Genomic DNA, 288,358 nt, shown 5'->3' with positions numbered 1-288,358 from the left:
CTAGTAAAGCCATGCTTTAACACTTAAATCATTCTAGGTTTCTCTTCATCGTAGCTGTTCATGGTGCTAAAACTGCTTTAACCTTTATCCCAATAACGGCATCGCTTAGATTACTTATTAGCTTGAACCAATTCAGTCTGTGTAAATTAATTATTTAGCTTACATTGGCTGAAAACACACTGGCTGAAAAAGCAGTACTAGAATGAGAGGGAAGAATTAATAGCAGATGTTTTACTTCTTATTTCACTGAAAGGCAGAAAGTTAACAATAACGGTTTACTCCTGGTGCTTTTGTTATGTACTTTTTTAAAAACTAACCCTCCTATGCGTCCTGACTCCTAAAAACTTCCTGTTTTTTATCCTTCCTTAATCCTTGCCTGCTTGTTTGTTGTTGATGCTGTCTTGTCTGATCCTTTGCTAGTTTTGTGCGGTTATGCAGCTGCTCCCAATACACAGCGTGGCAAGCGTAAGAACCTGGAGGAATTGAGCTATCCGCAGCCAGCTAAAGCCCCTCACCTGAACTCTGCGAATGCCTTTAGATCCACTGAGTGCCTCTTGTTGAGTTTGATAAGAAAGGAGTCTTTTGAAGAGACAGATTCACCGATGAAAGAGGTGTTTGCCACTAAAATTAAGACCCAGTTTGCGGGTTCAAGGGCACGTTCCAACGGACGTCAACTTAACAGGTTTCCACGCAGGAGCTGCTCATTGGAAAGAATCCTGGACGAATCTGTAGATTCGTGCCCTAAATGGGAGCTTTTTAGGTCTGCTGAAAGTCTAGCATCAACAAGGACTAACAGCACTAGTCCCTCCTCTCAAGGAAGTTTTGAAGTAAATATGGAGCCTAAGCCTGATTGTTCTTCCTCCGTGTCCTGTAACACCTCGACAAGTGATACTTGTCCTGGTATAGAGACTTCTCAAAGCAACAGTAGCTCAAGCTCCCATCTCCTCTCAGAATGTCAACCCACCAAGCAGAGATCTGCCCGGCCTCGGCCCAGGAGCATCGGGAACTGTCTTGATATATTGGAGCACAGAGAAATGTCAGAAAGTTCTTTTAGCATCAATGCTCCAATAGCAGAAATTACTATGAGACCAGACTTGTCCTCCTCTACCGTTAGTCTTAGAGGTCTTGGGTTGGTCCGTTTGCATGGAAGTTGCTTGGATGTCAGCACAGGGCCAAGCAATAGCAGACTCTGTCGTAGCTCTCTGGATCTGTGCAAGGCTGGTGTGCCGTCTCGTCCCTCAATGTCTTTCATTGCACGTCGCCCGAGTCCTGAGCAAAGTAAGACTTGCATGTGTCTGTCCACAGCATTGTGAGTGTTCTGCTTGTGTTGGTGTGGCTTGTGATTGTTGTGTGTGTTTAACCTTGCCTTTACCATGCATGCATTTAACTTTTTAGCATGTTATTTTCCTTTCTTTTTGCATGATATTTGGAACTGGTGAGAACATGTTTTTGGAAATAGTCTGTAAATTTGTGATGTATGAACAGATTTTTCGAATATTCTCTTTGTGCGGTTTTTGTGTGTGCGTGTTTGTGTATATAAATGCTTTTCGTTTTATTGGTCGGGATTCCATATATTATTTTTTTGTAGTCATGCATGCAGGAACAAATAGTAAATATTTTTCCAAATTAAATGTAAAGATATTTGTTTTTTTTGCTGAAATTGATTTATATATCAAAACAACAAAATGGAACAAGAGAGGTAAAAACTAAATATGTGTGAATCAGAAGCTGAAATATCGGATTTAATATATTTTTGTCTGAATGACTTGCATGGATCAAATCACTGTACGACAGTTCTGTATGGCTGGCCATGTTACTAAACCCAAAGTTTCTATTTATTGCTGCATTTGCCTTTATATGTTGTGCTTCACTGCAAATCTCTTTGACTGTGGGGGTTCGTAGGCTTGCTCCAGCCTGCACTGGAGCGGCTTGCTATTGAGGCCCTGCAACTCTGCACCCTACTCCTTCCTCCGGTATCACGACGCAAACTGCAACTGCTCCTGCGCATGATCTCACGCATGAGCCAGAACGTGGACATGCCTCGGTTGCATGACACCATCGGGACACGCACGCTGGTAAGAAACATCCATGTCGTGTCACAGAGATCATTCAGTAATTGTAAAGAATTTAGTTTTTTTACACATTTCATGAAGTTGCAGTTGCATTCTCTTGGCCTGTCATGGCATTGCTTGTTTAGGTAGTGTGCCCCTTTTGTGTGTGTAAATGCAGATGGTGCAAACATTTTCTCGCTGTGTATTGAGCTGTGAGGAGGAAGTAGATCTGGATGAGCTCTTGGCCACCAGGCTGCTGTCATTTTTAATGGACCATCATCAAGAGGTTCTCCAGACACCCATGTACCTGCGCACTGCTGTTGAACAACACGTCGCCTACCTCAGATCACAGGTGAAGTCACATTTTTTTTAATAATATCACTTAAATCAGTGGTCCCCAAACCCCGGGCCGTAGACTGGCACCGGTCTGTGGGTCAATTGGTACCGGGCCACACAAAAAGAATGCATAACTTACATTATTTACGTTTTATTTATTTTCTGATTCTGAATGAGGTTTTATTTTGAAAAATTACCGGATTCTCCTGCCACATCTGTCTATGGCTCACTCTTGATGCATGTCAAGATGAAGCCTCGGTCACATGTCTTACCTACATCCGCTACCTTCTTAAACGGGCTGCTCCGGCCGCTAACACAATACATTACCTCTAAATTGAAACCCCAACATGAACAACAAACAACACGGTGGATTCACGTTTATTATTATATATAGAAAATACCAGTTTTAATTATTTTATTTTATATCTGCCACACCTTAAAGGCCGGTCCGTGAAAATATTGTCTGACCTCAATCCGGTCTGTGGCGCAAAAAAGGTTGGAGACCGCCGACTTAAAGCACAAATATGTTGCTAACCAGTCTAAAAGAATTGTGTTACACTAAGCGATATAAGCAAACTATTGACATTAAATCTGATGTTTAAATGTAAAAAAAAAAAAAAAAAAAAAAAAAACTTATACCACTATGCAAACTACAAAAAACCTAAATGGACCTAGCTATACTGTTCTGTGATGACACAGATCGTAAATCCGGTAACTCATTTTGGTATCAGCAAATACCAACAGAAGCATGTCTGGGGGAGAGGGAACTAGTCCAGTTGAATTTTATTGTATTTTGATTTAATTCTTTTTGTTTCTCCTAGAAGAGACACGGTCTTCCAACCTACTCATTCTGCAAACAAATCAGCACTCAGGAGTTTGAGGAGCAGAAGCTGTCTTTGTCTCAAACAGCTGTTGCAGAGCTGCTGGAGAGCATCATTAAGGACAAAGGCATGTCAGTCAAGGAGAAGAAAAAGAAACTCAGATTGGTAATGACTCTACTAGTGGTTTCCCCAAAATTTTCCTGATCAACTGCAATTTTAATAAAATAAAAAAATAATAAATTTCTTCCTTTTCAGTTTCAGAAAGAATATCCTGACATCTATACTCACCGCTTCCCCACCACAGAGAGTGAGGCACAGCTTTTCGCAGATAAACCAAAGATCAAACCACCAATGTTGATTGGCATGAGGAAAGCAAAGGCATTTAGCATTCGCAACTAAATACCTCTAAAAAAAAAATTGCATCTGTGTGTCTGAGAGTCATGTCATGGATGCCTTAGGACTATGGGATTGTGTCATTATTTACAGTTACATTGTTGTTGGAGCTCTTAATACTGCTCTCACTAACTCACCCAGTAAGAGCAGAGAAGTCATCCACATGACTGGGATTACCTTTAAATTGTACTATTTCCTGGGATTGAAGTCTTTTTAAGGGATGGCAGTGAATTTTTGAGTTTTATTTTTCTTGCTTTATATATTTATTTATTTTGATGCACATAGTTGCCTTGCATTTGTTGGAGCTCATGCTTTGGGTAATTTTAACTCTGGTGCTTTTTGGGAAACTAACTAGAAACATAGAATTTAACATGAAATGTTTACAAAAGTATTCGCAGCGGTTCGTTTAAGCAAGGCTGTGTAGAAACCAAATGAAGGTGTGTCTTGTTTTATAACTATTTTTTTTTTTGTCTATTTTATTTATACTTTAAGTGTTTCCCCCATTCCTTATATAACAATTTTGTCAGAGTTTAACTGACATGTTCTTATAAGTTTGTTTTGTTTGTTGTGAACATAATTTCTGTGTTTTATCATTTAATATGAATTCATGCTGAATTGGCTTCTCATAGAATCTTTAAAACTGAATTCAAACCCATGCTTTTAAACCTTTTAGTTTTAGCCCACTATGCAATAGAAATGATTTTTGCACTATTCTCATCTGTCCTCATAGATGTTTATCTAACCATTTAGAGATTATTTTATTCTGACAGTGCAGAATTTGTTATAGTATAGTGCATTGTTTTGATATTCAAATTCAATAAAAAAAAATACAAAAAAGAATGCTAAGTTGAAGTGTGATCATGAACAGTATTTATAGTGTGATGCTTTTGTTTAACACACTTTATTAACCCTGCCAAACATTTGTGATGTACAATGTTTATGGAATTTAAGCTATGCAATAAAAGGAACACATTTTATTTTTGCCATTTGTCTGCAATGAATTAGCTGCTGTTGTAGTATAGTGTAGTAGGTTTTTGGATTGTTTTTTTATTTTTTTATTAAATATTTAGGGCAAGTAGTGCTGAAACCCTATTTTAATTGTAGGGATTTGTAATTATTATTTTTATTATTATTACTACTACTATGCCCTAAAACTGATCGTGTAGACCAAACTGTAAAGCCTAGAGACTTGAAACTTGGCCAGATTGTGGAGCTCAATTTGGGGAGAGGTTGATAAAGTATCAACTCAATTGGCCAAAAGGGGGATCAAAAATTATTTTATTTTATTTTTTTAAAGCCATAACGTGTTTGTCATAGCCTCAGATGTTTTATATATATTTTTTTAATCCTTGGGTCAAAACAAAGAAAAACTCACAGATTGTCTTACTTTTGCAAACCTGTCCTAGGTTTTTCACCCCAACCAAACCAGTGCAGAAATGTTCCCTGGACAGTGACTATCAATAAATATTAAAAGAAATGTTACTTTTCGACTCACTGTCACAAAGGGTCACCAAAACGATTGAAATAGGCTGGGCTACTTTTACTAAAATGTCTATAACTCATGAACGGAATGAAATGTTAAATTTTATATATATATATATATATATATATATATATATATATATATATATATATATATATATATATATATATATATATATATTACAATTTTTATATATATATATATATATATACAATTTTATTTATATATATATATATATATATATATATATATATATATATATAAAATTGTATATATATTTTTTTTTTATTTAACCTTTATTTGGTATGCTTTTTATTTTATTTTTTTTAACCACAGTTAAGACAAACCATAATTAATAAAAACTTTGTTGCAGAAGTTAGGTGTGTATAGCATGTGGCTCCACTTCTTTTGACAGTGGACTTTATTTGAAGTTACTGGTGACAGTGTAACTGAAAACAGTGGTGATATTTGTGCATTTTATTTAATACCTGTGAATCTGATTTGTAAAAGTTGTGCCCCTCAGAAATAATTTTAACATCAAGACAATCTCCTTTAGCTTGGGCATGCGTTCTGTAATGAACCATTTTGACCTCTGATCCAACCTGTTTAATAGCCAGGCACAAATTTCAACTGAACACAGACTAATACAAGTGAAGCCACCTTTTTGTCAAATAAAAACAATTATAACATTTTCTTTTTCTAAATATTCCAGGAAAGTTTAGGAATACTGAAAAGGTTAAGGTGCAGTTGCTCAGCAGAGATTCAAACTTATTAAAAGTTTACCTTCATTTTTTATAAATTAATTTGTAAAAATAAGCTGAAGTTTGAATGCAATTCTTTTGATGAGTTTAAAAGTCTCTTCAGTTTTATGAATAGACTGATTGTTAATGTATCAGCATCCTTTCTCTGTGTGTTTGTCACCTTTGGTATGACACAAAATTACTTGCTAAGGCCACAATAAAAAACCAAATCTTATGAAATTCATGTACATGGAACATTAGAGATTTGATTTGCCAGCCAAACTTTCTGATGAAAAATCACAGATTCAGGGCATCTCCACTGCCTTGTTAAGAGGGTCAACGTTTTACAGTCCTAAACCTGTAAACACTGAAAGGGTGAGATATACTGACAAACATTATATAAATATTTTGCTACCTTAACCATTAATAACAATAAACCAAACATTCTACAGTTGTAGACATAAGCAGCACTTAACTTTAACAAACCAGCAAACTCGAGTGCCAAACACAAAGGCTAAGAATATCAGTTTTGCACAGGAACTTAAACTTTCAAAGCCAAGCTGATACTACAATCAGCCTTCTGTGTGGTACATTTAACTGACATAAATAACTATAACTACATGTGGTTCAAAAAACTGAAGCAGAAATTAAACTTAGAGTTAAACATAACCATCCTAAAAGTGCCACAGACAGAAGCATACACTCTAAGCCCGGGTGAGTTGTTTAATAAAAAAACGAGAAAACTGGTTGCCCTAAAAAATTTAAGAAATGGTTACTTGATAACCTTGAGTTTCACCTGAGTGAACATAACTTAACATTTTAAGTTGTCCTCACAATTATTTTCAGTTGAATAGACTAAATCCTTTCAAGTACAGTGAGGAAAATAAGTATCTGAACACCCTGCTATTTTGCAAGTTATCCCACTTAGAAATCATGGAGGGGTCTGAAATTGTCATCGTAGGTGCATGTCCACTGTGAGAGACATAATCTAAAAAAAAAAAAAATCCAAAATTCACAATGTATGATTTTTTTACTATTTATTTGTATGATACAGCTGCAAATAAGTATTTGACCACCTGAGAAAGTCAATGTTAATATTTGGTACAGTAGCCTTTGTTTGCAATTACAAAGGTCAAACATTTCCTGTAGTTTTTCACTAGGTTTGCACACACTGCAGGAGGGATTTTGGCCCACTCCTCCACACAGATCTTCTCTAGATCAGTCAGGTTTCTGGCCTGTCGCTGAGAAACACGGAGTTTGAGCTCCCTTCAAAGATTCTCTATTGGGTTTAGGTCTGGAGACTGGCTAGGCCATGCCAGAACCTTGATATGCTTCTTACAGAGCCACTCCTTGGTTATCCTGGCTGTGTGCTTCGGGTCATTGTCATGTTGGAAGACCCAGCCTCGACCCATCTTCAATGCTCTAACTGAGGGAAGGAGGTTGTTCCCCAAAATCTCGCAATACATAGCCCCGGTCATCCTCTCCTTAATACAGTGCAGTCGCCCTGTCCCATTTGCAGAAAAACACCCCCAAAGCATGATGCTACCACCCCCATGCTTCACAGTAGGGATGGTGTTCTTGCGATGGTACTTATCATTCTTCTTCTTCAAAACACGTTTAGTGGAATTATGACCCAAAAGTTCTATTTTGAAATGAAATGAAATGAAAAAAAAAAAAAAAAAAAAAGTTCTATTTTGGTCTTATCTGACCACATGACTTTCTCCCATGACTCCTCTGGATCATCCAAATGGTCACTGGCAAACTTAAGACGTGCCTGGACATGTGCTGGTTTAAGCAGGGGAACCTTCCGTGCCATGCATGATTTCAAACCATGACGTCTTAGTGTATTACAGTAACAGTAACCTTGGAAACGGTGGTCCCAGCTCTTTTCAGGTCATTGACCAGCTCCTCCCGTGTAGTTCTGGGCGGATTTCTCACCTTCCCTTAGGATCATTGAGACCTCATGAGGTGAGATCTTGCATGGAGCCCCAGTCCGAGGGAGATTGACAGTCATGTTTAGTGTCTTCCATTTTCTAATGATTGCTCCAACAGTGGACCTTTTTTTACCAAGCTGCTTGGCAATTTCCCCGTAGCCCTTTCCAGCCTTGTGGAGGTGTACAATTTTGTCTCTAGTGTCTTTGGAAAGCTCTCTGGTCTTGGCCATGATAGTAGTTGGATTCTTACTGATTGTATGGGGTGGACAGGTGTCTTTATGCAGCTAACGACCTCAAACAGGTGCATTTAATTTAGGATAATAAATGTAGTGGAGGTGGACATTTTAAAGGCAGACTAACAGGTCTTTGAGGGTCAGAATTCTAGCTGATAGACAGGTGTTCGAATACTTATTTGCAGCTGTATCATACAAATAAATAGTTTAAAAATCATATATTGTGATTTCTGGATTTTTTTTTTTTTAGATTATGTCTCTCACAGTGGACATGCACCTACGATGACAATTTCAGACCCCTCCATGATTTTTAAGTGGGAGAACTTGCAAAATAGCAGGGTGTTCAAATACTTATTTTCCTCACTGTATATTGTTCTGTCAAATTACTCAACCCAGCCATTAGGGAGCTACAAGCCATTACACTCTTAGTGCCGGTGCCAAGCCCGAATAAATGGGGAGGGTTGCGTTAGGAAGGGCATCCAGCGTAAAACGTGCCAAATCGAATAAGCGGATCACAAATAAGAATTTCATACCGGATCGGGCGAGGCCCGGGTTAACAACAACCACCACAGGTATCGTTAGCCAACAGGGTACCGGTGGAAATTGGGCTACTGTTGACCAAAGGAGGAGAAGGAAAGGAAGAAGAGGTCTACAGAGACAGCAGGAAAAAGAGAAGTGGAGGAGAGTGGAGGTTCGGGTTGGTACTTTAAATGTTGGTAGTATGACTGGTAAAGGGAGAGAGATAGCTGATATGATAGAGAGGAGAAAGGGAGATATGTTGTGTGTTCGGGAGACCAAGTGGAAAGGGAGTAAGGCCAGGAACATTGGAGGTGGGTTTAAACTGTTCTATCTTGGTGTGAATGGAAAGAGAAATTGTGTAGGGGTGATTCTAAAGGAAGAGTACAGTAAGAGTGTAGTGGAGGTGAAGAGAGTTTCTGATGGGGTGATGATCGTGAAGGTGGAAATTGAAGGGATGATGATAAATTTCATTAGTGCCTATGCTCCACAAGTCGGCTGTGAGATGGAGGAAAAGGAAAGATTCTGGAGTGAATTAGAAGAAGTGGTAGATGCTGTACCTAGGAAAAGCGATTGGTGATTGGACTTTAATGGGCATGTAGGTGAAGGGAACAGAGGTGATGAGTGGGTGATGGGTAGGTATGGCTTTAAGGAAAGGAATGTAGAAGGGCAGATGGTGGTAGATTTGAGTGGAGGAAGGTGCACACAGGTGGACTATGTTCTATGCAGGAGATGCAACCTGAAGGAGATGAACCTTGACAGTGTAGCTAGACAACATCGGATGGTGGTCTGTAGGATGGTTTTGGAGGTGAAGAAGAAGATGAGGAGAGTAAAGACTGAAAGAAGAAGAAGATGGTGGAAACTGAAGAAGGAAAACTGTAGTGTGAGGTTCAGGGAAGAGGTCAGACAGGGGCTCGGTGGTGGTGAATAGGTGTTGAATGATTGGGTAACTACTGTAGGAGTCATGTGGGTGGCAGCTAGAAAAGTACTTGGTGTAACATCTGAAAATAGAAAGGAAGACAAAGAGACATGGTGGTGGAATGAGGAAGTGCAGGAGAGCATAAGGAGAAAGAGGTTGGCAAAACAGAAGTGGGATCGACAGAGTGATGAGAAAAGTAGGCAGGAGTACAAGGAGATGCAGCAGCAGGTAAAGAGGGATGTGGCAAAAGCCAAGGAAAAGGCATATGAGGAGCTGTATGAGAGGTTGGACAGTAAGGGAGGAGAAAAGGATTTATACCGATTGGCCAGGCAGTGGACCGAGCTGGAAAGGATGTACTGCAAGTTAGAGCAATTAAGGTTGGAGATGGAAATGTGTTGACTAGTGAGGAGAGTGTGCTGAGAAGATGGAGGGAGTATTTTGAGCAGCTGATGAATGAGGAAAATCAGAGAGAGAGAAGGTTGGATGATGTGGAGATGGTGAAGCAGGATGTGGATAGGATTAGTAAGGCGGAAATGAGAGCAGCGATTAAGAGGATGAAGAGTGGGAAGTCGGTTAGACCAGATGACATACCTGTAGAAGCATGAAATTGATTAGGTGAGATGGCAGTGGAGTTTTTAACAAGATTGTTTAACAGGATTTTGGAAGGTGAGAGGATGCCTGAGGAATGGAGAAGGAGTGTGCTGGTACTGATCTTTAAGCATAAGGGAGATGTGCAGACCTGCAGTAACTACAGGGGAATTAAGTTGATCAGTCAAGGTGAGGGTGGCGAGATTGAGATGGTTTGGACATGTGCAGAGGAGGGACATGAGTTATATTGGTGGAGGAATGCTGAGGATGGAGCCACCAGATAGGAGGAAAAGAGGAAGGCCAAGGACGAGGTTCATGGATGTGGTGAGGGAAGACATGCAGGTAGTTGGTGTGAAAGAGGCAGATGTAGAGGACAGCGTGGTATGGAGACAGATGATCCAAAAGTCGAAAGAAGAAGTTTTGTCAAATTACTCCACTTAACATTTTACCTACATTAAAATATACTACTTATTATTATTATAACTACTTTGGCAAAACTTCCATTGTATTGTATTGAAAATGGTGAGAAAATTGTAGGTGAAAAAGGCTTTTCCCTTGCATGAATCCTAAACAGCATATTGGCATGTAGATAGCATCTGATGGTTGTTATGAAAACTTTGTGACCCCAAGATGCCACTCTTTAATGAAGTTTTCTAACAATGAGCTTTGGAGATTATTTTTACTTCTCTTACCATCCTCCCCACTGTGTGTGGTGGAAAGATAAAATTGGGTCCTCGTCCAGCCTGGTTGGTCACTGTTCCAGTTGTTTTAAACTACTTTGTGATTCCTCTGATTGTAAATATGGGCAAGTTTAGTCAAATGGCTATTTTCTGTAGCCATTGCCTGACTTATAAAGGTCAACACACATCTCCCTCACTTAAATAGGGTGTTTTCTGTCTCTCCCATGTTGAAGAGCGGATAAGAGAAATAGGTCTCTGTGTCACTTCATATTCATACCACAGGTAAACAGGAAGTCATGAATTATTAGTTAAATGTGTCTTGATACTCTAGTCAACTTTAAAAACTGAATTTGTTGCATGTAATCACTAAATTGAAAAAATCTTTGAAGTGCATTAAAAAATTATCAAAATCTAAAATCCAAATAGCTTTTAAAAATGTTTTCATCACTACTATCAAATCTATTACAGACAACTTTGGTTCAAGTCAACATAATTTCACTAAAACCAGGGTAAAATAAACATCAATCTCCTGTACTTCTTTCACAGGAGAAACGTTTATATTATTCATTTACAGAAAAAGTAATCAAAAATAATATATATTATAGCACCCAAATAACACCTTTAGTGTTTGACATTTCAAAACGCATACACGTCTAATTATTCTATTTGTGGCAACCATTAAGGATTGTATATAAAACTCTTAAAATGTTCCTTTAGGAGCATGTAAAGCATTGTGTTTAGGAAGCTAACCATTAACAAACTTATAAGAAAAAACATGTTTTCTGAGATTGCAGAGCAAGATTTTCAGGGGTCCCACTGACTTTTCCTTCTTATCTATTTATACATTCCATACATAAAAGCTGGTCCTTAGCATTGGATTTGTTGACCTTGACCTTAAGGAAGCTTATTTTCTGAGACAATAAAAAGCTAGCAATGAAGTCTCTGCAAAAAAAACAGACTCTCAAACAGAACAGATAGTAAAGTTTGCCTGCAGGTGATTTTTACTTGTTATGAATACACTTTTCTGAACTACAAATACTGTAAAGTAAAAATATTGATGCATATACAATATACGCACAACATAAATAAACATTGTACATTTCAGTACAGATGACCATAGTTTAGATGGAAAATAATAAATAATTAAAATTAATGTGATTATAATGATGGGTCCATTATCATGGATTAAACATGCAAAAATAATATCCCTAATGGATATGAACCACCTGCAAATAAATAACTGAGACCAGTCATAAATTTCTCTGAAAATGTAAATGTAAAATAAGTGTAAAATGTCTCATATTGTTGGTTTTAAATGAGTAGCTAACATGATCCTGGTGCAGCTGGAACTTTTTTTGGAGCACTAGAGGAACAAAAAAATCAATTTGTAAGTAGAAATATGTTTTTTTTTTCTAGGTGTAAAAAACATCAAGAAAATGGATCCTGCCTTGCTGGTTTACAAAGGGAAGTCCTAATGACTACGAGTAGCCCAAACATTTTTAGTGAGACGCTTTGTTCAGAGATGTTACATTCGAAGAGGTATGTGGTTAGCCTTGTCTTGAGACAGCTGGTACTCCTGTTGCTTGATAATTTTTAAACATTTGCCCAGCACCTAATAAGAAAAACATATTTAAAGTCTGAAATAAAAAAGGAATAATATAAATGTCTATGAAGTTTTTTCCACACCAGAACATCACACCCAAATGTGGTTAAGTAGGGAGGATGCAACAGCATTGAATGTCTTTATTTACAATTTACAATTTCCTGGAACATTTATTAGCATGACAAACTGAGGCCCTTAAAAACATTGTGTGAAAAAGGTTGTGTAAAAGAACCCTAAGTGGTCAAACTGACACCATCACTATTAAACATCCTAAGGATGAACTGGAACACCAATAGAAATTTCTTTGTGTTTTACCTTCCTTGTGTCTTGTGGAAGAATCACACCATCGTCCCATAGCCTGCCTGATGAAAAGAATGCTGAGCTCTCTTCTTTCAGCCTCACATAGAAAAAAAAAACAATAATCACTTAATAATCTTTTTGTGTTACTACTCGTTAATACTAGGAACTGGGAAAGTTCCAGAACTTCTAAAAAAGCACCAAAATGTAAACATTTGCAACAATATTTCAGAGTTAATAGAGAAACTATATTTTACTTATAATTTATTGAATATTTAATCTGGTTTATTGCACTTTTTCTTTTTATTTATTAATGTTTAGCTAAAAGGTGAGGAAGTGTACAGGTGCCTCTTACTGCTCATTAATGTGCAAGGCCTCCTCTTCATCCTGCACCAAACTACCAGCATGGCCTGGAGCTAAAATTGACACTCTAGCATTCGGCCACAGAAACAGGAAATTTGGATTAAAAGCCCTTCCGCACTAAAATAAAGAAGAAGATAAAGAAATTGAGTTTTTTCTTTAATGTTACAAAAAAAAAAAAATTAAAATTTCCACAGAATGTAACAGACTTAAAACACTATGTCTAAATTTTGTGTTGCTGACCATGGCAAAGCTGTCACCACCATGGCAGCCTCCAACGACTACTGTAATCTTAGGAGTAGATGCACACGCCACAGCAGACATCATGGATCCCTGAGCTTTAAGTACGTTGGTGTTGGTCTCTGCCTGAGAGACAGATACATGAAATAAGCTTAAGAAAGGCCTTAGTACATTAATAAAACACATTATAAAACCAAGACTATGTGAACAACTGAGTGTCAGACCCTAATGTATGCCTAAATGTTGGATGCACAGAATGCTATAGCATGAAATTTCCTTTCACTGAAACTAAGAAACACCAAAATCTGTTCCAGCTTATCATTGTCCCTCTGCACATGTTTATAAAGACATGCTTTGCCGACGTTGATGTGGAAGTATGTGCCTGACTTCACTAATGCTCTTATATCTGAATTGGCACATCCTCTAAAGCCTACAGGCTTTTTTAAAAATAGTGAATCTGGAAAAGGGTGCAAAAGCAAAAGCGCATATTGTATGAGATGATCAGGTGTTCACAAACTATTGACAATATGGTGTACATTGACATACAATATGTCTAAGTCACACTATGCTACAAATAATAAACTAAATTAAACTATGTGTTTCGTGTGTATTGGTGTACAAAACAGTATACATACATACTGATCATCCAAAATGAAATGTTACTATTTCAAAAGCGATTATAATACATTATAAACCTATTAGAGATATTTTATTACATTTAATTGGCTCTTCAGAATGTTCACTGGCAACTGAATCAGAAAAACTGCAGCAGTTCACTGTGTCACAATGTTTAATCTCAACAATGTGATGCTGAATTTCACGTGTAATTCATAATATGCATTTTATACATTGGCAGTGCAACTGTACCTTTTCTTTGGAGAGAGTGTGCAAAGGCTCTGGGGCTGTGTTCTGAAGGAAGATGAGAGGGATATCTCTGTGCTCACACAGCTGGACAAAATGGCTTCCTTTCAGACAGGCTTCATATGTCATCTTACCATTATTGGCTACAATGCCAACCAAATGACTGTTAAAACAGGAATAATACCACTGTGTTGGTAGTATTTACTGTAGGCATTTTCTCCACCACATCTGGACTTCACTGATAGATAATTTTGTTATTGTTAGTTTATTGTCATATGCACAGTACAATTACATTTTTAATTTGCTGTCCACAAGGAATGCCACAAAAAATGTAAATAAATAAAACCACAAATAAATGTATGCAGAGTAGAGAGCAATGTACGCAGAGCGGAATACAAAACCAATGAACTGTGTGTACCATAGTACAAAATAAGTGGGCAAATTTTGCAATGTGTGTGAAAAGTCCACCAATGTGTGAAAAAAAGGTCTTATATACTTGTGCAAAAAAAAGTTTGTCAATTTACAAGATACAGCAGCTTCTTGCTTTAGCAGATAATTCTTGATGTAAAAAATCCTACCCTTCAATTTTCGCAAATCCAGTCACTAGAGTGGTACCATAGCTAGACTTAAACTCCTGGAACCGACTGCCGTCAGTCAGCCGACTCACAATCTAAACATATAGAGACAAACAGAGAGATGTTTTAGTGCCACACCTTTTACATGAAGTGTTGATGTGCATTTGGTCAAGTGCAAATCTCACCAGTTTGACATCCATGCTGAAATTGTAGCTCCTTGGTGCGAGGCCCATAAGGTCCTCAGCATTATACAGGGGCTCATCAATCTCAGTTTTGTCCTTCTCTGGGAGTTCGAAGTTTAGAGTGGAGATGATGTTCCTAGTACACTCATATGCCTCACTCTCTACAGCAGCAAAATAATCAACGCAGCCACTCACCCTAGCAAAAAAAGAAATCTAATATATTAGAGCAGCTAATTATAATAAAACAAGATTCAAGTGTTAGTAATAGTTAATACACACACACATATATATATATATATATATATATATATATATATATATATAACATTATCATTTCTGTGCATTGACAATTAAATTAAAACTCCTAATACACCACATATTAAAATATAAGAAAACCACCTAGGCTCTATACCTGACATTTCTACTTCTCTATTACTGAAGTTGTTATAAATGATTAGTACAGTAATAAACGTTATACACCTAATTTATATCAATACCTCCATACCTTTTAATAACTTACAATGATAAAATTAAAGTTGAAAAAGTAATTACAAATTTTTTTTAACAATTAATAACTTGAAAATATCTAAGATTTTATTCAAACAAGATGAAGAGCTGTAAGTATTACATATGTTACAAATATAAAATACAGTGTCATTGAAAGTCAGTAAAAAAAATAATTACATAATATTCCAGATATTACAATTCTTGTATTACACACAAACACACACACATACACACACAAAATAAATACATACATACTTTTTTTTTAAAGAAATCTGCCTTAAAGAACTCCTGTATAAGTTACTACTGATTATTACTGATTTATTGATAAAGAATTACTGATTAATTATTGAAGAAATTATGATAATGAATTTTGCCACATGCTTAAAGTTAACCATACAGACTAAAACCCTACATTAACCTAACCAGACCCATAACTAACTGAACACTTTATTGAAGTAATTTACTCACTCTGAGTGCAGCTTGGCACCTCCAAGTTGCTCACTTGTCACTTCTTCCCCTGTTGCAGCTTTAACTAGAGGAGGACCAGCTAAAAATATTGTCCCTATTCTGTGCACAATGATCGCCTCCTCAGCCATAGTGGGGATGTAGGCTCCACCAGCAGTGCATGAGCCACACACTACTGCCACCTGTAGGCACAAAAACACAATGATGCCAGGCTATTACCATAAGCAAATTGAAAATATTGTGACGGTTATACACCTAAATACGAAACAAGGTCATACCTGCGGAATCTTCATTGCTGACATTATAGCTTCATTGTAAAAAACACGGCCACCATGCTTCTTATCAGGAAAAATATTTGACTGTGTACAGAGTTTTAAGAACTGTTATTGCAACCACAGTGTTGTTATACTGTGAAAAAAAAAAGCTTTAAGTTTTTTTTACCATGCATCCTACCTGAAGTGGTAAAAATGCCCCCCCACTGTCAACCAAGTAAATACTGGGGAGCCGATTCTGCATGGCCACTTCCTGGGCCCTAAGCTGTTTCTTTACTGTAATAGGGTAAGCTGTGCCCCCTTTCACCGTGGCATCATTAGCAGTAAACACACACCATAGCCCATTTATTTTTCCAATACCTGTTATAAGCACAGACATCATTATATACTAAGAAAAAAACGGAGGGGAAAAAGTACAGTAAATAGATACAGATTATATAATTACATGTCATTTCTAGGTTCCTCTACTAAAAACATTTTTAACACTACTTTTTGAATGTGCAATAAACCACTGAATTATATGCATCATCTATTGCATATGTTATTCCTTTTATTTATTAATCTTTGTGCATTTTCATGAAGGGCATCCAGAATTTTGGATGGCACTGTAGCTGCTAGTGTTCACCAGGTTCATGAAAAATAGACATTGGTACTGGCTTTCAGGTTGGAAAAACTAAAGCTCAGATTTATTTTGAAACATGAATCATATTCAGCAAGCATCACAGAATATGCTTAAAAGAAAGATTGAAAAATGGTTCACAACAATGCAAAGTGTGGTTGGAATAAATACTCAGACTCTGTGTTTCAGCAAAATACCTGTGATACAGCCAGCTGATGGGATGTCCCCATAGGGTAAACCCATTCCAGCAAAGATTGACAGCTCTAGATAATCATCATCATCATCCAACAGCATGTGCAGTCTTTCCCTAGCAAGAACCTTCTTGTTTCTCTGCGTATGTCGGGCAACAGCTTTTTCCCCACCTGCCTTTAACACTTTCTCCTTTAGCTCTAGATACCTAAACAAAAATATCTTAAGATCTTAAGGTCTTTAATATGAAAAAATAAATTTAAAATCCCTGAAACTCTGTGATCACTGGGACCTATCTTGCATTGATAAAATATGTCTAAAATGTTATATATAATTTGCAAGAAAAATCATGAATATATAAGGGTCGGTTTTAAAACTTACTGTTTTTACCGTATGACACATTTAAGAAATCTATAGTTACACTAGTGACTATGTTGCGTAATATGAGTGATAAATCACTCATGTTTTTTATGTGCTATTGGTTGACACCCAAAATTTATGAGTTATCACACTTATAGAGTACATAGTGATATTTAGCACATTTTCTCATAATAAAAAAGATATAAAACAAACACACAGATAGACAGATAGACAGATAGATAGATAGATAGATAGATAGATAGATAGATAGATAGATAGATAGAAAAAATGGCATTATACCTTTGCTGGCATTCCTTGCTGTTCTGCAAATTTGCTTCAAATACATGTCTGTGAATAAGCTGACATGCACCATCTACTACTGGAAAGGCACTGGGCAACCTCCTTCTGCGTGTACTTGAGCTTATACACCGGTATAACACTGCCTGGTGTGTGTACATGAGCTGTGGATTGTGTTCTAGGTATTGCAGTGGCCTGGCAGAGCTGAAACGAGTGCACTGGCATAGAAAACTTTTCTTTTCTGCAGTCCTTGACAAACTTTGGGTGCATAATTGATTCGTGAAGCATATTCTTCCATTTAATAACCTGAAAAAAAAATACACAGTTATTTACTGCACAGCATCTTTTGGTAGATTTTCTGCCTTTGTTCTGACCTGTCATCCGGATTTGCTAAAGGTTACAGCAATCGGTAATCAAATAACCCTTATACTGAACTGCCATTTGATTCATGCAAGTGTGTCAAAGGTCATTTAGGTTCTGCAAAAAAAAAAGAGACTCGGACATGTTTGATTACGCGTCATACACGTACAAAACATAACCGATCAGTTGCAATTTACTGTCTTACCTTAACATACAACGATACATGGTTGAAAGAGTCTAAAGTTTATTTTGCGCTGTGACACATTCAAACATGTCCGGAAGGAAACAAAACACCAGACGGAACGTTCCAGTCCAAAGGCACATTAAACGGAATTTTAGTGCATGGCCAACAGAGAGCAGTGTAAACTTGTTTGACAACTCCTCTATCACATGAGAGGTAATTGAGTGTCACGTTCTCAGCAAAAAATTTGTGATTGCCAAAACAATTGGGTGTACAGAAATGTTTTTTAGAACAAATGTTTATTTTGTTTTCATTCGAATTTTTTCAAAAAGGTATAAGACAAAAAGTGTTCATTTTGGTCAGGACACGAAAATCAGTTTCTTTAATTTGTCTTTAATTCTGTTGTAATACTCTGAGTATGTACAGTGGTTGTATAAACGCATATGACACACCTTTTAGAGCGTGACGTAACACCTCTCGATTTTGCTCCTCCCCCTCAACCTCTGGTTGGTTTAAGTGCAAAGATGGCGTCCATCATGGAGGGGCCGCTGAGCAAATGGACTAATCTGATGAAGGGCTGGCAGTATCGCTGGTTTGTTTTGGACTATAACGCGGGGCTTCTGTCGTACTACACTGTAAGTAGGATCCCAGAAACCGCGTTACAGTTGTCAGGATTGTCATTTTTTTTGTCTAAGGGAGGGGTACAAACCGAGAACGGAACGAGTACTTGAGTTGGGAATCTCAGCTGGTTTTGGGCGGGGTTTTTTGAGTGACAAAGGGAAGAGACCAATCCTGGGCTTTACTAGGGGGCAGGTTAGCCAATGATCACCCGAAAAGAGCGACGTTGTGCCCTAGAATTTCACCAAGGCTACAACGCATTTAATATGTTCAGGCTCGATAGTATTAGTTAGAAGAATGTCAGGGTGGTGGTCTCAGCGTCATGTGACACTTTTTGTCTGGACTGGCCGAAAGACAAAGAATGTATCATTTCAGTCTTCAAACAGTTCACGTTCAGAACTAAATAAAGATTTTGGTGCAAGACAGAATCTAACATTGAGATTATACCTTAAGGTTAAGTTGCAGGCTGATACCGCTGTCTAGCTATGAAAAAAAGTGGTGAAGTCTTGCTCGCTGGACGCAGGTTCAGTGCTGCCTTTTGTCTGGGATCTTATCTGTTTGCACTGCTGTTCGAGATATCAAACGACATAACTTGCAAATGTTGATAGAGTGCACCGTCACTTGTTTATTTTGCAGAACAGGTGCTTAGAAGGGTTTTTAACTGTACGTGGTGTATATTTTTCCATCAGACTGAATATTTCTGCTGTCTGTAAGCAAGCAGAGCTGGATTTCTGATTCACCTTTCCTGGCAAAGTCCTTCAGGGTTAGGTAGATAAAATGTAGAATAGTCGATGAAAAGATAACGCACTTGTAAACACAATCCAAATCAATCCTACTGTATTGTTTAATGCACTCAGCTGTTGGAGGATAGAGCTCACACACACACAATAGGCAGTACAATAGAACATGTATCTGCTGCTATGCCATAGAGTTTAGCTCCATTAATGACAGAAAGAGGCCATCTTTTCACCTTGACTGTCTAGCAATTATTTTGGTGGATGACCTTTTTTCAGTGGTGATCACAGAATGCTATCATCTAGTTTGTTAATCCGTTTGTAAGTGTACAGATGGAGGCGACAGCTGTCCCATGCACTGTTTCTGATCGTTATCAGAAAGCACTTCATCCCTGTCTGATCAGGTTTGTGGATTGAACCTAACAGTGACACTGCGGTGAGCAACACTATTCTGCTCTTGATCTGTTCCAGCGTGACACCCAATAGGACGCATGTGTCAAATCGGTGTCAGTGCTGAGCTCAGGATTGCCCACCTGCTCAATAGTGCTTTTAGTTGCTTAGTAAGTAGAGCAGAGGTCTGTAGGTACTTAAATGGCCATGTTAATCCGGTTTGAAAGACAGTAGGCTCATGGGAAGTAGTAACTAGGTTCTGGGTTGCTGCTAACAGGGTCAGGGTCAAGTCCCACAACACCAAGTTGCCACTTTTGGGCCCATGAGTAAAACTAAAGGCCTTCAATCTGACCCCAACTTCCTAAAAGTTTGAGGTTCTTCTTCTAGTCAGACAGGTGGTCCCTTTCTACTAATGAAGTGGATCGTGTAAGAAGATGTACCAATAAATGTCATGGATGACAAAAGAAAATGAGCATAAAGTTCGGGCAGTGTGTCAGTACACCATGTGCCTTCATTGGACATTACTCAATCTCACTTGTTGTTTTGAGGATGATTGTTAGGAGCACCACCTAATGCCCAAAGTATTACCATAGATGTTTATATGTGAATATGATTTAAATCACCCTGAATGAATCCACTCCTATTAGGAATTAAACATTTCAGTATCGGAAAAAGGGGATAAGTAAAATGTATTGATTTACAGTAAACTTATAAACAAATAAAATGGCTCACAGCATAAGTGAAGCAGCAATTTTGTAATCTACGTGTAGTGTGCATATCATAAATCACATAAAACAACTTATAATAAAACGTACAATATATGATCATTGAAGAAAAGGAGTAGCATGCTGCAAATTCGAATGAGGTGGGACAAATACATTTTTTCAGCTGTCTCTTTAAATTGCAAAGAAAAACTGTAAGATGCAGAACACTTTGTGAATAATGTGGTGACTGGAAATTTGAAGGTAATCTTATTTCAGTGGTCTGCTACACTACATATATTTTGAAGACAGCATATAACCCCTGCAGGACAGATGAAACTAAAAAATTTGATGGATGGATCAATATTTTTAAGTACATGGAATTGCATTTGACATGATGCTCACACTTTTGGGAATATTTCAGGCTCTCTAAAGCTTCACAGAGATCATTATAAGCAGTGAATTTAAGGGTTTTTTAGCATTTGTATATTTGTGCATCTAGATAAAGAGAAAGTGTTTTATTCACAACATAGGCTTAACACACAAAAAAATAAATCTTTTGTCTCTGGTTTTATTGCATAGTCAAAAGACAAGATGATGCGTGGCTCTAGAAGAGGGTGCGTCAGGCTCCGGGTAAGCAGTCAGCTTTTACTCATACTTTGGTTTAAACATGTTTTATTTATTTATTTTCATTAAAATTTTATTTCTTTGTTTTGACAATGAACGTTCTTGCACTTTCCTGACTCATCAGATTTGTATCTGCCAACCCACATTTACCATCATACTTTGGTTTAAATGTGCTTTCTTTTTAAATTTTTGAACTTTATTTTTTCTTTTTTTTTTTTTTGACAGTGCATGTTCTTGCACTTTCCTGACTCATCAGATTTTTTTTTATCATTGTATCATTGAAAGTTAAAAAAATATCACTAAGTTTACTGAGAAGTGAAGAAATATTTTCTAGACCTGTAGTGATTTAATGATTCTTGAACACTAGGTGGCATATTTGGGACACGATTTATGTAAAATTCACAAAAAAAAAAAAAAAAAAAAAGACACCAAATCAGACATTACATTGTATTTGACTTGATGTCAAACAACATGTAAGCTGACTGTTTGTAGGTGTAACATGAATAATATGTGATAACTGCCTAAATTCTTTTAAAAATTAGTTTCTGAAAAGCTGTTTTGGGAAAGATTTATTTTTTTTTTCTTTCTGCAAAAAAAAAGTTTTGATAATTAAATAAATTTAAAATGCCACACTGCATGATTTTGTCTAAAGTGACTGAGTGCAGAAGGTTCAGGTTTGAACATTCAGGTTTGGCCCTGTGGCCTCTTCTGATGCAAAACAACACAGACGGGTGCATTCACAAATGAAGTGGATTTTCAAATTAAGACCGCATGGAGAAGAGGCTTAGATCAGTAAGATGAACGATAATATCAAGGACATTGTGAATGTGTCATGTATTTTTACTCTATGATTTTTTTTTTTTATATATACATCTGTGGTGTTTTCCTGTACATGTTCACTATTACCTTCCTCTTTAAACTTGTTGAATTGTTGTTTTTAAATACCTATGTAGCCTTGCAAACTAGGGTTTGCTTTCTGTGCGTGTGTGTGCGCTGTCTAAATGACCTTTCAAACAAACTTCCTCTTATGGATGATAACGGTTGCAATTTTTCCAGTTGTTTCCAGGCATGTTTTTACAAATCTTTGCCAGCTCATGTTTTCGCTAGTTCCTTTTTTTTTTTTTTTTTTTTTTTTCTTTAGATCCACAAATAAACTCTTTGTACTTTTTTATTTTTTAGCAAATGAATGCCTCACGTACATTTTCAAAATCGTCTAAATGCTGTATGATATCATTTGTGCCTTATTGATGAAAGAGAGAGAGAGCATACACAGTTTTGCAGTTCCTATCTTCCCCAGCCACTTTTCAGTTTTTCCCCTTTCCTCCCCTCATATTCTTCCCCCTCCCTGTTCCTTGTCCCTACATCCCATGCTCCACCCATTCTCCCCCTCCTCTGTGTGTGTGTGTGTGCGTGTGTGTGTGTGCGTGTGTGTGTGCGTGTGTGTGTGTGTGTGCGCGTGGGTCTGTGAGGGAAGAGAGCAGAAAAAGCGAGAGAGAATGACGTGGCCCTCTGTCTGATAGTCTCTCTCTCCGTTTTGCTTGCCCAGGGAGCGGTGATTGGAATCGATGACGAAGACGATAGCACTTTCACCATCACTGTCGACCAAAAGACTTTCCATTTTCAAGGTAAGCCCTCCTCTTACTGCTTTTATTTTTTTTCCTTCTATCTTTCTTACATTCTCTTTCTTCATTTAAAGCTTTTTTTTTAAGCTGTTGGCTTCTGCTGTGCTCTCGAACATTGTCTCGATCGCTCGTGTTCTCTTTTTAACTCATATTTGTGTTCAGAGCCGATCATGGCAGCAAAACATCTGCAGCCTTGACTCTCACGCTGTCACGCGCTCTTACGCACATTTGCATTTCTCACACACATCAGACACATTGCGGCTGGTGTGATTAGTCAGCGTTATTCCAGTGTTTTCGATGCACGGCTCTTCTGCTGCACTGAAGGGAAAAATAGCACAGGCGTTACTTTTCTCTTTCTTACTGCAGCGTGGCTTTCCCATTTCTAATGGCAGCCTCACAACACCACCCACTGCATATTCTAGGACACAGCTGAGTGGTCCTTAAGCTTTGCTTTAGCAGATGAAGGAGCACATTTCTCGCCACTAGGTGCTCACATGTTCTACGTCTCTCATCTTCCTTAGACCTCCTCCTTTTTTCTTTCACCCCTCCCTTTGTCCAGTGGCACTGGGCCGGGCAAGCTGGCAAGAAAAGGGCACTGAGATCCAGGTCTTTAGTTTTTAGCCTCCACCCCCTCTCTTTTCATCCATCCTCACTCCACACCCTTCCCTCGGGGGCCCTCTCGCCCTCCCCATGCCCTCATCCATTGCCATGTTTCGGCACTGTCTGCTGTGGCTGTACAGTAGAAAGGGTAAGGTGATGCATGTCTGCATGCTCGGCTGGAGCTAAGAAGAATGTTTTTGCAGTGTTAGATTTGGCTCTCACCGTTTTCACTACTGAGCTATAGCTGAGTCATTCATTTATTTTCATTAATGGGACCAAACCTTTGTGTGTCTGTTGCTTATGCTCGAGTTCTGATACATGAGTGATGTAATATGTTTTTTTTTTTTGGAACGCTGCTGTTTTTACTGGTTGTTAGATGAACAGCATGTAGTTTATGTTCATAGGTCGTGAATATGCTACATGGGTTGTTGCAGCATCAGAATACAAGTTACTTGCTTGTTTGACCTGGACAATGTATGGAAAGTGTTTTACAGTTCCATATATGGACATGAATTTCTGCTTTAATGTCAAATATAAATTATTTAACTTATTTTAAATCTTTGTGCATTCATCCTTTAATGTACACTAATCTGAGTCATCCTTGCGAAATTTGACCAATGATGATATGCATGCAAAACCTTTTTTCTTAAAATCCTTTCCAAGTGTTTAGCGTCACCCGAGCCCTTTTCCGTGCATGTTTGAATTCCCCTGAGTTTGCAGCTGATGTTTGTCTTTCAGAGAGCAGTCAAAGGGGCTTGATCTATCAGTTTTTCTTGTCCCTCCATTTAAAAGCATGCTCCCTCAGGGACCCTTCTCTCCTCTATCATCTTTTAAAAAGGTACTATTCGCTGCATCTTCCTTATCCTCAGAACTGCTGTCTCATTGATGTGTAACAGTTTGGATTCGGAGAAAGTGTGTGTGTTTATGATGTGTGCGAAAGTTTAAAGGGTGAGATGGTCAAGCTCAGCAGAGACATGTGTCTCTAAAAGGGATTTATAAGTGCTGAAAAGTTTTAAGCAAGTGTAAAACTGGTGTGATTGCATTGTGCTAGGCTACCTGTAATTAGCGGAAGCAGCCAGCCAGCATTTATAAGATGAGCTGAGAAAGAATGAAAGGATGCAGTCTAAAGGACTTTGGTGTTGACCAAATATACTGGAAGTGCCTTGTTTTATAATAATTGTAAGGAGATTGAAAAAGCTATCTGATTTACATCTTTTAATCGTAGAAAGGTTTTTCCCAGCAGTTACAGCAGAAGCATCTCCAAAGTGCTGTATTTGCTATTTACAGGACCATCTATAATTCATTAGGTGCTTACAGGGGCTGATATTGGCCTGCCTGAAAGCGCTTTTATTTCAGCAGTCTGTGCTGAGCAGTAAGGTCTGCCCCATGCTACTAAGAATCTACTCGATTCATTGAAAACGTGTGTGTGAGGGCAATAGGCTTGCCACAAAGATCCTTTAATGATGCCCTTGTTATTAAGAGCATAATTAACAATGGGTACTCTCACTCACATCAAGAGTGTGAAATGGATTGATGGATGGATGGAAAGACACATGGTTATGGTTTAGAGGATGAAGCATAGATAAAACGGGTATTTATCAGCGACCTCTAATTCACAAGACCATGTTTATTTATAAGTGAATATTGGGATTGTAGCATATACAGTCCTGAAAAACCTGTCAGTACGTTTATAATGGCTGATACTATTACAATCCTGCACCGTCCAGGACCACTGTATTACTCCTAACATTTACTTTAATCACATTTTTACCATAAATCTAAACATATAAAGAGAATTAGTTTTTTAAAGGTTCTTTATTTCCTAAAATGTTTCAACCTAAAACTTTTATTGTGGTGTTGCTCTTAAATGAATTTGGGATTGCATAATTTTTTAAGCGTTTTCAAAATAGCCAGTAGTTATATCACTATTATAGATTTCAATAAGATGTGTTTATGGTGAATAAACAAAATGAATTTGACTATAAACCCACTTAAAATTGTAAAGTGACACTATATGATGTGACGTTATTGGAGCCTCCATGTGGTGGTTTCTTCGAATTGAAACTTTTTTTTTTTATATATTGTTACTAATATTCACCACATAGCAGTCTGTATTGTGCTAGCTTCAATGATAATTACTTTATTCTAAGAATAATATGAAAATGTGACGTGATGTTTTTATTTATCACCCACCTATGCCATTAAATTACTTTCTCTCTCTGTCTCCATCCATTAGATGTACCCTGTTGTGTTTACAAGAAAAAGGGTATGTCTAATTTTACCTAGAATATGGTTTTTAAAACCCGTCTTTCCTGCTGTGTTCCCAGAATCTTGTGCAGCCTTTAGAATGCTGAAGTCCTAATAGTCTAGAATTTTCCTTCAGGAATCTGTATTGAGCTGCCACGGTCTCAAGTCAATGCTCCTGCTCATATTTCATAAGCATTAATTCAGTGCAGCCATGCTGTTATTGATTTATCAGTTATTTGGGGAATATAGCATGTTCTTTTTGCTGACCTGCTTGTAAGGTAATCCGTCATGTTCATAAGCGGTGTAGTAGAGGAGCTGATCATACGACTTAAGTCTTTTGTTAATACTTTTAATATAGAGATGGGTCGTGTTTTGTTTTGGGCTCTTAATACCTCATGGATATAGAAGGTTGATATAGATGGTTTTTGATAGGTTACATAGTGGAGCGCAAATAAAATGAACCATAGCACTGTTTTCAAGCACCGTTTAGCATAAAACACATTTTAGTGACTTGACCGTGTCTGTAAAATGTCTTCCCTATTTAATGTGACATTTTGTACAATGAACTACATTGTTCAATCTTTTTTTTACTGATCCTTCCATAGATTCAGTGTTTTGAAAGATGCACCGGATGAAGCTGAAAGGACTTTTACTTGTAATGTAGAAACAGGCTTATTTTTTTCCTTCTTGGAACTGAGTGTGTATGTGAGAGTGTGTGTGAGGGGGTTGTGTTTGGCATGGATAGATTGAGTTAATGCCTTTAAAAGCTTTGAGCTGTTTTCGCTGAGCTGAGTATCTCCTATATTTCACATCATGTTCTATTTTCTCTGCCTTTCTTAAGGAAAATGTTTTAAAGTACGTGGAGAAATACAAATATTCACTAATTTTGTGCAAGTTTTATGTTTAGTTTGAGCACATCCTGCAGTTCAAATGAATGCATCATGGTTAAAACTGATCAACTGTCAATATTCAACAAATATCAACATTTAGCTGTATAAAATCAAATTTAAGAGAATCTAATAAAATATTTGTCACATACACATTCACACAGAGTATGACATAATATTAAATGCTTTTTTGACTGTCCAACTTGTAAAAATGAAATATAAATACAATACAATATAAAAATAAAAAGTGTATACACATACATGAATTAAACAGAAGGGATTGATGGATATGTATAACAGATATAGACAGAAGTACAGCTTAAAGTGAGCCAGCATGATTGTGATTGTCATTAAAGTGTCCATGTGCTGGTATTAAAATGTAAAAGTGAAATGGTATAAAGTGACGCTGTGCTAGTCTAGTCCAGAGTTAGAGTGGCTAGGTCCAGAGGTAGTTTTTTCCACTAGTGCAAATAATAGTGAACAATTGTAAATATTTGTACATCATGTTATAGCTAAAAACAGAAGGGTTTACTATATAAATCTCAAACCTTACCCTCTACCATGTTCTCTCCAGATATGAAGAAGAGCACTGATTTAGTGCAGTACCAACTTGTACTCCTAGTATATCTTTCTGATGGAGACTACCAAAGATATTACGGCCTAGATGGGACATCCTCAAGAAGTTGGACATTTTTATTAAATGCAGCAATTGTTCTAATGATACATGATATGATAATGATACATTCTATTAAATCCCTGTAACCTTTGGTATAATCTATTCATTTATCATCTGTAACTGATTTATCTTGGCTAGGGTCGTGGTAGACACAGAGCTTATCATATAAACACTGGGCATGAGGTGGGAATATACCCTGAAGTAAAGTTTTCCTTTTCTATGATGGTCAAAACATGAACGGGTCTTACATTTTAGTGTTAACGTCTAAAAAAAAAAAAGACAAGTTTTAAGGAAGGTGATAGTTCTTTGGAAAGGCTTTATTCAGACTTCTGCTTTCTGCCTTTCAATGAAAGATTGTTTTACACGTATGTGTGAGAGTGCATGGTTATCAATATCATGGAGTGAAGAAGTTTCAAGTGGGTGTGTAGCTGTGGTCCAGTTTAGTTATTAGTTCTTCCTTTCTGTCTTCTGGAAAGCAAACAGTGCACAGCCAAACCATGGTCATCTATCACCTCTACAAATATATTAAGCTGTGCCATTGTTGGCCTTGTTCACTACTGTCTCTTGTTCTACCCTCTACCCCTCCTTCTCCTTCCCCCCCCCTGTGTGTGTTCTGTGTCTAACGGACTGTGTTTTGGATGTTCTATCCCGGCAGCCAGAGACGCAGATGAGAGGGAGAAGTGGATCCACGCATTAGAGGGGACAATTCTGCGTCACGCTCTCCAGCTACGGGTAAGAGTTTTCTGCTTTCTGTCCACATTCCTGAATTATTTTGTATACTCAAAGTCGTTCATCAGGCTTAAACATGAATGGAAGCAACATATGTGATGAGTCAACCAGGAATTGCTGCATGGTCCTGTTCAGTTAGTGATAGGGATAATTATATTAACCTTATTTGTAACATATTTAAAGATTTAAATATTAAAAACCAGAGATGCCTGTTGAAATATTCTGTATTTGCGATGCAAGACCGAGAGGATGGTTATGGATAAACATGGCATACAGACACTCAAAAATATGCTGTTTAATTCTTGCCGTATAGATGCATTGAAAATCTAGTTAGAGATTAGAGAAGTTGTTTGGGGAATAGGTGTGTCTATTTACGTACACTCAACTTCAGAATACTAGTAATGTTCCACAAACATCAAGTGTAAATTAAAAAAAAAAAAAAAAAGACACATTAATTGCTTTCCTTCTGCTATAGACTTGCTTATGCTGCACATGAGCTTGTACGGTTGAAATCTCAGTTTAACAAATGAGCTCTGTGGATAATATTTTTCTGAGAAAGTAATATATTAAACGGGTACATTAGTTAATCCTGATGGTGCCTTTTTAATAATTAATTTTAAGTCATATTTCACCTCGCCGATAAAACCCACACTGAGCAGCTAGTATAAATGGACAGCTCAAACTTATGGATCACTGTTTATCTGTTTCAGATTTTCCTGTTTGTTTTAAATGTGACCGTGATAATATTGTGCAATGGATTTATTTGAAGAAAGTTTAAAATCATGATCTTATGTTAAATGCACATGAGGTGCCGTGGTTTATAATAATGGGCAATACAACGTCCTTGCAAGATCGAAACTGTACTGGCACAGTGTAGATGATGTAATAAGCAAAATTATATATAAAAAAAAAATAAATTAAGCATCATTATTCCATGATTGGAAGTTGTTGTAAATGTGAGCAGTTCTGATACTAGAACTGCTTGAGACAATTAAAAACCCTACAAATATACTATGTGAGCATTGAGTTTGAATGTGTAATCTTCTATTTATCATTTATGCAATGAAACACAAAACTGTCCTTTGTGCTCTTTCCTGTTTTAGTTCTGTATATTTGTGTATTGTTTAATGCCACATTATTCCTTGGAGGCAAATATGAAGACTTCACCCTAGTGCTGGTTCACATGCAAACGCGCACACACACACACACACACACACACACACACACACACACACAATGCCATGACATGAATACGTGCTTGCAGATGGATAAATCAGCCATAAAGAGTGAGAGAGTGAGATTGAGTGAGTGTATGGTGTGTGTGTGTGTATATATATATGTATGTGTGTATATATACATACACAGACACACACCAAGCACAGAGCAATTATTTATTGCTACAAAGCTTCTCTTTTTTCTTCTGTTTTGTTCCTCTCCTTTTTAAAGCATTTTGAAAAGATTTCATCTTCCTTGTGTCCTGCTCAATGTGAATAATTTTGCTGACTGACTAAGTGCATGAATCGACTTGCCTGGCAATATGAATCCTTCCTGTCACATGACCGGAAAACCCTTAATGATCCAATCCCAACTCAGCAGACTTAGCCAGTCTCTCTTGTGCAGCAAATGACTAGCCAATCAGAGCAGATGCATTTATATGTTTGACCCACTGAGGGGAGTTCCTTATCTTTTTTTTTTTTTTATTTGAGGAAGTCTGCACTTCCTGTCATGAGTTTCTTAAAAACTTGTGTGTTCCTCATGTAGTAGAGGAGTAAACATTCGCACATTTAAGTTACTGTTGTTTTGGAGGTGGATACAGAGGTCGACGACGGAGAAAGATTTGACTTGTACAGACAGCTTGGGCGTAATTTTTTGCTGGGACAGAGACCGGGAAACTGTTGGCTTCTCTAATGTCCCAGTTTAGCAGAATTCCTGTGAGTATTTTTGTTGGAGATTTAGTGTAAATATCTCTTTAAAGTGGGTTTGTTTGTTTTAAACGTGAATATCAGGGTATTCCGTATGACATGCATGTTCAAAACTTGAATGTGTGTTTATGTTCTATGGGTATGTTCCTTTGTGTGTGCTTGTGTACATATGTTTGCTCATGTTTGAATATTGATTAGGTTCTGGTTAAGGATGGTGTTTTCAAAACAAGTTTTTGTTTTAACATGCTAAGTAGAGACAACCAGAGGTGCTAGCAAATGTTCTTGTTAGTTTGATCGGCCTAGTTGACTCAGGCTTGACTGTGAGTCAGGCTTTCTACAGTTTATACAGCCATTTCCTGTTTTTATTTTTTTTTTTTTTTTCTTAAGCCCTAAAAGTGCAGGTGTTCAAACGGTTAGTCACTAGCATTCTGTTAGCACCTGCTTTTCTACTCATGTTTTAACAAAGCGTTAAGATTTTTTAGATACATTCCACAGAATATATCGTTTTCTTTTTGGCTGATGACATGAATTTTACATAAAAAATTCAGCAAGTCTCTTTTTACTGCAGCCACTAAGCATTAACCTCATAAAATGACAAACTCGCAGTTCACACCGGGTTTTCCATGCATTTTTTTTTTATTTTTATTTTTTTACATTTTTGTGCTTCAAGGCAAATTGTGTTTTTTTTTGCAAATTCTAAGGGAAAGAAAATGCTAAAGTATAAATGGTTCTTAAAAACAAGTGTTTTCATCTGTTTCAACTGACCTTTCCTCACACTGTACAGCTTTTCTTGAAAAGTCTGACTTGTAAATGTTCTTGTAAGTATATCTGTCACCAAATCAACTCCTTCTTCTCTGTTAGCCATAAAAAAAAAAATATTAAATTCACATGAATAGATATTTAATTTTGCACACCGTTAAATCAAAAGACGTGAAAATATCAACTTTATTGTGCATTTGCTAATGACCCCAATGCCGTGCACTTCTAGATGCCGTCAACCTGAAATCGGATTGGTTAAAATAGCAGCCTTCAAGCAGCATGGCTGAACGCTGCAAGCACCCGCAGTGGTGATTTTAAAGTTTTCATCGCAGATTTTGATGCTGGCAATAAACAATGTAACGGCTGAAATCTAACTGAATAGAAACTCCAACATAAACAGACACTCCTTGTAGCAGCACACCCAAGAGAACAATTATGGAATGAAGATAATAGATTATTGTATAATAGATTATTGCCAATTTTATTAACAAAAATATATTTAAATGTAAGTCGGTCATTTTGATAGACTTTAGGTTAGCAGAAAAGGTTTTGCTGGCCCTTATGACCTGCTGCTGATAATGTATATAAACATAAACAAAATGATTATAATCTGATTAGATCTGCATCGGTTTTCTGGGAGGAGATACATTTTATAACAGCGTGACACACAGGTTAAATTTATGTTGAGGTCCCCTTGTGGAATGCAACTGCACATCTGGGGAAAGTTAGTATAGTGTATATGTCGACCTGTATGTATATAGATAATGAAATGAACACCCAAAGTATGGAAAATCAGACAGTTAGTAATTTGAACTGTAAAGCAGCAATACTACCCCCTGTGCCAACAATATATATATTAAAATAATTATTTATATAAACAATAAATGTAAGGTTGGATCGACACTGGGATGCATGTCAAATATTTCCCAGAGATTAATTGAGGATGAACTACAAGCAGAATATAGAAACCTTTACAATTTTAAAAGATTTTCACTTTTTGGGTTATTCCTAAACAATTAATTTTATTGTTACCATAGTAGAAGGTGATTAAAGGTACATTAATTATCAGTATAATGTGTACATTTTATGGTATTTCTCAGTGTTGGGCTAATGCCGTCATTAAACATGCACATTAGTTTTATGGTAAGCAAACGAGGTCATCTTGTGTTTCCTGGCAGGCTATTAATAAAATTATGGTGATCTACCATCGCGGTCAAATGCGTACTTTCTCACATATAATGACAAAACCTTACAGAAACATGGCTTGTGAGTCGGAGTACCTCAGAAGATCTGTATTACAAGAAGGCACTTCCTGGTCCCAACCCAATGCTTAGCTCAGCCAACTGTTGCTCCTAGTGGAGATTTGCTCGCTATTGCTACAGAGGAGACTTTGACCTCTTCTATAAACTGTTTTCAGCTTTTATTTGGAGTGCAGTAAAATGGCAGGGAGGTGTCAATGGCTTTTCTTCATGTCCCTGTGACGAGGTTCCATTTGCCCAGTTCCCGCCCTGGAGGTCAACAAAAAGTTGCTCGAGTACCTCTACGCAGGACAGACTCCAGATTGGGGAGTACTTTATATTTTATTATTAATATTTAGCTGTTGCATTGACTCTTTTTACAATAGCTGCTAATATGCTGGTTAGTTTAGCCACATCTCTGGAATTCTCTTCTTCCTGTACTATCAGTGCAGACAATTTGTTTTTCGAACAAAACAATTGTCTGTATGGCTGTACTGTAGTGAATGGTTGCTGAATACTTTGTGTTAGAATGAGTCTTTAAAGATGGAATTGTGTGTAAGTTTGTTTGTACCTGAGCTCAAATAGAAATGTATACTGTTGGCACACAATTTGTTCATTGCCAACTGTCACCAGGATAGTGGCTTTATTTGCATTGTAGTTGACTTGATTCTAACTAGCTTGCTAACAAACTTAACCATGTTTATACAATATCACAACTAACTTGCTTGCTAGTAACCTTAAGTGTTTTTTACATTATACATTAGTTTAAAATGACTTATTTTGTTGTAATTACATGATATAATTGGTCTCAAATGAGCTAGCTCATTAATTAGCTTGGCTAGCTATGTAATGAATAACACTTTAGACCCTGTTAAAAGAAATGTTGCACACCTGAAGGGTATTATTTTTCATACAAAAGCATGTTCTGGAGAGTGTCATCTGCTTATGCTGCAGCGAATTGCCAATATATACAATGATTTATTAATGCCACATTCGGCTATCGCTTTCTCGCCCATCTCACCCTCGTGCTCACTCTCATGCACCTACTCACTCACCCGCATTCACTCTCATTCTCACACTCGCTCTCTTGTATATTTTAATATAAACTGCACCTTGTCATTTTACAGAACAAATGGTGGAAATGGAGAGCAGGCCAGAGACCAAGATCGTTTGTTTTACAGCCTAGGAAGCTTCCAGAAATGTTAAAAACATTTTAGATCAAATAGATGACCATGATTCAGTGATTCTAAGAATTACATTGTTCAACAAAAGCCCAATTCTAAATCCATTTATTAGTGTTGGATTATGTAATGCATTTACTCTAAAAATCTCAGTGTATAACGTAACATAGAAACAATAACATTAAAAGGATTGCATTAATATTAACATTTTTGCTAGGTCGTACCACCTGTGCTAAAATAGGAATAATGTGCACATTCTGACCAATAAGACTATAGCATTCAGCTGTACTGTGAAAGGGTTCTATTATAAAAATTTACTACTAAGCCAGAAACATTAGTGTTCAGCAAGTAATCTTGTCATCAAAATGGTCCAAAAATAATTTGCTCACCAATTATTTAGTGTTAGTTATTGTAATGCAATTGATTTGTGTCGTAACTACTGTGTACTTAAGTTACACTTAATCGCTTCCCAGTTTGCCTTATTTAAGTGTTAAGTGCGTTTGTAATAAACAGATTTTACTTTAGATTCATGACCTACAGGATTCTCCTTAACAGGAATTGAGAGCACTCAGTGAGTGAAATCTGAAAGACAGCATGTGACAAGTGGATGGGGCTTTCAGGTGTTGTCGGCCCATTTTAGAGTGTTCAGATCAGTCCAGATTCATAAAAGTACTGGCTTATTTGCCCTTATTTTGTATTTATATGTGATACCTTGTGTGTAAAATATGCTACACAGAACATAAGTATAATAGAGTATGCACAAGTATAATTAAGGTAAACGTCACTGGATACTGTGGCAACATATCATTGTGTAGAGAAAAAAAATTATCTCTGTAAAAGAGTTAATTGTTTTTACTTTGAAATCTCCTTTTTTTTTAATTTAAATTTATTTAAAATAAAATTTCTATTTTGTCGATAGTAATTTCCTTTATTCTATTAGGGAATGAGGGAACTCATATTCTGGCTCTTTTTTTTCCCAACCTCCATATTCCACTGCTGTCCTGCTACATTGATATAATATTTTGAAACATATTGTAGCATTTATCCAGTGTATTAGCCTACAGTTCTACAGTTAAATCTAACTGTGGCGGCCTTTCCTCAGTTTTATTGCTGTTTAAATGCTATTCTAACGGAAATTAAGCTAATCTCATTAGCATGTAGAAGAGAACAGCCTGGGGTCAGTACTGCTTGCTCCCCTGGCCTTTTCTTGAAAGTGGAAGCGAAACATGACAAAGGGAAGCACAGCATGAAGGTGTTTCAGGCAAGTGCAGTAATTTAAAACAATCTCTCCTGCTCTCAATTACAGGAGGCAGAGACTGCGATTGTTCCAAGCGTTCAAGACTTTGACAAAAAGCTCGCTGAAGCAGATGCTTATTTACAGATACTGATTGACCAACTAAAGGTAAGCTTTTTTTGTTTGCAGGCATGTTTTAGAGGTCCGTAACAAGTATTACCAGGGTGTGTCTGTCTGTGTGTATCTGTGTGCGTTTTACCATGAAATTACGTTATTAGCATAGTGTTATTGGACTTTGTTTTTCATCATCTAGCTTGTCTGTTCTGTTTTCTGTCATCCTCTAGCTCTTTGATGAAAAGATAAAAGACTGCAAAGATGAAGAGTCGCGCAAAGTAAGTCATTATCATTTCGTCTGATGACATGTTTATTTTATACAGCAAGAGTTTTTCTCTCCAAACCTGAGTGGCCAATGTTTTGTTAATACTCCTTCTGATAGTTAAAATACATTGGTGTAACATTACATTGCATTTAATATTGCAAAACAGCTTCTACAATTAGAGGGCTATACAGAGTTTCAGTAATCTGGGAATCACACAAATTTCCACACTGTATCTTCACCTTTTCACTTCCCGTTTAAAACTTTTTTGCTTAGTTTTTTTAAACTGAACTGTTGTTCATGGTTCCTGTACTGGAATAGGTATTGGTATTAACAGCTTTAGACTATTTCTTCTAATCATGTCCTCCTTTTATGTTAAAGAAAATTGAGAACTTGAAAGAAACAACTTGTGTAAGTATATGTCCTAATGACTTCTTTATTGTTTGTCCTTTAGTAGAACATTAATAGCAAAATGTCTGACGTATATATTTTTTTTTTAATTTTTTTTTTATTTAGAGTATGGTAGAATCTATCAAGCACTGCATAGTACTGCTTCAAATTGCCAAGGTAAAAACTTTTTTGTTACGAATCAGTAGTGCAATGTGAGTGTGTGTAATCCTTTGTAATCCATGTCAGTTAGAGATGGCACAGTACAACATTATTTTTATCTTTTTTTATTTTACTTTTTTTTTTTTTTTTTTTATGTTTAACCACTATTGAAATAGATGATACTACTGATACTAATTCGATTTGCTTTATGCTTTAGAAGGAGCGATTTTATTTACTCAAGATATTTCGTGAGGTCAGACACCAATGTCACGCGAGAAGGCCTAGAGCACAATTTAGTGCAGGCCACTCTAATTTCTTCACTCCAGACTTGGCAAAGCGTGTCTTTTATAAAGTTTGCTTTGTGAACAAGTACATTGTCATGCCGGAACATGTTTTAGAGTCTTATTTCAGTGGAGGAAAATTGTAATGCCTAAGCAAACAAAAATATCTATTGTATTCCTCCAAATTTTTGGTATCAGTTTGGAAAAGAACCATGAGTCGTTCTGTAATAGTCAGATGTCCACATGCTTTTGCCAATATAGCATATAGGATATTGGATGGAGCAAGTAGAAAATATCTAATCACTGTTTAATTTTAGCTAGCATATTAGCTTCTTAATGAATCAGACTGTATTTTTCCTCAGATTTTTTTACCATCTAGACACTAATACTGAATGTTTTATTGGTGCCATCTCTAAGTGCAGTAGTTTTCCACTTGCCTGTGATTGCTCAGATTAGTTTGTTTCTACAGGTTCCATTGAAATGGTTTGGAGAGGTGCCCAAAAGCCTAAAATATTCATATATATATATATATATATATATATATATATATATATATATATATATATATATATATATATATATATATATATATATATATATATATTATTTGTTCTATAGCATGCTGATATCTTAGTAACAGAACCAATTAAGAATTTTTATTGCGACTAAAGAAGGGTAGTGTTGTTGAGAAAGTAAATAATGCTTGAGATGGTTCACCTATGTTACTGAGCTGCACATTCTCCAATACATGTTTTCTTTTTAAAATTTTAAGGATCAGAGTAATGAACAGCAACACGCAAACGGAGTGATAGTAAGTTGTGCCTTCCTCAACCATGGATCAATCTAATTCGAAACATTTTCTTTCTCTTTGCTCTGGAAACTCTTCTTCACTTTGGGACAATTTGACTTGGCAACAAGTGCATGTTTTTCTCTTTTGGAAATTGGCTCTGCACATCTTTTCCTATTGCTCTCACTTTCATCATACTCTGTCAAAAGTGACAGCATTTTTTACAAATATTCTATCGAATGAGATGTTGCAAACATATCCGTAATGATATATAACTGAGCCAATCAGGTCATCTTCACTGATTATATGACCTCCACATGCACATTAACTGCACATTTAAAAAAAAAACCTAACGATCCTTCCTCCACCATCATTGCTTACTCAGGCATTTCAGGACTAATAGATCACAGACTATTTAGTGGCTGTCCACCCCAAACTGCACATCACATCAGTAACTGATCCAACATTTACATTTGATTTAACAATGATCAGTCTTTTAGTATTTGACATTGCACTCAATTTTGTCTTTAATTTGACAAAAAAAAAAGCCTTCCAATCAGGGATATATCTCTTGATACCTTAGACTTACACTTGTTCATTAATTTACTCATTTATATTCTGTAACTGCTTTATCCTGGTCAGGGTCATGGTGGGTCCAGAACTTTAGTTGAAGTGCATCTTGGATGGAATGCCAGGCCATTGCAGGGCACTTTGCACACATACATTTTCATACCTAGGTGTAATTTAGGATGGTCAATCCACCTACCAGCATGGTTAGAGATTGAAAGAAGCAAGAGAACATTAACAAAACTCACACACAAAATCAAAGGGATGCATAACTATGCACAGTAAATTTGCTTTTGCCAATATAGCATATAGGATATTGGATGGAGTAAATTTGTAAATTGAGTTCAGGATTGAACCAAGAACCTAATATGGCATCTGACTATGTGTAACATATTACATAATTATAAAAATAAAACGTGATCTTACACAATCCAGACTAATATTCAAAGTAAATAAGAAGCACTTTTGTAATGGACTCAACTATAAGAAGCTATAGTGTTAACCCAATCAATCTATACCCTCCTTAACCTTCTCTTTTTGCTCTCCATGTCACCTCGCCAGTTGGTTTAAGCCAATTTTACCTGCCTCCCATCACCATAAGTCAAATTTTTCTAATTGGATTTTAATTAAAAGTGACTGGCACAATTCACCATATGGAAAAACTGGGGAGACTGTTCCAATTGCAAACACATAATCAGGACTGAATGTCTCGGAAGGAAAAAAAAACCTCTCCAAATTGCATTCGTGTTGATGGCTGCCATCATAACCCTGCTCCAGTAAACAGACAGGTTTCACTTCATGCTAAATTCCCTTCCATTTTCCTTCTGTTGCATGTTTTCCCATTTTCCTTCATTTCTTGAATGTACAGCTGCTGTAAGGTCTGCACAATGGATACCGCAGAAAATGATTTACCTGCATCATATGTCCAGTCTTAGTATAATGGACTTCACTTGTCACCATGGATGCTGAGCTAACAGCCTGTATTTGAGTCTCCTCTGCTTGTGTGTGTGTGTGTGTATGTGTGTGTGTGTGTGTATTGGTGCATTAAAAATGTAGAGTGTTGCTGTAGTGATTGTTGTATAATTAGATTGTGTGTCTAGTGCAATGACCCAAACAAGATCAAACTGCAGCTTTATAAATACCCATTAATGTACCATTCTGCAGAATGATTTATTGCAGGTCTTAATTATCACAACATAAACGAGTCATTTGTAATCTGTTCACCTTAGCCGTATATGTTCAAACGGAAAGAGTACATTTTAGCTTTTATCCCAATTTAATAAACCTGTTTTCTGCACCTCTTTAAAATAGAATAAAACCCACCATTCTGCTGAATAGAATCATCTGCTGTAATATGAAATATAGCTTCTCAGATAGAAATAGATAGCATTCATTTCTAGAGAATGAGGAGAAACATTGTAGAAGAGATGTCCTCTGAGAGTGCGTGTGTGTGTGTTTCCTGTGTTACCTTACAGAGCACCATAAACCCAGTGGATGGAGTTCACCAACCCAGCCCCCTGGATGCCTCTGTAGTCAGTGCCGTTGCCATGCCAACGCAGACCACCCTCCCCACAGGTATTACCTTGTTCTCTCTTAATTTCACTTATGCACACTTTCAGATCTTCTATTTCTTTGCCTTGCTGTAAACAAGTAGTCAATTTACTCTAATGCAAAACTAATATGAATATACAAATATCCTTTCTACATGACTTATATTATATATAATGATATGGTTATATTGTTTTATATTGTAATTATATAGTTATAGAAAAACAAATATAACCTTATGTTGTGGCCAAATGCAGGCATGTGTGTTGAGAGGATACCACGTGTGTGTCTGTGTGTGTTCAAACATGTAGATGGGGCTCAGGTGTGTAAAGCAGAACAGAGACCTTCTTCTCTTCCCATGGGTCCCGTCGTCACGGTGATGGGCAGCCTTCAGACGCCCACCCCAAACAGCACAGGTACAGATTGCAATTCTAAGATGTTATGTAATGGAAAAGTACAGACATGATTATATCTTAGCTCATGTCCTGGCAAGATGCTATAAAGGAAAAAAATAAATACGTGTGAAACAGAAAAATAAATAAAATGAAAAGAAGCCATTGCTTGGCTAACTCTCTAAAGAGGGAAAAAAGGTTTCAGAAAAATTAATGCTTAAAAGGCTTATATTTTATTGTTCAATTTATTGCTTAACAATTACCAAAATCATGTTTTTTTGGCCTATAACATACTTTTAACACCATCATAAATATATTTTCATCAAAATAACTTTAAGTGTTTTATTTACATTTGTAAAGACCATCTTCTTAGAAAAATAATGTTTGCTAGGAGCCAGTGAGGTCAGTCTGCCTAAAAATATCCAAATACATGATATATGTAAATATGTTATACTAAGTAAAGGGTTTTCCCCACCTGTCTTATATATTAGCATAATCAAATTGCATTCTTTTCCATGTGGTTGGCAGACAACCCTTTGTTATGTAAATGTAAAGGTGCCAATATAAGTTCATTAAAGACCAAGCATTGCACCAAGCATGTCCCCAAAAATGATCAAGTATACCCAGATTAAATCTAATAACCAAACAAGAATTTTCAAGCTGATTGTTAAACTATTTCTAATTTTGTTTCAATTAAATTTAATATACATGACATAAACCCCCGAATGTGTTTGGTCAGTTCCTTGCATTTGTACTTTCCCATGTCTAATATGAGTGTGTAGCACCTCTCTGCAGTGAATCTCAGCTCTATTCTAACAGTCATTAGTGCTGCTTAAGTCACACTTCCTATACTTTTGCTGAAATGGTGCAAGAAGTAATGAGCTCTATAGAGAGTGCAGCCTGAAAACTGCAAACTAAACAGAGGAGGAGGAGATGAGTGGTCCTTTAGTATGCATTAAGTAGATGGGTAGAGGTAGGTATGGTTCATCTATACTTAGTCATATAATATGTTTTTTTTCCTGCCAGAATACATTTTCGACATGGTTTTAATGCTTGAATAAACAAAAGAATGGTGGTACCAAATGATAAGTGAAATGATAAATATTTAATGATTTGCTAATTAGCATCACAGTGCCATATTGGAATTAATAGCTCATTAGTTAAGGCTTCTAGCAATTAGGTGTTTTTTTTTGTGTGACTGTTGGGTTTTTGAGTGCCATTAGCATACTTGGGCATTGCTCACTTGGATGATTGTAGCTGCCAAATGTAAGAAATATTATCCACGGTATTTAAAATGTTCCATACCATTTACTTATTTTTTTTTTTTTCTTTTGTGTGTGTATAGGGAGTGGTCCTTCTGCACCCAGTAGCAGTGTCACTTCCCCCAGTCACATGAATGTGCCAGCCCACACTGTCCCAGATTTCTCCTACTCCAGCAGTGAGGATGAATTTTACGACGCTGATGAATTTTACCAGAGCAGTGTCTCACCGAAACACTGCATTGAGTGAGTTTGAATGTGTACACACAGACACACACAGACACACACACACACACACACACACACAGACACACACACACACACACACACACACACACACACACACACATAAATACAGATCTGTTACCAAAATAGTGCATAGAGATAATTATACATTAATCCCACACAGGTTATTCTACAAACAATGGATTGAACTCAATTACTAACAATGGTTAAACAAGAGACCTCCCTAATTGCAGCATGATATTACACACATTTTTATTTTACACCATATGGCTTTGCAGACACACACTGTGTAGGCAGTAGAGTGTAGTATTGTTTTACATTTGTTGCTTTTGGCTACAGCCCTTCCAGGACCCCTGCTGTTAACAGTGAAGGAAATGCAGCTCTCAAGCGACCGGACACCACCGAATCCCTTAACTCTTCTATGTCCAATGGCACAACTGATGCAGGTATTTGAAGATATATACATGACTAAAAAAAGAAAGGAAAAGAAAGTTTCCTGCAGTTTTTGGTCCCTCTATTGAATCTGGACATGAAAATATATAAGGTTGCGTTTTAACCCAAAGTCCAGGTAAAGCTGGATCTGATTCAACTCCTATCATCCCTAAGCCTAACCCACTCAATGCTGCACTGCGTGAACAACACATTCTACACTATTATCCACACACACACACACACACACACACACACACACACACACACACACACACACACACACACACACGTCACTCACACTCTGACCAACAGGACATTTGTCTTGGTTCCATCAACTTTGTAGTGTTAGGAGATCAATCAGGACAGACTCAACACTATGGACTTTTTTGTTCTGCCACAAAGGGTACTTGAAAACATAGCTGCATACTTCTACACACACAATGATGATGAGTATCCAATAAGTAACATGGTATACTAAAAATCAGGCAAATTGAAAATGATTGCATTTATGCATAGGTGAAAAAGGGCATCTGATGGGACACTGTTTTCAGTATGACCACACCTCCTCTTTGTTACAGTGAATAAAAAAAGATGCCTGGTTGTGTGTGTATATAGGACTACATATAAGTATTAAATTTGTCATTTTTAATGAGAAGAGATTAATAATTTAATAAAAAATACAACTGCAAGCAATGCCTTTAATGTACTTTCAAGCAGTTTAAATGTACACTGATCATTCACCCACTTGATAAGGTCCAAAAGTGTACTGCAATACATTTACAGGTTACAAGTGTATTTGCCAGATGGTTTATATGATAAAAACAGGTTACCGGTATGTACGCTGGCGATCAAAATTAGAGAACAATTTATAAACAATTGAATAATTCTGAAATAATGTCATCTTCACTGCTCAACAGTTGAGGGAGTTTTTGTCCTGTCTATACCATGCCAACACATTTTCCACAAAATAACTAAGGCATTTAAAAAAAACATTATTTTCCAGAAAGCACACTGATCAAAATTAGAGAACACTTTCAGATACCTCCCAGTTATTGGTGTTAATCTGGCACCTGGTGCTAATTTCCTTGATTATCTGTTAACCCCTATTTAACTGGCAGCCTACCTTCCAGTTTCACTGACTCTGCAAGATAGTGGGCCGTTCTAAAGTGACTGAAAGCCTCCGGCAGCAGGTTGGTCGTTCCAAATCTGTGATTCGAAGAATATTAAATCTTTACAACATCACAAACTTATTCAAGTCCACTAAGAAGGCTGGTTGTCCACGGAAGAGCAGTGAAGATGACATTATTTTAGAATTGTTAAATTGTTTATAAATTGTTCTCTAATTTTGATCGCCAGTGTATGGTATTAAAAAATTATAAAGCTATAAACAGATATTTAAGTAAATGCAAAAGTTATAACTATAATAGCAAATATACTACATTGATACAATCTCACACTTTCACTTTTCCTTTTAAACCATACATCTGCACAAGCGTTTAGTGTAATGCCATATACATTCAAATAATTATAAGGAAGGTCAACACATAGTTATCAAATACCTTAAAAGTTATTCCCACATAAATTACATTTTATACAAATAAGTCAAATGTGTTTAATATAAAACCAATATGAGGAGAGATATGTAAAGTAAAATATTTAGGATTGACATCCAGCTGCCGGAAATACTGATGAGGTTTGTAAAGGGAGCTGATACTTTGACCCTCCTATTTTCACTAATGCAATTTATTATTCAGGGTTTAAGTTTATATGGTAGCCAGTCATATAGTATGCCAGAGATGGTATTGTTTGCTTTTTTTTTTTTTCACTGCTATCATGTATACCAGTATGCATGCTTGTGAATAGCTAACCACAACGGAATCCCCGTTTTCATTTGCATGGGTAATGAACCATTTATTTATGGTGTAATTGGATCCCACATAATAGCATTTTCCGTAGTATCGTTTGACATCTCATGTATGTCATGTGATCGCATGGAAAATGTACAAGCACACACGTCTACCCATAATACTAAACTTCCACTATTGACCTCTTCACCTGCTATACATCCGTTTAGACCTCGACTGTAAGTGCAGAATTTCATACATGAATACTTGCATTTGAAAATCGCTAGCAGATTACGCACACGCGCGCGCGCACGCACACGTACCCATTTACAGGTACACTGAACCTTGATATGTGGAGCACATGGTTATGTGCGCTCAGTCTGAATTACTGTGTGTTTTGTCTTGCTCAGATCAGTATGACAGTCATGATGAGCGGGATGACGATGGTGAGGGAGAGTCGGTGGAGGAACACAAGAGCGTCATTATGCATCTGCTTTCACAAGTCCGATTAGGAATGGACCTCACCAAAGTAATTCTTGACCCTACTTCTATATGCCTACTGCTCCCTTTCTTTGTCTGTCCTCTCTCTATGAACTTGAAAATGTCTTCCCTAGGTGGTTTTACCTACATTCATCTTGGAGAGAAGGTCGTTGCTGGAGATGTATGCAGACTTCTTTGCACATCCAGATCTTTTCGTCAGGTAAAGCATTCAACTGTGTTTTGCACCTAGATGTCCAGAGAATGTGAAAGTGGTCTGCTGTGTGAAGGAAAAAGATGATCTTACAGCATAGAAAAAACATCCGGGGAAGTTGTGTGCTTCCAACTTTGTAGTAGAAATTGGGAAAAGTGGATGTATATTCTAAAACTATAAGAACTCAATTTAATGTTGAGAATGAGGTATGTGCTTTTGTGACCTACATAAAAAAAATATATTAACTCATTGTTTTTGTCTGTTTATCCTCAGCATTGCAGAACAGTCAGAGCCCCGGGAGCGCATGGCGCAGGTGGTGAGGTGGTATCTTTCAGCCTTTCACGCTGGACGGAAAGGCTCTGTGGCTAAGAAACCATACAACCCTATACTGGGAGAGGTATTCTATTGCCACTGGGACCTTCCTTCAGATACAGAGGAGCCTGCTTCTGGGGTATGTATGGGATAATATGAAATTTGTCAATACAAATAAACCAGGAATTTGTTCATCTAATGTTTATTTCCGGACTATTAAGTGCACTCAAATATAAGCCGCACCCACTGAATTTGACAAAGATTATTATTTTGACCATAAATACGCCGCACCTGTCCATAAGCCCCAGGTGTCTACATTGAAACTAATGAACTTTACACAGGCTTTAACGAAAGACAGTGCCTGTAACATGGCTTGTATCTAAACAGTAGCCTACCAAGAAAGTCATTGGTCACTGTCTTCCTCCTTCCTTTCACAACAATTTCAGTTTATCTTTTGGCATCATCGTGCGTTTAAAAATCAACATCGGTGAGTCTTTTCTCCCGATGCCGTGCAGCTCAGAACACAGGTGAAGTGCGTTTTTTTTTTTCCCATGCCCGGTTGTTTTCAGCGTGACGAATGATTCGCATAATCCTGTTTACAGTCTGAGTGAGCGGCAGGTCAAACGTCAGAGGAACCTCATCCATATTTATGATGTGGTGCGGCCTGATTCAGTGGGAGCGCCTCTGCTTTTAATATAAAGAATTTCATTGGTTCACTTGAACCCGTTCGGCAATTTCATTAGTCTAATTTTATGGGACACAGTTTTTTGGCATGAAGCTTGTGAAACCGGGAAAAATCCATAAATTAGCCGCTTCATTGTTTAAGCCGCGGGGTTCAAAGCGTGGGAAAAAAGTAGCGGCTTATAGTCCGGAAAATAGGGTACTATGTTCACATGTTGGTAATGGATGCTTTCTACTTTTCCTGTCTTATGAAAACTGTTATTGCTGTATGATGAGTTGGATTTGCAGTTCTTCTTCTGGTACTTGAAATATGTGTGACTAGTATTTCTTTATTCCTAAAAGCAAACGTATATAAATACTTGACATACAAGACAATAAGAGCGAGTATGAACCTGTTTCCATTTTCAATTAACCATATCTTTTTAAGTAAATGAGCACCCACAGGTGTGTACGTTACCATGGTAATTTGAAGATCATGATTTTACTGGATTATCTATTCAAATTAATGCAATATTCTGCCAAATCACCATAGCAACATTTATTGGTTCAGCTCAGCAGTAATAATCTGTTACACCTTACCTTGCCAACATGTGAACACAGACTAACACTTCAAATAGTGGCTTTTTTCAAACGAACATGTGCTTTTTTGGACAGGAACCTATGTCAGAAGGGCCAGTGCCATATTGTAGCAGGGGCAGTGTGTCATTTGTGGCAGAGCAGGTTTCACACCACCCACCAAGTAAGTACTCCATTTTAATACCTACAAACAAACAAAAAGCCTCTAACCACATTGCTGTTGAAGTGGTCAAGAAAACTCTATTTAACTATGTGGCCATCTAAATATTTATTTTATTAAATATTGAAGTAATAAAATAATTAACAAACAAAATAATAATAATAATAATAATAATAAATGAAAGGATAAGTATTATGATGATTGATAGTCCTGCACCAAGGAAACTGTTATTATAGCAGCTGTAAACCTGTATAGACTACAAGAACAGTTGTTTTGTCTCTTGAGGAAACCTCTGAAGTGATGCTTATTTCTGGCTTTGCTGTTGCAGTATCTGCCTTCTATGCTGAGTGTATAAGCAAGAAAATTCAGTTCAATGCACATATTTGGACCAAATCCAAGTTCCTTGGCATGTCCATTGGTGTACACAATATTGGCCAAGGTAGGCAAAGAGACAGACACTTTATGACTATGTTTGGGTATAACGGTGCTAATGCATCTTTTCCTGATCTTTTCTTGTCTGCTGCAGGCTGTGTATCTTGTCTAGAACATGATGAACACTACATTTTGACTTTCCCAAATGGCTATGGCAGGTGAGGATTCAACCATTTGGTTCTCCATCCTCACATCACATGAAGAGATTTTCTGTGTTTTGTGCCTCAGTGGGATGCTGTCTTTCATTATCCCGCATGTGCCCCTGCAGATCGATCCTGACCGTTCCATGGGTGGAATTAGGTGGAGAGTGCAATATTTCCTGCTCCAAATCTGGCTACAGTGCCAACATAGTGTTCCACACCAAACCTTTTTATGGGGGAAAGAAACACAGAATAACTGCAGACATATTGTGAGTGCATTTTGCAGTAAACAGTAAAATATATTTGTCATGGTTTATGATGTCTCTATCCCTGTATGCCCTGACATATTCACACTCTTGCAGTGGCCCCAATGATAAGAAATCATTCTGCTCCATTGAAGGGGAATGGAATGGAGTAATGTATGCAAAATGGGCTTCTGGGGTAAGTCAGATGAGAAAGAGCAACCTTTTGATTGTAATATTTACAAAAAATACTTTTGTGTAAGCAAACTTTATTATGTGTATATATTATATTTGCTTTTTGTGTCTTAGGAAAACACTGTGTTTATTGACACAAGAAAAATTGGCATTATTAAAAAGAAGGTGCGAAAGTTGGAGGATCAGTTAGAATATGAATCAAGGTGGTGAGTATCTTCTCTCATTTACATTGGTGACTTTTGCCCAGGATGTCCCAATAGACTCCATACCTATATTAACACAACACTTTTAGGAAATTAACACTTTTTATTGCATTGTAACTTTAATTACAAAACACCCTGTAGAACTCTTTGCCATCCCCAATTTGTTTATTTACCAATTCCCGATGACTAATTTGTAGTTTGCTCAGGGGGAAGTACTAGGTGCCCTCCTAACATGAGGTTACAAAAGCCCACACATGATTAGTGTCACTCTGACTGATGGCACAGAAAGTATCCCTCCCACACAAAGAGCACAGTTTTTGCTGTCGGTGGCATCGTCAGGCACTTTTCTGTTGCAACTCAGAAATGCTCAATCATTTTGTATAGTTAACTTGCTACATGCTTTTCAGACCTTTTGGATACCAAAATCTGTATAGATACCCATACCTTTATAAGCACATACTTATCTGGATAATTCATAAACTGTTATGATTATAAATGATTGTGTTTATTGCAGCAACATAGCTTTTTATTCCTCAGAAAATACATTATATTAAGAGTACATTATTTATAAGTGTATGTTTTTGAATTATCGGCAGGTTTGAGTAAATTATTCAGTTTAAGTGACCAGTTAAACATTTTAATGATTATAAGAACTCATTGATATAACCTCTTTTAATCAAAGACTTGGCTATAATTAAAGAGAGCTAGGAGTTCTTAGACCTCACTTTAAAACTCATTAGTTTACTGAATACAGATGGACCCCAAAGTACGACTAGATAGGGACCGAAAAACCGGTTGTATTCGAGAAGAGTGACTACTAAATGAAAAACATTTTTTAAAAAAAATGTACATAGTACAAATAAAGAAAAATAAAGTGTACTTATACCTTAGTCATTCTAAACTGAGAGGGATTTTAATATTTTGGACAATTCTTTATTACAGTTCTGTTGTTGTTTACAACATTATATAAGATAATAATATGTAGGCTATTATGGCTGCTTCTTTAATGATTATTTGTAATGCCAGCTATTTTTCCTTTGGCTTGTCAGTCTGTGGAAGGATGTGACGTTGAACCTAAAGCTGAAAGACATTGATGCTGCCACAGAGGCCAAGCACCGTCTGGAAGAGAAACAGAGGGCTGAGGCCAGGGAGAGGAAGGAGAAGGAGGTTCAGTGGGAGACAAGAGTGAGTTGGTTTCCGGTCTTTGAATGTGTTTTTTGATGTCAATTGATGTTTTTAAAGAAGGCAATTTACTCTTTTTAAAAAGACTCTTTCTATTTTTCCCTGATGTTGGATTGTTTTTCTTTCTTGCAGCTGTTCCATGAGGATGGTGAATGCTGGGTTTACGACGAACCTCTTCTGAAGAGAATGGCCTCACTACGACACTAGTGCAGCCTCTCTGCAACAATGGAGTCTGAGAGAAGAACTCTTTTACAATTCACCTTTCATGTGAAGCCTTGGAATGACTGATGAATGAACATTTACACAGCTTTGCATTTTGGAAATGAATGATAAGAACTAGACTCTATACAAGTAAATATCAAATAAAAACAAAAAAGTACTCCTTCCTCGCCAACTGCACCACTTCCATGCTCCACTGCTCCTTCTAATGGAAAAAATCCCACACCACAGAAATACACTGAGGTAGTTAATGGCTCCTTAAGCCAAACGAACGCTTTTGTTTCGACAGGGTGGGGCATTCCCACAGGCATGAGTCTCCCACTGCGGAGTAGAAGGGGTTTTAATCGAACAAACTAAAAACAGCGTTCTGTATCTCAGGGAATCAGGTGACTGAGGAATGAAGGCTGTATCTCCTGATGTTTAAAAGCCTTGGGTGGAACTGCAACATGGAAGAACTTGGCTCGCCTACAGCTAGCTACAGATATTTATATATACATCTATAGAACTTACAATTATATATTATATAATGTCCTTTTTTGAATTTTTGTTCATCTGCAATAGTAATGGTTTGAAAGTATGAATTTGAAAATGTCAGCATAACAACCATTCCATTTACTTCCCCTCTCTTTCTCTCTCTCTCTCTCTGTCTCTGAGTCATTAACTAGAGAAAAAAACTCATGCTCTTGTCCTTTTAAAAGGTTATCGCATTATGTGTAGCTGCAAATGAGGACCAGTTAAGAAAGGAAAAATTACAAATGAGCAGGTTACATCTGAAGAATTGCTATCTCCACTTGATACATGATCATGCTGAAAGTCCATTCCAATTCAACTACTCTTTGTTTTAAATGAGTAAGTTAGTTGTTTTTTTGTTTTGTTTTTTAGCGCTGTCCAATGGATGTATGAATGCATAATTATGCAACATATGCAGGGTATGCCATGTAATAAGCCAATGGTAATCTTTAAATGCCTGAAATAAACATCTTTCATTTCTATCCCTCTCTCCCCTCCTCTAGATTTGCATTTTTATTCTATCTTTAATTATAACAGATGTTACCAAATACCTAAACATATCTATTACCTAAAAAATCTTAATTGTAATATTTTGAAAACGGTTTTAATTCGGTTTATGGTCTTCAGATGGACTCTACAGGCATAATGTAAGTCTAAAAGTAAAGCAATGCTGTAGTACAGCCATTAGGATCAACACTATGACAGAGTGTTGAACTTTGCACTTGTGTTGATTTCATGGGTAGGATGGTGTTGAGAAGGATTCTTCATTTTCAGCAAACATAGTGAATTAAGGTGGACAGAAAATAGATTATTAAAAAAAACATTTTCTTATGTTTGTAAAATTGATATCGAGGCCTTGCCATATACATACATTTATTTCACTGTCATGCAGTGTTGCTTTGCAAAAGCAGTCTATAAATTGTTTTCCTCTCATTTTGACATAACCACTGATTGTACCGAATTTTCATGTTTATTGATGCAAAAATATTAAATCTCAATGAGACCAACCTGAGTGTCTTTTTATTTATATATATATATATATATATATATATATATATATATATATATATATATATATATATATATATATATTAATATAATTTGACTGAGATGTGTTGTGTTATTTATTAATTACCGAGAACAGCAACTTGATGTGTTATTCTGTTTAAACAATGAAATACTAATGATGTTACTTTGAATGAGTCATTTGTATGAACCGGCTCGCATTGCTAAAGATTCGGAATATATATATATATATATATATATATATATATATATATATATATATATATATATATATATATATATATAACATACTGAATTTGTGTCCGATTGCATGTAGCTTGTGGAGTTATAGGATAAATTTTTGAAAGACTTTTGCTTCAAACTAATACAAACACGATAATATCGAATCAGGAATATGAAGTGCATTTAAAAAGGCAACTATGTAATACCGTGAACATTAGATTTCAAATTGCTAGCACAAACAACTAGTCTGAAGATTTTAAAATCATTTGGCCAGAGAGATATAAATATGTTAAATAACATACTGTACATCAGTGTATAATAGTGTACCTTCAGGGTCAGCAAGGCCTTATCTTCATTATCTTCTTCTTTCGGCTGCTCCCATTAGGGGTCTGTTACAGTGTGCAGTGTGTAGGAGAGAAATGAGTACAGGTGTGTACCTTGTAATTAAACAAAATGTAAACAATAAGGTTTACAAAACAGCAATAGCAGCAGTCAAAAAGATGTGCAAAAACAGCATGTAAACAGTTTGTATAATAAAGTGATATAATGTGGGTGCTGCTGGGACATGGATGTGTGAAGTGAGTACGAGTGTGTGTTAAGTCCGGGTTGTAGAGATCAGGAGGATCATGGAAGATCCATCGATGATTGGTCGCTCTGTGTTCTTCTGAAGTCAACAACCATCTCATTCGTTTTGTCAACGTTCAGAGACAGGTTGTTGGCTCTACACCAGGCTGTTAACTGGTGCCCCTTCTCTCTGTATGCTGACTCATCATTTTTGTTGATGAGACCCACCACGGTCATGTCATCGGTGATGATGTGATTCAACTTGATGATGTGATTCGAGCTGTGCATTGCTACACAATCGTAAGTCAGCAGAGTGAACAGCAGTGGACTAAGCACACAGCCCTGAAGGGCCCAAGTGCTCAGTGTGGTGGTGCTGGAGATGCTGTTTCCCAGTCTAAATGAAGCTTATTTATGCACTTACACCCAGACAGTAAACCATTACAGTAGTCTAATCTAGATGTAACAAAAGCATGAACTAGTTTTTCTGCATGAAGGTGAAAGAAGGCGATCCTGGTAATATTATTCACGTGAGCCTCAAAGAAAAGACAAGGGTCGAAAATCACACCAAGGTTTTTGACTGCTGTACACACTGAGATAGAAACACCATTCAGAGATGCTATGTAATTGGAACGTTTACTTCTAGCTGCACGTGGTCCTAGTAAAAGTACTACAATGGACGCGAATACCATATTTATGTATAATTTCACCCAGAGGCAGCATATATAAAGAGAAAAGCAGTGGGCCTAAGACAAATCCTTTGCGGAACACCAAACTTTACCTCAGAGATTGTGGAGAACCATTTATATCAACAAACTGATTGCGATCAGTCAAATAAGACCTAAACCAGGAGAGAGCTGTTCCCTTTATTCCAATAACATTCTCAAGTCTAGTAAGAAGTATAGTATGATTAATGGTGTCAAAAGCTGCATTAAAGTCGAACAAAACAAATAAAGAGACAAGACCCTGATCAGAGGCCAATAACGGGTCATTTACCACCTTAACCTACGCCGTCTCTCTGTGCTAATATGAGCCCTAAATCCTGACTGATACATTTAAAAAAATTTATTCCTAAGTAGATGTGAGCATAACTGCTGTGCTACAACCTTTTCTAAAATCTTGGAGATAGATTTTAGAAAACTGCCAGTTTGAAGGATTAAGGTACATAACCAGTGTTAATGGAAGAGTTTATCAATTTTAAAACAGGTTCAATTACCTCTGGAATTATCTGTTTGAAGAAACTTGTAGACAACAAACAAGAATGCAGGTTGATGATTTTGATGAGGAAATAAATGAAATTAAGTCATTCTCTTGAATAGGAGTCAAACATTGTAATTGATTACACTGCTGTCTACAAAGTTATTTATAAAATTGTTTGGATTTATATTAATCGTCTGGATTTCTTGCCTGATGTTTTCAACTTTATTATTATTGATAAAACTCGCTGCTGTAGCTGACGTGAATGTACACTTAACATGGTAACGTGGTGAGGTACTAATGCAATGACTGAGGCAGATTATAAAAAAATGAGGTAATGGTCTGACACAACTGCTGCCCATAAGGAGTCTTCCTGATTATTGAAATTAATATTAAAGTCACCAACAATTAAAGCTTTGTTTAAAGAAGTAACTAACTTTGTGATGAAATCTGTAAATTCTATGAGAAAATCAGGGTAGGGTTCTGGGGGTCTATGAATAATAATTAATGGAATTGACTGACTAGACTTACTTTTGGTCACTAAATATTTTATGTTGGTGTAAAGAATTTCAAATGTTTTACATAAGTGTTTAGTCTTTTGTGTGACGCTTAGATTATTATTATTATAAATAGCTGCCTCCTCTGCATCTGTTTCTGTCAAACACATTATTTTGAACTCCTAGTCGGTAATAATTTAGTTTATAGTAAGCGCTTTTGATGTGAGAGATCTAATATTCAACAATCCTATATTTAAATCAGAGGTGCTGGCTGTGCATTCAGTCCTATTTAATTTAATGTTAATCAGATTACTTAAACAGACTTACTGAGAATTCCTACATTTTGGTTTTGCTTGGGGGACAGACACAGTCTCAATTTGGTGGATCCTGAGTGACGACTTTGGGCAGCTAGCTGACGGTCGGTTTAGCTTGTTTGTCTGCTCCCTGGCCTTGGCTCTGGACAGTCACTTGTTAACTAGTGTTCTGAGACTATGACCTATACTACAAGAAATAAAAGAAGCAGGACCTTCCCGAGTGGGATGGATACCATCCCACCCTAACAGGCCAGCCTTGCCCTCAAAATTGCTCCAATTATTTATGAAGCTCACATGGTTTTGGAGCACCACTCGGACATCCAGCAGTTCAGCTGTAGGCTACATCGCCACATCGCATTGGGGTGGGGCCAGAGCATGTTACTGCATCGGACATTGCCTTCGCTAATTTACACACCTCTATTATATTTAGTATCCCCTGACTGTCGAAGGCATATATCATTAGCACCTGTGTGAAAAATCTTAAAGAACCAGTGCTTTTCTAAAAACCTGGGCTGACCTGCTATGTCCGGCGCACTGGCTCCCGGTATACATATGACCTGTGCTGCTAGTGCCCTTAAAGGTCTAGCTAATTTCATGTGCCTCAGAATAGAGTCTCCTATAAACAGAGCTCTTTCAGATTTCTCAGCGGGTGCTTCACTAAGAAGAGCAAACCTGTTGGACACGTGAAGTGGAGAGGAATGGTGCTCCCGTGGACGAGCCTTAGCGTTAGCTTTGGCTTTGCGAGTATGCCGCCGAGTCGTCACCCACTCGCCCCGCTGCGAGGGCTTTAATGCCGGAGTCAGGGGAATCCTAAATTCACCTAAGGCATCCAGACTTTCCCCGACAGAACCTGGACTGCTCTCGCACTCACTACTTCTCTCTAGACTCTGGATACGCTCATCTAATGCTAAACTCTTCTCCGTCAAAGAGCAAACTAACTTACACTTCCATATTTATTATCACCCATTCAAACTTCCAGCTTCACGTTCATAACACTATCAGAAACTTTCTTCACCTCCATTACACTCTCACTGTACTCTTCATTACACTCTCACTGTACTCTTCATTACATTACACTATTTCTCTTTCTATCCACAACATGAAAAAAGGTATTATGAAGTGGAATATTTGGAATAGGTAAACCACTAAAGGCCTACGTGTGAAATGCACGGCCCGCTACCATACGATAAAGATTAAGAGTCGACACTTATTTGTGTGTCGTATTAATCCAGTCAATGACTTTCTACTACTACAGGTTACAGTGAAATGGTGAGACATTGTCATCTAGTGTATGGTGTGTGTACTGCGAGCTACTGCGCCATCTTTAAACTACCCACAAGGCTTTGCGTGAGTCGTATAAATGCTCGCGTGCCCCTTTCTCCTGCCTCTTTCCATCATTGTGTGCAGTGAAGAGTAAGTCTGTTTTGTTTATTAGCTCTTTTTTTATTTTCATTTTTTTTTGTGTTGGGTGTGTTGTGTAATTTATTTTTGTTAGGAACTTATACTTTTTAGTTAGCGTTATAGATTTTGTCTGATTTTTCTTAGAAATGTTATTTTTTAACGTTCTCGTATACAGTCAGCCTTTAGCTACACGTGTACCTGAGTTATGTATCTTCTCCCGTCGTGGTATAGATTATTTAATTTCTTGCTATTATTGTTGACTCGAGTGTATACTTATTTTAAAAACGTTTCACACTAGGTATTCAATACCCGTACGAACCTTCGCGCTGAATTCGTTAGCTAGCTAGTCACTGCTTTAGCTTAGCTTGGGTGGCTCTCCTCTCACGCCCTTTTCAGTTTCTCTCTATTATATTCCTTGTGTATATATGATGAAAAATATGTTGGTAGGGACATCTGAGAAAATCTGATGAATGCCAACATTTCTGACATTGTGTATGGAAGTTTCTAATGGATTTTCATATGTAGTTTGCTTCCTGAGTCCCACGTGGTCATGCAGTACAGATTAACACTTTTTTGTCCTCCGTCTGTTGTGCAGGAGGAACTGGATCCAGCAGGCATTCCTCATCCAGATATGGGTAAGTCAACTTAGAAATAAACGCATTGCATTTTAGTTTCTTTTCACAAATCTATCCTGCCTGTGATGAAGAAAAATGTATAAGAGTAGTGGACAGAAGTGGTTTCTGAAAGATCCTTATCTGAGGCTAAACTGTGCATTGCATGCGTTATGTCTTATTGTCCAATCATTAATTAATAGTTTTGCTTTTTTTGCAGCCTTTAAAAAGACTGCTTCATGAAGGTATGCCTTTTTGAAGATTGTTCCCTCTTTTTTGCCCGTGATGAAGAAAAATGTATAAGAGTAGTGGACAGAAGTGGTTTCTGAAAACTTAAATCTGAGGCACTGAAATAATTTACTAATTTATTCTATTAACATGGACATGAAAACTGAATCTGGTCCTTTTTCTTATAGTGCTGGGAAATTTGTACGCTTGTGCACAGGTATGTTTGGCTCCTAAATAAATGTATTGTACTTGTGTGCTCTATGATGACTTCATTTGCTACTCTTGAGTCAAAACTGATGAAGTTGCAACCACCAAATGTTTAATCTGAGGCACCTTTTGTTCCTTCTGGAGTTGACCTGATTTTTCTTGAAGTGATTTAGATTAATTTTTTTTCCCCCTCCCGCTAGAATGACTTGGCATTCTGCTGGGGTGTTGGCTCGGTAAAATGAACACGGTGAGCATTTAATTTATTGCTGTAAACCTGTGTACCATTTACTGTCTATGATGATTGTTAAAACAATGGGAATCTCTCTGAATAAGAGTGAAAGAGATATTTGTACTGAGACAGTAGTGCATAATTTTAATTTATTGGTTTTGGTATGCTTGTCCTGATGAGTCTATCTCTTGTAGGGTTCATATGGCAAGTTTGTGATGTGGCTAAGTGAAGCACACACAGGGGTAAGGATTAATTTTTTCGCATGAAAATGCAATTTTAGTGCAAGTGATGACTGCATAGTTCAGCAGAATCTCCATGTAGAACCATGCGCAATGTCTTTCGCTCCTAGCTGATGCATTACTTATTGACCTGTACAACTCTGTGGTGGCATTATGCTGTTTTAAATGTTTGTTTACTCTTTGCAGTGATTGTTGCTGGAGGACCTGTGCTAGGGTGAGTTTTTAGATACATTTTTTTGCTATAGTTGACATGATACAAGTGATGACTGCATAGTTCAGCAGAATCTCCATGTAGAACCATGCGCAATGTCTTTCGCTCCTAGCTGATGTATTGAGTAAAGACTGATTTGTGATCACTACTTTTACTAGCTTTTAAAATGATTTCTTCTGTTTATTTTTAGCATCTTCATGGTAGATGGAGGAGCCCTTGTCTATGGTTGGATTGACTACAGGTATGTGGTTATTTGGTTTTGGGGTCACTTTCCTCAAACCCAGAAAGGATGATCTTGAATCAGGTCTCTTATCTTGTTGAGGACATGTTGGTTTAATGACTGATCTGGATTTAGGTATCTTGGTTTTTCATAGCTATCTTATCTTTGTTTTAATCCTGTGTTCTCTTTTACAGGTGGCTGTTTTCAGTGGTGAGTTCTTATCAAAGTTCTGTTTGTTTTTAGCTCATATGATCAGTGGGATGATTTTTGATCCATTGACTTTCCCATGGAGAGTGGATATTAGCTCTGTCTGATGGTCATTTGAGTAGACTTCAGACCTCATGGGGAATGTTTTCTGTTCTAACAGGAGTATACTCATTGACAGGTGAAGTTGTCTGCATCCTGTATCAAGACGCACGAGGCTCAAAAGGTTTGTATGATGATGCAATAATGAACCCACAACATGGGTTCGGTGATGTTTTACAAATGTCTGACCTGAACACAAATGTGGACAGCCTTTTGCTGATGAACCCATGTTTTTAATCTATTTCACGCTGTTCTGATTTACCTTGTTGATCATAACTCTCTATTACCCTCAGATTGACATGCAGTTTGATGGCTGAGGTAAGTAATGTTTGTGCTTGTTAATTAGTGTTCTGCAGCCTGTGATGAAGAGATTCTGCCAAATGATTCTGCTGATTATACCCCTTTCCGTTCCATTTATTCTGAGGTTGCCTTCTGGTAATGTCCTATTTGTGCTGGTCAGCTAAACCTTCCTGATGTTTGAATCCTTGTCTTTTTTTTGCAGCTCTAGCTGTACTGTGATCTGAACAAGACCTGGACGTTCTGGCATGTTCCACTCCCAGTTAAATGGATGTTTAATTTGATTGTATTTGAACCATTATCCGGTGTTCAAAATTGGTGCCACATCTTGTTCTGGTTTTTAAAGAACTGAGTTAAACTGCTGTAAAAATAAAGTTGCAATTAATCAACCTCAGTTCTAATCATGACTAATTGTTTAATCTAGGCTTGTAAATTGCCAATTTAGTTATCACACATGGGGCAGGGGAAACAATGATTTAATTTTAATATAAAATTGACTTAAAAAAAAATCTATTCCACATTTAGTCTTGGATGTGTCAAAGATTAGTAATAAATCTTGCTGGAGTTTATTTTTTTGTTTTGCTTTGTTGGTGGTCCATGATGAGTTACCTTAAAGTGGACAGTCAATGGCTGAGTTTTCTATCTAATGTTTGTAAAATTTATATTGAGGCCTTGCCATATACATATTCATTTCACTGTCATGGTGTTGCTTTGCAAAAGCAAGCCTTAAGTTGACAACCACTTTGTTCTGGATATTCATGTTTATTGCTGCAACGGTATTAAATCACAATGAGACCAAAAGTGGGTTTTTAAAAAAAAAAAAATTAGCCCGATTTTTTTTTTTTTTTTTTAAATATTAAAAACATGCATACTGAGTTTTTGTCCTCCTGCATGTAGCTTGTTATAATATGGAGTTATAGGATAAATCTTTGAAAGACTTTATCGTGTTTGTATTAATTTAAATTTAATGGCAATTCAGGAATATGAAATGTAAGGCAAATATTTTATACATAATTAATAATTGAACATTAGATTTCAAACTGCTAGCACAAACAGCTAGTCTGAAGATTTTAAAATCATTGAGCAAGACATTTATATGTAATCGTACTACAGAGTATAATGTATCTTCAGGGTCAGCAAAGCCTTCTCTGCTGGCCTAAACACTATCAAAACCACTGACTTACGCTTTAATATTTCTGGGGAATAGTTTAATACATATAGTATGTTCTCATCATTCCATAGCTTTTCTTAGGTTTGTTGCTTCCAGAGGCAGTGCAACAAAGTGAATTTTAGGTTTGCGTTTCAGTTCAGATTTCAGTTGTCACATCAAGTGTTGCATTGGTCAAAATATATCTGCAGTAAGCCCTTCAAGATGAAATCTGCAGGCGCTTCTATCTTACAAGCCATGTTGCTTTAATCAATCAGATTTTGAGTTGCTGATTCCGTGCCATCTAGCAGGCATCCAATAACGGCCATTAGCATTTTCACAACCTTTGATGGTCTTCATCTCCCCACGTAAACCGCATCTATAGCAAACTGCACAAGCTTAGATGTGTAAATACTAAACAAATGGTTTATAAATTATTTAATAGCTGTTTTTTTCATTCTACAATGGCTGACAGGAGAGGAAGAGATTGATTTGGTCACAGATGTACTACTTTTTTCAAGTAAAGCTGGACATGGTGAGGAAAGTTTGGCCAAAACAAGTTCTGCTTTTTAATAAACTATTTATTTTCTGTTGAATTTGGACTAAAACAGAACTTGTCTTAATTTTAAATCTAGACACAGACTACTGCGCCGTCTTTAAACTACCCACAAGGCATTGCGCGAGTCGTATAAATTATCGCGTGACATTTTCTTCGGCATTATTCCATCATTGTGTGCAGTGGAGAGCAAGTCTGCTTTGTTTATTTGCTTTTTTGCGTTGTATAATTTATTTGTGTACGGAGCTTGTAGTCCTTATATAGCTTTATAGTTGTTTGAATTTTCTTAAATTGTAATCTTTTGACCGTTATTATAGACAGTCAGTCTTTAGTTACACGTGTATCTAGGTTTTGTATCTTCTCCCGTCGTGGTAAAATTTTTTTTTTTTTACTGTTATATTTTTATCTTGCACAAACGAAATTAAATCCTTGGAGAGGTTTTCCATATGAACTGCGATTCCTGTGGTGCCTTTTCTGATCAGGGAAAAATCACACAGAATGGAGCAGTGCTCTTCAGACACCTTTTATATACACAATGGAAACCAAGCCTGACCTAAAGCTGGTACCTGCATGCATAAGAAGACATACTAGCCGGAGATGTGTGAGCCCAGATAAAGACTCCCTGATTACCTTATATACGCCTAACAAGGAATGTGTTAGGTTAATTCCCACACTGTTAAACACTAACAGTTACTATTATTTTTTACTCTTGAGTGTATACTTATTGTGAAATGTTTTTAAAACAAGTATTCACAATTCGTTAGCTGGCCAGCCCCTGGCTCTCCTCTCAAGCCTTTTACTGCGGTTAAGCCAGCAGCACATTTTATTTGTGTTGCGCGTCTAGTCGTGCACTTACGGTACGGATTGTGGGAGAGGTCAAATAGAGGTAAAGACTAAAAAAAAAACAAAAATCTCAGTGCATTTTCAATCATGTTCCATATTCAAAAACTTAAAACATTTTCCTTTATAGGTTCGCTCATTCTTTTGATTAAGTCTTATTTAGATCGTCTCTGTCAAATAAAATAAAATTTTATTTGTCACATACATACTGGGTACGACATGTGAAATGCTTCTATTAGTCTATTACATTTCAACTTTTTTTACTATACAGTTTTTGAGAAAAGTAAAGGCAAAAATCACTCGAGGCATCAGTGCATTATCATTTCTTATGTTCAGTCATTAAACATTTTCCTTTATAAGTTTGTTCAATCTTTCAAATAATTCTTAATTCGAGTCTCCGTGTCGATTATTAAATTTCAACTCATTTTACTGTAGAGTTTTTGAGAAAAGTAAAGGGAAAATCAGTCGAGGCATCAGTGCATTTTCAATTACATTTCATATTCATTCATAAAACTTTTTCCTTTACAGGTTTGCTCATTTTTTAAAATAATTATTATTTACAGTGTCCCTGTCTCTGTCTGTAGAGTGAATGTGGACCATGACTGAAAGTGCACTGATTTTTGGAGTGGTTTTGCTTTTACTTTTCTCAAACACTCTAAATAAGAATAATCTGAAAGATTGAACAAAACTATAAAGAAACATGTTTAATGAGCATTTTAATGTGGAACATGATTGAAAATGCACTGAGATTTAATAGACAGGAACACTGGAAATGATAATTATTTGAAAGATTGGTCAAACTTCTAAAGAAAAATGTTTGAATATTGAAAATGCATGTGTGGAGTGAATTTTCCTTTACTTAAAAAAAAAAAAAATACAATATATATATGTATGTGAGGGATAGATAGATAGATAGATAGATAGATAGATAGGTAGATAGGTAGATAGATAGATAGATAGATAGATAGATAGATAGATAGATAGATAGATAGATAGATATAATGTGTGTGTGTGTGTGTGTGTGTGTGTGTGTGTGTGTGTGTGTGTGTGTGTAATATATTATATACACTGGCAATCACAATTAGAGAACAATTTATAAACAATTGAACAATTCTGAAATAATGTCATCTTCACTGCTCAACAGTTGAAGTTTTTGTCCTGTCTATACCATGCTACCAGAACACCTTTTCCACTAATAAACTAAGGCATTTCTAAAAAAAAAAAAAAAAAAACATTTTGCAGAAAACACACTGATCAAAATTAGAGAACAATGACTGTAGCATGGAAAAAGATTACAACAAAATTTTCTGAAGTGTACAGGCCTCTGCTCTGAATGACTTCAGCAGATCTCCGGACACAGGACAGCACTAGTCTCTCACACTGCTCTGGTGTGATTTTGGTCCACTCTACTTCCAGTCTCCTCCACAGTTCAGTGACTGTAGTGGGTTTCTTGGCCATAACTTTGTCGCCAAGGATTTTCCAAAGGTTCTCTATTGGGTTGAGATCAGGACACTGGGCAGGCCATGTCATTATTTCAATGTTTTCAGTTTCAAGGAACTGCTTTACCCGTTTTGCTGTGTGACATGGAGCGTTTGTCCTGTATGAACACTGCAGGCTGATTGGGTGATGAACGCAGGGAGGGAACCATGTTGTTGAAGAAGGTTCTGATAAACATTTGCATTCACTCTGCCATGTAGCTGTATAGGAGGCCCAACTCCTGCTGCAGAAAACATGCCCCAAACCATGACACTTCCTCCTCCACTTTTCACCGACTTCTTTACACACTTTGGGTTCAGTCTTTCTCCAGTTTTTCGGCGAACGTAATGTTTCCCATCGGATCCAAATAAATTAAACTTGCTTTCATTACTGAAGTGAACTTTGGACCAGTTCTCCTTTGTCCACACAACATGCTTAGTCTAGCCTTTTGATTCTTTCTGCTAATGAGAGGTTTGGTCACTGCAGAGTGGGCTTGCAGTCCAAATGCTCTTAAACATCGAGACACTGTATAACAAGACAGATCCTTACCCTGTTCAGCGCTGAACTGGTGAGCAATTTCAGCTGCAGTGTGGAAACAATTGCCCATTGAGATCATCCACACTATCCTGTCCTCTCTTGTATTTGTCTTCCGTGGAAACCATGCTTTCTTGGTTGACTTGAATGAGTTTGTGATGTTGTAAAGAGTCAATATTCTTGAAATTCTTGAAACAGATTTGGAACGACCAACTTGTCTTGCTATGGCTGATAGGGTCATCCCTTTGGCCTTCATCTGGACAACCTGCTGCCGGAGGCTTTCAGTCACTTTAGAACGGCCCACTATCTTGCAGAGTCAGTGAAACTGGAAGGTAGGCTGCCAGTTAAATAGGGGATAATAACAGATAATCAAGGAAATTAGCACCAGGTACCAGATTAACACCAATAACTGGGAGGTATCTGAAAGTGTTCTCTAATTTTGATCAGTGTGTTTTCTGGAAAATAATGTTTTTTTTGGAAATGCCTTAGTTATTTTGTGGAAAAGGTGTTCTGGCAGCATGGTATAGACAGGACAAAAACTCCCTCAACTGTTGAGCAGTGAAGATGACATTATTTCAGAATTGTTCAATTGTTTATAAATTGTTCTCTAATTTTCATCGCCTATGTGTGTGTGTGTGTGTGCGTGTGTGTGTGTTTGGACACACCTTCTCATTTAAAGAGTTTTCTTTATTTTCATGACTATGAAAATTGTAGAGTCACACTGAAGGCATCAAAACTATGAATTAACACATGTGAAATTATATACATAACAAAAATTGTGAAACAACTGAAAATATGTCATATTGTAGGTTCTTCAAAGTAGCCACCTTTTGCTTTGATTACTGCTTTGCACACTCTTGGCATTCTCCTGATGAGCTTCAAGAGGTAGTCACCTGAAATGGTTTTCACTTCACAGGTGTGCCCTGTCAGGTTTAATAAGTGTGATTTCTTGCCTTATAAATGGGGTTGAGACCATCAGTTGTGTTGTGCAGAAGTCAGGTGGATACACAGCTGATAGTCCTACTGAATAGACTGTTAGCTGCTTTTTTCTTGCCATAATACAAATTCTAAGTACAGAAAAACGAGTGGCCATCATTACTTTAAGAAATGAAGGTCAGTCAGTCCGAAAAATTGGGAAAACTTTGAAAGTGTCCCCAAGTGCAGTCACAAAAACCATCAAGCGCTACAAAGAAACTGGCTCACATGCGGACCGCCCCAGGAAAGGAAGACCAAGAGTCACCTCTGCTGCGGAGGATAAGTTAATCCGAGTCACCAGCCTCAGAAATCGCAGGTTAACAGCAGCTCAAATTAGAGACCAGGTCAATGGCACACAGAGTTCTAGCAGCAGACACATCTCTACAACAACTGTAAAGAGGAGACTGTGTGAATCAGGCCTTCATGGTAGAATATCTGCTAGGAAACCACTGCTAAAGAAAGGCAACAAGCAGAAGAGACTTGTTTGGGCTGAAGAACACAAGGAATGGACATTAGACCAGTGGAAATCTGTGCTTTGGTCTGATGAGTCCAAATTTGAGATCTTTAGTTCCAACCACCGTGTCTTTGTGCGACACAGAAAAGGTGAACGGATGGACTCTACATGCCTGGTTCCCACCGTGAAGCATGGAGGAGGAGGTGTGATGGTGTGGGGGTGCTTTGCTGGTGACACTGTTGGGGATTTATTCAAAATTAAAGGCATACTGAACCAGCATGGCTACCACAGCATCTTGCAGCGGCATGCTATTCCATCCTGTTTGCGTTTAGTTGGACCATCATTTATTTTTCAACAGGACAATGACCCCAAACACACCTCCAGGCTGTGTAAGGGCTATTTGACCAAGAAGGAGAGTGATGGGGTGCTGCGCCAGATGACCTGGCCTCCACACTCACCGAACCTGAACCCAATCGAGATGGTTTGGGGTGAGCTGGACTGCAGAGTGAAGGCAAAAGGGCCAACAAGTGCTAAGCATCTCTGGGAACTCCTTCAAGACTGTTGGAAGACCATTTCAGGTGACTACCCCTTGAAGCTCATCAAGAGAATGCCAAGAGTGTGCAAAGCAGTAATCAAAGCAAAAGGTGGCTACTTTGAAGAACCTAGAATACGACATATTTTCAGTTGTTACACACTTTTTTGTTATGTATATAATTCCACATGTGTTAATTCATAGTTTCGATGCCTTCAGTGTGAATCTAGAATTTTCATAGTCATGAAAATAAAGAAAACTCTTTGAATGAGAAGGTGTGTCCAAACTTTTGGTCTGTACTGTGTGTGTATGTATATATATATATATATATATATATATATATATATATATATATATATATATATATATATATATATATATACAGTGAGCAAATCAAGTATTTGAACACCCTGCTATTTTGCAAGTTCTCCCACTTAGAAATCATGGAGGGGTCTGAAATTGTCATCGTAGGTGCATGTCCACTGTGAGAGACATAATCTAAAAAATCCAGAAATCACAATATATGATTTTTAAAAAATATTTATTTGTATGATACAGCTGCAAATAAGTATTTGAACACCTGTCTATCAGCTAGAATTCTGACCCTCAAAGACCTGTTAGTCTGCCTTTAAAATGTCCACATCCACTACATTTATTATCCTAAATTAGATGCACCTGTTTGAGGTCGTTAGCTGCATAAAGACACCTGTCCACCCCATACAATCAGTAAGAATCCAACTACTAACATGGCCAAAGACCAAAGAGCTGTCCAAAGACACTAGAGACAAAATTGTACACCTCCACAAGGCTGGAAAGGGCTATGGGGAAATTGCCAAGCAGCTTGGTGAAAAAAGCTCCACTGTTGGAGCAATCATTAGAAAATGGAAGAAGCTAAACATGACTGCCAATCTCCCGCAGACTGGGACTCCATGCAAGATCTCACCTCGTGGGGTCTCAATGATCCTAAGGAAGGTGAGAAATCAGTCCAGAACTACACGGGAGGAGCTGGTTAATGACCTGAATAGAGCTGGGACCACCGTTTCCAAGGTTACTGTTGGTAATACACTAAGACGTCATGGTTTGAAATCATGCATGGCACGGAAGGTTCCCCTGCTTAAACCAGCACATGTCCAGGCACGTCTTAAGTCAAGTCAAGTCAAGTTTATTTGTATAGCGCTTTTCACAACAGACATTGTCTCAAAGCAGCTTTACAGAAAACAACAGTGAAGGTGAATGGTGTGCGTTTGTCCCTGATGAGCAGCCGTGGCGACAGTGGCAAGGAAAAACTCCCTTAGATGACACGAGGAAGAAACCTTGAGAGGAACCAGACCCAAAGGGGAACCCATCCTCATATGGGTGACATCAAAAGTTTGGTCATAAATCTTTCAACAATACAGAACAATTTGTGATCATCATACTTAAGTTTGCCAATGACCATTTGGATGATCCAGAGGAGTCATGGGAAAAAGTCATTTGGTCAGATGAGACCAAAATAGAACTTTTGGGTCATAATTCCACTAAACGTGTATGGAGGAAGAAGAATGATGAGTACCATCCCAAGAACACCATCCCTACTGTCAAGCATGCGGGTGGTAGCATCATGTTTGGGGGTGTTTTCTGCACATGGGACAGGGCGACTGCACTGTATTAAAGAGAGGATGACCGGGGCCATGTATTGCGAGATTTTGGGGAACAACCTCCTTCCCTCAGTTAGAGCATTGAAGATGGGTCGAGGCTGGGTCTTCCAACATGACAATGACCCGAAGCACACAGCCAGGATAACCAAGGAGTGGCTTTGTAAGAAGCATATCAAGGTTCTGGTGTGGCCTAACCAGTCTCCAGACCTAAACCCAATAGAGAATCTTTGGAGGGAGCTCAAACTCCGTGTTTCTCAGTGACAGGCCAGAAACCTGACTCTCTAGAGAAGATCTGTGTGGAGGAGTGGGCCAAAATCCCCCCTGCAGTGTGTGCAAACCTGGTGAAAAACTACAGGAAACGTTTGACCTCTGTAATTGCAAACAAAGGGTACTGTACCAAATATTAACATTGACTTTCTAAGGTGTTCAAATACTTATTTGCAGCTGTATCATACAAAATAAATAGTTAAAAAAATCATACATTGTGATTTCTGGATTTATTATTATTTTTTTTTTAGATTATGTCTCTCACAGTGGACATGCACCTACGATGACAATTTCAGACCCCTCCATGATTTCTAAGTGGGAGAACTTGCAAAATAGCAGGGTGTTCAAATACTTATTTTCCTCACTGTATATATATATATATATATATATATATATATATATATATATATATATATATATATATATATATATATATATATATATATATATGTATATATGTATGTGTGTGTACATAATGGCTTTTCATATGTAGTTTGCTTCCTGAGTCCCATTTAATGGTCATGCAGTACAGATTAACTTTTTTGTCCTCTGTCTGTTGTGCAGGAGAAGCTGGATCTAATGACTTTGCCTCCTTCTATGATGAAAAGATTAGGGAAATCTGCCAGACCTTCACTTCCTCCCCAACAATGACTACACAACACAGCCAGGAATCCACTACTCCTCTGTTGTCAAGCTTCTCAACCTTAACAGAAGATGAGATACTGCAAGTAATCCAATCTTGCAATCCCACCACTTGTCCTCTGGATCCAATCCCTTCAACTATGCTTCAGAACATTACACAAGATCTCCTGTCCTTCATCTCCACAATCACCAATGGGTCCTTAACATCTGGCAATGTGCCAACTACCTTCAAGCAAGCAAGGGTCATTCCCATCTGAAAGAAACCTGCTCTGGAACAATCAGACATCAACATCTACAGACCGGTATCACCTCTCTCCTTTCTTAATATCTGGAATGCACTGTTTTTAACCAACTATCTGTCTATCTCTCACAGAACAACCTCCATGATCCAAACCAGTCTGGGTTCAAAGCGGCACATTCCACAGAGACGGCCCTTTTGGCTGTTTTTGAGAAACTGCATGCTGCTCGGTCAGCCAAGCTGTCATCTGTACTTATCTTCCTGGACCTTTTGTTTGACACAGTCAACCACAAGACACCTTTGTCAACCCTCAAGAGCCTTGGTATCTGCAGAACAGCATGGGAATGGTTTGCGTCCTACCTGGAAGGTCGCTCATACCAGGTAACATGGAGGGGTTCCACATCTGCCCCGTGCAGACTCACCACTGGTGTCCCACAAGGCTCTGTATTTGGTCCCCTCCTTTTCTCCCTCTATACCCACTCCATTGGTGAAGTCATATCCTCACATGGGTTTTCTTATCACTGCTATGCAGATGACACTCAACTCATCTTTTCTTTCCCTCCATCAGATACCACAGCTTCCGCTCGGATCTCAGCATGCTTGTCAGACATATCTTTATGCATGAGTGCTCACCAGCTAAAACTCAACCCCAGCAAAACAGAACTGCTGGTCATCCCAGGTGATTCATCTCCAGGTCAAGATCTCCAAATAACAATTCATGACTCTCTGCTCTCCCCTTCAGCCACTGCTCGTAACCTTGGGGTAACTATGGACAAAGATCTGTCTTTCTACCCACATGTCGCTAATGTTGCCCGTTCTTGTCGATTTCTTCTCTATAACATAGGAAGGATTCGACCATTTCTGTCCATACAGGCTGCCCAGGTGCTTGTTCAGTCTCTTGTAATTTCAAGACTTGACTACTGCAACTCTCTGCTGGCAGGTCTTCCCCTGAACGCTATTCGTCCACTGCAAATGATCCAAAATGCAGCTGCACGACTTGTGTTCAATCAGCCCAAGTTTTCCCACACCACCAAACTGCTGTGCTCCTTTCACTGGCTTCCAGTAGCTGCACGTATCAGATTTAAAACACTGATGCTTGCCTACAAGGCCAAAAATGGACCAGCACCATCTTACCTCAGTGACCTCATTACATCTCGCACTGCACAACGCTGTCTGAGATCCTCCAGCACTGCTCGACTGGTACCACCTTCTTTCAGAATGAAAGGTAAGTACACTTCAAGGCTCTTCTCTGTTCTGGCACCGAGGTGGTGGAATGAACTTCCCCTAGATGTCCGTACAGCAGAGTCCCTGATTATCTTCAAGCGACGACTTAAGACCTACCTATTCCTGAAATACCTAAATTAGCACTTTCCAAGTTTGTAGAATTCGAGTTATATTTATATTAAGTTTGTAATCTTGCATACCAGTGTAGATATATTCATTACTAGAGATTTAAAGCACTTTTGTACGTCGCTCTGGATAAGGGCGTCTGCTAAATGCCGCAAATGTAAATGTAAATGTATCACTGTTGTCTTGTCAAAAATGTGAATAATACATAGGATAATCATGTTCCAAAAATTACTTATTAATTTATTTTTAAAAATAATAATCATTTTTTAACCTTACCATTTCAGTACAGTGGCTGAATTCTTCATTGAAGCAAAGCTTTTTTTTAATCTAAACAAGACAAATAAAGTTCACAAGACGCACAATCTGAAGCTTTCAGCCAAAGACTATATTAAACAATGAGGAAGTAAAACATACATGCTTTCTTCTGGTCCATAAGCACACTGTACTTCAAAAGACTGCAGATTTTCCGTTTCCTTGTCTTCACCCTTGCATACTACAAAAGCATGGTATTGTTTATTTAAATAATCAGTCACCAGCAGATTGACTACAAACGATATACAATCGATATACATTAACCAGGATCTTGGAAAATGGAGGAATTTCATGCTTTACCTCATTACAATCAACCCAACTTTGTATTCAACGGAATCAGTTCTAACCCAGTTAGTGGAATATATATACTTTCATGTTCAGGGATTTTAAGAGACGGCAACAAGTCTTCACCACCATCATGATCTCAAAAAATCGAACGAAGACATTGGTCCATACTCTCTGTGGTAAGGTTATCAATTCCCTCCACACTCACCTGTAAGTTGAGGCCACTTCCAACTCCACCACCATCATCAAGTTTGCTGACGACACTGTTGTGGTGGGTCTGATCTCCAACAACGATGAGACGGCCTACCTACAGGAGGTTAAAAACCTGGAGAGATGGTGCCAGGAGAACAACCTTCTCCTGAACGTCAGCAAGACTAAGGAGTTGATCGTGGACTTCAGCACGACGCAGGAGCAGTCTTCCCCAAATCGCTAAACATCAGCAGGACTCCAGTGGAGAGAGTGGACAGTTTCTGGTACCTAGGTGTTCACATCACACAGGACCTTTCTTGGTCCTGTCATACCAACACCCTGGTGAGGAAGGCCCGGCAGCGTCTGTACTATCTGAGACGCTTAAGGGAATTTAAACTACCCTCTCAGGTGCTAAAGGCTTTCTACACCTGCACCATTGAGAGCGTCCTGATGGGTAGCATCACTTCCTGGTTCAGGAACAGCACCATGCAGGACAGGCGAGCCCTTCAGAGGGTGGTGCTGTCAGCTGAACGTACCATCCACACTGAGCTCCCTAACCTGCAGGACATCTACAGCACGCGGTGCCAGACCAGAGCTAGGAAGATTATGAAGGACCTCAGCCATCCCAATAATGGACTCTTTTCTTTTTTGCGTTCAGGGAAACGCTTCCGCTCCCTGAAAGCGAACACAGAGAGAATGAGGAGGAGCCTCTTCCCGCAGGCCATTCGGAGTTTAAACCAGGAAACACCCAGGATCTTTAGGGAATTAGTAATGTTCTTAAAGTTCTTTAGATAATTCTTGAAGTGTTTGTTTAGCTTTAAATCTCATGCTTCAAAAGTGTAGGAGTGAACCTGTTTTTCTAATGCATGAAGGATATTGAAGCAATAAGTGATGTTTAGGAGGCAAATGTTTATCAGCATACACAATTTGAAAAAGCTGGTGATGCTCTTTGGACAGGTGGTTAAGGGATAAGAAACCTTTGAGGAAAAGATAATGTTGATATTTTGCAAATTCCAGTGTCTTGTGGCACCACATCACCAAAAATGAATGGGGTATTCTTAACAAGGCACAAAGTTTGAATAGAATTCTAACCCCAGCTGTTGCTGTTGTGCGCCAGGATGTAGGATGTTTTTTTGCGTTCCGGGTAAACGTAGTCAAAAGAAGTTATTCGAGAAATTAAGTCTTGCTTTGAAATACAATTCTTGCATATGTACTGAAATAATTTAGTTCATACTGAGTTACTCCTTCAAGTATGTCATGCATAATGTCAAATGAAAAATTGTTGCACACGAAAAAACTGCAGTGTGTTTAGAGATGAATCTCTCATTACACTACTCTATATCTACTCTATATCAGGTGGTTAGGGGATAAGAAACCTTTGAGGAAAAGATAATGTTGATAATTTGCAAATTCCAGTGTCTTGTGGCACCACATCACCAAAAATGAATGGGGTATTCTTAACAAGGCACAGAGTTTGAATAGAATTCTAACCCAAGCTGACCATGCAGACCATGACACCAGCGATCACCCAGATTCCTGACAATTTATGAAACTTCACTACAATGAGCACCACTACCTTAACGTTTAGCAAAGACCTGCACACAATATTCATGTGTCTTGATCCATGTTCCAACCCAATGCTTTCAGTATTTACCAATTCAGCTAAAGACTGTAAGGGATCTATAACTAGAGACTGTTGTACATTGACTACAGAAGGACAGTGAGTTGGAGGTATATTAAATGTTGCAAGATAGTTCTGGTGATTAGAACTTCCACAATGCCATGTGTCAATGTTTTCTGAACCCTGCATAGGTTGTGAATTTTTTTCTGCATTTTATTTCAGCACACATCAGTGAAATTGGGCTTAGGATCAAATGCATGCTGAAACTTTAAATTTGTGCATGACTGGTTATAGAAGTTGATTTGCGTTTTGTTTTTGTGGCTAATTCAGTAATTTTGTTCTTAGATCATTATCAGATTTAAGCAAAAATAAAGTTAAAATAATCAACCTTAGTTGTAATCATAACTACTAATTCTTTTTTTTTAAATCCAGGATTTTAAATTAATTGCCAATTTAGTGATCACATATGGTGCACGGGAAACAGAAAAGGATTTTATTTGAATATAAAAATTGGTTTAAAAAAAAAAAAAAATTCTAGTTAACATTTTCAGTCTTGGATGTGATTACTAAAGATTAGTAATAAAACTGACTTGTGCATTTAGTTTTTTTGCAGCATCAGCTTGAATGATCTTTTGTTGTTGGTGCCCCCCCCCCGACTCTTGCTGGAGTAAATTTTTTAACTTAATTTTTTTTAAGTTAGCAGTGCCTAATGATGGGAAGACGTTACCTTTGTGGCTTTTAATGTTTACTACCAAATGGCACCACACGACCATGAACTGGAGCTGCTGATTGATTTTATAGTCAACATGACCAACCTCGCACCAAAGAAAATGGACCGATGTGGACTCCACGGATGTCAAAGCCTACATGGGCCTTATCATTTTGGCTAAAGTCTACAGAGCCAGAGGTGAGTCCTCATGCTGCCTGTGGGACGAATAAAGTGGCAATGTAGGTTTTTGGGCCACTTTGTCCCTTGGCAGGTTTCATCAGGCAAGTCGAGCACTTTGTTTTGTAGAGTGCCCACCCAATGGCCCAACGACGGAATCCACTGGTGTGGGTGAAGGTATGCTGCGTTTTAGTCTTTATCGGGCGGCTGTAAAAGATTACTCAAATGGATTGCACTTGTTAAATTCAATTCAATTCAATTAATTTTTATTTGTATAGCGCTTTTAACAATGAACATTGTCTCAAAGCAGCTTTACAGATAATGTGGTGATTAAACGTAAATATGTTCTTTGTAAGTATGTTTGTCCCTGATGAGCAACTGTGGCAAGGAAAAACTCCCCGAGATGGCATAAGGAAGAAACCTTGAGAGGAACCAGACTCAAGAGGGAACCCATCCTCATCTGGGTTGCACCAAATGTCCATTTGAAGCAGATATACAATGTTGCGGAGTACAGTGATGATGATCAGAAGCAAACTGTATTCCTGAGTCAGTGTAGCAGACAGTTGACATTAACTACAGTCCAATCCATCCTCAAAGCACCCGTTCTACTCCGGAATTACATGGAACTACCCAAGGTGTTGGTGAGAGACCGTCCCAAGCTGCACAGAAGTGTGAAGATCCACGGAGGGGAGAGGGGCAGGAACAGTGGTCACTGGAGCCTCAGGAGCATGTTTAACTCGACCGAGAGAGAGAGAGAGAGAGAGAGAGAGAGAGAGAGAGAGGAGGGTGATGGGAAGAGAAGGATATGGATTATTAAGTGTCCCTATTGGTGTATGAAAGTTAATGTCACTGTGCAGTTTGGACTCCGGCAAGACTCGCTATGGCAGCATAACTAAAAGGGAGAACCAGAAGGTAACACAGACATGAGGGATCTCTGGGATAAGAGACGACCCACCACACCACCGTCAACAAACCCGAGTAAACGTGTGAATGTGAGGGGACGACAGCATACAAATATACCAGTTCACCAAACACTCTATATCCATGCTCCCTCCAGAACTGAACCTTTACCTAAGAAAAATCTACTGATAAAAGGCTTGACTAAATAAATACGTTTTCAACCTCGACTTGAACACTGAGACTGTGTCTGAGTCCCGAACACTGGTTGGAAGGCTGTTCCATAACTGTGGGGCTTTATAAGAGAAAGATCTGCCCCCTGCTGTAGTCTTCATTATTTGAGGAACCAACAGATAGCCAGCACCGTTTGATCTAAGTAGGCATGGAGGATCATACTGGTACAGAAGTTCACTCAGATACTGCGGTGCGAGACCGTTAAGTGCTTTATACGTCAGTAGTAGTATTTTATAATCAATGCGAGATTTAATTGGGAGCCAGGGGTGATGTGGTCATATTTACTAGATCTAGTGAGGACTCTTGCTGCTGCATTCTGAACTAACTGAAGCTTATTTATGCACTTACTCGCACACCCAGACAGTAAAGCGTTACAGTAGTCTAATCTAGAAGTAACAAAAGCATGAACTAGTTTTTCTGCATCCTGTAACGACATCATATTTCTAATTTTAGCAATATTTCTAAGGTGAAAGAAGGCGATCCTGGTGATATTATTCACGTGAGACTCAAAGGAAAGACTCGGGTCAATAATCACACCAAGGTCTTTGACTGCTGTACACACTGAGACAGAAACACCATCCAGAGATGCTACAGAATCGGAAAGTTTACTTCTAGCTGCATGGGGTCCTAGTAAAAGTACTTACGTCTTATCTGAGTTGAGCAGAAGAAAGTTATTAAGCATCCACTGTCTAATGTCCTTTACACCCTTTCCCAACATTGTTAAGCTGATCTTGCTTATCTGGCTTTGCTGAAATATACAGCTGTGTAACATCAGCATAGCAATGGAAGCGAATCCCATGTTTATGAATGATTTCACTAAGAGGCAGCATATATAAAGAGAAAAGCAGTGGGCCTAAGACAGATCCTTGAGGAACACCAAACTTTACCTCATAGAGTGTGGAGAACTCACCATTTACATCAACAAACTGATAGCGATCAGTCAAATAAGACCTGAGCCAAGAGAGAGCTGTTCCCTTTATTCCAACAACGTTCTCAAGTCTAGCAAGTAGTATAGTGTGATCAATGGTGTCAAAAGCTGCACTAAGGTTGAGCAAAACAAGTAAGGAGACAAAACCCTGATCAGAGGCTAATAACGGGTCATTTACCACCTTAACTAGCGCCGTCTCTGTGCTATGATGAGGCCGAAATCCTGACTGATATATTTTAAAAAATTTATTCATAAGTAGGTGTGAGCATAACTGCTGTGCTACAACCTTTTCTAAAATTTTGGATATAAAGGGGAGATTTGATATTGGTCTGTAGTTGGACAACTGACATGGGTCAAGGTCAGGTTTCTTAATAAGGGGGTGGATAACTGCCAGTTTGAAGGATTTAGGTACATAACCAGTGCTAATGGAAGAGTTTATTATTTTTAAAACAGGTTCAATTACCTCTGGAGTTATCTGTTTAAATAAACTTGTAGGCAAGGGATCGAGAATGCAGGTTGATGGTTTTGATGAGGAAATTAATTAAATTAAGTCATTCTCATGAATAGGAGTGAAGCTTTGTAGTTGATTGTCTGCTATAATTACACTGCTGTCTACAGGGTTACTTGTAAAATAATTTGGATTTATATTAACCGTCTGGATTTCTTGCCTGATGTTTTCAATTTTTATTAAAAAATTATTCAATTATTAAAAAAGTTCATGAAATCATTACTACCTATTAATGGTGTGCATGTTAGTGCAGTGCTTTTATTTCCTGTTAATTTTGCTACCGTGCTGAATAAAAATCTAGGATTATGCTTGCTTAAGAGGCTCTCCTTCCATGCTATTTGAAATACTGTTAATTTTGTTTGACGCCATTTACGTTCTAATTTTCGAGTGGTCTGTTTTAAGGTGCGCGTATGATCATTATACCACTGTGCTAATTTTTTCTCCCTGATCATTTTGGTCTTAAGGGGAGCTACATCATCTAAAGTGTAACGTAACGTTGTTTCTAGATGTTCAGTGGCCCAGTCGAGCTCTGCGGGGTCTGACGGAGATCTATCTTCTATCGTAATTTCTGGAAGATTATTGATAAAACGCGCTGCTGTAGCTGACGTGAAAGTACCCTTAACACGGTAACGTGGTGAGGTAGAAATGCAATGACTGAGGCAAATTTTAAACGAGATTAGATAATAGTCTGAAATAGCTTCAGACTGTGGAATTATGACTACGTTTTTTATTTTTAATCCAAATGTTAATAACAAATCGAGAGTGTGTCCACCACTATGAGTGGGTCCTATAACATTCTGATTAATTCCAACTGACTCTAGAATGGACACAACTGCTGCTCTTAAGGAGTCTTCCTGATTATCAAAATGAATATTAAAGTCACCAACAATTAATGCTTTGTCTAAAGAAGTAGCTAAATTTGTAATGAAATCTGCAAATTCTATCAGAAAATCAGAGTAGGGCCCTGGGGGTCTATAAATAATAATTAGTGGAATTAACTGACTGGACCTGCTTTCGGACACTGAATATTTTATGTTGGTGTAAAGAACTTCAAATGTTTTACATTTTTGTTTAGTCTTTTGTGTGACGTTTAGATTTTTATTATAAATAGCTGCGACTCCACCTCCTCTGCCATTTAGACGGGGTTGGTGTATGTAACTATACCCAGGAGGACTCGCCTCATTTAATGCTACATATTCATTCGGTTTAATCCACGTTTCTGTCAAACACATTATATTAAACTCCTAGTCGGTAATAATTTTGTTTATTGTAAGCGCTTTTGATGTCAGAGATCTAATATTCAACAATCCAATCCAATGTTAATCAGGTTACTAAAACAGACTTTCTGATAATTCCTACATTTTGGTTTTGACAGAGACAGGCACAGTCTCAATTTGGTGGATCCTGAGTGACGACTCTGTGCAGCTAGCTGACGGTCGGTTTAGCTTGTCTGTTTGCTCCCTGGCCTTGGCTCTGGACAGTCACTTGTTAACTAGTGTTCTGAGACTATGACCTATACTACAAGAAATGAGAGCAGCACCTTCCCGAGTGGGATGGATACCGTCCCACCCTAACAGGCCAGCTTTGCCCTCAAAAATGCTCCAATTATTAATGAAGCCCACATTATTTTTGGAGCACCACTCGGACATCCAGCAGTTCAGCGACCATAACCTGCTGTAGGCTACATCGCCACGTTGCATTGGGATGGGGCCAGAGCATGTTACTGCATTGGACATTGCCTTCGCTAATTTACACACCTCTATAATATTACTCTTGGTAACCTCTGACTGTCGAAGGCATATATCATTAGCTCCTGTATGAAAAACTATCTTAGAGAACCTGTGCTTTTCTAAATGAATCCAATTTATAATGAAGATTTAACTTGAATATCTCTAATTCAAGCTGATCACCTTGTTGGTTGTACTTCTTTAATTTTAATAGCTTATTCTAAGCATTCCGTCTTTTCAATTACTCATCCATTATTACCCTGGAGTCGCTTAGAGCCTTGTGCTTGGCTAACAATAACTGCTCATGGAGGCACATTGGCCAGTAAAATAATATTCTATAAGTAGGCCCCTCTGAATTTGTGTTCCACTGCATGTAGCTTGTTATAATGTGGAGTTATAGGATAAATCTTTAACAGACTTTATCGTGTTTGTATTCATTTAAATTTAATGTCGATTCAGGATTATGAAATGCGTTTAATATGTATTAAATGTTTCCCCATAGTATGTTCTCTTCATTCAATAGCTTTTTCTCTTAGGTGTGTTGCTTCCAGAGGCAGTGCAACAAAGTGAATTTTAGGTTTGCGTTTCTGTTCAGATTTCAGTTGTCACATCAAGTGTTGCATTGGTCAAAATATATCTGCAGTAAGCCCTTCAAGATGAACTCTGCAGGCGCTTCTCTCTTACAATCCATGTTGCTTTAACCAATCAGATTTTGAGTTGCTGATTCCGTGCCATTATTGATTATTGATTGGTTATTAATGCCTTTGCTAGACATGTATGCAGGGGATGCAGCTGCAGTAAATGAAGAATTGTTGAATTGTGTTCATTGGGTTTCTTTCTTTAGTAATAGCATTTATTCTTACTGCATGAGATAGCTGTCTGTGAGGCAGCGCTCTGATATTCCTCGTTGCTGTATAATATTGATGGTTTCAATAGACGTGGCATCATAAAGAGGGAATTATGAACAGTGTTGGGCAACGTTACTTTTAAAAGTAATGCGTTACAATATTGAGTTACTCCCCAAAAAAGTAACTAATTACGTTACTTAGTTACTTTTTATGGAAAGTAATGTTATATTACTTTTGCGTTACTTGTATCTCTTTCACGCCTTACAGGTGTAACAGGTGTAATATAGATAATTGGCATTAAGAAATAAGTTATATTAGGACAAAAGACATGTCTCAAACATTTCAAATGCTTAATAACTTCTACGAGAACAATAAGATAATCGACTAAATGTTAACCACAAGGCTGAACACTTTCCAGTCGCACTTCTGTACACTGCTTTGCAAGCTGCCTTCGCGTCAGAAATGTAACTATCGTTCGTGTATATAAGGTTAAGGGTGTGGGCTGAACACCGGTGATGTGGAGGAAGAATATACCTTCATTCATTCATTCATTCATTCATTTTCTCCCGCTTATCCGTAATTTGGGTCGCGGGGGCAGCAGTCTTAGCAGGCGCCCGCCTTCGACTGCTGCCCAATCCTCACAGCACCGTCCCTTACAGGTGGTAAACCCACGGGAAGGCGGCCCCACGTCACTCCGACGTCACGGACCTTGATATTTCCCTCGTAAGGGACCCACGGAGCATAGAGGGTTAAGGGCCTTGCTCAAGGGCCCAAGAGTGGCAGCCTGGCGATACCGGGGCTTGAACCCCAGACCTTCCGATCGGCAACCCAGCGCCTCAACCGCTGGAGCCACCACTCCCCCTATAAGAATATACCTTTCGCTGTAATTTTGTAAAACATCGTGCAATTCCGTAAATATGACCTCGTCCTCGTCTACATCATTCTCTGCTTCATCATCAGCTTGAAACATTCTGAACGCTTTTACAAAGTTTGCGCTATTATCAGTGACCCTGGCAGTTTATCTTCCCACAAATTGCAAATGAGCTGTGAATTTGCTCTCTATCTCCGCTGCGATGGCATCGTACATGTGTCTCCCACGGAAAACTTTTATTCTGAGCAGTTAATAGATCTGCAGTGGTGGAAAGTCGGCAAAAGTTTTCTATATTTCTGTCTCCATTTCCATATATGCAACATTGCATAATGTTGCATATATTCAACATTTTACACACACACACACATCTGTAGTGCTGTGCTTTGCATGCAGATGTTTTTTGTTTTTTTGAAGTGGTATTTTTTGCAGTTGACAAAAGCTTTTCACCAACACATAATCTACACTTAACCATTATTCCTTTCTCCTTTTCCTCGACTATTTCAAAATAATAACAATACTTCCATCACAGTAATGTAATTCTCTGGTTTGCCATTTCCGCTTCTGACCAGCTTCTGTTCCCGTTGCTCGCTTGATGAGTGCGCAAATTCTACGTGACTACGTTCATTTTAATTCAGTATTGATTTTTTTATGCAAAATAATTTAACTGAAAAGTAACACGCATTACTTTTATTAAAAAGTAACTCAGATATTAATGTGTAAATGTATAAAGTAACGCGCTACTTTACTCGATACTCCAGAAAAGTAATATTATTACATAACGCACGTTACTTGTAACGTGTTACCCCTAACACTGATTATGAAGTGGAATAATTCAGGCAGTTCACCACTGAAGGCCTAAGAGTCGACTCTTATTTGTGAGTTATATCAATCGAGTCAATGAATTTCTGTTACTACAGGTTACAGTGAAGTGGTGAGACATTGTCATCTAGTGTATATAGCGTGTACTGCGAGCTACTGCGCCATCTTTAAACTACCCACAAGGCTTTGCGTTAGTCGTTTAAATGCCCTCGTCCCATTTTCTCCCGCCTTATTCCGTCATTGTGTGCAGTGGAGGGTAAGTCTGTTTTGTTTATTTGCATTGTATAATTTATTTTTGTAAGGAGATTGTAGTCTTTATTTAGCGTCAAATTCGTTTTTGTCCGAATTTTCTTAGAAATTGTAAACTTTTGAACGTTATTATAGACAGTCATCCTTTACAAGTGTAACTAAGTCTTGCATCTTCTCCCGTAGTGGTGTAGATTATTTAATTTTTGTTACTATTATTGTTGAATTGTTTGAGTGTATACTTTATTTTAAAAACGATTTGAAATGGTTAGCTAGCTAGCCACTGCTTTAGCTTACATCTCACGCCTTTTTTTTCCCGTTTCTCTCTGTTACATTCCTTGTGTATATATGATGAGAATTATTTGGTAGGGACATCTGAGAAAATCTGATGAATGCCGACATTTCTGACATTGTGTATAAAAGTTTCTAATGGATTTTTATATGTAGTTTGCTTCCTGAGTCCCACGTCGTGGTCATGCAGTACAGATTAACTTTTTTTTGTCCTCCGTCTGTTGTGCAGGAGGAACTGGATCCAGCAGGCATTCCTCATCCAGATATGGGTAAGTCAACTTAGAAATAAAAACATTTTAGTTTCTATACACAAATCTATCCTGCCTGTGATGAAGAAAAATGTATAAGAGTAGTGGACAGAAGTGGTTTCTGAGAACTTAAATCTGAGGCCCTGAAATAATTTACTAATTTATTCTATTAACATGGACATTAAAACTGAATCTGGTCCTTTTTATATAGTGCTGGGAAATTTGTACGCTCTACTTGTGCACAGGTATGTTTGGCTCCAAAAATACATTTATATTGTACTTGTGTTCTCTATGATGACTTAATTTGCTACTCAAGACTGAAGCTGTAACCACCAAATGTGTAATCTGAGGCACATTTTGTTCCTTCTGGAGTTGACCTGATTTTTATTGAATTTATTTAAAAAAGAATTTTCCCCCTCCTGCTTGAATGACTTGGCTTTCTGCTGGGATGTTGGTTTGATAAAATGAACAAGGATGAGCTTTTAATTTATTTATTGCTGTAAACCTGTGTACCATTTACTGTCTATGATGATTGTTAAAACAATGGGAATCTCTCTGAATAAGAGTGAAAGAGATATTTGTACTGAGACAGTAGTGCATAATTTTAATTTATTGGTTTTGGTATGCATGTCCTGATGAGTCTCTCTCTTGTAGGGTTCCTATGGCAAGTTTGTATTCTGGCCAAGTGAAGCACGCACAGCGGTAACGATTAATTTTTTCACAAGGAAATGCGATTTTAGTGCAAGTGATGACTGCATAGTTCAGCAGAATCTCCATGTAGAACCATGCGCAATGTCTTTCGCTCCTAGCTGATGCATTACTTATTGACCTGTACAACTCTGTGGTGGCATTATGCTGTTTTAAATGTTTGTTTACTCTTTGCAGTGATTGTTGCTGGAGGACCTGTGCTAGGGTGAGTTTTTAGATTAATTTTTTTGCTATAGTTGACATGATACATCCTATGCTTAGCGGTGTTCACCTTATCTGGGAAAGACCGAGAATGCTCCAGAGGTGGGACAGGGCATGCGAGTTGTCAAGGAGATGACCGAGGGACTCCAGGGTGTCACTGTCACTTGTGACAACTTCTTCACTTCTTATCCACTTGCACAGGCGCTTCTGAAAAAGAAAATAGCCTTAGTCGGTACAATCCGAAAAAATAAACCTGAGCTGCCACCCAACCTGCTGGAGGTTAGAGGAAAACCTTTCCCCTCTTCAGTCTTCGCTTTTACCAACAACACGACGGCTGTTAATTACATTCAAAAACGGGGGAGGAATGTGATTCTTTTGAGTACAAGGCACCGTGAGGCAGTAGTGACTGAGGGACCTAAACGCAAACCTGAAATCGTCAATTACTACAACCGCTGCAAGGGAGGTGTCGACAATCTAGACAAGGTATGTGCCACTTCCTATTTCAGATCATTTTTACTGAATTCCTGTCCTTGTTAGAGAGATTTAGGATACAGTTTGTTTGTATGATTATTCTCAGTGTCATGTGTAGCTTTAGAATGAAGCTTTTAGTTTTAGAAGCACCTCCCCCGTGCACCAATTGCTGCTGCAATGGTGAGAGAGCTACAGTCTTCTGTAGCTGCTGCCCCTCAGACACCAGCAGGCACCAGCAATGTGGCAATTCAGAGGGGAACATGTAAGTGCTGCAAAAATCGAACAGTCTGCACATGCATGGCCTGTGGTAAATTTATTTGTAAAAATCACTACGTGATTTGCTGCAAGGACTGCTGGCCTAACTAGACACGCACACAAACAGAAAATACATGTTTAATTGTAAATTAGTTCATCATCTGTCTATTTACACTCTTTTTACTTTGATGGTTGTTGCATTTTGTTGTTGTTGTTGTAATAAATTGTTTATAAATCTGATTTGGAGTGGGTTTTTTTTTTTTTTTTTTTTTTTTTTAAAACAGAAAAAAATAAATCTGTGGAGGATACATCAAGGATACATCAAAGTGAACAAATGTCACCCTTACTCACATACAAACTATAATAATCAGCTTTACTAATTAAACAGACGGCAGAAATAATGGCTATTATACAGTGCCTTGCGAAAGTATTCGGCCCCCTTGAACTTTGCGACCTTTTGCCACATTTCAGGCTTCAAACATGAAGAGATAAAACTGTAATTGTTTGTGAAGAATCAACAAGTGGGACACAATCATGAAGTGGAACGAAATTTATTGGATATTTCAAACTTTTTTAACAAATAAAAAACAGAAAAATTGGGCGTGCAAAATTATTCAGCCCCCTTAAGTTGATAGATAGATAGATAGATAGATAGATAGATAGATAGATAGATAGATAGATAGATAGATAGATAGATAGATAGATCGATAGATGGAACTTTATTGTCATTGCATAGTACAGGTACATAGCAACGAAATGCAGTTTGGCATCTACCAGAATTGCAAAATGTAGCAGTCGTGCAAAAGTGCAAATAAATATATGGCATATTTACAGCAAGTTATAGTGATAATATGTAAACATATGTAAAGTAAATAAATACAAAGGCAGTAACAGTGCAGAGGTGTGTGGACATCAATTTAGAGTACAAGTCGAATAAACAGTCTACTATATATAAATATATGTAAATATATACACACAGGTTATATACACAAATGAATGAAATGTTGGGCAGAATGTACAGTAATGATATAAGGATACACAGATAAAAATAGTGCAGATGTAATGGAGTAAAAGATATACTTTGTAATATGTACATGTATAGTACAGAGGTTATATACAGTGTTTGTTTTGTGGTGATTTAGCGGTGTAGTGTAGAGTTCAGTAGTGTGATGGTGGATGGAAAAAAAGCTGTCCCTGAACCTGCTGGTTCTGGTGCGCAAGTTCCTGTATCTCCTTCGTGATGGAAGGAGGTTAAACAGTTTATGACTGGGATGTGAAGAGTCCTTGATAATGTGAGCTCACGCTGCTAGATTGCGGATCTCTTCCCTGTAGGCCAAGTCGTTGTTGTTGTCGATCTGGCCGACCACGGTGGTGTCATCTGCATACTTCATGAAGATGTTGGGTTATACAGAGGAGCACATCGTGGGTGAACAGGGAGTAGAGCAGTGGGCTCTACTCTACAGTAATACTCTATAATACTTTGTAGCGCCACCTTTTGCTGCGATTACAGCTGTAAGTCGCAGTTGGGGTATGTCTCTATCAGTTTTGCACATCAAGAGACTGAAATTTTTGCCCATTCCTCCTTGTAAAACAGCTCGAGCTCAGTGAGGTTGGATGGAGAGCATTTGTGAACAGCAGTTTTCAGTTCTTTCCACAGATTCTCGATTGGATTTAGGTCTGGACTTTGACTTGGCCATTCTAACACCTGGATATGTTTATTTGTGAACCATTCCATTGTAGATTTTGCTTTATGTTTTGGATCATTGTCTTGTTGGAAGACAAATCTCCGTCCCAGTCTCAGGTCTTTTGCAGACTCCATCAGGTTTTCTTCCAGAATGGTCCTGTATTTGGCTCCATCCATCTTCCCATCAATTTTAACCATCTTCCCTGTCCCTGCTGAAGAAAAGCAGGCCCAAACCATGATACTGCCACCACCATGTTTGAGAGTGGGGATGGTGTGTTCAGGGTGATGAGCTGTGTTGCTTTTACGCCAAACATAACGTTTTGCATTGTTGCCAAAAAGTTCGATTTTGGTTTCATCTGACCAGAGCACCTTCTTCCACATGTTTGGTGTGTCTCCCAGGTGGCTTGTGGCAAACTTTAAAAGACACTTTTTAAGGATATCTTTAAGAAATGGCTTTCTTCTTGCCACTCTTCCATAAAGGCCAGATTTGTGCAGTATACGACTGATTGTTGTCCTATGGACAGAGTCTCCCACCTCAGCTGTAGATCTCTGCAGTTTATCCAGTGTGATCATGGGCCTCTTGGCTGCATCTCTGATCAGTCTTCTCCTTGTATGAGCTGAAAGTTTAGAGGGACGGCCAGGTCTTGGTAGATTTGCAGTGGTCTGATACTCCTTTCATTTCAATATTATCGCTTGCAGAGTGCTCCTTGGGATGTTTAAAGCTTGGGAAATCTTTTTGTATCCAAATCCGACTTTAAACTTCTCCACAACAGTATCTTGGACCTGCCTGGTGTGTTCCTTGTTCTTCATGATGCTCTCTGCGCTTTAAACAGACCTCTGAGACTATCAGAGTGCAGGTGCATTTATACGGAGACTTGATTACACACAGGTGGATTCTATATATCATCATTAGTCATTTAGGTCAACATTGGATCATTCAGAGATCCTCACTGAACTTCTGGAGAGAGTTTGCTGCACCGAAAGTAAAGGGGCTGCACGCCCAATTTTTCAGTTTTTTATTTGTTAAAAAAGTTTGAAATATCCAATAAACTTCGTTCCACTTCATGATTGTGTTTATGATATCTTTGTCTAAAGCCTGAAATGTGGCAAAAGGTTGCAAAGTTCAAGGGGGCCGAATACTTTCACAAGGCACTGTAACTCTCTATAAACCCCAGAATAAAGTGCATTGCTAAATTATCACCTATAACTTGACCTATTGTACCATACACTTTCATTGCAGATATGGGCAGATAAATTCCTTCACTCTTAGGCCTTTTAAATATCAGAAATTAAATGCTACAGAACCAATTCAAAGCTGTATTTTTTTTTTTTTTTTTTACTCCTGACAATAAAACAAAGCCACAAGATGAATGTTTAAAAATGGCTGAATTAAACTTTCATAATACAAGCAGCCTAATTTATGAACACTACATTTCGAGCCTAGGGGATAGAGGGAGTCTCAAACTCATCAAAGTAGAGCTGAATTTGTTAGGAATGTGAGTTTTGAGAACAGTGGATGGGTTTTACAATAGCACCAATCACTAAAATCTTAAAAAAAAAAAAATGTGGACTGTCAGACATGACTGTTTTGATCTGGTCACAAATCTCACTATTTTGGAAAATTAATTTCAAACTTTCCAGTATGGGAATATATATGAATGTGTTATTCACTGGAACCTGACCAAAGGTTCCAGTTTGCCTGTTGTGTCTGTTATCGTACCTGACACCAAGCACAATTTCCTCTGGCTTTACAACACCCCACTTTTCACTAATTTTATTATGCATCTCATTTATAAATTCCTCCAGATCACTGACAATTGATGAGACTTCACTACAATGAGCACCACTACCTTAAAGTTTAGCAACAATACATGCACACGTTATTTATGTGTCTTGATCCATGTTCCAACCCAATGCTCTCAGTATTTACCAATTCAGCTAAAATTTCTGGCTAATTCAGTAATTTTGTTCTTAAATCATTATCAGATTTAAGCAAAAATAAGTTTAAAAAAAATAATCAGCCTCGGTTCTAATCATAACTACTAATTTATTTTTTTAAATCCAGGATTTTAAATTAATTGCCAATTTAGTGATCACATATGGGGCAGGGGAAACAGAAAAGGATTATTTTAATTAAAAAATTGGTCTTTAAAAAAAATTTTTAGTCTGCATTTTCAGTCTTGGATGTGTCAAAGATTAGTAATAAAACTTACTCTTATGCATTTAGTTTTTTTGCAGCTTTAGCTTGAATTATATTTTGTTGGTGGTGGCTGTCACCTAAAAACCAAATGTCACCTAGACCACCTGGTAAGGATCTTCTCCGAGGCAACCCTTATGTCATTAGGACAGAATTTCCCCAAACCTGAGGTCTGTGCTACTGATATGGGGCTGAGATCATATTTTCAGTCACACTGAGACCTATAAAATGATACCAAACATGTGAAGGTAAAATTTATACGTTGTAATTATTACATTATGCAAGTAAAGTAGCTTGAATTTTTAGACCTTCTAAGTCACCTTTCCATGACCTGGCCATCTCCCCAGGACCGAAAGAGGGGGCTCAAGGATGGTTGACTGGGCAGCTAAACAGATGGCTTTCTCTCCTCAAATCAAAAAGATCCTCTCCTCAGATTAAAAGGTTTATTGTTTTGTTGAACAGTTCTCTGGGTCTGAGATCATGAACAGATCTGACCATCCTTACAGTTTTAATGTCCCCTCCGCAGTCTTCGCTTTTACCAGCAACACGTCGGCTGTTTAAATTACATTCCCAAATGGGGGAGGATTGCGTTTCTTTTGAGTCAAAGGATACATCAAGGTCGGTGAACAAAGGTCACTCTCTCTCTCGCACACGCAAACACAAACTGTTATTAATCCATAGGAAAGCCAGAAACTAAGCTATCTAGTCACAGCTCTCTCTTGTAGAAAAACAGCCAATAACATCAAATGATGGGTAGGGTTGGGTTAAGAAGGATTCAACATTTTGAGCAAACATGGTGAATTAAAGTGGACAGAAAATGGATGAGTTCTTTTTAATGTTTGTAAAATTGATATCGAGGCCTTGCCATATACATACCTTTATTTCACTGTCATACAGGGTTGCTTTGCAAAAGCAATCCATAAATTGACAACCACTGTTTGTTCTGGATTTTTATGTTTATTGCTACAATGGTATTAAATCTCAATGAGACCAAACTGAGTTTTTTTTTGTTTTGTTTTTAAATAATAATTGATGTTATTAGTGGTTATTGATGCCTCTGCTAGACATGTATGCAGGGGATGCAGCTGCAGTAAATGGAGACTTGTTGAATTGTGTTCATTGGGTTTCTTGCTTTAGTAATAGCATTAATTCTTGCTGCATGAGATATTCTGCGTTGCTGTATAATATTGATGGTTTTTATAGACGTGGCATCATAATGAGGGTATTATGAAGTGGAATAATTCAGGCAGTTCACCACTCTTATTTGTGAGTCGTATTAATCGAGTCAATGAATTTCTGTTACTACAGGTTACAGTGAAGTGGTGAGACATTGTCATCTAGTGTATATAGCGTGTACTGCGAGCTACTGCGCCATCTTTAAACTACCCACAAGGCTTTGCGTGAGTCGTTTAAATGCCCTCGTCCCATTTTCTCCCGCCTTATTCATTGTGTGCAGTGGAGAGTAAGTCGGTTTTTTTTTTTTTTTTTTTGCGTTGTAGAATTTATTTTTGTAAGGAGATTGTAGTCTTTATTTAGCGTCATAGCGTCAAACGCGTTTTCTGCTTTAGCTAACATCTCACGCCTCCCCGCCCCTTCCGTTTCTCTCTGTTACATTCCTTGTGTATATATGATGAGAATTATTTGGTATGGACATCTGAGAAAATCTGATGAATGCCAACATTTCTGACATTGTGTATAAAAGTTTCTAATGGATTTTTATATGTAGTTTGCTTCCTGAGTCCCACGTCGTGGTCATGCAGTACAGATTAACTTTTTTTTGTCCTCCGTCTGTTGTGCAGGAGGAACTGGATCCAGCAGGCGTTCCTCATCCAGATATGGGTAAGTCAACTTAGAAATAAAAACATTTTAGTTTCTATACACAAATCTATCCTGCCTGTGATGAAGAAAAATGTATAAGAGTAGTGGACAGAAGTGGTTTCTGAGAACTTAAATCTGAGGCCCTGAAATAATTTACTAATTTATTCTATTAACATGGACATTAAAACTGAATCTGGTCCTTTTTATATAGTGCTGGGAAATTTGTACGCTCTACTTGTGCACAGGTATGTTTGGCTCTAAAAATAAATAAATAAATAAATAAATAAATATATATATATAAAATAAATAAATTTATATTGTACTTGTGTTCTCTACTTAATTTGCTACTCTTGAGTCAAGATTGATGAAGCTGTAACCACCAAATGTTTAATCTGAATCAAATTTTGTTCCTCCTGGAGTTGACCTGATTTTTTTTTTATGTGATTATTTATTTTTCCCTCTTCTGCTTGAATGACTTGGCTTTCTGCTGGGATGTTGGCTCGGTAAAATGAACATGGTGAGCATTTATTTATTTATTGCTGTAAACCTGAGTACCATTTACTGTCTATGATGATTGTTAAAACAATGGGAATCTCTCTGAATAAGAGTGAAAGAGATATTTGTACTGAGACAGTAGTGCATAATTTTTATTTATTGGTTTTGGTATGCTTGTCCTGATGAGTCTATCTCTTGTAGGGTTCCTATGGCAAGTTTGTGATGTGGCCAAGTGAAGCACACACAGGGGTAAGGATTAATTTTTTCACACGGAAATGCGATTTTAGTGCAAGTGATGACTGCATAGTTCAGCAGAATCTCCATGTAGATCCATGCGCAATGTCTTTCGCTCCTAGCTGATGTATTGAGTAAAGACTGATTCATGTGATCACTACTTCTACTAGCTTTTAAAATGATTTCTTCTGTTTATTTTTAGCATCTTCATGGTAGATGGAGGAGCCCTTGTCTATGGTTGGCATGACTACGGGTATGTGGTTATTTGGTTTTGTGGTCACTTTCCTCAAACCCAGAAAGGATGATCTTGAATCAGGTCTCTTATCTTGTTGAGGACATGTTGGTTTAATGACTGATCTGGATTTAGGTGTTGGTTTTTCATAGCTATCTTATCTTAGTTTTAATCCTGTGTTCTCTTTTACAGGTGACTGTTTTGAATGGTGAGTTCTTATCAAAGTTCTGTTTGTTTTTAGCTCATATGATCAGTGGGATGATATTTTATTTTTGATCCATTGACTTTCCCATGGAGAGTGGATATTAGCTCTGTCTAATGGTCATTTGAGTAGACTTCAGACCTCATGGGGAATGTTTTCTGTTCTAACAGGAGTATACTCATTGACAGGTGAAGTTGTCTGCATCCTGTATCAAGATGCACGAGGCTCAACAGGTTTGTATGATGATGCAATAATGAACCCACACCTTGGGTTCGGTGATGTTTTACAAATGTCTGACCTGAACACAAATGTGGACAGCCTTTTTTTTAAATCTATGAGCCCATGTTTTTAATCTATTTCACGCTGTTCTGATTTACCTTGTTGATCATAACTCTCTATTACCCTCAGATTGACATGCAGTTTGATGGCTGAGGTAAGTAATGTTTGTGCTTGTTAATTAGTGTTCTGCAGCCTGTGATGAAGAGATTCTGCCAAATGATTCTGCTAATTATAACCCTTTCCATTACATTCATTTCTGAGGTTGCCTTCTGGTTATGTCCTATTTGTGCTGGTCAGGTAAACATTCCTGATGATTGATTTCTTGTATTTTTTTGCAGCTCTAGCTGAACTGTGATCTGAACAAGACCTGGACGTTCTGGTGTTTTCCACTCCCAGTTAAATAGATGTTTAATTTGATTGTATTTGAACCATTATCTGGTGTTCAAAAAATATTAGTTTTTTTTAATTAAATTTTTTTATTATAACTTTTGCTTAAATCTTTTAACCTCAGTTCTGATCTTTTTGTTTTTTTTTTGTCAATTTAGTAACGTCACAGATATGGGGGGCGTACAGAAAATGACTTAATTTTAATATAAAAATTGATTGTGGATTGGATCTTTGACCATTTATCACAGTCTTGGATGTGTCAAAGATTAGTGTGTGCACATGTGAGGGAGAGAGGATGACCTTCGCTCACTGACCCCTGATGTGTCTGAGAAAATCAGAATTTGCACCTCAGCTCTCAGAACTACAGAGTCTACATAGCGTAAACAAAGTAAGTGGATTTACACCCTTGCATGTCATTCTGCTGGTCATTTGACAATGAAAAAAGCAAGCAAAATGAGGAGAACCATCACTCCTGAAGTGGTTTTGGATGAAGATATGCAGCCTGACTCCAACATGCTGCAGGACTTCTTTTCAGACAGCGCTGACTCGAGAGACTCGGATCCAGATTTTGTAGCAGCCTCCTCGTCCTCAACTTCATTGACTGAAAGTGAGGGGGATTCTGAGGATCCTGGGGATTCTGGATCTGGTTGGATCGGGAAAAATGGCCAGGTGTGGTTTCCAAATAATGAAGAGACACTTCATTTTGTAAAGCATGCTCGAGGCGTGACTTCAGGGCCAACACGCTATGCAATTGCGAGGGTCCAGGATGTGGACTCTGCATTTGACCTTTTTTTTACGGTAGAGATGATCGATTTAATAGTCAAAATGACCAACATCAATGGACGGCGCACCAACAAAACATGGACCGATGTGGACTCCACGGATGTCAAAGCCTACATGGGCCTAATCATTTTGGCTGGGGTCTACAGATCCAGAGGGGAGTCCACATGCTCCCTGTGGGACGATCGAAGTGGCCGGGCAGTTTTTAAAGCCACTATGTCCCTCAGCAGGTTTCATGACATAAGCAGAGCGCTTAGTTTTAATGACCAGCTGAACAAAGCAGCTCGCCAAAGAGACGACAAGCTTGCCCCAATCAGAACCTTGTGGGAGATGTGGGCTCCTCGACTTCAAATGCTTTATAATCCTGGCAGAGATGTGACCGTGGATGAACAGCTTGTGGCCTTTAAAGGACGATGCCGATTTCGGCAATATATGCCAAGAAAACCCGCCAAATATGGACTCAAGTTATGGATAATTTGTGATGCCGTCACATCCTATGCTTGGCGGTGTTCACCTTATCTGGGAAAGACCGAGAATGCTCCAGAGGTGGGACAGGGCATGCGAGTTGTCAAGGAGCTGACCGAGGGACTCCAGGATGTCACTGTCACTTGTGACAACTTCTTCACTTCTTATCCACTTGCACAGGCGCTTCTGAAAAAGAAAATATCCTTAGTCGGTACAATCCGAAAAAATAAACCTGAGCTGCCACCCAACCTGCTGGAGGTTAGAGGAAAACCTTTTCCCTCCTCAGTCTTCGCTTTTACCAACAACACGACGGCTGTTAATTACATTCAAAAACGGGGGAGGAATGTGATTCTTTTGAGTACAAGGCACCGTGAGGCAGTAGTGACTGAGGGACCTAAACGCAAACCTGAAATCGTCAATTACTACAACCGCTGCAAGGGCGGTGTCGACAATCTAGACAAGGTATGTGCCACTTCCTATTTCAGATCATTTTTACTGAATTCCTGTCCTTGTTAGAGAGAGAGATTTAGGATACAGTTTGTTTGCATGATTATTCTCAGTGTCGTGTGTAGCTTTAGAATGAAGCTTTTAGTTTTAGAAAAAGTATAGATTAAGTCTGTACTTATTATTGTCTTTGTAGGTTGTCGGAACCTACAGCTGTAGACGAAAAACCAATCGGTGGCCACAAACATTTTTTTTTAACATGGTGGACCTGTCTGCATATAATGCATATGTAATTTTTACAGCCATTGATCCCTCCTGGAACCACCAAAAGCTCTACAGGAGAAGGCTTTTTTTAGAGGAGCTGGGCCACTTGATGGTGTCTGCAGCAATTGTACAGAGAAAGCACCTCCCCCGTGCACCAATTGCTGCTGCAATGGTGAGAGAGCTACAGTCTTCTGTAGCTGCTGCCCCTCAGACACCAGCAGGCACCAGCAACGTGGCAGGTCAGAGGGGAACATGTAAGTGCTGCAAAAATCGAACAATCTGCACTTGCATGGCCTGTGGTAAATTTAGTTGTAAAAATCACTACGTGATTTGCTGCAAGGACTGCTGGCCTAACTAGACACACAAACAGAAAATATTTGTAAATTGTAAATTAGTTCATCTCCATCCATCTATACACTCTTTTTAGTTTGAAGGTTGTTGCATTTTGTTGTTGTCATAAATTGTTTATAAATCTAATGTGAAGTGTTTTATTTTATTTATTTTCTTGTTTTTTTTCTGTTTAACAAAAAAAAAGAAAAAAGGTATACATCAAGGTTAGTGAACAAATATCATCCTCACTCATGCACGTACATGCAAACACAAACTATAATACTCCATAGGGACGCCAGAAACACTATCTACAGCTCTATTTCATGGAGAAAAAAAACAGCCACTAACAGCAAATAAGGATAATCACTAAATTGGCAATTTAAAATCCTGGATTTAGAAACAGTTTTAATCAGAACACGTTGATTTAACAGATTTAAATGAAAAAAGTTGGACTTACTGGACTTTAAAAGCCCGAACAAATGTGACCCTTATTTGGAAAATTGTCAATGTAGCAAAATCTTTAAAATACTTTTTCTAGGTCTTTCACATTAACTACTCAGATTTAGGTGTAAATATACACAGTAAAACTGACTATATAGTTCTCACTGACCAAGGGTTAAATGAACAAACACTACTGCTAGTGTTCAAGGTTTTACTCTACTTCAGTGTTGATTTTATACCATTAAATGTTTAGAAGTAACTTTCCATTTCAGTTAATATTAACATTAGTAATATGGTTAATACGTTGTAGACTTTAAATATGTCTAATTAAAACATAAATATGGAATGTTTTCAAATTAATGCAGAGAATCCACCAAAAATTAATTATAATTCATTATAAATCTTACGTTGCAAAAGCGGCACAAACATCACTGTTGTCTTGTCAAAAATGTGAATAATACTTAGGATAATAATGGTTAAAAAATTACTTGTTAATCTATACAAAAATACCATTTTATTACAGTGGCTGAATCGTTCATAAAAGCAAAGCTCTTTTTCATATAAACAAGACAAACTTTCCAAGACACACAATCTGAAGCTTTCAGTCAAACACTATTAAACAATGAGGAAGTAAAACATACATGCTTTCCCCACTCAACTTTGTAATCAACGGAATCGGTTCTAACCCAGTTAGTGGAATATATACTTTCATGTTCAGGGACTTTAGGAGACGGCAACAAGTCTTCACCACCATCATGGTCTGCAAAATCGAACGAAGACATTGGTCTATACTCTCTGTGGTAAAGTTATCAAGTCCCAGTGACTTGCAATGGCCATATGGTGTTTTTTGGCGAGGCACTTCGTAATGTTCTTACATTTTTTTTAGAGAATTCTTTAAGTGTTTATTTAGCTTAAAATCTCATGCTTCAAGAGTGTAGGAGTGGACCTGGTTTTCTATGCATGAAGGATAATGAAGCAATGAATAATGTTTAGGAAACAAATGTTTATCAGCATACAAAATTTGGAAAAACTGGTTATGCTCTTTGGACAGGTGTTTAAGGGATACCATCAAGCCAAAAGAACCCTTTGAGGAAAAGATAATGTTGATCATTTGCAACAAAAGCAGCAGCAAATTCCAGTGTCTTGTGGCACCACATCACCAAAAATGAATGGGGTATTCTTAACAAGGCACAAGGTTTGAATAGAATTCTAACCCCAGCTGTTGCTGTTGTGCGCCAGGATGTAGGATGTTTTTTTGCGTTCCGGGGTAACCGTAGTCAAAATAAGTTATTCGAGAAATTAAGTCTTGCTTTGAAATACAATTCTTGCATATGTACTGAAATAATTCAGTTCATACTGAGTTACTCCTTCAAGTATGTCATGCATAATGTCAAATGAAAAATTGTTGCACACATGAAAAAACTGCAGTGTGTTTAGAGATGAATCTCTCATTACACTATATATCTACTCCCCATGCACAGATTTAACTTGTGGGTCTAATTGCAGCATCCTACAATGCATTTTAAATCTTGTTTCATCATGAGTAACTACTCTCGGTTCATCCTCAGAAAAAGCATCTTTGGCATCAGCTTTACTTATCAAACAAACGGCAGAAATAATGGCTATTAAAACTCTGTAAACCTCAGAATAGAGTGCATTGCTAAGTTATCACCTATAACTTGACTTATTGTATCATACACTTTTTCTGCAGATATGGGCAGATGAATTCCTTTACTCTTAAGCCTTTTAATATCAGAAAAGAAAGGCTACAGAACCAAATCAAAGCTGTATTGTAAACAAAGCCACAAGATGACAGTTCAAAATGGCTGAATTAAACTTTGGCGGTGGATTTCATAATACAAGCAGCCTAATTTATGAACACAGCATTTCTCAAACTCCTCAAAGTAGAGCTGAATTTGTTAGGAATTTGTGAATTTTGAGAACAGTGGATGGGTTTTACAATAGCACCCATCACTAAAATCTCTAAAACAAATATGTGGCCTGTCAGACATGACTGTTTTGATCTGGTCACAAATCTCACTATTTTGAAAAATTAATTTAAAACTTTCCAGTATGGGAATATAAATAAATGTGTTATTCACTGGAACCTGACTATAGGTTCCAGTTTGCCTGTTGCATCTATATCGTACCTGACACCAAGCACAATTTACTCTGGCTTTACAACACCCCACTTTTCATTGATGTATTCAGTTCTTTTCTTTTTTGAATTTAAAAAGGAAACTGGATTTTCAAATTTTAAAACAATTTCTTCCACTGCTGATCTAACTTTGATCAGCATGTTTTAAATCTAACATTGCTATAAACATACACTGCATCAGCAACCCAGACAACTCTCTGTGAATATTATAAAAGTATTTATAGTTAAGTATGAAAATGCAAACCGAAATCAAAATAGAGAAGACAAAGAATCCATTTAGATTTCTGGCAAATGTAGTTATTTAACTGAACTAACTCCAGATATCCAAAATAAACTCTGGTTTTCCCTAATGCACAAGAGGGTCAGGGAATGTTAAAATACAATCAGCTCCCTAGTTCAGTAGTCAGAGCACTAAAGTGTGCCATTTTAAGGACTGTCTCAATGTAATGTTGTACAATGAGGACGTTGTCATGTCGCTGGAAATTGTCCTCATCAGCATCCCAATGTGTTGTGAGCCAGGATCCTCTATAGTCCTGTAAGGTGGGAACCACCCACTGGTCCAATGGAGGTCTCCAGAGGCGTGGTAAAGGATTCTCGCGCGTTCTAGTCTTTCCTTTCACATTAGATAATAAGATATGGATTTATGCATTTCTTTATTTTGGTTATTAACCTCTTATCTGACTCCAATTAAATAAAACTTTGTTTGTAAAAAATTATTTTACTAATAGTACAATTTGGATGGATGTTTGATTAGTTATTCTGATTAAGCTCTGGTATTACACTCGTTCATTCGGTTTTCATAGTCGCACATGATCCTAGTATGGGCCTTATAATTAATATACTGGTCAACGGACATAAGCGAATCAGTATTGGTCGCTGCCAGAGGTTGGACTATATGCTTAAGCGGCCGCTCTCTGTGTGCTCAGCTTTAAACATACTTTGTTTAGTCCCCTTAGAGGTGACACTTAATTATTACAATAATTATTTCTAACCAAAGGTAATGAATAGAATAATATTGAAATAATCAGAGGTTGAGGCTGACCCTAATGTCAGAAATGTTACAATGTTACATATTGTTAGCCTCCACGCTTCTAAGTACACTTAAACTAACGCCAAGTGCTAGTCGTATCTCTCAAATCCTCAGCTGATGTATTACTCTAACTGGGATTTAGGCCAAACCTAGCCTGATTTCAGTCCTTACGGTAACTACGGATGCAACGTTATTACTTGCAGTGTCAACATTTATTAGCAACACAGAATAAAATCAAACATAATTTATTAACCAGGTAAGAAAATCACAATTTAAAGCCAATTCATAGTTAAATTAAAATATAACACAAATACAAACCAATAGTATTTACATTTAAACAGGAAATATAAAACCTTTGATACCTGGTAAAAGACGACACAATAATTGTGCGGGAGATCTGTTTACAGATTCCCTGAAATGTTGGTCGGTTCTCTTTAAATATCCAGATAGAGTAAACATTATGTAAACATTATTTATCAATGGGAGTTTGCATTTGCTTGGTTCTTATAGACCTGTGGGAGGCACCTCGCCTGTATACATTAGTAGTGGGGCACATGCCCCTTGCATACAGTTATGTTTTCTTAACTCTATTAAACCTTTTTTTATTATTTGTTTTATTGCTGTGGGAATGGGACCTGTGTACCAGTCGCGATAAAACCTTTGTAATGAAATGAAACATGAAAATTTTCCGTCGTTATTTACATGTGATATGACCTTTCTTACACATAATCATCTGGTGTGCTGTAGAATGTCCTGTGTTGAGAATGTAACAAGAAAAAGAGGGGTAAAGGGGTCAGACATTTGTCTGCAGATCTACCATATGTATGGCGATGTGGTGTTTGAAGACCAAGGGTAGCTTTTCAGGGAGCCTACTGTATTCCAGATAAAGTTCTGGTTCTCGAGAGGGGTGTTGTGGGGTCTTGGTCCCCTGCCGTGAGTCCTAGAGGAAACTTGTTGTGTTGTAAAGAGTTCTCTTTTAATGTTCTTGTTGCCTCGGGCACCTACAGGGCACACACCCTGCACTCTCGGGCAGCAATGCTGTGTTCTCGGGGAGGGCTGACCTTTTGTTCAGGATCAAGCAAAAGTCTTACAGTCCTTACCAGTGCCCACCTTCATATTTACCATATACTGATTCATGAGCTGGGAAGCTGATGGAGACGCACACTCTATATGATGTCATTTTTAATGCTAGCACTAAAAATCTTTCCTTTGTCAGCAAGTGTCAAGACAAAGAAATGTTAAGTTTCAAATATGAATTTCTAATAAGTTGATGTACTGAACCAAAAAACTGTAATTTACCTAACCATTTTCACACTTGTATCGGTATATGGATTTCTGGAAAAACTCGAACGAACCATTTCTGTTCCTTGAACCTGCGTGAAGAGACACAAACCCCAGAAGCCGCCACTTCATTTTCCTCTTTATTAAGAAGGTTCTTGAAAAATATATAAAATATACATGGTTTATGTGAAACATAACACAACCTGTTTTTCTTTTCTTTTTTTTAAACATCCCAGCCCTAACTCCTGCTCCCAGACTCCTTTAGGTGCAAAAAAGAGAAGAGGACTGTGAAAATCGAAGCAGATCATAGATAGAGGCAACACAGTTATGAGACTTTGAAAGAGAAAATATATCTTCAATTAAAGTTTTCCTTGGCTGCTAGGGGAATGGAGCAAAATATGCTTTAGCAAAATTGTGTAGTTGAAAGTAACGGAATAAATTAGATTTGGAGATACTCAATCTACTTGGCATTTCATTGAATGACACAAGACACAAATGTGTGATCCAGAAACAAGTCATCAAACAGAACTATGCCCTTCCCCCTGAGCTGAGCAAAAGTTGAATCCAGAGTAGAAGGCATGAAAAGATGATTGCCACAATTATGCGCGTAAGTAGTGAGTATTTTTAATCTAAAGTGCTGAACTGTTTTTAGGTCTTAGGTAAGGAAAGTACAGTCGGATTAGTGGTGTATTTAGAGGGGCATCTCAAATCAGAGTAAAAAACTAATGCAGATAGAGAAGATGATGTGCAGGAGTTAGCTTCGATCATACACCAATTAATATTTGAGGAATTATGCCACAAATATATTTTCTGAATATAAGATGCCCAGTAATAGAAAATGAAATTTGGAAGGGCAAGACCCCCATCCCATTTAGTTCTTTAAAGAATTGACCTTGTAACTCGTGGGGGTTTCCCAGCCCAGACATATGAGGATATAATGGTATCAAGTAGGTAGGTATTCATTCTAATTGATTCAATCCTGCATACTAACGATAATAGAAGATTATTAGAATGTTGAAGATCTACTTTAATACGGTCCACCAATTTTGTCAAAATGTCAAGCGATCTATCCACACTACCTTTGCGATCGACCAATAGATCGCGATCGACGTATTTTAACACCCCTGGTTGACATGAACACTGTGGTTAACACCAGACAACTTTAGAGCAGGGAACACTGTAAATAAACAATTAAATCAACATTAAAGGTTTAGTGGTGTGGTTTTTAATGTATTTAATTCGGAGTAAATCTAATCTGACTGTCCCCAAAACATTATTTGTGAAACAAATTGAAAATAATAAACTCCAAACTAATCAGACTTTTATAAATTAAAGTTCAGCTAAATTATTATTTTTTTTTTAATGAATATGACAGATTGATTTTGCGTAAATAAACCGTAAATATGTGAGGCTCGGAAAATACCTTAAAGGCCAAGTAAGAGAGGGGGGGTGGTCTTTCGTTTATGTAATGTGAAGGAAAGCCCTGCCCATAGGAAAACACGAGGCTTGTCGGTAGTAGTCGCTGGGACTGCCGGAAATTACGTCACAGCACCGCGGCAGCTTGCCCCGGGTAAACAGCGATGGTCCGTTTTGACGCCTGTGAAAGCCTGGTAGACTGTGACTAATGGCTAAATGGGCACAATAAAGAGGGCTATTTGTGATTCTTTGTCCAGACTGCATACCTGTCCGACCTGATGCTCGTGTTCGCGTGTTTTTCCGCGCTGCTGGCGGCGTCCGTGAACGCAAACCTGTTTCAATTTGACAGCATCTCAAATGTGTCAACCTATTACTTTAACTACCTCTACTGCCATGTTTGGGAAGGAGAGTGCCAGCCGAACCAGGACGATGCGACCCAGCAAGGTAGGGGAAGATGGACTGAATGGCCAGCACGGTTTTTTTCCTCCCCTTCCAGTATGAAAAGCGTCATCAAAACTATAGGTTTTATTCAGGACTGCACTGTGCTATCGGCAGCTTTACCACTGTATTGTCATTAAAAGAAACCGAAACCAAATCCTATGTCTTACATTTTAGAAATGTAAATTCTTGCTCTGTTCAGTGCCTACAGAGAACACGTGGTCGTGGCTTTCTCAGGATTATATGGGGATGGTGTCCAACTGGTACTGCAGTATTAAACAGTGCTGTGATTCAGGAGACTGCAGAATTACTAACAACATCACAGGTACAATGTTCAACAGCACATCATGTATTTTACAGCCATATAAACCATTGCTATCAACTATATTTTAGATATAGCTGTACATTTTTAAATATATGTTTCATGTATAAATTGTGGACACAAAAGCAGCTTTATTTCTGGAACTGTGTATTTAGGTCTAGAGCAGGATCTTCAGATGAAACTTCATGGGCAGCACCTGGCTCAGTCAGTGGTCCTGAAGGCCATTCAAGGCTTCATTAATAACCCTGAGTCCAACAAACCCCTGACCCTGTCCTTCCACGGCTGGTCAGGCACAGGCAAGAACTTTGTGGCTCGGATGGTGGCAGATAACCTGTATCGTGACGGAGTGAAGAGTGAGTGTGTGCGTCTGTTCATTGCCCCGTTCCACTTCCCGCATGCGAGACTGGTGGACGTGTACAAGGTGAGGCATTCTCACAAGGTCTTTATGCTAAATTACTATTACTTAAGAAGAAGACTATCAGTTAATCTAATTTCACACCAGATGGAGTTTTCTCTATGAGACAAAAGGCTTTGAGAGGTGTGGGCTTTACTTCTTTTGTAATTCCTCGGGTTAAGAAGCAACAGCCAGTGCAGCAATTATTCTCCTGCAAACAGAAAATTATTATACTCCATGTAATTCAAATGTGCTCTAGATGAAAAGAATATGAAAGATGAAAGAATGATTTAAAGCTGTATATGTTAGTTGCCGATGATAACACACATTTATTATTATTATCATCAATTATTATTATTCATATTTTGTGTATTATGTATTTTAAAGTGTTTTGATGCTTTATGCAAACTCTTGTGCATGTGTTTTTAGGGCCAGTTAAAGGAAGCTATTAGAGACATGGTCCTCCGTTGCCCACAGACACTCTTCATTTTTGATGAGGCAGAGAAATTGCACCCTGGTCTTATTGACGCCATTAAGCCCTTCATGGACCACTATGATAATGTGGATGGTGTTAGCTACAGAAAAGCTATATTCCTGTTCCTAAGGTTGGTGTTTCCTCATTTAACGAGTTTCATTTAAATTAAATACGCATTTAGCATTTTCTTTGGTGGCCAAGCAGTGAGACTTGGTGAGCCACAAATTCACAGGTGTGTTTCAATCACTGTCTAATCAATAACAGAAAAGCAGTCATAACTTTCGGAAAAGGGATTCAAGAGTGATTTCTATTTTCTTGATATTAGGGTAGTTGAGTAGGTTTTAGCGTACGAAAATTCTTTGATTGTAGGAAAAAGGGGCTAAATGATCAACAGGGTGGTATTGCTGTTGCAGCTGCTGCAACTGTTGCTACTGCTTTGAACTGTGCTGTTTTCTTTTGCTACTTTGACCTGTGGTCCTGATCGCTATTTCTCTTGCATAACCTCAGGATAAGATCCTGAAGACCCATAGCAAGTGTGACATAGTCAGAGCCCATTATCGGGAAACATTTTAGTGTTAAAAAATCTTTTGTGTGGCTCACTGTGATAAACTTTTTTGTAGGAGTAGCAAGAAAAGCTTAAAAGAAATAAACAACTAAATAAAATACAATATGGCCGAAAATGTAATGCAGTGGGAGAAGTGGGATTGTTAAACTCGCCATGAGCCAGGAAATCCAAATTTTGGACACGCAGTTCAAAGGTTTTAATCATAAATATTAAATTCTTGGTCTCCTAATGAAAAATTGTTTTAATCCACTTAACTGGAGGGATCTTGTACAATGTCAGATGTAAATTTATTTTCATTGGGATATATTATATAGATATTTCAGGAGTGCTGCTTCTTCAAATATATGAAAGGTGTGTGTTAAGCAATATAATACATTCTATGGCTGACAGAAGTATAGTGCAGTGGAAGATTCTATGTGCTATTACGATGTATTTAAAATTTGTAATCTATACTTTTTGTCTTTTTAAAGTATTTTTAAATATATTTAAAATATATGATCCGGAAATCAGAAAAAAACACTAGTAATGCTGTAAAAAAAAATTGCACTCAACTCTGTTTAAATTTCTTTAATCTGTGTCTTTAGTAATATTGGTGGTGCAATTATTAATGACGTAGCACTGGATTTTTGGCATTCGGGGCAGAACAGGGAGGATATTGGTATGGAAGATCTGGAACATAGACTGCGAGCAGAATCTCTGGAGACGGAAGGCAAGTGCTTATATTAATACACAGAAATTTGAACAAACACAAACCTCTACATTTACTCTATGTATATAAAATACATATGTATATAAAATAGCTCAAAAGAACTGATTTATTGTTAGTCAAATTAAGTCATGTTTGTTTCTTTAGCACTTTTCACAACAGACATTGTCTCAAAGCAGCTTTACAGAATTTAAATATGAAGTCACTCTTTCTCTGCTCTAGGAGGATTTTCCCAAAGTGAGCTCATGTCGGGACACCTGATTGACTTCTTTGTGCCATTCTTGCCCCTTGAATATCGTCATGTTACACTGTGTGCTCGGGATGCATTTGTTACTCGTGGTGTGGAGCCTGATGAGGCAACTCTGGATGAGGTAGCTAAAGCCATGCTGTACGTACCCAAAGAAGAGAAACTCTTTTCTGCACAGGGTTGCAAATCTATTCCTCAAAGAATTAACTTCTTTTTGCATTAATAGAAGAACACAAAAGTCACTAAGGCAACATGAACAATTATGGCAAATATAACAATGAATAAAAATGAGACTGTTACCTGGTTTCTGGATTCAGAAACCTGACACAACCTTGAACAGGATAAAGCAGTTACTGAGGATGAATGTTTTGAAAAACATGCAGCATGAAGATCTATCAATACCAGAGTTCATACGGAGTTAAAAAATGGAGAGCTGTTACTTGAAAATGCTGAATCCCACATACTATTTCTTAGTTTCCTTTTTATTAGCACCAGTCTAACAGAGCTTTTTCAGTGGACAGGCAGTACAGTTTTGGTCATGTACTTGTACCATACCATATCTTTTCACATACGTCAGCTTAATTAATAAAACGCACAAATCTGTTTTTAAAATAGTTTTATCTGTAATTCAATATTTAAAATGTGACAATATTCTTTAAATAATGCAGGTTTTTTAACCTTACATTAGTACTTTTGCTTATTACCATTTAAGTATGCTCCAAAATTTACAGGGAAGTAGGGAAGTGATTTGTAGTAGGTGGAATGTTTCCATTATAAAATGTATCCATAACAAAAAAAAAAAGAAAGGTACAAAATCTGTAATTTTAAAGGCCCTTGTTTAAATTTGTTTACAGTCTATACTTTAAGAAGGTGTATTAAATGAAGAAAATGTGGATCGGTTATTATGCTTTACCCACTAGTGAAACATAATGTAATAAAATCAATGTTTAAATGATAGCATTCTTTGCTTGACATTATACAAGCATTTATGTAGGACACCATTTCTGCTTATAGCACAAATTGCATTGTGGCCAATAATGGATGCTGGTCTTCGGCTCAGGCTGATCTTGTGCTGCCCCACTGTACAACTATATACTGTACACAGGTTCTGTATGCACCAGTCTACCTTTTTTTAAATTATTTACTAGAAATTTTAAATCTAGCAACTTTTTTTTTTTGGTTAAAGTCCACTCTTTATCCACAGTTTCATTCACTGTCATGTAACATATTTTGTTTTGGAATGTAAATCTACTGCTAAATTTTCCTTTTCTTTGTCTGCACTTTTGTTAAGAAACATCAATTTTATAATCAGTGAAAATTCTCTTGCCGGAAATACTGACAAGAAAATGTGTTACTACTTTGGAACATACTGTATACTGGGTGGTGTCTATAAATGGGTTTAGTTTCACTACAAATATTCATAAAAGACTCTACAGAACATTGTGTGCATATATTTAAACAGGTTTTCTATCCTATATTGATTTTGGGGGTTCTAGTGAGTCAATAGCAGTCACCTATTTGGCACCACAGCAAAGGAGTGGTAACAACATGCTTTAAGGGCAAAGCATAAAATTCAAGTTTGTACTGCTTATTAGGAAATGGGGGGAAAAAAGTAGGAAAGAAATATGAAATTTAAGGTTGTTTTTCTTTACATGCTTATCACTGGTAAAGGCAATAAATGTTTCCTTTTACATTTTGTCATTTATTTAATAATAATATGCTTTTTTATGACTACCATAAATGGAATAATTTCAAAATAATTTCAGGAGACAAGACCATTATAAAAAATTACTGGTGTTTCCATTACAACAAAAGTCTATTTTTCTAGAGAAAATACCAGATTGTGACAGCAATAAGAACAACGTGTAGTCTGGGGATAGTGTGTAGCCCTTCGACCTCTTACCTAAATGATTTTTCCATACACTATTGAATTGCACGGTGTTTACAGTGTCATTACTAAAGAGATGAGTATGTTGAAGTGAAAGGTTTTAAATGAAATCTACATACAAGTACCTCATGCTTTTTTGTCATTATCATTGCTGTGAAATTTTGTGTAAAAAAAAAAAATATCCTAAATAAAATTTACATTTTCCATGCTTTTTTTTTTTTGTTTGCTAAAATAGTAACGTCACCTTATATTTAAAGAATATTGACATTTTATGTATATTTGGAACAATTGATAACACTGTATTTAGCATTTAGACTAACATTTCCACTACACATTCACCAGCTTCAAGTTTGAAACCTTTTTGTGAACAATGTTACTTTTTTCTTGTTGCACATAAAATGTTTTAGACTGGAACCAGTTCTGTCTTTTCTTTTTTTGACAAATTAAACATTATACAAACAATACTCAAAGGAACAGCTGGAAAAGATTCTTTACACACATATCGTTCCGGAAAACCACGAGTTTGTTTGATTTCCTCCTCCATCTGTCAAATCTCCAATTGATTTCATATAATCCTCTATCGACTGCTAGTTCACTGCGTGGTTGGACTGAATTGGCCGAATTGTGCTGTCGATCATTCTTATTAATGATCTGATTGGTTTGAATATGGAACCCCGCCTCTTTATGCCCAGGACCAATGAGAACAGGCCATCTGTTCTGAGCCAAGAGGAGAGCCTGGCAACGGGAAGAAGTGCTTACTGCTCCTAGAAAAAGCACGTTGTAGAGTAAGAGCTTTACAGCGTGCCTGGGCGACATTGAAACCGTTTTCAATTAATTCACATATTGTCTCTAGTCTTTTTTTTTTTTTGTTGGGCTAAAATGACAGCGCTGTGTTTGCTTTTCATAAGCGTATCAATCGCCTTCATAACTGCAGAGCCGTCCGTTTATCTCAGAGAGCAGTTTGAAGACGGGGGTAATGTGTTCATTTTAATTTATTTACACTACTTTGCATAGGCGATTATTCAACACCCGGATGAATGCGTTTCTTTTTCCGGAAGATTTTTTTTTATTAAGTAAAGCGGGTTTTATTATAATTCATGCTGCTCTTCTGGTGGCGATGCTGCCGACATTTAGTTGTTATTAACATTAACAATAAGGCCGTGGTGTGTATGTGTGAAGTCTGAATATTAGTCATGCAATAATGTGGCATAAATCTCTTTAAGAAATGAAGACGTGAAGGTAACCACGCAGATGCATTTCATTAAGGACATATTTTGCTTTTATTTTCTGTTTGTGTAGATGGCTGGAAAAGCCGATGGGTGGAATCCACACACAAATCCGACTATGGCAAGTTTGTGCTGTCGGCCGGCAAATTTTATGGCGATGCAGAGAAAGACAAGGGTGAGATTGTGCTTTTCCTCTTTTAGTGCTGAAATCCTCGTGTTCTAGATTTAATGCACATCTATTTTTTTGGAAAACAAAAACAATTACAAATCTGTAAATGATGCATCTAGTATTTGGTGTTGTTAAATATACAACAACAAAATAAACATTTCATGGTTGGGTGCCAAAATACAGAAAGTATATAAGCATATTCATTTTGATTTATCCTTCATTGAAATAAAAAGGGACGAATAGACTTGTTACATCCACAGGTTATAAAAATAAAAAGGGTTTAGAAAATGGTAACAAATAAACTTCTACTAAATACTTCTTATACAAATAGAATTAAATGAGTGACTTCACTTTGACTGCAACCTTTTCTTCATCTCTTACTTGCACTCATGCTTGATCTTACACATCTACAGATATCCCCAGGCATGAAAAAAAAATTTTTTTTTGTCTTCACCAAACATAGATTTACCTAAAATTGGTTATTTCATCTAATTTTTTTTCTGTCTCAGGGGTCTGACTTGTTGCTAAGTAGCCACCAGACTACAAAGCATGCACATCAGCAGTGTCTAACACCCTATGTGCATACTTTAGAGAAATAAACTACATACAAAACGTACCAAATGCGTTTTATGAAAGCAGACCGCTATAATTATACTTCACCTTAAAATAAAATCCTTAGAATATGTATTACCTGAGCATGTTGACCCATTTTTATTGTTTTATTTAAACATTCCATGTGTCAGATGTTCCAGGATGATCTAACATTCCCTAATTCTCTGAACATTTTGAGAGGTTCTCTCCTTTCTTGGTCATTTATTTTTAATGTTACGTTGACCGAATTTGGCAATTCAAAAGTACAATGTTGTTGCACAACCTTACAAATAAAACTTCATTTAAATGAAAAGAATTCAAGCCTGTTCATAAGTATTAACTTTTTTGTGTCTGCTTTCAAGTTGTAAGGGTAATCATTTTTATTAGTTTATTACAAGTGCAGATGTTGGCAAGGTTAGTTGTTTCAAGCATTAAAGTAGATCTCAGGGCATTTATAGGCAAAACATGTTAATTGTATAAACTTATTTGGCCAAACTAGTCAAGTTTAAATAGTTATTAATGCAATATTCAGGTGACTAAATATTGAAAATGTAAAATTCTTTAGACAACTTTGTGCGTTTACCAATGAAACATCTATCTATCTATCTTTCTTTCTTTCTTTTTCTTTCTTTCTTTCTTTTCTCCAAATGTGGTTGGGTTAAACCTCAGAACCTCAGTGGTAGAGCAGGTTTTTTAATGTGCACACATTTTATATACTGAGAGAAAACTGCTATAGAGTATCACTGAGGTAGATATAATCATTCTGTTCCACAGGCCTTCAGACCAGCCAGGATGCTCACTTTTATGCCACCTCAACTCGGTTTGAGGACTTCAGCAATAAAGATCAGCCACTGGTTGTGCAGTTCACAGTGAAACATGAGCAGAGCATAGACTGTGGAGGAGGATACATTAAACTTTTTCCATCAAGCCTCAAGCAAGAGGAAATGCATGGAGATTCAACATACAATATAATGTTTGGTGAGAGCTTTTTCATAACTTTGTATTTGAGTCTAAGAATAAATAACATGGGATCGGTATTCAATGTAAACATGGCATATATTCTGTTTAAGGTCCTGATATCTGTGGCCCTGGCACTAAAAAGGTTCATGTCATCTTCAATTATAAGGGCAAGAATCATTTGATCAACAAAGACATCAGGTGCAAGGTAAAGTCGGTTTTACAAAGGATTCCCAGTATGTTAATTTTGAGTTTTTGTTTAGTTTTTGGAAAAATGGCAGTACTAATTTTGTTATGTTGATAACTAGGATGATGAATACTCCCACCTGTACACGCTCATTGTTAATCCAGACAACACATATGAGGTGAAGATCGACAATAAGAAGGTGGAGTCTGGATCTCTCGAGGATGATTGGGACTTTTTGCCAACGAAAAAGATCAAGGATCCAGATGCAAAGAAGCCCGAGGACTGGGACGAACGAGAGAAGATCGATGACCCTGACGATAAAAAGCCAGAGGTGAGGGTTGAATAATAAATTAAAATTCTACTTTTAGGTACTTTTAAGACACATACAAACCTACAGCTTGCATAACAACACACACACACAAATAATCAAATGTAATATTGTATGCCGTTAACACCTCTTGAAATGCTGATCTCGATCATGTACTGTAGTTTGGAATTCAGATCAAATTGTAAAGCTACGTTTTCCATTTAAGAAGCAACATTGTCTACATACATTTTGTTACATGTAAATGATGCAGTCAGTAGTGGACCTGCCATATGGAGACCACCTCTCGTGCTTGCTATTTCTGTTTTTATTGTCTCTAAAGAATTGTCCAATGCTTAAGGTTGAAATTTGTTACTAATAGTGATGTAAATGCTCACATGTCTGTGTGTTTAAAATATCTACCTAACTACTTCAATGGGGAAATAATCTTTCATTTAGCATGGAGGCTCTCTGTATATATTTTATATCTGAACTTAATTTTGTGTCTCTTAAGCTATATTACCATACAAGAGTTACTGCTTCTTTTGGGTCTTTTCTAAAATCTGTCTGTGGCTTACTACAGGACTGGGATAAGCCTGAGACCATCCCTGATCCTGATGCCAAAAAGCCTGATGACTGGGATGAAGAGATGGATGGGGAATGGGAGCCTCCTATGGTTACCAACCCTGAATACAAGGTACCCAAGCTCCCTATGATAGAGGTTGTATAATAGCACCTCTATGTTAATTTTACAAGGACATTGTACATAAATAGTACATGAAACCAGGGAGGCATGTAAAATAGTACAGTTGACGGATTCCTGTTGTAATAGGAAAATTACAAATGCAAGAAATTTGGCATTTTAGATATTTTGTGGTATACATTTGTGATTACCATACGTCATAAGGTAATGCTTCCCCAAGGGTGTGTCCGACTGTAGCATCAATGTCCAACAAAAGTGTGTTAAGTGTTTACTTAGAAACCTCTTACTATTTGAGAATGTTTTATAAAACAAAGTTTTTCCCTTATTTACCTTTTACATTTATGGCATTTAGCAGACGCCCTTGTTCGATGTACAAAAGTGTTTAGAGTCTCTATGAATGAATAAATCTACACTGGTACACTAGATGACAACTCAAGATAAATCAGCCTACAACTCTGTTAAGAGGATTAAAAAAAAATAATAATTGTGTTTTAGGGTGAATGGAAGCCAAAACAGATAGACAATCCTGCATACAAAGGTAAATGGGTACACCCTGAAATTGACAACCCTGAATACACTCCTGATGCTGAGATCTACAAATACAGCAGCTTTGGAGTGATTGGACTGGACTTGTGGCAGGTAACCTAAGTGTATTTATGACCTTTTGTTTAATGCTTCATAACATGAATTAGGCTGTGATGGTCATTATTTTAATTTATTCTATTCTATTTTATATGTATGAGAAGAGCTCCTGGTACATGCACTAACCCACATTATTTTACTGATTTGGAACAGGTGAAGTCTGGCACCATTTTTGACAACTTTCTCATTACCAATGACCCAAAACTGGCTGAGGAGATTGGCAATGAAACTTGGGGTGCAAAAAAGGTAAATACATGCCTTGGTTTAACAATTTATTCCTAGATCTATTTTTTAGCTACAGTGAAAGATAGTTCTGGACTAATTAAAGCACCAGATAAATGCTAGCATTTATAAAGTGCATTTATATTATACTATTAAAGTTGTAATTGTCTCCAAATTGTGTGTAGATGTAATCAATGCTTACCGTAACGAATGGGATTTTATGGTGCCAGCAAGTGGTTTCTATTGTCTTTAAATAGATGCTATATGTTCTGTTTAACAGGATGCTGAAAAAAAGATGAAGGATGGTCAAGAGGAGGAAGAGAGAAAGAAACGAGAGGAAGAGGACAAGAAAAAAAGCGAAGACTCTAAGGATGACACCGACGACGAAGATAAAGATGAGGATGAAGACGAGGAAGAGGATGAGGACAATGAAGAGGAAGAAGAGGAAGAGGGAACAGACGCTAAACTTAAGGACGAGCTGTAGACTTGGAAATGAAACTTTTGCTGTGTCTTCTATTCTCAGTGGAAAATTATGGCAGAGACCTAGACTTTGTTGGACATTCTTTGTTTCTCAGCTCAGACATTTCGGTCAGTTCTGGTGCTGCAAACATATTTATAACTAAAACATACTTCATTGAGCTTCTTCAGCATAATCAAGTGGTGTTCAGGGGAACTGATATATAACAGGAATTGTTCACATCAATACAGTGAGCATAATGGTTTAAGGAAGTTATGCAACATAATTTAGGCTGGAAAAAAAAAAGATGGTAAACAAAGTCTTAATGAACCACTGCTGTTCAGTTGAACACCTCATTTTGTCATTTGTGTTATTATATAATCTGAACAATTGGTAGCCTCAGATTCCTAGAGATTGCTGTTCATTTTCCATACATGGTGCAATATGCTTAAATTATGTATGTGTCTGCGTGTGAGTGAGAATACTGTAATTTTTTTTTTTGTTGTTGTTTATTTCAAAATCAAAGAAACTTAAAAGAAAAGATTGTACTGGTAATATGACATGGCCCCATGCCCCTTGCACATGTGTGAATTATTGTTCTCATAAAGAAACATTATAACTAATGTGGAAATGCAGTGTTGTTCTGCAGACCTGATGGAAGTTCTGCACAATGATTTATTGATTAGAAAGATTAAGTAAGAAAGACCGGGTATGGCTTTCATAATGTTTATCTGCTTGAAATTTTATGTTTGCTGTACTGATTCAGGCTTAAATTATACAACAAATACATTTGACCCATGTAAAGCAATAGTTAAGTTAATAAATTGTAAACATTTGTACAAATGTAGTTAATCAGTAAAGGCATGCTTGGTCTTTTAATGTTGCTTCTTTAGTTTTGCAGTGGCGCAAAAGTGCAGATTAGTTAAGGAAGTTCATAGATTTATCGCTTTACACACTACATAACAGTAACCTCCCTTCACTTGAACTGCATCGTCAACTTTACCATTCAGTAGTATTTTATTACCTTACAATGTGATACATAAAATATAGATTAAGTAAATATTTTTTATATCATTCCATAATTTCTGAGATTTAAAAAAAAAAATGTCCTTAAAGAAATTTTGGAGTCCTCTCTATAAGGTAAAACCCTGTATTGTAGGGTGTTACTAAGAGCCTCCAGGGGACTAACATTAATGGTTCACATCATGGTGGTGTGAAATGAGCTAAAATTAAGTTCACAATTAGTCTTTTTTAATAGGTCATCTATTTGGCCAGCCAAGGTCTCCATGCTGTCTTATGACCACATAAAAAAAATGAGATCTGTTCAGATTAAATTAAATGTATGTCTGGAAAATGGATTGTGGTTTCAGGCTTTAAACAAAAATCCACATTCTGATTGTGTGGCCTGGATTCCAATATATGAATATTCAAAGTTATTATCCTGGCCCTAGAAATGATTTATGGCAGCTACACATGTTCAACATAGTGAAAAAAGCTTGGTCTTACTACACATCAGCTGCCAAAACACACACTGAGCTGGCCAGACTAGTAACTTTGTCAAGTAATAACTGCTGGTAGGGAGGAAAGCAGTTACTAATTCTACTAATACTACATTGTAGACAGGTTATTTTAAATGTTTAGAAGCAATGTAATCTAGTAATAAGCTCCTAATACTGTCTTTACATTTACATTGTGCCTGTTTTGTAGGGGCTCTGTCTGTGTTCTCCAGTTACCTTTGTCACAAGTGTGTGTGTGTGTGTGTGTGTGTGTGTGTGTGTGTGTGTGTGTGTGTGTGAGAGAATAGACCCCTGCTCTGGGTTGGCATCCTGTCTAGAGATAGATAAATGAAACAATACAACCTATCGAGCAGCAGCTGGTAGATGATTACACAACCTAAAGAGCATTTAACTTCTTGGATCCCGCAACCAATGATGATCTATTTCATTAACTGCAAGAAAACGACACTAGCGTGTCCAAACTCAGTCACATACCATACCCATACTGATCATTTTACCCAACTAATCAATAAAGTTGTGTGGATATAACTCTCTGAGCCTTTACACTCTAAAAGGAGTCACCTGTCTTCAAGGACTATCATGACAACATACAGTCTCAACAGGTACCCAAAATCTCAGTTCTTCTTTTTGAGCAGGAGGAGACATTCACCAGGCAATTGACAGATTTCGAAGTAGGGTACCAACCAAGCCAAATTCCAGTATCCTGTGTTAATACTAGCAGGATAATACCAATGGCTTTCCCTCCAGTTGCACTGACAGATAAAGTGAATGCCCCTAGCAGACCACCTTCATCATCGTCATCTGCTAGTTTACAACGCAGCAAACCAAGAACAAAGTCCAGCAGGAGCTCTGGATCCAGCTGGACAACAGTTAAATGACTGACAGATCTACAGAAAGCTTTTGTAGACAAGACATTAAAGAGCATGGAGCTTGACAGAGACAGATAATAGAGGAAGGAAAAGTCGTGGTAAAATAACCACAGGAACAGACAAAACGTACACTATTGGATCTATCAGCTTGGCTTCAGTTAAATTTTAAGCTAAGCACATCGCTAGCCAAGCTGTTTATGTTTCAAGAACAGACGAAACCTCCAAGGAAAGAAAACTAGAATCCTCAATCTCGCCTCCCTCACCTTGTCTCCAAAACGTCCTCCATGCGCTGTCCCTCTAATAAACTTGTTTTTAATCCTGTCCATCCTCGTCACTCCCAATGTGAATCTGAACATCTTCAGCTCTGCTACCTCCAGCTCCACCTCCTGTCTTTTACTAAATGCCACTGTCTCTAAACCATACAACATCGCAGGTCCCACCACAGTCCTATAAACTTTCCCTTTTACTCTTGCAGATACCCTACTATCACAAATCAATCTTTTCTTCACTTCTCTAACACACTCTTCATTACTTTGCACTGGTGACCCCAAGTACCTGAACACCTCCACCAACTCCACCTCTTCTCCCTGCACAAGTGCATGCAAAGCAAAGTAAGGTAGACATGGTAGAGTAAATGTTCATGCAGCATGAGCTCAAGCCTCATGGATGATGAAAGAAACGGGTACACAGTATGAATGAAGTTAAGAAATGCCAGCAAGCAGCCCCACCTCTCCACCCACTGCCAGTGAGAATGTACAGATTGGGCTGAACAGAGTATAGGCATAAGAATGTAACACTGATAGTAGAAGCATAAATAATGTCTAACTCTAATAATCTCTTTTTAGCATGAATTAAAAAATTATTTGTTTTGTTTAATACCTTTACACATAAAAGATGTACAAGATAAAATATTACCAGCATCTTTTTTTATAAAACTTGTAATTTGAGAGGGTTGAGAGGCAAAGGCTGCTACTCAGAAGAAGTTAAAGGTAAAATGTTAATGTCGCTACTGCGTTTCAGGAGGTGGAAAAGGGGCAGGGGAGGTGCTCACTTTGCCAAAGGTAGCAAATCGGTCAGGCTCGCGTGGGACTTGGGAGGGGGCAGAGGGAGCGAAAGGGTCTGGCACAGAGTCTTTAGCAGGGAGAGAGGAAAACTCCCCCATTCCACGTCTCTGAAATGAGTCTGAGGATTCTGATCTGCAGAGGTTCGACTGCTTACTTGTAAAACAACACACACACGCGCACACACACACACACACACACACGTTCTCAACGAGAAAAACCTTAATATCACAAACTTAAACTCTTACAATTTTATACAACTTTATATTAAAATAATATTTTATATATATATATATATATATATATATATATATATATATATATATATATATATATATATATATATATATTTTTTTTTTTTTTTTTTTTTTTTTTTTTTTATATATAACGCATTGGATGAATATGGTTCATTTTGACTATGCAACATCATCTTTTTTCGGTTTCGCCCATTATGGGTCACCACAGCGGATCTTCCCTCTCCATACCCCCACCCCTCCACCCCGTCCTCCACATCTGCCTCTTTCAAACAGACTACCTGCATGTCTTCCCTCACCACATCCATAAACCTTCTCCTTGGTCTTCCTCATTTCCTCCTTCCTGGTGGCTGCATCCTCAGCAGTCTCCTACTGATGTACCCCATGTCCAAACCATCTCAGTCGTGCCTCCCTCACCTTGTCTCCAAAACGTCCTACATGCGCTGTCCCTCTAATAAACTCATTTCTAATACTGTCCATCCTCATCACTCCTAACGAAAACCTCAACATCTTCCGCTCTGCTACCTCCAGCTCCACCTCCTGTCTTTTACTCAATGCCACTGTCTCTGAACCATACATCATCACAGGTCTCACCACAGTCATATAAACATCAGTCTCTTTTCTCGTTATAAATTTATAACGCATTCACTGCTGATGAACTTGGTTTTTCTGAGCATAGTTCTGCCAGTAGGTTACACCTTCCTAATGACAAGCAGCAGTGTTTCTTTACCACAGTGGGTTCTCCCCACTTTGATCTTCAAAGCATGTGGAGAAATTGTGGCAAATTGTTACATTGCCATTCCTAAAATAATTGTGACACGATCGAAGCTGGACCAGTATGCACTTGAACTACTTGAGAGGCATACTGTCAGGGTAAATGGCATAATGAGATACACCACACCTTTTCTTCAAAGGAAGGATAGTCCTTGTCTACAAGCAATCTGCATGTCTTCCACTACTTCGAAAGTACAGAGCGACAGATCGCGAATGACCATGAAATAGCCCAGATCTTTTGTCAAGAGGTACAAAGGCTGGATATAACAGGTTATGTGAAAAGATTGACATGCAGATTATTATAATAAATCTTGGTACATCCCTCATCACTTAACTGTTCATATAAATACAGAGGACAAGTTCTGAATTATTGCATTATTCCTGGTCCTATTCTGGGTCCATCCCTTCTGGATGTACTGAGCACACGGTTGCTATCTGTGGAGACATTAAAGCAATGTTTAATCAGATTCAGCTTTAGCTACAAGATCGTTCATTGTTATGCTTCATCTGGAGAGACATGAAAAGGGATGAAAAGCCGAGTATCTTAGAATGGCAGGTTCATCCCTTTGGGACTACCTGCAGTCCTTTTGTGCCACATATGCACTACAAAGGACCACAGTGATTATGAAAAGGAGTTTTTACTCTGCAGATAAAGCCCGTAATCTAGACAGAATGCGCAGTCTGCTTTCTTTGGGTGGATCTGATATCTGGCAGTGGGCTACTGGTGTACCCTCTGTTGTAGAACACCTCCCAATTGAGGCCAGAGCAACCAGCACAGAACTGTGGCTTCCGGAGCAAAATTCAGACCTACAAAAGCCAGCTCTGGGACTTCGTTGGAATTGTCTTACTGACTGTCTTGAAAACAAACGTCGTCAAGATGATTACACTGAACCTACACTGTGAAATGTGTACATAGCACTGGCTGCCCCGTAAGGAACTGCTGAAAAAACGACTGCACTAGACACTATATCTGCCAAACTTCACACGTTAAAACAAGCTCAGATAAACAGCTTTCCAGCTTTTGCTTACCAAAATAATTAATACAGTATTTAGACCATTGGTTCTTAACATTGTTGGTGGTACTGACCCCCACCAGTTTCATATGCGCATCCACCGAACCCTTCTTAAGCGGGGCGTGTCATCACGAATCATATGAGTCGGGTGTGTGTCTTGACCTCCGCCGAACCCCTGAGACTGACTCACCGTACCCCTGGGGTTCGATCGAACCCAGGTTAAGAACCACTGATTTAGACTTTCCAATCCACTGCAGCTGCAATGTAGGAAAGCCTTTCCCTTTAATTGTAATTCCATGCTTCACCACTAGAGGGACATTTACAATGAATTCAGGATAATTTATCTCTATTACGCTCTCGGCCGTGTGCTTAAAAGGCCAGAAGATCGAGGAGCAGCTGATAGAAGATTACACACTGATAAGCTTGTAACATCTCGAATCCCGCAACCAACTGCGATCTATTTTATTCACTGCAAGGAAACCACATTGGCGCGTCCACACTCACTCTTATACATACCATACCCATATACGTCTATACCTACCTAATCACTCAGTGACGTAATAGAAAAACAACTACTCAGTAAAGTTGTGTGGATATAACTCTCTGAGCTCTTACTCTCCAACAGGAGTCACCTGTCTTCAAGGAGGATCAAAACCTTTTCGAACTACGCTTCTTTATACAGATCCTGATCTGATCCAGTGCAGTAGTTCAGCTGATCCAGCTCCGGGTTTTCCGACTGTCTTTATTGGCCTCATCGTCTCTCGCAGAGTGCAGGATGGACTAGTGGGAACAGAAACATTATGGCTGCCAGTTTTTCCTTGACTCAGGTAATTATGGATTTCCAAATCAAAAGTAACATTTCGTTTCTACATTTGCTAAAAGGGATCGTCGTAAACACATGTTTAAGTTGTCGCGGGTAAATAAGTTTTGGAGTTGGAGGTGCTCGTGGTGTCTGTGCGGTTGTGGCTGGTTACAGTCAGTTGCTTGGGGAAAAGTTTGTAGCTTAGCCTTCAGTCTAATCTTAGAGAAAAGGGCGTTGCTAGTTTGTGTCACTTTTGAAACGGCTGTTTGCCTTGACCTTATTTATACGCTTGTGCAACAGCACTTTACTTTAATTTCACGTCTGAAATCCTGACTTTTAACATTGTAACCGAGCACGGAAACCGGTTTATCGTTGTAGAAGTGAAGAGTGTAACTGTAGCAGCACAAGCGGTTTTGCGTTCATTACACCCGCGATGCAGCGGCGTAACACCGCGTAAAGTCCCAATGAAAAGATTTGCAGAGTGAAAATCATTTTAAGGGAATGTTTCAAACTTTTCGTGTTCATTGGTAAATAAGAGATCAGTGTTATTAACTCTGCTGCAAAGCACAGATTCCTTGGTGAAAAGAGAGATTTTGAATGTACAGCCAGGAGGAAGTGCGGCTCTTAGTCCTGGTTTGCTTTCGAGCTCGTCAGCTTTTTAGTGTCCACAACCAAAAATAAAAACTTTTCTAACTGTCAGTATATTAGAAATGGAATGAAATGTGTTTCTTTGTTTTCTTTGTCTGGTAGACTTTCCACTAAACAAATGTGACTCGTGTTTTTCGTGTTGTCCAACTGACTAGCAAGCTAGCGCCTTTACCCCCAGGATGCTAGTCAACACATGCTAACCTCTATCACTTAATTCATATATATATATATAAAAAAAAAAATAATAATTTTATAGAATTGCATTTCTGACGTGTTTCTAATACATGCCAAGTGCCTTCTAAAGTTATTTGTAGTTTCAGCTATGCACAGTTTCTAACTTAAGGTTATAGTGCTCATTAGAAGTTGAACTTGCCTGCAGGGAACTGAATATATAATTGAAGTGTATTTATTTGTATATGCATTGACAGGTGGCATATTAAAGGGGAAATAAAGCCCACCAGGTGTTTGCCCTCCAGAACAGCTTTAGTGCTTTTTTTTTAGTGCATGTTTTGTGCGTGTGTATGGGGTGGTAGTTCAATTGAGTGAATTTTGGTTGATGTTAAAGGCCATGGCATCTGATCATGGCATCATTTTCTTAACTGCTTGATAATGTCATGCAGGTCAGTTGTTAGGAAATATCCCCTCTGATTGTTTCAGCATTTATTTATTTATGGTTCACCTTTAATTTGTCAACCGTGCATTGTATGTCATATTTACTCAGATTTCAGGAACAGAGGATGTCATGCGAAAGCATTTTTGTTTTGTTTTGTGCAAATATGAAATATAATGCTTTATAATCATGGTCAAAATAGGATAAATGTGTGATTTTTGTTATATTTCCCTCTCTATTTAATGATTTCATTTAGTATACCTGCTACTCTCCTGAGTATATTTAGTTTCTTTGGAATAAATGCTGTTAAGGTAGCGCAACAATTATAACTTTAGGGCTGTACGCTGGGCGAAATGAAGTAATATATTGCTAGTGGATTTCCTTGCGAGGTTATGTACGTGTTTTTTTTTTTTTTTTTAACCAGATATGCAGTAACTGAAATAAAGATTATATTAAAACTAGTCGCAGGTCCATTTTAATCAGTTAGATTGTATAACGTATTCTTGAAAGTTCTGCTTTTTTTTCCAGAAAGAAAATGGTTGTCCTTTTTTTTTTTCTTTTCTTCAAAATGCTCTCTGCCAGAAACACTTTTGCATGCATCAGTAAGCTCTTAAAGAGAAACTGAACTTCCGAAATAAACAGCTGTGATTCTGTTCAGATGTCAGTCAGTGAAGATCTTTGTAAGAAAGCGATGCAGTGCAGAATGTTAGCATCTCTATCTGACTGTGCTTAGGAGCTATGTGAGGTCACAACTACTTGACTTTGTTGTCTAGTGTTTGCAAAGTTATGAATAGTGCCTGTTTTTCATGATTGAATGTAGTTTTTTTTTTATTTCAATTTAATTGTTTTATCTCATTCACAAATTATGTATTTTCAAATCTGGTTTCATCCAACAGTGTTTTAATTCCCCCATCACCAAACAACTGTAATTAGCTTGCTTTATTTTTTTATTAATTGAGAAATAAATATAATAGCTGTAAAATTATAGGCTGTTTGGGAAGGAAAATAAATGGCCACTTTAATTAGCATTTTAGCATTCTATATTATTCCCCTTAAGGTAAGGAGAAGTCAATAATGTCATCTGACTAACAGGATTCCCATTTTTGCCATATTCAGCTGATGACTGATCACTGTGTGCTCACATTTGTAATAAAAGCTTTCTTTAGTTACCTTTTGTGAGTTTAGTTTTAGAAACACTTTCGAAAAGCACATGACTTTCACAGATATAACACTGTGTGTGTGTGTGTGTGTGTGTGTGTGTGTGTGTGTGTGTACAATTTAACATCTTAACCTTTTAAACATCACATCCTGTATTTGAAAAGCAATTAATTATTATTATTTTTATTTAAATGGCTTCTTATTTACGTCTGTAGACCAGAACACTTGTGCAAATAAATAAAGTATGCAAAACAGTTTTGTTGAAATCTTTGCTTTCTTAAAAGGAGGTGTTCAGGCTTGTCCTAGGAAAAAAGATTTCTGAATGGTCTGTATTTCAGACACAGTGGTTTTTGATGGGTTTTTCCCAAGCCAACCACTCTGTATAATGCAAATATATACAAGGCAGTCTCTTAATAATAGTAAGCTGAAGTGTTTATTCAGGTCTTATAGACACCAGTTTGGCGAAAAATCTTTCGCGTTCATCAAATGTAGAATTAATTTTGCTAATTCTAATAATTAAATCATGCTGATTAATCTATTAAGATAAAATATGCTATAGTTAAGATGTACCAACCTATTACTCTGCGTTTCATGACAATAATAGACAACTGTTATTGATGTTGTTTTGATGTAAACAAAATACAGGTTAATTTGTTCTGGCAACAAAAATCAGATGTTGCATATTTGTATGTTACATGTTTTCCCTTGGTAAAAAATTTTTGTGTCAACGTTTTGCATTGAATGTATTAGAAAGTGGCCACATATATATTAACATTTAAAATGAATGAAATGTGTAATATAAAATATTAAAAAGAATAAAACAGATATTACTAATGATTATGGGCAAAGTTTTCTGATTCAAGCTGTTGAATCATTAGTTTGTTCAAAAGGATGTGCTGTGATTTAATTTAAATATAAAAATGCAAATTTGCTTTTAGAAAAATGTTTATTTGTCTGTGATGTTGATTTTTTTGTTTTCTGTATCAAGAGGTTCTACAGCAGGGAAATGGTTTGTGTGAGCTCATTTTAAACTGCTGGAAAAAAAAATACACCCATACATTCTCAGCTGGTTGCCAGATGTCCTTCCTTTCTGTGTATCCTGTATCCTGCCTGTCTTTCTGACACCAATCAAAATGATGTAATAGTTTATATATATATATTTTAGGGTTATGTCTGCTATGATGTTCTGTAAGAAGCAAACATTTCTTATTGCATAATTGATAATCATTTTCCCCTCTCTTTTTTTTTTTTTTTATTTTTTTCCAGCTTTCGAGTGGGAACCCCGTGTATGACAAGTATTATCGACAAGTAAGCTTGATCTTTTTATTTACAATGGGTCCCATTTAGCACAATGAATACAAGCAAATTTTGTTTGTGTGTTTTTATGCAGGCAATTTAGTATCCATGAACAAATGCCATAAATACTGAAACACATTGTATCCTATTCATTCTCCTAACTGTGTATAAATGTTCATGTAAAAAGATGGGTGTACTTTTATTTTCACTTGATGGGAATATCATTTTAATTTTATTTTGACTAATGGAAGGGACTTACCAGGACTAAGAATGCAGTTGAGAACATTTTCTGGAAAAGAAATGGACAAAGCAAGCCAACACAAAGTGTTTTTTGCTTGAGAGTTTTTGATGTTTTTGATGTATTTATGAGCATAGCTTTTTGATGTATTTGATGTATTTATGAGCATAGCTACATGCAGATTAGCTGTGGTGGGAACACAGTTAGCACTTTACAGTTGGTCAGTTTACAGTGAGATTCATTTACACACAGCTTGTATTTTTAATATATATATATATAAAAAAATTTTTATATATGTTTCTATATCGTTTTACAACATAAGAATGAAATGCCTGTAGTAAGAGAGGGATCCACAGATCGTGTACATATTGAACAGCTATTTGAACCTATCCTTTCTGTAACATAGTCTCTGTAATAAGATGCCTCGCTGAATCAATAATTCATTGAATAAATGATGACCTGTGGTCATGCTATGGCTCAGACTGCTAAATGAGAATGAGACAGCAGTGAGCATAGACTCTGCTCATCCTAGAAAGGATTTCCTTGAACCTATCTGTGCATCCTATTTGAACAGAGATTTTTCAGGCAAATGCATGCCATTCTGAACATGACAGATAATAAAACAAGACACATATATTGGCCTATACACTGACTTTATATTGCAGGTCTGGTGGAATACAGTACTGCACATTTCACATGCCCATGCCAGTCTTTACACACTCATTTTCTCTATTGAGAAATTGAGTTGGTTCTAGTAAAGACTTTAACAACTGTACCTGTCAAATTAATGTATTGAGATGTCAAATATTGTAAGATTCTATAACAGTTTATAAAAGCATGAGGGACGATGGGTTGCATAGATCTGCGCCTTAATGATTTGCGGTATTGTTATTTAGTAATTGTGTAGTTTGTTCATTTCAGCTTTGCGTTACATTTTTCTGGCCCAGACATTAGCACTGTTAAGTAAGAATAGTGACATACATAGCGTTATGAGTGTGCTGGGTTGATGATGATGCCTGGATGTGTTAGAGATGGACTACTGAAATATTATTATTTTTTTTTTTAAAGCGTTCTGCTGATGAAAGTACAGTTATAAGATGACATCCCCCCTCTTCTGAACTATGTCTGTGTTTGTGTGCAGGTCGATCCATCTGGCACTGGCCGAGTAGCAGCCGCTGATGCGGCCTTGTTCTTGAAAAGGTCTGGTCTTTCAGACCTGGTCCTTGGCAAGGTAATTGAACACTGCACGCGTATAAACCACTTTAAGCTATTAGGCAATGTCTTGTGGGACATGAAGGCTAATATATTGATGCAAACATGCTTAGATATAGCAAAACTATTGCTCCAAGGACACTTCATCACTATGTGCGCTAAGGTCACACACTTATTTTCTATTTGTAGTATAATGCATGTAGAAAATCAGTCATTTTCATTCCAGCTTTTTACCATGAAAGTGGATGGTATGTGTCTGTTATTCTAATATGAGAAAAGTACAACCTCTCTTCCTTTATTTAATTAGGGCACAACATAGTAAATAAGTAATTCTCACCAAATGATATAGCAAATAACTTCAATTGACGACAAAAAAAAATGTATGTAGTCATATTTTTCCAAAAAGCAAACCACCATTTGAAACCAGATATAAAAATGAAATACACTTCCACAATTAATAAGGAAGTAATTAGCAAGGGCTACTAAATAGTTTATGGGTTGATGCGATGTCTATTGTTAAAACTGCTATACGAATGAAATTGAATTTTAATAAACAGGATTAGAAAGGATTAAAAAGCAGAACCAATTGGCAGTTTAGGGTCCTGGAGTACTCAAATGCATGTCTACATCATGCCAAGAAGAAAGTACATCAGCCATGACCACACAGAAGCACAAATTACTGTAGGAAAACTTTTTTTAATTGTAATTCCATGCTTCACCATTAGAAAATCTACAGTGAACTCAAGTTGTCTCACAGAGCAGACTGCTTTCAAGGACTTTTAGAACCTTTCCAAACCTTTATTACCATTCTACAGTAAGCGCAATCAAAGAAGCGCAATCAAGACAGTTGCCAGTCTTCCCAGTGAATTATTCTCTCCAAGCAAAATATAGTAGCAAGGTTTTGAACTAAATTGACCAAAATAGAGATGCTTGATCATTATGCTTAGCTTTTTTTTTTTTTTTGGCACAAATAAATGATTGTCTGTTTACTTTTGGTTTTCTTTTCCAGATATGGGACTTGGCAGATTCAGAACGCAAAGGCTTTCTGAACAAACAGGTACAGCCTTTCTCAACAAACTCTCTCTTTCTCTTTGATCTGTTGCTGTGAGAAAGACTTTAAGAATGTGTATACTAAAGTATGTTTTTATATACGTTGTCTTTTTAGCAATTTTTCTTCGCACTGCGATTAGTGGCTTGTGCACAGAATGACCTTGAGGTTGCCCTCAAAAGTCTTGCCGTGGCTGTGCCTTCACCAGTGTTTGTAAGTCAAATCTTTGTTTTCAGTGGATTTGCTTGTGATTTTGCTGACATTGCAGAAATTATATCCTTTTTCACAGGACTGCAACCTGTATATGTTCGGTAAGATTTCCCGACTCTCAATAACTCTTTTTTTTTTTTTTTTTGCTAGCATGAAACAACCAGTCCTCTTCACCCAGCAGGCATGACCATTGACAGTCCATGGGCGGTCAAGGTAAGATCTGATCCAAGCTGTTAAAGTTTATATAGCTCATATTGTAAAATATTTAAAATTGATTTAGCTCATAATTAATATATATTTTTTTGCGTGCGTGTTGGTGTACGTACGAATGTTTGCGATATAGCCAGAGGAGAAGCTGAAATTCGATGCCATTTTTGAGTCTCTCATGCCAGTGGGTGGCCTGCTCACAGGTGACAAGGTCAAACCAGTGCTGCTGAACTCCAAGCTTCCTGTAGATGTGCTGGGCAGAGTAAGCCACAATTATTTACTGAATTCATGCTTTTATTTCTGTTTTGCTAAGGTTCACATAAGCTTAAATTTCTCCCTATAAATGTGGAAGATGCATGTGCGACTTTAGCCTCCAGGGGGCGTTATTCACCAGCAATGTATCCTGATTTCTGCTCATCACTTGTTTGCTTGTTTTTGTTCTAAAAGTTCAGACCTGCGTTATGACAAACTTACTTAAATCTCTGTTGCAGGTTTGGGAGCTTAGTGATATAGACAGAGATGGAATGCTGGATAAAGACGAGTTTGCAGTGGTAGGTCCTGTGTTAACTTTTACATACCTGTTCTTTGTGTACGTACTTGAAGGAAAAACTTCTCACCCTTAATTAATATGAACATTGGTTAAATATGATCTTGTAGTTTTCTAACAGTCTAGTTTAATGGTATGAGCTTCCTGTAATGGCTTTCCATTACATTATTTAATGGTTATTATATTGTTGGCTTTAATGCTTCTTTTATTTGTAGGCTATGTATTTGGTGTATAGAGCACTTGAGAATGAACCTGTTCCCATGGTTTTGCCCCCACCACTGATTCCACCATCGAAAAGGAAAAAAGTCAATTCACCCCCTGTCATGCCCCTTCTTCCGTCACCTCCACCAATCAAAGAACGGAGTTCTACTCACTCTGCCGCCCAGACATTACCAGCTAAACCCACACCTCCACAGGTCAGCAGTCCTATAATAACTTTCAAGAAGAATATCATTTTAAATTAAGAATAGAATAATGGAAAAAAGGATAGTAATATTTGCTCTTTAATATTCTCTCTTTCATTGCCATTTCTGTGTGATTCCAGTGGGTTGTGTCTCCTGGTGATAAGGCTAAATATGATGAATTGTTCACTAAGACTGACAGTGATATGGATGGGTTGGTGTCTGGGCCAGAGGTGAGGGACATCTTTTTAAAGACAGGACTGCCCTCTGGTACTCTTGCTCGCATATGGTGAGACCATTCACACAATATGACTCTTAATATTATTAAATGAACACACACTTTCTGATACACAGAGTTTCAGTGTTTTTTCCTATTCACGATTGAGTGAAAGAAGAGAAAAATTTGCCTTTTGAGACAATTTTGTTGAAATTGATTCTAATGTAATACATGCAAATCAAAATCTGTCGGTGTTCGAACAACAGGCGACATTTAAACACCTAGTGTTTATCAGGAAAGTATAAATACTGCTGCTATACAGTCACTCCTTTAAGTAGCAGCAGGACCCTCCTGGGACGTATGCAATAAACTGGTTAATGTTGCAACCCATTTCATTTGTATTGTCTGTGTTCTCATCTGCTGTAGTTGTATGTTTTTAAAGCATCGTGTAGATGTGATGTTTGCGTTATCCTCATAACCATTTGCAATTCATGCTCTCTGCGTCGAACAGGGAGCTATGCGACATCGGAGACATCGGGAAACTGACCAGAGAGCAGTTTGCTTTGGCTCTCTATTTGATCAATCAGAAGCTCTCCAAAGGCATTGACCCACCCCAAGCTCTTACTCCAGAGATGATCCCTCCATCTGATAAGCTATCACGGCAGGTGAGACAACCCCCCCCCCCCCCCATTCGTACCCCACCCCATTCATTTGCTTTAACAATGTAAGAATTTTTTATATTTAATCGGTTAAAGATGAAATCAGGATGTAATTGTTTTACCAGTGCACAAAGACAATCAATAACACTTTTTCTAATTGCGTTATCTTTTATATGATTCTTTTTTTTAAGCTTTCTGCTTTGTCTGTTTGCTTTTCTTTCTCATGCTGTTAAGACACTTTCAACGATCTTGTGTTTGGCTGTTAGTTTAGCCTCATACAGGATCCCATTTTGTCTTCTGCTTTACACGTTGGGTGTGTAGTGTAATTTTTGCATTGCAAAGCTCATGTTTTACTGAATATCTAGCTTTATAATGTGTACAAAATCCATCATATTAATGTGTACAAATTGCTTATTTAATTGTTTGTATATGTGACTTCCGTTAGCTTAAATGTTATTCTCAATCATCTTTTCTCCTTATACATTTTTTTTCTTTCTGATCTATGCAGAGTAATCTCTTGTCATGTCAGGCTGCAGACTTCTCTGCCATTAAAGAATTGGACTCTCTCAGTAATGAGATAATGGACTTACAGAGGTGAGGAGTTTATGTTGTAATGTTGTAATTCTCTGTGGATTGTGGATTCCATTCGCTGGAATTGTTTTTAAACTGTTTCTGAATTGTAATTCTTCTAAAGGGGTCATTTTGGCTGTACCCAGTATTACCTTTGAATTTACTGCTTTGCTTAACCTCAACACTTTCAACATTTAGCTCTTAAAAGTACTGATATACTAAAGAGGTATTGTTGTAAAAGTCTCAAAATAGAAACGTTCCTATTTATCTTTCACGTAACCACTTGGTGAAAAGAGAAAATGGCTGGTTTCCTTTTTTATTTTACAGCCATTTTAGGGTGGGGTTTGAGTGTTGTCATCCTGCTTTGAATATTCATTAGAATACCACACACTCCTATGAAATCCTGATCCCTGGCTGTGAGTGAAGGAATAAACAGTGAGGTGAGGTATTGTATTAAAGGCAAAATAAATTAGATTGCACACGTTCAGGGCGTTGACATGGCGTTCCAGGGAGCAACAAGTCTCCTGAGGGTCATGTACCACATGAGGGCTTGTGTGGAAGAGGAATACTAGTGAGGGATGCTCATTTGCACTAAGGTGCAGTGTGGAGGTGTGGGTTAGGTAAAAGGTTTACTTTCTTCACTTCTCTTGTCTGAAACTACGAGGAGTGAGCGAGCAAGGCAACAAGAGAATTGGTGATCGGAATGGGAAGTACTTTTGATGGCACGTAAGAGACAATTCGGATAATTTGAGACACCGCAGAAAATGAACTGATTCAGGATTCTTAATCATGGACCCCACCAGCTAAAATGATGCATCTTGTTTGGGATTGCCTCAATTGTTCACGGCAGCAAGGCACTTCTGAAGAAAGGTAAACAATTCATCCTGCTTCTCCACTGCTGAGACTTCACATGCAGGGAACAGGCGTAATCTGCCTTGGAGACTGGAACACTACACTGTTAATAACAAAATGCATATGAGGATGTACTATCTTTTTTTCTTTTTTTTTTTTCTTTTTCTTTTTCTTTTTCTTTTCATCAGAACATAATTTCTATTTTCTTGTCGTGTGTGTAGTTTTTTGGGGGTTTGATGACTCTCATTGAATGAGATTTGTGATTCAGGTGTGTTCCAGGAGTGAGGAACTTTGCGTTGTCATTAAAACTTCTTAGTTTAAATTTTTCATGAAAGAGAGGAGTTCCTAAAAAAAAAGAAAAAGAATAAAATTATCAATCCATTTTTTTTTTTCCATTCGCCCCTTTTCCAGAACATTCATCCCTACTTATAGGAGAAGCTTTTTCAGCATTATATACATTACATTATATTGTAAGTTTATGTTTATAGAAGAAAACCATGCCCTTTGATCAGACTGTTGGGAAGCTGCTGTGACATTTCTTTTTAATATTGAAGATTTTTTTTTTACTGCAATCGTGAGGCCATTGTCACTTTTTTTTAATTTACACTTGTGAAATGAAAATCAAAAATGGAACTCTTAAATCTCTAGACATGAGTGTCTGTCTCTCTCTCTCTCATGCACTGCACTACACTGTGCAGTACCCTGGTATTCTTTTAAATCCCTTGAGGAACTATCTTTTTTATTATCTTTTAATTGAAACGTGTGCATTTAATCCTCTTTTTAAACAATGGGAGAATGCTATAAGCCTGCCTGAAGAGTGCCCTCTCTCTCCCCCTCCTACTCTGACAGCCCCAGACAGCTCTCCGCTCATGTGCATTTCTGGCACCTTTCCCATCCAACCCTTATTATAAGCTCACTCTCAAAAGCTCTCTTTGGCAGAAGCAGACATGGCACAAGAAGGAGAGGCAGTCCATGCAGTGGCCACCTGGCTACTAGTGCAATCTCTTGCTGCAGTATTGAAATACTCTTGTTGGTGTTGGTCTTTCAGAGAGAAAAGCTCTGTGGAACAGGAGATCAGGGAGAAAGAAGAGAGCGTTCGACAGAGGACCAACGAGGTGCAGGTAAGGAGTGTTGGAGAGCAACAACAAGATATAATTTCATTTGTATTGCAACAACATTGTGTATAGATTTGTGTGAAGTGTGCTGTTGACACAAACATGCACTAGACTGATGCCTTCTTAACTGCAGAGTACTGCTTGACTTCACTTTGTTTTACAGTGTGTGCGAGTGTGTCTGAAAAGGAGTGGGTTTCAAATAGCTTAAGGAATGTGCATGGGTGTTCTGCTTGATATAGCAGCAAGTCTTTTGTCTGTTTCCATGGAAATTGTATTGTTTATGGAGGATTAAGAAAAGCAAACTCTCAATTCATTTGTTTCCCTTTTATATTAGGATTAAGTTTTTGTTTTTTTTTTGTCGGTGTCTCAGTCGAGCTCTGTGTGTGCTCACATCGACAACAAAATAGGTAATGTAAATGCTAAGGCCAGAAGAGTGCTGGTTACAGAAGCATAGACATGAAGTTATGTCACTGCAGTAAGTAAAGATGTGTAGTGTAGTTCATGCTATTGAATATTACACTAATAGAGCATAACATTATGATGGGTGAGGTGAATAAGACTAATTATCTCTTCATCATGGCACCTGTTAGTGTGTGGTATTTTAGGCAACAAATAAACATTTTTTCCACTAAGTTGATGTTAAAATAAATGGGCACGTGTAAAGATTTGAGCGAGTTTGACCAGGAACAAACTGTGATTTCTGGACGACCAGGTTAGAGCATCTCCAAAACGGCAGCTCTTGTGGGCTGTTCCTGGTCTGCGGTGGTCAGTGTCTATCAAAAGTGGTCCAAGGAAGGAACAGTGCTGAATCGGTGAAGGGTCATGGGTGGCCGAGGTTTATTGATGCACTTGGAGAGCGAAGGCTGGTCCCGATCCAACAGACGGTCCAACTCCTGTAGCTCAATTTGCTGAAGAAGCTAAGAAGTTGTCAGAATACACAGTTCATACGTTTGTTTTAAATTGGGCTGCGTAGCCGCAATATTAGGCAGGTGGTCATAATGTTCTGCCTAATCAATGTATTTTATCATAAAAATCCCCAAACTTAATGATACCTACTTGATTCTTTAAACCTACCTTAGAAGTCCTCCATTCTTAAAGTATCTATTTTTTTTTTTATTAATTAATTTATTTTATCTGCTTTTAGAAATGAAGAGGAAAAGAGCACACACTCCTCATTAAAGACTGGTGTTTTATATATATATATTTTTTATGTCCCTTTGTGTTATTCTCACTAGTGTGATACTGTAGCTGGAAAATAGGTTTAGAGAATATTTCAGCTCCTAGATTAGATATTTTATGCCTAGGTTTGTTTAGATTCATTCAGGGTTTACTCAACAGATATTGGCCTTTTATGGAAGTCGGTCAAACACCTCAACATGCAAGCACTTTGACTTCCTTTTTAGGTTGAAATATATATCGATGTTTGGACAATTTAAAACTTATTTTATTTCCATTAGCATACACACCTTTAAATATATAGAAATACATAAAAATGTCTCGTACATATTAGTTGAACCACAGGAGAAGAAAAAAACACATTGACACAAGCCAGTGAAAGCTGGTTGTTAGCCTTAAGTTTAAGAATATCATGTATTCACTGTGCCTGTTCATGCTTTGAAAGGAAGACAAGGTTTTCAGGATGAGCGTGAGATCACCTTTTCTGTCAATAGTTGACTCATACCCCTTTTTTTTTATCAGCAGTAGCTCTTTTGGTTTCTCATTGGTTAAGATTCTTGTTTCCATGTGACTCGTTCTAAATTTTGGAGGTTATTATTATCATGGAAAGTTTGAGGTCCTTTAAAGCACAATGGCATTTGCTGTTGAATCACTGCTCTGTTGCATCACTGCACTGTTGAATCATTTCTTTTGCTTCAGTTTTGTCACATTGTAATTTTTCGGGCCTATCTTTTGTGTATGTCGTTAGGACCTGCAGGATGAAGTGCAGAAAGAGAGCGAGGAGTTGCGGAAGCTACAGGCAGAGCGACAGGAAGTGCAGGAAGCACTGGAGAAACTGGATGAACAAAAATTTTCCCTAGAGGAGCAGCTCCAGCTCATACGGCAGCAGTGCAGTCAGGAGAATCAGCTGGTGGGTGTGAAGGAGAGCACCAATGACTCAGCACTGACTGCTGTTTTTAGCTCATACATACGATTCAAATCACAAGTGTTTGCAGGACTGCAAATCCAGACATTAAAGTTGATGTTTATAATGGGGCCTTTACTATTGCATCTTTTGTTTTTTGTTCAATATTTGTTCAAAATTATTTGTCTTCTGATTAGATCCAGTCTCTGCAAGCAGAGCACTCTGAGCAGGAGCAGAGGATAGGTGACTATGAGGAAGAGCTGGTGAGGACACGAGAAGAGCTGCTTTGTCTCCAGGAACAGACGCGTACTCTAGGGGAGAAAGTGCGCTCAGCCCGTGCTCAGCTCTGCCCCCTACAGGACGCTGTTTCAGAATCTCACACACAGATTGCACAGGTTTGCTATCTCCCTACCAGATTTCCGTCTGGTTTTAGTATCTCTTATTTATTTATTCTTATTTTTTAATCTTATTGATTAGTCCACACTTAGTAGTTGTTTTTTCTTAAACATGAGAGTACGATATTAATTAGCTTTGCTAAAGTAAATGTTTTAATTTATGTACAATGACTTTTTATTTATTTTGTAAAACATTAAATATATATTTTGATGTATTTTCAATGAAAAAAGTCAATAATTCTATTTAGTTCCTGTCAGGTGAATGTCAAGTGAAATAAAAAAATGTTTTAGCCATTGTTGTGCAATCACATTCTCTGCATTTTATTACAATATAATAAAATGTCAAAGCTCATGCCAAACTTCCCCTCTCTGTTTTCATCTTTCTCTGCTTGTTGCTTTGGGTTTGGCTTTATTTCCTCTCATATAAATTGCTCTTTTCCTTTTCAATCAAATTATGTTTGCCTTGCGTTTCTTTCTATTCATTGAATGTGGGGTGCGCTGTAGATGCAGGAACGACTGGCTGAGCTAAAGACAGAAGAGCGTGATGCCCAGTTTACACGCATTGTCTTAGTAGAGGAGCCTCTTCTTGTCAATGGAACAGCGCCCCCTGCTGAACAGTCCAAGCAATTGCAGTGGCTACAGCCAACAGAACAGGCAACAAAGAAACCAGAAGATGAGGAGGAAGAGGATGAGGAGGAAGATCTGACTCCCACGGAAGAGCCGCAGGAACTGAGAGTTACTGAAGAGCAGCTGGAGGAAGAATCGACAGAGCAGTCAAACAGTCCTAAAGATCTTAAAGTTGATCTTGTGGAGGACCTCTTCACAAACATGTCCACATCCTCCACACTTAGTGCAGCCTGGCCTGACGATATGGTGAGGCATAATGGCTTATGCTTATTTTCCTTGTGTGGTATCAACCTAAAAACTGTACAGCAGAATGAGGGAGTAAACTGTTTTGCTTTTGTGTTTACAGGAAGCTTCACCTGCTGTACTGTGGGAGTCTAAAGAAGTGGAAACGAAACAGCAGACCAGCACCACAAAGGTTAGCTTAGTTAATAGTTAATCAGTAATAAAAACAAAAATGCCTAACCTTTTATTAATTGATTTGATGAAGAGGTGACAGTTTGTGTTTAAGGACAGCTGGTCTATAGTCAGGAATTTAATACCCAAATCTAATAATTGGCAATTTATAAATTTCCAGTTAATGATTAGGTTGCATGTTTGGATAATGTATAGGTGGAGTCTCCAGTTCCAGAACAAAAGGAGGAGCCCTCCCAACCCATAACTGCTCCCAGTCAGAACTCTGCCCCTGTTGTCGACTTCTTTCCACCTGATCCCTTTGTTGACAGTAAGACTCAGTTTGTTGCAGGCTTTACTACATAATCAGCTACAAACTTTTGATCTTTCTTCCTGGGATTGTATAAAATTGATTGTATTTCTCTGAAGGTGACCCTTTTAAGAGTGAAGACCCCTTTGCAAAAGGTGTTTCAGGTGAGCAGCAGCATATATCTGGTTTTGATGCAGTGTTGTTTTTTTTATTTGTTTGATTTTTAGTGAAACCACACTAAATATTTGTTTTACTCTCCAGATCCCTTTGGTGGTGACCCTTTCAAAGATACAGACCCATTTGCCACTGACTCCTTCTTCAAACAGTCATTCTCAACCTCATTCGCCTCTGAAGATCCATTTGCTTCTTCCGACCCATTCAGCTCAAACACTGGATCTGCAGAACCGGACCTGTTCTCCGCCCACCTTAACAACACAGCGGCGCCTGATCCGTTCCCGAAATCTAACACAGTGGCAGCAGATCCATTTAGTTCTAGTAGTGGCAGTGCACCATTTGCTTCCAAAATGGATGATCTTGATGACTCTGACCCATTCAGCTCATCAGCCGGTGCGGGGAATGACCCGTTTGCTGGGTCAGAGCTGTCATCAGTGAGTTCATTTCTATCCGCTTTTTGGTTTTGTTTTATTATTTCTGACAGTTTCATTATAGTTTATTTTTAATTTAGGTCTCACTTTAATAATCTGGGTTTCCACCATCTTTGTTTAGAAGGAAGCACCAGCAGTTGCTAATGACCCATTTGCTCCAGGAGGAACAGTCGTAAACGCTGACTCAGACCCTGGTAAGAGCGAACAGACTTATTCCCAAATATCTGACGATTTCCATCCATATTATACATTAATCACAAATATTTAATTTGAGGTACCATAATACCCCTAGTATTTACGTTTACTACTTGTTTAGTCACTCAATTAAAAAAAAGAAAAAAAAGAAAAGATGGCATTGATCACTCTGACCCATTCAGCTCATCAGCTAGGGCAGAGAATAACCCTTTTGCTGGGTCAAGGGTATGAAAAAGGTATATGTATAATGTTTTTGTGATCTGTGTGTATTTGTCTTTTAGATCCTTTTGCCACAGTATTTGGCACTGGTACTGAGACCTTTGTAGGAGGTTTTGCAGACTTTAAACATTTGGAAAAGGTAAATCTCATTATTTTTTCAGAAAATTGTGCTTAATCTACTTAATCAAAATACAATTTTTTTTTTTTCTTCCCACCAAATTTTTATCAATGAAATAGTGACATGTTTATGTAGTAAATTATGTAATGAAATTATAAGATTAACATTTATTGTTGGTTTATGTGCCTTTCAGTCTAATGGTGCTGACCACTTTGCCACATCAAACACACACAGTAAGAATCTATTCAAGGAAGAAAACCAGTTAGATGTCCCTCCTGCATTACCACCCAAAACTGGCACACCTACTAGACCACCACCACCTCCACCAGGTCAGTCTTTTTCTTGTTCTTTCTTTCTTTCTCTCTCTCTCTCACACACTTAATATTAGTAAATGTTATGTTGCATATTCAAAGTGATATTGTGGTGAGAGTAGAGAGCAGGTTGAGAAGAGCCTGGAGAGGTGGAGGTATGTGCTGGAGAGAAGGGGAATAAAAGTCAGTAAGACAGAGTACATGTGTGTGAATGAGAGGGAGGGCAGTGGAGTGGTGCGGTTGCAGGGAGAAGAGGTGGAGGAGTTCAGGTACCTGGAGTCAACAGTGCAAAGTAATGGAGAGTGTGTTAGAGAAGTGAAGAAAAGAGTGCAGGCAGGGTGGAGTGGGTGGAGAAGAGTAACAGGAGTGATTTGTGATAGTAGGGTATCTGCAATAGTGAAAGGGAAAGTTTATAGGACTGTGGTGAGACCTGCGATGTTGTATGGATTAGAGACAGTGGCATTGATTAAAAGACAGAAGGTGGCGCTGTTGAGGTTTTCGTTGGGAGTGACGAGGATTGACAGAATTAGAAACGAGTTTAGGATGGAGGATGGAGCCACCAGGAAGGAGGAAAAGAGGAAGACCAAGGACGAGGTTTATGGATGTGGTGAGGGAAGACATGCAGGTAGTCTGTTTGAAAGAGGCAGATGTAGAGGACGGGGGGTATGGAGATGGATGATCCGCTGTGGCGACCCCCGAATGGGAGAAGCCTAAAAAAGATGTTGCATAGTCAAAGTGAACCTTATTCATCCAATGCGTTACATGGAAAAAAAAAAAAAAAAGTTGTATAAAATTGTAAGAGTTAAATTTTCTGATATTAGGGTTTTTCTCTTTGAGAACACGTATACGTGTGTGCGTGCGTGCATGTGTGTGTGTGTGTGTGTGTGTGTGTGTGGTATTTTACAGGTAAGCGGTCGAACCTCTGCAGATCAGAATCATCAGACTCATTTCAGAGACGTGGAATGGGGGAGTTTTCCTCTCTCCCTGCTAAAGACTCTGTGCCAGACCCTTTCGCTCCCTCTGCCCCCTCCCAAGTCCCACGCGAGCCTGACCGATTTGCCACCTTTGACAAAGTGAGCACCTCCCCTGCCCCTTTTCCACCTCCTGAAACGCAGTAGCGACATTAACATTTTACCTTTAACTTCTGCTGAGTGGCAGCCTTTGCCTCTCAACCCTCTCAAATTACAAGTTTTATAAAAAAGATGCTGTTCATATTTTATCTTGTACATCAGTTATGTGTAAAGGTATTAAACATAAAAATATATACTAATTTAATTCATGTTCAAAAGAGATTAATAGAGTTAAAGACATTATTTATGCTTCTACTATCAGTGTTACATTCTTATGCCTATACTCTGTTCAGCCCAATCTGTACATTCTCACTGGCAGTGGGTGGAGAGGTGGGGCTGCTTGCTGGCATTTCTTAACTTCATTCATACTGTGTATCCGTTTTCCTCCATGAGGCTTGAGCTCATGCTGCATGAACATTTACTCTACCATGTCTACCTTACTTTGCTTTGCATGCACTTATCATCTTTTGTCCACCTATCTTGATTGCCTGCTTCCTCTAATATAAGCTTTTCTGTATGAGCTGTGATTAGCTCAGGTGGTTTCTGATTATGGAGTCAGACCCACTGCATCCCATGACTCCCAGCAAGCCCTTGGCACATGCTCTCAGCCTCCACCCTCTCTCTAAGGAAGGTCATGAGTTTCCAATATAACCTACAGAAAGTATGTACAATAAAATGTTTTATGAGGAGGTTAGTTATCATTATGGCTCCTTTTTGTGTTGTGTTTATTTCAGCGTTTAATTATTATTTTTTGCTTAGTCAACTTTTAGTTCCAATAAACAAATTTCACATTACGTTTTACTTCATTTATATGACGTATACTCTGTCATACTCTATTTAGAGTGCATAAAAAATGCATGGTCCGACTTTCCGAACTTCATTAAAGTTAAGTGTAACAGCATGCTCCTGGATATGGAGGTTTACTCGGTGGTGAGAGGTCAGGAATTGTGGCTGTCCTTGAGCTGGGAAGATGTCTGTCCTCTGTGATCAATCTAACTGCAAAAATCTGTTTTGTATGTTGTAACACTTTGTGGTGAAGTCATTAGTGTGCTCCATATAAACAATGTGCCTGAGACTTATTTGGTGTATGTGTCGTCCATCCTTTTCTTTTATTGCTGCCTCCTATGTGCATGGACTGCATGCTCAGCATGGTTAATATGTCGCCCTACATGATTAAACACTTCACATGTGTTTTGAAATGATCATTGGTAGAATTTGTAGAATAAAAGTTAATTTTTATGGGTTAGAAGGTATTTGGTTATAAGGGGGAAATGTAAGGGATATTAGGAGTCTGTTTGAAGGAAAAGGGATGGGACACAAAATAATTTTCAGGGAATTGTATACAAATCAATCATATTGCTGGAAATATTTTAATGGTTTTACAAACTAATTATTAATTAGGTTTAGAGGAAGTGCTCTGTTTAATTTAGCTCTGAAAAAAACATTGTACAACATGTGCACAGCACTAATTGCTTGCCACAGCTGGTCATTTTTGCATCTGGTTTTTGCATCTAATTGCGTCTACCACTGGAATTTGTCTTATAATGTTTACCTACTGCATTTCATGAGGCCCAGTTTAACTCTGATCACTGTGAAAATGAATCAAATTTATCTACTGGCACAATTCATCAGATCTAAGCGTTCGTTAGATCCCGCTCTTCAGCAACGGATTTTAGATTTGGTGTTGGAATTGGTGTTGATGCTCAAGTTTTGATACTGCAGTATTGAAGCCTCATAATAAAGAAAAAAGAACACATTTATTTATTTTTTCATATTTAATGGTTTCCTATTAGGGATTGAATTATTTTAGCTCATGCTTAACTTTTAAAATGTTATCCAAAATATGGTGAAATTTCTCCTGCCTATGATATGTTCTCATCACATCTACTCTATTATACATGACTTCTACCAACATGATGACCGGTGATGAGAAATTATTTGTGAATTAATGACCAACATGGTTTGTTGAATCACCAGTATCAATTGACTGCCCTTTTGTTTGTTGGTAACATGACATTATTTTCGATTGCTTGATTGTGTGTCTGTGTGTGTGTGTGTGTGTGTGCGTGTGTGTGCGTGTGTGTGGAGCAGTACCCAACAGAAGAGGACATGATCGAATGGGCAAAGAGGGAGAGTGAGCGTGAGGAGAGGGAGCGTGTGGCCCGACTCACCCAGCAGGAGCAGGAGGATCTGGAGCTGGCCATCGCGCTTAGCAAATCCGAACTTTCTTGACCTGAATCGCCCTCCAACCACACTGCCGAAGAAGAAGAGGAAAGGGTGAAGGCCTAATTTTACGGGTGCTGGATTTAACAATCCCACTAGTTATAGTGCAATCCAAATCTCCCCTCTCAGTTTCTCATCCACTACCTGTCAGCACATCATCTCTCTCTCTCGCTCCATGTTGCCAGTGACTTTTCTGAAAACAGTGTGGGTTTGGAGGAGGATGGTGTAAAGGTGAAGGACTAAACACAACCCCTGGTGTTATTTTGAGTTGTTTTTTTCTTTCTTTCTGGTGTTTAAAAATCAGTCATCTTTATATATTTCTAACACGATCAAACATTTGGCAATATGAAGTTTTACACACTTAAGAATTGACAGGTTTAATGTTAATCAGGAAGCCCAGACCTTTAAACATGGTAGGTTTCATCTGTGTGATGTGATGCTAAAATTGAGCAATGTGATCGTATGGTCAGGAGTGAAGTTGCCCTGGATATAAAAAAACTAAATTAAAGCTGAAAAGTTTATAGTAAGTGACATGAGATGAAATCTTTCATGACACTAAAAAATAAAAAAATTATGATGAAAAGATAGATAATTACTCATGACACCAATGAACGTGTCTGTACTGGAGGCCTGGATTGAAGCTGGAACCCCTGATGGAGATGCTTGCAAACACCTGAATAACATTTTTAGGGCACCGTTATCTCAGTAGCTCCTGTGCCAGATGTTTGCTTCATATATGACATTGATGTCTTAAAGATGTCTTCAAAGTTGAAATAACCAGCTTTCGAGGGATTGTTTGATAGTCCTGTAAATCTCCTTGCATATGAAAATTTCAGAACTACAATATATACACATCTGTTCATAAATTTGTATGAAAATGTGCATTCTCGGATCATATCCTCCACGTATTCGCATAATATTTTTTGTGAGAAAGACACCACTGTTGTCAAAGGCGATAGGATACGAAAGTGTGTTTTTATGTATGTAAGATATATATACTGTATGGGTGTGTATATATATATATATATATATATATATATATATATATATATATATATATATATATATATATATATACTGTATGTGTGTGTGTATATATACATATATACTGTATGTGTATGTATGTGTATGTATGTGTGTATATATATATATATATATATATATATATATATATATATATATATATATATATATATATATATATATATATCTATCTGTATATAAAAAATAAATAAACAGTCAGTAAGTGGTAACCTACTTTTGGGAAATGCCTTTTACATTTCTATTAACTTATCTATTTCTATAAACCTAAATAAACCTAAGTTGCTGAAGGCTAAAAGAAGAAATGTCTGTGCAATATGTCTAAGACTCGAATAAAAAAAAAGTTTTTCCATCTGGTATCAGGACGGCAATAAATTCACTTTTGAACCACTAAACATGTCTTAAAATTTTCCTTAAATGTTCTCCTTATACAGTGTGTTGTGTTCATTGATTTTTCAATTGTTTGTATCTTTTATTTGCATATTAAGGAATTATGAATGTCTCATGATATTATTTTACTCAGTTAAAAACTGGTTTCTGTTCTGTAGCACTGGTTTGTATTATAAAATGTACCCTCTGTGCCTGTCCTTTGGTTTTGACCTCAAGGCCGTTGTCTACATTTTAACATCTTAAGTAGCCTTAAGAAAATATCTAACCTTATTGTACAAAAATGCACTTAGTCACTAAGACCTTACATATGAAAGCATTGCTTATGGTGTTAGTATCAGGAAAAAAGCCCGTTTGGTTTATGATTATTCAATTGCCATTAGAGCAAACATGTCCTTTTGATTCAAATTTGTCTATTAGAGTGAGGTTTTATTTTTTTATTTTTTTAAAGAATGTTTGTTTTTATCAAAGTTTAAATAAACCTCATACAGTTTTCTGACCAATACAACATTAGCCTCACACTTGCTACATGTTTTATGAGCATTGTGAACACAGCATTATACCCTTTAAACCAGATTTATGTATTGCTTTGGACATATTGCTTTAGCACTCTGTTTTAAAGAAAGATTTGGATTTCTGATTGCAACTGCTTCTCTGCATCCTGTTCCTGTTTAAAAAATAATAATAAATAAAAAATCTGTGCATTTCCTCATTTATGTATGTGTGTATAGGCTTTTAATCCTCCATGACCCAAAACCCACTTGTGTATTGGCATTTCAGACTTTTAAAACTGGCTTAATGTATTTTATTTTTTTAACTTTACAGAACATGTCCCATTTAACAAGGATATATGTTGGAATATGTTAAGTACCATGTAATTACTCTCTAAAAAAATAAATATGAACCTTTTAAACATTTTGGATGTTCCTTGCTGATCTTATAAATGTAAAGCTGTTTAGTTTAAAAGAAATCTTCCTATAGATATCAGATCATTACTTTTATACAGCATTGTGGACATTTCGTTTTGGACATTTGCTGTAGGTGTTCTGCACTCACTTCAGAGTTCTTCTAAACGATCACCTTTATCCTCTGACAGAATGTTTCTAAATAAATTAAAGTTAGTCAATTCCAGTCCCCATTTACAGCGCATGATTGCTCACTGAATAAGAACGCATGCTATATCCTTTCCTGTCATTAGATCTCAAGCCAGTTGAATCTAAAGACAACAAAAAACCCACATCATAAAATATGTCGACTCTGTAGAAGTCAAGCATTCAGGGCTGTACGGTTCTTGAACTCAAAATGAATGGGTTTGATGACTCCAAACTAAATCTGATTACACCAGTTTTTTCTATGTGAACTGCACCTTAATAATAATAATAATCCTATCGAATTTACACATTTCTATCTGACTTGCTAGTTTTTGATCGGTTGTTCTTGCTGACATTTTGACCAGATCCTGCATCTACATTTTAAGGTCCCCTGTAGAACACTTGCTTCTTTTTTTTTTAATGCATTTCCACCTTGTGCCCAGTGTTAATAAATAAAGTATTTCATTGTTGTACACAGAAATGACGCGTTTATCACTGCATATCCTCCATCATAGTATTTAAACCACCTGACAAATTTTGTGTTGCTCATCTCTGTGCCAAAACAGCTCTGACTGCTGAGTTAGGGGGTTCAAGTCAAGTTTATTTCTATAGTGCTTTACACAACAGACATTGTCTCAAAGCAGCTTTACAGAATTTAACAGTTGAGGTGAACGATGTGTATTTATCCCTGATGAGCAGCCGTGGCGACTGTGGCAAGAAAAAACTCCCTTAGATGTTATGAGGAAGAAACTTTGAGAGGAACCAGACTCAAAAGGGGAACCCATCCTTATTTGGGTGACATCAAGATTATAGTCTTTAAACAATACAGAACACCAAAGAGTAAGAACTAATATGAGCACTGGAATATAAGATTATAAGTAATGTCCTTTCTACAGTCTTTTACAGTGGTTATAAAACTAGGAGCTACTGAGCAACTTATAAAATAGCTCAACATTTGCGATCATCACAGATCCAGCACCAGCTTCTCCATGCCAGAGCCTTTAAACACTCAAGGAGGTCCAGACATTCAAGGAGGATCAGACATTTGGTGTGTGTGCTTGACTGAGGTTCACAAGACCTATAAAGTTTGCATTATATTATTTGGCACCAGATCTGTAAATTCTTTACGGTTTCCCATAGATTAGACTTGTTTGTCCAGCATGTCCCACAGCTGCTCAATCGGAATGAGGAATTTGGAAACCACGTCAACACCATGAACTCTTTATCAAGTTCCTCAATCCATTCCTGAACAATTTATTCAGGGTGCACTGCTAAAAAAAAAAAAAGACTACTACAATTCGGCAGTACCACTGCCAACAAAGACGGCCTGTGACACTGCTTAAGTAAATAGCATGTGCTAAAATAACATCCACATTAATGCCAGGACCCAAGGTTTCCCAGCAGAGCATTGCCCAGAGCATCACACAAGCTTTGGGTCCCCATGAGCCTGTCACCAGTTTACCAGTTTCCTTTTTAAAGATAATTTTGTTATATAACTTCATGCTGGGAACACACCACTAAAACTGCCATTTTTTTTTTTATAATGCTCTGACCAGTTGTCTAGCTATCACAATTTTTCCTACAAGAATATTGTGACTGTTCACTTGCTGCTCAATATATCCCATCCATTGACAGTATACATTTAGCCTAGGGCCTCCAAATGTCTAGAACCGGCCCTGCTGATTCGTGTGTATTATTGGCAACCTTCAGGCAAATTAGCAGTAGGTATAGAGCTAGAATGAGATGCTTAAGCAAAGATTAGAATTTTCTAGAATCTACTAGAACTGTAGTAGAGAAAGAATGATCAGTCCTATTTACAGTGCTGCTGGAAAAAAGAAAAAAAAACAGTCAGAGTAGCATGTGCAGATACAGCGTTCAGTGTAAATACTAAGGCAGAAGCTTATAGGACAGGTAAGTGGGAGGTCTTTAAGACCAGGGAAGAGACGCGGTGTTACATTCCAGAGCATTTATTGAAGGAGAGCGCGTGTTACTGTAGCCACACACGCACTTTTCCTTCAGAATAGTGTGTGTTTACTGATTGCCTGCGTTTGGCTTCTTCTGAATGTTCAGCAGTCTCCTCATCTCCTGCCTCGTTCAACATCCGATTGAACCCGTGTTCCTTTTGGAATGAGTTTTTGGAGACGCAAAAAGAATGACAACAAAAAGTGAGTTTGGTGCTGCGTTCACTTGCTTTTGTGTTTCGTGCATTGATAAAAAAAAAAAGATCCCATAGCTGTCATAGAATTGACTCACACAGAAAAACGTGAATTTGCAATCTAGAACTTTCCAGATCGTGAAATAACTCGAAATAACTGACTTGTGTTATAATAATAAAAATATCTATATGAGGTTTTGAGGGCTTGCACTGATTGAATTGTGATTAGTTTACCCTATAACCAGAGTGCGCGCTCTAGATTTTGCGTGTATGGTATTACAGGATATTTGAGATGCTGTTTGGGGTCACCACCATCGCACCATTACAGGTCCTTACACTGTATTACGTGTAATCTGATTCAAACAGGGATATGATCCATATGACGAATTATACGCATGTACCAGACAGCTGATCTCTCACATTGCTTTTCAATGAGGAAGTACATCCACATATGGAGATTAAGAAAGTTCCATGATACTTTACTTTCTGACACTCCTCCTTATAGTCAGTGGTGTCTGTATAAAAAATGGTCACTTGTGTAGTTTTTATTTCCTACACCTAAAGGCTTTAAAATATCCAACCTACAAGATGCACAGAAGCAGAAATGCTCAGTCTGCTAAAAGAAATGTCTTCGACAGCTGTGGTGCTGTGTTTGGAAAAACCTGACTTCATTGTTGATTAGGCAAAATTGAAAACTTACAAGTGTTGCAATTTTAGGTTATTTTGTGTTGGGGTGTGTTCATGTAGCACTATCACTTTCAGAATGAGAAAGTTACTTGGTTTCTTGTGTCCATAGTAAAATACAGAAAATGTCTTTAGTAAAAAAAGACTAGGCTCTTTGGTTTACTCAGTCATGACATATAAAATGTGAGCAGAGATAAACAGGAGGTCCAATGGGTCCAAAGCAAACTGAATTATATATTCTCATCTTTTCTGGAGTCTCAAACATCCCAACAGACATCAAATATAAATTATATGATTTCTTTTACTCTTGTAAAAAACTTATTTTTAAGTAAGTAAGATGCAGGTACAGATGTGAACATCGTTATCATGATAACAGTGATAACAATGTTCACATCTGCACATGCATCTTATTGTTTATTGCTATTACTATTCTCTGTATACAAAGAGTTTTAAAAAATTGATGTACACACACACACACACACACACACACACACACACACAAAACATAAATTGGAAAAAAACACTACATGAAAACCTTCAAGTATTATAAACAATAGTTGAATTCAATTTAATTTCAGTTCAGTTAACAGTGGAAATTGTCACAAAGCAGTTTCACAGTAATAAACAGAAGTGGAAATCAATACATTTATTCATGTAAGTTTGCCTTTAATAAGCAACAGTTGCAAGGAGACTATATGACGAAGACAAGTTGGAGACTATATGAAGACAAGTTGGAGACTATATGAAGACAAGTTGGAGACTATATGAAAAAGACACCTTGAGAGAAACCAGAGTCAAATTGGATCCCATCCTCAGTTGCGTAAACAGTCAATTAACAAAACCAAAAACCAAAATGAAAACAGCCAGAAGCCTGTCATCTCATGGAATAGAGATACTCAGATAGGGCTTCAAAATTTACCATACTTACTATATGTGCTACTCAAATATAGAATTGTGGTTTTCTAGCATATAATATGGGGAGTCTCTAACTAGATTTGCTCGTATAATTAAAATAACAGCAGACCGAGTTTTTTAGACATAGCTTAATCATATGATCATTAATAATTAACTAATACTATAATACTTTTTTTCTTCACTTGAGTAATAAATTATTAATAGGTTTTTACTGACATGTAAATGAAAACGCTTATGTGCTTTTAAGGAATGCAGTTGAAACGGATGAGGGACCTTGCTGCCTGACTTCTGCTCCAGAGTAAGTCTGTACCCATTAAATATATTATTTTAATATAAGAAGGGTTTTTTTTGCCCTTTATGCTGATGTGTTTTACTATTTTCTAGGTCGCCAGTCATAGAGACTAATGGACTGGATCCTGTCATTACAGACTTTAAGTAAGAGACTATTGTCTACTTTACTAAAATACTAAAAAAAAAACAGCTTGTTCATCTCTTGTTCTGCATACTAAATGTGGGTTATGCTCTTATTCTGAGATTTCTCAAGAGGGGAATTCAGGTGAATTGGAGATATAGTGTTACTTACAACAATACTGTCCATTCAAGTGTTCTCTTAGCACTTTGGTCTGGTATTGGCTTTGCTATGTCATCTAAACACTCTACTTGTTTTACAGTAGTTTGGAACTGCCAGACAATACAGATGACCTCAAAGACACTGAAACATCCACATTGTAAGTACCATTTTGGTTTTTATAGTTGGTTAATTACCAGATTGGTGCTTATCTACCTTAAAAATCTGGTTTGCCTTTTTTTTTTAAATCTCAATCAAAACTTGTAATTTATACAATTTGTAATTTAAATCTATCAATAATTAGTGTTAATAAGGGAATTGTCATTGTGCTTTGTCCCATATTTACTAGTGTACAGTGACAGTGTGTCTCTTGTAGGCAGCATTTTGTTTACACACCAACAAAAGACTTTGTTTGTTTTTCAGTAATTGAGCTATTTTCAGGCTGGCTTTCACATTTGTATGTGACTCTGTCCTAGCTTTTAGATTTCCCTCCTCCCATCTGTACATGCATTCAACCTCTTTTTCTTAGTTAATTTAATTTTGCATAGAAGATGTTCTTCTAATGTCCTATCACCAGTCATGACATGTCTGTTAATACTTGACTTGACTTGAAGAATGACCTGACTGTAAAGAGGAAAATAGTTTTAAGACTCCAGAGAGAAGATCACTTCAGTAAGCCCTCCTCAATTAAATCTCTTTAATTTTATACTGCATTTTATATATTTTATAAATATATGTGAAGCCCTCTCCAGCAGTGGGTTGCAAAAATTGTGACCACCTTCAACCCAACTAACAATGTCCTATGTTAACATAATACTGATAGTGACTTTTCCTGTTTGGCATTTTAATATTTCATATTCTTATTTAGATTTTAGGCAGTACAGCTCTTAAAGTTTTCCCTCATAGAGATCAGATTATTTTATTGGTATATAGAATTGTATCAGTATATAACCCAGCCGTAAGGGGTTGCACAAGCCAGTGCACTCTTAGTGCTGGTCCCAAGCCCGGATAAATGGGGAGGGTTCCATTAGGAAGGGCATCCAGCATAAACCTTGTGCCAAATCAAACATACGGATCACAAAACTGAATTTCATACTGGATTGGTCGAAGCCCGGGTTACCAACAACCGCCACAGGTATTGTTAGCCAACAGTCTACCGGTGGAAATTGGGCTACTGTTGACCAAAGGAGAAGAAGTAGAGGAGGAAGACGTCTACAGAAATTGCAGGGAAAAGAGAAGTGTAGGAGAGTGGAGATTAGAGATGTACTTTAAATGTTGCTACTATGAATGGTAAAGGGAGAGAGTTAGCTGATATGATGGAGTGGAGAAATACCAGTACAGGAACATTGGAGGGGGTTTTAAACTGTTCTTTCATGGTATGGATGAAAAGAGAAATGGTGTAGGGGTAATCCTGAAGGAGGAGTACAGTAAGAGTGTAGTGGAGGTTCTGAGAGAGTTTCCGATAGGGTGATGAACGTGAAGCTGGAAGTTGAAAGGGTGATGATGTCATCAGTGCTTATGCTCCACGAGTCGGCTGTGAGATGGAGGAGAAGGAAAAATTCTGGAGTGAGTTAGATGAAGTGGTAGATGGTGTACCTAGAAATGAAAGTTTGGTCATTGGGGCAGACTTTAATGGGCATGTAGGTGAAGGGAACAAAGGTGATGGGTGGGTATGGTATTAAGGAGAGGAATGTGGAAGGGCAGATGGTGGTAGATTTTGCAAAAAGGATGGAAATGGCAGTGGTGAACACTTATTTTAAGAAGGAGGAGCATAGGGTGACGTATAAGAGTGGAGAAAGGTGCACACAGGTGGACTTCCTTCTATACAGGAAATGCAACCTGAAGGAGATTGGAGACTGTAAGGTGTTGACAGTGTAGCTAGACAGTTTCGGATGGTGGTCTGTAGGATGGCTTTGGAAAGAGGATGAAGAGTGGAAAGTTGGTTGTACCAGATGACATACCGGTAGAAGCATAGAGATGTTTAGGAGAGATGGCAGTTGAGTTTTAACAAGCTTTTTAAATAAGATTCTGGAAGATAAGAGGATGGAATGGAGGAGTGTGCTGGTACCAATCTTTTAAGAATAAGGTAAATGTGCAGACCTGCAGTACCTACAGGGGAATAAAGTTGATCAGTCACACCATGAAATTATTAAAAAGAGTAGTGGAAGCCAGGCTGAGAGAAGAGGTGACTATTTGTGAGCAGCAGTATGATTTCATGCCGAGGAAGAACATTACAGCAATATTTGTTTTGAGGGTGTTGATGGAGAAGTATAGAGACGGTCAGAAGGAGTTGTATTGTGTGTTTCTGGATTCAGAAAAAGCGTGCCGAGAGAGGCGTTGTGGTATTGTATGAGGAAATTAGGTGTGGCAGAGAAGTATGTGAGGGTGGTGCAGGACATGTATGAGGACAGTGTGACAGCAGTGAAGTGTGCAGTAGGAATGACAGACTGGTTCAAGGTGGAGGTTAGACTGCACCAAGAATCGGCTCTAAATCCTTTCCAGTTTGCAGTGGTGATAGACAGGTTGATAGACAAGGTCAGACAGGAGTCTCCATTGACTATGAAGAGCCTGGAGAGGTGGAGGTATGCACTTCAGAGAAGTTAAATGAAAGTCAGTAGGAGTAAGACAGAGTACATGTGTGTGAATGAGAGGGAGGGCAGTGGAGTGGTGCGGTTGCAGGGAGAAGAGGTGGTGAAGGTGGATGAGTTCAGGTACCTTGGGTCAACAGTGCAAAGTAATGAGGAGCGTGTTTGAGAAGTGAAGAAAAGAGTGTGGGCAGGGTGGAGTAGGTGAAAAAGAGTGGCAGGAGTAATTTGTGATGAGACTGTGTTAACCTGCTATGGTGTATGGTCTAGTGACAGTGGAATTGACTAAAAGACAGGAGCTGGAGGTAGCAGAGCTAAAGATGTTGAGGTTTTCGTTGGGAGTGACAAGGATGAACAGAATTAGAAATTAGTTTATTGAAGCGACAGCACATGTAGGATGTTTTGGAGACAAAGTGAGAGAGGTGCGATTTTGGTTTGGACATGTACAGAGGAGGGACATGAGGTATATCGGTAGGAGAATGCTGAGGATGGAGCCACCAGGAAGGAAGAAAAGAGAAAGGCCAAGGAGGAGGTTTGTAGATGGTGGCAAAGGAAGACATGCAGGTAGTCGGTTTGAAAGAGGCAGATGTAGAGGACAGGGGGGTATGGAGACGGTGGATCCTCAGTGGTGAAGCCTAACGGGAGCAGCCGAAAGAAGAAGAAGAAGAAGAAGAAGAAGAAGAAGTATAGTATCAGTATACACAGTCTCCTCTGAAGACATTTGAATTTGAGATCACAAGATGAATGATGAATCATAATTTATATATCTAGAACATCTACAACTTAGAGCATCTAACTTTTAGTGGTAAACCAACCATTTTTATGTGAGCAAATGTATTGGAAAAAAAACAGAACGTACTGGAAATGCATACTCAGTTGGATTAGGTCTAGTGATTGACTTTGCTAGTTACTTTTTTTCCCCTGTAAAGTCATTTATTGTCAGTGTGTTTTGGGTCATTTCCCTTATTGCATGATGAAGATCTTGCAGATATGATTGGATGTATGTTAATTAGCGTTTTTTTGAGAAAGTCAAAGTTTTCATTGATTTATCAGATGACCTGTAATATAGGATTGTTAAATAGGATCGGTATATATAACATTGTACAATTTAATTTGTATTTAGCATATAATATACATAATCTGTATACTATATATATATTATAGTATACACACATATTGTATTTAGAGTATTATATATAATATAATAATAATATTATATACAATATTGTAGTATATAGTATACTATGTATACATTACAGCACACAGAACTGGTATATAGTATAGTAGAATCAGCAAATATGTGTTATATTACCAGTGTTGTCAATGTCATTATTAATTTATCTTATATTCATGTCTATAAATATAACCAGGGCTCAACAACTAAGTCAAATTCCTTGTTAATGACATCACCCATTTATTGTTAATCTATTTATATTCACATGTGCTGATTTGACAGATACTGTACACTTATATAGAGTGACATGCTGGAATGTTTTGTTGTCTCCCTCAAAAATGAAACCCCATTGGAAATAGAGAAATTAGGCCTAATGTAGGTGTTCAGTGAAGAGATGGATGAAGAGTCTTTGTTTAAAAACAGACTAAGTTGTTTGGACAGCCTAGGGATGTTCATTCCATCATATGGGTGACATGAGAGAGAAGATTTTTGATGTTTTTCTTTTGTGTGGATCAGGTTGAGCATGCTAGAGTCTTGAAGAGAGTGCAGATAAATATCTTCAGGTAGGTGAGGGCTGGTCTGTTTCTGGCATCGTAGGCATATATCAGTGTTTTAAATCTGATGCAGGCAGGAACAGAAAGTATTTTAAGTAAAGTTGAGAAGATGAGAAACAATATTTTACTGACTAACTGAAAATATACATAAATGTATTTACTGCATGTAAACTCAGATAATTGCTGAAGTTATGATCATAGTTGTTATTTATTAAGATGTTATTATTTATTAAGATGTAACAGACAGTATCAATAGTATATCTAGTATATTTATATATAGTATATATATATATATATATATATATATATATATATATATATATATATATATATATATATATATAATTATTTATCTTTGGTCCTAAATAATCACTGACACATTTGTTTCACTTGTTAAATAGAAAAGCATGTTATTGATGAGTGCTTGCTGTGCTTTATCACTCAGTGTGAGTGTTGGACACAGACAATGCCTCGGGGAAAAAACATCTCAGCCAGTTAGTCCACTTCATTCACAATGGCTCAGTTGACTGATTGTGTATGTGTCTGTCTGTGTGTGAATTGACCTGTAAATTTTCTCTGCTGTGTGTGACGTTAGTGGAAGGTGGATCAACAACCAAACACACCCCTTAAAATAAACAGGCCTGCTGACACACAAAGCCTGCCACTAATGCTGAATCTCTTTTGGTACATCTCTCTGTTTTTGTCAGTACCGATTCAGTTGATTAAGCATGATGAGACAGATTTCCCAACTGGCTGCTCAGCTAAGAAATATAGCTAAGGTACAACATTTTGAGTGTGTTCATTGTGGTGGCTAATTATATATTTTATTGCATAAAAAACAAAGCCATCTTGGTCTATGTGAGTAAATGTACATGTTACTAGTTCACGATTGGTGGCGTACTATATTTACATACTATTAGGAACAATGCTTCTGAGTGGCACAAAAAGAAAAATGTTTGTTCTATGATTGGAAGACAGCCAGCTTCAGCATCTTGGATGGTTGGGCCTCACTCACTCTCACTTACTCTCTCCAGGTGGTAGCTGTTTGACAAGAGAGAAGGACAGCTATTGGTTATTAATTGGCAAAGAAAATTGAAAAAATTGGAAAAAAAACTAAACAAAAAAGAATAATAATTTGTGTTTTTTAGTTCTGAAATAGTCTACATTAAAAACTACTGCCCCCTCTTGGTATGGAGTGTTGGTGGTGAAAGTGTGTGCATGTCAGCTTTCATCTGTAATCTTTACTGTACTTTTATGTGTAATGATGTGAGCTGACCATTTGTCTGTGGTAGTGATAGATTGTGTATTTTGGCCCAAAGGTTTTTTTTACACAAGTGTCACTTGAAGTTCGATGTAGTTGAGAAAGCAGTAATGTGTTAGAGGAACGCCTAATCATTTCTAGTAAATCTTCTACATACAGATGCGTTTCATTCTGAAATAGCTCTTCAGTTGTGCCCTTTTGGTGCAATGGCTTTGTTTGTCCTTTTTTCTCAGGCGTTAAAGCTTTGCATGCTATCTTTATTTCAAAAATACATGGAGGATGACTGAGGCTGGCTGTGTGCCATGTCGTGCTGTTCTTATGCGGTTTCTGCTGTATCCACATCACTGCAGTAAAACAGCACAGAGTCTCCCTTTCTTCCTCGCTCTTTCTCTCTCTCTCTCTCTCTCTCTCTCTCTCTCTCTCTCTCTCTCTCTCTCTCTCTCGCTCGCTCTCTCGCTCGCTCTCTCTTTCGCAGTCTCATCCATTCACTTTCAGTCTCCATATTTCTCAGTTGCTTTATACTACGTCATTGAGTAGGCTGCAGACCAGGCATTCTAGTCCTGAGTCTCATGATGAACCACCCTGTGATAAGAGTGGTCCATATGAAGACGAACCCAGTGGTCATATTGTCACTTGACTGTGTAAAATCTATTTAATTAGCCAGGCTTAATATTTGGCCAGTGCCCTGAGGAAAAAGACTCCTCCTTTCCTCTGCTGCATTGACGAATTAGAAACCAGACTGCGATATGTGGCATGAGTGCAGTGCTGTGAGGAAGAACAGCAGATCTGCGCTGTGTGTTTTTATGTGTGTGTGTTAGAAAGAGGAGGAGATGTTGGGCAGAGATAAAGAGAGAGAGAGAGAGAGAGAGAGAGAGAGAGAGAGAGAGAGAGAGAGAGAGAGAGAGAGAGAGAGAGAGGACTGAGTAAATGTTGTGTTGCTTTATATGTGATAGTCATCCTGATCTAATTGAGGTCTGGATTCTCCCTATGCTTGTTTCTATTATAGAGAGTGAGAGAGAGTGTGTGTCTGTGAAAAAGTGAGTGAGAGAGATAGAGAGAGAGAAAGAGAGAGAGAGGGAACGAGAGTTGAATCAAGTATGTATATGTGGTTGAGGTGAGGGGAAGCTGCTGTTGGGAGTTCCTGAAGGGGCCTGATCTCAAACACACTGAATTATTCTTCTGCATTTGCTTTCTCATACTCTTCAGTGTCCTTTTTTTGTCTTACCTTTTTACAACCATTATTGTGCCAGATGAAAATGTCAAAGGGAGGAGATGCACTGACAAATGGGTAAGATTTGTAACACTGTTGATGGGATGCTGTGTATTTGTGTTTGTACTGCATGAGTGTGAGATTGTGCATGAAAGTTCATGCTATGTTCGAAAGTGAGAGGCTGAAAAATGCTTTTGGGACCTTTTCCGTTAGATGCTCCCGTCTAGCTTGTATTATTGCTGTGTCACTATATTGTACGTATACATAGGCTAATGTCTGACCTAGAATCTAGTCTACAATGGTCGTACATTTTGTACCTACCTTGAAAATAATTTGCACTATGTGTATGTGCAAGTGAGAATCTGTACTTCATGTCATTATATGCCACGCTGTTAGCTTGTTCGTGTTAGTTGTCCCAGTAATCAGTGCTCCGAAGGCTCCTTTGAGAAATCATCATGCAAAAACTGCTGACTTCAAAGATTTATGCAACATACACAGCATCTAACAGGCAGGACATATTTTAGATGAGTGTGTGTCCTGTTGATTTTCTCTTCTTTCTTTCACATGATCAGTACAGTATGATGCTGATTTGGACAAATTATATTGCCATTATAAAAATTCTTAGCACTGAAAGAGACCTCACTGTTTTAGTTGTTTTTTTGGGCCTAAGCTAGATATTTGAAGTAATTCATAATGAGCAACATTCAACCTTTTGTATCTAGTTATGTATACTATGTTGTAGTATGTTCTTCCAGCTACACTAATGCATTGAGGGATAGGAAAAGTTGCTCGGAGCTAGAAAGATTCAGAAGAAATCATAGCTTGTGAGTCACTCACTACTAATTACGCACAATAAGACTTAATAGCAATACAGAACTTCTTCTGTGGGGCTGAGGACCACTTGAGCCAATAAATATGTTGCAATTGTATAAGCAGAAAAGAGCACAAAGACCGACTGTCTGTTAGCTCTAGTGGATGGACATTGCCTCTATTGAGTTCCCCTCTTGCTTCTCAATTCCTGTGTGCAGAGAAGATCCATAAATGGTTATTACTGCAGGGATATCTCATAGGGAATATGCTATGTGATTGTAAAGAAAAGTATGTTTACTTCAGCTTATGAATGACCTGATGGTACTCATACTCATACACACACACACACACACACACACACACACACACACACACACACACACACACACACATATATATATACAGTGAGGAAAATAAGTATTTGAACACCCTGCTATTTTGCAAGTTCTCCCACTTAGAAATCATGGAGGAGTCTGAAATTGTCATCGTAGGTGCATGTCCACTGTGAGAGACATAATCTAAAAAAAAAAATCCAGAAATCACAATATATGATTTTTTAACTATTTATTTGTATGATACAACTGCAAATAAGTATTTGAACACCTGAGAAAGTCAATGTTAATATTTGGTACAGTAGCCTTTGTTTGCAATTACAGAGGTCAAACGTTTCCTGTAGTTTTTCACCAGGTTTGCACACACTGCAGGAGGGATTTTGGCCCACTCCTCCACACAGATCTTCTCTAGATCAGTCAGGTTTCTGGCCTGTCGCTGAGAAACACGGAGTTTAAGCTCCCTCCAAAGATTCTCTATTGGGTTTAGGTCTGGAGACTGGCTAGGCCATGCCAGAACCTTGATATGCTTCTTACAGAGCCACTCCTTGGTTATCCTGGCTGGGTGCTTTGGGTCATTGTCATGTTGGAAGACCCAGCCTCGACCCATCTTCAATGTTCTAACTGAGGGAAGGAGGTTGTTTCCCAAAATCTCACAATACGTGGCCCCGGTCATCCTCTCCTTAATACAGTGCAGTCGCCCTGTCCCATGTGCAGAAAAACACCCCCAAAGCATGATGCTACCACCCCCATGCTTCACAGTAGGGATGGTGTTCTTGGGATGGTACTCATCATTCTTCTTCCTCCAAACACGTTTAGTGGAATTATGACCCAAAAGTTCTATTTTGGTCTCATCTGACCACATGACTTTCTCCCATGACTCCTCTGGATCATCCAAATGGTCATTGGCAAACTTAAGACGTGCCTGGACATGTGCTGGTTTAAGCAGGGAACCTTCCGTGCCATGCATGATTTCAAACCATGACGTCTTAGTGTATTACCAACAGTAACCTTGGAAACGGTGGTCCCAGCTCTTTTCAGGTCATTGACCAGCTCCTCCTGTGTAGTTCTGGGCTGATTTCTCACCTTCCTTAGAATCAGTGAGACCATACAGGTGAGATCTTGCATGGAGCCCCAGTCGGAGGGAGATGTTTAGCTTCTTCCATTTTCTAATGATTGCTCCAACAGTGGGCCTTTTTTCACCAAGCTGCTTGGCAATTTCCCCGTAGCCCTTTCCAGCCTTGTGGAGGTGTACAATTTTGTCTCTGGTGTCTTTGGACAGCTCTTTGGTCTTGGCCATGTTAGTAGTTGGATTCTTACTGATTGTATGGGGTGGACAGGTGTCTTTATGCTGCTAACGACCTCAAACAGGTGCATCTAATTTAGGATAATAAATGTAGTGGAGGTGGACATTTTAAAGGCAGACTATCAGGTCTTTGAGGGTCAGAATTCTAGCTGATAGACAGGTGTTCAAATACTTATTTGCAGCTGTATCATACAAATAAATAGTTTAAAAATCATATATTGTGATTTCTGGATTTTTTTTTTAGATTATGTCTCTCACAGTGGACATGCACCTACGATGAAAATTTCAGACCCCTCCATGATTTTTAAGTGGGAGAATTTGCTAAATAGCAGTGTGTTCAAATACTTATTTTCCTTACTGTATATATATATATATATATATATATATATATATATATATATATATATATATATATATATATATATATATATATATATATATATATATATATATATATATATATATATAGGTCCCCTGGTGGTCTAGTGGTTACGATGCAGCGCTCTCACCGCTGCGACCCGGGTTTGATCCCCGGTCTAATATATATATATATATATATATATATATATAAAATGGGGTACTAGCATGCTAGTACCCCATTATATATATATATATATAAAATGGGGTACTAGCATGCTAGCATAAATTCTAGCACAAACTCAGGATTTAAGAATGTTGTTAAGCCAAAACTATGTTTCAATGGGTGTTTTAGTTGTTTTGTAAGCACAATGTTTTACCAGGAGGGTTTAAACAGTTAAGATAAGGCTAGCAACATAGTCTTGCTTTTGCTTTTTCTTTTGCTAGATGATATGTTTTTATTATTCACCTGTACATTATGGTTAGCATTTGCAGCAAGCTAACGTGTGCCTTCATACTCAGTTCTCAAACATCTGTTGACCCCTTATAAAAAAAAAAATATTTACAATCTTAGCCAACTATGTAAAAGTAAATTGTACAAAATGGCTAAAAATGATTATAAAACATCAAGTGTATTGTTAAATTACCACATTATTTTTGTGTTTCCTCAAATGTATATTTTATTGGGTTACCCTCTTCTCAGTTAGAAATTTTAATGTTGAGTGTCACTGGGTTCATGTGCATATAGAATTCAGACAAACAAGTGTTGGGTTTATGTAGGTTTATAGGGCAGGTACCAGAACTGGTTATGGTGTTTTTGGATAGATAATTTTGCTCACAAAACTATCCAAACATTTACGTTTACTTCTAAATGCCTGTATAATAGACACCTTGATAAAGAATGCCTTACAAGTGATATTCTGTGGAACCACTCTGTGGCAAAATCAGATTGGCTCTTTGTGTTAAAATGGGAGGTTCTTAAATGACGTTTATTGTCGACTCAAACAATAGATATAGGTTTGGCAGTTTCTCACATCAACCCATCAAAAAACTAATAACACAATACTCATAACCTAGACACTCTGCCTTTTAAAGGCCATGATTGAAGCAGACTGAACAGCATCTGATCTAACAAAAAAATTTGGTAGTCATTAAGCTTTTTGATGTTTTTTGTACATCTTTGACTTTTGAACATCTTGGACCTCCATTATGCTGCAATATCATTTTTTTCTTAATACAGTCTATAGTACTGTCCTCCTTTTACACAAACTATCATACACTTGTGTCACAGAGTCACCTCTACATGGGAACATCTCCGCTCTAGTGTATATGGAGGCTATTTTGGTCTCTCTGCCATCATACTTATAAAAAAAAAAAAAAAAAAAAAAAAGCAACATTCATTCATTCATTCATTTTCTCCCGCTTATCCGTAATTCGGGTCGCGGGGGCAGCAGTCTAAGCAGCCCCCCGCCTTCGACTGCTGCTCAATCCTCACAGCACCATCCCTTACGGTCCCTCCTGCAGGTGGTGAGCCCACGGGAAGGCGGCCCCACGTCACTCCGACGTCACGGACCTTGATATTTCCCTCGTAAGGGAAAAAAAAAGCAACAAAGACGTTCAAATTAGAACACACACTCACATTGACACACATATATACACAAAATTTCAAAGAAAATGAATCATACAGTATCTCACAAAAGTGAATACATTTCAGCAACCATTTTAAGGGACAATACTCCAGAAATGAAACTTGGATATATTTTAGAGTAGTCAGCTTGTACAACAGTACAGATTAACTGTCCTCTGAAAATACCTCAACATACAGCCATTATTGTCAAAATAGCTGGCAACAAAAGTGAGTACACCCTCAGTTAACATGTGTCAATATTTTGTGTGAGCACCATTGTTATCTAGCACTCCCTTGATCCTCCTGGGCTTGGAATTCACCAGAGCTGCACAGGTTGTTGCTGGGATTCTCTTCCAATGCTCCAATGACATCAAGGAGCTGCTTAATGTTAAACACATGACGCCTTCTACACCTTCCACTTGAGAATGCCCCACAGGTGCTCAATAGGGTTCAGGTCTGGAGACATATTAGGCCACTCCATCATCTTCAGTTTCAGCAAGGCAGTTGCACATCATTGTGTGTTTGGGGTCATTGGAAATCTGCAGTTTCTGAAAGGAGGGCATCATGTTCAGAATGCCACAGTACATGTTGGAATCCATGTTTACCTCAATGAACAACAGCTCCTAGGTACCAGCAGCACTCATGTAGCCCCAAACAACAATGCTAATTCTCAAATCCTCATTGAGTCTTTGCCATGTTGAAAATCCAGTGGTCAGTATGAGAGAACTCAAAGAACCAACTTTTTATTGCTCTAATGCAAGATACACAAATTAGTTACAAAATATTTGGACAATAATGGCTGTATGTAATTTTTAGAGGACAGTAAATCTATTCTGCTATACAAGCTAAATTACACAAACTAAAATATATCCAAGTTTCATTTCTATAGTATTGTTTCTTAAAAAGTTATACTAAAATTGTTGTTAAAATGTTAGGGGGTTTACTTACTTTAGTGAGATACTGTATATCTAATACTTAGTCATTTGCTTCCACACTATAGTAATTTGCTTCAAATACTCTGAAGGTAAACAAAAGATATTGTACTGATAATGGAAGTGGGGAGGTGTAGGGTGTAAATAGGGTTGAGTATATAGTACATGTGGCTTGCATAACTGTTCCCCCATAAACATACTCCTCCAAAAGTGAATTTTGGTAGTATTGTTCTTTATTCTTTTTAGTATTACCCTTTGCCCTTGATTATGTCTCTTGATAATGCCCTGCTTACTTGCTCATTGACATTGGTGGATGGCCTTCACTTGACAAAAGCATTGTTGTGTCATGCTCTTTCCTTTTTATAAATGGATGTAGTGGTGTGCTGTAGGATGGTCAGAGTTCGTAGTATGTATTTTCTATAACCAAACCCTGATTGGCGCTTTTTCCAAAGTGTCCTAAAATTTGATGGTTGTTCATGATGTTTGTTTTGGTATGTTCTCCAACAATCTTTGGGTTCTCCCAAGAACATATACATTTATCTTGAATTGTTTGATATAGTACCTGAACACAGGTCAACTCCATATACCAAATTATGGGACTTCTAAAGGCAGGTGATTATAGTAGTAATTTAGTTGTTTCATGTGACATATAATACTAATTACATGTATTTATACTTCAAAATGTAGAAAATGTAAATGAGGTGAAAAAATTATGTGTCATTGTATATTGCACATTTAAATAAGGGACCTGCTGGGTTGCATTGCACAACAATGGATTAAACTGTATTAGTTTTAAGATGTTTGTGGTTTCCCAAGTATGAATCTTATACTTGTGTAAAGTTTAATGCATTACAGCTCAGTGTGTGCCCAATACTATGGGACGTTGTCTCTTATCTATGATGTTTATTGTAATTTTGTATTATTATTTCCCCCAGTTTTTTGCATAGTCCCTTTTCCAGTCTAATCTGATTTTTTTTGTGTCTCTCAGTTCAGACAGATCTGATCTGTCGGTGGCTCTGGAGGACTGTATGGCAGCGCTGGATTTATTCCTGCATAATGACTTTGACAGGGCACTGTCTAGACTCAGGAGCAGGTGAGTGTGCGAGACTTTGTAGTATACAGGTGTTAAACTGACATAATCGTGACCATTATGGAATAATAGCTGTATGTGAAATACAGTTGTGCTCTCTTCAGTAATGTACCTCAAATGTGTGGAGGCCTCTTTAAATGAGGCAATGGGAGACAGAATTGGCCATAGTTTCATGCTTCACACTTCAACGATGCACAGAAATATGTACCTGTATAAGGAATTTATATGAGAAGAATGTTTTCATTATTATTTATTGAAGACTTGTGTGAAACGCTTAACTCTTTACCATAGAGGAAAACAAGTAAGACTAAATGTTTGGGTATGCCCCATTGTACAGCAAATATTTCATATTTCCATAAAGAGAAAAAAATAGTAACAAGTTACATTTTTTTTTACAAAAATCTATTTATTAGCGGGCTGCCGTTTAAATTATATACTTCTTCAGGATGTAGGTACGTAATCCTCCTACATTAGGCTGTCAGGGAAATTGTTCCTATAATAGTCTTTTTTCTTTAACTGCACAGCCTGGGGCTCCTCCTTACCATGTGAAGACTGCCAGGAAAACCACTGCCCCACCACTCTTACTTCGCCAATAAAACATTCACAGCCACGTTTACAACTTTTATTTCTACAAAATAAGAAATTCATTAGAAAATGATACCCTGTAGAACAAACCTTGTAATTAGCTGCAGGGGCTCTTTTGTACATTTATACACATACCAATTTATTGTCAGTTTCCACCCGCTAAGTAGTTCATTTCTATCACACAACAGCTACCAACCAGAAGCTAACACATGTGGCTTCTATCAATACATCCTCTAGCAATCCTTTAGTCACTGGGGTGGTAGTAAAATCCGTGGTAGGGTGAGGAGCCCCGAGGTGCAGTTAACTGTTGAGGTCAGAGCTCTATAGCAGGATCATGTCAAATCATGTAAACCATATCTTCATTGAGTTTGCTTTGCACACAGCGACATAATCATGCTGGAACTGGTTTAGATTTTATAGTTCAAATAAAGGGAATTTTTTTTTTACTTTGCATCGAAAGATATTCTATGAAGTTGTGTGCTTCCAACTTTGTTTAATAGTTTGGGGAGGAACCACATATGGCTCTAAAAGACATGTGTTCCAATACATTTGTCCATATAGTGTACTTTTTAAAGCAGAGTGTTTTTTATTGGAAAGTGTTCCCTGACTCCACACAAATTCTTACTAGGACCATGGGGTTACACTTGTGGTCACATGACAGTTTCTTGTTTAATGCAATTGATGTATTAATGCATAAATTATGCAATTATATAAAGATATTTAGCATAAAAATTTATTGAAGTACAAATAAAGGTTTTGCTAAATGAAAATTCTCTCTTTAACCTTAGCGGTAGTACAGATATTAAGTAAAAATGCTTTGATTCTCTCAGCTAGTCATAAATAGTATTCTAATTCCCCTCAGATTTACTTAAGAACCACAGCACTCTTGCAGTCTAACATCTGATCATTAAGATGTTAATGATGTTACTCTGAAAATAAGGCAAAACACCGATTAAACGTGTTTGACTATGTTCCACATTTAATGACTATACACTATGTAAAAAAAAGTATGATGGCATTGTTTTGTAAAGAAGATGTAATCATTGGAAAATTGTTGAAGTATAAAAGGAAACCTCAGGATGTGCTGTTATTGGATAACAGTCAATCATACCAACCAGCCCTTCATTATTTTTCCTAAAACAGCATGCTCTAAAGTGTTTTATTCTGTAAATATTATGAAATGTAAGTGGTAATTAGTGCATACATTTGTAGATTTTCTTTGCAGATGTTCGCTGCTTGATCCTTTAAACTGGATTTCAGTTTTTCCGGGTGACACTGTTGGGGAAAGGGCAGTGTACCTCCCCTGTAAATGAAAAAAAAAAAAAAAACAAAACACAAACAATTCTGTCAATTGGGTTTTTAAATAAAGGAATTACTTTGGGTTAACCGCTTTGTTCCACTGCAGAATTTATTTTTGGTTTTTGGTTTTCCCGAACATTAAAATGAAATCCAGATGTTCTAGTGTCGGGAATTTGTGGAGACAAGCTGAGTGCTAATGGCAATGTTGCATTTACATTTGGCAGATGCCCTTATCTAGAGCAACTTACAATTATTTTGTTTATCCAACTGAAAAATGGAAGGTTGAGGGCCTTGCTCAAGGGCCCAGGAGCTGGGATTTAAACTCATGATCTTTCAATCAGAAGGCCAATGCATAACCACTGACCTATTACTACAGCATTCATTCTGGGCTAGAGAGAGGATTTTAAAAGCACCTTTTTTATCTCCAGTTTTTATCAGTAAATGCGAACCTGCATGCATTGCAACAGAAAAGAGTTCAACATGTCTTGACAAAATCCATATAAAAATAGATCACAGGTTGTGACAAGTATTTAAAGAGGATGTTGACCATTAAACTCAGTAGTGGTGATAAACCTAAAATCTTTTCCTGGCTGAAATATTAGGTATGCATTATGACTAAAGATGAAAGAATGTTAATGTCCTAAAGCAGTAGTCATTACTCTTGAGATTGCATTGCATCTGCTTTTGGTTGTGTTAAAGAAAACGGATTTTGCTAAACACAAACTAAGACTGACATGATGTGCTGTGTGCTTACTTGGCTAGCAGTTCTAACTTGCAAAAACTGGAAAGGTACAGATCATATGGTTACATATTGAATTTGTTCTAATTAGTCCCCGATGAGCTCCTCCCCATTCCAATCATCATTTAATGACTGTTAAAAGTCTGAACATCCTACAAATTACATAGTGTAGTGTAAAAAAGAAGAAAAAAAAAAAAAAACAGCATGCTGATTAAAAAGGTCAAAGATCTGTAACCAGACATGTTCAATCTGACTCTTTACAACCATGATGAGCAGGAAAATGGGGAAAAATGAAATAAGGACAGTTTTGGTGAACCTGTAACCTCAGATTCCTGTTCTTTTTTTTTTCACATCAGATTTTGAAATCTTATCAGAGTAGATAATTATCAACTTCCCCAAACTTTCTCAAAAGTTTTACTTGTGTCAGTAAAATTTTTTTTTAACTAGCAGAGTCTGTAAGATCTGCTGTGCGATAAACTGACTATTTTATTATCTGCGTGTGTGTGTGTGTGTGTGTGTGTGTGTGTGTGTGTGTGTGTGTGTGTGTGTGTGTGTGAGAGAGGGTCACGCCATTACTCAGCGCTCTTGTAGTCTGGGTTTTGTTTGGTAGGTCATATGATTTGAATTGAGCAAGATTAAGTATGATGACACGTTGGTCAGGAGTTTAGGCCAGTGCTTTTTCAAATTTATGACGGTTAACACAGCAACAAGGACACCGATTCACACACATATTCTCAATTCAGTGTTTGTGCATTGAGCAGCATTCACAGTACCATTGTGGAATTTCAGCTTTTGTTTTCAGATTTTGTTAGCAATTTGTCTGACTTTAGTTATGGAATTGGCAGCTTCTGTAATGCAGGTAATAATTTACAAGGATTAAATGGCTTGATGGTATGACAATACAAATTATATTGAAATATTTTTGTGAAATATAACAGTTGCAGACTATCATGAGTATATGTCTGGTAAAACATGAAACATATCATATTTTATATATGTAACTCATGCATCATAATGCAGGATAGTGTCACATTTTTAGTTGTAATAACTGCACATTTATTTATATATATATATATATATATATATATATATATATATATATATATATATATATATATATATATATATATTTTATTTAATTTTTTTTTTTATTATAATTTTTTTTTTTCAATGTTTTGTGTGCATTTTTCTGTTTTGATAAACCTTAGGTCCTTGTGCAGTAAGTTAAAACTGTGCTTGGTTTGTTTCCTTTTTGCTGAGTGCACTGCTGAGAGGTTGAAGACATCCTCTACAGGCTACATTAAGCTGTAACAGTGTGTTAGGATTTTAGTGAATAGGAGTGTAACGTGAACCATGCAAACTTTCAGCATTCCTTTGTGTGTTCGCCCCACCACCATTATTCCATCTTTGTTTCATTACAAGAAACCGGGCTAAACTGGCTTAGCCAGTAATTCTGCTGCTGAGCAATTTGGACCTGCAGTGTCACATTCTCTCCAACTCACACAGGCCTGTTTCCTAGAGAATTGAAACAAACACTTATGTAAAACTCACTAATGATGGTGAAGTAGCTCTGCCTTAGAATATCCACAGTTTTAATCTAGACGTGTGGTTTAGGGACACATTTGACTATGATTTTTTATATTTTGAACAAATGTGCTATTGTAGTTTAGGACTTATACCTTGTAAATCTCTCTGTGTTCAGTCCTTGTGTTTAACTATTCTTTGCTTAGTTTTAAATGTATTTTCATGGTCTGAGTCATCTCTGATTGTTTTCATGCTATAAATAGATCTTTTTTGTGTTTGTGTGTGTGTGTGTGTGTGTGTGTGTGTGTGTGTGTGTGTGTGTGTGTGTGTGTGTGTGTGTGTGTCTGTCCTTTAACAGGAATAAAGAGAGCATGTATCATGCACTGACATATGCCACAATTCTGGAAATGCAGGCAATGATGACCTTTGACCCAGAGGACATCTTGTCAGCAGGAAACACCATGAAAGATGCTCAGGCTATTTGTCAGCGGTAACTGCCCTCTCTCTCTCTCTCTCTCTCTCTCTCTCTCTCTCTCTCTCTCTCTCTCTCTCTCTCTCTCTCTCTCACTCTCACTCTTGCTCTCTCTCATTCTAAATATTTTTGTAATGTTAGGGGTAATAATACATAAATATTTATGCGAACATAAATCCTAAACCACATCAAAACAGAAATTAGGAACAGGAGTAATTGGTATAATCCTAGAATGCTGCTTAGTGTTGACTATCAACAGGGTTTTGTCAAATCAAGTGGGCTGTTGGAATTTCTGAACCCCCTGACAAATTAGCTGCTCAAGTGTTTGTGAAAATGTGCGGTGTGTATGTTTTGAAGAGACACATCTACCCAGTGAGTGATGTTGATAGCAGCCAGTCACACAGACACCCACACAAAAACACTAGTCTTGCTACATTATTTATCTCATTCATCTTGGAACAGCAAAATCTAGTTCTGTTTTAAATATGTATATATTAGGGCTGTCAAAATACTAAATCGCGATTAATGGCATGATTGTCATGAGTTAATTTACGATGAATCACTATTCACACATTTCTTTTCTGTCCTAAATGTACCTTACAATAACATTTTTCATATTTTTAATACTCTAATCGAATGGGCATGGACAAATATGGATGCTTTATGTGATGCAAATGTAATATGTAAAATGTTTATTACAAGTGAAACCAGACTAAACATAGAGCATGAAGACAAAATATTCTTGTAAATGTTTAAAGTAATTATGGTGTTTTAAATTATGTAAATCATCAGGACACCAAATTGAACTTTTTCTGTTTCCACACGGACGGTTTAAATCGCATCAGTAAAACAAATGTTCAGTGGTTAAAAAGTACTTTTCAGAAGAGTAAAGAAAGGACCTTGTGAATAAATGTGTTACATTGAAAGTTTAAATTTAACATGTTTTATATTTATTTAATCATATATTTACAAAAAATAGTCAAAATGAAATGCGTGCTGCACTAATTGCATGCGCATTAATAAAATTTGTGATTTTGTGTTAACGTGTTATTAACGTCGTTAATTTTGACAGCACTATATATATATATATATATACAGTATATAAAGAAGATATTGCTACAAATCTATAAATTGCAGGTTCCTTTCAGATTGATGTGGGTTGGATGATGTTTCTAGAGCGGTCTTATACCAGTTTCATTTTCTGCATATCAAAGATATTCCTTTATCAAATATTCATCCTTCACTAAGAGAAGCTTTCTCACAAAGACTTAGTGGGATTCACGCAATTACAATTTTACTGGGACATTTAACAGCATGGTCTCAGCTTCAGTTTAGGCTTAGGGATCATTTTACATATCTAATGCTTAATTTACCTGAGAGATTGAAATCAAATGTGAGTTACAGTACTATGCTTTAGGCAGCCTGGAAGACTTTTTCCTTCCCAGAATGATGACATGAGCACTTCCTTCTAGCTGTAAAACTGACACACTGAATTGCAATAATCCATACATTTGTAAGCCTAAAGCTTTTCTTTGAAGGAAATGCTCTTCATTATTTATGCATATGTGTATGCGTGAGCAATGTTTTGGTGCTGGGCAGGAAAATCTTGTACTTACAGTAAACATTTTACCTTAAAATATTCAGATTACCTAAAATAACAAAACACTGTGAAAATATTAATGCTAAGTATTCAATACACAACATAGTAAGTCTTTGATCTAATCTAAGTGTCTTATTTAGTAGACAAATATCAGGAAACAAATTTTCTTAAAAAAAAAACACCCTAGTCTGTATTTTAATGTGTAATATAAGATTCAATAACTGTTTTAAGTTGTTTATTCATTTTATGTAATGCTTTAATCAAAAATATATATATTTAAGAATCAACTGAGCATGAAATAACTTCTTTGGGAGCTTTTTAGGTTACTTACATTCAGGTCTAGTGGATGATACAGTGTAGTGGTACAGCTTTGATTACTTATATATCTGGATCTACATTTTCAGAAAAATGAAATATAGACTAATTAATTTTCTGTAAATTAAACTAAATTTGCTTTAGTTAAATTGTTACAGCCTAAATAATTTCATTTTGAAATGGTAAAGTTATCTCTGTTGTTACAGATTCCGTAAGAAGTCCTCCTTTAACAGCAAAGCAATTACAGAAGGTTAGTGTTCAGCACTTTCATAGTCTACACATGCATCTTGTACATCCATTTCAAAGAAATACTAGTTACAATGCTGTTATGCTCTTTAGGTTATACGGGTCAAGCAGATCCTTTCTACTTTTACAGGGTGGTGCTTTTTTTAAAATAGCGTTTAATAGGTTTTAATAGATTGTGTCTGCTGTAAATCTGCATGTTGATTTTGCAGAGGAGCTGCATGCCGAAGTGTGTTATGCTGAGTGCCTTCTCCAGAGGGCAGCACTAACCTTCTTACAGGTTAGTTTCAGTTCTCTAAATAGTGCTTTTGTCAGTTATGCAAGTTAATATGTTTATTTGATTAATTTTTTTTGTTGTTGCCACAGTGGGAAATTCATTTCTGAGTGATTCAGCAGTTCATTAATCCTTTAGTCTAGAGGTATCCAATCTTGTTCACAAAAGGGCAAATGTGGTTGCAGGTTTACATTCCAGCCAAGCAGGAGCCAAACCTGATCACAACTGTTTAATCAGCTGATCTTGGCATTTAATAGACTCAGGTGTGGCTTCTGCTTGGTTGGAATGAAAACCTGCACCTGCATCAGCCCTTTCCAGATAAGATTGGACACCTTGCACTTGTCTGTACAATAAACCAAAATCACATAATATAATTACAATATTAACATATTTCCACCCTATTTTTCAGTGGGATATTTTCCAAAATTTGATGAATTTACCTTTTGCAGATTGAATTAAAATCTAACATCAGGATGAGCAGGCACCATGAATTATTTTTAATCTGTTTATGCAGGATGAAAATATGATCAGCTTTATCAAAGGAGGAATTAAAGTGAGGAACAGCTATCAAATATACAAGTATGCAGTGTTACTCTTGCCTCTCAGTTAATGCATACTATCCACTGATTTAAATGATGGTTATTGTTACACTTGAACAGCAAGGATCTATTGTCTGTGATTTTGTGTATCCTGTGTGCTTTCAGAGAGCTGCATACAGTTCTGAAATCCCCTGATTATGTTCACGGTCAAAGTCATGGCCACTTTGAAGGAGGAGTGAAACTTGGAGTGGGTGCGTTTAATTTGGTGAGTGGAGTATTTTGGAAACAAAAGAATAACAAAAGAAGTAGATTTGTATTAGACTTTTAACTGTTTGTTTTTTTTACTGGCAGATGCTTTCCCTGTTGCCCACAAGAACTTTGAGGATGTTGGAGTTTGTGGGTTTCTCTGGTAATAAGGTGAACTCACCATTCTGTGGGACTCCATATCTGGTTTAGAAATGTGTGTATTGGATGTGTATACAATGGTCACTGTGTTTACTGCGGATTTGTGTGTGTGTGTGTGTGTGTGTGTGTGTGTGTGTGTGTGTGTGTGTGTGTGTTTTATAGGAATTTGGACTGCAGCAGCTCCAAGAGGGCTCTGCTGAGCACACGTTTAGGTCTTTCCTGTGTAACATGCTGCTGCTTTGCTATCACACCTTCATGAGCTTCATACTGGGTGAGACAAACTCCTAAATAGCCTACTCAGTGTTTAGAAGCACAAAAGACAGATTTGCTAAACAAAATGCTAGCACTCTGATGCATTGTGGGCTGTACATATTTCTCTCTCTCTATTGGGACAAAAGTTTGTTCCCCCTTAGGGATCTGTAAGGTACTTTTTGAACATCCAATTTCACATTTACACACCATTTGTTGTAATAATAACCTCCACTCGTCTGGGAGGTTGTTCCACTAGATTTGAAAGTGTGGTTGTCGAGATTTGTGAGTATTAAGCCACAAGGACTTTAGTAAATGTAGCTACTGATGTAGGGTGAGGAAACCCATGGTGCAGTCAGCATTTCAGTTCATCCCAAAGGTGTTCAGTAGGGTTAAACTACTGTACTGTAGCAGGCTACTCCAGCCCATAGAAAAACTATATCTTCATTAAGCTCACTTTGTGCACAGAGACATTGTCATGCTGGAACAGATTTGAGTCTCCTAGTTCAAGTGAAAAGAAAATGTATGTCTATTGCATCCACAGACATTCTATACAATTCTGTGCCTCCAACTTTGTGGTAAAAGTTTAGGAAACGAACACATGTAGCTAAAAAGTAAAATCAGCTGTCCCAGTACTTTTGTCAGATACAGTAGTGTGAGTGCGACGAACAGAAAATGTTTTTTTGTGTGTGTGTGTGTGTGTGTGTGTGTGTGTGTGTGGGTATAATTCAGGGACTGGAGAAGGTGACGTCAAAGATGCAGAGAAACTGCTACAGCCGTACTTTAAACAGTATCCTAAGGTATGATAAATTTACCATACTATATTTTAAAATCACCATATCACTGAATAGCATATTATATTACTATATTGCAAAAATATTAAAACATGAAATTCAGATATGCAACCATGACCATATGAACTCCTATGTTAAGAAAAAATAAACACTTGAAAACATATATTGCAACTGAAGCTTCTTTTGTAGACTTTATAGAAACATCTTATCAAATAAGTTGCTGAACATTCTCTGCTGGGCAAAAATCTATAATGACACTGTGTGTGTAATTTTTGAAGCTGGTTTTCCACCTGCATGGAGCTGAGGCAATCACATTCATTCTTAAATTTCATCAGCCTGTACATTTTGCCTTTCTCTGTTCATAGGGATCTATATTCTTGTTCTTCGCTGGTCGAATAGAAGAAATCAAAGGCAATATAGATGCTGTGAGTTCTTTTATTTAAAATAGGTTTGTTTGCAATTCATTCCATGCATGTAATTCATGTGGGCATGACTATGACTATGTGTCCGTATGTATATCTGTGTGATTCAGGCTATTAAATACTTTGAGGAGTGCTGTGAGGCCCAGCAGGACTGGAAGCAGTTTCATCACATGTGCTACTGGGAGCTGATGTGGTGTTTTACCTATAAGCAACAATGGAAGATGGCCTACTTCTATGCAGATTTGCTCAGCAAAGAGAGTGCATGGTCAAAGGTGAAACCTCAGCACTAAAATGAGGGAGCAGTTTTGTAGAATTGTATTTTTGCAACTTATTGTATGGTAGAGATTCTACTGTACAATTTTATTGAATGCAATTACCATGTAGAGTTCATATTGCAGCAGTAATTTTGCTGCAATTCTTTACACACCCCCACAAAACTTTCATTTTTTTTTACAGGCCATGTATGCATATATGAAAGCTGCCTACCTCAGCATGCTGAGTACAGAGGAACGACAGCCTTTTGGGACAACTGAAGTGGCTTTATTTAGGTAAAAGAAAACTACTGTGTGTGTGTGTGTGTGTGTGTGTGTGTGTGTGTGTGTGTGTGTGTGTGTGTGTGTGTGTGTGTGTGCGTGTGTGGGTAATTGCTTCATGTGTGGTAAATATGAAATACAAAAGAGGGAGGAAGCAAAAACATAACAGCTGTCTACTGTCATGTTGTTGCCAAAAACATCATGTTCTAATGGCTTGGCAAGTCTGCATTGGTTTGATACAGAGAACACAACTGTCCTTGTGTTTCTGCAGGCAAGTCCCTGGGTTAAAACAGAAAATAGCTGGAAAGTCTCTACCCACGGAGAAGTTTGCCATCCGCAAGGCTCGCCGCTATAATGTAGACAACCCCGTTTCTCTCCCTGCACCTCCACTGGTTAGTAACTGAGTCACTTCCCATTTAAAAATGTTTTCCAGTAGCAGACTGGGTATCATTGTGGATTTACAACTCCAGCATCCCTGGGTCAGTCATGGGATTATTGTTTGTGTGCTGCTTTGCTTTGTTTTCCATGTGTTCCCTGTGTTGGTTTTCCCCATTATTTCAGATTTCCTCCTGCTTCCCTGAAATATGCATGTAAATGGACTAGCTACTCTGTGCATGTGTGTGTGTGCATGTGTGCATGTGCATGTATGTGTGTGTTTGAGAGAGTTTGAAGCCCTGCCATCCAATACAGTAAGTATACTGGCCATGTACCTAGTGTTGTGATAAGATCTAAATATACTGCAGCAGCAACAACACTAGCAAAAACAACAACAATAATAATGATAATAATATTAAAACATTTAGTCATTCGTTGAACCCACTAATGGGTCATTTAGGACCTGTCAGTTGTCCTGAATGTACTGTATATATAAGACTGTTGGGCACTCCCTTGCTTCTGGAAATGTTTACTGCTTTAAAACAACCTTGTACAGTCCAGTATGCTTCTGTTTTGTTGTTGAACTTTCTGCTCATATGCAAGTGTTTGTTTGTCCTACAGGAGATGATGTATATCTGGAATGGCTACACGGTGATCGGAAAGCACAAAGACTTGACAGAGGGCATGTTAAAAACGCTGAATGAAGCTCAGCAGAAACTTGAACAGAATCCAAGTAATGTCTCAATTCAAAGTGCATGACCACAAAACCAGCCACATGACAGTTGCAAGCAAAACACAATATGCTTCCATACCAATTCCAGTACAGATTGTAATGTGCGTTACATAAGTGACCTTTACAGTAACATTAAGTTGCTTTTATACAATGAATGAGATGTATGGCTATTCTAACAGACAAATGATACCACAGATTATGTCATAATTTGACATACAGACTACTTTTGCAGGGTGAGTGCTGCTTGTTATTGTATCCTGTGGGTTTTCTTTCAGGGACAGAGTTCTCCATAGATGACCAATGTGTGCTAAGTCTGCTGAAGGGTCTGTGTCTCAAGCACTTGGGCTATAAAGAAGAAGCTGAGCATTACTTCACTCTCATCCTCTGCAAGTGAGTCATTCTGTGCTGCATGATCCATCTTTTAAAAGAGAGGCAAAAACGATGGATATTTCCCTTGTTTGTAAAAAGCAGATATTTAATCAACTGTAGTGTAAAACTCTTTTCAAATAATAGCTTCAATAATATAAATGAATTTACCCTACTTCAAACATTATTCAACTACTTTCATATATCTGTGTAATTATCATACATATTTGTGGATATTGCTGGGGGAAAGCAGTTTTTAAAGAAAACTGGCCAAGTGGTTCTCATTTATTTCTAGAATGATTAGATTCTTATGGGAAAATGGGTAATATGGGAAGGGGTTTTTCAACAAAAGACGAAGTGTAGGTAGAATTGTGGTTTTACAACTCCCGCATTTCTGGATCAGTCTTGAGATCAGGTTAGTCTGCAGGCATTCTGCATCTGCATAGGTTTCCCCCGGTATTTCAAATTTCTCCCATCTCCCTAAAATAGAAGCCGTGCTCCTTTGCAACTTCTGCCAAGACAAAGCAGTTCGTTCTTAAAATATTCTCTCCTTTCAATTTATACTAGTCGAGTAGTCATACCTAAAGGTACAAGCATAGCAGTAACTGAATCAGTTTGTAAGTATTGTAAAAAAAACCAACTAATTTTTATAGTTCAAACAAATCATTAAATAATATACCGTCTAGACAGCTCAGTGTAAAAAGCTTTCATGATATTAATTAAAATAGTAATAAGAAGAAAAAAAATTACATGGTTATTAATAAATAATAAATAAATAATGAGTCAGTAATTGGTCACTGAAGCTGGTGTAAAAGGAAATAATATACTTTTGTAATATACCTTTTTAGACTGACTGTGAAAGGGTGATTGATTATGTGGAACAACATTTTTTATGCCTCAGGAAGAATGCTTAAGTGAGAAATGTGGTTTAATTCACGTGCTGTACTGGTTACAAGCAAATGACAAAGTGCATGATTTAAGTAAGTTCATTAAAGTGTAATGTTTCTTAAAATGGTTGCTAACAATCCCCACCTGTGCCCTTACAAATAAACACTATTCTATTGCTTACAACATTGCGTTCTCTTTATTTTTGTTTTCCACCCAGTGAAACACAGATCAAGTTTGACCACTACCTTGTACCAAATGCTCTTTTGGAACACGGCCTGTTGTGTCTGGAGCAGGGAAAGAGAGATGAAGCCATTAAACTACTGGAGATGGCCAAGTAAGCCATGAATCTACAGTAGAGTCTTTAGTACATAATATGCATAATATGTCTGGACTGTGTTTGTTGATCCATCTTATCTTATGTAGGACTTCATGTATAGACAGATATGTTATGATTTTTACGTTATTTTCTTATATGAGTATCCATGAAATGTAGTGCTTTTATCTTTTCAGTAAAAAATGGAAATGTGTCTACAGAAAAATTCCAATTTATATATATTTTTTTTTTTAATTCCTGAATCTTAACAAGAATAATCTGCATATCCTGCAAAAAAAATCTGAAGATTTATAATAGATATGTGAAGAAGAATGTGTGGTAAATGTGCTACAGTGGATTTAAAGGTTGCTCAGGTAGTCATATTTCAGAGAATATCTATATTATATTTAGGAAATATTTTTAACTGATTTAATTTCTCAAAGGAGCATCCGGGAAACAAACAGATGGTATGGAAACATTTGCACTCAAACTTACATTCGTAATGACTAAAATAATATTGCTTATAACAATCTATAATATATCTAAAAGTTGTATTATGGTGTACAATGTCTGCATCTAAATCTCTCATGTTCTACAAATATCCATATCTGAAATGAGACTGAACCTAGAGTGGTTTTAAGCAGCTCAGAAATACTGGAACAAGCCTTGGCCTTGACCTAGAAATACCAGCACTGCTGCAATTTTTATTTTGTTTTCGCTTGTGTGTTCTTATTTGTATGTGTATTGTACCTGCCGATAACATTTTCTAAGAAATGTGGTTCTATGTCCCAGAAAATAAGTAAAACACTTACTTAATATAAACCACCACCATTCTTATCAGTTACTAAGAATAAAAAAATAACATAATCCATCTTGCTGTGCTGCACATTCATGGTATCATCATGTAACAAAAATAACCTCACACTTGCACTTCTTTTTTTGCAATCCCACTTACTTTGCACACCTCATTATAAAAAGCTATAGACAAAAACATAATGAATAGTGTACCTTCTATTTATATCGGTTATATTTATGATTTGTGTATTTTTATACCATCCCTAATATGTAGCCAATGTACATGGCACAGGCAACATTTTCCTGACCTGAGCACTGTTCTTTTTCTCTACAGGCAAAACTATAAAAACTACTCAATGGAGTCACGGACTCATTTCCGGATCCAGGCGGCGCTTCACAAAGCACAAGCCACAGAGGAGAATGGGGAATCTTGCTCGCCCGCAAGCCCTTAACGTCCACGGTAACACAGGGTCAACATATGCCATACTCAGGCCTAAAGAGCTGTTTGGAGGCTGCACAGGTGCAGAAATACACACAACAGATAAACAGGAATGAGGATCTAAGGAGAGAAAGCTCAATCTCTTTCACTCACTCATATGCATTATTTGTAACACACAAAATGCATTTCTATATATCAGAAACAGTAATACAATACATGGAATCACAGATGCATGCAGTGTGAAGCAACAAGCCAGCTCTGAATAAGACGCGAAACATTGTGCTGATACAGAAACACTTGTGCCCGAAGTCTTTTTTTTTTTTTTTTTTTTTGAGTGAGTGAGTTTTACCTCATTTTAGCAGGTCAATACAGGCTTTGCTCTCTGAGTCTACACTGTAGTCACTTTGTGACCTCAAAAATTAGGATATGTTTGTTCAATCAGTCAAAGGCCACTGTACATGGAACACCTGTATACCTTATAATTCTTTGATTATCCACTCAGCTAATTATGTTGCAACTGCGCAAAGCAGGATACAATCATGCGCATGCAGGTTAAGTGCTACGGTTAGTGTTTATGTCAAATAACATGCTTTTCTGCTTGAAAAAACAATATTATGTGTGTTACTATAGACTCCCGGCCAGCTCAAACCAATCTGATTGTTTTTCCCTCACACCTCTCAGAAATATGGTGTTTTTGTCCAAAAATCTGATGCTCACTGGATGTTTTCTTGTGAGTTTACTGGAGAGTAAGAAAATTCTAGAAAACCTACGAATTCCAGAACCAGTCCCTTTGGCACCAACAACACCACAGTGAAAGTCACAAAAATTACACTTATTCCCTATTCTGTTCAATGTGACCATTATCTAAAGCTTTTGACAGGAAGGATTTGTGTGCATTGCACTACTGTCTACTGTCGAATGGGAAGTGTACAGGGTCTCCTAACAAAGTGGTTTTTGAGTTTGGGTAGCTGAAAATGTTTTCCTTTGTGAGCATTACCCACAAGTAAACAAGTAAAGAGACAAAATGACCATCTGAATCAGAAACGATTATATTGATTAATTACTTATCTAAAAATAAATAAAAAGCTTAACAGTAAAATGAAGTTAGCATCCAAACCCTCAACTCATTTACCAACAAAAAAAACATTAGAAGACATTAGAAATGATGCTTCTTTTTTTTACAATAGAAATATAGTATAATACTTTACTGTTTATTATTGTCTCACAGTAACTCAGTTAATAAAATATTCGAACTATTTACAAATTACTCTAATCAAACTGTAACAATGTGTCACTACTGAAAACTGCAATGAATATAGTAAGCTTCATTATTTCTAACAGAGCTGCCAAAACAACTTTTTTGACTGATTTATATAAAACTGTAATTTTCTTGGTTTCCAATTATTTAAGTAGATGTAAATGTGTTGAATAAATGATTACTAAAATCCGAATTCTTTTCTTTTTTGGTATTAAATTTAATTCATACATTTGATATTATTGTTTGCTTGTTGGACTTTTGTTTAAAACTTGATTGATGAGTATTTATTTTGTAATTTCTAAAAGAAACTTGTGCATAACAATATTTTATTATTATTTTATTTCACTAATATAAAAACAGTAATTATAATAGCGGGCTTGTGTATGCCATCTCATTGTTGTGTAGGCGGCACCTCCAGCACAAGTTACAAACTGTATGTAAACGTAAACTTGAGTTTCTGGATGTTTTTTTGGTCTTTCTTTGATGTTATTTCTTTCTAGCATTAGTTGTCCGTGATATTAAGTTTGTGAAAGTGTCCCAGTTCAATTGGACTGCTGAATGTGTCTTTTAAAAAGGCAGTCTCCTTCTTGTGGACTTAATCAAGGCGAAAACAAACGGCAAAGTCTTTCATATTGGAGGATGGCATACAGGACCTTCTGCTCTAGCCATTTGTGGGAAATGCATTAAATTCCACTATAGCCTTATGCTAAAAACAAAGATAAAAACTTTAATTCCATTTTTTTTTTTATTTTTTTTTTTTATGATTGCTCCTATTTCAATCAAGAGCCTAAATCTATCAAATGAAAACCACGGAAATGCAGTCTATATGAATGTATTTCAATTAGAAAACTGATATTTTCAATATTTGTCAGAGAAAGGTCTATTTTTAAACTTTGTGTTTACATTAGCTGGTTTATGGATTAACTTTCTTGTGTTCTCCAAGAGCAATGTATTATAATTTTTTTTTTGGGTGGGGATGTTCTTTTGCCCTTGTTATTCATACACTTAAAGGCAAGCCAAACTAAACAATAAGTCTTACAGTTGTAGTAGATTTGTTTCTGTTAATATTTACATTATTTATACTTAGCTCTCTCTTGTTGTTTTTAGTGTCAGTGTGGAGATTAAGATAAAGAAATACTTTATTATTTTTTTTTATATGAAGGACTTCAATCAATGTACAGTAAAACTACTGAAATTCATATTTCATCAAAGGTGGTGGAAAAGAAATTTGAATTAAAGGTGATTACATTTACAATGCCTCCATTTTCATGTTTTTTTCAGTGAATTACTCCTGTACAATGATTTTACAGAGAATGGGTTGTGAACAAACTATATTGGCTATGGCTCCTGTGCGATCAACATTTCTGATGATGTAATTCTTCCACCATTTTTTTTTCAACAGAGAATGTGATTTATTACCTAGCCTCTATTGTTTTCTCAGTTTTGCATTGCCTTGATTTATACATAATGTTCTATAGATGTAAATTTTAATAGCCACCTAGAGCATAGTATAGTTTAATACAGTTTAATTTAGCTTGCAACTGGGACCAGATTTGAATAGAAACTGAGGTAGGTGTATCATTAATTTGTAAATGATGTCATAGAGATGGACAGAGTTACAGGCCTTGCAAGCCATTTTACACATCAGTTCAAAAATATAAATTATTTCTTACACACCAGTTATCATTTCTTTTCTCTGACAGAACATTTTTATACTTTACAATTTGCAATTGTTCTCAGTTCCTATAGAAAATGACTAACTTTTTAAAACCTGAAACTGAGGTAGGCCTATCATTAAAATGTACATACATGACATAGAGAGGGACAGACTTACAAGCCTTTCTGGCCTGTTTACACTTCGGTTATCAGTTTTTTTCCAATAATAATTGACTCATAATGATTTGCAATCAAGAGATGTTCTGTAAGAAACTTTGAGGCCTCATTGTAAAAGGGATGCACGTCATTCAACTAATTAGTAAAAATAATGTGACTTCTAATGACAGTTACCTGTCAGGGGCATAATACTTATGCAATTCCAAATTATATTTGTGCTTACATTTGAACTACAGTATTAACCAATCAAATTCAGTCATTTGGATTATTTGTTCCTAGAGTCATGATATATAATCCTAAATCCACCATCCATTTTATTTCTGTTAGTATTTGTTGAAAGGTTCAAAAGGGTAAATACATATGCAAATAAAAGTAGTGACGTAGAAGAAGAAAAAGATAATATAATTTAATGTAATATAATATAATTGGCTTTATATCCAAAAACTGTCAACATTTAAAGTCTCATTAACATGATGTCCAGCTGACTTCCGGGTTGAAGAAGACGTCATTTGATTGGTTGTTGCTATGGAGGCGGAGCTCATTGTGACTAAAAAATCAACTGACCACTGAGAGCACGTCATTTGCTATTATGGAATTTGTTGAGCGCTGTGCGGGATTGTTTACACTAACTAGCTAGAAACGAGGACGTTTAAGTCATTGGGATGAATTTTTGATAGGGAAGATCGGTTTCCTTTAAACAAAAAAATCGCCTTTTTTTTTTGTTTCTTTCTTCGCACAGCTGCTAATTCCACCAGCTCTTTGTGTCTTTGTGTGGTTTGTTTTTGTTGAGCACAGACGGAGACAGACAGAGGGTTTCTCCGGGCTTTCGACGTACGTTAAAGTGTCACAAAATCGTGTAAGGAGCATAAAAAGTACTGCCATTTCGCATTTCATATCTGTAAAGTGAGGTGTTTGGCGGAGTTGAAGAGGAAGATGGGTAATTGTTTAAAGTCTCTTGCTTCGGATGACATTTCTTTGCTTCATGAGTCGCAGTCAGACAGAGCCATTTTCGGCGACGGCACTGATCCGGACCAGGAACCGCCACCGCCTTACCAGGTAAGAGGCCTTACTCGGGAGAGTCGGGTTATTAGGAAATGGAGGGTTTGTTTGAACACCCAGCTGCTAAACTGTTTTCTGTGCTCCGTATCGAGTCTACAGACGACAACTCCGAGATAGTCGGAAGTAACGGGTTTGCTAGCACCCGTGTTCAAGAGGCGAGCTTTTTGTTCAACATGATATCACAATGTTACAACACAAAGCACGTCATGTAGAGAAGAAAACATTTGAGCTACTGATATTGATGTTACATCTTTGATTATTGCTTATATTGTGCCCAAGTTCCTTGTGTTGTTGTGTAGTAGCTCCAACCAGGCTAGCTGAGTAATTCTCTTTGTCTGCGGACGGACAAGGTGTTTAAACTTGGCACACTTTCTAAACCGGCCATTTCACTGCCTCAGTCTTGTCTCATTTTCCTCGATTCCTCGCCTATTAATTCACCAGGCTTTTTAAAACACCCGGAAACTACTAACTACTCCCTTTTGTTGTGGGCTTTATGATTGTTTTTTGGTTAATCCCCGTATGTGCTTCCTATATTCTTTTATCAGAAGTACAGAGACATACAGTGACTCCCTGTCAGAAAAGTACCTACAGCCACCAACCAAAGTAGTAGGAAATGTACAATATTTCTTTACCAGAGATGCCCAAACTACCCAAATACCCAAATTTCATTTCATTTGGCCCTTTTCATGTATGAGAAGATAAAAAAGGGGGACCAGCTTCACGTGTCTCATTAGAGGTCACTGAATAGCTGCATTAGGTATTAAACTGTGTTGTACAATAAATCGGATTGTTTCTGATTGACTTTCTGTTCATTTTAAAATGTTAAATTATAAATCAGATGAGTAACTTTCATCTTAATATAATGATATAGTGCATCATTTATTTTTGGCCCACAGTCCTCAATCATTTAGATTTTTGGCCCTTCATAGGAAAAGGTTTGGGCACCTCTGCTCTGAAGAAACAATCAACCATGAAACATGTGAAGTATTTCAGTGTTGGAATGTTTGGCATGTGGTTTTTTGTTGTTGTTGTTGTTGTTTGTTTCTTTGTTTTTTATAATGGTGTTGTTAGGTTGTTGTTTGTTGTTGTGTCTTTGTTGTTTCAGTTAGTGCTTGTGTGCCTCAGTGATGTCAGGGGTCCAGTGGTGTTCAATTATTTTCTATCATCTCAAACATAAAATATAGTTGGATTATTTCCAAACAAAAGAAGAAAATTTGCAATAGTAGTTACTAATGTTTTAGCGTCATATTAACGGGAGTGATTACAATGTCTCTGTGTGCAGTGCAGCTATACATCTCAGTTGTGCTGAGTTACAGCAGAGCCTCTGGCTCTTCATCCGCATTATGAAAAGCACAAGGTGTTGCTGGTGGTATTAGAATGAGAGTCAAAGCTTTAGAACGTGATCTGTTTGAGCACATTGTTCATATGAGGAGGTGAACATTTATGCTTAGCACAGTGTGAGAAAATAGAATGGCACAATTTTCAGATACAACTAGTTTAGCTTACATGTGTTATGGCCAGTATATTTTATTGGCTTGGCTCCTAAGAGTTTAATCACTTTTGTGCAGCCACTGCTGGTTTAGTACCGGCTGCATATCAGTGAACTGGTGCTTGTGTGATTAGTCTAAGCCACAATTCAGCCAAATACACTGCTGGACATTTGAAAATTCTGTAAGAATAATAAATGCGAAAAACAAAACGATAGATTCCAAATTTATAAAAACTGTTCACTTTCAGTAACAAACACGTTTTTTTTACAAACCGATTGCTTATGCTAGTAAATACTATAAAAACTACAATATTGCTTACCAATCAGCTTTGAGAACTATATGGCAACCAAAATACTAAATACATGTGAATTAGCATTAGCATGATCTCAAACCTGATTTGCCATTTCAATTTTGTTCTGTTTTCAAATGGATTGCGCTGCCACCGTCACTTATACATTTGTAACCAGAACTATTGAGACCCTTTAACGTTACCTAGATATTCATAAAAAAAATAGTATTTATATAGAAAGTATAAAAACAGTATTGTGTTTTCCTTGTTTGAAAACTCATTGCTGGCAGTTCGGTATTATCGCTAAAAATCTTTATACATAATCTCAGTTTTTGTGTTTTTGCACACTGAGAATGGAAAAATGAAAGAGGAAGGAAAAAAAATTGCCTGACAATTTATGAAACAGGATTCTGGAAAAGCATGGACAATTTTAAGTCTATCTTTAGAGATTTTCATTTTCCTGTGTTCACTGTATGTTATGGTATTGATGAGTTTGCAGCTTATGGCACTGAAGATAACGACTATAATGATTTGATTAGACTTTGCAAGTAAGGTTTTGTTTGAATTTTGGACAAAGAACCATGACCAATTTTGAAACTAATTCAATTACAGCAGTGTCTGCTCACCCTACCTGTTGCAATTTGACTGAAAGGGGGCACGATGGTTGGAAACCATGAATGACCACGCTGTTGACACTGAGACTGGGTCAAAAAGCTAGAATGGAGTTGTCAAAAGCCTACCTGGGAAAGAATGATACTTTTCCTTGTGGAATAATGCCCTGTGGATTATTTGAAAATGAAATGAGACTTTTTGATCAAACCTGGCGGTGGTTCGTGGAGTTTTTGGGGTATTCTTTGCTGCTTCTGTAGACTGGTAATGTATTTTGAAGCTACCTTTTGCAGTGAATCTAATTAGTTTAGAGCAATTAGTGAGAAAACTGGCAAGATTGTCTGTAAATGTGAACACATGCAAAAACTTGAAAGTCTTAAAAGTAAGTGTAATGAATTTTCTTTGCCTTTATTGAATGATCGATTTTAGTGGAATTTTTCACACTTTTATTTGCAGCTGTGAAATGGTCTAGTTATTACCTAAACATTTTAATTAAAAGGATACATTTGGTCCCTCTACAAGCTAGATTTCTACAATGGTAGTAGTCGTTTTTACAAATATACAAACGCCTTCTTATTTTGATATGATATCAAGATATATGTGATGCTATGTTTTCGACATCATTTTTTTTTTGTCTAGTAATATTATGTTGGCGTATTGCTTCAATAACTGCTTGAGCATGAGCTACTCATGGTGAAATAAGAAATCACCTTTGAGGTGTTAGACAGCAAGACAGAAAATATTTGTTATCTTTTCTAAGAAAAAAAGTTGCATGTCAAGGTTTTTTTAATAATCATTTATTTAGAATTTGGACTGACTGACAGATGAAAATCTTTGTCTATGCTCTTACATCAAAATCTTGTAGGTCTTATTTTTTGAGACTTCTGATCTAATGTGGCTGGAGTTTGAAAACTGCCTGTATTCTGCATTTCAAGGTCTGTAAAATGGTGTTTTGCGAGCTACACTTAAGTCAAACAAGGAAACAAGGAAAGGTTTGGCACTGTGGTGTAGCAGCAGATAAGCCAACATTTTGTGCTTCGGTTTTGATGATGGAGAAGTTATTTTATATAAGACTTCCCCACTGCTGTTTCTTCATGCACTTTGTCTAATAACATGCATAACCTACTAAAGGTAACTCTGTGGTATTTGAGAAAGAAACACTGTTCATAATTCGGTGCTTTCCCATAAGGACTGGCCTCTTTCCTGCTTAGTATAAGAGTAATAATTGTAAGCTAAGGCCTGTGAATGAGATGGAGGAGTGAAAATGCAGGAAAGTGGACAGCGTACAGACAGGGCTGCTGCTTCGTGCAGTATCCTGACAGCAGTGTTTAACAGAAGCCTTCTTTTGGCTGTATGCTAGGAGGTCTGTTTGATCCGTGTGGCGCAGACAAAGAGGGAACACAGGCCAACTCCACAACCCAAATCATTTTCAATCTCAGCACATTCCTGTGCCAGCTGCCAAGTATGCTTGACGTATTTCTTTTTTTCCCCTCCTGCCTCGTCTGGAACACTTGGAGCTTCTTAGCTTTTCGTTCAAGCTTTTTTGTTTAATATAAAGATATAAACCTTTTGTAGGAACAGAACAGGTTTTCATGTTAATAAAGATATGTCTTTTTCCAGCTCGTTCTCTGTAGACCAAAACAAAGTCTATGACCTCACCAATGAACTCCCAGGATGCTGTCTGTGTTAGATCCATATGTTTCAGACTTTCCCAGCTGTCTAAATGAAGTGAAGCCTTTCACAATTCTAGTACAAAAAAAGAAAAAAAGAACAGCACAGCAGGAGGAAAGGAGTCTCTGTTAGTGGCCATTTGCTTACTGGACTACTCAGGCTTTCTGAATCCTGCCATGTTCAGCAGTGCAAATAGAGGCCTGTTCCAACTCAGTACACACTTCTCTAGCTTCACATCAACTCTTCTAAAGCCTCAATTGGCAAATAAGTAACAGACTGTGAGAGACGGTTACTGAAGCAGTATTGTATTGATGTGACAAGGATTTTGTGGGAGGGAAGTTGTTAGGGAAGAAGTATTTGGAAAGCAGTTGGCTGGAAATGCTGACTCATTTCAGCAGACTGGGCATAGGAGGCAAAGTGTAATTGTGAGTCTGAGAGGGAACATGAATGTGTGTCAAAAGGATTGTTAGAAATGACAGCGCCTCCCTATAGGCTTACAAATGACCCCCCACCCCCTCCTCCTCTTCCCTTATCATATTGATTGCATCCTTACTGGCCAGTCTCCAGCTGCCTGTTTTTTTTTGTTTTTTTTGTTTTTTTTGATTGGCCTGCAGTGCACTCGTCTGCCTGTCCCTCCCTCCCTTTTTTTTTTACTTTCTTTTTCAGAGAACAAGAAGCTGTGTGGGTGTGAGACACAGCTCAGCTAAGCGTGGCACGCTGGCTATAATCAAGCCAAAAAGCCCCTCTCTCGCTGCAGGCTTGTTTACTTTTCCCTTCCCTTGCTCACTACCTTATGGCGCAGCCTGTCTTTGATTTTCTTCACTTTTCAAGACAGTAAATGCATATATCCATGTTTACGAAGAGCAAAGAAGTTAAGCCTCATTTAGATCGGGTATTGTGATTAAAAAAACTGGACAGTCGAGACAGCTGGCACTTCACACATTGCATTTTCCTGTCATTTTCATGCGTCGCATGCAAGCACTTGATTAAAAAACAAGCTCTTCTACAGAGCTACAATGAACCGCATCGCACAAGACTACAAACGTATAGCGTGTTCTGTTGTACATCATACCTGCAGGTTTTATGTCAGCGTTGCTGTGGTATCGCTATTCAGTTTGTCCAACGGGCAGTTTTATGCTCATGCTTAAAGAATATCCGTTTGTTGTTTTCTAACTTATTCATTCACTAAATATCTCTACCAATAGGATTCCAGTGCAGCTGTCCAACGGTGGAATAAAAACAACCATACTTAGCACCTGCCACATAATACTAATATATTAGACCAGTATCATGATTATCCCTATAAATGTAGCTTACGGTCATATTTGAGAAAGCAGTGATGCTTCTAATAAATATTCTAAATACACATAAATAAACCAACCCATTTATGCACGTGTTATTATCTCTTTGTTGTTCATGTTGTCTTATCTGGTGCGCACGAGTTCATATTTTGATTTCTTAACTAAAAGTGTATGTATTCCTCAAACAGTTTAATATTGGATATAGGAAAATATCACCATCTGCAAATTATGGTTTGGGAAACCTGGTTATTTTCATCATATTCACTATAAAGCGCATACCAGTCCCCAAAACTCCTATTCTTAGTGTATGGAACAATGTTACTGTGTCCTGATTTATCACCAGCATCCAGGAAATGAAAACATCGCTACAACCCACAAGTGTCAGAGTATTTATTGCTTCTTTGGTATTTTAATATATTTATATAAAAAATCTTTCTGATATGAAATATCTTGCTGAGCAATAGATTCCCTTTACAAGTCCCTCTGTCATTCTTGCTATCAAATACAACCTGTATATTTAATCAACCGATTCCGAATTAAACTGCAAATCAAAACGAAAGCAATATTTGAACATGGCGTTTGGGTGCGGGGAAAGACTGAAACGTTGCAAGTGTAGTTGTATATGAGGCAGGTGAACTTATTTATCACCCAACATCTGTTTAGTTTTTCTTAATGAATTAAAACCTATTTAGAAATGTACAATTTATATAATTATTAGTGAGCCGTGGCAGCAGTGGCAATGCTAAGATTATAAATTAAACTTAAAACTAAGAAGAGTCATGTTGATTTATACTGACTAGGGATTGGTAGCATGTGTTTGAATCGCTGAGAGAGGAGATTATATGTAGCTCTAATGTCTCTGTCGATGTCCCTGGTAATAAAGCATTATTCTTGTGTCCTAGAGAAAAGTCTTACTGGCTACAATTTATAATGTTTTAAAATTTGTTATTAGCAAGTATCTCTTGATGCAGTAACAAAAATCCATCTGTTAAAGCCATTAAAGTTTGGTACAGACCCTGCTGGAACTAGACTCGTGCTCCTCAGGTGTATTAGTTAGACGGGTACCAACACGAACTATTGCTGAAACTGTATGTGCCTGTTCATTAGAAAAACAGTCACAAAGTCCTAATTCATCATGTGTTGTTACAAGTTGTGGGTTTGTCACCTTGCTGACATGCGGCTGAATCCGCTACTGTTTGTTTAACTTTCTCAGATAAAGACCCCCTGTTTCACTTCTCTGCTGCATATGCGTGTATGAGCAATAGAGGGGCACACATGCTGCATGCATGATATTATCTGAGAATGTTTGCTGTATTGTGTGTTGAATTTCCTTAAAATTGAAGTGTGTAGTAACTTCCTTAAATATTTAGAATTTGCTATATATGAGCAGTTAACAGGCTTTTATTAGAGGTATTAGCTTTTATTCAGATGAGACCCTGCTAAAATGTAGCGATTAAACTCCGGTTTTCAGGTTCGTTCCTTTACAGACTCGTCAGTTATTAGTTTTCTTGTCTTTATCATATGATATCTATAGGCAGGATCTTCAGGTGTGAGCTCTTTTGAGCAAGTGTGAGTAACTCGGAATAAGCCCGAGGCTTCACTTTAACAGGTAACGACACTTTCTGAGAAGCTCGATTTTCCGTGTAGGTCTGTGTCATCTGGCTGTATGCTAAATCTGAATCATGCTCTGATTTTGCATTGGTCTGCCCCACACACACACACACACACACACACACAGAGGAATGTGGCTGATGTCACGTTCATTGTCTGACTGTAGTGCAAATGGAGGTGGGGGGATTCAAGACGGCACTCTTTGTCTACACCATGTCCGGCCCAGACGAGAAAGATCTCCGCCTCTTCATTGCAATGTAGACCCTCTCTCATTTCAACCCCTCTGCCCCCACCCCCTATTCTTAAACACACTACCACCCATTGTTTCAGTGGGACAATTTGTCCATTTCTTTTTTAGGTTCAGGAGATGAGCTGAAATGAAAACTGTCTCAGAACTAAATAAGTAAGAGCTTGTGTGACCCAGGAGGGTCTCAGTGCCTTCCTACCCCATGATTAAGTAATAGAGAGGTGTCAGTTGCGAGACGCCTGTAAGAGATCATGTTCTTGTCCTGGTCCTTACATTTGTCCACTTATTTACACACACACACACACCTGTGGGACAAAAATGCTGATCAATGCTGTAGTGTGTATGCATGCACCTGTCATACAGCTGTCAGTAACATTAAGCCTGCACTCTCCTCTCTGTCTACCAAACACACTGCCATCTTTCTTTTTTTCTCCAGCTGCTTTTGGCCATTTCAGCTAAATCCTGCCACGTGTTCCAAGGTCATGGGGTCTACTGTTCTGGCGGGCACGGACTATTTTTACAGTGTCTATTTGTAACCTCCTGTTGGGATTGAACTGAAGAATTTCGAATGCATGTTTTTGAGTGTGTAGGTTTCAGACGATTCGAATATATTAGTGGCATATCTGAGCAGTGACCAATGTGGCAATTGTGCTTTGCATGGTTTGTACTATATAATTTTATTACAGTAATGCAATCCTTGAGTTATAAGGCTTTCCTGATTAGCTGCATTATCTTTTGTTTTATGCCTTGTTCTATTTAAGTCTATGTAGAAAAATATTAATACCCTCTAAGATCAGTGCAGCTCTATCTAGCTTTCTATTTTAAATAAAAAAAAAAAAATACAAAATTGCCAGTGCTGGCATGTAATCTTGACTATAATGGTGCTTAACTTGAACAGGATGTTACATGTGTACTATTGTCCCATTTATTAGTGCCTCTATTTCAGATGCAAAATGACATTAGCTTCTCAGGAATATGCCGGGGGGATCTTGGAAAGTTTTACACTTAAGCCTAAAGCATAGTGTAATAACGGTTGTGCCTGTTTATTTATATTGAGTAGTTTCTGTTCACTATCCAAATGTGTTGCCACCTGATACTTTACTGCATTATTTGTGCCGTCAGACTTCCTTGTGCGCTTCCTTGTCCTGCCAAAAGAAAATGCCAAAAGGTTTACACGTCAATAGGAGTCAAAGCGTAGACGTGCCTATACGTTTACCTACCGAAATAAAGAAGTGCCCCACAAAGGTAGTAAAACCAATGTGGTGTGTGTGTGTGTGTGTGTGTGTGTGTGTGTGTGTTTGAGCAGGTGGACTAACTTGTTTGGCTTGACGTGGCAGCATGTGATTATGGGCTGTCGTGTATGTGTCGAGTTGTATGAGAGAGGGAGAGAAGGAACCTGATCTCCTGACTTTTGATCTGATCTATGATCCTCGGAAACTATAGTTCACTCGCGGCCCTTCAGCTTCTGGACGAGCTCTCAGTTTTTTACTCTGTCTGTTATTAGTTCTTTTGTTCGTTCTGACGAGTTTCCAGTCAAATGTTCACACGATTATATGATGTTTGTCCTTCTTAAAATAAAATAAATTTGGGAAAAGCAAGTCAAAAAGCAAGGTTCAGGTTGAGGGATGTGTCTTTCTGAATTAGTAATTTATTTTTTTTATCTAGATAATATAGGCTTTATTTTTTTATTTATTTGACTCTATCGCAACAGACAAACATTTATGTCATAATTATTTGAAAATAGACAGTATTGTAAAACTTCAGCAAGGATACAGTTGTCAAGCAGGTTACCAGAGATAAGTTAAACATTTCGAAATCTTTAAGCTTCTACCATTTACGTTCCTCGCGTTTGAAATCGATATGATGTAGAAATAAAATTGCAGCGTTGGCGAGGTTTTTGCTATTTCACCACCCCCCCCTGGCTGTAGAGAATGCTGAGTAAGCATCTGTTTGAAAGCAGCCATTCTGTTCACCTCACTTTGTCTCTCACAGATAAGCTGTTTCTCAGTCTGGCTCTTTTGCAATGAATTTTGAGCAACTGTTCTAGATTTGGGATGAGGCTGGGCTTAAATGAAATATTGCCCCCTAGTGGACTAGTCTGTAACTTCCTTTTCAATATGAAGATGCTTACTAATAACCATAGTCCACTTCATTACTGAAATCTGATTTCATGAACATTATTACTCACTTTTACATTTGGGTTACACAGACAGCAAATTTAGAGTGTTGTTTGTTTTGTAAGGGCACTGATGTGAGGTGTCATGCTTGTCATTGGAATACAGTGTAATATATAATCATTTGTGTGGTTGTGTGTTTAGGAGCAGATCCATGTACCCGTGTACCACCCCACTCCAAGTCAGACCCGGTTGGCGACGCAGCTGACCGAGGAAGAGCAAGTGCGCATTGCACAGAGGATCGGCCTCATTCAGCACTTGCCCAAAGGGGTTTTTGACCCCGGCAGTGACGGCAGCGAGAAGAAAATACGAGAGTAAGTAGTTAGTAGGTTTTATTTGTTTGTTGTATTTGAGAAACTCTGAGGAGGAAACCATTTTAGAATATTTTAGTTATTTAGTCATAACTGAGCAGCCTGCGACATAAAATTAAAATACAAGCCTTTGCTTGATAAATGAAGTATCTGAATTTACTGTGTTTCCTGCTTTCTGTGTAGGTGTGTGATCTGCATGCTGGATTTTGTGTATGGGGATCCGATCCGGTTCCTGCCTTGCATGCACATCTACCATATGGATTGCATCGATGACTGGCTGATGCGCTCCTTTACCTGCCCCTCCTGTATGGAGCCTGTGGATGCTGCACTTCTCTCGTCCTACGAAACCAACTGAACTTTTTTGCCTACATACACATACATTTTTGGAATATAGGCAGGGGACAGGTCAGAGTTATTTCTCATAGCACTATGGTATAGTGCAGGACAGTTTCCATCCTGGGTTGTCCTGCTGGACAGGGAAACCTGCAGGAGCCACACAACTGAGACTCTTTACAACATCCTTGTAACCCGGACCATTGTGATGTGCCACCCCTTACACTGGAAAGCAGAAAGCGGTTAAAAAGAACTGATAGGAGTGGAAAATGTGTTTTGTGTTTCCATCCCTCTCTTTGGATGTAATACATTGGGGGTGTGAATAAAAAAAAAAACAAAACAAAAAAAACAAAGATGAAACATGCTTGCACCTAAATTACAAGTAGTGAAATTTGCACTTTTCTGAGACCCCTTTCCCCACAAAGCCTTGTTCTACAAGTAAGGGCATGTACAGCTCATTGAACTAATTCCATTCAGCTCCCAGTCTCTAGGTTTCCTGTTAAGCGTACTAACTGTATCCAGTTGTGGGACATGCTTTAGTAGAAGCTGGGAAGTAGAACCCTTAGGCTGAGAATTTTTTTTGTTTTGTTATTGGGGATGGATTACAATATACAGTCCAGTCTAACAAACTTGACTGTGACTTTTGAAATGTAACTGTGAATTGAATGTGCAGACTGATGCTTTAATTTGATGGTGTGTGTGCATTTTTATATATATATATACTTCTCAAAAATTAAAGGAACACTTTTTGATCGGAGTATAGCATCAGGAAAAAGGGTTACAGGTGGAGGCCACTGACATGTTTTACCTCTTTATTCTTTTCTGACTGTTTTCCACCACTTTGCATTTGGCAAGAGTCAGTGTCACTACTGGAGGCAATACCTGGACCCTACAGAGGTTGCACAGGCGGTCCAGAATGGTTTACCAATACATGCCATTGCCAGAAAGTTTGCTGTGTCTCCCAGTACAGTCTCAAGAGCATGGAGGAGGTTCCAGAAGACAGACAGTTAGTCTAGGAGAGCCGGACAGGGCCGTAAAAGGTCCTTAACCCATCCGCAGCACCCGTATCTGCTCATTTGTGCAATGAAGAACAGGAGGAGCACTTCCAGAGCACTACAAAATGACCTTCAACAGGCCACTGGTATGAATGTTTCTGATTATTTGGTCAGAAACAGACTTCATGAGGGTGGCCTGAGGAATCAACATCCTCTAGTGGGCCCTTTGCTCAATGCTTGACATCATAGAGCTTGACTGGCATTTGCCGTAACACCAGAATTGGCAGGTGTGCCAGTGGTGTACTGATATGGACTGGGTAATCTGTTAGTCAGCCTGCCGCATCACGTTTGTGGGGTTGTCTCTGAATTCAGCCCTCTGTAGGTGGATACTTTTAATTTCCATTAAATGTTGTGGGATCCTTTCATTCCTAACAGATTACCCAGTATATATCAGTATAGGTATCTGCCCTGAGTTTTTTCCGATTGATATCTGATGTGCTTTTTATACACGTGTTCCTTTAATTTTTGTTGAGCTGTGTGTATGTGTGTATATGTATGTATACAGTAATCCCCCGCGATAAACGAAAAACCGTGATAAACGGGCGCCACCCCAAAAATGCTATTTAATGTAAACAGTACTGTATTAACATTTTACTTCATTTTATAATTAATAATTACATTTTTATTAGAGTTTTATTATTTCAACATATAGGGAATTGGTTTTATGGAGTTATACGTTTTTTTAGTCTATCGTGCTATCTGCAAGAGACCGGGAAAATCAGCCAAACAAATTGGTTATGTGACAAATGCAATTCCTCAATAAACATGGGGTGTGAGATTCGAAACGCGGTAAAGCAAGGGATTACTATATATATATATATATATATATATATATAAAAATATATAAATATGTGCATGTACACATACCAGCCATATTGGATCAAGAATTTAGGATTTCTAGCCCTTTTTATAACTAGTTGCTTTAGGTGGACAGGTTATAGTTTACTCAAAAGTTTATGTACAAAGAAAATATTATTCACAAAGGAAATGCATGGTTTCATGGGTTAGCTACACCCAGTGGCTCACCATTTTATAGGCTTTTAAATAAACCATTTGAGCTATATAATTACTTTCATAAGTTTAAACAATGTTACCAGTTTACTCTTGTGGGTCAAATTATGTCCAATAGATGGAAACTTTGCATTAAGGTGGGCTTATCAGTGATACAGGTGTGATGAGATGATGCAAGATGGGCCTATCAGTGATTAAATAGGCAGAGGTTAGTGTGAGAAGAGTGAGTATTTAGTGTAATGAGCTATTTATCGTGATTTTTATTTTTTTTTTTACATTTTTTTTATTATTATTTTTTTTAATTAAGTATACTGCAACATTTCCTATTCATGCTTTCTAGCTCCTCCTTCTGAGGAACTGATGGAAGAGTGCAAAGAAAGGAAACGAGGAAAGGAGAAATGTGGAACAAGTGTATTTGCCCACGATCATGAGTTTGCCCACTAATCTGTAGAGAATCCACTGATTTTATTTATTCATGGCTTGTTGCTCAGTTATATTCACCTAGATGTAGATGTCTAGGGAACAAATTCATAAATTTGCTTTGGTGTAACAATACTGGATGTGTTCATCACATGCTGAAATGTTTATATTTTAGCCTCAGTATATGAATCTTATTGTTTGAATGTTTATGAAATGGAGAAGTGATGCTCTGTTGGTTGCATGGGATAGCTCAAACCACAAAGCCTCTATTTCCTTTTTGTATGCCTGTATCCAGTACTGCCACATTCAGACACTGTAAAAGTGTTTGAAGTTAAAAGCATGCTTTGAAACCTTAAAACATTTCCTGCTTTACTGGTAGGCCAAATAGTTGAAACCATCTTTTAGAATTCGGTATTGGGGATAAAATGCATCATGCAGAATGACGGCGTCTATATAAATCCTACCAAACACCTTAAAATGTACCTATCCTGAAAAAGTGTTTTGCTAAAGCGGTTTATGAGTCTATCACAGCCAAATGGTGGCGTGTTCTTAGCTGTTCTAATGGATCACTTTTCCTGTGTCTGAATGAGTATTGAGTTGAGAATTATTTATTAAGAATGAAGGCAAACACAATTAAAATCTGAGAGAGTTCTATAAGAACTTAGAGCATATAGTGAACACTATGAATGGTATCCTAACATTCATTTATTTTATTCAATCAAAGGACCAAACATCTTGATTATAATTGGGCAACGAGTCCTGTATGATTAGTCCATTATAGCTGTCTGTCACCAGCCAGTTACATACAAGCTGCATGTCAAGTTTTTTTTTGTGTGTGTGTATTAATATATTGTCTCAAAATACAGTAAAGACTCTCAAGCACTGCTCTGTAGTGCTGTTAGATTAGCTCAGCATTTTGTTTTCTTTCCTTTTGCGTCTATATTTTTCTTTTAATTATACTACAGCTTGTCTATTTACCAGAACCAAATAATTTATTTAAATGTAAGAGCAGTAATGTAATTCAGTTGTGGCACTGGGTTGGAGCGTTTTTGTTTGTTTTTTTTTTTGCTATGAGCATTAATAATCATTCAAGAATAAGTTGTAATTATTAGGATTTTTTTTAAAGTATGGAAATGTTGTAGTGTTTGAAGTTTGTTGTTTGTTAGTCAGCGATTACTAGGTGCAATAAAAAGCTGGTGTGCATTAAAAAGCCCTTTTTGCCCAATCTAAACCTTGTCATCCATAATTGGCTAAACCTACACCATAATTACTCAATCCGGAAATGAGTGCAGTTATCACGTGATAAACCGTCACCTTTTTTTTCTTTTTTTTCTTTTTTTTTTGCAGTGTCGTGTGTTGTTTTTTTTTATTCTTATTTCTGTGTGCATCTGGATTCATGTTAAACCATATACATTACACTTTTGTTGTTATTGTTGTAAATATAGATTATTTTATGACTAATCTTTTAATCAAATGTTCATTAAGCATTACCATAAAGAGTGCAAATCTATATGACTTTTTTAAGAAGTGATTTTACGCTGAAAAAAAATAAAAAAGGAAAGTTGGACTCATTACCATGGTTCTGGTTTAACCAGCAGCAGAAAGCAGTACTTCCTTTGAACTCTATACTGTGTCCCCATCTGACCCTTTTTTTGTTGTTGTTAAAAAAAAAAGCCAAATTGAAATCTGAATGATATAGACATAGAATGACAAAATTCAATTCACCTTTTTATCTGAACTGTCCCTTGATATTCTTGTTTTGTTCAGGTATAAACCCTTCCAAATTTCTTCTATAGTCGATGCACAAAAGACACGTTCTATTTTTCTAACTGTGGTGTTGTCAGTTCTGTTAAAGATGGTCATTGTCATGCTGAAGGAAGTGGAACCTGATTATATGTGCTGTTTCTCTGCTCATGAGATAGGGGTTTTCTTTGTCCTGCTCCAAACTCCATCCCTAAATCTCCCCAAACGTGTAAACAAACCCGAAACACAAATGTGGCTGCTATTAAATTTTAGTTTTTCCATTTTTGTCCTTTTCTTGAGCATGAGCAAATATGTGGGTATGTGTGCGGTTTTGATGTGTTCATTCCTTATTAATGGCCAGTTAAATGTAGACTCAAGTTTCTGCAACCTATGGAATGTGGGTCCATGTTTCTCAGAAATAATCAATCACTGAGTGTTCTAATACTCTAGTCATTTACATGAGCACATTGCTGCGTCACCTAATTCATGCCTACTTCAAGTAACAGGTTCGTTCATCTGGTCGCTTATGCAAAATAAAATTTCCTTATTTTCCCGAGCATGTTTTGTTCTGTTTCTTCACACAGCAGTTGAGCAATGTGTTGTTTCCTGGAGCTCTGAGATTGGCATCAGGAGGGCAGAGGAACAAAAGTGAGACCAACAACACTGCTGCATAGACCTCGGCTTGCTTTCACAAGGCGCACACGCATCGCTACCACTGTAGAATAAAAACAATTCTAAACAAACAATAAAAACTGTATATGTGTGTGTGTGTGTGTATATAGATAGATAGATAGATAGATAGATAGATAGATAGATAGATAGATAGATAGATAGATAGATAGATAGATAGATAGAGGGAGATAGAGATAGATATGACACACAAATCTATTGCATTTAAGCCTTCCTGTCATCTAAAGTGTGTGTGTGTATGTATGTATGTATAATATATATATATATATATATATATATATATATATATATATATACACATACACACACACATGTATTGCATATGTTTACTAGAAAAGCATTTATTTGATTAATGTTACAGCGATGTGCATTTCATGTGATTGCTATGTAAACGGCTCTTCTTTACGGCATTGGTCAGTTTCTGTTATGATTTAAACTTGTTCTTGCCTCTAACTGTAGTAGCCTGTAACATTCACTAGATGGAGATGGGTGTGCTGTTATACTGCTTTCTGCTGAGGTGTTTTTGATGTTTAGATCCATTTCCTGCCTTTTTTTCTTCATCCAATCCATTCATTGTGGGAGTGCAGCTGCAAAGGAGTCTTATTTTTTATTTGCATATTGTTTTTTAAAGAAAGAAAGAAAAAAAAAAAAAAAAAAAAGCCTCTCTTGATGCTAGCAGTCTGACCTATGATCTGACTGCCATCTTGTTAGGTTGACTGTTTCAGTTCAACCCCCTTCCAGAATCAGTGCCACCATATTTGATCCTTTTGGCAAAGTAACATCCAATATAATTGTTGTCAGACCTGTGATGGGATGATGGAAGAGAATCTTATACTGACATCGAGTTGCCTTTTTTTTTTTGCCACAATTACTTTATCACAGGGCCTATATTATCTCATTACTAGGTTAATGATAATAATATGATTAGAGTAACATCAGAAAGCCTATTCATTAATCTTCCTCTACACTGCATGCAAAATCACATGGCATCTCTTCACATTAATGTCCTTTTGGAGTTGTATACTTTGGTTTTGCTCATTCATCTACAAGAGCATTAGTGAGGTCAGGGTGACAAGGCTTGAGATTTATGATAGCTCAGTGGTTAAAGCACTGTGATACTAATCGGAAGGCTGGGGGGTTCAAGCCTCGGTATCGCCAAGCTGCATCATGCTGTATCGTGGCTGAACCTGCGCTCTGACCCCAGCTTCTGAACAAGCAAAGAAAAAGATTTCACAGTAATGTATATGTGACATAAAGGCTATTCTTCTTCTACAATATTCACCCCAAATGTGGTCACATGGGTTAAGGTCAGGACTCTATGCAGTCTCCAAAGTTCTTCCACTCCATCTTCTGTCTTTACAGAAGTTACTTTCACAAAGGCATTGCCATGCTGGAACAAGTTTTGGCCTCTTAGCTTCAGTGAAAGGAAATTGTAATGCTACAATAAACAAATACATCCTACACACTTGTGTGCTTCCAGCTTTGTTGCAACAGTTTGAATCAGAAACAGATTTGGTTGTGACGATTGGGTGTCCACGTATTTTTGGCCATATGTTTAACTATTTAATCAAATAATGCATCTGATACATTACAACAATATATATTTGATACATCATTAATGTATTTTGAGCTATATTGTAATATATATATATATATATATATATATATATATATATATATATATATATATATATATATATATATATATTTAAAATATAATGTTCACATGCCACATAAGCATGTGCTGTTTTTGTAAAATATTTAACACTTGCCTTTAATTACTACTACTACTGCTACTTCTACTAATAATAATAAATCGGATAAAGATAGACAGATTAAATATATATTTTTTAACATAATAAGCCAACATACCATCTGTGTCGTTGCCTCCACAGTCTTCTCTACTTGTTGCACACATGCCTGTATATAAGAGAGGAAGCACAGTACTTGAACTACTTGGTGTTCTGTCAATCGTTTGACCACAATTGACTCTGGGATGAAGCAGGCACATGTGCGGTCTCTACAGTCTTTAGAGATTATTAACTGTGTTAATTGTGCAATACTTTACCAACTCATAGCTACTTGACTGGCATATCACATTTCCCGAAACAAAGAAGGTTTTCGACTGCGTATCTGTAAGCTGAGGGAGGACGGCTCTGAAAGATAATAACCAGAGATCTTTTTAGGTCCCTAAATCATTTTACTTTGTTATCTGCAGCTAAATCTGAATTTAGGCCTATTGCAGGTCTACACTCAAGATGAACGGGAGTTGTTGTCACTTATTATATATGTATTTTAAACAAATATGCATTTTGATTACCATGGCATACTTTTTTATGTTTTTAATGTTATATCTTTTTTTTTTTTTGTACTGGAGCTTTCATAATTTTTTGAGACTTGGAGAAACATAGAGTAAATATTAAGACAAGACAAAAGAACATTGAGCAATTATGCTGAAATTGTTCCAGTAAAATTTATACCCCAAGAAAGGGGAAAATCTCCAGTTGACATCATATAAAAAGTGGAAATGAACACAAGTGTGAAACCAGATCAGTATTCAGTGAAACCAGAGCATTCTGGTTTTGAGTCAATAGAAAATAACCCCACGTTCACAAAAAGAGGGATTACACTGTGACCATAAACATTTTTTCATGGGTGGCTCCAGTGCCTATTGTATCATCAATATATAGCTTTTACATCAAAATGCTTATATCATGTTAACCATCAAGGCACATAATTACTATTATTATTACTTTTTAAAGTTTTATACGACACACTACGTCTTATGCTTATTTCTAGTAAAAAGATAAAGAGTAAGGATATAAAGGTTGTCCATTTCAGAGCACTACACAAGCAATGGTACAGTTTTTAGAAAGTGTATTGAGAAATATATAACAGTGAGCGTAAATCAAGTCATACACTTTAAATACAAAATGTTTACAAAATTAGAAATGACAAATGACCTGGTCCTTGCATGTCTGCATTAAAATCATCTTATTCATATTATAATATTATATAGGACCTCAGTTATTTTTTACAAGTATCGACAAAGTTAACTGATGTGACTGGATTATATAAATGAGACATAAAATATGAGACATGTTACAAATATATGAAGGGTCAAGTAAATACCATTTACATGAAGGATTCATCACTGTAAATATGCCAATATTTGACCAAAAACATTCGTTTCCATAACGTTTGGAAATAAAAAACGTGTTTTCTGACTAAAATATGGTTAGCCACAAGCTAACTCTAAAACTGGAGATTGTATTATAGCCAGCAAACAGTTATTATAGGAGATTTTGCCAGTTCGGGTTTCAATTAAATCAATTAATATAGTAATAACATTCACGCATATATAAAATTATGCCATAAAACTTACCATTATGAGTCTTTTTGATGGTTGATGTGTATAATAATCAGTGTTAGGACACGAGAGGTGAGAGGTCTTGTGTCTCTAAACCGATTTACCTCAGAATCCTTATCGCAACCAGGAAGAGGCTCTCTCACATCTTTATTATTACACAGACATTGTAATAAAAAAAGGCCCAGCTTCAATGCGCATTCTGTAATCATTTTTTCAGTTTCCCCGAACATCCCGTGTAGTTATATTTACTCCACAGCAGCAGAAATGGCTTGGCATTGAACGGCAGGCTGTAGCTTGATGCTAGGGTTATTTCCTCAGTCACATCTAACGGGCTTCTTCTTTTGTTTTACTTCCTTAGCCATAAACTCTCGTTGGAAAAAAAAGAATAAAAAATGATATACTCTTTTTTTTTATTTCTTTTGATTTTTAAAACGTACAAAAAAAACCCCAGCTTAATGTTTTTTAATTAGGGGTTTTAGACTATTGCCGGATATCAGATAAAAAAAGACAGTATTTTCTGACAAAATGAGCAAGTTTGCATCTGGTGCAGGATGACCACATGCTAATCTGCCTTTTTTGTTGTTTGTTTGTTTGTCATCAAAGAATGAGAGCCCAAACATTTTAATTTAGGACGGTTTTCGTTTTGTATCATAAACGAAAAAATTGATAATTTTCGCTGGTGGAATCGTGTTGTGTAAAAACAAGAGTGTGACAACTCGATTGAGGCGTCAGAAGCTTTTGATGTGATTCAGCAAAACATTCAGAACAAAACAGTGCAAACTATTTCAGTCAATACACATTATATCATCATAAAAACACGACATTTTCATTTGACACAGCTTTACTAATTCATCACCAACCAATTCCTCATGACGGATATGAATGACAATATTATTAATCACACACAGACGCGTTTAGCACGTTTTATTTCTTTATATAATGAAACAATACAGACATTAGTAACGTTCAAAAAAAGACATAATCCAAGTGAATAGATGGCATTTTGACTTGATATGCAAGGTTGGGAATCAGATCTGTTAAATTAGATGAACTGCACTGAAACTAACACAAAACAAAAAATGGAGATACTCTTTTTTTGTTTGTTGTTGTTGAAAATAATCTTAGTCTTTGGTTTTCTCTTTGGACTGTCTTTGAGAGAATATGTAGTTTGCAAAAAAAATCTAAACAAAAAAACATCAAACAAAATCAAACAAAAAAAAAAGATTCGTTCACAGTAATTCTTTTTTTTTTTTTTTTTTTTTTTTTTTACAAATAACAAAATGCTAAATTATCTACAAGCAAAAGTGCAAATTATTTAACAAACTGAAGCAACTGAAGACATTAAAAACCCCACAATTCCAATCATATAATATTCTCAGCTAATTTGATGGATATGGTTAATTTCAATCATTACTGCTTTCTGTGTGTACACACTTTTTTCTGAGTTTGTGTAGTATAACCATCCGGGGGACACATTTTGTACGTTAAGTGTGTATGCTTTAACTAAAAAATATCTTATTTTTTATCAAATTAATTGAGGTTCATAATTGCTCCTTACTCTCAGAATGGATTGGTAGTACACTGTGCATTTTCTCGTCGCTTGTGTGATACTTTCGTGTACATTATTTATCTAGAAACGTGTATATAATACATTTTGCAATACTTTTTTTCATTATATTTTGTATTTACGTTAAAACATTTGACAGAACGAACGGAAACTACAGTTTAGTACTATGTTAAATGTAAAACAGCTAAAAGAAGTGACTCTACAGTAACTTTACTTTACACTTTTCTATACACGCTCAAGGGAAATTCAAGCATTTGATGGTACCAGACACCAAAGAGAAAAAGTCCAAGTTCGTTCCTTTTATTTCTGAGAGTGAAGAAGTGACTCCTCTCCATCTACTGACGTGTTCACATTAAAAATTGATATTTAGATATCAAAATTCTAATACAAAAAAAAAATATTTTGTTGACTGATTACAACAGCAGCTTGGCCATTTTATACGTACATAATAATATTCGTTCAAGTTATTAATCTTTTTTAAATATAAAAAGAGGTAGTTAGCTGAATATAATACTACTAAACCTTCCATTCAGCATGCATTTCTTCTCTACCTCTGTCACAGCACAAACGCGGGGTCTACCTACTCGGATTGTGAAGGCACCTGCCTGTAGCTCTCTAGCCAGCGGGCCGTATCGTCTCTGTGATGTTGTGTTGCTAGTTGCACGGGCGTGAAACCCGCATGATTGGAGGAGAAAGGGTGATGGGTGTGCGGCGCCAGGAGCTCCACAGTGCCGCGGTGTCCCTCGCGCGCCGCCAAATGCAGGGGCAGGTTGCCGTCGGTGTCTCGGAGGTTTGCGTCTGCGCCGTACTGAAGAAGCACGTGGACCGTGTCCGCGTGTCCATCGCGCGCCGCGTCGTGCATCAGCGTCAGTTGTTTGCACCGGTCGCGTACATTCGGGTCCGCGCCCGCGCGCAACAGGGCCTCCGTTATCTCAGGATTACCAAGTTTCCCCACCTGCAGAATAGACACAGATATCACAGCACGTGAGGTTAAACCAGCACAAATTACACACACTGGGTGGGATGCGCAAACCTTACATATAAAACAAAACAAAAAGAATAAACTGCATTTTCCGGGTCACACCTTCCTCTGAGATAATCTTTTTGTTTAGAAGCATCTTTTTTTGTTCATGTTCACGTGAATGTTGTGTACTATATTATATGGCTATATATATATATATATATATATATATATATATATATATATATATATATATATATATATATATATATATATATATATATATATATATAAACAATATTTAAAATGCACAAGTGCAACCTATTTCAGAATAAGTAGGCTTACTATGATAGTTATTTATTTATTGTTTTACACACAGTAATGGTTCAATTCCACACATTTTTCCTAGAAAACCGGAACAAATGTCTCGACGAGTTGATCATCTTAATAACTTAAATATATGATCCCATTTGTTTTTATTTGCTGGATAAAGAAAAATGGTCAACAGGGATAATATTTTTACCTAACAAAAATTATATGAATTTATACATTTAGTTCCTAGAAATAACATTATCCATATACGATGGTAGTAATAAATGCCTATGCGACCATGACATGTAGGTTGCACCCGACTTCATCAGGAAATAAGCAGGTTTGCTTTTAGAATGTATTCTTACTTTGTTTTGTTTTTAAATGGTCCTTATTTTATTTTTTTTAACAAAAAGGGTCACTTCTTATCAAAGCAAAATGTCGGACTTTATACTTTTAGGCCTAAACTTTTTTACTTTAACCTTATAAAATTAGGTTTGCACACTTTCTGGTGGTTTTCTGGTAAACATCTATTTAAGCCTTTGCTGACTTTGGTTCAAAAAAATTACTTTGCAATAATTAAAAAAGCACCATTCGAGTTATTATTCATTGGTATATTTGTAGAAGATAATGAAAAACTCGAATGTGTGCTGTAAGAAAGCTACTTTGCTTCCAAGCTGTTAGCATAGCCTACACAAGCTGCATATTCGATGAGACGACATGCGGGATTCCCCTAAACATATGTGTCTACACATCTAGTCATTTTGAAGCTGAAACAAAACATTTGTTTAAATACTGTATATAAATATGAGTAAGAAGCAGCCCCTTATTCCATATTGTCCAGGGTTTATCAACAGAATACATGGGGTTGGACACGTGCGACCTTTCATTAATTTGATAGTAATAATAGAGCAAAATAAATGCACAATATGAACTTATAAACTAAATAAAAATATGTATATATACAATTCATGCTTTAGGCAATTATAATGATTAGGGACTGTGGTATTGAATGATCTTAATGGTTCTCTACATTATTTTAATGTAGGCCACAAACAAACTAAGCAGCCAAAATTATTTACAAATGTTTATATAAAAACCAGTGATATATTAACATTTATATGACCGTTTTAATGATTATCCGAGTGTTTTAGTGAGAAGACATGTAAAGTATTTTTAAGGATTTAGTTTCGAAACATACGGCCTTGAACTATAATTGTGCAGTCCAGCAGAACTGAACAGCCCTCAATCGGAGATATTTGATGTCAAATATTTTGTAATAAAAAATAATATAAATGAGATTAGCACATGTGATGATATTTACTATTTTTTCCTGCTGTTAGAATAGAAATGAAAAGGTGAGAAGGAAATATCTGGTCATAACAAAAAAAAAAAAGAAAGAAAAGAAAAGGAATCAGCAAATAAGGCATCTGAGATCTCGAGCTGATGTGATATTAATATTCAGTTTTTAGAGAAGCTGTTTATTTAGTTAAAGTGGTCGAGGTTTAGACTGGTGTTTAAATAAAAGTGAACAGGATACTAAAGGTTTGAGAGCCTAGATTAAAAAATGGAAGAAAAGCAGTAAGATGGAAGCATTCAGGGTTTTTAAAGCTAGATGGTTTGTGATGGTCTCCAACCTGCAGTGGTGTCCTGTCGTATTTGTTCTTGGTGTTCACGTCAATATTGCACTCAAGCAGCTTCTTGGTTTCTTCCAAGTCTCCTCTTGCAGCAGCATTGGCCAAGGTGTTTATATCTGGGGCTTCGGCCATGATCTTCACAAGATATTCAGCGTGTGAAGGAGAAGATAAAACAAAAACCCAAACAAACAGCCTCAACAGACTCAAACCCCCGTGATGTTGCTTTTGAAGAGCAACTCTGCATGTAACGCAAATCAACACGGATCTGTAGTAAATAGTCTCTTCTTCCAGCCCAACAAAAAAAAAAGATGGTGCAAAGCCAAGGTCCGCCCACCTCAGCTTTTAATATCGTCCCACTGTAGCGACCGCTCTCAGCGCGGAAAAAACAGGGATATCACGCCATCTCTATCCGAGGAGGAGGCTTTTTAGTCCCCATCAGCCGAAAACGTGCCGTACGATCACACACGAGCCAACTTCAGCATGCTCCTGCCTCCTGGTCTCTAATCCACAGCAGCCTTACTGGATCCTGGTAGGACCTGGTAGGGGTTGAATTTGCATCCACTTGATGATCTCTGTTGGGGGAAAAAAAGGAGTGCTGGATACCATCTAGAAAGCAAATCGCTCCAGATGAGATCCGAATGTCAAGTCGGAGTGACGCAGAGGCGATTAAGTATTGGCGCCCCTCAGGCAGCACTGAAAGTGCTTCAGCTTATCTGTGGGTCACAAATACACTTCAAATAGTCTGATATGCAGGTGCACGGTGTTAAAAAAGAAAAAAAAAGAAAAAAAAACCCCTGCCATCCAGTTGTTGTTCTGTAGTGCAGACAAGAGGCGATCGGTACCTTCCGAATCGCGCGTCGGAAAACGAATGAAAGAGCAAAACGAGGCTACGAGCGCCGCCGAGCTGCAGCCGTCCAATGCCTTTCAGGAGGGACGAGCTCGAAGAGTTTCGTGCAGCTTCCCGCCCATTTCAAACTGAGCCGCAGTCGGTTGAGCGTCGTTAAGCGGCAGCGGCGCTCGCGGCGAGGACTCGCGTCACGACGCGTTTTGACGCGCGCACGCTTGAGAGAGCAGGACGGCATGTAAATAACAAAGATAATAAAAACAGCTCGGTCCTGAAGCAAAAAAGAAAAACGAGTGCCTCATTGGTCCGGGCAAAAAAATAAAAAAGTGCTTGATTGGCTGTAACGCGAGCATGAGGACGCGGTGCACGCGTGGTCACGCCGCTCTCGCTACGTCACGCAGCACGGCGAATATCGTAACACCGTCCCGTGCGGAGTCAATCTGATATATCAGACCGTCCCGGGCACCTGAACGCACAAAAAGCATCATATAACCTACTGCACAACGGAGGGTCGCGGGAGCCACGTCTCAATTGTAGTTAAACCGGCAAGCTGCTTTTCAACGCACTTGACGCTGTGTGTGTGTGTGTGTGTGTGTGTGTGTGTGTGTGTGTGTGTGTGCGTGTCCGCTCCTGTTGTTTGACATCACTCATTTTTTGAAATAAAGGACTGAACTTCCGCCCACTTTGACTAACAGACGCGGAGAGGCGGGACGCGGGACTCGGAACTGTGCTACGTCAAGAAGACGTTGAGATGCGCAGCACTGTTGCCTTTCAAACTCTCAGGAAGATAAAATGTCAAGCACGAATTCACACGAAGCTCTTTTACGCCCGAGAAGCAGCAAATCATTCACCCATTGTGATTTGAGCAAAACGTCGATTTGTAATAATAATTATACATTTACATGGCAGACGAGGAAAATGGTTCAACATGCAGCTTTATAAGCAGTGTACCATACTTCAGAGTGAAATCATTACCACATATTTACACATATAACAACCAGTGTAGCATACTACACCAGAGTAAAATTATTACCATATATTTACACATATCACATCTACCATACTACACCAGAGTAAAATTATTACCATATATTTACACATATCACATCTACCATACTACACCAGAGTAAAATTATTACCATATATTTACACATATCACATCTACCATACTACACCAGAGTAAAATTATTACCATATATTTACACATATCACATCTACCATACTACACCAGAGTAAAATTATTACCATATATTTACACATATCACATCTACCATACTACACCAGAGTAAAATTATTACCATATATTTACACATATTACATCTACCATACTACACCAGAGTAAAATTATTACCATATATTTACACATATCACATCTACCATACTACACCAGAGTAAAATTATTACCATATATTTACACATATTACATCTACCATACTACACCAGAGTAAAATTATTACCATATATTTACACATATCACATCTACCATACTACACCAGAGTAAAATTTTTACCATATATTTACACATATCACATCTACCATACTACACCAGAGTAAAATTATTACCATATATTTACACATATTACATCTACCATACTACACCAGAGTAAAATTATTACCATATATTTACACATATCACATCTACCATACTACACCAGAGTAAAATTATTACCATATATTTACACATATCACATCTACCATACTACACCAGAGTAAAATTATTACCATATATTTACACATATCACATCTACCATACTACACCAGAGTAAAATTATTACCATATATTTACACATATCACATCTACCATACTACACCAGAGTAAAATTATTACCATATATTTACACATATCACATCTACCATACTACACCAGAGTAAAATTATTACCATATATTTACACATATCACATCTACCATACTACACCAGAGTAAAATTATTACCATATATTTACACATATCACATCTACCATACTACACCAGAGTAAAATTATTATATTATATTAAGCTACATAACATAAAGTGTACCATAGTAAAATTATGATTATATTTACTTATATAACATGCAGTGTAGCATACTACAGCAGAGTAAAATGAATATACTATATAGCAAGCAGTGTAGCATACTACACCAGAGTAAAATTATATTATATATAACCAGCAGTACTACATACTACATACTACATCAGAGTAGAAATATGATATATTTACTCATAACAAGCAGTATACCATACTACACCAAAGTAAAACAGTTACCATATATTTATACATATAACAAGCAGTATACCATACTACACCAGAGTAAAATTATGATATATTTACCCATATAACATCCAGTGTACCATACTGCACCAGAGTAAAATAATATATTTACACATATAACAAGCAGAGCACTGTACAACTTTACCAGAATAAAACTATAATAATACATTTGTAGATATATAATTAGCAGTGTACAATTCTACACCAGAGTAAAACTATTATAATATATTTGCACATATAAAAAGCAGTGTACCATACTACACCAGAGTAAAACTATCATGTTATATAACATGCAGTGTACCATACTATGCCGGAGTAAAACTATTAAAATATATATACACATATAACAAGTGTGCCGTACTGCACTAGAGTGACCCCATTATATATTATACAACAAGCAGTGTACTATTCTTCACCAGAGTGAAAAAATTACCATACATTTACACATATAACAAGATGTGTACCATACAACAGAGTAAAACTATTCATATATATTTACTTATATATCAAGCATTGTACCATACTACACCAATGTAAGACTATTATGTATTTATATAACGAGCAGTGTACCATACTGCAGCAGAGTAAAAGTATTATCATACCTTTTTACTTACATAACAAGTAGTGTACAATACCACACCAGATTAATACAAATAAAATATATTTACTTATATATCAAGCAGTGCACCATACTTCAACAGAGTAATACAGATAAAATATATTTACTTTTATACTTAAGACTGCTGTGGTGTTTGAACAGAATTACATACTACACTAAAGTAAAACTTTGTAGTAAACTTAAATATATAATAAGCAAAGTACCATACCATACCAGAGTAAAAATATTTCCATATATGTATGCATATAACCAAGAAAAACACCATACTAAAGCAGAGTAAAAAATATATTTAAATATATACTAAGCATAGATATATAACCTACCGCATCAGAATAAATACATTGCGGTGTCATATTCAAAATTACCTAATGCACTAAAGTAAATCTATTGCAGTTGGTTTAATTATTTGATTAGCAAAAAACCATACCACATCAGAGTAATAACTAATATTTACACATATAACAAGCAATGTGGCATACTACACCAGAGTAAAACTATATTATATTTACTTTTACAACAAGCAGTGTAGCATACTACACCAGAGTAAAAATATTCCCATATATTTAACTAAATAACAAGCAGTGTAGCATACTACACCAGAGTAAAACTATATTATATTTACTTTTACAACAAGCAGTGTAGCATACTACACCAGAGTAAAACTATATTATATTTACTTTTACAACAAGCAGTGTAGCATACTACACCAGAGTAAAAATATTCCCATATATTTAACTAAATAACAAGCAGTGTAGCATACTACACCAGAGTAAAACTATATTATATTTACTTTTACAACAAGCAGTGTAGCATACTACACCAGAGTAAAAATATTCCCATATATTTAACTAAATAACAAGCAGTGTAGCATACTACACCAGAGTAAAACTATATTATATTTACTTTTACAACAAGCAGTGTAGCATACTACACCAGAGTAAAAATATTCCCATATATTTAATTAAATAACAAGCAGTGTAGCATACTACACCAGAGTAAAAATATTCCTATATATTTAATTATATAACATGCAGTGTACCATAACACACCAAAGTCAAAATATTATATATTTATTATATAACATCCAGTGTAGCATACTACACCAGAGTCAAAATATTATATATTTATTATATAACATGTAGTGTAGCATACTACACCAGAGTCAAAATATTATATATTTATTATATACCATGTAGTGTAGCATACTACACCAGAGTCAAAATATTATATATTTATTATATAACATGTAGTGTAGCATACTACACCAGAGTCAAAATATTATATATTTATTATATAACAAGCAGTGTAGCATAACACACCAGAGTAACACTATAATATATTTAATTATACAACATGCAGTGTTCCATAACACACCAGAGTGAAAATATTATATATTTAATTATATAACATGCAGTGTAGCATACTACATCAAAGTCAAAATATTATATATTTATTATATAACATGCAGTGTAGCATACTACACCAGAGTCAAAATATTATATATTTATTATATAACATGCAGTGTAGTATACACCAAAGTCAAAGTATTTTATATTTATTATATAACATGTAGTGTAGCATACTACACTACAGTCTAAATATTATATATTTATTATATAACATGCAGTGTAGTATACACCAAAGTCAAAGTATTTTATATTTATTATATAACATGCAGTGTAGCATACTACACTAGAGTCTAAATATTATATATTTATTATATAACATGTAGTGTAGCATACTACACTAGAGTCTAAATATTATATATTTATTATATAACATGTAGTGTAGCATACTACACCAGAGTCAAAATATTTTATATTTATTATATAACATGCAGTGTAGAATACACCAAAGTCTAAATATTTAATATTTATTATATAACATGTAGTGTAGCATACTACACCAGACTCAAAATATTTTATATTTATTATATAACATGCAGTGTAGCATACACCAAAGTCTAAATATTTAATATTTATTATATAACATGTAGTGTAGCACACTACACCAGACTCAAAATATTTTATATTTATTAAATAACATGCGGTGTAGTATACACCAAAGTCAAAATATTATATATTTATTATATAACAAGCAGTGTAGCATACTACACCAGAGTCAAAATATTATATATTTATTATATAACAAGCAGTGTAGCATACTACACTAGAGTCTAAATATTATATATTTATTATATAACATGTAGTGTAGCATACTACACTAGAGTCTAAATATTATATATTTATTATATAACATGTAGTGTAGCATACTACACCAGAGTCAAAATATTTTATATTTATTATATAACATGCAGTGTAGTATACACCAAAGTCTAAATATTTAATATTTATTATATAACAAGCAGTGTAGCATACTACACCAGAGTCAAAATATTATATATTTAATTATATAACAAGCAGTGTAGCATACTACACCAGAGTAAAAATATTCCCATATATTTAATTAAATAACAAGCAGTGTAGCATACTACACCAGAGGAAAAATATTCTCATATATTTACACATATAACAAGCAAAGCACTGTACCGTACCATAATATAGATATATTTAGAATAGAATTAGAATATTTATATATAAGAATATATTAAATATATACCAGCAGAGATATATCACCAACTACACCAGAGTAAAACTATTAAATAATATTCAGAGTAAAATAATGCACAAAAGTAAATCTACTTCAATAGACTTAATTATTTAATAAACAGAAAGCTGTACTACATCAGAGTAAAACTTTTGTTATGTACTTAGATATGTAAGTAATAAGTGAGACACGTGTAATATTACTGTTATTCTGTAATGGGTAAATATGTAGAAAAAGCATTTTTTAGCAGTAAGTTTATTGTAAATTCAGCCATGGTACTATAATAATTGTACTTTGCTGAGGTGTAAATCAAAAGGCACTATAGTAAAATTGTGGTATTATGGTAATCATATAAGATGGTAGTTGCAGTAATTATGAAAGGCAACAATAACTGTAATGTGTATATTGCACTGTAATAAAGCATTTATAGTATCATGGTATCATAAGTGGAAAATAATGTGCCTGAAAATAGATAATTTAACACGTCCTTGTTTCAAACTAAATAGAAAGCAAAGACAGATTTAAACAAGTAGACAGTAATTTGTTATCAGAGAAATTCTCTAAAGTGTATTATTCCATCAGTGTCTTTCTACCAGACAGGTTAAGGCCTACCTTCAGCAAATGTGATTGACCTTTCACAAAACATGCAAGAACAGCAAACTATTTTGCAGATTTTATTATGTTTTATGTAATTTGTTATGAGCATATGCAGGAAATATGAATGATCTTTTTAGGAAAGAAGGACCTTCAGCAGTTACATGTGATCGAACATCCCTGGCTTGGGCCTTGGTTCATTTTGCGACAGTTTTGCGACAGTCGTATGTTGTTAATCCGTTGCCTGGGTTAAAAAGTGACAGTAACTGAAAAAAAAAAAATCTGTTTTTTTAAAAATACACAGATTTAATAAGTGAGACCTAAAGTGTGGGTTTTTGCGCCTGAGTTTTCTGTTGTACCAAAGTCTCGGGGTCCTATGTGATTTGAAATTTAAAGCCGATATTGTTTTCTGTCCCTGTTCCCCCTGTGCGTCTCAGCCCGTTTGTGTAGTAAGCGAACAGAGCACAGCTGTAGCGGCACCATAGATCTGCTTAGCGTTAGCCAGTCACTGCAATGGCCTCCGACACTGGTAGCAACATGGACAGAGAGATGATTCTGGCTGACTTTCAGGTAGGTTTTTCTCGGTGGACTGGAAACGGACAAGACTCGTGTTTGTCGTCTGTACAGTCCGGTAACACTGACACTAACTGTGTGAGAAGACCTTATAGGCAGCTAATCAGGTGCTATGTCACTGACAGTTCATTTGTTAGCAGCTATCAAGCTAACGTGTATTGACTTACAGTCTGTATGCTTTATATTAGCGCTCGAAACCTTGTCACTTATAAAACTAAGAAATATCTTCAAAACACCACTACCGAACCGGACTGTAATATACTTAAAGTATTGACTTGCAGAAAGCTCTGGACCTAGCGCTCATGGCTAAGCGTTTCATTGTTGGGGCTTTGACAGCACCCGGCGAACCGACTAGCGCTCCTTACTTAATTTAGTTTGCTGTAAATCTTTCCTGTAGCTTACAATGAGACTGAAATATCACTAGCACCACATGGGTTTCAAAGTCAATCCGTGGAGTAAAGTATAGGAGAGATTATAAAAGAATGCTAGCTATGACTGGACATTTTAGCTAGCATAGCCAGAACACTGTTTAGAGATAAGACAGTCCTGCTTCCTCCAGATCTGCTCTTTGAATAGGATCATTAAAGCGAAATTGCTTCGTGGATGGAATGATTGCTCTTTAATAATCACCTCGACAGGCTGATTGTGTGTAGGTGGCTGAAATAAATTGGCATGTTGGGATATTCGGACAAGGTTTCAGTCGCTTGAAATCGCGACACCCGGTCACGTGACCACACGAAAACAACTGGTGTAGAAAGTCTGGAAAAAAAAAGGCAGGATGCAGGTTTCCATCTCTCAGCCAACTTTATCTATAACAAAGGATACCTTAGAGCTGCGGACTGCTGCTAAAACCTGCTGAAATCTAATAAAAAATTGTATTTCAAAGTTTAGGGGTTTATATTGCAAATTCTAAGTGTAGATCATTATGAGCTAGAAAGAGTGAACAAATTCCTGATCGAGGTCTGCTGTACTTCATGTGAAATCACACCTGCTTGTTGTTTCAGGCTTGCACTGGGATCGACAATATTGCAGAGGCAATCACTCTTCTAGAACTGAACAACTGGGACTTGGTGGTAAGTTTCACCCACAGCAACTGTAAAACATTAGGATTTAGAAGCTGTGATCATGGCCAGTTCAAGCATCCAGAATCCTTTCACGTTTCCTGTTAAGAGAATGTAGTTGAGATCATTGGACCTGTTAATTCTTTGTACGATATTCTCTAGTCTTGCGTGATTGGATCACAAGCGGACAGTGCTAAATACAGCTGTGAACAGGTTGTAGTGCATCTTGGGAGGTGGTGTGTGATGCATGTGGACACACTATATTTGTTGTGTCGTTCACTATGTGCATTATGCAACCGCACCAACGGCAAGAGATCTAGTGACCTGTTTTGCTAGCTTTGCAGTTTTCACGTGGAATTGTATTTCCCTTGCGCAGCCATGCTGCTGTTGCACTTGAATCATTGATCTTTGGAAGCAAAAGCTTAGGCATTTTGAATCAATTCTATGAATCAAATTTCAGTCATTTGCATTCGTATATAAGGCACATAACCGATTTCCTGAGATTGTCCATGTGTATGCAAAGCTATTGATATTCTAGTATGGTGTCACATTGTGATGGGCTTTAGCATGTATAGACATTGGATGAGGAAGAATTTGCGATAGTTAAGCCACAGCACGGTTAAAGGCTAATGTCGAAAACATTATACGTCTATATACGTATACGCGTCCAATAGTATGTGGACACCTGACCATCACACCTGTATGTGGTTTTTCTCCAAGCTGTTGGAAGTGCACAAGTGTATAGGATGTCTTTGTATGCTGTAGCACTGCAATTTCCCTTCACCGGAACTAAAAGCCCCAGGCATGTTCCAGCATGACAGTGTGTGCGAACACCATTAAGACAGGGATTTTCAGGTGTGGAAGAAATTCAGTGGTCTGCACAGAACCCTGGCCTCACCACCACTACATTACATTTGAGGTGAACTGCAATGCTGACAATGCCCAAGGTCTTTTTTTCCTGACATCACTAATGCTCAGAAGAGTAGAGGTTATTATAAAAGCAAAGAACAAATTAAATCTAGAATAGGATGTTTGATAGGCATGTATAGGTGGATGGGCAGGAGTCCACATAATTTTGGACTACAGAATTATTATTACGTGTGTTTGAAACACAAATACAGGAACACTGCTAATATATTTGTTACAGTTGCATTGATAAAGGACAGATTTATTTTTTTGTGTATATCCTTTGAACTCTGAAATAAAAATCCTAATTCTCAATCTAACACACCTTTGCTTTTAATAGTTTAATGACTAAACTGAAAGTTTTTGTTTCACTCTTGCTAGTATTTTGAATTTTTTTATTTGGTTCAGCAGATTAAGCAGCTTAGTCAAAAAGCGATTCATGGATGGTTTATAGAGATGCATTTGAAACACAGTATAATGCCAGGTGTGAACGTTTGATTGTCTCCTCTGTTCACTTGGAACACCCATGAAGGATGTTTATACCAGGTCTGAGCAGGGCCACAGTGCAACAAAGCCTCAGTGTTCATTGGGCTGACATGACTATCTCATGGCTCTATTGTGTGTTTAGACCACAGAAAGTTCTAGCACAGTTTTTCACATTTGCTGGTTATGTGTTGACGTAGGCAAAATCACAACTTTGTGCTCAGAAACAAAATCAGTTTGCTTAGATTATTCCACCGTGACTGGTTTTGCAGTATTTTTATTTGTACAAGACCCTTAAAATTGGACACACACACACACACACACACACACACACACACACACACACACACACACACACACACACACACACACTGTTCACAGGACCACCATTGAACCTATGAAGCGTTTCATATTAGTTGGTGACGTTAATGTTTGTCTTTTGCACCAATAATCAAGATTACAGCAGATTCCTGTAGGATTTATCGCATAATTTTATTTCTCAAATGACAGCAGTCTTATAACCTATAGCTGATATACTATATGGGCAAAGGTTTGTGGACACCTGACCATAAGAGTCGTATGTGCTTTTTGCACATTCCAATGTAATAATATCCTTCTCTCTCTTAGGAATATGTTCCACTACATTTTGGAGTGTGGTTGTGGAGATTTGTGCTTATACAGCCTCGAGGGTGTTAGTTTTGATGTAGGGTGAGGGGGCCTGGGGTGCAGTCAGTGTATTAAGGTTGAGGCCAGAGCTCTCTAGCAAGAGATCTTCCACTTCAACCCATGTAAGTCATATCTTCATGGAGTTCAATTTGTGCACAGATTTGGAACAGATTTTGGTCTCCTAGTTCAATTGAAGGGAAAAATGCTACTTAAATAACACTTTAATGTTTGTGGAAGAACCACATCTGTTGGTATAAATAAACGAGTCTACTCATATTACAGCAGTAGTGCTGCTTAAGTTTTTCACATGTGCATGATTGTACATCCATTAAAAATTCTTTAATTGTGCCCCAAGCAAAAGTATCAAACATCCAACAGCTTTGAATTGTTGGGTTTTCTGTTGATTTGATTAGTCATTTGGGTTGGTCTAGGCCTGGGGAGTTCTAAATGAAAATGTGGTTATCATTTAATGCTTAACCCTTCATGGTTAGTTTGTGGCTTCATGCTACCAATTATGACTAAGACCATGTACTCTGAACAGTTGAGATACGTCTTTTTGATTTGATTTGATTTGATTTATTGAGAACAATAGTCATTTATTCATTTAAAAACTTTCATTTTATCAGTCATTTCATGAGTTTGTTAATAAGACCAGAGAATTTAAGTATGAAAAATATGAGAGAATTGAAGTATGAAAAATATGAGAGAACTGTCCTGGTGTTCAGCTGTAGCATTACAACTAGTTTCTGCTGCAATTAGCTGCTTTTTTAAAAAATCTATTTTTAGCTTAGTTAGTAATTAGGGCCCGAGCACAGAGGAGCAGGCCAGAATGGCTTGCACCAAAGGTGTAAAGCCCTATTGTTTTCCTTAGAATTTATTATTATTTTTTTATTTTTTTATTTTTTACACACATTGGCCAATTGGGGTCCCTTACCATGCTAAAAAACTCTTGAAATTTGGCACACACATCAGAGTCGTTTGTCACTAGGCCCGGGCAAAGGCTGGAACACGGGTGTGGCAGGGGGGCTCTGTAGCGCCCCCTGTAATGCAAAAACAAACATTGGCGAACGGATCGGGCAATTATATACGCACATGCACGAGAGTTGGTACGCATATAGATCTCATCGTCCCGAACAACTTTCGCCCTTAAAAATATGAGCTCCGCCCAACAGGAAGTCGGCCATTTTGGTTTGTTTTATAAGTGCATGCGGTAAACTTTTAAATACTCCGCCTAGGGAATTCATACGATTGACATCAAACATGATGCCGAGACATTGAACTTGCTTGTCTTATTCGGACGACACGCGGTGTGTATGTTCGGCCAAGGATTCCAATTGCATCGATGTGCCTATTGTGAATCTCGGACATAGCGCCACCAACAGGCGCCAGGAAGTGTGTCAGTCACAAAAGGTGGATTTTTTGACAGTTGCATGTGGTGAACTTTTAAATACTCCTCCCAGGATATTTATGCGATTGACACCAAACGTGGTCAACATGATGCTGAGACATTGTAGATAATAAATTGCGAAGGAATTTTTGATATCTCGAACGCTGTTCCCATGGCAACGTGTCAAACTTTACTTTTATTTCAGGCATATTTAAGCTCTTGGCATGCACTTTGGGTGCCTTAACATGCTCGAAAACACTGGAAATTTGGGACAGACGTCAAAGTCGTCTGCCATTAGGACCGGTCAAAGGCTGGAACATAGGCGTGGCAATAGGGCTCTGTAGCACCCCCTGTAATGCAAAAACAAATATTGGTGCACAGATCGGGCAAACATGTACGCACATGTACGAGAGTTGGTAGGCATATAGATCTCATCGACCCGAAAAACTTTCACAATCAAACCTATTAGCTCCGCCCAACAGGAAGTCGGCCATTTTGGATGGTTTCAAAAGTGCATGTGGTGAACTTTTAAATTACTTCTCCTAGGGAATTCATACGATTGACATCAGAAGTGGTGAACATGATGCCGAGACATTGCCCTTGCTAAATTGCGAAGGGATTTTTGATATCTTGAACGCTGCTGCCATGTTGAGGCGACAAATTTATGGCGAATTCAGGGAAACAGGAAGTGTCTAATATCTCAAGCAAAAAATTTCTTATTCGGATGACGCGTGCTGTGTATGTTCAGCCAAGGATTCCGATTGCATCGATGTGCCTATTGTGAATCTTGGACATAGCGCCACCAACAGGCGCCAGGAAGTGTGTCAGTCACAAAAGGTGGATTTTTTGACAGTTGCATGTGGTGAACTTTTAAATACTCCTCCTAGGATATTCATCCGATTGACACCAAGTGTAATCAACATGATGCCGAGACATTGTAGATGATAAATTGCAAAGGAATTTTTGATATCTCGAATGCTGTTCCCATGGCAACGTGTCAAACTTTACTTTTATTTTAGGCATATTTTTGGCGTGCTTAGATTAACTTGCAATTTGACACATACATCACATTAGTCGGCTGTTAAGTGTGGACAAAAAGGTCGGACAACGGTGTGTTTCTTAAGTGGCTCACTAGCGCCCCTGTTTGTCTAAAATGTGGGGTTTCTTTTACCTACAGTCCCCAAATGGGTCAGTAACAACATAAAATAGTCCACTGATATTTACCCACTTGATGCACTTGCCCACCGTGCATTGTTTTCTGGGAGGCACCGTATAGCGATACACAAACGTGCGAGGGCCCGCCATCGCTGCTTGCAGCTATATTTCATTCTTGTGAAATATACACGCTAGGATTTGCAACGTTCTGGTTTGTGCTTAGAAAACTGCAGTTGCTGAACCATTGCTATTTTTTAAAAGGTTTATCAATGCTGCTGCATGCTTTGCTTCGTTCAGAGAAAAGCTTTGCGAATTATTCATCTGGATACAATGGCTATACATTCACTGTTTATTGTGTTAGTCTTATGGTCTATGAAGCTTCTTTTTTGCTCAAGCAAACGGAAATACACTATATGAGTGTAGTTGTGTAACGGTACACGGTTTGGGGTTTGATGCACATATATATCGAATGCAGAACATGATTAAAATATGAGGGACATTTTAAGTGGCCTACTGTAAGTTTGTTTACTCTCTGCCTCGTGAAGTTTTTTTTAAAATGATTTTTATTATTAGTAATATTAAACATAAAAACATACACAACAATGCCAGGGACTGACAATTTCGCATATCGAGGGAGTGAATAAATAAAATTTGGAAGGAATAAAGACATTTATAAAAGTATGCTGAAATAACAGTTAAGTAGAACAAATCTTTAGAAAATAAAATATTCAAGTCTAAAACACCCACACTAATATACACATCTGTATCACCCAATCTAGGGGGTCTAATAAATACAAACTAATTAATAAATTTTTTTCAATTTTATTCAATCAGTTTGATTTGTTGCAATTTCATCAATTACTCAATTTCAAATATTCACTATAATAAAAAACTTATTGCATTAATTTATTCTATTTTATATATATTTAGTTTTTTTTTATCAAATATTTTATATATTTCTTTTACCAAGCAGGCATTTTATTTAAAATTGTTTTAAAAAAATGTAAACTGTTGTTCACGAATATTAACAATAATAAACCGTTAATTAAAAAAGACAATCAATTTGATGTTTTGCATTTCTTACCCCCAACTGTACCAAAATGTAACCGAACCGTGACTTAAAAACTGAGGTACGTACCGAACCGCTGGTTTTGTGTACCATTACAACCCTACTATATAAACAAAGGTTTTTTGGACATCATATCGTACAATTTGTTTAAAGGTAAAAGTTAAAGTAACCTCCACTTTTCATTAAAGACTAGATTTTGGAGTATGCTTGTGGAAATTTGTGCTACATTGAAAGCAGTCCAAACCCATATGTTGATGTAGACTATTTGGACAAACGTTTGTGGACACCTGACCATAAGATTGTTATGCGCTTTTATAACAGATTATTCCACATTTAGTCCATATTTGCTGTTATCATAACCTCCACTCCTCTGGAAAGATGTTTCACTTGATTTTGGATTGTGGTTGAGGAGATTTGGCAAAGTCAGGTACTGTTGTTGGGTGAGTAGGCCTGGGGTACAATCAGCATTCCCATTTATTCAGCAGGCCACACAAGATTTTCTGCTCCAATCCACGTAAAGCATATCCTCATAAAGCTTGCTTTGTGCACAGGGCCATTGTCATCCTCGAACAGATTTGGGTCTCTTAGTTTAAGTGCAGAAATTTTTTTTACTGCTGCAGTATCTAAAGGCATCCTATACAATTGTATTTTCTTTAGCTTTGTGATTTGGCTGGAAAAATCAAGCATCCCAATACTTTTGACTATATTGTGTTTATAATTTACTGTCATGGCCATTGTTGACATAAATCAAAATAATTATCTTGATTATACCATATCTGCAAATCAGCTTGTGATTGTGAAGTTATCTACGCAATGCTTTTATACATCATCTATTTGGTTTATCAGAAATGTCACTGATAACAGATGCAGTGTGCTGTTATTCCTCCTCTGGTACCAAGTGACTCAGCAACATGCGCCCGAGGTAAAACACTGCTGCTACTCCTGCTTCCTGTTCCATCTAACCTATATTTATGTGCAACGTTAGAAAAGATCTAAAGTGTCAAGTTTAAGGAGAGACAAAAAAAAAATGGTAGGTTTCCCCCCCAACAAAATCGCCGTTCTCGTAAGCTTGGGTGGTGTTTCAATATATTTAGCAACACACCGCCAGTATATTTGGCAGCTGTTACAACATCCATCGCTGTGCCCTTGCAGTGTTTAGTTGTTACCTGTAAATGTGATGACTTCCTGTGTGTGTGTGTGTGTGTGTGGACCTGGAAGCTGGATGAAAGATAGGAAAGAGCTCCTGTATACAGGAGTAGAGCAAGTAGTGCAGATTTCAGCCAGGAAAACACACGTTTGCATGCTGTAGCTGAGCAAAGATTGTATAGAAATTTATTATGGTGTTTAAAATGACTGAAGTTTAAGGATGTATTTCATGTTTATGTATTAGTTCAAAGGTTGTATGTGCTGTGTCCAAAAATACTTATTTTAAAAAAAAAAAACAATAGCTGTTGATTTACGACATACATTTATTAGACAATTGCCATCATTGTTGTGTTTCTGTTACAAATTTAAATGATCCTAATTATTGCCTTACTGCCCTGTTGGCTGTACCCACTCTAGTAGCTCAACAACTGACTGAAAAGCCCTGGAAATCCCTTGAAATATTATTTCTGGGCTGTATCGATACAACAGGGCAGTTTTTACCTCAATTTATTTCCTACTCGTCAATTTATAGAAGTTACAGATTCACATATAGTTGGAAAAGTTATTTTGTCAATATAATCAAATGGCTTATCTTTTTGTGATGTACCTGATTACATTTTATGGTGCTAATGAGTCCAAGTCTAGTCAGTGAATAATCCTTTATTGATTGGTTTCCTGTAGGGGGACAAGTAAACACCTAACAGATCCATTTTATATTTTTAATTTGATAAGCAGTGATAGACTAAGTACACTAGGTAAAGTATTACTTAATATTTTAATTTGAGTTAAAATACAAAAGTATTTGCCTTTAAATGCACTTAAGTGTCCAAAGTACTGTGATTTATAATAGCTGTAAAGTTCCTATTATCATTTTTGTCACAAGAAATTTTTTTTTTTAAAAAGCTCCTTATGTACAGTAAATCCACCACTGTTTGTCATCAATCTGTATAAGTAGGTAAATGAGTAAACTTCTATCATTGAATGTAAAAAAGTCCTATAGCCAGTGAAATATTTTTTTTTCCTATGAAACTTTTTCAGAAATAAGAAGAAATATTGGATTAAAGACCTTTTCTATGATCTAAAATAAATTACAGTTTCTCATTGCCTTCAAATTTCCTCTGCTCTACATTTGACCAACCGTTTCACATGCGCCCCCTTTCTCTCTCACACACACACACACACACACACACACACACACACACACACACACACGCGCGCACAAACACACTAGCAGAAGTCCATTGCATTCCGGCTCAGATAGGGAAGGAAATGTGCAGCCCACGTCTCTGCATTCTGCACATACATAATCTGCGGGCTTGGTAGGAAATCAGATTTTTTTTTTTTTTTTTTTTCCTGTTTTTGTAATTCAGTCACTTCTACTGAATGTACTGTATATAAGCTCCTCCTATGTTTGTGACCATATACACAAATACATCGCAAGTTATTGTGTAACTGAATTGATAAACACCTGTTTAATATCTTTCCACTTATAATGGAATAAATACTTGAATGGGGAGTGGTTAAGGTGCTGGGTTACTGATCGTAAGGACGGTGGTTTAAGACCCGGTATCACCAAGCTGCCAATCTTTGGCCCTTGAGCAAGGCCCTTAACCCTCTGTGCTCCAGGAGCGCCGTATCATGGCCGACCCTGCACTCTGACCCCAGCTTCTGAGCAAGCTCGGATATGCGAAGAACAAATTTCAATGTGCTGTAATGTATATGTGACAAATAAAGGCTATTCTATATTCTATAAATGTACCAATAATAAAAAATGTTTAGTATTTTGTTCTGTCCTGATGTTTAACAGTTAAAGCCTGTCCTACATGAACAATTTTTTAACCCTCAGAGAAAACTGTGACTTTGCAGAACCTAAAGGATTAGTCAGAATACTTAGAGAATACAGGAAGTGTTCTGTATCACTGTTCTTTGTGTTTTTTGTTAAAATGCATAACAAAAAACATTTTTCACAAGTCAACAGCAAAGTGTTTTTTTATTTTTTTATTATTATTATTATTATTATTCAATTAACTCAAATAGCTGACTTTCTTTGTACGTTAGACGAACCGAGCAACCTTTATATAGTCACACACACGGTTTATTCAGTTTAATGGGAGTATGTTCTTTCCCCTTTTTTTTATTTATTTATTTATTTATTTTTTTTTATATATTTTATTAGAAATGTTCTAACAACAAATATTTCACATTAAAGTCTGGTTATAAATAGTGACATTTTTATTTTGTATGTTTGTCTGTAAATCTGCTTTAATTGTTGTCAATCTTTTTTTCCCTTACAGGCAGCCATTAACGGTGTGATACCTCAAGAAAATGGCATCTTGCAAAGGTACCTGTTACAAACATCATTTTCCGAATTTAATCCTAAAGAAAGTTTTGTTGATTATTCTTTATTACATGATTTTATTACATTACACAGCTAGAGTGAAAAGAGTGTAAAGCCTGTTTATGAAGGCAGTGCATGAGCATCTACAATGCATTCAGGAAGTATTCAGACCCCCTTCACTTTTTTAAAAATTATTTTATGTTGCAGCCTGATATAACATTTCGTTTAAATTTATATATTTTTTCTAATTATTCTACAATCAGTACCCTATACTGACAAAGTGAAAACAGAATTCTAGAAATGTCTATTAATTTGTTAAAATAAAAAATAAAAACTGAAAAATCGCATGTACATAAGTATCCAGACCCTTTACTCAGTACTTTGTTGAAACACCTTTAGTAGCAGTTACAGCCTCGAGTTTTTTTTTATGTTTGCGTATGACACAACAAGCTTTGCACACCTGGATTGCCATTATTCATGGCAAATCCTCTCAGGCTGGGTCAGTTTGGCTGGGGATCGTCGGTAAACACTTTTAAACCGAGGCCAAACAGTTCAATCTTGGTTTCCTCAGACCAGAGAATCTTGTTCCTCACAGTTCGAGAGTCCTTCAGGTGCTTTTTTTTTTTTTTTTTTTTTGCAAACTCCATCTGGGCTTCCATGGTCTAACCTCTCTGCCATGAAGCCCAGAACAATGGAGGGCTGTAGTGATGGTTGTCTTTCTGAAACTTTGTCTCCAGAGCTCAGTCAGAGTGACCAATGGGTTCAAATCAAATCAAATAAATACATACATATATATATATATATATATATATATATATATATATATGTGTGTGTATGTATTTATTTGATTTGATATATAAATTCACTAGAATTCTGTTTTTACTTTGTAATTATGGGGTACTAAGTATAGAATAATGAGAATTTATTTTTTAAAGGATTGTAGTATCAGGCTACAAAATAAGATTAGAAAATAAGAAAAAAGTGAAGGGGGTCTGAATACTTTCTGAACCCACTGTACATGCAAGAAATGGCACATTTCATTTAATGTAACCAGATGGAGTGACTCACCATGAAAATAAATGGTTACTATTTGAATGCATGAGAAATGAAATTGTCCTTTTCTTAATAATGGCAGCCGGAATTTTTTTTTTCTTGTTTACTTTTAATAATGTCCAGCTGTGGGCGTTGAATGAAAGTTAAGCAGCCGCCTCATGGTGTTCTCTATAATCAGCGCACACACCGTACGTTTCTCTAGTGACTGGAGTAGACCCTCTGTGCTGTTATCTGTAACGATGATCTGAAGCAGGAGTGCCGTTAGTACTCCACATTAGTTTCTTTGTTAAGTCTCAAAAACGTTTGAATCACATGTAGGAGTACAAGCACAGCAGATATTTGAAGTAAGTGAATAAACGCCTAAGCGATAGGGAAGAGAAAATATGTTAGCCTTGATCCACTTTCTCTTTCAGAGTTCTCATCTTTAACATTTCAGCACTAAAATAAAGGGAAATCTCAATGGCAGCTTTGCTGTGGGCACTTATGTGATGGTTAGTTGATAATCTCGGTAATGGTGGGGAACGAAAAACAATGTGGCCAGCCTTTTATCAGACTTTGACCTGATGTAGTCAGCTAAGGGCTTTAATGGAGCAGTCACACACTATACTGCGCTGCTTTTCCTTGAATATGTCATCTATAAACGCATAGAACTCATGGTTGCATTTAAATATTAGCTCCCTCCTGCTTCCTTCTTTGAATAATGACTGCTGGGGGGTTAAACCACAAGTTGAGGCCTTTGACAATGGAGATGTTAAACTTGGCTCTGTCAGTTACTCGACAAGATGATTGCAATTTCTTCCTTTGCCTCTGAAAGGTTACACGAGCACCGTCATGAACAATTGAACTGCTGACACCAAGCAATGCGACAAACTCGTTCTTAGACGTTCTGAAAGTTTGTTTTGCATTTCTTATGAGGCTAAAAGAGTATTCCCATACAGTTTTGTTTTAGAAGAGAAATAGACAACAGCAGTAACAAACGGGAATTGAAACTATTGCTGACAAAAGCAGCCTGTGTGAAGGCCTTGTGTCCTCAGCCCGTGTCTCTCTCCAACGGCTAGCGCTCATGAATGCAGCTGAGACTTAAGAACAGATATATTCAAGCAGTACAAACTCTGTCTGACAGTTTAATTTGTGTGTCGTGTGTGTGTGTGTGTGTGTGTGTGTGAGTGAGTGAAAGAGGGAGAGAGAAAGAAAGAAAGAGAGAGAGAGAGAGAGAGAGAGAGAGAGGGGGGGAGGCTGTGTAAAAGCTCTGGGCACTGGGACATGTTTTTTCTTTAAGGCCCATAATTATGAATGGAGTCTGGCAGCACGACGTCCAGCCATCTCTTTTAGTTGGAGGCTGGCACAGTGCTGCAGGCTGGAGGGTGGCATGGCTCGCTGATGTGACCCCATTGAGGCGCACGTTGCCAGCTGGCTCCAGACTCCGAGCTTTGAGGCCTATGCATCCCCTGCCAACTTTTGCCTGGGTGGAGGCTGCCATCTAGGTGCAAACAATGGAACAACAGTTTCTGAATTTTTTTATAATTATTATTTTTTTTTTTTTTATAAACCTATTCAACGGCTATTTGTTTATTTAAGGAGGTGACCTCTTTCGTCCCAGGATGATCCCGGTTAGCTAACACGCACATTTCAAACAGGTGGGAGCCGGCTTATACACAGTGATATTGTAACAGTTTATTTATTCTTTCGATTAAAAATGTCAAAAACTACTGCTGTCGGAAATGTAAGTGTTTAAATTTTATCAAAGCAAAACACAACGTGATGCTCGGACTTCAGCAGTGGGGACAGAAGGCTGATTGGCAACTCGAGGATATGATCTAAAACACATTATGAATTAGAATTTCTTATTTGTTCTTGACCACACACACTGCTCAGGTGGAGCATCCAAACCCTCTCACACAAGCACTGTTCCACAGCAACAAGAATCACATGAAATAATTATGTATGTAATCAATTTTGATGGAATACAATTAATTTGGTGTACGCTACATTAAATGAGTTATATGCTAGATTCACCGTTCACCTTTGTCCGGCTGATCGGTTTATCACCACTTCAGTTCGAACACCGACAAGGAGCTCGGGAGATCACCACACTCGGTTTATTGAACATCGGGAGCTGAAACTCCTACATTAGACCCTCTCACAACTCCCACACACATTCTTCTTTCTCACGATTCCAAATTCTTGCGCTATTACTTTTTCAGAACTTATTTAAAGTTGTAGCACATCAACCTTAAATTTCACTTTATACAGTTGAATAGAATTCAGTTAGTAATGTGATTTTTATTATTCGCGTGGACATACACACTCACCGGGACTTGCAAGTGCAATGCGCACTAATAACCTCCACGGTTGCCATAGCAACAAACCAACAGAGAACGTTTTTAACAGGATGCTCCAACACTCACCAAACAAACACAAGATAAACATCATCCACATTGTATGACTGAATTTCTCTAACTTTTCTGCACTTTTCAGGAGGTAATTGTAGACAGTCAGACTACGATCATTCTTTAGCGGATAATAATACACGCCTGCAGACGGTACTTCAGGTAAACGTTTAATGTTCTGAGTGAAAAGTTATCGCATCAATGCCCGGTAAAAGGTATCATCTATTTTTTTAGCTTTTATAAATATCTGTTCTGTTTTTCATAAATTGAAAAAGTATGCGTTAGTCATTTTGCTGTGACAGCTCGCGCTTTAAAAATGGCGCCTATGCTTTAGGACCAGACATGCGCAGTATCATCTTACTTGAAATGGTCTATGGGGTGAAAAGTTTGTATAATTGTAATCTTTTTAAACCTAGAGTGGGCAGTTGAGTAGAGGACATTTAAAGATTGTTTACACACCACAAATCTGTTTATTGATAGAAGAAAACACACTTTTAGATTAAGTTTTTGTATTGAATGACGAATGAGATGAGAATGTATGAGAATGCCTGAATGATTGACTTTGCTTGATGTAAATGAGGTTCTAACTATGAACTAGCTGAAGTTTTTCTTATGATCCTGAAAATGGGATTAGTGCAGTCATGTGTGTGGTTTGCTATTATTTTGCTACTAAGGTAAGAATGAGGTATGCATTTCATTCAAACATTTACGGTTAAATATTTATAACTAATTATATATGCATTATATGTCCAAACTGACAAAAAGAAAAAATTTGAGAAGAATGAATGACGTACGTTTCTGCTCTGAGATGGCTGTCACATACTAGATAATCGAGCCTTTATCTCTGATTCAATTCCATCGTATTTTGAAATAATGGTTTTGTCTGTTTTGTTCCGTTCTAGTTCTGCTTTTCTCAGTTTCCGAATCGGAGTCATGAGTATCAATAGTCAGCGACAAGATCCTTATCTCATTGTTACCTTTTTTTTCCCCCAAAATAAATAAATATGATTTCTGTGCACTACAGACTATTACCCACATTGCAGCTTAAACACCTTGACACTTGAGCATGTATGTGCTAAGTGTTTGTGTGCAAGTGTGATGTTCAACTAAAGCACAGGGTGCTTGATGTAGGGCTCGGCAAGGTGTTGGAAACATTCTTTTGAGAATGTGGTTCATGTTGACATGACTATATCACATCACTGCTGCAGATTTGTCACACCGGCAGCTTAAACCATGCACGTGGCTGGTTGGAGCCAAAAATTCATTTTGTTGCTGCTAGATTCTGACCTTAATATTTACGTTACAGCAGAAATGGAGATTCATCAGACCCGGTGATGTTTTTCCAGTCTTAAGCTTCCAGTTTTAGTGAGCATGCACCCACTGTAGTTTCAGTTTTCAGTTCTGAGCAGAAATGAACGGAAACTGATGTGGCCTTCTTCTCTTGTTGCCCATCCACCTCCAGGTTGTTTATTGTCAGATGCTTTTCTACTCACCATGGTTATCGAGTGTTTTTTTTTTTTTTTAAGCATAGCCTTTCAGCCCAAACCAGTCTGGCTGTTCCCCATTGCCCACAGAAATGCTGCTGGATGTTTTTTGTATTGTACACCACTCTGTGTGGACTATAGAGGATTCTGCATTACAACTAACAATCTATTAAATTACGTTTGTGTGGGGAAAATGCCTTTAATGGAACTTCTGTACAGTAATACAGTCATTTTGTTGGGGAGAATTCAGGCTAATATGAAGCTTTGCGTGGGCTGCAAATGGTACGGTATGGCAATTGCTACAGTATAATAAATCTTGCCCTTTGATCAAATTATTAGTTATAGATCAAATCGTAATATAATTTGAGCCATGGAATGTGTTCTGAGTTTAGTTTAGAAGCATTTATTATACACTGCTTTGAGCGTATAAATGCTGACGCTTTTTTTTTGGCTGTACGCTTGAAAATGTTTGGGGGAAATCAAATAGTGCTTCAGATTTCCGTTTTAATACGACTGTTCTATAGATGATAAATTCGGAGCATTTTGTCAGCACCAGGAGTTGAGTCAGGAAATGATGTTAAATATTAAGATATGGACAGTTACACTTTAGACTCAGTTATTCGGTTATTACAGCACGTGTTATTGTGTTGGCGAGAAAAAAAATGTAATGACCGTTATTATTTTAACGGAAAAGACTGTTGTTGTGGGTTTATTATTTTTGTGCTCTGGCTGCCCCAGGACCCTAACGTTTTTAACCTTTGGTATTATAATAAGGTGGAATAAATCCATTCTTTGTGCGCAGCTCCTGGCACCCTGCTCCTTTTCTCAGTGCGATATGTGCTGACCCTAGAAGAGAAGAGTAGAGCTTTTGTCCTGCCCGCTGCCACAGAAAAGACATTATTTACTGCTACAGGGGGATGGGGGCTTGGGGGAATTCTACCATCAGCCACCGAGAGAGCAAGAGAGAGGCAGAAAAAGCTGTTTTGTGTCTCCAGACACAAGCAGTATGAATAGAAAGGAGTTTTAAAAAAAAGCAGAGAAAGAGGTTTCCTCTATGCTAAACAATTGAGCTTCTGTTGAGCCCAACACATATTATCTCTGCAGTAAAGGTTGTTTACATTGACTTTGGATACTGTTTGGATAGTTGCGCTGCTGCCATTGTGAAGTTGGGATCAGAGGCAGAGTGGTTTTCTGCTGTCCTGTACTGTTTGAATACCACCTCGCTTGTTTCTGGTTGTCCGTTAGTGATGTTTCTGCCAGCGCAAACACCAAAACAAATCTCTCTTGCTGTATGTAATAGATTTAGAGAAATATTTCTATTAGAAAAAACTAATACATCTGATGTCTATCATTTTCTTTTCATACACTGTATTAAATGTTTTTTTCTTGCTGCTTAACTGACTCATTAAAAAATTACATGAATGAGCTATTATTAAAAAAAATGGATAATGAGTATATTAGATATTAATAGGCTATATTTTTAGGTCTCTGTTTATGGACACTGTTCTGTATGAATTGTGTCTTCTGCAGCAATTTCAGCAGTGAGGGCTCTCAGACAAGCCCGATAGGAGCTGACAGCCAGTCAGCAGCAACGGAACCTTCAGCCATGTCGTCCCCATCCTCACCGCCGTCATCTTCTTCCTCTGCCTTCTGCCCTGTTCTTCCCTCCCGGCAAATTGTAGAGCGACAGCCACGCATGATCAACTTCCGCGTAGAGTACCGCACACGCTCTGTAGATGTGGTGTTAGAGGATACTTGCACAGTGGGTGAGTATGGAAATATGCGTGCGTGCACACACACACACACACACACACACACACACACACACACACAGTAATATTGTGTGTGTGTGTGTGTGTATCTATCTGTCTGTCTGTCTGTCTGTCTGTCTGTCTGTCTGTCTGTCTGTCTGTCTGTCTGTCTATCTATCTATCTATCTATCTATCTATCTATCTATCTATCTATCTATCTATCTCTCTCTCTCTCTCTCTCTCTCTCTCTCTCTCTCTCTCTCTCTCTCTCTCTCTCTCTCTCTCTCTCTCTCTCTCTCTCTCTCTCTCTCTCTATCTATCTATCTATCTATCTATATATACACAATCCTTAACAAATCTTAAGACTGGGGAAACATTCCAAGTATTCACATTTTGTGCTGGTGCATTGTAAGAAATTTTTGGGGAACGAATGGGGAACGAATAAAAATAAATCTCTTATTTTAACCAGGTTGTAAGAACTGCTTCAAAATGTCAAAAGAAGAAAAAGGGGCAAGAAACAAAAAAACTGAGATTTGCACTTGAAAACTGCATTTAAAATCAAACACGCTGTTAATCAGCTGATCAAAAGATTAAGACCACAGCCCAAAAATACCCAAAACAGACCTAAAAGTGTCAAACAAGAACTCCGTAGTGAGTTATTCATAACTTTAAACATTTGTTTCGGCATGCTTGATGCAACTGTTTCCAGGAGGGTGGTGGAAACGTTGCTCCATGTGGTGAAGATGGCTTCACAAAGGGCATCCACATTTTAAAAATGACGTCTGTTTTTGAAAACTACCCGTGCCATCCATCCCCAAACATTCTCAAGGGGATTTAGATCAGGGGAACACGCAAGATGGTCCAGAAGTGCAATGTTTTTTGTCCTGGAAGAAGTTTCCTTGTCAAGCTTGTCAACAGTTGTCCTGTTGAAAGGCAGAGTCATTACCATACAGACGAGGGCCCTCAGTCAAGGGGGATTCCTGAGAAAAAGCACCTCATGACGGAGCCTCCTCCACTGTGCCGTGTAGAAAACAGTGCGATCTCCTCGTCATGCCAGTATCATTGGAAGACATCAGGACCACCCCAGGTTAAATTTATAAATTCTAGAATAAAACTTTCTTCCATCTTTCAATGTCCTATGTTTGGTGTTCCCTTGCAAATTCCAAATGGGCAAGTTTGTGGTGTGGGTGGAGACGTGGCTTTCAAAGACGTGTTTTTGGTCCTTAAGCCCTTCTCTCTCAGATACCATCTTATGGTTATTGGGCTGTGGTCAGTATCAGTAAGGGTCTTAATTTGGGTCCAGTATCTGCCTGTGTCTTCACGGAGAGCCCGTCCGATCTTCCGGCTCAGTGCAGGTGAAATTTTTTTGGGCCTACCAGAAATTTACTCTTACTGTCTCCAACATCGGCAGCAATGGCCCATTGCGGCTCAACAATCCTGCCACGTTCCAAAACAAAAAGCTTTTTTGCTTTTGCTATCAGGAGATCATGACAGTGGGATTGTCTGAAGGACATAGATATTAAAGCCATATTTTGCATAGATTTGAACCTTTAAAGGCAATGGTTTTAAACTTTTAATCAGCCTGTTTGAGTTTAAATGCAGTTTTCAAAAAATTGCGTACTCTATTTTTTGTCTCTTGCTCTTGTTTCATCGTTTGACATTTTGAAGCAGTTCTTACAACCTGGTTATAATCCACCAGCTTAAAATATACTTGCAAATACTTGGAATGCTTCCTCAGTCTTAAGATTTTGTTCAGGAGTGTATACACACACACACACACACACACACACACGCGTGCACATGCACACACACACACACACGAGCGCAAACGCACACACACACACACACATAGTCATCAAAAAGCAATAATAAGGACGTGAGGGTAAATTAATGTATATTAGAATACCAGAGCTAAATCTGGAATGTGATTGGATGCTGATGGCCTCTTAAGTAACTAAATATTTACCACAAATCCACTCTGTAGTTCTGTAGTCTGCTGGAATGTAGGGGAAAACATTTTTTTCCCATGAGTTTCAGTGGAGCAAATAAGCAAAAAAGCTGATGTTCACGCCATCACTGTTTCTCATGAGAAGTTTATTAAGGGTTCTTTAATTCTTTGGTTCTTCAGGGATAGTATGTCCAAAGTACTCCCTTTAGCTTATTTTTGTCTCTGTTTGGAGTTCTGTATGTTCTTCAGGGTCTCTGGGTTGTTTCTCCCTCAAGGAAACACGCTCTGTAACAGAACCTAAAGGCCTGGTGTTCGACTCGAAATTCTACCTGCAGCTTCGATTTCAAACCCGATTCAATTATTTATTACAAAATACTCTCGAATAGATTTTTAAGAATGGGTTGTATATTTTACTTTTCTAAAATTTGTTTAATAAATTGTCATAAAAAAAAATAAAAAAAATAATTTCTTATTTCTAAGCTTTTCAATAATATAAAAGCCCCGTGTTTGTTTTTGTTGCCCACGCACCCTGTAATACTTTCATATTCCTATCAAGGGCTTCCTGCACTTACAATGAATTTTACTTCTCAGAAATCACACAAATACAATGTGGTTTTTCTGAGTAGTCTCAGCTCTAGGGTCCTGATGATCGTATAGAATACGAATCTGCCTTACAAACACTTATTTCAGTAACCGACTCTTCTGCCCCTTATATTATCGATTACTGTTAACTGAATAATGTTAATGCTCGTCATGTTGCTGGTTATTAAATACAAAGAGAGGCTGGTGAGGGGTCTTTTTATTGTAATATGTTTCACGGACACTTCGCAACATGACATGAAGAAGCTACTAGACACTGACACACTGACGTATTAATATAGGTCATTATACACTTTATACGATTTATATTGTATCATTTATTTCAGGGTGGTAAAACTTCAGGGCAGTTAATGTTGTGAACCATGTCGGTACTTTTATAGATTATATTAATCAGTGAGAGAATTATATCGCAGTCTTAAAGTTAGGATTCTCTTTTTATATCGTGAACCTGGTGGTGAACAAACATTTTCTCCATCCAGTGTTTACTGATCGATAGTCCACTTTACCCCGGCAAATCCAGCAAAAAAGTTTACTTTTTTATCTAGAAGTCCTGAAAGAACAGTAATGTAATGCACAGTGGAATATGTCTATTGCAGCTGATTCGACAAGAAGAAAATTCTTAGAGGTGTCTTTTTTTGCGTGTTTATTTCCATGAAATCGGAGCTGCTCAGTCATTCTGCTACTGATGTTGGTCAGACAGTTTTCATTTCAAGTAAATGTGTTGATCGATGGTTGTAAAATCTTTGTCTTCGTTTTACACGCGGTGCATTTAATAAATGTTAAAGGGCAAATTTACCCTGAAACCATGTAAAATAATTGAAAAAATTGAAATATTTGCTATGTGCTTAGCAATTCAGCCTCTATGTTGTTGTTGTTTTTTTTTTTTTTGCTAGTGCATTTATTGCCTTTAATAGGAAAAAAAAAAATAATCTAGCTACAATTCAGACATATGGGATAATGGTTTGAGACTTAGACAGTTAGAAGTCTGTGAAATAATAATCATGATGGTTCGAAGAAGTGAGACCAAAGGATTAAAACAACCGCTGCATTACTCTCTTTAGGGTGATAGGAGGCAAGAGATAAGGCTGTATTTGATTTAGCATGTAAAAATGTGTCGGTCAGAATGAGATTATTTTTTATCCTTGCTGCATTCGACATAGTTTCTTTTATTAGTTGTTAGTTGCGACTAGTGATCTATATTTTCCTCCAAAATATGCAAACCCGCAGGTGATTGAGAGAATGCTTCCCATCTTAAAGCTATATATATATATATATATATATATATATATATATATATATATATATATATATATATATATATATATATATATATATATATATATATATATATATATATATACATATACATATATATATATATATATATACATATACATATACATACACGCACGCAAGTAATATTATTATGTGTGTGTGTGTGTGTGTGTGTGTGTGTGTGTGTGTGTGTGTGTGTGTGTGTGTGTGTGTGTGTGTGTGTGTGTGTGTGTGTGTGTGTGTGTGTGTGTGTGTATGTGTATATACACACACACATACAATTATATTGAAGATCTATCACTCCAACCTATGTACATGAGATATCTCATCTAGGTTTGGTTCTCCTAGTTCAATTAAATGGAAAAATTTCATTCTACCTCATTCCACATACTATAGTGTGCCTCCAACTTCATGGTACCAGTTTCGGGAAGAACCACATGGCTGGAAAAGTCGGGTGTCCCAATAACTGTCTCCATATAGTGCATTTCTTTCTCTTTTAGCTAACAGCTTAGGTGCTTTTTGGCACTTAATGACAGACTGTGTTATTGTTGGCCGGATTTTAGAAAAATATTTTGGCGCTTTTTTTTTTTTTTTTTTTTGCTTACTTCTAAGGAAAGAATTAAATAATAGGATGTGGCTGATAAAAATCAAACAAGTTGATAGACCTGCGGGTAAGATTTAATTTAAAATCAAAGGAGAAAAAGGTTCTTTTAGGTGCCGTGGTGCTGTTTTCTTTTTTATTTCCTAACCGGCAGCCAACACTTAACAAACTATATAGTGATTTTGATGTGGCAAGGAATTATGTCTGTATGGCGATTGATCTGAGGGAAATGGTTGCATTTACTGGAAGTATGACTCATGTACAGGCAAGAAGTGCTCTTTTGTTCACTTTTGTTCACTTTTGTCCATCCATGTTGACTCCATAAAAACCTGGAATGAAATCCTAGATAAGAAGACTACCTCCTATATATATATATATATATATATATATATATATATATATATATATATATATATATATATATATATATATATATATATATATACTTATAAATTATAATATAATATAATAATAGACTAGAATAGAATAATATAATAACTAATAATTAAAATTGAATATTTCTGCACATAAGCTGAAAAAGAAACCGATTATATTGTACATTATAACTAGTATGTATGGTTAGTCATACAATTATTTTATTTTCACACCTTGTATTAAATGGTGTTACATTAATAAAAAAAAAAAATTATGGTTGCTTCTGCCCTCTTCTGGTTGCGCTGTGTAATTCATCATGAATTTGAGTAATTTGACATGTATTTCTTCTTCTTTCTTTTTTTTCCCAGGAGAAATCAAAACCTTTTTGGAGACAGAGCTTCAGGTTCCTGTGTCTAAAATGCAGTTGAAAGGTTGGAAGAGTGCAGATGTGTCAGACAGTGTGAGTTTCTTCAAAATAAAGTTGTGGTCAGAATCGGACAACTTTAAGCCCATTTATTTAGCTGAGCTTAAGCCTTATTTAAATACTGATTGATCCTACTCTTCACGCATTACAGCATGGATTTTCCTTGTTTAATCTTAGTGAGTTTTGCTCTTTTTTTTTTTTTTTTTTTTTTTTTTTTTTTTTTTTTTTTGTTCTTTTAGACGGTACTGAGGACTTTACACCTGCCCAAGAACAACAGCCTCTATGTATTGACCCCAGACATCGCTCCCTCTGCCAGCAGCAGCCAGAGCGGGTATGTATGTGTGGGTGACTGGCATTTTATTACAGATGAGTCAGACACAAATGAAAGAGTGGGAATTTTTAGAGACACCGTTAGGACTTCAAACCACAGCTCTCCCGCTGTTTTGTGCGATTATGGAACTTTGTTATGTAAAGTAATATAAATGTAGCAGGAGTGTAACACTGAAAATATACACTCAGTTATCTGCCTAAAACATATCATGTAATAACTATAACTGGACAATAAATCACTGATGTGATCAAATACTGTACTTTTTAATAATAATAATAAAAAAAATCAACCCCAGTTTTAGCAAATGGGAGTATTTACATTAAATTATGGCATTAATTATATAATACATTGGACAAAAACAAAACAATTGTGAATGAATGTTGAATTGGCATGTATTTATATTGAAACATATTGCGACAACAACAGCAAACCCCCCCCCCCCCTGCTTTTCCAAAGGTCAATACTAAATCATGTACTGTACATGCATGATTATTTGTTATCGTACTTTTAATGGGACAGAAATAAAAAAATAAATCTACATAAAATTAAGTAATCAATCAAAATGTTTGTTAAAATCTACAGCCAGCTTTTCTAGCTCAGGATATTTCTTGTTTGCAGTTCTTTTTTTTTTTTTGCACCATAGACTTTGTGTAGGTAGCTACAGTATTCTTTAACCCTGCCATATGTTTTCAGACGGCTCTGCCAGTGGACTTTATCACCCAATATCTGGCAGCACTATATCTATTTTAATAAATCATCCAGATTTGGTACTATATGTCATATTATACAACAAACACAATCAGAGAGAAAAAAAATCTTTAGTCCTTCACTATAACAGTCTTTTTATTAAAGGCAAAGGAATGGAAATCTATTGATGAAGTCGAGTTTGAACAGAAAGGGCTTTTGAAATTGATTGACAAATCTATAGAACGCAGTTAGCTACCTATAATATTATATTATATATATTTCATGATATTCTGCATTAATACGATGCATGGTATATGATTGCTTTGGTCGTCTGTTGCTTTTGAGAGACACTGTGATTACAGGAAGTGCTGCATTGAAAGCAGTCCAAACTGATATGTTGTTCTACACTTTATGGACAAACATATGGACACCTGGCAATAAGATTTGTTTATTCTTTTTGAATACCCCATTCAGCATTCAGTCCCCATTTGCCGTTACTTTAATCTCCACTTCTAGGGAAGATTTAAATTTTAGAGTGTATCTATGGAGGTTTTTGCTTATTTAGCTATAAAAGCATTAGTGAAGTCAGGTTCTGATATAGAGTGAGGAGCCCTGAAGTGCGGTCAAAGTTCAAATGCATCCCAAAAGTGCTCAATAGTGTGGAGGTCAGAGCTCCATAGTACGCCACTCAATATATTAAACTCTGAGCCACGTAAACCATATCTTCATGAAGCTCGCTATGTACAGGGACATTGTCGTAATGTTTGGATCTCATAGTTTTAAGAACAGGACAAGTTTTTTTAATTTTAAGAGACATCCTATACAATTTTGTGCCTCCAGCTTCATTGTAAATGTTTGGTAAAGAGGAACAAAAGTGGCTTGAAAAGTCAGGTGTTCCAATACTTTTGTCCATACTATGTGTTTTAAGGTAGAAATGAATGACCATGAATTAGTTATTAATAGTAGCAGTCAAGTAGTACCTTTAACTCCTTTCATTCACGGTAAATGATTTTTCTATTGTTCAAAAGCAGGTAATTGTATGTAGCTGAAATTGTTAGAATGGCGTTAGAATGTATCAAATTGGGTGCCTTTATAATCAAGTGATGTTGAATGGCACTTCATGTAACACTAGATGGCACTGCACGCGCAAGGAACTGGGAACTTGTATAAGCAGTAACTTCTCGGGTAACTTCTCCACTAATCCTTGTTTTGTTTTCGATGCTAAAAGTGTAACACAGATAAGCTGAAGTCATGCTGGTTTTGTCAAAGAAGACAGACAGTTGTGTTGGAAAATTACACGAAAATCTGTGTAGTAATTATCAGTCATGTAGTGAACGTTGTATTGACATACACTGCACAATCTCCGTCCGACACAGAAAAGACCCAGCAGTTTATTTCTAATTAAACTGTCTGGGAGAAAAACCTAAAAATTGCCTTAAAAACTTATGTAGATATTTGTAGGCGTGTTATTATTAGGGAAAAAAAGATATGTTAAATATATATTCTCTTACACAAAGCCCCATGTTAACGATGTTGAAATGTTTTTCTTTGTTAAATAAGATAACAGTTTAATATCGGTTTGTTATAAGGCGTAGATTACATGGAAAATCTCTGCGAAATTCGCAGTTACTATAGAAACGACAATGTGTTAGAAAATAGCTTATAAACAGCTCAACATCTGAAATTCTGTAACTGTGGTAAATATACAGTATTATATTCTATACTTAATATTTTTAAATGATCAAATATACAACTCAAATTATTGTTTAGAATCACAGGTGTTCATACATTTCAATATTGCTTTGTATTTATGGATTTGAAATCGTATTATATTTATTTCAGTTATTATTTTTTGGAAACTTGTTTACAGTCGTTAAACACAACATAGCGAGTAGTGTTTTTAACCCTCTGGCTGCTTAAAGGGGAACGAGCAGCCGTGTGAGAAGGACATCAGATTTTTTTGTTCTGTGTTTGTGAGTGTCTGTTGAATTATCCGTGTTGATTAGAGCTGCTGTTAGTCCCAGCGGGAGACAGTCAGCGATGTAGCGACATGCGACTGTGTGTAAACCAGCGTCTCTGTCGACTTGTGTGGACACTGTACTCCGACGTGTGAACAGACACGAGAGGAAAAATTAATGCGCTCGAACATAACATATTGATAATCGTGCACTGTTCAAAACGTCAACGAGTCACATTTGCGTATTCTCCCCCTCTTGTCAGGTGTTAAACATTTCATTAGATCCTGATGTTGTTGTAACTTCAATCAAAATTTGAGTGTTGCTGTGCTTGAATTGTAGTCTGTGTTGCTGGACTGTTGTTAAATCAAGACGTTAAGACATTTATATTTACATAATGGAATGTGTTTGGAGGTTTCGATTTTTAGATCGAAATTGAGTAAAGGCTGACCTCAGCATACCATGACATTCATTTTTTTATGCATAAAAATCTACAGTAGATCTTTAGAGGTCTAATAATCTGTGGTATTTATACTTTATTATTTTAGCGTGAAAGGGCTGATTACGCATGCAAAAAGTTACAAAAGCACCAGAACTATTGTTATCGTAAGGACTAACAAAGCCCACAATTGGTCAGATGGTTTTGGTTGAGCTTATGGACTGCTGCTTATATAACGGATAACTCGTGCAATTTGTGAAACTACTATATATAAACAAAAGTCAGACCAAAAAAATCATCAGAGTGATGATATTCTGAACTAAAATAACAAAAAAAAAAAGGCATTTTGTTATTAAACTATGAAGCTATACATTAATTTTCAGTTTTGTTTCTGGTTAGCTAAAGATAACTGTCAAAGAAAGCAATTTAAAATGATCCTGGATGCCACATAACACTGTGTAACATTGTTACATATTGTGGTCCAGGGAATTGCTTTTGCTTTAAAAATGCAGAAAATTGCTACTTAAATCTTGCTTTTTGTGATCTGGTTTTTTTTTTTTTTTTTTTTTTTTTTTAAGTGTGTCTATTCTTGTTTAGAAAGTGTGAATATAGCTCTCTTTTAGTTCACATAAAGTCAGAAAAACCAACATACACTATATGCACAAAAGGGACTATATGGGACACTTGACTTTTCCAACCATGTGTGTTTCCCCCCCAAAACAGTTAACACACAATTGGCGGGACACAGTTGTATAAGAGGGATGCCAGCTATATTGTTTTCTGACTTTTGTGAACACCGAGTCACAAATTCACCCGTGTCTTGAATCAAAATATTGACGTCCTCGTTTGAAAAGCAAATTTTAGCGGAATAATATATATTCAATATTTTTCTGATCTAAGCAACCAGTAAATAACATTTCTAACTCAAACATTTTGAACATTATGTAATTTTGTATGGAAAACTGCTGTGGTTTTGCTTGAAACCCTGCAGTTAGCCAGAGAACTGTTCATCCTTTAGAGTGTTCTTTATATTTTTGACTAATCTCACGTTGAATAGCCCACTTTCCAGTGACCACAACCTCTTCAGCCTCAGCACTTCATTATCTCCTAAAAACTATTTTTGTGGAGTCAGGGTGGGATCCCAGATACATGGAGAGAACAGGTGTGTATGTATGTATGCGTGTGCCTGTGCTCATGGGACTTATATGTGTAAGTGGCCCTGTTGTTACCAGTAAGCGTGTTGCCTTGTGGTGTAATAAGGAGAGGACCTCCAACCGAGTGAGCAGGCAAGCTGTTAGCTGCCATTATAAATAACTGTCACACCCGGATAGAGAGAAGGTGAGATGGTCCTCTGGAGCTGTGAAAGAGCTTTGCTCCTGTGGCCACACCAGACCAACATCTGCAGCTGTGAGTACTAACCAGTTATGACCGGAGCATCTGTGATGAGTCATGGTTGTTAAGCAGTGGCGGGCCATGCATTTGTTACCTGGGCCTTCAGTGGGGCCTTACCCGACTTAATCCACCTCTTAATACCACCATCACGTCACAATTATAGAAACCATCAATGCAATACAAAAACACAATATAACAATGCGAGGTGTTACAGAGAGAGAGAGAGGCATTTCACATATGGAGGGTGAAAACAATTTTACTAAAGCAAGAAACCCAGTTAACACAACTCCAAACTGATACACTACAACCACAACTGTGTCACATACATCATCTGGAGCAGTTCAGAATAAATTTTTGTCTAATAACATGACAAAAACATACAAATGTAAATAAAATACAACCTACTGAACAGACATGCATAGTCATAATGTGCACCGCTCCTCAGAGGCTGTAAACCAGTGGTACTGCTCGTATTCACTGGTCTGGAAGTGGTGAACAAACCCTTTCCCCTGGCTGAGACAAGCTAACTAGCTTCGGGGTTAGCCGACCTCCTCACGATGTCTAGCTTTTCTTCAAAATGTATTTTTAGGTATGTCCGAGACCAAATCAAAATCTCTTTCTCCGTAGGTGTAAAAAAAGTCCTGTGAGGCGAATATGAAATCTGATTGGTTAAAGAAACAGACTCATTGATAATATTCTCTATGGTAAAAGGGCCATCAGTCGAGGCTTTGAAGGCCCTGGGCTGATTAGATTGACATGGTAGCACATAGATTTTAGCCTCTAACATCCACATACACATACTGGAAGCAGCGCAGCCAAGAGAATTTCTACGAAATGAAGAGAATATAATGTTGGGAATAAATAAATACAATTTCATGTAACAAATATTAGAATTTATGTTGTAAATGTAGGTCAGTGCTTCTGATAGTGTTTAGGCCAACAGAGAAGGCTTTGCTGGCCCTGACCGCCCGCCACTGGTGTTAAGATGTGCTGGGCTGTATTGCTCACATGGCTGCAACATTGATCATATACTTCTTGCTGTCATAACATCAGCTTCATAATAGCATTGCAGCATCCAAGTGTGTGCAGGAGTATGCATGTGTGATCTGCCAAACGCATGATTCTTATCTGTTAGTCTGTAAAGTGAGCAGGTGTAATAAACATGGCAAGGAGCAACAATGTTTTAGTTATTGAACATTTGTCTCTTGGTAGTAAATTGCTTTTTTTTACAAGACAACCACTGCAGTTTTGGGTAAATGTGTTGATGCTTTTCTATTTGAAAAGCTCCTTTCTGCTTCAGCTACCGTCAATAGATGAGTAAGAGCTCCCTTTCATGTAAAAATATCACCCCAAATGCATTTATTGCACAATTAAATTTACATGCCATTGTGCACAATTTACTTACTTTATTTGCTTATTTTATTAAATGCATTAGCCTGCACTATCTTCATAACAATATGAGTGATAGAGCTGCATGTACACCTCTATCATCTGCACGTTTCCCCCCTACTTCTGACCTTTTTTTTCCGAATTGGGCTCCTGAGTGTCTTTTTTTTTTGTCATCATCTACTTAAGCACAGTAACTATTTACATTAACTTTTTTTTTTTTTTTTTTTACTGTCCACCACTGGTCTCCACACCCTTTATCCATACCTACTAATGGCTGAATGAGAATATAGCACACTCCAGAATCTAGTGAAACATCTTCCCAGAAGAGAGGAAGCTATTATAAGAGCAAATAGGGTCTAAATGTGGAATTGGATATTCAGAAAAACACATACCGTTCTTATAGTCAGGTGTCCAAAAAGTTTTGTTCATTGTAGTATATTTATAGTATACATATAGTGTATATATATATGTTAATCTATTCTTTTATTCAAAAACCTGGCATACATTTAAACTGCTATTATGGTGTCCATTCCATAAAATACTGATAATAATGCTCCTTTCAGTGTAGTTAGTTTTCACAGTGTGTCATAAAGATTTTTTCTAAACACACATTAGTTCTTCCTCCCCTTCCTGGGTGTCTTGGCCATGGGCAGCAGATGGCGCAGCTGGAGCTTAAACCCAAATCCTGCATGTTGACTGCCTTTCCTCACTACCTGGCAGTGTTTCAGATAATACCTTGTACACAGGAATCCCTCAAAAAGTCACGTCCTTCAAAAAATTGTTGATTAGTTCGAATATGTTTGCTAATGTGAAATTTCTTGCACCTGCAGCGTTAAGTGTTTGGTGTCGGTTGCATCAACAATTGCATCCACAGTAACGGGATGCAAATTAGCCGTTACTCTTTCAGCTTGTTTAGAGTTCATCATCACAAACGGCGTCTCGCTGTTATAATTGGGTTGCAGGCTGTGAAAATGGGACATTACTTAACAAATAAAAGCCACTGTAGGCAATTACCGCAAAGCACATTTTGGTTCGCCGTCACCAAACAGATTAATCAAACATATCCGCGCATCTCTGAGCCTGCTCATTTCTCTCCCTTGTTTGAATGCAAATAAAGTGCCGGCTGCGAGACTTTCAGGAGAGACTCTGTCCAAGGTAGTTACAGAAATCCAGTGGAGAGCCAGGCATAATGAACACACCCGCCCGTGCTAACACGTGCCTCCCTTTTCTCATATCGGAAAAACGGCGCATTATGCAAAGCGTTAATCTCCAGCATAAATAATCGAGCCTGCTGAATAATTTACAGCAAATCATCTATTTCTGTTGCTTCCAGATGATGTGTGTGTCTAAGGTTATTTTCATTTGAACTTCAGCTTTTTCAAATACAATTCAGTCTTTGAACATTTGCTGTTTATCTACATTTTTAAACTCTGATCTCTGCTGAAATGCACAAATCTGGTGGCCTGGCACATAACAAATGGTCTAATAACATTTAGCATGTGGGCTCCTTGCAGTGTAACACTGTTTAGACGTTTTGTTGCAAATATATGCAATAAATAATTGTATATTTACCCGATTGTTTTTAGAGACTGAGTGCATTTTGTGTTTTAGTTAAAGAAATGAGCGGCAGGATTTACTCAGGTTTATTCCTGTGTGTTGAAGTGTAGATGCTGACCGTGGCTCGGCTCATCTGCAAATAAAATGTGTTAAGACTGCTCCTCATTTACACCAAGGTTTGTTTTATGTCTATACCAGCCAGTGACATTTTATTTCCAGCGTGGTCTGGGAGCTTTGTCTGTGGCAGTAAGGGCTAAGAGTGTGTCGTGTGATGGTAGTGGGGGGTTTTAGGACCAGGTGCTGGTGGGAGCTCTGAGGGCTGAACTTTGTTAAGCCTGAACAGATTAACCTGCCTCTTGAGCTTTTGGGAGGAGACAACATATTGTCCTCTATAACTAATTATAGCATGGCAGTGGAAAATAGTTCTGACAGACTGATAGGTATCTGCTGTTTTCTTGTATCAGGACACCTGTAATATAGATTCATGACTCATGTATTAACTAGAAAATAGACTGCAATCCTGTCCTGCAATTGCTATTATCACCAAAACCATTTTTTTTTAAACATAAAGTCTCTGTAGTTCATACAGAATGTTGCTACAAAAACATGTAAAAAAAAAAAAAAAAAAACACAACCCGCACACAAATGTATCGTCTTTTTTTTTTTTTTTTTTTTTTTTTTTTCCTTCATGTGCATCTATTTTCAACATATCTTTATTTTGCCCAGTATGGAATAATAGACTTGTTTTCGTTGTTAAGCATTTTAATTCACAGTAATCATAGTTCACTTAATGATTGGAATATAGAATACAGATACTATGCTGCTATGCAATGCTTTTTGAATTAAAACCTATCCACATCCTAATTACAGTCTATGTATTATATATCAGCCATAGCTGCAAATTTGATGTTTGAAGTCCTAAATCTTCGCATCAAACTTGTTGTTCCTGTGAAGGTCATGCTTTAAAAAATGGAAATCGGGTTTAGATAAAACCTGAAGAGTATTTTTGTATGTAGAAATAGATGACGAAAGCAAAGTGTGAGTAAATACTGGGACTTAGTTTGAGCTGGGAAAGCTTGCTTTCTCTCTGAAATAGTTCATATAAAAAATACAGTATAAAATGTAGGATTAGGATGTGGGTAAATAAAGCCTTGACTGTGGTATGCAGGTCAATAAATGTATTTGTTGTATTAGTAAAAATCATATATATATATTAGTGCTACCAAAATTAACTAGTTAATGCAAATTTAACGGCACAAATTTTATTAATGTGCAATGTAGTGCGTATTTGTTTGACCATTTTTTAAATAAATAAAAATAAATAAATAAATAAATGAAGTGAAATTAAAACCTTTCAACACAACACATTAATTTACATCCTTTTTTCTTTACTTAGATTAAAACTGTCCGTGTGGAAACGTAGCAAAAGTTCCGTTTGGTGTCCTGTTGAATGATGTCATTTAAAACACCAAAATTACTTTAAAACTTTTACAGGAATTTTGTCTTCGTGTTCTATATTGAGTCTGGTTTCAGTAATACCAAACACATTTGCATAAAGCATCCATGTTTGTCCATGCTATTGTTGATTAAAGTATTAATTTAAAGTACATTTAGAACAGAAAAAAAATTTGATTAATGATGAGTTAACTCATGACAATCATGCGATTAATCATATATGATTGCGATATAACCAAATATGCGATTAATCATACGTGCGTACATATATATATATATATATATATATATATATATATATATATATATATATATATATATATATATATTATATTATATATTATATACACACACACACATGTACCTTGGTTTTTAAGTCACAGCTCAGTTAAATCGTTATACGGTTGAGAAGAAATGCAAAAAAATTTAATTTTTGTCGTTTATTATTAACATTTGTGATCAACTTTTAATCAGTTTACATTTTTAAAACAATAGAGATAAAATGCAAAAAAAAAAAAAAAAAAGCCATAGAGCTTGCATTAGTCGCTAGTTACTTCCTGGTTAGCGGCTAACTCTAGCTCTATGGTTTCTTTAGCATTTTTATGCATGTGCATGAAAATCTTATTTTCGGTACAGAGTGAGTAGGCACAGTTACACTGGACTCACTCTAGTTTTTTTTTGTTTAGTTTTTTTTTTAATTATTATATATTTCTGGCATTGTTGTGTATGGTTTCAAGTTTAATAATAATTCATAGAAATAAAAAAAATAAAAAATGCACTCAAAGTGCAAGGCAGAAACTAAACAATATTGCGGTCCACCACCTAATACGTTCCTGAGGGAATTCAGATGTTTTGCATGTAAAAAGGATATATTTATATATATAAATTACATACACACATATCCTATGCATCTATATGTGCATAGATTTTGCATACAAATAATTGAACTGCGTATAACAAAATAAAATGACATTCAATATATATATTTTTTCTTAATTTGTACTAAATGCTGGTCTAATATATCTATCTATCTATCTATCTATCTATCTATCTATCTATCTATCTATCTATCTATCTATCTATCTATCTATCTATCTATCTATCTATCTATCTATCTATCTATCTATCTATCTATCTATCTATCTATCTATCTATCTATCTATCTATCTATCTATCTATCTATCTATCTATCTACCTACCTACCTACCTACCTACCTACCTACCTACCTACCTACCTACCTACCTACCTACCTACCTACCTACCTACCTACCTACCTACCTACCTACCTACCTACCTACCTACCTACCTACCTACCTACCTACCTACCTACCTACCTACCTACCTACCTACCTACCTACCTACCTACCTACCTACCTACCTACCTACCTACCTACCTACCTACCTACCTACCTACCTACCTACCTACCTCCCTCCCTCCCTCCCTCCCTCCCTCCCTCTCTCCCTCCCTACCTCTCTCCCCCCCCCTCTCTCTCTCTCTCTCTCTCTCCCCCCCCCCCCCCTCTCTCTCTCTCTCTCCTCCCCCCCCCCCCCCCTCTCTCTCCCCATCTAGGTATTACTTTAGTTTTTCATCTTTGTCTAAAAAGGCTCTGGCCTTGTTTTTACTCCACAGCCTGTGCATCATCGCATATGCATTTCTTCCTCCGATTGTGCCAATTTCCAATCTTCCCTGCTAGCTACAACAAACATTACATTTACATATTGATTCCACAGTTTTAGTCAATGTAAATATGCTGTCATTACAGTAAATGTGAGCCTCTGTTAACATAAGCGTGTCCAAAGCTCCTCAGATTAAGACAGCGGTTGCATAATTAATGTGTGTGCCACACATTAATTCCCGACTCTCCTCTTGCTTGCGGCTTGCGTTTGAACCGTGATTAGCTGGCCACCACGTCTCTAAGATGTTGATTCATATTCATGCGCACAAGCAGGCCGTTTGCTCCAAATGCTACTTGACCTCCAACGCTCGTGATTAACCAAGAGCTTTCCTGTCACCTCTTTCGAAGCCAGCTAGCTGTCCCTCATGAATCTATGACTCACTTTCTAGCCCTCTGGCTCTTTCTGAGGTGTTTAGGCCTCTTAACACAGATCAATATAATTGAGCGGTCCTCCAGATGGCCCTGGTGATAGGGGTGTGTTGGCAGACATTTCCCCCTAGCTCTTTACCTCCCTGCTGAGCTGGGGCTGACAGGCCGCAGGTATCCGTGGTTGAGGTGGCGAGAGCTGCAAGGTACCTAGGGCGTGTCTGAGCACACAGGCTCTTGAGAGACAGAAGTAAGCTCTCCTCACGGCAGGGAGAAAAAGTATGCGAGCCCTGACTCGTCCCTCTGCTTGACTCAATCTCACTTTCACTGTTTTTTTTTTCCCCTTGTTGTTCCCCTCTGCTGTGCAGTGTCCAGCAGGAGTCGTTAAATCAGAACTACCTGCTGATTGTCAGCCACCGGGAAGCACAGAGGGAGTACAACCTCAATTTCCCTGGCAGCAGAACCATCCAGGAGGTGAGAGAACCACACACACACACACACAACACACTGATTTGTAGATCACACTGAATTTTAAGGAATAATGGCGTAATGAATATATAATAATATAATGTGTTTTATTATCATATATTTGCACACAGATAAACAAGTATCAAATGGACAGTAATGCACAACTTCTTTTACATATTAAATTGGACTTCCCATGTAATAAAACTCTTACATTCACTACATGATTCTAGTTTGGTTTGGCATTTCTGAACAGTATGTCTGCCTGCCATGTGGATAAGACTGAGCAGATTCTCTCCTGGTCAGATTTTTCTCTCCAGTCTGTCCACATATCTACGATCTGCCTAAATAGTCCAAAGCTGTTTGATCACAGGACAAATTGGCCTATAGGAGAGACATTTGCGGGGAATGTGTTTGTGGAGTAGGGCTGCAACCGAGATGCTTAATTTCTCTATGTGAAATTAAACAGTGGATTTGGAAGCAGATGAAATATTCATCAATATGTCGGAGCACTCCAGTTCTGTGTTTGCCTTTCACTCATCACTGTGGCTGCTATTGCCAGAGCGGCTACTTAGAGAAGGAGGTGGATTCGCACCACAAAACCCCCCATTCCCAATGCCTAATCAACTCCCTTCCCTCTCACATTGGATCTGTATGGACAACAGTCTTTCATAGTCTTCATTTAACAGACTGCAGCAAAGTATTTCAAGTTGGTGTGTGAGGAACACAAAACCCAACTGCCTCCATTCCAAATACACAACCCCACCCTCGGCTCCCTCGCATTCTCCCCAGCCTGCCCCAGTAACCTGCATGCCGCGCTTAGCCGGTGCCTCCATTAATTATTCTCAGCAGGTAGCACGCTCTACGTCAAGTGTAACAAGCTCCCCACAGATCAACCGGCCTGTTTTAGCCCCCTCCTGTGCAAGGGGAGTCGCGTTGGGCCTACACACTGCGGCCAGAAAGAAACACACATTTGTGATGTTCATTTCTTTTTGTAAACTTCATTCGAGACAGATTTGGGGTTTGTATTTCTGTCGGATTGGCAAAAAATAATTAACTATAACATGCTGGATGACCAATGTGATTTTGAAAAACAACATTTCAAAGCAACTTTTTAAAATTAAATTCGATCATTTCTTTCATTTGAATTGATGTAGACCTCATCACCTAAATCAGTCTATGTTGTCTTGCTTAATATTATATTTTCATGAATTTATTAAACGACTTCTTATTCGTATGAAGTTAATTGCGACAAACACCTCTGATGATACTATGAGTCAAGACATATTCAACAATCATCTCTTGCCCTTACTTGCTGTGTTTGCGCGTTCTGTTATCAGATTAAAACAAAAACGCATAGCATCTTTTGCTCGCCTTGATGGTGCTGGTCACCATTACAGTAATCAGACTACTTGACAGGTTTGTAATGGTGCTAATTGAAGAGATTAAAGTGTGAGCGGCGAGCACTCCCCTTCCCCCAGCAGATGGTTTTGATGAGCACCCACTGTGAACCTTAAGTGTTGCTGCCGGGATTACAACAACTGGGGAGGGAAGCCTGCCGGGAAAGGAGGACCAGGCCTTGCTGGACAAAGCAGAATCAAATGGGCTGCTTCAACCTCATGCAGTAATCGTCAGTTCTGTAGTTTTCAGGCTTTCCTACTTGAAACCCCATGAAAGAAGGATAAGGATTGGGGAGTGTAGGGGTGGGAGAGATCTCATATATACAGAGCGTACTTGTTATAGTGATGCCTTTTGACATGTAACTACAACCATGAATAGTGTCGACATTAGGAAAGTGTATAAAGTCTTGTGATGATTATTATAAATTTTTTTTTAAACCTGGTTGCCTGGATTTATGGAACATAATGTTCCATTCTTGATTTAAATGAGTAAAGTTTCAGAAGTTTTATAAAAATAGAATAACACAAAGTCTGGGAAAAGAGGAGTAAGAAAGAAAGACTTAGCAGGATGTGATAATGTTAAACATTTTGTTGATTTTTAAAAGTTACTATTGAGAGTAAGGGTTGTTTTTTTTTTTTTTACAGTCACTGTCCATAAAGACCTGTGTGAAAAAGCAACAAAACAGCAACACAGAGCTCCCTGAATCCTAGCTTTGCCCTCATGCCTATTCAGCAGCACACAGCTACATATGGAGGCTCCCGTGAGCCATCTTTTCGCTCTCTGTTGGGCTTTTGTTTTTTTTTGTTTTTTTTTTCTCCTGAAGACCAGCCTATGCTTTTCTACTTGTGCATATCAATAGCAGTAGAGAGAGTCTCAGAGTGTCCTGTTGTTTGTCTTTGCCAGAGGCTCTTGCTTTGCCTTGTGGCTCCCAGGGAACGCATCCTTTCCCTGCCTCCATTCGTCCCTGGGCCCCTCTGATTGGCATTCCCAAACCCTAAGTGCCGGCCTGAGCTAAGCCTCAGAGCAAATGTTTGCCAGAAAAGTGGTGGCGAGAATAGGGCCGGCCGATCGGGCTTCACAGTCCGTGACCAGACGAGCTGTCCCAGGGATTTCTCCGTCACTGCTGTTTTTTTTCCCTCCCGCAGCTGGAGAGACAAGCCGAGAGGAAGAAAAGAAAGATGGAGAGTAAAAGAGTGTGAATAAAAGGCATCTGGTGGTGAAGAGCTTGTGACTGTTTAACGGCAACCTTTTCTTCTCTTTGATTTCTCTCCAGCCAAGGATTACCAGTACTTGGCATTTAGAGAGATTGGATCATTAATGTGTGTGTGTGTGTGTGTGTGTGTGTGTGTGTGTGTGTGTGTGTGTGTGTGTGTGTGTGTGTGTGTGTGTGTGTACACATGGCTGTACTTATTTTCTTATATTCTTGCAAATAGGAAAATGTACAATATTGTTAAATTTTTATATATATATATATATATATATATATATATATATATATATATATATATATATATATATATATGCGCAGTAGTGAACATTTTCCTATTCCTGTTTTCTGTCTGTTATTAGACTTCCTATAATGTTAATGACTCCTGAAAACAATCATAGCATGCTTTACTTGAAAGTTTTAGCTTTTGTATTCCTATATGGATGCACAATAGGTCACTTAGTATGTATCTTTTATTACACACACACACACACACACACACACACACACACACACACACACACACACACACACACACTCTTTCTCATCCACCGAAAAGCAAAGAAACTAATAATCTTCATTTAAGATATATACATGAAATAGTGTATTTTTGCTTCTGTCAGTTAGGGGGCAGTAAAAGACAAGAGGCTATGGCAAATAAAATGTGTGCATTTTCATACACAACTCTTAAACATTTATACAGATTTGAAAAGGTGGATTCCCAATTTCCTGTTTGAATACATCAGTATACCTTTTTTTTTAAATGATCTGCTATGTGGAAAAGAAATGTCTGGATTTTTACAAATGGCACTACACACACTATGCACAATGCAATCCCTGGTGTTGCATGCAGAGTGAGGAGGCAATTTCTTGATGGCAGCTCATATGTCTTTATCTAGGAGCTCACACAGTATTTATGAGATAATATCAACCGTTTTCTCTCCCCCCCACCCCTGTTGCTGAAGAGTCTATTTTGACATTTAAAATTAAATGTCAGTGCAACTAGAATTTAATAGGTCTGCTTGTTTTCTGTTATGCTTTAATCAGACCTCATTGTCGCCTGCAAAAAACTGCTTTAGGACATGATACAAATGCCAGCTGCTTAGAATATCTCATCCAGATATCTCTTTAGAATCAGTGGTATCTAAATATCGTTGATTTTTAATAAATTTTTTTGTTTATCTTTCCTTGTATACATACATACATACATACATACATACATACATAGAGAAAACTGATAGAAAAGATTTTCCAATTTAATTTTGTAATGTATGTTTTATATCGAAGGTTGATTTCCTTGCTTATGAATAGTGAATGACATTGCTGTTTGTGAATATACAATCAGCAATGGGTAAATGCCTTTCACTATCAATTTCATTTAAATTCACACAGCCTTTGAAAAAGAAAAAAAAAATTGGTCAATATGCCATCAGATCTTTTGCAGGCATGAGCCAAATTAGATTTTTTTTTTTACCCCCCAGTGTTTTTGCAATCTGATACACCTGCATCCATGTTAAAACCCTAAATCAAACACTAATAAACAGCTTCTATTTGGATCTTTATCGTGATAGGACAGCCTGTGCCAGAGGGAGTAGAGGCAATATTGACAGTGGGCTAGTGTTCATAACGAGAGGTCTAGGGAAGTGAGCGGTAAAATGGCAGCGCCCCATAGAGAATTCGTGTTCCTGAACGGCTAAACTCCTCTCAACTAGGACCTCTGCTTTAGCATTAGTTTCTTCTTTCTCCTGGGCTAAGATGCCCTCTGACCCCAAACGCTTCATTACAGCCGAGCGCGGGTGTTCACTGCTGCCTGCTGGTCAGGCCTGGGCAGCCAAATCCCTGTAGCCCTCTGGTCAAACACAGATATTACACTCTGTAATAACACTGGCCAACCTGGCTGACCTCTGCTCACTTCATAAAGCATTGCTCACAGCCCAGTGTGTGGGCTGCTGGTTGTTTAAGTGTCTGTAGTAGGCCAGACATTAACTTGGGATGCTGAACTCAATTTTAGAACTTCTCGAGTATGTACCTGACCAAAGCACTCATGACTCATTCCTTTGAAAATTTTTTTTTTTATTATAAATGAGCATTAAAAAAGCAGTTCACATTTGTTTCGCAGTGGAGAAGTATATTTATTTTACTTGAACCACTGATTGCTGCAATGCTTTAAAGGAGTTTTCAGGCAGACGCACCCCAGATTGCAGTCCATATACTTCGTTTTTCCATTTCTGATGTGTTAATAGTTTTCTGCCTGCATTGACACAAGTATGTGTCTTATCTAAGATTCCATGTCTACTTTGTGCCTGCATTGGGATTTGGCCATGTGCAACATGGGATTTCTAGCACAATGGCAAGTTTGCACTGCTTCTGCAGCGGGTTCTCTTGGGGAATGCAGTAAAATCTGCTGCAGTCCAGATCTAAGCGGCACACGCTTTGATCACCTTCGCTGCTGCTCATCAAAATGGCATTGGGTTTTAAACCAACAGTGGCATTTGGAATGAGAGCAGACTCAAACTGTTTAAAAGCATGCAATGTTATTAAGTGCAAGTGCATTCCGAAGAGCAATACTGTCCATTTTAGATTGGGTTGTTAGGGTCAGATATTTAGTCAGATATCCATGGAATGCGGGTCTCATGGAATTTCACCTTACTTTTTTCAAACCATTTCACCCTCTGTTTTTGCTGTTTATGCAGTAATTTGCAAAATTAGAAAAATGTAGACAATTTATCAGGCTAAATATATTGGCTGATTTTTACCTGAATTGTTTGTGCTCACTGTTTTTAGGTTAAGAGGAACATCTCTGATTTGACGAACATCCCAGTACGACATCAGCAGTGGGATGGCTGGCCTGCTTCAGCCATAGACGACTCGGTAATTCTTTTTTTTTTTTCTTCCATATCCTGTGATTAATACTTGTCAACTATGTGAGTATAACTAGCCTCTAATGCATTGTTCATATCAATTTTATTTATTTACTAATGAAAAGAGTATAAATAAGATTTTTACTTTGTGTGTGTGTATAAATGTATATATATATATATATATATATATATATATATATATATATATATATATATATATATATATATATATATAGATAGATATAGATAGATATAGCTTTAAGCATCTTCCACTCAGAGACTAATTAAGATGTCACAGATCTTCTCCCTCTCTAGTTGTTCTCTGCTTGTGGACATTTAAGCTCATGTAGTAGAGTGTCACTGACCTTTCCCACCCTGGGTACTGCTCCTTGCCTTTCAATTTCACACAATCCCACTGATCACAAGACGTCTTAACACTAAATTCAGAGAAAGCGGTGCAGAACAATCAGCTATAAAACACCATGGGAACATTTTCCTTATAATTCAGCATTATCCAAGTTCAGAGAACTTCCTTAATAAGTAACAGTAAAAGAATTACATTCTAAGTTTGTATGCACATAGTAAAACCTAGTACACAAACGGTATCAAAGAAAATGCACAGTTTTTTCTTCTGAAACATTGTATTGTAACCAAACACACCCTACTGAGTGTAGCTATTGAGGTTTCATTCTAAATTCTGCTTTGTTTGCATTCGATTGAACGGTTTGTTATTTTTACATGTTCTTTCTTTTGGATAACAATACATGCGAAAAAATGAAATAGCTAACGTGTGCTAAAGTGTGTATGAAGTGGTCATCTAGTAGCAAAAAGCACAGCAGAAATGAGGTCATTTAATATACACCCTCTTACCACAGAAGCGGCCCACTTCAACCTGACCACTTCAGGGGCTGAAGTGCGCTCAGTCAAGGCCTAAAGCCACAAGCTTGGCTTGAGTGAAGAGGCCTGCCACTCATGAATACACTTTAGGCCACATTAAACCGTTAATACCGGCTCTGTTTGGTAAGTGGTTATGTGTGGCAGACTCGTGCTTGGCCACATCTCTGGATCACCCTGCACCACGTTGACTAGGAGAAGATATTAAAAACATTGACCCTTAATATTGGCCACGGCTCATATTGGAATAACTGGCCATGTATTAAAATGAAAAGCTCCTGTGTGGCAGGCAGGATGTTTCTGTGCATATCTCATTAACCCAGTCTCATCTCCCAGGATTAATACCAATACACAGCACAGCCATGGCTTAGAATTACATTTACTAGAAGCATGAATCAATGGCTGCCTGCTTGCATTGTTTTCTCGACTTCTTGCGTTATTCTTTATTTCATTCTCAATAAATTGGAGTGATAATTGAATTTATAGTCACTTTGAGTCTGCGTTTTCCCTCATCGAATTATTTCTTTATTTGATTATAATTGCTTGATAAGCCTAGTTATTTTTTCATTGTTTTATTATTCTTTTGTATCCAGCTTAACATAGTTAAAATTAAGTAAATGAAATTTTCCTGGAAGAAACAGAAATCTGCACTCACACCATTTAGTATCTGTTTATCTTCTCCACAAATATTTACTTGCCAGAAGAAAGCTTGATTGAACACATTTGGTCTGTTTATTCGATTACATTATTCATTTTGAGCTGCTGTTGGTTAAAAAAAATAGATTGAAGAATAGATTTTAAAGATGAAAAACATCCATTACACACGGTAATATATGATATGGGTCATTTATTCTTTCAGGAATCTAGTTGAAAGGTTATTGCCATTAAACATTAATTCTTTTGAATATAAGAAGATGCATAAGAAAATGATACTGCAACCATTTTTGTTGGCTGAACCCAACCTGTTACTTGTGGCATCTGGTTCAGCTGTGCTGTATGTTCTTGTAGAAATATATCTTGTTTCTGCAGCTCTGTTTAAACTGAGAAAAACATAGTATATCATGTGTTTACTTTTCGATCCAGTTTTATTGAACATTGAGTTCGTATTGATTGTCGCTGTTTAAGACTAAATATTGTCAATGCGATTTTGAAACTGCTTGATGAGCACTTTTTTATGATCTTTTATTTCAAGTCAAAGTTTGTGATCCAGGCTTATGTCTTTTCTGAGTGTCTTCACTGATGATCACTTCTGACCGACAGCTTTATGAAACACCTGAGGGAATGATTGACAGTCTTTGGTACATCCTTATTAGAGTACTTTCCACCATAATTGCTGACATTTATCCAGTGTTTCATGGTGTTTGCTAATGTATTACTGCGGCTGCTCTCAGAGGGGTTATGTGCCTCTCTTCTCTTATGGGATCTTCACCTTGTGGAGTCGAGTAGGAGGCTTATTGGGCCTGTTGGTTGCCTTAGTGACAGGGCTCAGCACTAAGCTGCCCAGAGCCCTGAGTTGAAATTGCTGTCTGCAGGGTGATAGACACTTCCTCATACATGTTCTCGCCACCATACCAGCCGCTTTGGAAATTTTTTTTTTTTTTATGCTTGTGCCATGTGACTTTGAACAGGCTTTACATGTCCTTTTGCATGTTGTGGTGTCTGAGGCCAAGCTTTAAGCTGGAGTTTACTGATCTCCCACACCTGCTTTACTTTTAGTCCATATTAAAGTTCTGGTTGCCTAATAGGCAGTGGTTATTGGCTTCTGTTGGAATGATTAGGAGTTTAGATGTGTTAAAGCTCCCAGTCATGACGCAGGGCTTAATATCATTTGACTAGTCCAAAGCCAACTCAAAGATGGCCATTTCCACAACTGGCAACCTGAAAGGCTCCAACAGGTGTTTGGGGTGGGTTGTCTCCTTTTCTTTTCTTTTTTTTCTATTCCTCCATAGCGCATCTCTCTCTCTCTGTCTTTTTTTTTTTTGCTTGTCCACAGTCTGTTGTGGCCTTCTATTGAAAGACCACAGAGGTGAAGTGTTGGTAGGGCTCAAGATCAGACAAGTGCAGCTGTCCACAGCAATTATCTCATCTTTACTGCCTGATAGAGAGACTCAAAGAGAAGAATGAAATAGTAAAAAAAAAAAAGTAAAGAATTGGGTAGTTTGCAAGGTTTGTTTGGAGAGAGGGAAAGAAATCTTCTTCTGCATACGTCCCCGTGCATGAGCTTTTGATGCAAGTGGTAATTAAGAGAATCCAAAGGGAGGAGAGTTCATTGTGTCCTGCTGGAGCGGGGGGTTTAGGAAAAGGGGTGGATGGGTGACCTCTCTCTGTAGCCTGCGGGTCCTGAGCACACAACTAGCCAGCAAAGGCCTACTAAGTATGGAATGGGGCGCTACTTCATATGTTCTGTCTCCAATATACCCAACTCCTTTTGCCCTTTCTCTCAATCTCTTTTGTGTGGTGAAGTGATGAAACTTGATTTAAACTCTTATAAAGGTAGGAGGGGAAGCCTGCTATTGAGAAGCCCAAACCAGTGTTCTTGTGTTTTTGATTGCTTAGGGAGGAGAGTAATTATCAAGCAGTCATCCATTTAGAGTGCTGCAAAGTTCTGTTCAATTTAATAATGGCCACAGCAACGTACTTCTGCAACTGTTTTACTCAAGTGGAATTACTGCTTAGTGTATCTTCCAGGGATGCAATCCTGGTCCTGAGCCAACTGATCCTGAACATGATTCAGCTGATGATAAAAAAAATGTAATCTTATTTGTTTGGGGAGATAAGTCGGCTTCCCCTGTGCTAAAATGTGCTTTACCCACTCAGATTCTGTTTGGTGATAAAATTGTTATTTGTAGTACAACAGCAGTATAATTCTCTGCAGAATATTTGTAGAGGGTGTTGGATACTATTTTGGTCATAAAAGAAGTAAATCACAGTGTAGATTTAATGTATTTTCAGTTCAAACCCAGCAATTAATTTGCTGCTGCTGTAATTACCTCCTGAATCTGCAGTACCCAGCTGGCCCATGTTAGCTGAAGCACTTTACAAAAGGACTGATTACGACCCCATGCTGTCTGCTGTCCATCCCTTCTTTTCTCATTTGCACTATTGGATCCAACCTCTCCCTATGGGAATCAGCCAGCTTCTCAGTTAGCTTTTAACTAGTTAAGCCCACAAGCATGAATTGGGAGAGTTCTTACTCCTTTATACTGGGTGAGGGACTTTCTTCTGTACAGGTAGGCTCTTAGATGACAGCCCGAATCAGTATAGTTAATTAGGCTTGCGCTGTAGTTACGATACATAGACACGCAAGTGTTGAGAAAGCTGTTTAAGAAAGCGTTTTGAAAACGAGCAGGTGAGTGTCGCCAAAGCCGATAAACCATAATGGCAGGTAAGTGTTGATAAAGCTGATGTGAACTAAGAGGTTGAAGCGTTCTGTTTCGCAGTGTCAGGAAGGTGCGAGGGGCAGACAGGTCTTAATGAGTCCCTGTAGTGCGCAGGCCTGCTGACATTTCCACTGCAGATGGGGAGTTAATGAGACAACCAGACTTCCACCCCACCCCTCCATCTTTTAGCTGCAGGCAGACCAGCATATAGAAATATTGCTCTGTAAATCAACAGAGATATAACTGCTGTTCACCTCCGCTGAGAACAATGATAAAGTTTCTAATACAATCAAATCAAAACCAAGCCCGTAAATAAGTTCTTAAGTAACATTCAGTTAAAGGGTATGGATTTTGGTTACATGACCCTGGCCACCTGTTGTCAGCTCCTTGTCATCTAACACATTGATTAGTTACCCCCAGTGTTTTCCGTCTCTAAGCCCAAAGCATGTGCTTGGGCTTTGATTGCTTGTGTGTGCGTCTTGGTGTTGCTGTGTAGCTAATGACTGTGATGTGTTTATTGTGTAGATGACGTTGGCCTCTTCTGGGATCAGCTACCCATGTCATCAGCTAAGTGTGTGCAGGAGATCCTCACCAGCCACTACTATGGAACCAACTGAGGAGGTGTGATGCATAGACACTCATTCAGCAACATGTCTGTGATTTCATTATTTTTTTTTTATTAATTTAGTTTTTTTTTTTTTTATATATATACCTCTAGTTGACAGATTTTATTTTAGGGAGTTTTACTTTATATCTGGTAATTTGATCAGGTGCAAAATATACTATCTAGATGTCACCAGAATTATTAGAGCACTTTTAATCACACTTGGTAAAGCAAAAAAAAAAGCAAAGTTTCACAATTATTGCAATCCTGCAACTATTCGGTGGAACCTCTTAAACCGGCATGACAGCACATAAAAAAAACTGAATCTTTCAGGTGAATTATTTTACTCAGTTCACAGTACAGGTTTTTAATAGCATCAGGAGTGTTGGCCATGTTAAACCCAATACTCTTTGGCAGAGAAGCATTTTTGTTTTTCAGCTTGTTACTTTTTGGAGAGTTCCAATCATGACTTAGCTTCTTGGGTTTTTCTCTACCCTCTGCCATCACTCCTGACAAGGTGGTGGACCATTCACAGCAATAACATGACACAATGATGTGTGTGGTGATGGCACGAATTGCAGCAATTTTCTTTTGCCATTTTACAAGGCTTTTACTGAGGTATTTGTTTTGATTGTCATATCCCTTTTTCAGTGGTTGGATTCTGACCATAGAACAACCTGGCTAGTTATTTTTAATCAATGGCCTGGCAGCCCAACAGTGATAATGAGGTGTTTACCTTGCTGCACCTGATACAGTCCTACCACTGCAACACCCACTACCATGTCACTGCTGTGCAGGGGATAATGTCTATTTTGTTGTGTTTGATCTGTGGTAGGATTTTAGAGAAGTCCCAAAAAATGCCAACCAAGTGTATGTTTTATAAAAGGGGAAAAAATGGACTTGCATAGAGCCACATTAGTTTGCAAAAAAGCAACAGCCACCATAATGCCTTTACATTTATTTATAAGGTAGAGCATAGAAAATAGAGACTTAATAATTATTATGCTTGTAAATTCATGACTGCATAAGTTTTGCTTTCTATATATTTTGCATTAATTTAAGTTACGATTAGTTTCCCATTAGGATACATTTTTTTACTTGAAAGCATTGGTCTCGTAGGTCAGGTTATTTATGGCCTCAGATGTTTGTGAGGTAAATACATAATTCCTGTGAGTTCTCGGTTGTCTTTTATAATATTTATATTTTGTATTTTTTTACTGTTATATTTAATATTATGCTGGAGCAGAAATTAAATTTAGAGAAAAAATTTGAGATGAAGACCCAGTAAAATTTTTCTCATGAATAAAGTAGAATTCATTATGTTGTAGTTGCAATATCTGATTTTGGTGTTGCATCATACTCTGTGTAAAAACCTAGCAGCAGATATTATTGATTCCAGTTAGTTCTTTCTGAAGTAACTGAAATTTTATGTGTTTAGTTTTATTTTTAGAAATTTCTACTCATTCCAGGATATTCCTTCAGGAAAACACACATATTGCCCCTACCACATGTACCACATGTATTTCTTACACTTTTATCACACCGTGTTCATTACCGGATGTGTGCATTGATAAGAAAGCAGTTATCAGACCATCTAAATTAGTCATTAACAGGGGGCCTACCACAATTATTTGAGCCTGTTTTAGTATAGGGTGCACCAAGACTGACTCGCAATCTGACAGAGAGGAAAAAAGTGCGTTTATGGAGTGGGCACCTGATGTATCCACTGCTGAGTTGCACAGTGTTCACACTACAATTCACAAGAGTTTCAAAAGCTTGTGGAGTTTTTCCCCCGTGGCCTTTGAATGTCAATGGAATACAAATATAGCTTGTCTTTTTTTTTCTAAAAGGTTAAAAATATTTGAGAGCATATATGATAAATCAGCAAAAAAAAAAAAATAAAAATACTTTGAATGCAAATTGATGCAGATTTAAGTTAACAGATAACTGTTTTGTAGCAGTGCACAGATGTCCATATGGTCAGCGACAGTGAAGGAGACGACTTTGAGGACGCTCCCGAATTTGGAGTAGACGAGTCTGAAATCTTCGGCATGGGAAGCTCGAGTTGTCGAAAGTCTCCAATGAGTAAATTATATCTCCCAGTTCTTCTCTTTGATTAACATCAGTGCTGGTAGCTTGCTGTATTTAGAAATACGGTGCCTTTTTTTTTTTCTCTTCTCAGTGCCAGAAAACAGTGAAAACGAGGGCGATGCTTTACTGCACTTTACCTCCGAGTTCTCATCAAGGTAAGTCTGCAAGAGAGGTCGGCATACATACATACTTGCATTTTATATATATATATATATATATATATATATATATATATATATATATATATATATATATATATATAATTTAGATGAAATTGTTTTGTTATATACTAAAATGTGAATCATTAAATGTTTGATGTCAAATGTTGTAATGGCAATATTGCATTATTAGATATATGTCTAATAATATGAATATGCGATGCTATATTGATGCAGAGCAAAAAAAAGGGTAATTTGATGTTGATGTTTAATCATCTAAGTTTTTTATTAGTATTTAAATATGTTTTGTAATGCAATTTAATTGGATGTCCTATATAAGTATGTAAAGATAACAAAAACAGGCAAATTTGAGTTAGACTGATAGAAGAAAAAAAACAAAACTATTTTTTATTGTTTTAATATTTAGTGAAATTAAGTAAATTAAATGTGGTGTACATTTAAATTATATCCAGTTATACAGTATATGATCATATAATTCAATTATATTGGATATTGTATATAGGAATTTAAGTATGTAGTCAATAACGTTAGATTATTATAATTATTATTATTGTTATTGAATAAATATATAGCGGTTTGTTGTCTAAAGAGCAGTGGTGGACAGTAACAAAGTAAATGTAATTGATCACTATACTTATAAGTAGCTTTTTCACGTATCTGTTCTTTAATGGAGTATTTTCATTTGTGGAGATTTTTCCTTTAACTTCACTACATTTTTAAATCCAATATCGTACTTTACTCTACTACATTTTGCGAAATCAGTCGTTCCTTTTTATGTATCTGCATTGCATGAACATGCAGTTCAGTGTCAGTTCAACAGCAAGCAGAACATTTTGAGCGTAATAAATGATTGAAGAAACTCCAGACTCTAACTTGCCACAACACTTGTGTCCATATTTGAGCAATTATTTTTTTTTAAGTAGTTGAAAAAACATTTTGGGCTCATGATAATTGATAATGATATCAATTAGTGTTTGACTCATTAATATCATTTTGTTAATAGATTGATGTGCTACGAGTAACATTAGAGTCTTTTTACATTAAGCAAGGATATTGTGACAAAAATGATCATAGGAACATTTTAGACATTTATAAAAAAAAAAAAAGTACTTTGGATACTTAAGAACAATTAATGGCGAATTCTTTTGCAATTTTAATCAAGTGAAAGTCGAAAGGGAGCAATTTTACTTTTACTGAAATAATATTCTGAGTTTATCTCTACTTTAACACAAGTATATGGTTTGTGTACTTGTCCACCACTGCTAAAGAGCAGGAACATTACTGGAGTCTTTTTGTGTCTTTAAAATTATTAATGTGTACAAATATCTTGTGAAAAAAACATTACATTAATAACTTCATGAATCTGACACATTTTACAAGGCAGTGTTTATCTTGTTATTGTTGAATGTTACATTCATTAACCTTTTTTTAGATTAAAAGCTCATGGGTCTCACCTGTGTGTGTCTGTGTTAGATATGGAGAATGCCATCCAGTCTTCTTCATTGGTTCCTTGGAGGCATCATCTCAAGAGGCCTTTTATGGCAAAGCCAGAGATGTGAGTAGATCCTGATAGCTTCCGTATGTAATTGAGGAAATTGTGTAAGCGGGAGCATTCAGTCTGTGTAATTTTGCATAATGAGTTTGGAAGTGAATTGGTGTTTTAAATGAGCTAAATGAATAATATATAGAATATTTTTCGATATATTCTATATTCTAATATAAGAATATTTTTTCCCAAAGTAATCATGAGTAGCAGAGGTTGTGTTTCTGATTTCAGCAAAAATCTTCACTTCTACTTCTACTGTATAACAGAACAGTTTTCATTTCGAAGCTTCATCTCACTTTTTCCTATAACAACATTTAGATGAAAAATAAATAATCTAGTATTTTTGAGTGCTAATGATGTGGCATGAGGCAAACCTGTCAAGCAAAGATAGGAGTTTGTAAAATAAATAAATAAAAGAGACTGACTCGCATGCTGTGTTTCACAAACTTTAGTAAAAAATCTCAAATCTTTTCAGATCCCTACACCTCACACATATGGAGTTCCCTAACCTTTTAAGGTGTATAAACATTGCTGATGGTTTGATTGACAGCGAGTCCCTCTCGCAGTTATAATTCCCCATTAAAACTTGCCTGTTTCCCTTTTGAACAGATGAAGCTTTATTTATAGCGGCTCAGTGCTGCTTCTCTGGCCGCGGTCTCAAAAGGAGGCTTGTATCAACTGACAGCTTGTGTGGATTACAGTTTTATTAGACAGGGAGGAAGCAGCAAGATGTTAGGGGGGTTTCGGAGCACAAGGGGGAGGCTAGACTGGCGCTTTGCCTGCTACCCAGCTGAACTCCTGCAGTGCCCTCAATATGGCCGCTGCCTTCTCTGAGGAAACTGTACACAGTGTCAATGAAAATAAACCAGACGGAGAAAAAAACAGTGTTCTGACCCTTTATTTCATTTTCCGTTTCACCATCTATCCCTTTTCTTTTTGTTCTCTTCTTGCCTGTCAATCTTCCCTCTTTAAATTTCTTCTCTCTCATTCTTCTCAAGCCTTATGCTTTCCCTCGACAACAAGTAATAACTTTTACCCCAGCCCCCCCCCCGATAAAAGACTGTGTCCTCCTACGATTGCTCATTAAACGGATATATTGTGCGTGTGGGTGTCCTTGTCATGCTCTCAAAGGCTGGTGAAGCTAATCACTAAGTAAAACACTACATTTGATGAAGTGTTTCTGAAGAGGCAGAGATGCTCCCAATCCGCCCTTAATGAAAATGCTGAGGGCCCTTGAGTTCAGCCCTGGGGATCAGCAGTAAGGCTCTCCTATCTGGCCACCCATCAGCAGGCAGGCTTCATCCCAAATCCCTTTAACGTCCAGCTAATCATAGTAACCCCACTCTCGCTTACACAAAGACACGCATCAAAATTCATTGCTCCTTCAGCGCCGCAGTTATACACGAGACACGAATCTGCATTCACAGAGCCATAAGGGCAGATGAAGGAAAAAGAAATTCCTCCGGACGGGTATTTCATTCTTTGTTCGACAGCTGCGTTAATAAGAACTGAACTAATGGTAGGCGTCTTCCCCCTGTGATGCTTGAGGTTTTTGATATATCTGCATCTCTAGTGACCAAAGCTCTATGCTTAGATTTTAGATGGCCGCTGTTTGTTTTTACCTGCACTGCTCCAAATAGCATCTGTTAACGTGATCGATCAGAGCGTGTGTACTTGCTGGTTTGAGGTCATGAGATGGCAGTAATACGAACTCCTCAATTTCCACTGTTTGCTTTTCTGCTGGCTGTAGAGGTTGATCAAACCCCTCCCCCCCACCCCATCATGGTCTTTCTCTCGTTGCACTGTGCTGACTAATTCAAAATGTCCTCAGCTCGGTGAGATACCTGTCAAAGAAAACACAGATTTGTGTGTCTGTGCAGGTGTGTAAAAGTGAGTCTTTAGTGTATATTTTCCCTTCATTATTTTTAGTGAAAGGGAAAATGTATACTTTACATTTGGATGGCTTCCAAGACGGACACTAAAGCCTTGTGGTAAAGTGACAATAAAGCAGGATTTTAAAAGGATCTTCAATGCTATTTAGTGTACATTTCAATGTCTTCGCATGTAAACACTTACTGTTTTTTTTTTTTTCTTTTCTTTTTTTTTTTTCTTTCTGCAAATTAGCTGGCTCAGTTGACCCGAGTGCCGTTATGGGGGAATTCACTCTCATGTTGCAGATAATAATAAGCTGTGTTCGAGGTGCAAAGTCTCCTGGCAGTGAGTTTTTGTTTTAGGTTTAAATCCTTGAAGCAGCCTAACTGCCACTGGCACTTTCAGGATGCCCGCTATTCAAGGGGCCTTGGGAAGTGAACACTACCGGATGGCAGCTGTGTGTGAAAACTAGTGCTCGGCCGCTCACAAGGCAGATCGGTTTACTTCCTCTTTTTCTCTCCACCCTTTTTTCTTTCCCTCTTCCCTCCTTTCTCTTGTACAGCCCCTCTACCTGCGCCGTCTTGAGCAGGTGTGAGGAAGTCAGGGTTTGGCTGAGAGCTTTTGGGTCACTTTCTTGCCTTGCACAGACCTAGTAATTTTCACAGAGCCCTGATTTCTGCAGGTTAAGAAAAGCCCTACAAAAGATGAGCTCGGAGACTTGGGCACAACAATGTGATGAAAGTGGTGAGGAGGGGCCGGTCCTAATAATGGGGTGTGAAATGTGGGGAGCTAGCTAAAGACTGTTATTAAGGAGAATACCTTTTCTCACTCCGCTCAGGAAATCTTAGAAGCCTCAATAGGTCAAAACATCTTCACAGCTCGAGGCGAACAAATTCTCTCACACTCTGAACGCACTTCTTTTTGGTTTGGAAAACGTTGGAGGCAGCAAGTGGGAAAGAAGTGGCTGTGTGTGTGTGTGTGTGTGTGTGTGTGTGTGTGTGTGTAAAAACTTTCTCTCTGTCCAGACTGCATTTGCTTGTCTGCCCAGCATGAGTGTTTAATCTTTTCAGGGTGATGAATTGAAGAAGTGAAAGAGGCCCGAGTTTTCTCCCACTAGGAGCCATGCTGCTTATTCTGAAGCACTAATCGCTGTGCAAACACAGCAGCACTCTCTAGCCCTCTCTCCATATATACCACTGTATACCCCAACTTTTTCCTCTCCTTTCACACTCCCTCGTGTCTCGGCTAGACCTGCTTTCCACACCGTGCTACTCGGAAATCCCTCAGCGGTGACTGAGAGAAAACGTCAGGGGGTCAGCGAGAGAAAACCGTCCAGTGTTTTGTAATTTGGCGGTTTTTATTCCCCTGCATCGTCCTGGGAAACCTTTCATGTTTGAGACGGTGTTTGTTTTTTAATTAGTTGTTCAGTCTGTCGCATGATGGTGTAAACATGTGCGGATTCCAGTGTCCGTCAATATTATGTGCAGCACTCTCCGCTAACCTGCGCCGCAGAGGAAGGGCACTGGCATTTGATGCAAAACAAATAAAGTGATTTGTTCGCTTTTTGTTTTGTCGCCGGCACCTTTGAAGAAAGTTTTATTTACCTCGTGTTGATTTGATTTGGTTTGGGTATTAGCTTGACTCTTTGCTTGGCCTCGGTGGGTGCTGGGGGTTATCTGTCTGCATACGGATGCTAGTGCAGCATGTTCACAACGATGCTGTTTTAAACCCCTCCAACAATAAGAGGAACGCTGAGCCAGGCTTAGCGAAAGCAATGTCTTCATAGGCCCGTTGAGACTCTCTACAGGGTCTTAGTGAAATGAAAGTCCTTCACCTTGACTGTTATAAATGAGAGATTTTTATTGTTCTGTTTTTCTGTTCCTCAGAGAAAGCTGTTGGCCATCTACCTCCACAATGATGAAAGTGTTCTCAGCAATGTCTTCTGCTCCCAAATGATGTGTGCAGAATCCATAGTGTCATATCTGAGCCAGAATTTCATCACATGGGCCTGGGATGTCACTAAAGAAGCTAACAAAGCCAGGTAACACATGCACCCTCATTCTTCCTCAGAGGCGATGACCCGTTCCAAAATTCAGATCGGAAGCATTTTCCCAGCTAAAATGGATGATCTCTTAACGAGAGATGTTACCCTTCCATCATCCTCTCGCGCCTCTCGCTTCTTATTCAATGCGCTTGACAAAAGCAGTTGTGTTTACTCTTCAAGGCCCTGACAGGGCAATCTGCACTAATCTGCCGCAGTAAAGGGTCACTTATACTCCCAGGTTTTATTCAGTGCACCGCTGTGAACCTCTTCATTGTGGTAAAAGTGGAGGAGGGTGACACTTTTGGGTACCTCTTATTATTATTTTTTTTTTCCCCCCAAACATTTGAAACCTTGCACATTCTTCCAACTTGTCACCCCTGGTTATAGTTCTGATGATGAAGCATTTTCTTCTTTTTAAATACATCTCTTTACATAAAAATTTATTGTAGCTAATTGGACCAGCTGAGGCGATCTGTTTAATTCTGTGTGAGTCTAATGAGTTGGCACCTACAAAAAAAAAAAAAATCTTTTGTCTTTACACTGTGACCTCTTGAAATTGTAGGTTCAGTGCCTAAATGCTTGCTACTGGCAATTCTACTTTTTACTGGGATTTGCATTTTAATTTTGGAATTTTACCCTCCTATGACGAAGGAAAAGGAAGGTGAGAGAGGTAAAGGGAGGGAGGGCCTGGTCAGGTAGCAGATGGAGTCTTGATTGGCCCCAGCAGGCTTTGCTGCGGGGCAGGCCCAAGCTTTTTCTTTCCACTAGGCTTCACCCCAAAGGCCTCCTCCTGGAGCAGGTTGTCTCCGAAAGGCAGCAAGTGACCCTTCTCCTGCAGGAGCTCCTTTTGCAGGGCCCCTACCTTCATTCCTCTCGTTCTCCCCTAGTGCTTTTTGCCCCAGCTGAGCCTTTCTACCTCAGATTAAAGGCGGACAACATCTGGGCCTATTCATGAAGGGAACGGTGACACACACTCACATACGACTGTGTGTTTTTGTGTGCACACACACACACAAAGTCATGTCTTAAGACACACACTTGCAAGTTCTCACGCTCCTGAGTTGAGTCTAACTGAGCGATGATTGGCAGCGTTCTGAGTTGCTGGCGATTAGGATGTGTGTGTTTGTGTGTGTGCACAAGAAATGGTCTGAGGCTCAGCGTTTCATCTTTGTAAGAACAGCTGCTGTGCTTCTTTACCTGTCTCTTTTAACACACAGATTAATTATGCATAAATTTGCTGAGTATATGCCTGTGTAATTAACACTCCTGAGACAAATTGCTTGTTATGATATATTGCTAAGTTGTTTTTATATTTGTATCATGTATATATTTTTGAACAGTTGATTTAATCCATTAGTAGTATAGGTTTTTTTGAAGTGTAATTGGCCCTACTCTGTCATGCAACAGTACAAAAAAAGTGTTCATGGCACAGTTGTCAGACAAATATGTACCTGGGACATGAGAATATGAGAAAGAGGGGGAAGATGTCATTTCCATCACTAAGTCATGCGTGATGAGACATTTAAAATGCACAAGTTCTCACATATTTCTTCCGCAGTCATGAAAATGAAATGTCTACAGTGGCTGGCATGCATGAAGATATTGCAAGTGTATTTGTTTGATGGCTTGTTTTTTTTTCAGGTATGTGAAAACCATTCTGAGACAAACTGTGTCTAATATACACAATGTCTACAGGAAGACACTAGCTCACAGGAATGAGCTCAAAAGAAATTGTATAACAGATGCTTCTTTACAATTGCTTAACACTACTATTGACACTTTATCTGGCTTTTTTCTTGCATTTTCGAAATACCCATTCAGTGCAATGCTGAATAATTTCGTCCGATGTTCCATTCATTCCCATAATAAAGTACTCTTTGCTTGTTTTGTCTTTTTCCCTGACCCCTTGCACTTCTCTGTTCCATCAGTCTATTTTATCAGCTTGTTATTAAGGCTGCACTTATTAAAGGAAGAAGAGAGAATCTAATCTATATTTGCATTCAGTCTATAGCAATTCATTAATATTATGACATTTACTGTGAGCTCTGCGAGCCTGCACGCTACCCTTTTCCTTCAGTGAAATGTTAATTTAAAGTTCTGTCTTTGTAATGGAATAAGAAATCCTCCTTGGCCTATCAAATTCAACAAGGCAGGAGCGGAATACTAATTTGGCTCGGTGGTATATTTAGAGCGAGAGAGATGTCACTCAAGAGACAAGCCAGAATTGTTTTATTTAATACAATGAGCTCTCTTCTCGAGATATGTGGTTTTTCTGCGAAGCTATTTCTTTACAGCTGCTTGTCTTTATTCCAAACCAAGATTGACACTGAAGTATGCGCATCTCTGTTCTTATCTCACGTTCCCTTCCAGACTACTCACTATGTGCACGCGGCATTTTGGAAGCGTCGTTGCACAGACCATTAGGACATACAAAATCGACCAGTTCCCCCTGCTACTGATAGTCATGGGCAAAAGGACATCAAATGAAGTTTTAAACGTTATTCAAGGTAACTGCGCACTGCGGTTAATGCAGAAAGGTTTTTAATGCAAGCAAGTCAAATCACTTTTCCATATTTTTCCATATGATTAAAAACAGGGTTGCTAAGTAGTGTTTTGTTGCTTTTCTATGAAAGCAATATGATACCATGATATTTTTATATTACCAAATAAAAATTTGGATTAGAAGTTGGCGATATGATAAAAGATATCCTGATACTTGATTCTTTCAGCAAGACAGTAGTACTAGAATAAATAAATAAATAAATTAAATTGATTATACATTTTATTTAGTGTCTAAAAAAAATACATGCATATATTTGTACATTATGTTCCTTGCTAGAACTTTTGAGTTATGATCAGGTTTAGAATCAAGAATTTTGCATTAATAGTACAGCATAGGAAACTTCAGTAGAATTCCTTTTTGAGTTAGTTCTGTTCAGTGAACTGTTACGTCTCATTATGTAGACTTTTAATTCCATTTCAAAGTTGAAGTAGACTTTAAACTTAGACGTGATAGGAAACGGTTGAAAAAATGTGCTGTAGCTATCCTGTGATAAAGCACTATTTAGTCATTTCAGTAAGGGTGGTGCTACGTGTTTTTGCCCACTCTCTTTTTTATAGGGAACACTACAGTGGACGACCTGATGATGAGACTGATGGGCGCAATGGAGATCTTCACAGCCCAGCAGCAGGAGGATATTCGAGATGAGGTGAGAGAGAGACACAGCAGCTATCATACCCTTTCAGAAGTATCCGACTAATGATTGAATACGAGTGTTCCTAATGATCTAAATATACTGTATAAATTAAGTTAATGTAACTGAGGGACAAAAGGCAGATAGTTGTATTTGTTCTGCGCTTGCATTCAAGTGTATAGTAGAAAACAGCTTTATAGGCAAGTCAGAACAAAGAGCAACCTTTTTGAAGAATTTGAATTGTCCCAGTCATACAGAGGGAAAGTATAAAAGCCCTGAAAAATGTTTGTTTGTGTGTGTGTTTCATCTGAGTATTAGGAAGCACAATACATTAGCTACTTTGGTATCATGTGGAGGTCTGTAGTGATAACAAAGTGAACAGGATGTCATTTCTATATGCATTTGCAGCATATGGTCAATGCTTGTTTTAAATCAATAGGCACTGTGCAAACAAACTTGCACAAAAAGATAAGAAGGGCATATGTGGGATGTCCATTCAAAAAATTGTGTTAAGGGCTTTTAAAGGACCGGTTTTCCCTTTTGTGTCTGTTGCACATGAGAGGAGTACTACAAAAAGAAACTGACCCTTCTCTCTGCATGTCATGCTAAATATTAGAATTGAACTTTCAAAACCACAATTTGTTGTCGTTGGAGATGCATCTCCGACAGTATCGCTAAGAAAATAAGTCACCACTAAACGTATTATCCAGCAGTTGGAACCAGGGAGCGTGGGTTGAAAACTTCTTGTTCATTTAAGTGCTTCCACCCACAAGCGCACAGGTGTTTTCATTCAGTGTACATACCATGTGGCTGACTGGAGCTGTCTGTGGTTTACAGAGAAATATTCACATAACAAGCGTGGGTTCGTCATGCCCTCTGGCTGTTTGGCTGAATTGATTTGTGATGACATCTTTCTGTCTTAAACACCTCAACAGTGAATGAGTTCTCAGACAGTCAATACATATATAGAGTAGCAGAAGCCGTGTTTGCTTTGTGGATAATTATGTACAACTGAAATTTTTATGGTACAATAACATATTACAAAAAAATTACGAAATGATTGATTACAGCTGACTTTAAACTGAGAACATTTTCATAAAATCTGTTGTATTAATACCTTGTCATTATAATATAAAATAGAAAGTGGCCGAAAGCAACTAAATGTCTAATCATACACTGGGATTGACTATGTAATTATGATTTTATATAATTATATATATAAATTTTTTTATATCAGCATAAATCAGCTATTTATTTGTGTTATTCATTAACATTAAAGCCATTAGCACCAACGCTATTGAAAGCTCCCATTGGCTACCCTGCTGTCAGGCTAACTTTCCTCAGAGTGCAGTTAGATTTTGACACACATTGATACATAGACGGTTTGTGATGGAAACACCCAGCTCCACTTGCCCAGGCTCTGCATATTCTCTCTGGGTGTAATTAATGGCTTCAGTTGGCTGGGAAGGGAATGTGAAGTGATAGAGATGATGCCGGAGTGTTATCTAGGTAATGGAGCAGATGTAATTACCGCAAGAGTCCTTCAGCACATGATATAGCTGCCACATTCAGTCCAGCATCAGCTGGGAGTTAAACTGTAAAAGTGCACTGGGTGTGAACCGATAGTTTTGCTTAGGGCTTAGAGCTCTTTGTGTTAGTAGAGTTGTGGTGCAGCTTTTACCAGTATGTGCAATAAACGTTGTTAAAAATGGATAAACACATATTTGGAAATGGGAAATATATTTACTGAGACAAGCTATTTTTATGCGTGTTTGAGTAACAGGTGCTCAGCTGTAGAGTTCTCGTCAGTAGCCACACAAGTAGTCTTTTGCAAATTTGTCCAGCTAACATAACCAGACCGCATCCTGCCAAAATCACAGCTTTTTTTAAATGTCTGTGTGAATATGACCGAGCCATGCCATGTCTATACTCTTGTTTTAAAGAGATATCCTTCAGCATTAAACTAAGAATTTTTTACTAAAAGGTTCCCAACTTAAAGTTAAACCTCAACATCAGGCAAAATTGAAACATGAGAATAATCATGACATTTAAGACAAAGTTCACCAACTGTGTTCTAGCTGTGTGAGTGAAAGTTGAAGGATGACAACTTGGTAATTAAGAGACAGAGGCGTGAACAGGTAGCTTGTCTGACGTGTTGATGGGTAAGACCTGGAGCAGAATGACTTAAACGCACAAATTAGACAGTACTTCACAATAAAATGGTTATTACACCGACTACAATAGCTTATTGTGAGATACAATGGCACATACCCATGTCACTTGTCAGTGTAGCATTTGATTTGGGAATTTTCCACTAGCTATTTATCATAGGTTTGTCATGTAATTGAAAGTTGATGATTCTTACTTGTTTCTGTTGAATTGCTGATTATTTCATTTTTCTGGCTTTAAAAATTCTCCATAAGCATGTCATATCTAGTTCATGAAATGATCCCCTGCCCTTCCAAATTAGCTCACATTTGCCATGGTCGCCTGGCTCAAAAAAAATTCAGGATGTATTGGCCTTTGATCACCCAGCATGCTCCCACCCTCCTCCTCAATTCTCTATAGGCACACTCTTTCACATATCACCACAAGGTCGGGCCTGAAGAACCAATCTGCCAGCTTTTCATGAGTTTAGAAACAATGGCAGGGGCTTGACCGCACGAAGGCAACAGTAGGCAACACTTCTTTACAACTCAGCAGACTAACGCACAGCTGGGTGGCCCCTTACAAACAGGAATCTTTCCAATAGACACACGCACACAATAGAATAAAAGGGCCCTCTAGTGTATGTCGTGGAACCCATATGATACTCTTTCAGTCTTCCTCAGTTTTTCAGTTTGTCACTCAGATGTTGCTCTATTGTGAGCAATAAAATCACACAATGCTGCTTCCTACATCAAAGGATCCCATTAAAGCCTGTCTTGTACTTCAATTATAATTTATGGCTTGGATGTGTTCCACTATCAGGAATGGTTTAGTTTATGTTGTGTTGACATAAACAATTACGAATTTGTTGAAATAACAGGCCTATTTTCTTTTAATAGGATGAGCGCGAAGCAAGAGAAATGGTGAAGCGAGAGCAGGACGAAGCATATCGCTTGTCATTAGAGGCTGATCGTAAAAAGGTTTGTGAACGCTGTTGTGAAGCTTATTTCATCTCAACGTGGTTATATAATGATATATGAATCAGTCAATTCTACCTTTTTACAGAGAGAAGCACAAGAGCGAGAAGAGGCAGAACAAGTACGTCAAGAACAAATCAGGAAAGAGCAGGAGGAAGAACGGGAGGTAAGGACCAACTTAATGCTTTCACAGTTTTCTCCCTTAGATAAAGCTTATGTCTAGATCATATTACTATGAAGTGAAGTGACATGCACTTCTTATTAAGCATGGATTTACCCAAGAATGAAACTTTAAATGTTCAGGGTTTTCTGCTGCAGAGCTTTTTTTTTTGGAGCTGTTGGGAAGGAATTTGCTTCTGTTAGCAGAGTTAATTGTGCGTAGTCCTGAGTTCACCACTTAGGTGAACTTTAGCCTTGTAAATGAATGAACCTCAGAAGGCTCAAGCTGATAGAATACAAAAAGGTGGCTAATTAAAAAGCCTGCTTCTTGCTGGAGGAATTGAGGAATGCAGTTATAAAAAAAAAAAAAAAAAACAAAGAACTGTACGAAGATTGAGGTATTCATTTTTGACCGCTAATGTCACACCCTACTCCACTGGGTCCAGCATGATGTCAGTCCAGATGCACATGTCTAGCACTACAGAAGAAATAGCAGGACACACTGCTGAGTTAATTTTGGCTTGTTCATCGTTAAAGGTAAAAGCACTGTATAAATGATCTGAGTCAGATTTCTTTATATTTTCTTGTCATTATTTAAATGTATTGAAATAGGGAGATAATTGTTCAAATGGAAACACAATTGTCACACTTGTAATGATCACCGGCTGCCAGAACAACTTGAGTGCACCCTGGCATAGATCCTCTGGAACCATCCTAGATAAATAAGCATTGTTTTTCAGAATTTATTCCCTCAACTAGTGTTTTGGTGATGGTAGTGAGAGGGATGTCACTTATCCTGCCTTAAAATTAACCCCATATGTGTACAGTTGGGTTGAGATCTGGTAAAGAACCTAGTTTGTCAATTTCTTCCCCATTCAATCATTTGGTGATCCCTTAATGTCCTGTGGATTGTGGCTTTGTCATCTTAGAAGACCAAACTTTCTATTAGGAAACAAATAACTCCTCATAGTATAGTTTTATTAGATTTACACTGGCACTTATCTCTCAAGGACTTATCTCCCATCATATTTGCAGTCCTCTACAGGAAGTGACATATTTTGAGATTTTGAGTCACTGAATTACATCAAAGACCCAATGCTTTCAGAATCTTTTTTGAAGCGGGTCTGTTTCAAATTCAGCATTGGTTTTAAGCTTTTCTAAGAGATGTGAACCCATGCACGCTGTACACTGGAAGGCAGTAGGTACTGTGGGTCAGGCTAACAAAATGCCATCTACACAATCAGAGCAATACATGAAATTAGATCATTATGATCCTTTTAATAGAATTCCTGTGTGTGAAATGCATACGGTGCTATTTTCTTAAGGAGATTGTGTATGATAGGTGTGTGCCAACACAGTGACACTTTTGAATAATTGAAATGAGATATAAAATATGTCTGCACAGACTTGATATACTATGATATCAAAATCTCTCTATAGGTTAAATGTATATGATATTCAGTTTGTTTACATTCCTTTTATTATTATTATTTTTTTAAAAAGACTGTAGCACTAAAAAGTACATATTAAAGCCAGGACTGAAAAGGATTTTCAGGCAATCGCTTGTGGCCGGAAAAGCGGCTCATATAGACCAAGAAAGCCACCATTTTACTGTTTGTGGCACACACAAATGTTATTGTTCCTTTAGTGAATTGAAATGCACAACACACAGGTTCATATTAAATCCCTGCTGCACAATGGCAGCACAACACTACACTCACACACACACAAAGCAGACTTGAGTTTAAAGGGAAAGCTGATAACCCAGACTTCCTGGCCCTCCCCACGGCCTGCTTATTGTCTGTTTACTCAGTAATATAAAGCGTGTTGTCCGCCGATGTGAACCTGCTATATGAGATGATTTGTCACATTAGTTAAACAGGCTTTCACAAAGACTTATAATTAGCTTAGTCCAGTTCAGTCTCTCTTTTTCTTTTACATTCAGTGGTCCCTCTATTGCCATGGTGTATTCAACCCCGTGTAAGCAACAGTGTATTTTCAGATATATGATACCTCACAATGGCTTGCATTAGCTTGATTTAGACCCGTCGTTTTTAATGTAGAAAGCATTTAGACAAAGATGGTTCGGGAGTAATTGTGGCAGGTCATTTTGCGTTTGTGTGCATATGTGTGCATGCGCTCTAATGAGAAAGAGGCTTTTTAAGGCTGCTCACCTGCTGTCTGTAATGAACCCTAAGGGACTCACTACAGTGCTCACCACAGAGGAAACACACACGTGCACACGCACAGATAAAAATCACCTGCACGCAGCACCTGCAGCAGTTATTTATTCTTTGCCGGTTTTGTGAAATATTGCATTGTCACGCACGTACGACATCAATTTCACGCCTTTTTAAATGTGAATCCCGAGACTGCGAAATGGTTGAAATCTCATGAATTCGTTTTCTGTTTTTCACCTCCCCGGGCCTCGTTCACGTGGCATAATAATCCTGGCGGTGAACTCAGACATGCTCCAAGGCTCCATTTTACCTGCATCACTCCGAATGGAATTAAGCCAGCCATGCTAGATTCTGTTTCTCTGAATCGTTAGCTTTGGTGCCAGGGATAAAGATGGAAGATATTAAAGGGAGTCTGCATAGCGTGTAGTGGGCAGCAGCTGCTTATAGGCACTGTTTTTTGTTGTTGTTTTTTTTTGGTGTGTGTGCATTCTGGCTATCCTAATGCTTCATTTTTCTGACATTGTGCATGAATAAACAAAAGCAGCATGATGCTTTCCACCTGGAGTCTCTCCAAACTTGCCGGCACACACTGACACACACACACACACACACACACGCACACGCACACGCACTCCCACACGGCAGCCCCCTCGCTACATATGTGCAGTGACAATGGATTCAGGCAAACAGTGTGGGGCAAGAGAGAGGAGATATGCTGTCTCTGATTCGGACTCTTTTGTGTCCGATGCGGATGAAAGAAGGAAAAAGAAGAGGGGAGTGGTGATGTCGTTATTCTGCCCTATGTCAGGTGCTACACAAACACACAGATACGCTCTGTTTGTTTTGTGCATTGAAAGAGATGCTCCGAAGCACTCTTTGTGTGCAGGCTTTGGTGGACACCCCACACACACACACACACACACACACACACACACACACACACACACACACACTCTCTCTTACACAGAGGGTTAGGTCCAGGGAGGGATGCTGCCCGTCCCCCAAAGAGCCCTTACCACGCGGGCCACTACCTGAGGGAACAGGGACGGCACGCGCACAACACAAAGCCTGCAGCTGCTAATGAGCTACTGTTGTACACTTTGATGAAATATAATTGCATTACGGTGGGTAAATAAAGGCGGCGCATGTTGTCACAGCATATGCTACCCAGTGTCACAACAGGAACAACAAGCTGGAGGTGAAAATCCCCAAGGAGCAGAAGGTCCCGCTCTGATCCACAGGAGACCCAGTTACACTCCTCCTCTATTCTTTCTATCTCTATCCACATCACTTTTCTGCTCCTCTCTATTTGTCTCTGTTTAGTGTTTTCATTTTTTTTTACAAATCTGCTTTCTAACTCCTCTTTCAGTATATTGCACACTATCCAGCTGAAGTGTGTGCTATAAATAACCACATTTAAATAGTATCAATGTATTTCATACATCAGACTCACCTTTGACAGTGTGATTAACATGGCTTTTATTTTGTAATGAAGCTGCAATGTTTGATTATATAATAACTGAGATTTGCTGTCTTAATACCTATCTTCAGGCCATTCGTCTTTCACTGGAGCAGACCTTGCCACCCGAGCCCAAGGAGGAAACGGGAGAACCAATCAGTAAACTGCGAGTCCGGACACCCAGCGGAGAGTTCCTGGAGAGGCGTTTCCTGGGCAGTTGCAAGCTCCAGGTCCTTTTCGACTTTGTGGCTTCCAAAGGCTACCCTTCAGACGAGTTTAAACTGCTTACCACTTTCCCTCGTAGAAACGTGAGTCCACATACACCCACACACACACACCCCATTGCTCTCCACACGAGTCCTCCTTCACCCTTAACAAATTTTATATCCCTGATGGTGATATAAGAAGGTCTATTTTTAATGCAAAATCACTTTTAATTCTTGTCCACCTGTGGGGCAGTAATTAAAGTGCAGACACTAGATTTTGTGTGTGTGTGTTGGGGGGGGGGGGGTCATTGTGTGTGAGTGTTACAGCTCAGCAGGAAAAATAGAGTGTATAATTGGCTAGTTAATTCCACCATGTGGCTAGAGTTTGTTGCGCGACTTTAATCCCTTAGTGTTTGTGCGCACGCTCGGGCATGTGTTTCTCTACTGTAGGACTCTACAAATGCTCACACACCTGCACGTTAATTAAAATCCGCACGTCACTAATGAGTATTTTTCATGGTTTTTTTGTTTTTGGTTTTGTATTTTAAACATCTATCCACAAGAGCACGCATAATTTTTGAGAATATTAATTAGGGTCTTTGATGCAGAAAGGCACACTGGCTACTTAGGATACAGTCAGCACATTTCTCCTATGCGATTGTGTTTTTCTGCCACACCGATGTTAGAGAGCTGGGTGTGCTTGCTCTGCGGCAGGTAGATAACAAGCACTGCCCTTAACGACCTGACTAATTAACAGCATGGAAACAGAAATGGGCTTTCCATTAATCAGGAGAAGTGTGCAGGCCTGCCCAGACAGCATGCCATCTGAGCCCATGGGGACCTGGAGGACGGTCCCCACAAAAAAAAAAAAAAAAAAAAAAAAAAAAAAAAAAATTGCATACATGGAAAGAAAAAAATAGGCACAAGTAAACACTCTCATTAGGCACTTGTGTAATCATATAGCAAAATATGACCACAGTTAATATTTACAGTCATATACACATATAATATGCTAGTATAATAAAGTGTAACCACCGTTTCACGTGAGCTTTTACTTGAGGAACCAGAGGAGAGCTGTGTGTCGTGAAAAGTGTATCCAGCGTTGGAGTGAGTTTACAGAGTTGAGCGCAGAAAGATTGGCAGTGTTTTTCACTGTGAACACAGTGCCCAAGTTTAATCCTCCTTCTCTCTCTCCCTCTCTCTAGTCCTCTTTGCTGTAATTAAAATCATCTCTTCCACAGACTCCCCATCCTTCCCTCAGGATTAGAGCTTGCAGCACTATTGCATTTGTAATTCAGCACAAATGTTTAAACTTCATCTCGCCCTCTTTCTCTTTCTCGGCTCCACACCCAGAAAACCAAGCTAATTGCCAGCAATAAGTGGGTGAACAAACAGAGCTAGGGTCTGTGAGGTGGGGGAAGAACCTGGTAGCCGAACGCTGTCGTTTCTCTATCCGTCCTTGCGGCATTGGCGCTCGTCCTTTGTCAGGTCCTGTTTGTTCTCTCCTTCTCTTTGAGCACCTGCCTTCATTGGGGGAGAGCTAGAGGAGGGATTAGCACTAGCTTCTCCGTTCTCCATCTATTCATATGCTCTTTAATGCAATGCCAGAGTTCTGTAGGCCGTCACATCATATCCATGCTAGCCTCAAGACCATGGCACAGCAATCTATGCTGATGTTGGGAATCAATATATGTTCTCTTTTTTCATCACATTCATGATGACTTCTGTAGTGGCTTTTAAAATCTTCTCATCCGACCCTTTTTGCCTTTAGCAGCTACGGTCACTGTTTGAAAGTGAAGCCATCCCAGCACAATTCAATGTGTGTTTTAAGGTTGGCGTCTCCGATGTTGGCGTTCTGTTCTGTTTGTGTGTTTAGATTGGCCCTTCGCCTGTGATGTGTATAGCCCCTCTCGCAGCCGTGCTAAAGGCAAGCCAGGAGGCAGGGCTGTGCACTCTGCCAGGGAACAAGTTCTCTTGCCTGTGACCCCCGCTTTAGCTGTGCACCAACTTCAGCTAACGCTAACACCCTTGCTACCCTCCAGCAGCCTGATAATGATCCCCCACTGCTTTCCTAATTGGCCAAATAAACACTTCACAACACGGTGCTAAGTCAAACCTGGCTATTGGATTTTAATTAATGGTGAAGGGCCCTAAATGGCTTCATTACAAACGCGTTGTTTCAGCTGCACGTTTTTTTTTTTTTTTTTTTTTTGCCCAGTTTCGAAGCCAGGTTTATTGCTTGTGCACTGTTTATTTTCCCCCTGACTCCTTGCAGTGTATGAGCCAATTCTTTTGATTCAGACTAATGAACTGCAATATTTATCTGACTGCCTTTTGAAGTTTTGATGCCGAGCTAAACAAAGACAGAATTACATGACTGAGAGCTCAGCTGCTTTGATTGTTAATTTAGTTTAAAATGTTATGTGCACTTCAACTGTGCCATTCGAATTTAGTTTGTCTTTCGCTCAGTCTGCCTTGTGTAGGTTTGCTCTGTAGACTCGTCTTCATAACATCCACCTGCTTTATTGTGAACAAGCCGCATTGTGATTTTAATGAGTTTGTTCCATGTTAATCCTTAAACATTCTTTTACTGAAATTAATTTAGCCACTTTGCCAGCTGCAGATAATGGCAGTAAATCTGGTTTCTGCCGCACATAAGCTACGTCACTGCCGTGTAAGTGTATTGTTTGCCTTTCTTTGTAAAACAAATATTCACACTCATTTATTCTATGATATTTTTTAACACCAGTGTTTAGATTCTAGATACAGCCTTAATTAAACCTCTTTTTCACAGTCTACATGGTGAAATTAGCAGCACTGAATTAGCTCCAGCAGAGCTGAACCTAATTAAACTTTGTCGATGTAAATTGAACTCAGTAGGAGTCAGTATATGTGCACTTTTTCTCTAATCTTGACATACCTGCCCAAATATGTCAAATACTCTTCGTCTATTTTTATTTTTATTGTACTTTTAAATTGTACCTTGCCGTTTCTCTCAGCCTTCTGGGTCACCAGGGTGGCTGTCTGTCATGTTTTTGTTGGCCTGTGTGGGGCCGTTCAGGATGAGTTTGTTAAAGGTTTAGGGGGATTACCTGCCATCAACATCATCAGAGCCTAAAGAAAACAGCCAGCAGCCATGCAAGACTCTCCTCACTCACACAGCCACTTCTTTCCTTTTAATAGCCCTTCACAGGATTACAGACAGATGAATCAGCCCATCCTGAAATGAGCTCACTTCATATGTTTGCTCTGCGTGTGTGTGTGTCACCCTGCTATGATCATTGTTACCTAGAATAGTCTAATATAATTGGTGAAGGGCAAGCAGAAGGTTCTGGAGAAACAAACAAGTGATGAGGAGAGGAGAGAGAGAGAAGAGAAGATAAAGAGCGAGACACGTAGAGGGGAGGAAAGCAACAGCTTTGTTTGTTGACAGATGCTTCTGCTCTTATGGTCTGTTAATTGGATACCAATGTAAACAATCACCCATGGCATCTGTCTCCTGCCATAGAGTGACACCATGTTTCTCTCTCTTTTTTTTTTTTCTTTCCCCCTTTCTGTTAAAGAGAACAGTCATCAAAACACAGAGCCACACCTGTGCCACCCTGAACCCTCATTTGCTTCTACCTGATGCTGGGGTGTTATAGCAGCATTTCAGGTTCATTTACATAGGCAGTATTTGTGAAGTGGTACGCAGGAGGAGGGAGAGAAAGTGTGGAGTAGTCTGTGTTTTTTTTTTTTTTTTTTTTTTTTATTTCCGCAGTGCCATCTTGCCTGCCTATCTCTCTCTTCTCTTGGATATTCATTTCTCTCTCCCCCTTTACCAGCCTGTGGTGGTGTTGTCTCACCCTTCTCGCTGTCGAGTGCCACCTCCTCCCCGTGTTGCACTGCGCCCTCAGGTCATGCTAAGGAACAAAGGCCAGCTATCACACACTTAGATGACTTTTGGGGCAACAAAGCAAATGTGCTGTTATTGGTGTACTTTCACTTACGTCCCTTGAGAGACGCAAGCTGCTGGGGAGCCTCTCTGATCTTCCCGACGTCCATCAGGGCTGTGCAGAACTGCAACTCTGTCAGAGTGCTTACAAGGCTGTTGGCTGTTGACATCTTGACATGAACATGAAATATTCTATTTTATGGCTGTTTAGAAAACAACAAGAGGAATAATGGGTCGTTTTGTGTAGGTGTGTGGTTTTGATGTTGTTATTTTAATGCAATCATTTTAATCAGCAAACATTTTGAGGTAGGAAAAGTAAACTGGGATTGGGCCAGTCAGCAAACTTTGTGCATTTCTATAAAACCACCTCACCAACGTTTATCTGAAGTTTTACTATATAGTCATTTCAAACTTTCCAAATTAGTATAACATGCATAAGAACCCCTTTTGCTCTTAGTGCAGCATCAATTCTATAACACATGGATTTCAGCAGGTGTTGGAATCATTTCTTTGAGCTTTTGGTTCATGTAGATGTGATTGCATTACATAATTTTTGCAGTTTTGTCAGCTGCAAATTGATCTCCCATCTTATTAGGTCTCTACGTGCTATTAAATTCAGGTCTGGTGACTCGGAGGACCCATACACTGATTGTCATATTCATGAAACCAGTTTGTTGTGCTGGATGTAGCCATTATCAGATGGGTACTATAGAAGATATTAAGAGATGTACAACTGAAATGCTGTGGTATTCGAAGGATTAAAAAATGCAATGCGTGCCAGGAAAACATTCTTCACATCATTACACCACCATCACCACTAGAATGGATCCTTGCTTTTACCTTCAAATTCTGACGCTTCGAGCTGCATGTTGATCAAATTAAGATCCAATAATCCAGGTGACATTTTCCAGTCTTCGGTTAAGGTCCTTGCTCATGGACCGAGCTTTGATTGTTGGGTCCTTGAGCAAGGCCCTTAAGCCGCTCTACTCCAGATGTACTGTATCATGGCTGTGGCTGACCATGTGCTCTGACTCTACCTTTTTAACAAACTGGGATATGGAACAAAAGAATTTCACTCTGCTGTAATGAATGTTTTTTTTTTCCTTCTTATTCTGCTTTCACTTTTAGAATCTGTTTTATTATAGCCCCAGATACCTATTCTTAACTTATGGGAGCAGAACCCAATATGATTGTATAGACTGTTCCCCTCATGGAGTGATGCCTTTATGTTAACTCAAATCACCAGCCTTTATTTTTAGATTTCTCTTATCAGCAAGACACATCTACATACCAAGCTGAAGCTAATTGGATAGTTTTTGTTTTATTTCAAACAAACTGCCCATAGACATTTGTTATTAAATCTTTTGTTCACACCTGCAATAATCAGACAAAACAAATAGGATTTATTCTGTTTTAACTAGAACTGGTTAAATAGGCAGATTCAGCAATGTAAATGTTTTTGCTTTTTGTTTTATGCAAAAAAATAATTAAAAAATATAGAAAGCAGTGATTCTCTTTTTAAGTGTGTGTGAGTGAGTGAACAGAAGTAGCTTTTTATTTTACATTATTTTTTTTAAACTCCCACCTGTTTATTTGTTCCAGTTAGTCATTCCTAGCTGCCAAAATAAAAAAAAGATTCTACACAATGTGCAATGATCCAGCTAGAATGGCAGTTCGAATTTTTTGGTCAAAAAGATTGTATTGATTGTCATGAACAAACATATCTGGCATCAATAGACAATAAAGCATAACAAATATTGTTTTGATTTATTTATTTTTTTTATTGTGAGCTGGAACATTGAAGGTCTTGGGCTTTGTGCGGCTTCCCGCTTACGGCACGTTTTTTGCCACTCTGAGGCCACGGTGTTAATTGTTAGTGGGGGGTAAAACTAGGAGGTCTGGTGAGCTTGGAATGGAGGTCTTAATCAGGCTGCAGTTAATGCCCTGTGATGAGCTCTCAGTGACCGCACGGTTTGGGACACACAGGTGTGAACACAGGCTCTATGTAACAGGAGAACCTCCCGCTATTAGCTCACCACAATCAACTCACGACACTCTCTCTCTCCCCCCTCTCAGTTTTTCTCTCTTCCTCTTCTGAGAGATTCTGAGAAATCTTAATCTTAAATGTTCCTCCAGACAGTTTTGCCCTGTGATCATGCACGCCAGGATAGTGTTGCTGTCATGTAGGCTAGCCTCACCCTTAAAGGTCCACCACATGGTCCCCCCTTCATCTGGCTGTGTGTTTGTTTTGGACTGGTGCATGTGTAATAACAAACAGGGTCTATCTCAGAGGGAAATGGGACACTCAGTACTCATGGTGATGTGATCAGATTACTGCAACTCTGGTTCATGGTTTCAGAAAGACAGACCCCACACAGTGAACACCATAGCCCACACACAACAGGAAATCACTGCCACGTTCATTTGAAATTTCAAAGGGAAGTAGATATTACTAAAGTAATAAGCTGGTGACGACATGATTAATGTAAATTCACTTTATTTGTAAATACTTGACATGTTACAATACTGTTACAAGATTGTTTTGATTGATTGATTGCACTCTCCTTCTCATCAGATAACTCAGCTAGACCCGGCATGGACGTTGTTGGAAGCCAAACTCTTCCCTCAAGAGACCCTCTTTCTGGAGGCCAAAGAGTAGGACTGGACAAATCACACAAACAATGAGGAACTTTCGCATGGTGTCCACAGAGAACAGCCACACGCAAACACACTCACAGTACATTGTACATGAATAATGAGTGTTTATGATTCACACTGAAGCTTTCACAAGCACAGAGATACTGACACTCACTCACACACTCAGAACTGTCATGTTTTTCTCCACCTTCTGAAAAGGTGAAAATAAAAAGAAACCAAAAAAAAAAGAAAAAAACATACAGTCGTGGAGATTCGGACCGGCATCACAGGTGAGGAAGATCCTCTATGGCTGCTTTTTAGACCTGTTTTGTGCAAGCAAAAAAAGTAAGTAAATAAATAAATAAATAAATAAATAAATAAATAAATACCCAAACATGGTGGTATGTGACAAGCAAACAGATATTTCATTCAACTCTGGACACCCCCAACCCCTCCCCCTTCGCTACTCCATTAATTCCCTTGTTGTATGACCAAGTCCTTTGGAGTGCCAGCTATCTGCAGCTCCGCTTTACTGATTAGCAGATATGGCTTTGTTCCCAAATCCTTCATGGTCAAGTTTCTGCCTCCTCTTTTTAGGTTTGATGCTGTATTAGTTTTAGTTGGATACATTATAAAATGTACATATAAACGTGTCAATTTCATGGTGCTTATTTTTTTAATGGCACTGTGGGATTTGGTAACAATAAAAGAGTCTAGAGATCGCTATTAATTCGGATTTCGGAAATGCCGAAAAAAAGGGTTGTTTCCTTCAATCAAGTCACAAGGTATGCACTGAGTGGGCCGTCTGAGGCTGAAGTTTTGCAAAGGAAAATGAATGTTTATTGTGCCTTAGCTTATAGTCAATTGTGTAACTTGATTCCAATCACAAATTACGCAGTGACCTTTGGATCAAATAGTGTCACTTGGGAAATGAGCTAAGTGAAATCTTTGAAGTTCATTTGTTGTATTTCATACAAGATTCGAGAGCAGGAAATAATGCATTTCTATTTGCTATGACTTCTATCTTCACAGGTGCACATTTACTGGTTCATCAAGTCTAGGCGACAATGTTTTTTTTTTTCTTCTTCTTTTGAAAAACAAGTCTGTTTTTAAAGCTGGTGAAAAAGGGGGTATTGGGCTCCCGTATAAATTCGAACCTGGAATGGAAGCTTTGTTTTATTTATGACCCGTAATGACAGTGAGTGATGATTTAGCTTTTTATATATATATATATATATATATATATATATATATATATATATATATATATATATATATATATATATATATATATAATGTGTGTATATGTGTATATGTATATGTGTGTGTATATGTGTATATGTATATATGTATATGTGTGTGTGTGTATATATATATATATATATATATATATATATATATATATATATATATATATATATACACATACATATACATATATATATATATATATATATATATATACATATACATATACATATACATATATATATATATATATGTATATATATATATATATATATATATATATATATATATATATATATATATATATATATATATATACATATACATATGTATATGTACTGCAATAATGCTAGAGGGGGTTTAGACAGATATGCCCATATGAAAGTCAAACAAATGGTTGGATAAAATTGATTCATTGTCTTGTTTTTCAGCTGTGTTTTTCCAGACTTCTGTCTATTATCTGCCACAAAGGCTAATTTTCCCTGTTCAGCTATGAGATTAAAAGCTTACCGCACCATCTGCAGCGCCGTTCATCGCACAACCAAATAGAAGAAGTTTGAGTCAGAGAAATGAAGTGCGAGTCCTCAGCCAGTCTCAACGACCTTGTGTGGAGCTTAGAGAGGTTGGGGAAACATGTTTGGGCATTCTGCACATTAGCTTGTGTGTGGTGATGCTTCGATTTAGCATGCAGCACACGTTTCAGTCAATGTTCTAAAATGTAATATATCCTGCGTGCTCGTTCTTACACAGTGGAACTATTTTACCCGTAATGTTTCATACAGGGAGGGCCAAAACTATTGACACTCTTGATAAAGATGAACATAAGTGGTGTGTAAGCATAAGATACACTTCACAACATGAGAACACATATATTGTAATGTATGTATTGTAAATTAATTGGTTTGTGTAACAGTGTGGATTTTTTTTTTTTTTTAATGTAGTTCATTTGATGTTATTTTACAACCTTTCAGCCAAAGTCTCAGTGGCATTTAGGCAATCCAAGCTACTTTAGTTTATTTGTAACTGTCAATAAAAGCTTTTCTTTAGGCAACTCTTCCTAACGGTTTGTTGAAGTGGACGTGATGATGTAGCTGTCAAACTTGTGAACACCAACATGTAACCTGATAAAAATTTTCATAACTCTTTCCTGTAGACTCTTTAATGTTAAATCAGATCTCTTACTAGGTAAGGCAGCATGCGCTTGGGCTTTTGTTTGATAATTTTACCAGGATTTTAATAATCAGTTTAATGACTGTCCACAGTGGTGACGGGTGGAAAAAATGCGGGATTAAGCCAGTTTTAGACCACATTGTGACCTAAGAAACTGCCACAATGTTTTTTTTTCTTCTTAAAATTTGATTCCAATTTAGATTATTTTATTCTTTGTTTTTTTCTTTTTCACATTATCTTATTTGTTCATCTTCATCAAGGGTGGCAGTACCTTTGCATGATTTATGAAAATCAAGGGGGAAAATGTAGTTAAGTGTAGTGTCACAAAATACTTTATTGTTCAATTTAGAGAAATCAGAGCATTAATTAGGTCATAACCCAGAGATTTTTAGTTAGATTTAATAATTTTTTTTTTTTTAAGTTTCTGGTATCATTATCTCACTGGTCATTTTGTAGTATCTTCTTTTAAAGAAATCTTTGTTTCTGATGTCTTTCATCATTCCAAAGCTGCCTCAGGACTGCTCTTATTCTCATGCAAAGAGTTTCAACATTTATTCACACTCTACCTTTTAACTTGCATCATGTGCCTATACTTCCTACATTCCCACAGTCAGTCACATGACTCAAACCCAGTGTTACATTTCTCAATATCTGTTTCAACAGGTGGGCAAGACCAACTAAAACAATGGATTTAAGGTAATTACAAATAGTAAATAGTCTATAAATGTGAAGTGTATGTATTACTCTCAGTATTTGAGACCAAAATCTGACCATGTTAAGGGGTGAAGAGATCCTGTGTCCCTTCTGATGCACTTTAGTATAAAGAATCTTGATAATAGTTCCTTAATAAGCATTTCCCTTTTTTTGAAAAATTAGTTATTGAATTTTTCAATCATGCATGATGATTTCCGCTTGTTTATATGTTGAAAATCGCAAAAGCCTAAGCTTTGACTCGTCTTTCCTGCTTCTGCCTAGTTAGTCTTGTGTGCTGGTTCAGAAAGTGTTGGAATTTGTGTCCGAGTATCATGTCTGCGTGCAGAGTGAAAGGTGTTGCATGTAAGCCACACGGCTTGTCATAACGTTTCACTGATGCTTACTGGGGCAGAAATGACAGGTAACACCTTTAACCTGAGGCCCTAATGCTGATTGTGCATCTTCTGTGATGTGTGATATTACTGTTTCAATCACTGAGTGTTTCACTAATGTGCTCAGACGTGGGCTTTGTACAGACACAACGAGCATTAATGGGTTGGTCGGAAGTACTGATAATGGGATAGAATGATGATGATACTTTCAACTTGAACCAACTTGTCTTTATATTCACAGTGGGAAGGAGGGAGGGAGGGAGGGGGGATGTGTTTTAAGGAAAGTGAAAAGAGACCAGAGATTTCCACACCTCTATTAATAAGCTTGGTGTTTAAAAGTCACAATCTACTTTTTAATGATGTGTTAAAAAAAAAAAAACAACATTAAAGAGGGAATTCAACCAAAAACCTAAATTGTTCAAATAGTGTTGAAATTATTTAATAATTGTAAATCCCATATGACAGGCCTAGACTGAGCATATATAATCAACATGATTGATTAACACGTTGTGTAACCATTTTGATTTTGATTTCAGTAAGCAGTTTGTACTGATTGCCTTGACTAATTTTTATTAGGAATATTTTAAAAATGTTTCAAGAAAAAAATGCTGCAGATGCATTTTCTGCCACTTCTATGTACAGAGCTGCGAGTCAAATAACTTAAGCAGAACAACTTATAGTCAACTATAAAAAGAACAATACAAGAAGTGCTCAAGTTGGCTCTAATTTTACATTTCAGAAATTACCATCAAGAAAAACTCATTTCCACTTCGTGAACCAATGTTTTTTTTTTTTTTTCATCACAATGGCAGAACAAGAAGCTCCTTCAACCTATGGAGAAGCACTCTTTGAGCTTGGGTGACCTTTACTCTTCTCTTTCATATTAGAAGTGATCAGCAGTCAAACTCTTCGACATCTCAATCAGCCGCAAAGAATAGCGTCTGTCAATCATATGTAGGCCCCGCCCACTACCTGGCCCATGTAATTGTGTTCGACGCTACGGTTTGCTTCAGCAGGATCTGAACGCTGTTAAATCGAGGGTAGTGGCGCGATGCTCTGACGACAAAGGGGAAGCGTTCAATAATGTTTAACCAGTCTTTAAGGGTCAAGAATGCTGGCCCTCGGTGCGAGAACACAATTCTTAACGCAGGCGCTCCCCCCCCCCCCCCCCCCTTTGCAGCGGCTTCCTGATCCCACAGCATCGCGCCTTTCACATCCACGCAGGCCGCCATGCTAAAATCCCAGACTAAACTAACCTGGTGGGTCACTCAAAGTTTACTTTCTCATACGTGCTGGTTCTCAAAGACCCTCAAAGAAACTGAATCTACGCGGCTTAAACTGCTGCATATAAAGCAGTCCATATTTCTGCGACTTTCTCGCTTTTATGCAGAAAAAAAGATTTTGTTATTCTGTGAAATCAAAAGTTAGATGTTTTATCAGACGTGAGTTGATGTGGACTCTCATTCTTTTTGTCTGTCGCGAGAGAAAGTAGTAGAATTAAACTAAATTCGAGGTTTGTTGTAATTTCTATTGATTTTATTTTTTAGCTAAATGTATATTGTTATTCAGTCTATTGGTTTGGGTTTTTGGCGTCTCACCATGCAGATAATAATAATAATAATAATAATAATAATAATAATTTTTTTTTATTAAATAATAAATTAACAAATGAAATTAAATATTGTTGCTATAACAATATTAATAAAATTGATAATAATAATAATAATAATAATAATTATAATAATGACCAATTCATTCCTTTAAAAATACTGTGTGTGACACACTCCTTATAATACAAAAGTAAACAGAACTCAGTGTCTTTGAATCATGAAATATGCAGAGAAGCGATTATGCTGAACTGCTCCACTACGGTGACTTCGGTCCAAATGCAAATAGATTCACAAACTAATAACACGGTTAAATAGAAGGTTGTTTCTGCTGCAGAAGATTTCTATCCTGTGGATATTGATCGATTTAGTATAATTAATCTCATGAGCATCATTGCGGGTGTATCTACCAAATGACCGTACCTGTGTCATTCTGTCTCATGAGAAATAACATTTTTGTTTCCTCTTTAAAACATATGAATTAAACATGGCACATATTTTAAACACGGTGATTAAATAATTATTATTTAATGTGAATGTTTAAAATAATAATTAACTGACCCATGGTGCAATAGTACCCTGCACTAATCCTCTCCTTCAGAATTTACATCATTCTAAAAAAAAAAAAAATAAATAAAATAAATAATAAAAACACCACTTTCTGAGGCCTAAAACATAATTTGCTGCTTCAGATAAACATTAAATCTAAGTTAAGCACAGCCCAACTATCAATCTCCTTCATACTCAGTTTCACATTAGAGGCAATATCGAATTAACACAAATATTTAACACGTTCACACATTCTGCTTTTATTATACGACGTTTTCATAATATTTTTTCTTTTTTTTCTTTTATTGTAATGTTTTTTATTATTTTATTATTAAAACCAATTTAAATAAATTAATAAGTGCAATGCAATTTTCAGAAAAAGCTAAATAAAGTTATTAGCCTGCAAGTAGTTGTAAGTTAAACCTAGAAATATATGTTCAAAACATAAAATAAGTGTGTTCCCGTGTTAGTGTATTTACTGCAAAGTATAAGATAAGATAAATAAGATAAGATATATCTTTATTCATCCCACAGTGGAGAAATTTGTGTTACAGCAGCAAAGAAAAAATTAAGTGCAAATAAGAAAAGAAATGTGCAAACAAAATGCTTGGTGTGCTTAGTATGGAAGCAATGTATTATTCATAATATATATATAAAAAAAAATATTCTATACTTGTCCATTTGGCATTAAAATATTTTTTCTTGTATTATCCTATTAAAAAAAAATACTAACCGTATTATTAACTTATCTTACTGACAATCCCTTTGATTTACTATAATAACTCTTAACTCTTAATCAGCCAGACAGACTGATATCTCTGGAATTCAAAAAATGGTCTTTTAAAACGAATCTAATCTCATTTTGTTGTGCATGAAAACAGAAAAAATGAGTTAATTAAGAGGTGGTCGTTCAATGCAAAGCAAATTAAACAATACTAAAATCAATGACTATCAAATAACATACTTGTGACGTCAAAAGTCTTTGCTGTTATTACAGGTTATTGGTTTTATTCTGTCTTTTGGATATTTGGCAGTTTTACATTCGTATGCATTTTTTTTTTTTAGATAACCTACTAAACATTTTGCGAAGAAATCTCAGCAGCTGAAACTTTCCTTCTTGCAGGTTGTGTTCCCTTTTCCCATCTCATCTTGGGAGAACATTCTGCGGAAGGAAAGGAGAAAGAAAATCAAGCTGTGGTATTCGGATTATGGCGGCGTGGATAAAGCATTAAATGGGGCTAAAGAGGTTTGAATGGACGCAGTGGCGTGCGAACTGAAGCAGAGTAATTATTGCTTCATAATTGTGTTCTTTTCCTTTTTTTTCCTTTTTTTTTTTTGCGCGAATCGCGCAGCGGAGCCCCACTCGGAGCGGTTGTGACATTTAGGAGGCCAGTCTTTGTGCTGAACACTTCAAGTTTAAAAAACAAGGGCAATTGAGTCGGCAGAGCTCAAAGCCGCAGCCATTGTGCAGGAACACATTGAGTTTGGATTTGAGGACAATGGTGTTTCTCAAATTTCTAGCAAAAACCTATACTCCATCTGTGATCTCAATGAGCGTTCTTTCACCGGCCTCCTTCTTTTCTGTTCGCGGCGCTTTGTAAAGGGAGGCAGATGTGGAGGACTGGACAGTTTTAATTAGCTGGTACCTGAAACGCACGCGCGCACGCGCGGGCGCGCAGCTTTCTTGCTGCTATTTTAGTAAGCTTTCCAAAAAAATACTATGGCAGGTAGTTTGACTTTGAAAAATAACGCAAGCATTTATAGAGAGTCGAAATGCACAATGCTGCGTTTAGCTTGGGAAGGAAGTGTAAGGTGCGATCATTAGAATATAAAAAAAAACATGAACCAGTGCAAAGAGCAAATAATCTGCTCATTTACTGAATGCATTTTAAAATAAGGGGAAATAAAAATTGCATGTTATTTAACTTATCTTAACTTAGCACACAGCCATTAAATCTGCGCAAAATAATCCTTTACAATGGCTGTGTGCTGTGTGTTGTGTGCTGTGCCTCGAGGGGGATGCCTGAGCTCGGGTGAGAGGCCTGAGCGGAGCGGCAGCTTTTTTCTTCTGAACAAGAGGTTAACAACCTAATGAGGACTTGGTGATGAGATGAAGCGTGTAAATGCGCACCGGTTCTTCGTGTACCCCCTGGATCTGCTACTCTAACCTCTGCTGCGCTTCGCACACTCTCAGCGGTTCAGCAGGAGATCCCGGGAGGCAGTGCAGCTCCAGGCGCGCTCGGGCCGGACAGCGGCGGTGAGAAAGGTCGGCACAAAAGCTCGCCGGGGTATTAGAGGAACAGAGACATGCTGTTACATATGTTGGGTCAAGCATCCCTTTTGTGCCGCTTTCAAAAAGGTGTAAAACTCAGTCATCTGTGGAGTTTCTAAAGCGGATGAAAGGCCTGTATGGGGTTTTGATGCACAGGTCTGATGAACTGTTTAAAAGAATGTTGAATTTCTTAAGTGCTCACAGTCACTTTTAATTGCCCCGGGGGCATTTAATTGGAATTCAAAGATACCCATTCAGTTAAGAGTTTTGAAGTAGTCCGTGTTGGACTCATATCTATCTATCTATCTATCTATCTATCTATCTATCTATCTATCTATCTATCTATCTATCTATCTATCTATCTATCTATCTATCTATCTATCTATCTATCTATCTATCTATCTATCTATCTATATATACACACACACACACACACACACACACACACACACACACACACACACACACACACACACACACACACACACACACACAGAGCGTCTAACAAAATGTAGAACTAATAAGGGTAGTTTTTGGTTGTGCCTCTGGGGGAATTTTGAAAGGTACAGCACTGTTTCCTCGTCTAGATTTTCTTGGAATCTAATAACCCCTTATTATTTAAATACGATTTTTTTTATAACTAGAATTGTGTACATGTTGGTTGACTGAAGTCTGTTAAAAACATTAGCATTTGTTTTTACATGTTCTACATTTATTCGCAACAAATTACAAATTATTAATCTGGAATGGTGTTTAAAATAAATGCATTAAAAATGTAGGGTGTCAACCTTTTATATGAATTTAGTATATTAATTACTATATTACTATATAGTATAATTAGTGTGTGTGTGTGTGTGTGTGTGTGTGTGTGTGTGTGTGTGTGTGTGTGTGTGTGTGTGTGTGTGTATGTATGTATGTATGTATGTATGTATGTATATATATGTGTGTGTGTGTGTGTGTGTGTGTGTGTGTGTGTGTGTGTGTGTGTATTATATAAAATAAATTAACCTCTAATCTATCAGCATGTTCCCTTTACCTTAATTTATAGATAGATAGATAGATAGATAGATAGATAGATAGATAGATAGATAGATAGATAGATAGATAGATAGATAGATTGATTGATTGATTGATTGATTCACACTCGCTAGAAGTGTTTGTAAACAGATCTGCCCGCAGTTTGCCAGTGAGTCAGCCTCAATTTAACAGTCAGCAGCTCCGTGTGGTTTTTGTAATAAGACGAATATCTTCTTCGGATGGCTATTTTCAGCCTTTCAGAGAGAGCTGCCGAGATAATTACTTTGAATGTCAGAAAGATTTAGTTTAATATCGTCTCTATTAGTGGTGCTGGTTCAGTAATTAAAGGTGTGGATGAAAGTAGCGGTGGGACAGATGGCATTTGCTTACTGTGATTCCGTATGTAAACACAGTGAAGCGAGTGGAGGCGCAGAGGAGCGCAGGAACTGAGGAGCAGTGTGCAGAATACAGCTCAGGCTTTAAAAACATACACAAGTGCACAAGTGGAAAAGATGCTCTGATACACTAGTAATCAATTTAAAAATTATGTCTATATTGTTGGAAATAAAAATGAAAAGCAAAAAAATTTAATGTTTCGGAGACATGTGTAAAACTAAGCAACGTAAAGTGTGATGGTTTGCTTTTTTGCATCATCGCCGAGAAAAAAAAAACGTGCTGCATATTACATGCTTTATACAATCAAAGCACAAAATATGTTCAGGTGATACAAATGCACATTGCATCAAAACCTTAAAAATTACACCCAAGTCAAAATGTCTCGAGTGCAGAATATGAACAAAACAAATGAATGTGTAATTTAATTCAGAATAACCACAAATCCGTACTTATATTTAGTTCGCTCCCAAAACAAGCTGTTTATTTTCTTCAGCAACAAATACATCCAATAAGCTTTCTTTCACAAAAAAACAAAAAAAAAAACAGCAATCATCCAGAAATCTGGAAGGGGGTAACGTTTTATATCGAGTGAAAAAAAAAAGTGAAATTATACAACTTTTAGTAGATAATTTTAATTCTCATCTGCATTATAAATGAATCTTCAGTGTTTTACTATGTTTTTACGTTTTAATTTGCTGTTATATTTTGTTGTTTTTATAATGTATTATATGTATTGCGACAAGCAAGTTTAAAATTAATAATAATAATAATAATAATAATAATAATAATAATAATAATAATAATGAGCGTGTTAAGCCGTCGATATGTGTGCAAAGTCAGCTGGGTCTGCGGCTTCAGAATTGTTATGACACTTAACAGGCATATTTGTCATAATAAACCACAAATTACGCGTGTAATATCGCTCTTATGTCTTCGTACAACATAAACATAACCTAAAAATCAAAGCCGCATTCATCCGCAATCATAAAAACATTTAAAATGCATTACAAAAAACATAAAACTATGCAATAAAAAAAATCAATCCATATTTCAATATTTCAATTGTTTATATAAATATATTACGATTTAAAATTTTTAGTTTACTGTACAGACAAAAATATTGTGCTCTAAATTATATAAAATAAATGAGACAAATATCAAAATACAATTGGGCACATTGTAAGTAACTACAAATGGATTACATTTCATATAAAAATGATACTGTTGTTATTGTATAATGATGTACATACCGTACCGACACCAAATACACTGAATAAAAAAAGATTATTAAATGTAAATTCAAAGATAAAAAAAATGACTGCCGTCTTACCTTATTGTCTGGCTCTGACGTCATTAGCTTTCGAGTAATTATTATTATTATTTTTATCGTCTCTTGTTTAAGAATACATAAAAAGAAATTCGCTCTCTGTTCCTGTCGAAACTGTTAAAATTAGGAGTTAGGATTAGACTCAATTTCTTAAAAACATTGGAAAAAAGTTATAAAACTCGATATTTATTGGTGTAAACAAAATAATCGTTTCTGCCCTGTTTATTAGTATTGTCATTTCTGTGATAAAAAAGTTTTATATCTTTGCTCTGCGTGATGCTTGTTATTTGACGCAGGTGGACACAGTTGAAAAACAGACAAGCCAATCAGATTGCTCCGTCCTCCTTTAGCCAATGACAGGAGCCACATTGTTGTCAAATTTGTCTAATGAAAACGTAGGAGAGCAACAATAGAGAGAGAGGAGGATCTGTATCCACTGGCGATCTCTCGAGGAAGTTAGTGTCTCATGCTGGAGCAGGGAGAACAAGCTCAGCTCACATTCTCTGAACTTCCTCAGCTCGTTACTCATCGATCTCTTGCTGTATTTCTTTAGCTGGAAACTTTTAGTGAACTTCTTCGTTTTTACAAATTATTTACATGCTAGAACGCAATTGCTGTTAACTTTTTTTCCCACACTAATGGACTGATCGCGACGGGGGGAAAAAAAAGAACTAGAATTGTAGTAAAACGTTTTGAAGACGTGTTTTTTTTTCTTTTCAAAAAATTATTTTTTTTTGCAAAAACTGATTTTTAACCCACCGATCATTTTAGAATTGCATCGAATGCGTGTGCAGTTCATTTGTTTGACGTGCGTCTTAATTTAAGAAATCAGCTTCTGCTTAACCTCGACAATCAGTCGTTAGGAGAAGATCATGGATCTACGTCCGGAGCTTACTGGCGCTCAGGCGGGCGCACAGGTTCACCACGGGGCCGCAGCAGCCGCCTCCATCCCCGTGTCCATGGCCAGCAGTTTGCTGAGAGGCCCACCGCTGCTGCTGCGCCCTACAGAGAAATATCCCCGCACACCCAAGTGCGCCCGCTGCCGCAATCATGGCGTTGTGTCGGCGCTGAAAGGACACAAACGCTACTGTCGCTGGAAGGACTGCATGTGCGCAAAGTGCACCCTCATAGCCGAGAGGCAGAGGGTGATGGCCGCGCAGGTGGCGCTCCGCAGACAGCAGGCGCAGGAAGAAAACGAAGCCCGAGAGCTTCAGCTTCTCTACGGTACTGCAGAGGGACTCGCGCTGGCAGCAGCCAACGGCATCATCCCGCCCCGGCAGAACTACGAAGTGTTTGGCCAAGTTAGCAACGACAACAATTCTGGTGAGTAACAATGCATCTTTATCTTAATCACCTCACTTATCTAACACACTATTATTAAAAAAAACTTTTATTGTTGATTTTTTCTTTTGCGACTAAAACCAAAAGTGTAATCTATAATCTAACATAATCTAACCAGTGTTTATATCCCTCTTTCTCTGACTTTCTCTATTCCAGAATCTAACATGCAGAAGTTTGAATTATTTCCTAAAACGCCACTTTCAGGATCTGTTACCCCACAGCCCACAGCTGGAAAGTCTGTATCTGCTGACACTGAATCAGTAGCTGGGATCTCTTCTCCAGATGTACACCATGGCTCTGGGTCTGAAAATGGGGATGGGGAGTCATACATCAGCTCTCCAGCTCCCAAACTTATAAAAGACGGCGAGGAGACACCACCATCGATAAGTCCACTTGGCTCAGACTCAGACACAGACAAAGATGAGCAAGAGCCATCACCCTCATCTGCTTCATCTCGCCACATGAATGCTATTGACATCCTTACCAGGGTGTTTCCGACACACAAACGCAGCGTCCTCGAGCTCGTTCTCCAGGGATGTGGGAAAGATGTCGTCCAGGCCATTGAGCAAATCCTAAACAACAGTGGACAGCCCAAACCTCCTGAGGAAGCCTGGTCAGCAGAGAGATTACTCCAGACCGCCCAGCAGCATTTGTCCTCTGCTCCAAGGCCTGCGATACCTGGAACCATGACGCTCAGCAACAGGTCAGCCTTCTCTCCACTGCAACCCAATGGTCCACACTTTGGTGCTGACCCCAGCACATACCCTCTTGGCACGCCTCTGGGCCTGAACCCACTTCGCCTGGCCTACTCGGCACATGGCCGAGGGCTCACCTTCATGACCCCTTACTCCACAACCGGCCTGATGCCCACTCTGGGATTTAGGCCACCAATGGACTATGCTTTCAGTGATCTAATAAGAGACAGGACTCTCCTACATAAGGACCAGAGCTACACAAATGGACTTTATGGTCCCCTGGTTAACAACACTCCAGAAAAACAGTGAGCTGCTATATCTGGAAAAAACAGGACTGAAAAAAAAAGGTGAAAAGGCTCATGCAGCCATTCTCAAGAAGTGTTCTGTGTCTAAAAAAGACTTCAGCCTCGTATATACTTATCCTAATGACGTTCTGTACATCATGTAGATTTCTGATTTTACTCACCTGACAGAATTATTCAGATGGCATAAAGTGACACATTGTTGAGGTTGATGTTGACGCTTGTGCTGATGATGGTTACCATAAAAAATACTCTAATTTAAACAGATCTCGCTTGCGGGTGAATCAAACTAATCACATGGAGTTCAATTTGAAGAGTAACCAGTATTTTCATGTAAATTGCGTATTTGGAATTCTTGACATATCTGTTACAATTCTATTAGATTATTTACTGAGCGGGTCAAGTCTCCGTGAGATAATGGTGCAATTTAAACATTTCTTCTCCGTCATGTTCCTTTTTTTTTTTTTTTTTTTTTTAAGAAAGAAAATAAAGTACTATACTAATATTATTATACGGTCTTCAAACTTTTTTTTTTTAGCTGACACTCTGTAAAATTGTGCCATGTTTCACTACGAAGACATGAACAGTTCTATTAAGATGATTGTTAAAGATCCTGACTAAAGTAGATTCTTTGACTCTTTTTGTGCTGTTGATATGTTGTGCTCCCGCAATTAAATGTTACATTCAGTAAACAATAATCATCAAATTCAACGTCATTTGCGCAGAAAACCGTGTTCGTGGTGAATGATATCTTGCTTCGTTGTTACTGCTGTACATTTATCTATGTGAATTTTGATAGAAATAAATGTTATTTTATACTTAGATTGTGAACTTGTGTCTTTACTGATACATCCAACCACTACCATTAATTACTATCAGTTTCCGTAACAACAATACTGATGATGATGATGATGATGATGATTAATAATAATAATAATAATAATAATAATAATAATATTATTAATAATAATAATAACGATAATTATTTAATTATTTCAGCATACAATCTATATTATTTTGTGAAGCATTTCATTTCGACACTTAGATTATTATTATTATTATTATTATTATTATTATTATTATTATTATTATTATTATTGCTGTATTCTTTTTACTGACCATTGCTATACAGTGGTCATACTGAAGGTGTGTATCACGAAATATGTTTATGTGTTGACAGTGTGCGCTCATTTCTGCGCTAATGGAAGAGGAAACTGACACTTACTTAAATTTGCAGGTTAAAAAAAAAACCCACCTCTACCATGAACATGAAAAGTTTTGTATATATGCTTTTTTATCAAGTGCACTAAATAGAGAAAAAGGAAATATACAATATATATATATATAGCCTTTTTCTTTTTTTTCTACTTTACTATTAACTTTTAATTACTTTATTATTAACCATATCCTCACAAAAATATATTATACAATATAAATATATAAAAGTAAATATACTAAAAATAAGTCCTGTAATTCTGAGAGGGTGAAAAACAACTGGACCAAATCAGCACCGACCCTAAACGCCAGCTGTTTTCTTGTTATGTTTCTAAGTGACAGGATTATCATCTTTAAAAAATCAACTGGAGTAAATCGTTAAAGCATATTTTTAATGCTGTAATATTCATAAATATAGTTCAGGTTTTTAATAAATACGTTTGCGAATGTAACATTTAAAATCACAGTAAAAATCGCATCATCGAATCCATTGTTTACATCATGTTTCTTGTTTAAAGCTTTGGAACAACATAAAATTATATAAATAAAAACTAAAAGTTGGCCTTGGACATTAATTTTATTAAAAAGATAAACGATATTGATAAAACATCACTCTCTTTAGCCTCTAATAATTATTGTGTATAAAAGATGGGCAATTTAGTTAAACATACATACTGAGTATCGCATAACAGTTCATTACCTGCTCATCTGGACACTGCATTGACCCAGTTATCATAATATAAACACAATAAACACTACACAACTCACATATCCTATAGATATTCTATACAACTCAGCATTGTCACAACAGGCTTGTTTTCCTTTCTGAGTAAAACAAACAGCGGCTCCCCAAAGTAAATAATTTGTTTTCCTTTTAACTCTATAATGTTAATGATAAAATGAGATAAACCCTGATAATTATACAGCACAATATTTACACTGGAGAATAGACCCACGTGAACATTTTGGTCAGATTATTATTGCATTGCTTTTGCGAGATCAATAGTTTTCTTTGATGGTGCTGCCTCCATGTGGTGAAGCACAGGTATTACTTACACCTTATCTAGTCTTATATTTCCGGACAACCAATAATAAGCTTCCAAAGATTGGCTGTACTGCTCAGTTTTCCAAGGATATAGAAACAATTTATTCAGGACATGGCACATGCAGTGCCAGATAAGGTCTTTGTTAATGACGCTTGATAAGAAAAATTCATTGATTTGCTATTGTCGAACCATGAAATCTATTCTTTAACATAAATATCTGGATAGTAACCGGCCTTCGTTATTTACTGTCCCTCTAAAGAAAAAATGAAATGTGGGTTGTCTTCCTTAAAGTGGGCTACTGAACTGCTGTAGACTTATCTGCACGACATCACAGTAATCTAGGGCTTTTATATTTACTTTAAATAAATATGAGTTGTCGGCTGATTTATCTTAAGTTTGCAATCTGGCGTAACAGTGAACATTTATTGCCAGAGACTCAAAGCACTTTTGTATGTTGCTCTGGACAAGGGCATCTGCTACTTTGCTACACACCCTTCAATTGGTTCCAGTGTAAGTGTTCCACTACAGTCCAAAATCCTCCAAAATTACATTAAAATGAAAATAAATGCCTGACCTCATTTCCATGGGGTATGTGCCATCGCCTCCATCTGTTTTCATACCATAATACTTCAGCCAGTTAACTCTATAATACAGGAGGGAAACTATTTCAGTGTGAACTTTAATCAATTTGGATAGCACAGGTGCTTCACTCATCAGACTACTGCTTTTGTTTTGACAACCTGTTCACGCTCTGATTTGGCCAAAATAACACTATATATTTATGGAGATAATGTAAATAATATAATTTTTGTTATTGCCTAAGGTATGTTATCATCTACTAATTTACTATCTACTAATGTAATCATAATTATGTTGTCATCTAATCAAACTACTAATTATTTAGGAATATATCTTGATGTTTCTGATTAGTTCACTGTGTGGCACATAGCTAACTCCAGCTGCCAAAGTTCTTCTAGATCCATGAGCTCATACAACTGCTCTTGTCAAATATCACACTTCATAATCACAGGGAAATATTTTTTAATTAATAATAATAATAATAATAATAATAATAATAATAATAAAAAAAACATTTTGAGCAAGATAAAATTAATAAATGGTTTGGGGTAAACAGGGGCCTGGACGTTTGTGCTATGTGGTACCATTTATCTAAAATAAGATTCAGATTTGTACATATATTTAGCACAGTTGCTTTTTCTACCTAGACCAAAAATATTTGCATGGCTTTTACACCTTTGCAAAAAAAATAAAAAATAAAATATGTGAATGGAACATAAATACAAGCTTTGCTGAAATTTAAAACTTCAAAACTACCCACAAAATTCATTTAGATATTATTTAAAAATTTGTATAATAACAATAAATACTAATTAAAAATATATTATTCAGGAATAATCTGTTTGTTAGCAGCAGCACCATCTGCTGGACTACCAATATACTCAAGAAAAAGCTGCCAAAACATTTTGTAATGGGTAAAAATATGTAAATGTGTTTACTTTTAAACTGATTTATAACGTGTGTGTGTGTGTGTGTGTGTGTGTGTGTGTGTGTGTGTGTGTGTGTGTGTGTGTGTGTGTGTGTGTGTGTGTGTGTGTGTGTGAATATGCTGTTTATGGTCCATGAAGCCTTGTTGATATGGTGAGAACTGCAGCTGTATTTTTTTGCATATATAATTATGAGGACCAGAAGGGGATCCTAAAGCCAAAAGTTGTTCATTGTATCTGATGTCAGTGAGCTACTGAACATCTAAAACAGAGGTACTCAAACTTTGTCCCATGAACTGCCATAGGCAGAAATTAAATAATGTGTTATACCAAACACTGTTCTACTTCTTCTTTCGGTTGCTCCCATTAGGGGTCGCCACAGCGGATCATCCGTCTCCATACTACTCTGTCCTCTACATCTGCCTCTTTCAAACCAACTACCTGCATGTCTTCTCTCACCACAACCATAAACCTCATCCTTGGTCTTCCTCTTTTCCTCTTTCCTGGTGGCTCCATCCTCAGCATTCTCCTACCGATATACCCCATGTCCCTCCTCTGCACATGTCCAAACCATCTCAATTGCCCATCTGCCTCCTGTTTTTTACTCAATGCCACTGTCTTTAAACCCTACAACATCACAGGTCTCACCACAGTCCTAAAACTTTCCCTTTCACTCTTGCAGATATCACAAATCACTCCTGCCACTCTTCTCCACCCACTCCACCCTGCCTGCACTCTTTTCTGCACGTCTCTACCACACTCTCTATTACTTTGCACTGTTGACCCCAGGTACCTGAACTCCTCCACCTTCTTTACCTCTCCTCCTTGCAATTGCATCACTCCACTGCCCTCCCTCTCATTCACACACATGTACTCTGTCTTACTCTTACTAACTTTCATTCACCATCTCTCCAGTGCGTACCTCCACCTCTCCAGGCTCTTCTCAACCTGCTTCCTACTCTCACCACAAATCACAATATCATCTGCAAACATCATAGTCCATGAAGACTCCTGTCTGACCTCATCTGTCAACCTGTCCATCACCACTGCAAACAGGAAAGGGCTCAGAGCTGATCCTTGATGCAGTCCAACCTCCACCTTGAACCAGTCTGTCGTGTCCTACTGCAAACTTCACTGCTGTCACAGTTTCCTCATACATGTCCTGCACCACCCTCACATACTTCTCTGCCACACCTGACTTTCTCATACAATACCACAACTCCTCTCTCGGCACTCTGCCGTACGTTTACTCTAAATCCACAAACACACAATGCAACTCCTTCTGACCTTCTCTATACTTCTCCATCAATATCCTTAGTGCAAATATTCCATCTGTAGTGCTCTTCCTCAGCATGAAACCATACTGTATTATATTAAAATTAAAGTTGTCCTCATTAAGAATTTTATAGTATTTATTTCCAACTTGGGCTGCAGCTGACTTACTGACATAGTCAGGATATTTTGTAGGTAAGAGTCAGTTTGCTTCTCATTTTATACTTACAGTTTACTGCCAATGTTTCTGCATCTTAAAAATAAAATAAAAAACTACAAGTTAAATGTTAAAGTAGAAATTAAGATTTGGGTTAATGGCATCCCCCACCCCATTTTTTAAATCTTATATATAGCATTTGATGACAACTAGTTTGGGCATTTCTTATATAAAAACAGATGAACATGTGAAATAAAAATGTAAAAAGAAAAAAAAAATAAGAAATGCCCATGTCCATTATTACTTTACAAGTACATAATGATGAATAATGTACATGATAAAATAAAAACATGATTATACTATATAAATACATTTACAGCTAAATACAGTTATAAAGGTCTTTTAATCGACTTTATTTTTTGTTTATTTATAAAAAATAAACACTTTCTACGTTTACTCTTCCCAGTTAAATTTAACCTCTAGATATACTCCTTTAATACATTAATACAAATACTTCTTTGCAAAAGGATAAAGGTGTTGAATGTAAAATCTCAGTGTCTCTTTATGATAAAGGGTTCCATCCTATTTAAAACGTTGAAAAATCATTGTACCAATACGTGTACATAGTATGTGCCAAGGAAAAGCTCTGTAGAGCTGTAAAAGTCTAGGAATGATCTGAAATATTACTTACTAAGCTACTTTCACATCATTTAGCTCCAAAATATGTCTCATTAATGCAAAAGAAGAATACATGATTGACAACTTCTTCTTCTTCTTCTTCTTCTTCTTCTTCTTCTTCCTCTTCTTCTTCTTCTTCTTCTTCTTCTTTTAGGCCAGCTAACAGAATAACGTGATGTTAAGTAAAAATACTGTATATCAACAGTAAAAATAACCATTATGGTCAATAGGAAATAGGGTGTTAGTTAAGCGGTGACTCTGTAACATTACTGACCCAACAACAATCACATGAAGCATATTATGCTGCCTATTGTACATTTTTTTCCCCTCTCTTTAAATGTATTTCTTTTGCTGCATTTGTGTTCTGCTGTCAAATTGTGTTTTCTTGTGGATTTGTTTTTTTAACCAATTGTTTTACTTTTTTACTTTTGTTAGTTATATATATATTTTTCTTTACTTCCATTCTTTTCTTTACTTCCAATCCTTTATATCTGTCAACAAAGAAGAAGATGGAAGCTTCCCATAGCTGCCTGTATCTGCCCACTTCAGTTTTAAAACAGTGCTCACCTAAAAAGCCAAAATTGGACTAGCACCCATCTCCCTCAAAGCTATTGTCTCACCCCACACTGCACCATCCTCACTCCAATCCTCATCCTCCATTGACTGGTCCCACCATCTCTCTGAACAAGGAAGCAGGCATTAACTGCATCTAAAGATATACCTTTTCCACCAGTCCTCAGAGTTTCAGACTGATAGCATTCTTATTTCTAATAAAGCAGCATGATAATGTATTTACTGATG

The 288,358-nt window shown here is 37.4% G+C and overlaps 12 protein-coding genes and 2 long non-coding RNA genes across 55 annotated transcripts in view; 10 read left to right on the top strand and 4 right to left on the bottom strand.

Annotated features, from left to right (window-relative positions):
- The window catches only part of depdc1a (DEP domain containing 1a), a 7,730-nt gene extending 3,152 nt beyond the window's left edge, over positions 1–4,578 (top strand). The window contains exons 8-12 of one of the 2 annotated variants that reach the window (XM_083553798.1): positions 421–1,278; positions 1,903–2,075; positions 2,230–2,403; positions 3,209–3,373; positions 3,464–4,578. In XM_083553798.1, the coding sequence (XP_083409924.1) occupies positions 421–1,278; positions 1,903–2,075; positions 2,230–2,403; positions 3,209–3,373; positions 3,464–3,607 (1,514 nt within the window). In that variant the 3' untranslated portion in view covers positions 3,608–4,578. The remainder of the gene's footprint in view (positions 1–420; positions 1,279–1,902; positions 2,076–2,229; positions 2,404–3,208; positions 3,374–3,463) is intronic. The other variant, XM_083553799.1, reaches the window with a different exon arrangement.
- Positions 4,579–11,117: 6,539 nt separating this feature from the next.
- Positions 11,118–18,651, bottom strand: LOC310732996 (putative methylcrotonoyl-CoA carboxylase beta chain, mitochondrial). 3 transcript variants are annotated; one of them, XM_083553811.1, is made up of 14 exons: positions 18,087–18,185; positions 17,896–17,998; positions 17,525–17,827; positions 16,873–17,072; positions 16,238–16,416; positions 16,063–16,143; positions 15,788–15,966; positions 14,816–15,008; positions 14,634–14,725; positions 14,062–14,218; positions 13,198–13,320; positions 12,950–13,074; positions 12,613–12,694; positions 11,118–12,306 (listed from the first exon to the last, which is right to left on the bottom strand). In XM_083553811.1, exons 3-14 carry the CDS (start codon positions 17,680–17,682, stop codon positions 12,220–12,222), a joined length of 1,656 nt encoding a protein of 551 aa, XP_083409937.1. In that variant the 5' UTR covers positions 17,683–17,827; positions 17,896–17,998; positions 18,087–18,185; the 3' UTR covers positions 11,118–12,219. The 3 variants fall into 3 exon arrangements, with proteins under 3 accessions (XP_083409937.1, XP_083409938.1, XP_083409936.1); XM_083553812.1 differs by lacking the exons at positions 17,896–17,998; positions 18,087–18,185 and adding an exon at positions 18,515–18,651; XM_083553810.1 differs by lacking the exon at positions 17,896–17,998 and having other exon boundaries at positions 18,087–18,228.
- Positions 18,563–49,058, top strand: osbpl9 (oxysterol binding protein-like 9). Of its 5 annotated transcripts, XM_083553800.1 has the most exons (24): positions 18,563–18,697; positions 21,088–21,138; positions 22,679–22,757; positions 27,820–27,896; positions 34,300–34,395; positions 34,572–34,619; positions 34,985–35,014; positions 35,120–35,170; positions 36,206–36,244; positions 38,263–38,362; positions 38,647–38,751; positions 40,073–40,232; positions 40,572–40,678; positions 42,919–43,037; positions 43,123–43,208; positions 43,473–43,650; positions 44,847–44,931; positions 45,257–45,367; positions 45,455–45,518; positions 45,629–45,769; positions 45,863–45,941; positions 46,052–46,143; positions 47,190–47,325; positions 47,455–49,058. In XM_083553800.1, exons 1-24 carry the CDS (start codon positions 18,587–18,589, stop codon positions 47,527–47,529), a joined length of 2,220 nt encoding a protein of 739 aa, XP_083409926.1. In that variant the 5' UTR covers positions 18,563–18,586; the 3' UTR covers positions 47,530–49,058. The 5 variants fall into 5 exon arrangements, with proteins under 5 accessions (XP_083409926.1, XP_083409927.1, XP_083409929.1 ...); XM_083553801.1 differs by lacking the exon at positions 36,206–36,244; XM_083553802.1 differs by lacking the exons at positions 18,563–18,697; positions 21,088–21,138; positions 22,679–22,757; positions 27,820–27,896 and adding an exon at positions 29,601–29,824.
- Positions 49,059–53,256: 4,198 nt separating this feature from the next.
- On the top strand, positions 53,257–88,968 carry LOC310732998 (piggyBac transposable element-derived protein 4-like). Of its 25 annotated transcripts, none has more exons than XM_083553824.1 (10): positions 53,257–53,281; positions 53,865–53,904; positions 54,460–54,562; positions 78,030–78,077; positions 78,261–78,288; positions 85,641–85,691; positions 85,863–86,105; positions 86,281–86,305; positions 86,490–88,245; positions 88,424–88,968. In XM_083553824.1, the coding sequence occupies exons 9-10, from the start codon at positions 86,974–86,976 to the stop codon at positions 88,847–88,849; spliced, it is 1,698 nt and encodes a 565-aa protein (XP_083409950.1). In that variant the 5' UTR covers positions 53,257–53,281; positions 53,865–53,904; positions 54,460–54,562; positions 78,030–78,077; positions 78,261–78,288; positions 85,641–85,691; positions 85,863–86,105; positions 86,281–86,305; positions 86,490–86,973; the 3' UTR covers positions 88,850–88,968. The 25 variants fall into 25 exon arrangements, 22 of the variants coding, with proteins under 22 accessions (XP_083409950.1, XP_083409939.1, XP_083409941.1 ...); XM_083553820.1 differs by lacking the exons at positions 53,257–53,281; positions 53,865–53,904; positions 54,460–54,562; positions 78,030–78,077; positions 78,261–78,288 and adding exons at positions 84,310–84,353; positions 84,691–84,730; positions 84,921–84,954; positions 85,406–85,453 and having other exon boundaries at positions 85,912–86,105; positions 86,490–86,695; positions 86,833–88,245; XM_083553825.1 differs by lacking the exons at positions 53,257–53,281; positions 53,865–53,904; positions 54,460–54,562; positions 78,030–78,077; positions 78,261–78,288 and adding exons at positions 84,310–84,353; positions 84,691–84,730; positions 84,921–84,954; positions 85,406–85,453 and having other exon boundaries at positions 85,641–85,711; positions 86,043–86,105; positions 86,490–86,695; positions 86,833–88,245.
- LOC310733007 lies at positions 53,659–64,808 on the bottom strand. Its single transcript, XR_014535609.1, has 2 exons — positions 64,708–64,808; positions 53,659–53,773 (listed from the first exon to the last, which is right to left on the bottom strand). It is a non-coding gene; the product is annotated as an uncharacterized lncRNA (long non-coding RNA).
- On the top strand, positions 78,906–99,224 carry tor3a (torsin family 3, member A). Its single transcript, XM_083553840.1, has 7 exons — positions 78,906–79,017; positions 95,405–95,591; positions 95,788–95,910; positions 96,063–96,328; positions 96,731–96,906; positions 97,926–98,050; positions 98,270–99,224. The coding sequence occupies exons 1-7, from the start codon at positions 78,994–78,996 to the stop codon at positions 98,515–98,517; spliced, it is 1,149 nt and encodes a 382-aa protein (XP_083409966.1). The 5' UTR covers positions 78,906–78,993; the 3' UTR covers positions 98,518–99,224.
- A 1,662-nt stretch (positions 99,225–100,886) lies between these two features.
- Positions 100,887–106,519, top strand: LOC310733003 (calreticulin-like). The gene is made up of 9 exons (XM_083553839.1): positions 100,887–101,155; positions 101,482–101,583; positions 102,943–103,146; positions 103,239–103,333; positions 103,434–103,643; positions 104,200–104,313; positions 104,815–104,958; positions 105,115–105,207; positions 105,464–106,519. Exons 1-9 carry the CDS (start codon positions 101,062–101,064, stop codon positions 105,665–105,667), a joined length of 1,260 nt encoding a protein of 419 aa, XP_083409965.1. The 5' UTR covers positions 100,887–101,061; the 3' UTR covers positions 105,668–106,519.
- A 4,926-nt stretch (positions 106,520–111,445) lies between these two features.
- Positions 111,446–132,056, top strand: eps15 (epidermal growth factor receptor pathway substrate 15). Of its 7 annotated transcripts, XM_083553791.1 has the most exons (26): positions 111,446–111,616; positions 111,754–111,955; positions 115,613–115,654; positions 117,022–117,111; positions 118,102–118,149; positions 118,258–118,353; positions 118,501–118,563; positions 118,694–118,819; positions 119,049–119,108; positions 119,320–119,520; positions 119,649–119,794; positions 120,234–120,387; positions 120,890–120,975; positions 122,852–122,924; positions 124,843–125,004; positions 125,196–125,393; positions 125,898–126,266; positions 126,367–126,435; positions 126,630–126,741; positions 126,840–126,884; positions 126,982–127,328; positions 127,447–127,519; positions 127,802–127,878; positions 128,051–128,186; positions 129,075–129,241; positions 131,330–132,056. In XM_083553791.1, the coding sequence occupies exons 2-26, from the start codon at positions 111,929–111,931 to the stop codon at positions 131,468–131,470; spliced, it is 3,108 nt and encodes a 1,035-aa protein (XP_083409917.1). In that variant the 5' UTR covers positions 111,446–111,616; positions 111,754–111,928; the 3' UTR covers positions 131,471–132,056. The 7 variants fall into 7 exon arrangements, with proteins under 7 accessions (XP_083409917.1, XP_083409921.1, XP_083409920.1 ...); XM_083553795.1 differs by lacking the exon at positions 131,330–132,056 and having other exon boundaries at positions 125,904–126,266; positions 129,075–130,317; XM_083553794.1 differs by having other exon boundaries at positions 111,466–111,955; positions 125,904–126,266; positions 127,450–127,519.
- A 3,877-nt stretch (positions 132,057–135,933) lies between these two features.
- Positions 135,934–167,956, top strand: ttc39a (tetratricopeptide repeat domain 39A). Of its 3 annotated transcripts, XM_083553807.1 has the most exons (21): positions 135,934–136,145; positions 137,982–138,032; positions 138,119–138,169; positions 138,406–138,462; positions 151,436–151,540; positions 156,043–156,174; positions 158,278–158,321; positions 158,527–158,594; positions 159,103–159,167; positions 159,293–159,392; positions 159,479–159,544; positions 159,695–159,803; positions 160,514–160,581; positions 160,941–161,000; positions 161,108–161,269; positions 161,454–161,545; positions 161,802–161,922; positions 162,527–162,638; positions 162,914–163,028; positions 164,110–164,226; positions 165,335–167,956. In XM_083553807.1, exons 1-21 carry the CDS (start codon positions 136,108–136,110, stop codon positions 165,450–165,452), a joined length of 1,851 nt encoding a protein of 616 aa, XP_083409933.1. In that variant the 5' UTR covers positions 135,934–136,107; the 3' UTR covers positions 165,453–167,956. The 3 variants fall into 3 exon arrangements, with proteins under 3 accessions (XP_083409933.1, XP_083409934.1, XP_083409935.1); XM_083553809.1 differs by lacking the exons at positions 135,934–136,145; positions 137,982–138,032; positions 138,119–138,169; positions 138,406–138,462 and adding exons at positions 144,814–144,885; positions 144,931–145,164; XM_083553808.1 differs by lacking the exons at positions 135,934–136,145; positions 137,982–138,032; positions 138,119–138,169; positions 138,406–138,462 and adding an exon at positions 144,643–145,164.
- A 1,186-nt stretch (positions 167,957–169,142) lies between these two features.
- On the top strand, positions 169,143–179,978 carry rnf11b (ring finger protein 11b). Its single transcript, XM_083553599.1, has 3 exons — positions 169,143–169,586; positions 179,126–179,295; positions 179,476–179,978. Exons 1-3 carry the CDS (start codon positions 169,464–169,466, stop codon positions 179,645–179,647), a joined length of 465 nt encoding a protein of 154 aa, XP_083409725.1. The 5' UTR covers positions 169,143–169,463; the 3' UTR covers positions 179,648–179,978.
- A 4,911-nt stretch (positions 179,979–184,889) lies between these two features.
- Positions 184,890–186,695, bottom strand: LOC310733008. Its single transcript, XR_014535610.1, has 3 exons — positions 186,613–186,695; positions 186,417–186,464; positions 184,890–185,347 (listed from the first exon to the last, which is right to left on the bottom strand). It is a non-coding gene; the product is annotated as an uncharacterized lncRNA (long non-coding RNA).
- Positions 186,696–189,005: 2,310 nt separating this feature from the next.
- cdkn2c (cyclin-dependent kinase inhibitor 2C (p18, inhibits CDK4)) lies at positions 189,006–193,800 on the bottom strand. Its single transcript, XM_083553523.1, has 2 exons — positions 192,389–193,800; positions 189,006–190,436 (listed from the first exon to the last, which is right to left on the bottom strand). Exons 1-2 carry the CDS (start codon positions 192,518–192,520, stop codon positions 190,062–190,064), a joined length of 507 nt encoding a protein of 168 aa, XP_083409649.1. The 5' UTR covers positions 192,521–193,800; the 3' UTR covers positions 189,006–190,061.
- Positions 193,801–199,508: 5,708 nt separating this feature from the next.
- On the top strand, positions 199,509–269,405 carry faf1 (Fas (TNFRSF6) associated factor 1). 2 transcript variants are annotated; one of them, XM_083553806.1, is made up of 19 exons: positions 199,509–199,874; positions 200,882–200,950; positions 210,045–210,091; positions 216,546–216,781; positions 221,934–222,025; positions 222,229–222,320; positions 233,606–233,711; positions 239,095–239,181; positions 243,971–244,066; positions 246,011–246,134; positions 246,232–246,295; positions 247,793–247,874; positions 251,624–251,778; positions 254,152–254,288; positions 254,902–254,990; positions 258,023–258,103; positions 258,189–258,266; positions 261,991–262,206; positions 268,614–269,405. In XM_083553806.1, the coding sequence occupies exons 1-19, from the start codon at positions 199,818–199,820 to the stop codon at positions 268,695–268,697; spliced, it is 1,992 nt and encodes a 663-aa protein (XP_083409932.1). In that variant the 5' UTR covers positions 199,509–199,817; the 3' UTR covers positions 268,698–269,405. The 2 variants fall into 2 exon arrangements, with proteins under 2 accessions (XP_083409932.1, XP_083409931.1); XM_083553805.1 differs by having other exon boundaries at positions 246,008–246,134.
- Positions 269,406–279,436: 10,031 nt separating this feature from the next.
- Positions 279,437–282,504, top strand: dmrta2 (DMRT-like family A2). Of its 2 annotated transcripts, none has more exons than XM_083553838.1 (2): positions 279,437–280,669; positions 280,892–282,504. In XM_083553838.1, the coding sequence occupies exons 1-2, from the start codon at positions 280,219–280,221 to the stop codon at positions 281,689–281,691; spliced, it is 1,251 nt and encodes a 416-aa protein (XP_083409964.1). In that variant the 5' UTR covers positions 279,437–280,218; the 3' UTR covers positions 281,692–282,504. The 2 variants fall into 2 exon arrangements, with proteins under 2 accessions (XP_083409964.1, XP_083409963.1); XM_083553837.1 differs by having other exon boundaries at positions 280,844–282,504.
- The last annotated feature ends 5,854 nt before the right edge of the window (positions 282,505–288,358 follow it).

This window comes from Silurus aristotelis (genome assembly GCF_946808225.1).
Source record: "Silurus aristotelis genome assembly, chromosome: 11".
Lineage (NCBI taxonomy): Eukaryota > Metazoa > Chordata > Actinopteri > Siluriformes > Siluridae > Silurus > Silurus aristotelis.
Note: the sequence above shows the minus strand (reverse complement) of the source record. Positions and strands in the feature narration are given on the sequence as shown.

Coding starts and splice junctions, on each gene's coding strand:
- LOC310732998 (XM_083553824.1), top strand. CDS start 86,974: ATGAAAAAAGCAAGCAAAATGAGGAGAACCATCACTCCTGAAGTGGTT. Junction 88,246..88,423: donor GTGTCGACAATCTAGACAAG/GTATGTGCCACT, acceptor TTGTCTTTGTAG/GTTGTCGGAACCTACAGCTG.
- LOC310733003 (XM_083553839.1), top strand. CDS start 101,062: ATGACAGCGCTGTGTTTGCTTTTCATAAGCGTATCAATCGCCTTCATA. Junction 104,314..104,814: donor TTACCAACCCTGAATACAAG/GTACCCAAGCTC, acceptor ATTGTGTTTTAG/GGTGAATGGAAGCCAAAACA. Junction 104,959..105,114: donor TTGGACTGGACTTGTGGCAG/GTAACCTAAGTG, acceptor GATTTGGAACAG/GTGAAGTCTGGCACCATTTT.
- ttc39a (XM_083553807.1), top strand. CDS start 136,108: ATGAGTTTTTGGAGACGCAAAAAGAATGACAACAAAAA. Junction 159,804..160,513: donor CTTCATGAGCTTCATACTGG/GTGAGACAAACT, acceptor GGTATAATTCAG/GGACTGGAGAAGGTGACGTC. Junction 161,546..161,801: donor ACTGAAGTGGCTTTATTTAG/GTAAAAGAAAAC, acceptor GTGTTTCTGCAG/GCAAGTCCCTGGGTTAAAAC.
- LOC310732996 (XM_083553810.1), bottom strand. CDS start 18,106: ATGTATCGTTGTATGTTAAG. Junction 17,073..17,524: donor AGCAAGGAATGCCAGCAAAG/GTATAATGCCAT, acceptor ATTTTTGTTTAG/GTATCTAGAGCTAAAGGAGA. Junction 15,967..16,062: donor CAGCAATGAAGATTCCGCAG/GTATGACCTTGT, acceptor TTGTGCCTACAG/GTGGCAGTAGTGTGTGGCTC.
- cdkn2c (XM_083553523.1), bottom strand. CDS start 192,520: ATGGCCGAAGCCCCAGATATAAACACCTTGGCCAATGCTGCTGCAAGA. Junction 190,437..192,388: donor ACGACAGGACACCACTGCAG/GTTGGAGACCAT, acceptor TCTATTCTGCAG/GTGGGGAAACTTGGTAATCC.
- rnf11b (XM_083553599.1), top strand. CDS start 169,464: ATGGGTAATTGTTTAAAGTCTCTTGCTTCGGATGACATTTCTTTGCTT. Junction 169,587..179,125: donor AACCGCCACCGCCTTACCAG/GTAAGAGGCCTT, acceptor TTGTGTGTTTAG/GAGCAGATCCATGTACCCGT. Junction 179,296..179,475: donor AGCGAGAAGAAAATACGAGA/GTAAGTAGTTAG, acceptor CTTTCTGTGTAG/GTGTGTGATCTGCATGCTGG.
- osbpl9 (XM_083553800.1), top strand. CDS start 18,587: ATGGCGTCCATCATGGAGGGGCCGCTGAGCAAATGGACTAATCTGATG. Junction 36,245..38,262: donor AACACGCAAACGGAGTGATA/GTAAGTTGTGCC, acceptor GTTACCTTACAG/AGCACCATAAACCCAGTGGA. Junction 47,326..47,454: donor AGGTTCAGTGGGAGACAAGA/GTGAGTTGGTTT, acceptor TCTTTCTTGCAG/CTGTTCCATGAGGATGGTGA.
- dmrta2 (XM_083553837.1), top strand. CDS start 280,219: ATGGATCTACGTCCGGAGCTTACTGGCGCTCAGGCGGGCGCACAGGTT. Junction 280,670..280,843: donor TAGCAACGACAACAATTCTG/GTGAGTAACAAT, acceptor TCTCTATTCCAG/AATCTAACATGCAGAAGTTT.
- tor3a (XM_083553840.1), top strand. CDS start 78,994: ATGTGGCAATTCAGAGGGGAACAT. Junction 95,911..96,062: donor AATTACTAACAACATCACAG/GTACAATGTTCA, acceptor CTGTGTATTTAG/GTCTAGAGCAGGATCTTCAG. Junction 96,907..97,925: donor GCTATATTCCTGTTCCTAAG/GTTGGTGTTTCC, acceptor CTGTGTCTTTAG/TAATATTGGTGGTGCAATTA.
- faf1 (XM_083553805.1), top strand. CDS start 199,818: ATGGCCTCCGACACTGGTAGCAACATGGACAGAGAGATGATTCTGGCT. Junction 239,182..243,970: donor CTTCAGCCATAGACGACTCG/GTAATTCTTTTT, acceptor TTTATTGTGTAG/ATGACGTTGGCCTCTTCTGG. Junction 262,207..268,613: donor CCACTTTCCCTCGTAGAAAC/GTGAGTCCACAT, acceptor CCTTCTCATCAG/ATAACTCAGCTAGACCCGGC.
- eps15 (XM_083553791.1), top strand. CDS start 111,929: ATGGCTGCCAGTTTTTCCTTGACTCAG. Junction 115,655..117,021: donor ATGACAAGTATTATCGACAA/GTAAGCTTGATC, acceptor GTTTGTGTGCAG/GTCGATCCATCTGGCACTGG. Junction 129,242..131,329: donor GATTTGCCACCTTTGACAAA/GTGAGCACCTCC, acceptor TGTGTGGAGCAG/TACCCAACAGAAGAGGACAT.